This window comes from Mustela lutreola, chromosome 6 (assembly GCF_030435805.1).
Source record: "Mustela lutreola isolate mMusLut2 chromosome 6, mMusLut2.pri, whole genome shotgun sequence".
Classification (NCBI taxonomy): domain Eukaryota; kingdom Metazoa; phylum Chordata; class Mammalia; order Carnivora; family Mustelidae; genus Mustela; species Mustela lutreola.
Genome location: NC_081295.1, coordinates 149,156,577 through 149,444,934, shown reverse-complemented (window position 1 = coordinate 149,444,934; position 288,358 = coordinate 149,156,577). Strand labels below are relative to the sequence as shown.

Sequence of the window (288,358 nt, the reverse complement as noted above, 5' to 3'; positions counted from 1 at the left end):
ACTAGACCATTCTCCATTTTCAGGATTTTCTTCAGTACAAATATTAATAACACTTCTACTAAGAAGCAAAAATGTTAAGGAACAGAAAAGTCAGACCATATGGAAAACAATTTTCACTCTTAAAAAGCTTAATCATCAATGGGACAACTGCAAAAGATGGACACAGTATAATGGATTCAGATGATGACAGATTTGAATTTTTCCTCATTTTATCTTGGCTTTCAGGGAACAAAGCTGAATCTATAATAAGGCTTTTAAAATCTGAGTCACCCTAAATTTGGTTTAACAAAGTTATACCTGATGTTAAGGGATCCTGAGTTGCAATGCTGGAAGGTTGTAGAAAGACAAAGAAGATACAGGTAATCAAAGGTACATAATAGGCAAGCCTTGTTTCTCTTGTTCAGTTTCACCAAAGTCTCTACATGTTCTAATCTCTTTTTTTAAATTTATTTATTTTCAGCATAACAGTGTCATTATTTTTTCACCACACCCAGTGCTCCATGCAATCCGTGCCCTCTATAATACCCACCACCTGGTACCCCGACCCCCCACCACCCCCCGCCACTTCAAACCCCTCAGATTGTTCTAATCTTTTTTTAAAACAGGTGACTAACTTGTTACACTGTACCTGGGGAGAGAAAGAGAAAGAACCCTGGGATCTACAACTGCTCTCAGGAAAATTCAAGTGTGCCCCTCTACTTTCCCTAAATGCTCACATTTTGTTTACTTTTTCAACTTTACAACACAACTTTACAACACAAAATTTATTGCATTCTGGCATAAAGTAATCTGAGTCACACAATGATAACTAAGACACTATACTTGAACTTAAAGGAATTTACAATGAGATAAAGAAGAGATTCTAAAAATAATTATAATTGAAGGTGATAAACATAGGAAGATCAAGGTGAGAATGTAGGTTGAGAAAGTACAATCCAGGGCCCCAAAATCAAGTTTCGTTATTTATTTCACTATTTGTTTTACTATATGGGCTACAATTATTGAATTCTTTGGCAACTGATTCACATCTTTTTCACCCTAAATTCTGCAAACATCTTGCATGACTTTATTATCTTCATGGCCAGCCCAACTTTATGATTTCAGAAACTTCCTCTTCCATGCCACTTTAGCTAACCTCTCCCATATCTGACATCACTCAGAACTATTCCATCTCTGACACAGCTCATTAATGCAAGCCACCCTCTAACCACAGACTGTCATTCCAGCCTACACACTCGGTTACTCCCAACACACACATTCCTCAGTTTTGTTCAAACCTCTGGGGCACTTATTATATTTTCCCTTTTTTTCCACACCTCCCAGGCTTCACTTCCCTCCTTTTTCATCTAAGATTCTGTGGTTTATAATCTCAACCACCCTCACTCATCTTCTCCCCAGTTTTACAGAGATGTAATTGACATAGAACATCGTGTGAGTTTAACGTGCGCAACATGATGACTTGATACACATATACTGAAAAATGGGTACAAGAGAATTAACACTTCCATCACCCACATAATTACCATTTTTCTGCGCAGAGTAAGAACATTTAAGATCTACTCTCAGTACTGTTAGCTATAGTTACCTTGTTGTATATTAGATCCCCAGAACTTACTTTATAGATGAAAGTCTGTACCCTTTGACCAACATCTCCCCATTTCCCTCACCCCCAACCCATAGTAACTACCACTCTACTCTGTAAGTTTCCATGAGATCAGCTTTTTTAGATTACACATAAAAGTGAGATCATATAGTATTTGTCTTTCTTGCTAATCTTCAGGAACTTCCTTGTCCTATTTTTAATTGCAACTGCACTAAAAAAAAATCCCAACTGTAGAAGAATTCAAGCATCCCACACTCAGGGATGCCTCCCAAGTTGCTAAGTATTCCCAGAGGAGTTCAACCAGGCTGAAAGGAACCATCAAAAATTCACATCAATGAATTCATTTCGCCCCTAAAATCTGTCCCTCACCCAAACTGTCCCATTTTCCACTCAGTTGCAAAGTGTCTCAATTTCCCCAATCAATCTTTCCTCCATCATGTTGTAGATGACCTCTTGGAAAATATAGAAAGTATCAGATAAGAACTCCCTCTACTGCCCAAAAAAGCCATATTCATACTCATCTTTCAAGTTAATTCTTCCATCCATATTCCAGATTTTATCCTCTTTAATCAAGAACTTTTTATTACTAAGTACAACCTCTCTTGTGTGGTTAATCTTTCTATTACCCCCTTTCTATTAGATTCTACCATGTTCAAGAGACTCCAAATTTTCAGTCTCCTAGGTACTTCTCACCTATTCAAACTAATCACGATCATTCTCTCCCTCCTTTCATGGAAAAGTTCTCCAAGGATTATCAAAAATCAAAATTCCTGTATCTTCATATCCCAAAATTCTTTATGCCCTCCAATCTGGCTTCTTTCACATGTACCATTCAATTCTATCCAAACAATTGTATAGGTGTTCAGTTCAATGATTTCCATGGTATCAGTTCTAATGGACTCTTAATTTTTCTTTTATTTGACATCTTGAAACATGCAACATTGTTATTCCCATCCTCTGATTAAAACACCTTCTTTGCTTCCTTGACCTAACACTCTTCTAACTTGATTTCTCAGTCAATATACTTCAGTCTCCTTTCCTGGGTACTCCTCTTCTACACACTCTACAAATAATGGTCTTCCTCGATCAAATTTCCTTGGACTTTTTCTGATTGTGTAAGAGCTTACAGAAATAATTCTAAAAAGTCATTAAATACCACCAATGACAATAAAAACAAGTAACAACAAACTCTCAAGAGGGGAAGGAATCTAATTTCTAGAAGTACCACATTATACTATTTTAAGTGTCTGACTTTCAACAAAAAAATATCTGAAAGCCAAAGACATGAAAAGAATGGTCTGTGTACAGGGAAAAAGTAGTCAGTAGAAACTGTCTCTGGGAAAACCCAACAGTGGACTTCTTATACAAAGACTAAAACAGCTATTTTAAGTATGTCCAAATAAATAAATGAAACAATTCCTAAATAATTCATGTAAAATAGGAGAACAATATCTTATAAAATAAATACCAATAAAAGAATGAAAATGTTCAAGAAGAACCAAATAGAAATTCAGAAGTTGAAAAGCACAATAACTGAAATGAAAATTTCACTAGAGGGACCCAACAGTATATTTGAGCATGAAGAAGGAAGAATAAGCAAATGTAAAGATAGGTCAATTGAGATCATCCAGCCTAAAGAACACAAAGAGATACTATGGAAACTCAAAGACCCGTGGGACACCAATTAAGCATACCAATACACATAATGGGAGTCACAAAAAGAGACGAGGTAGAAAGAATATTTGAAGATAAAGTGGCAGAAAACTTCCAAGATTTGAATTTTTAAAACAATCTACATTTTTTAAGATTTATTTTTGAGTAATCTCTACACTCAATGTAGGGTTTGAACTCATAACCCCAAGATCAAAGGTCACACATTCTACTGACTGACCCACCTGGGCACCCCTCTACATTTCTTTAAAAGCTTTAAAACTCTAAGTAAGATAAACTCAAAGAGAACCACATCTAGACACATCATAATCAAACTGGAAGAAGTCAAAAACTTCTTGAAGTAGCAAGAGAGATGTAATTCATCATGTGTGAAGAGTCCTCAGTAAGATTCAGTGAGTTCTGATAAGAAAACATAGATAGAAGGCACCAGGATGGCTTATTCAAAATTCAGAAAGAAAGACTACCAATCTGCCAAGAGGATACAAACCTATTATCCAAGGTATCCTTCAAAACTAAAGGAGAAAAGAGGCTATTTGTAGATAAACAAAAACTGAAATAATTTGTCACTAGCAGACATATCCTACAAGAAATACTGAAGTGAGTCCTTTAGGTTGAAATGAAAGGATACTGAATAGCAGCCCAAGTCCACATGAAGAAATGAAGATATAAAGAAATAAAGGTAACTCCATATATAAATATAATAGATAGCATGAATGTATTTTTTTGCTTGTAACTTTTTCTAACTTAAAAGAAAACTACATATAGCAATAATTAAAAACTTATATTGGTGGGTATGGAATGTATAAGGATATAATTTGTGTGACAAGATTAGTACCAAAAGGAAGGAAAAAATGGAATAACACAGAAACAAAGATTTTGGATAGTCTTGGAATTATCTCTATTAATCTAAACTACATTGTTATGAATTAAGATGTCAATTATACCCTCTAATGCAACCATTAAAAAAAACTCAAAAATATATTTAAAAATAACAAAGTGGCAGACATAAATCCTACTTCATCAGTATTACATTAAATGTAAGTGGACTAAACACTGTAATCAAGGTAGAGATGGACAAAATGGATAAGAACAAAATATTAACTACATGTTGTCTACAAATCATACTTTTTTTATTCAAAGACACAAATAGAATCATACATTTTTTATTCAAAGACATGAAGCAAAAAGATGGGAAATGTTAACTGTGAAAACCATAGCCAAAAGAGAGTTGGAGTGGCTGTACTAGTATCAAACAAAAGAGACTTTAAGACAAAAATTGTAACTAGTGACAAGGAAGGACATTTTATAATGATAAATGGATAAATCAAGATGATAAAACAATTATAACAGGACCCCAAATCTATTAAATAAAACCTGAAAACTAAGGGGAGAACAGACAATTCAATAATAATGGTTGGAGACTTCAATACTTCATTTTTAATAATGGATAAAACAATTAGAAGATCAACAAGTATTGAACAACCCCATAAACCAACAATACCTAAAATATATCTATAGAACATGCCACCCATCGAGAGAGGTATACACATTCTTCCCAAGTACATGTGGAACAGTCACCAGAATGGACTATATATTAGCCCATGAAACAAATCTCTAAAGTTTAAAGGACTGAACTCATATGAAGTATGTTCTCTGGCCCAGTGAAATGGAATTAGAAATCAATAATAGAAGTAAAGTTTGGAAAATTCACAAATATGTATTCATCATGTTAGTAGAATAAAGGGTAAAAAGTCACAATATCCTTGACCTTGACATTGTGAGACTGAGCTCCATGTTGAGCATAGAGATTACTTAATAAAAAACCACAAAATCATCTCAATATATGCAGGAAAAGCATTGGACTCCAAAACCCTTCTATGACAAAAACATTCAACAAACTAGGAATAGAAGAGTAACTCCCCTCAACCTATCAAAATGGAAAGCCCACAGTTAGCATCATATTTATGATAAAACTAAAAGTTTGAAAGATCAGGAACAAAACAAAGATGTCTACTCTTGCTACTTCTGTTCAACATTGTACTAGAGCTTCTAGCCATGCTAATTAGGTGAAAAAAACAAAGGCACACAAATTGAAAAGGAAAAGGGAAAATTATACCTATTTGCAGACGACATACTCTTATACACAGAAAATAAGGTACCACCTACAAACACACACACAAAAACAACTGGAACTAGTAAACAAGTTTAGCAAGGTGACAGGATACAAGATCAATATACAAAATCAATTGTATATCTACATGTTAGCCATGAAAATTTAAAGAAGAAAATAAGAAAAACAATCTATAACAGCAAAAACAAACAAAAAAACAGACAATACTTAAGAAAAGATTTAACAAATGGAGTGCAAGATTTATACACTGAAAACTATAAAACATCACTCAAGTAAATTAAGAAGGATCTATAAAATGGTATCCTGAGTTCATGAATTAACTTAAGGACTTAATATTTTACGATGGTAGGTAACACTCCCCAACTCAAATCTACAGGTTCAATACAATACTTATCAAAGTCCCAGCTGTTTTTGTACAAGTTGACAAGCATATCCTAAAATTCATATGGAAATAGATGAGACCCAAAATATCCAAAAGAATCTTGAAAAAAAAAAAACCACAAAGCTAGAACCCTCAAGAGTACTGATTTGAAAACATACACAAAGTTATCTTAATCAAGACTACATGGTACTGGGGCACCTGGGTGGCTCAGTGGGTTAAAGCCTCTGCCTTCAGCTCAGGTCATGATCCCAGGGTCCTGGGATCAAGCCCCACATCAGGCTCTCTGCTCTGTGTGGAGCCTGCTTCCTCCTCTCTCTCTGCCTGCCTCTCTGCCTACTTGTGATCTCTGTCTGTCAAATAAATAAAATCTTTTAAAAAAGAGAAGACTACATGGTACTGGCAAAAAGATAAAATATATAGATCAATGCAATACAATGGAGTGTCCAAAATAAACCCATGCACTTATGATCAGCTGGTTTTTTACAAGAATACCAAGATAATTCAATGGAGAAAGAAGAGTCTTACCCTCTACTATAGCTAGAACAACTGAATATCATTAAAAGAATGAATTTGCCTCATCCGTCATACCACAGACCAAAATAAACCCAAAATGCATCAAAAACCTAACTGTAAAGGCTGAAACAATAAGTTGTAAGAGGAAAACAGACATAAATCTTCATAACCTTGGGTCAATGGTTTCTTAGATATGGTACCCAATGCTTGGGCAAAAACAGAAAATGGGACTTAAAATTTAAAATTGTTGTGCTTCAAATGACACTATCAAAAAAGGAAATGCAATCCACTGCGTAGGAAAAAGTATGTGCAAATGATACATGCAATAAGGGACTAAGATCCAGAATGCAGAGAAACCCTTAAAACTCAATAAAAGGGAAACCCACTTTTATGATGGCTGAATTTTATATAAACATTTCTTTTAAAAAACTTTTGAAATGGCCAATAATCACATGCAAAGATGCTTAATATTAGTTATTAGGGAAATACAAGTCAATACTCAATGAGATATAACTTCACGGTCACTAGGATGGTTATAACTGAGACAACAGACAACATAACAAGTGTTAGGGAGGATGTGAAGGAGTTGGAGCCCTCATACACTGCTGCTGGGAATGTAAAATGTTGTAGCCACTTTGGAAAACAGTTCAACAGCATCTCAAAAATTTGAACACAGATTTACTCTATGACCCAGCAATTCCACTCCTGGGTATATATCCAAGGGACCTGAAAACACACAAAAATTTGTTCCTGGATGTTCACAGCAGCATTTTTCATAATAGCCCAAAAGTGGGAAGATTCTAAATGTCCCCCCAGCTGATGAATGGATAAACAAAATGTGATGTATGCATCCAAAATATTCTTCAGCCACGGAGGAAGTGAATCTCTGCTGTATGCTCTGCCATGGATGAACCTTGAAAACATGCTAAGTGCAAGGACACAGACACAAAAGGCCACACACTGTATTGTCCCGCTTATTTGAAGTTTCCAAATAGGTAAACTGACAGAGACACAGAGTGGATTAGTAGGTTCTAAAGGTTGTGAGGAAGGGATCAGGGACAATGACCGTTGGTGAGGAAGGTGTTTCTTCCTCATGTGACCAAAATGTTCTAAAATGAGATTGTGGGGATGGTCGCGCACTCTGAGTATACTAAAAACCACTGAAGTTTACATTCCAAGCAGGCTCATCTGTTGGTATGTGCAGTAGAGCTCTGCTAAAAAAGAAGACTTTCAGGGCGCCTGGGTGGCTCAGTGGGTTAAGTCTCTGCCTTCGGCTCAGGTCATGATCTCAGGGTCCTGAGATCGAGTCCTGCATAGGGCTTTCTGCTCAGCAGGGAGCCTGCTTCCCTCTCTCTCTCTCTCTGCCTGCCTCTCTGCCTGCTTGTGATCTCTGTCTGTCAAATAAATAAATAAAATCTTTAAAAAAAAAAAGAAGACGACTTTCTGTCACTCAGTGATGCCACATCTAGGTACATATTCTACGGAGAAACTCTCAAAAGAACACATGTACAAGAATATTGATTCCTGCATCATTTGAGAAAATAACAGAAACAGATTAAAGATCCATCAACCACAGAATCGATAAACTATGATCTTCCTACATAGAAGACGACTCCACAGCAGTGTATGTGCCCTGGGGGACGTGTACAAATGCACACTGATTGAGAAACTAGAAAAGCAAAGAATGCACCAGTTAAAAATACAAGATAGAAACCACAAAGGCAATATTACGATCTGCTTATAGAGACACACAGAAGTATATAATATTCACCAGAATTAAAACTTCAAACTCAGGGTCCTTGTTACCTCTGCAGATGGCAGGAGAGGGACAGGATCAGGTTAGTTACAGGGATTTCACCTGCTTCTGTAAGATTTTTAACTTGTAATGGAGAAGGAGGAATAGAACAGAGGATGGAAGGAGGGAGTGATGAAGATAAATCTGAAGTAGGACAAAATGTTATTATTTGAATGAGCTGAGTAGTGCTAACACAAGATTTATTATATTAGTGTCTACGTTTTTTCTGTAGGTGTGAAATGTTTTACAGTAAAATGAAAGACATGCTAATCTATACACACACACACACATAAGGATATGGATAAAGATAGAACCAAAACTTGACCAGATTTGTCTTTAACTCATCCGCATTTCAAAGTATAAGGAACAAAGGAATTGGGTCTGAAAGTGGCTTACTAATCCACTGATGTATCTTGCTAATTAATTTCCTATGAGAGCTCTATAGAGACCTTTTTAAGATCAGTTTTACTGTCTGAAAAATAAATTAATGACTATTCCCAAATTTATAAACTATAACAAAATGTAAATAATGCATATCTGAAATTATATATAATTATACTGCTGAGATAAAGCCACTGTTTATATTTGTCTTTTTTTTCAGGCTTTCCTCTATGCAGACATGTATCTCTTTATATAAAATTAAGGTCAGAGCACCTGGCTGGCTATCAGTAGAGCTCGTGACTCTTGATCTTGGGGTCATGGGTTCATGTCCCATATTGGGCACAGAATTTACTTAATTTTTTAAAAATAAAAATTTTTAAAGATAAAAATAAAATTAGGGTCATGTTCTCTCATGTACACAAATTAGATTGTCATTTGTCTGCTGAAAAGCTCCAATGCTTATCTAATACCCTCTCATACAACCTAAACTCTCTACTTAACCTTGGCCCTGAGACAACGTATCATCTAGGCTGGCATGCCTCTTCTCCCACTCTCCTGCCTATTCTACTTACATCTCATTAGCCGTCCCGTGGCATTAAGCTTACGTCCAACACAGGACCTTTGCACATGCTCTTCTTTCTTCCTGGGACACTCTCCTCTCATAGGATTTTTGAATTACTGTTCATCAAATACTCATTCACCTACCTCTTCTACTCTGGATGGGATGGGTTTCCCCTTCCCTTTGAGATTAGGCTTGATGGTGTGATTTGCTTAGGAATTTGCAACAGAATGTCAGCAAACATGACACAAATAATGGTTTGCTTGTAAGACAGGGTTTATCCTCTTGTCCCTCTGTCATCATCCCGAGGGGGGACACGCTCCAGCTGACCTGCTTGCCCAAGGAGGAGGAGACTCACATGATGACACAGATGTGAGCATAATTTTCAACTTGGTGCCAAGCGCAGACAAGCTCAGACTGAAACAGCTAAACCCTGTCTACCTACCTCAGAAAGAATAAGTTATGTGGAGAGAATTATTTTACCTTAGCCACTGAGTTTTGCAGTGATTTGTCACTGCATTATGGCAATTGTTCATGGATATATTCCACATCTCTGCATAGTTTAATCCTGCGCTCCATTCAGATCTTGACGCATGTGCTCCCTCCTTGAATCAAGTTCTACCCCCTTGACTCTATCTTATACTTATCCGCAATATTGATCATAATCATCCATGTATCTGTTAAATTATCATCTTCCATGAGAATGGAAGCTTATGAGAGCAGAGTCTTTATACTGTACACTGCAGGCTCTCAAACGCCTCGAACAGTGCCTTGCACAGTGTTGTAGCTCAATAAATAATTATTAAGTGAGGGAATATTGTGACCTCCTGCTTTTTTAACACTTTTCCCAATTATTCCCATTTCCAGATCACTAGACACTTAGTTTACTTATTTTTGCTATCATTATGAAAATACCCTGGTACACAATTCTTTCTCAATACCCCTGATTATTTTCTGAGGATGGCTAAATCAAAGGTCTTTAGCAAATTTGAGATTCTAAATGTATTTGAACAAATTTCTCTCACTAAAGTTTGCACGGATCTGTACAAATGTTCAAACTTTTGCTCAAGATTAATTTTATATTATTTTAATAAGGAAGTTGAAAATGGCTCGCCACTGTTCTTTTCTGTATTTTGTAATGAGGAGGTTAGACATTTTTATATGTATGACACATTGTTATGTTACATTGTCACAATCTTTAAGAAAATGGTATTCACCTCTTTTTTGCCAGTTTGAATAATTTTATTTCTTTTTGTTGTCTAATTGCTGTTGCCAGGACTTCTAGTACTACGCTGAACAACAGTGGTGAGAGCGGGCATCCTTGTCATGTTCCTGATCACAAAGGGAAGGCTGTCAGCTTTTCCCCATTGAGAATAATACTCACTGTGGGTTTTTCATAGACAGATTTTATGAAGTTGAGGAATGTTCCCTCTATCCCTATATTTTGAAGGGTTTTAATCAGGAAAGCATGCTGTATCTTGTCAAATGCTTTTTCTGCATCAATTGAGAGGACCATGTGGTTCTTCTATCTTCTCTTCTTGATTTGTTCTATCACATTGATTGATTTGCAAATGTTGAACCACCCTTGCATTCCAGGGATAAATCCCACCTGATCATGGTGGATAACCTTTTTAATGTACTGTTGGATCCTATTAGCTAGGATCTTGAAAAAAAAAAAATGGTACTCACGTCCTTTGCCCAGTTTTTCCATTAGTATGTTAAATTTTTTTCTACTGCTTAAGAAATCTTCATAATTTAAAGCTATTAAGCACTGTAGATTGTCTCAAACACTACAAATATTTTATTCCAGCTACTTATTTTCCTTTAAATTTTAAGCCACTTAAACATAAGTATAATACTGGCCTTCATAGTAGGGTAGGACTGAATTTGAATACCAGCTCAGCCTCTTCCTAACAGTATGATGTGGACCAAAGCTTTATCCTCACAAAACTTCAATTCCTCATCTGTAAAATGTGAAGACTAACACCTACTATGTAGACACACGGGAGGAGTAAGACAGATCTAGGGAGTCAAGGTTCTAGTTTTAAGCAAATGTTCCCTCTATCCCTATATTTTGAAGGGTTTTAATCAGGAAAGTAATTCAGGTGAAACAACATATTGGAAAGATACTGAGACAACTCACCAGGTTATGGAAAAGGTGCAAAAACCATGGGCAACCCCAAGGGTCCATAACAGGAGCCTTTCCATGGACTACTTAGACCTTGGTCTACACTCAATAAATTCTTAGTTGAGACATCCAGCCTAATCCAGATCAAATGTCCCCCCCCAACCCTCTATAATTAGGAAGTGGGATCCGATTATAGAAAAGGTGGAAAGTCTGAGTCACACAGCCCCTCCCAAATAATCAAGAAAAGGGAAGGGAAGGAAGAGAGAGAGAAATGGAAGGAAAGGAAGAAGGAAGGGGTTGGGCAGGAGGGAGGCAAGCTAATCCTGTCAGGTGCTAAGCTCTATATGTGCCCCTTGGTAAGTTCACAAAAATAGTAGCCATTCATATACTACACAACATTTTTCTCTGGATTTTATGCTTATGTAGAAAAGAAAGATTCCACTGAAGTCAGAATCTTGAATAAGTTTGTCATGGTAAGTTATCTTTTGCTCTTTTGAACTCATTCCCAGGAGAGCCAGCCTTGAATCAAGCTGAAAATCTTCAGTGTTCTAAGTGCTTAATGCTTAGTAGTAACCACCAAGAAACAGCAGGCCTCTTCTGTAGACTCTGCTTCCCTAGGATAGACTGTGTATGTTTAATATTCTTGAATAGTACAGAATCCTGAATGGAACAAGTCTATGAGGATAACTCTTCAGAAGATCCAGTATTTCAAGGCCAAGGTAGAAATGCCAGAATATGAAGCTTTCAAATTTATGTAATACAACCAAGACAGAAAATCCCCCAAAAGGTATTATCCTTGGACAGGACTTAGCCCTTCCAAGACGTAACTCCCCACCCCAAAAATAGGTTTAATGTTATCTACCTCTCACGATTACTCTGAAGCTTAAGACTTGATAAAAATAAGATTTAATTGGTAATGACTCATAATAGAAATCCACTTTCCCCATCTCTTTTCCCTGTGATTCAACTGAAAGCACAAAGACAACGTCTGTTGCCTGATTCTATGTACATATATAAGTATATAGCATATAATAAATGGAATATAACAAAATCCATCATGTAATCATTTAAAAGGAGGCTTACAAATCGTCCTGCCAGCATTCCAACATGTTATTCCTCAGAGCAAGCCTGCAAGTTCCATCTCACAGATAAAAAAAAAGTTTAAGCAAGAGCATGTCAAAATTCAAACTTGACTCTGACTCCAGAGCTCATGCATTTTGCACTAAGCTACATTACTCCTAGGAATAGAAGATGATCCATAAGGAGATTATTCTAGAACTAGACAACACTGTAGTCAATTGCTCAAGACTGATCTGTTCAGCCAGTGCTCTGAAAGGACATGAAGCACCAACAAGTTGTTTCTGTATCTAACCTCAGCACCGGGCTCAGTGCACAGGCGACATTCCATACGGATGGGTACAACAGGTCTTATCTGCAGAGCCATGGAGGGGAGACTCCAAATACCACTAAATACTTCTAGAAAAAGAGTTTGAGGAAACCATCAAATTTTAGCTTGATGAAATTCCTTCATTCTCCCCTCTCCATCCAAAAATAAAAAAGAGGAAGAAAATGAAGAAAGAAGGCCCACCAAGCCCTAGAAATCTGTTACCAAGCGTTTGCATGCTGGTATCCTTTGAGCTTTGATTTTCACTCTGATGGGTCACAGTACCTGTAGTCACCCTTTCAAAGAATCTGGTATTTCTTTTTTTTTTTTTTTTAAAGATTTTATTTATTTATTTGTCAGAGAGAGAGAGAGAGAGCAAGAGCGAGCACAGGCAGAGTGGCAGGCAGAGTCAGAGGGAGAAGCAGGCTCCCTGCGGAGCAAGGAGCCCGATGTGGGACTCGATCCCAGGACGCTGGGATCATGACCTGAGCCGAAGGCAGCTGCTTAACCAACTGAGCCACCCAGGCGTCCCAGAATCTGGTATTTCAAAGATGAAATGGTACATTCTAGGTTGCCAAGTTCTAAAATATCATTGACATCGAATTATTTGTAAGATATAAACATGTCAGAACATCAAAGAGATTGATCTTAAAGTATCTGTGATTTGCATAAAGTCATAGCCCCAGAGGTAGTTCCTACAGTTCTCTGAACTGGAACTAAAGAAGGATATGGTATACATGTCTATTTTATTTTAGCATTTGGAGATGAATTCTTTTCAACCACACTTAAGGAATAGAGTGTATCAGATTCTTAAAGGGAACACCAAGAGGGCTTCAAAATGCACATAGCAACTCCTCTCTCCAAAGCATGCCATCCAGCTAGATTCTGAATGAGAGAGTGTTCCAACAGGATTGGCATCTACCCCACCCATCCCTGGAGGAGTATGGTTATTAAATTATTTTTCAAAGACTCGTCTTCCCCCCCCAGTCTTCAGAGGCAGTACAGCTGGGAGCCATTAGCTGTAATCAGTGGGCAGCCAGCAGAAAGAGGAAGCAGTGGGGGAATGCTCTGTCTTTCTGGAGCAGCCATCTGGGCAGAATGAATTTGGTTTTAAACCCTAGGGGGTGGAGGAAGTTATTGGGATCTTGTTATATTTGGACCTGACTTCAGATCCTAAACAAAAGGTCTTTTTTCACCCGAGCTTTGCTTTCTGGAAACAGGAGTCAAGAGGAAAAGTAGTAAGCTAGTGGCCATCTCTCAGGACCTTATGGTCAATGCAGACAGAAAGTCAGAATGTGAAAGCCAGACACTAGCTGGTCGGGAGCACATTTCTGGCTTAGAGTTTTGAAAAAAAGGAGGAACACATCCTACCATGAGCAATCTCTGTGTCTTCCCTGCCCATGTTCTCAAAGAGAAACACACCTCTTCCACTCCACTCCCGACAAAAAGAAGAGTATGCTTGTCTTTTAAGTTCTCCATGCACATAACAAGATCACTTTTGACTTGTTTCAAAATAGAAGTACCATATCTTTCATTTTGCCCTCTTTCTCTTCTCTGAGGATGTTGACGTTATGTGTATTCAATAAAGAGCAAGAACGCACTTTGAGGCCAGAAACCTGGGTTGGATCCTGGTTCTGCAACTTACCAACTGTGTGGCCTCTCCAAGCTGGTTCAGCTCCAGACCTCATCCCCCTAATCTGTAAAATAAGGGTAAAAAACAGGTGTATCCTAAGGTTGCTAGAATTAGTGATGCTGTGTGCCAAACACCCAGCATACTCCCCGGAACACAGGAGCATCCAACAACTGAGGACTATTCCTGTTTTCATTATTTATAACCAAGGTATTAGTAAAGGTGGTAAAATTCACCAAAGGATTTCATAGGATTTTGAGAGAAAACCCACAGAGTGAGTGAAACATGCTTCACCCCTCCAAATCAGGGGGATCTAGGGACCCAAACACCACTTGTAGATGTATTTTGGCCTCTGAGGGTTTTCTTTTCTTTTTTTTTTAAGATTTATTTTTATTTATTCATCTTATAGAAAGAGAGCGTGCAAGCAGAGCTGGAGGCACAGAGGGAGAGAGAATCTCAAGCAGACCCTGCGCTCAGCACAGAGCCCGACATCGGGCTCGATCCCATGACCCTGAGATCACAACCTGAGCTAAAATTGAGTCAGACAGACACCCAACTAACTGTGCCACCCAGGTACTTCTAGAGTTTTCATTTTTTTAATTTATTGTGAGCTTCTGAAAATGCAGATTTCACATTAAAATATCTATTTCCAGCCTCCCTTGGAAAACTGAAAATTTAACCATTCCAGGCCAGCATTTCTTGAATGGCACAAAAGGCTAGGACTGACTGGGGACTGTGCCCCTCAAATAGATGTGCTCTTCAGTCTGCCACAGTCCCCTCCCTCCCAACTGTGCGATTCTGACCCTGCTGCCCTGACTCACCTTTTGAGGCATTTGAATCTGGGATACCTCTTCTAAGCTTCTGTCCCTAAGTGCAGAGGGTTGAAAGTAAGAGAAACATGAAGGTGCTTCGTGAAGAATGCTGTTAGTAGCTGTAGGTCATGAAGTGGAAAGAAAATCCTCTGGAGTTAGGGGATTAGTAGGACACAGGGCACCAGACCCAATAATTCCCCCAGAAGCTTGGAGACTTGTCATTTAATTTCCACAAGTCTCAAGTTCCTGACAGGTAAAAGGCAGCTAATATTTACTCTGACATTTCACAAGGTGGATACAAGGATCAACTAATGTAATTTATGAGAACAAACTGCAAAATGCTTTGTATAAATGAAAGGCTGATTATCAAAGAAAATGGATACAATATTCAGAAGAAGAAAATCATTTACTTGATCATCTCTAAAAGATCTTTCTGGGAAATCACACTACTAAAAGAGATCTTTAAAATACCTTAATCTAGGGGCACCTGGGTAGCTCAGTTAAGTATCTAACTCTTGGTTTTGACTCAGATCATGATCTCATGGTTGTGAGATCGAGCCCCATGTCAGGCTCCACGCTGAGCACGGTGTCTGGGATTCTCTCTCTCCTCTCCTCTGTACCCCAATACCACCCCCCACTTGCACACATATTCTCTCTTGCTCTAAAAAAAATAATAACTTAATCTAGCCCTCAATACTACAAATAAGCAATCTGAAACAAAAGAAGCAACTCTCAAGAAGCTTACAATTTTTTTTTTTTTTAAAGCTTACAATACAGTGAAAAAGAAATATTTGGAAAAGGTGTTCACTAAAGAGAGGTCTAGAACCAGATGAACCTCTACTAAGTCCAGGAGTAGAAATATTCACTGGGAGCAAATGTTTTTTAAATAACTTACACAGTTTCTGCCTTGGATTTTAAACTCTATGGGTAATGGGCATTTCCTCACTCTGGAGAAAAGGATGGAACAGGACATATGCTAAATAAACAGGCACAGAAGGTGTCTCTCCCCTTAAGTGCTGAGTTCCATGGATGGGACAAGACAATTTGCAGAAAGGAACTATGTGTCTTCTAAAGAGGGAAAACTCAATCCAAACTCTAAGATTCATAGGACATCCGTCAAGAAGGACAAGAATGACCCTACCCCAGGGTCCACTGGCAAGAAAGGCAACTCTCCAAAGGAACTCACCAAAAATATAAGGGGTTGAAGATCAAAGCAAGGATGTAAGAGTCTGGTAAGTATGAGGGGAGGCTGGAAACCCTTTCATGCCATTTTGGATCTTCCTAAGACAGGATTGGATACACAAGAGATTTATTCCATGAAATGGTCCTCAAGAGTACAGGGAGGAACAAGAGGAGGTAAGGGGAGAGTCCAGACTAGGATGTAGCACTCACACTAGCCAAGGGGGGTGGGGAAGCAAGCAAAGGCGAGACCTGAGAACTTGGGAGAAAATCTGGAACCATGTGTTGGGACTGGGTCGGAAGCTTTATCCAGAAGGAAGTGGGAAGTATCAAGGTTTTGCAGGAGGGGTGATGCCATCAAAACCATTCGGAAGAGCACTGTGACCAGAGCCCCAGGACTGGTGGTTCGAAGGCAGAGAAACAGACCTGCGGGTTATGGAATTAGTTTAGGCAAACTAACAAAAGGACGGAAATCATTATAATACCAAATATGGGAGAGTTGAGTAATAGGGAAATAGAGAATAAGCAAATTTCCATCACAGTGATGGTTTCCAGAAAGAGGGACTCTTTCCAGAGACAGGATGGAAATACAGATAAGAAACCAGTGTAAGCAGCTTTTATCTTAAGGATTCTATATTTGGACTAATCCTGCAGCAAATGAGGTTAAGAAATGTTTATGTTAGAAGATTTGCATGTAGAGCACTGTTTTCTCTTCTTGGTTTCAGGGCAGCCAGACAGAAGAAATTAAGTGTAATTAAATATAAAAAGTATCAATTAGCACTGATTTGCCCATCCTCTGAGAGAAATGGCCAGTTGGGACGGAGTGATCTAATCCTCAATCAAGCCTCACAAGAAGTCAGAAAGCAGACATCCATCTAATTCCAATGGGAAGACATCATAGGAAAGTCAAGGCTCCCCGATAAGCAAACAGGATTTCTACCACCCCCTCCAGGTCATTATGACGGATAACGTAATAACATTTGATGTCCCATTAAATTATGCTCACAAATCTGACAGCCAGAGGTGAAGTTGATGAAGTTCTAGAACCTAGGTGAGGTTCGGTGGGCTGAGGTCCGGAGCCGATGACCAAGAAAGAATTCTTGAGACATCTTTGGTGCAAAATGGTGGTTTATTAAAGCACGGGGACAGGACCCGTGGGCAGGAAGAGCTGCTGCACCGGGTTGTGGGAGATGGCAGGTTAAGTACCTTGCAGTTGGGGGAAGGGAGGGTTCAACAGAGCTTTCATATGCTAAAGAGGGCTTACAAGGTGCCGGATACTGGATACCGGCTTGATCAATGTCGTCTTTAGGCCAGCCATTAACATTAAGATAGTTGGGAGACTTTTTGGTGGGATGTCACAATCCTGCTATCAATCATCTTTGTTAGTGAGATTTAGGACATTTGTAAACCAAGGGAGACTCGGTCTAGCAGGATTGTGAACTCTGCAAGTTAACTATTTGCTTATTGTTCAAGGCAGTCAGGGCAGCCTGAGGGATGCTGGACATATGACTGAGGGGGGGCAGATGGAGAGGGGGTGCAAGGTGCCAGCTTTTGCTTTGTCTTCAGCCAGCCTTGTGCTCCCTCATCAAAGTCTTGAATGATACTTCATTCCCACCTATCACCAAATATTCAAGACCTCTCCATTTCCAAAAATAATAAGCCTGATAATCTGATAGAATGAAATATTTAGCATCAAGTCCCACTTTTGCTGGTTTTTACCAAGTAGATCCCAACAGCCACTTCCCCATTGTCAAGATGACTTTACATCTCAGTGATGAATGGTATGTTCCTCGCTTGTAACGCTCTGTTCCTTCTGCCATCACTTATACTAGTCCCCTGTCCTGCCCCCAACAGCTTTGTGACTCTGTGGGCCCATTCCTCAGCTCTCCTTGTCCAAGGTCAATCACATTTCTGCACCACCCGTCAGTAGTTTTACGGCCTTTTCTGGTCGACCTAGCTGTCCCCCACTCTCCCCTGTCCTTAGTATCCACCATCCCCCGCCAACAAATAAACATATGCCTGCATACACTCAGCCTTTGGGGGATATTCTGAATATAGGGCAAATGCTCTACCAGAGAGAGATGGAGTTTAAGGACATACAACAATTAATGCAGCTGTTTATGTAGTAACGCAGCATACCCAAACCTCACCCACTCAGCCCCAAATCCTGATTTTACTCAGGTGCCCAGATCCCTCCAGTCTGAATGACCCCCTCCATCCCCCGCCACTTCTTCTGGGCCAAGTCCTGCTTTGCTGGCTAAAACAAAGCTTCCAGGCCACACACAGGAGACCAAGGACATCATCAGGGTCTGTCCCTGCCTCCTGGGAGCCAGTTTGCTCCACGGCCCAACACCTCTGCTCCTCCATTCCCAGCGTCTAGGATAGGTCGACCCCCCCCCATCCCATTCCCCCTCAACACAAACTGGACACAGTGTTCCCACACTTCCTGAAGCATCTCTAACACAAGAGCGTGCGTGTAGAACTTTGCTAACCCCCTGAGTGTGATGGACAGCAGCCCAGAGTAGGAAAGATCTTCCTTTCAGTATCAGAGAGAGGTAGACATGGGTAGGCCATTCCTGCTGAAAGTAAATTTTTCAGGAGCCCTATTCCACCACAGGCCACACCCAGCTTCCACCCCTGTTCTTGGGAGCTCCTGCTCTTATGCTGTCATTCCCTCCCCATTCACACACCCTAACTGTTTTATTATGCAGAACAAGAAAGCACTGCCTTTGTCGCCTCTGACCCTCTTCAATGTGCCGGCAGTCTTGTTTGTTTTTCCTACCCAAAGGGCTTATCAGGGTTTTTCAAAAGCAATGGGAATAAATGGAATTATTCCCATGGGAATAATCCGTCATTTCCCTAAGATAAAACAGTATTTTATAAGAGATAAAAACAGTAACAACTTTTTCATCTTAGTAATTTTTCTGTTCTCTTCATAATGATGAAATATGTATAAAGTCTTCATTAGGGTACAGATCCCCAAAATTCACATTGCGATGTCCTGGGAATGCTCTCCCATAGGCCTGAGGGGTGCGGGACCCAGCAGTAGTCAAGGACCATGTTAGCTGTGGGCTGACTCCACTCTGAAAACCACCACCACCAGTGAGCTCTCCAAGACAGAAGAAATTTATTTCATTCCTTTGCCAAGCCACCTTTTAGGACTCCCCCCAGTGATACCCTAATTCAAACCCTCAGCCAGGCAGAACATCCTCCTTGTCCTCCTGCGGTGGCCATGCTCTCCCAGCAACCCACAGATACCATTCCTCCAATTCTGCCACAGCGGTTGGCCCTGAGCTTGTTGGCGGGACCAGGGTGACCTCCATGTGCCACAAGAAAGCTCTGGAAGCTCTACTTTCCAGAGGACTTTCAGGGCGACCCCTGCTGTTGGAACTCATCAGCTCTCTCATCTTCTAACTTGTCACCTACCTCTCTGTTTCCATCTCTCCTCCTACACCCATCTCGGTTTCCTGGGGCTGCCATAACACAGAACCACAAACACAGTGGCTCAAAACAACAGGAAATTATTCCCTCACAGTTCTGGAAGCCAGAGGTCTCAAAGCAAGAGGTCAGCAGGGTTGCACTCCCACCAAAGACTCCAGGGAAACTCATCCTGCCCCTGCCTCCTCCAGCTTCCGATCCCTCCAGGAGTTCCTTGGTTTGCAGTCTTGTCTGTCTCAAATCTCCATCTGCCTTTTCTCTAGTAAGAATGCTTATCATCGGATTTAGTGCCAGCCCAGATAACCCAAGGTGTTCTCCAGTCGGACGGCTTAACTTAATACTCCTGCAAACGCTATTTCCAAATAAAGTCACATTTGGATGCAGGAGTGGGAGAGGAACAGGGGAGCCCACTCACCCCACTACAAGCCCCACACTTCTAGGAGCCCTGGCTTAACCCTTGTCTGTGAAGGACACCCTTCCCACAGCTTGCCCAGAATCCCCGAGGTTCAGGAAGAAGATTCGCTGGGTTGGCCCGCTGCGCACTACAGGACCACAAGGAAACTTTGTTCCCTTCACCCTGGGGCAGGCACATGCTCTCTCCCCACCATGAACTGCTGAGAGAGATCTAAGTTCACAAGCTCCGACTCCACTGCCATGTATGGGAGGGAAGGTCTTCAGTCTCACTGAACTTTTCCATCTCTCTCACCAGGAAGAAAATCTTAACTTTCTCTTCTCTCACCTCCCCTGGAATTGGTACATTACACTGCATGGCAGCATTTCCCAAACCATGATCTACGGGACAGGGGACGTTGCCGGTTGTTCTAAAGGTAGAGGCTCAGAGAGGTGATGACACAGGCAAGCTTATTAGCGCTCTGACAAGCCTGCAGTAAATAGGCTAGAACACTTACATACTGTCGTTTTTAAAAAAAAAAAAGTGGTTAAACTCATTTAAACTAGTATTTCCCAAACTCTTGACCTTAAAGAATTTCTTTTTTGATATAGTATCTTAAGATTTCATGGAATACTAATGGCCTGTAGAACACAACTGGGAAATGTTTTCTGAAAATACTGGAAGTGTCATAAAATTAATACACAAGTTATTTTCTTCCTGTTCCCGACATTGGAATACATAGCTGTATTTTAAGTCCTCTCCATATTACATATCTAAAATTAAAGTCTTAATCTGGCCAGTTTTGATTTTTCTACTTAGAGCTGAGTACCCTGAATTAGCTCGCATCTGTCGAGGATGAAGGCTCCGAACCGACACAGAGTAACCCTCAAGATATTTCTGAAGGCAGTGACCCATCTTCATCCTGCCCCAGCCTCCTCCGGATCCCGGAAGCTTGTGCAAAACAAGACTTCGTCCTCGGAGTAAGAGCGAAGCCATGAGCTGTGATGCTCTCTTGTACACCCTTGCAATTTATGTGTGGGAAGACTAACCCCTAGTTATTCTTCCTTTTACAGACACAGGATAAGATTTCAGTGATTATTTAAATTTTTGATAGAAAAGAAACCATGACAAATTACATAATAGATAATTTCCCAAGCTTTCCATGAGCCATTTCAGATTACAAACTTTAAGTGCAGATACCACACATTGTTCAAAAAAAAAAAAAAAGGCACTTTCTATGCACTAATGAGCCTGGTCACAGGTTTCCCCTCCACTTCCCGAGAAGGCAGCCGAGGGTGTTGGATGAACACTGACCCAGGAGTCAGAGGACCCGGGTTTCAGTTCCACTTGCATGATCGCACACAATTCTTTCTGAACTTGGAGTTTCTTTCTGGAATTCCAGATACGCAAAAAGGAGGTACCCATACCGTCAATCCTTGTTAACTCAGAATTCTGTATTTGCAAACCCACCTATTGTTAGTATTTGTAACCCCCAAATCACTACCCACAGTGCCTCCGCAGTCCTTCACAACCCCAACGTGCGTGTTACCAGCTGCCAGTGAACAAGAAGGCACTCTGCCTCTGGTTGCAGCTCTCATACTCTGAACAAATGTCCTTTGCGTGGTCTACTTCTTGCCACATTTCTCACATTTTTTGTACTTTCTTAAGAATTTCACCTTTTTTTTTTTTTTAAATGATTTCACTGCTTACAGTGGCCCCTAAATGCAGCGCTGACCTTCTGTCTAGCATTCCTTGAAGGCTGGGATAGATCTTAAATATGTGCTAGAAAAGCTTTATCAGGCATGAGTTACAGTGCTGTTGGCCAAGAGCTCAATGTTAATGAGTCTACTATATATATTAATAAGCTGTCTTTAAACAAACACACATAAAATAAGGTTATGTATCAATCAGCTGATGCAAGTTTTGTGAGCAGATACTCACAGGGACTTAACCCTGTATTTGCCCTAGTGAAGATAGTTCTGCGTTCACGAATTAGACGTTCACGACTTTCTAGAACATAACTGCCATGAATAAAGAGGATCAACTTCATACCCCCAGCCTCATGAAGTAGCTAGGATTCTTAAATGAGAAAATTATATTTATTCAGCCATATTGAACAATTACAGTTGACCCTCAAACAAGGCAGGGTTTAGGGGCCCCAGCCCCTCCTCCCCCTAAAGATCCACATATAACTTTATTAGTAGCTTGCTGTTGGCCAGAAGCCTTACTGAGAATAGTCAATTAACACCTACTTTGTATGTCATGTATTATACGCTCTATTCTTGCAATAAAGCTAGGGAAAAGACAATGTTAAGAGAAAAGAAAAATACACATTTATTGAAAAAAATCCACATATAAAGTGGACCCCACACACCAGGCTCTGTGCAGACACTGTTAGACAAATTTCTGATATCCTCTAGACATGGTCCCTCATCCCATGAGGGCAGAGATAGGAGAGCATTTGGAAAATATTACAACTTTAAAAGTAACTTATTATGTTAACTTTTGTGTTAACATTGGTTTTCCTAATATCAAGTCTATTTAAAAAGTTCACCTACAAAATGTAGGCATTGCTCTAATAAAAAACAGAATCAGACCAATAAATATAGAGAATAAACAGATAGTTGCAGGACAGGGGGATGGGCAAAATTGTGAAAGGGGAGTGGGCAGCACAAACTTCCACTTATGGAAAGAAAAAGTCACAGCGATGAAAGGTAGGGCATAGGGAACATAGTCAAGGTACCGCAATAGCGTTGTGTGGGGATACTTGTAGTGAGAGTAGCATAAATAGAGTTGTCGGCCTGCTAGGTAATACACCTGAAACTAATGTAACATTGAGGGTCCGCTCTACTCCAAAGAGGTTTTTTTTGTTTGCTTTTTAATGTAGGCTATGTTCTTATGGAACCAGAAAGATTTGCGAAGTTATGTTTTTGCCAAATCCCCTAATTTAAGCCATAAAGATGAAGAAAGAAAACGTACAAAAAAATTTTTTTCAGGAGGAGCCTGGGTGGCTCAGTTGGTTAAGCGACTGCCTTCAACTCAGGTCATGATCCTGGAGTCCTGGGATCAAGTCCCACATTGGGCTCCCTGCTCTGGTGGGGGCGGGTGGGGAGGGGCGAGTCTCCTTTTTGTGCTGACCTCTCTCCTCTCCTGCTCTCTCTCACTCTCGCTCTCTCTCCCCCCAAAATAAATAAATAAAATCTTTTAAAAATTTTTCAGGAAAACTTCAGTATTAGGTTCGGGCTCATAAAATGTTCATATTCCAATTATTAAGTAGCACGAAACCTACAGGTCATTTTATAAAGAGAAGATCAAAATTCCCAATAGTCTTTAAAAAACTGAACTTGCATCAGGGACAAAACAGTTGAATGATAACTATGGGGTCACCAAAGGGCCACTTTGCCTTATGTGTCCCGGAGGCAAATCAAACGCATAAAAACAAGGCTGATCTGGGGAGGGAGTTAAAAGTAAAAGCACAAAAGTACAGAAGTAAAACTAAGACATTCACCTGGAATGAAGGCCCTTTTCCACACCACTCCAAACACAGCCACGGCCAAGACACAGGAACAGCCAAAACAAGTCAAAGGGCGTAGGGTAAATGCCAGTGAGAACCTATTTCAGCCACTGCCCCATCGTTGGGGGCCAGTTTTCTCAATGAGACCATGAGTCTTATTACGGAGAACGTGGTGAATGTTCCAGGTGTTGCCATCCCACACTGAATGGCTACGCAGCTTCTCCCAATCCATTTTCCCCAACTCCACCATCAGCCGATTGAAAGGACTTAGGTTTTGAAAACTCATGTGCCTCGCTCTCCTGGGTGGGTAGGCTGCTGTGTAACAAAGAACATGCCGGTTCATCTTCCCCTAGCACTAGGCGCAGCTGGATGGAAAGAAAAGGAAACCCATTTTAAAACACTTTAAAGCTACTCTCTATTCCAGACTATGAGACTGCTCTGTTTAGGATCTAAAATATGCTTACTTTAACCCATCTTTGTTGACACAGCCACAAACTTCAGCAAATACTGGAACCAGACTCAACTAGATTTCTTGTAAACTTTCGTATGTGAGCAAAATCCCCCTTTGATTTCGCCTAATGTTCATCTGCTGTAAATTTTTTTTTTTTACCAAGTTCTGAAAAGGAAATCTGGCATTCTCTATTCTGTATTTTATGGTAAATACACACACACACACACACACACACACACACAAGCCAACTGGACAAGACATCCATTAAGCTGTAGTAAGTTTGTCTCTTCATTCTCTCAAAAGCTCTTTCCTGATAGTCATTTGTCTTTGTCTTATAAACGGTCCTTCTGATCCATGGCACTTGGACTCCCAAAGGAATAAGGATGATTCAACTTGCACTGGGGTGGGGGCTGGGGGGTGGACAGAAGCCAAAGCTTCAGGTAGTAAGGTAGGGGTGTGGCTGGCTAAGTGAGGGGGTTGCCAAAATGGAATCATGCAGGGGACCTTCCTCATGCAACAACCAGCTCTGTAACCTCAGGCTGATCTCTGGTCACATCTAAGCTTCAGGATCTTTGTCCAGAAAATCTCTGAGTAATACCTTCTCTTCCTGAAAGCTTACAAGTAGACCCTTCTCATCTTAGAGCCAAGCTCCCTGACCATGTATCAGATCCTAAAATGGCTCTTCCTGATGTGAACATCCCTGACTGACCTTTCTTCTCCCTTCCACCCTCTCCCCCACTGGCTGGCAGCCCCATGTCCAGCTGGCTAGAGACTCCCTGACCCCCAAATGCTCCCCACTTATTCACCCCCATGTATCTGTTCCAGCTTCCCTGTCTTTCTAGATTAACCTCCCTCTACCTAGAATATTCAGACCTAGTTCTCAAGGTACCTACTCCATTCAGCCTTCCCTGACTTCCTCCAGAAACAAATTCCTTCTCCCTCCTGTCCACTCAGTTCCTATGGAATGCAACACATTCATGATGGTGTTGAAGTTATGTATACATAATGTCCTCTTATTAGACACTGGCAGAAACCTCAGTTTATCCCTATTTCTAGCTCCCTCCCCTCTCCACCCCAAGTCTCCCAGCTTCACAGCATTGGCACAAGGTGCTTTCTACCTGTGACAGCTGAGACAAGTCTCTTTTAGGACCTGCAATCCAAACTCTCTCTCGCAGTCACAACTACAAGTATTGGTAGAAAGGGAAAGGACCTCAAATACACGATGAAATGTCAACCTTGAAGTCAAATGGGGGGCGGGGGTCATAAAATTTAATGTGCTTCTTTCATAGGAGGATAGATTCCTACCAAGTAAGAAACAAAGATGCCAAGCGTAGGTTTTCCTTTCTTAGAAGCCCAACACCTCGCATCTCAAAAAGTCACATAGGACTTTAATCAAATTCCTTGCATGCATGTAATGAAATACCCAAGCAACAAGGGTTTCAGGAACGAGTGGGGTCAGAAGACCTGGGTCTGAAGCCTTGAGCACATAGCTCACTTTCTTTCTCTAGAGCTTCCTGCAAAAGTCATGGCCCGCAGTGCCCTCTCTGCTCTGGTCCCAGTTACCCGCCCCCACTGTTGGGCACCTGCCACATGCAGCAGCTCACCACTGCCTGGACATGTTGGGCATCTCCTCCACTCCATGCCTTTGTTCAGTGCTGATGCCCTCCTTCCTCTCCTCTGCCAGGTGGAGACCTCTGACACTCTGCTGGCTGGGGCCTTTGTCCCCACATCTATGTTCACATACGACCTTATTTAGTACTCAGCTATCATGTGTGATTAGTTGGGTTATCTATGTGGCTCCCACTGCCCTAAAGAATGATGGCTTACCCATCTTTCATCTCCAGAAATTAGCATGGTGCCTGACACCTAATCGTGTCTACTCATCTCTGTCCTCCCACTTCCATGGTATAGAAGTGTCACATTGAATGTCTAGGCAGTCCTAGACCCAGAATCTCACCTAGTGGGACCATGTAGGCAGCTCGCCTCATAGCACACGAGCCAAAAGGACGTTTGCCCATTTCAGACCAAACTGGTGAAGAAAGGTCTACGCCCCTCTTCACCTGCTGTTTCCTTTCACCAGCTGGAAGCAGATTTCAAGGCAGACAGGGTCACAGAATGGAAGGACCCAGAGTCCTTGAGTCATGACATGGAGGAAAGCTTCCCATCAACTAGGAATACCGTCACTAGATTGTTACATGAGCAAGAAATAGACTTCTATTTCATTAAACTGCTGAAATATAGGGCTTACATTACGGTTGATTTACCCTAACACTGATTCTCAAAAAATGCATTATTCTATTGAATTAGAGAATTCTGGGTCACAATGCTTTGTCCCTCTAAGGTCTAAATCCTAAAGGAGAAGGAAGGAAAGGGGGAGGCAGAGGAAGGAAGAAGACAGGAGAGGAGGGTGAGATGAAGGAAAGAGCACACGTATGCAATGAACCACTGTCGCCAAACCACCGCCTCAAACATAAGCAGTCGATGCGCTCGTCATCAATGGAGTACCTTAGAACCAAGTCACTCGTTAATTTTGCTCAAGTATCCACAGTGCCTAAGCATTCCCTGACGCATAGCGGACTTCCAATAAATACATGCATTAACTAGTAAATACAATTAGCATTAATAACAGGTCTTTGCTTCCGTATAAAATGACCCAAAGAAAGCACATCTTCCTCAGCCTACAGATCATGGTACTTAATCAGGTATGAAATAATTTCTCACCTCCAGAGGCTTAAAAAAACAACACGGAAGACGAGAATATGCAACTGGATGTCTCTGATGTGTCGTGTGCTCCTTAGAACTCATGTTCCCTTGGGGCTTTCTTCTGAAATAATAGCGTATTGCTTGTTATTAAAGAGTTGATACTTGGTGGCTGGCTCTGAAGTAGATAGAAAGGCGGCATCTTTCTCCCTCCCTTATCCTAATCTCCAAAACAAGTTACTTATTATAAGAATTTTTAGAAAAACCTTCAGAAGATATTTTTGGGGAGGGAGATCAGGAGGAAGGAGAGATTTCTAAACAGAAAAGAATCATCCAACCTTAATATCAAGTGAGAGAAGAGACCACATGTGGTGATGAGACCAATTTAATCTACATCCTCCGGTCCAATGGTCCAATTATTGCTGTGTGTGTGTGTGTGTGTATATATATATATATATATATATATATATATATATATATATAGCTAAATTTTGCCCAGTCCTGCTAATCAGACAGCAACTCACTGTGTCTGTTTATCTCTAAACCATTACCCAGTTGTACAGTAAATCTGCATTTCCAGAGATGGTCTAAAATAGAAACCCATGCTAGCTAAATTTGTTTTGGGACATATCAGGCAACAGCTAGAAATTTTTAAATGACCAACTTGTATTCCACCGAGGCACTGAATGAATTGATTAGGGAAAAGCTAAAAATTGAATAGTATTTTCTGGAGTAGGCTAAGGTTAGTGCTGCCAATGAAAATATGTAACTAGCAAGAGAACGGCTATCCATCAGAGCTGATTTTCAAATAGAAATGTGGAAAAAGATACGATTTCATTGAAAAGGGAAAGGTCTTATTTTCCCATCGAGATGCCCCTTTCCAACTCGGTCAATGATATAATTAAGTCCTCCGAAATACACGCAAACTCCCAGCACTAAAATTATGATCAGAGAGAACAGGTCTTCTCAGTAGCCAGAGGTTAGAGCTCAGTCACGACACCCTTTGATTGGAAGACGCACACAGATACTCGGAGAAGGGTTGACCCCCCATGGACCAATACCGGGTGATTGATGGGTTTCTAATATGGAGTGCGTGGTGCTGCCTTGAGAAGAGGGCTCTCTTGAGAGACAAGCCCGGCTATTGTCTGGCCGCACTCCTGTTAGCGAGTGCCCTGCGGTAACCTTCATGCTCTGAAATACTCATATTGGTTATTTCAAAGTTGGGTGCAGAATTGTGCTTTCCCGTGTCTGTCACTAATGACTTGCAGCTGTTGCTAATCTGTGCCTCTGATTTCCTTTGATTACTATGTGTATTGATGCCTGTGGTAAATAGGCATCTGCCAGGTGCCGGCACAATCAGGGGAAAAATATAAAAAGTTCCCTGTTTCAAATTCAATGTGACATTGTGCAAGTTGAGAGGCAGCCATTTAACTATTCAGAGGAACCCGCTTCCTGGGGCACCTCCGGCCTCCTGGCCAGGGACATTCCTCCCATTCCCTCTCTCCCCCATGATGCTGACTTTCTTTAGGATTGTTTTCAGCCAGGAGAAGCCTGTTTCCATCCCACATGACATCAGCAGAGCAAAATATCTCAGTTGGGTGGTTAGGACCCAAGTTACCCGAGAGTGAGTGGCTCACTCAGCCAACGTACGCTTTGAAGAACCTCACCTGCCCCAACAAGTTCCTAGAGATTTCTCTGCAATGGCTGTCCTGTGTCCCTGCCCCCCCCCCACCGAGGAACCCCTCTTACTCGCCATCTCCTTCAGGAAAATCAGGCGTTAGTCTTGAAGAAAACCAAGCAAGATGGAGGCTTTTCCAGGAGCGACGCAACAGTGGTCGTGATCCAAAACCACCACCTACAGGTCCAGAGTTAAGGAGCTTCTCTCAAACGCTTTTTCTTGAGGGGGTTTTGTTTGGTTGGGTTTTATTCTGGTTCTTCGGGAAGCTACAGACAGCAGAGCTCCTCTACTTCTTATCCTGCCACAGCATATAATATGGAAGAGGGGAAGGAGCCTGTGGTGTCCCCAAGTGGGGCTTTTCCCTCATGGCTGCCTCCACCCACCTTCTCTGGAGCAGTGAGAGATGGCCTCGGGACAGCAGATGCTGGCTCTTCCTGCACCTCAAGGAGAGGTACTCTGCTGTTCACTGTCCTCTCCGCCTCCACCTACATATCATGAAATCGTTAGCCATGCCTTGGCAAGTTCACTGTCATTTCATGTTCTTAACAAAAAAAAAAGGGGGGGGGTGCACCTGGGTGGCTCAGTGGGTTAAAGCCTCTGCCTTCAGTTCAGGTCATGAACCCGGGGTCCTGGGATCGAGCCCCGCATCGGGCTCTCTGTTCAGCAGGGAGCCTGCTTCCCTTCCTCTCTCTCTGCCTGCCTCTCTGCCTACTTGTGATCTGTCAAATAAATAAAATTTTTAAAAAACAAACAAACAAAAAAAACCCGTTGTTGATGCCCATCTGTTATTTATCATCGCTAGGAAACAGAGTGAGAGAGCTGGGTCTACACCGGAGTTAGTTGTTGGGTCACAAAGTGGAGCACCCCAAAGAAAGGACCAAAGACGGAAGGGTAACCAACCGAATCCTAAAACACTGGGATAAAAGCCCACAAGATCCCAATATACGCTGACATTAAACAGGTCATTCGAAACTTACAAAAACTTAATAAGAAAATGAGCATCTGATGGATTTTTTTTAATCCCTACTTGGGCAATTTTAAAACCCAGACTGTGGCTGGGAGACTGATTTAAAAGCAGACCTCACGGATGTTTTTTCCTGTTTGATAGAAGACCAAAGTGACCGCTCTGAACACTTAATCCCAAAATGGTTTCCAAAAAAAAAAAAAAAAGACAGAAAAGCAGTTCGACATATATGAAAGAGGACCTCTTACCAGGTCAGAAGAAATAATTATAAATGCTTCTTGGCCCAGTGATTAATCATCATGTGGATACTGTGGGATTCAGAAAGAAGCCTCTGCATCAAGCAAAGTACCAGATTAATAATAAGAGGATATAGAATAACATATTAACAAAATTGTGTGTGCCAACATTCTTGGAAAGAGATACCATTTCTTGGGTATTCCAACAAATACTTCCGAAGTATTTTTTACCACACTGCATTTTAGGACAATGGACAAAACACAACTCCCAGGTCCGAACTAGAAGCAAGTCAACATCTAAAAGTGCCTTGAGAGATTGAAAGAAAATACTAAGACGCAGAAAATGCTGCCAAGATGAGTGGCTGGAGTTGAAGACACCAGAGATGTGACTTCTGCCACTGCCCTTTGAATCAGATGCTCACACAGTGTGCAAAAGCAGGTCTCTCTCACAGACAGCTGGAGAACAGATGGAACCCGGTGACGTGTAGACTTGATAATCATCTAGAGAACCAGTAGGAAAAGGCTGGCGAGGGACACGTATTACTCTATTAATACCAACCTGCAAAGCCACCGTCCCACTGTCCCCACTCCCCAGAGGAAGGCAAGGTCAGGAGTAACACTCGCAGCCTCACAAACCAGGGCAGTGAAACCCTTGACATCCCGGTTCCGTGATGTGACCTTTTATTACCAGTAGCCTCACTGATCGGCTTTAAATTGCTGTCCACACATCTGAACTAAGTGAATTCCGGAGAGCCTGTAAGAGGAGATCCGTCGAGGATCTGGACCCCGCACAAGCAACGCGGCTGAGCGGAATCCTGTACCGGCAGCAGAGCCAACTGCGGCCAAACGAGTAGCCAGCTGGATCCTTTGTCTAGCAGGCTCCCTCCTCCATCCTTGGCAAAACTCATGCCCAGGGGCTTAGAGGAATCAGATCACCGAGGAAATCCAGGAAGTGTGAACTGGGGAGTTGTCCCCCTCAGTGTGCTTCTCACCACTGGGTAGAGGCGTGGGCATATCGAACACTTCGTGACCGCACTTCGTTGAACTTGGGTCACTGCAATGACAAGTGCCTTTCCTCCAAACATTCACACAGTTTTGTGCCTGGGTTCCCAGAGAGTGATACAAGCAGACTTATCACGGAGCTGCGAAGCAGATTAAAAATGTAATAAAATTAAAATCTATTTTGAAAAAAAAAAAAAAATGCTCGACATCGTATGCTCTCTGTTAAAGATTCCTAGAATACATTAGCACATTATGGACTCTGGGGAGTCCTGGAGTTCAGCAAAACTTAATACTGTTTAATATAGAATTTTCTAAATACATTTGATGGAAAATTCCTTTATACAGGCAACCCCTATAAAAAATACCACAGAAGTATTTCACAGCCATTCTATCTTAATATAGTCATCTTTCTGTATCAAAACAGAACATTTTATTGTCCATAAGTTGGCAAAAGTACAGAATACTTCTATGCTAGATTGTCATCTATATAATTTGGTCCATAAACTGGCTATAATATTTAATTAATAAACCTTGGCAATAATCAAGAGGAGACAAAAATTACTGTTCAGTTGAAATCCTATGGCATGAGGAGTTAATGCAGGGTCTTTTTTCCTTAATTGCGTATTATCTGTTTTGTGAAATATTTTATTTGCATTCATGCAAATGGGCAATGTTACTTTTGCTTTAGAAGAAATGTGATCTGAGGGGAATTCTTCCAGTGTTTTATAATAACATTCATTCCCTGTGCCCTCGTCCCCCAAAATCTCCATGTAAGCAGCTAGTCAAATTTTAAAGAAGACTTTCCAGGTAAAAAGCATGTACTAGAGATTAAGAGTCCTTGCTCCTTGTTTCAGAGGTTGTTAAATTCAGGCGATGAGACAAGAGAACCATGCAAGTAAAAAAAGGCATAAAGCTCCCAACACTAGAAGAATAAAAGAGGGCTAGTTCTCACTGAAAACTGGGACTAGATCAGACAAAGCTTCATGAAGTGGGCGTCGCTGAAGTAGAGCTCTGGAGAAGGAGTTGATCAATCAAGACTATGGAAAAACAGTGAAGAATGAAAGAGACCAGCGGCATTTAAGGTATCCTTAGGTATCCTTAGTACTCGGCAGAAAATTCCAAATGTGAAAACAGATCAAGTACAGGACGAAGGGCCAGTGAAGGTTTTTGAGAAGATGTCAGTGTTGTACCCAAGCAGCAGCACATAGGGTGCTGAAGACAACAGTCTAGAGCAGTGATCCTGAGGGCCACAGCCACAGCAAGAGCCATGTCAGAAATGCACGTTCTCGGGCCCATCCCCAGACCCACTGAATCAGAGACCCTGAGTGTGGCCCCCAGGAATCTGTGTTTTAACGGTCCTTCTGGGGAGTCTGATGCACGTTCCCGTTAGAGAACTGCTGGTCTGAAGACAAGAAAGCCATTTACAAGATAAATCCAGGAAGTGTCCAGTAAACTGGTAAAGAGTTAATCAAGGTATAATAATCATAAGGTAAAGAATAGATTGGGAGTGGGGGGCACTGACTTCAAGCGGCCAGAGAGATCTAGAGGGTGCAAGCTCATCATCTCTCTTCAAACGCGGACCTTAATTTCCCAGACAGATGACCACAGTTCCCTCTCCCTGCAGTGTGTGATATTCTAGCATCACAACCAAACAGCTTCTGCAGACTGACCGGCTCTAAGGAAGGAGGGATGGAGGGGTTTCGAAAGAAGTTAGGTTTTAAGCCTCAGAGACAAAGAGACCAGCAAAGCAGGAGGTGATGTAAACAGAACAGGACGGATCCCTGTGTCCAGTTTTTACTCACTGATGCCCTCCTAGTGACAAAAGGATTTATAGACGCTTATAAAAATGCACCCCATGCAGTATGTTTAAGTAACATCAGGTAGCGGTGCCTGGGGGGTGTCTCAGTCAGTGAAGCATCTGCCTTGAACTCAGGTCATGATCCATGATCCCAGGGTCCCTGGGTCATGGAGGGGACTCCCCTGGTTAGCAGGGGAGTCTGCTTCTCCCTCCTCACCTCTGCCCAGCTCATGCTCTCTCTTACTCTTACTTTCTCTCTTTCAAATCTTTAAAAATAAATACCATAAAGTAAAAAATGAGGCCAGATAAAAAATGATAAAAAAATAAGATGAAGCCATGAGGGACCAGAAGAAGGCCACCAACTTGGCTTTAAACCTCTTTGTACTCATGACCCCCAAAGAGTCAAGGATCCAGGAGAACAAAGCAGATCAGTTTTAGCGCATTTCTCCTATACCGAAACCAGGGAGAAATTTCCACCTTAGGCCTTCAAAGAAGAGACAACAATCATGTTCTCGACACTGCTGCTGGAAATACTCTGGTTTGAGAACAGCAGGCGGAACTGTATGTGCCCTTAGGAAAAGAAGGTGAATGTTCTCTGCAGAAAGAGGAGAAAGTGAGTCTGAAGTTCAAGAAGAAAATAGGAGATGAATGAACTGGGAATCTTCCCACATGTAGGAGTTGCCTGGTGGACAGATGACAGCAAAGTAAGAGAAATACAACCCAGAGGTCCTGTTGCCATTAGGGTTTGTGACTATAGCATAGAAAACACTGTCTGAACAGTGATGTGATACTGTCACCAGGATTATAGTTCAATGGGCTGCAAACATGAATAATTAAAAATCTTAAAGTATTTCCCTCGGGAAAAAACTAAGTCTACTACATTGTAAATTGAACACTTGTCTGATTATCATTCAAAAAGATTCAATATCAAATGTCACTGATTTTTATCAACTGCCAATTAGCCTTAGTGACATCAATCTATAAAATTTCATTCATTGCTAATTTTTGAAGAACATCCCAATTGCATTAGATGTGGCAAACATTTCTAAACTACAACCCAAAAAAATGTACTGGGAAATAATTGCTACAATAAATGTGATATGAAAGGTAAAAATTCTGTTCGTTAAGTTAGCTATTCTGTTTATGTCATGGAACAGAACGTTCTGATAAGGCCATTTCTAAAAGGTAATTATGTCCCAAAGATTGGCAGAAGACTGAGGACTGTTTGGGATGCAATTAGCAAAAAGAGATTCTGACTTTTATACCTGCATATATGTATCATATGCATTATCAGAAGGGTATGTGAAGTGTCTCACAGATCAAAGGAGATGCTGAGAAAAGATACCAGATCTACTAGGCAGAATGCTTGGGGGCTTGAAATAAGCCAACATTATACCAAAATATTAATGCAAACTTAGACAATGCAAATTAAGTCCAAATGAGAGGAAGTACAGTCTTGATGCCGTCTATACGGTTTCAAAAGAGCATTGTTTTGCATTCTGAGTTTTATAATTTAGAAAGGATGCAGCAAATTAAAACTATATACTCAGAGGACATAGCAGGAGAGCAAGGAAATGATCAGAATAACAATGAAGGAAAAGGGAACATTTCATATCAGGAGAAGAAGACTCGGAGAGTCCATGACAGTGCCTCAAGTGTACAACACCGTAGTGCACAGAAAACCTGAACGTGTTCTCTAAAGATAGAATCTAGTTCTTATTCTTCCAATTTTGCTGTGTGACCTTGAACAAGTTGCTTACCATCTCTGGGTCCTGGCCTTCATATCTGTAAAAGGTGGTTTTGTGTTGCAGCTAATGGCAGAGATTTTAATCAGAGAGACCCAGATTCAGATCCTACCTTCACTGCTTACTGGGTAAGTGATTTTGGTCTGAGTCTCTAAAACAAAGGCAAATAAAGATGCAATCTCCCTTAGAGTTTATTGTGAGGATTAAAGTAATATAAATATCAAGGGACAGTGATGACTACCTAGATCAAGTTAGAGTATTCAATTACCAATTACCAACCAATGGTAATTATAACTTCAGTAATAGAATTCTATGAAATATTTGGAGTGCCATACCAAAGAAAAGGGACAAAATTTTCTGTGGTGTTGTAGGACCACTGGCTAAAAGTAGGTAAGTATATTCTTCTTCAATTAAAGAAAGATTTCATTCTAGAGAGAGACAGAGAGCAGAGAAGGAACAGAGGGAAAGGGACAAGCGGACTCTACACTGAGCGCAAAGCCTGACCTGGGGCTCAATCCCAGAACCTGAGATCATGACCTGAACCGAATTCTAGAGTCGGACCAACCGCCTGAGCCACCTGGGGTCTGCCACAGAAGATTTTCTATTAACTAGAACTAAGAAAAGAAAAAGTTCATTTATGAAAGTAACATGCTTCCCAATGGGAAATATTCCAAAGACACAAGATAAGTAACATCAATTGGCTATGGAACAGCTTTTTATATTTTGGATAAGCATATAAGGTCCCCTAGTGACCCAAATGTTCATGAATTTCAGCAGAGTGCGGTACCAAGAGCGTTCACAGTTTGTAATATTAATGTACCACTGCCCTCTAGTGTGGAACCTAAGATAAAATCAAGAATACAAAAAAAGAGAAAGAAAATGGCACAAACACCATGAAAAATTTTTTAATTGGCAAAGGTTATCTTACTACTGATCGAATAAAACCTTGTTTTCAGAGGAGGAGCTAGGAATTAAAAAGCCGGCGATTAGCCCAGAGTCGGCTACAGAGCCGAGCTGGGAAAGCTGGCCCCCTGGCTCTCCGGTCAGAATTCTACCTGTCCCATCGCGTCCCCGGGGCCTTAGCTGGCCTGGATAGCAGCCCTCACCTGGGCCAGAGGTCCCTGCTTCCAGCCCTCTATCCGCCCAAGTTCCCCTCCGCACCGTCAGCCCAGTGCGTCCTCAATCACAAGTTCAAACACTTACAACTATTTTGCTGAAAAAACAATGGTTAATGAGGCCTTGTTGACAAGAACAGTCCGTTATCAGCAAGCTAATGACCACTCGGGCCACAGCAGGGATGCCAGGCTGCAATTAGGTCTGCAGTGATGTACACACAGAAAGGGACTCTAGTTATAATTAAACCTGATCCTTTAGTCCAATTGCTCATTAGGGAAGAAAACAAAACAAAACACAGTCCCCACAACAAGAAGGCCGAAAACTAGTCTTTTGGTCCAGGGATGGAATTCTAGGCCATGGATGGATTAAGCCAAGTATCTGCCTCCACGTGAGCACTTAGGCTTATATCCACATTCAGAATAATTTAAAATGAAGGGGGATGGTTTTTTCTGTCTTACGATCTTAAAAGTCATGGCACAGAGGATGGTGAACGATCTTATTTTGCTTATCAGCACTTTCCAATTGTTTTGACTCCCAGCTTGTGTAACTTGTGCGATTAAACATTAAAAACCAGGGCGCCTGGGTGGCTCAGTGGGTTTAAAGCCTTGGTCTTCAGCTCAGGTCATGATCCCAGGGTCCTGGGATCGAGCCCTGCATTGGGCTCTCTGCTCAGGGGGGAGCCTGCTTCTTCCTCTCTCTCTCTCTCTCTCTCTCTCCCTCTCTCTGCCTGCCTCTGCCTACTTGTGATCTCTGTCAAATAAATAAACAAACATTAAAAACCTAATTGGCAAACCTTTAAGTGATGAAAAAATTATCTAGGTAGGAAATACAAGAACACAGAAAAGCACAAATCTTTCATATTCCGGAGGGAGCTCTACTCTACTGAAAGGCAAGGAGATGTAGTCTAGTGTCAGCACGGATTCTGGAACCAAACAGACTTGAGTTCGCAATGACAGTTCTGCTAGCTAATGTCTTTGAGATCGTGGCCAAGTATCAAAAGGCTTTAAGAGGGTGATTTCATTTAGGATTAAATGAAAGATCTTATGCAAGGATCCTAGCAGATGCAAAAAATAAAGGGATCCAAAATTAGAAGCTTCTTCCTCCACCCCTTATCCATTTGTATTACCCATTCTTTCCCCCATAATGCCAAGAACATGTCTAAACCTAGAAAGAGACAGTTCTCACTAAGAAAGACCTACCTAGGGGCGCCTGGGTGGCTCAGTGGGTTAAAGCCTCTGCCTTTGGCTCAGGTCATGATCTCAGGGTCCTGGGATCGAGCCCCATGTCAGACTCTGCTCAGCAAAGAGTCTGCTTCCCCCTCTCTCTCTGCCTGCCTCTCTGCCTACTTGTGATCTCTGTCTGTCAAATAAGTAAAATCTTAAAAAAAGAAAAGAAAGACCTACCTATGCAAGGTGTTGGTTGCTGAGATTAGTGGGAAAGGTCGGGGCACGGACAAGAGGAAGTAGGTGTTGATAGAAATGCATGGCCTCACTGGGATTCGAACTCCGCACAACATCGAGAAGGTGAAGGAAAAGCAGAGGATGGAGTTCATGGGATTCTAGAAGCCTGCTTTCTTCCATTTCTTCTCACATGGTCCCCCACTTTTCTTACTGCCTCTTTCTTACTTGCCCAGGGAGGTAAAACATGCGGAGCTTCCTGCTTCTTTCCCCTTCACCCTTCGTCTGCAACTTCTCGCTCCTAAACCTGCCCCAGGGCTCCTGTCCCTTTGACACCTGTCGTCCCCTGTCACCAGTAGCCTCTAAAACTGAATTCCTTCAAACTTCCTTTTTGTTAGGTTTTCCCAAACATCCCTTCAAGTAAAAGATCATCTCTACTGATCTTTTACCCATCTGTCTAAAAGCCTTCTGAGGGCTTCTCTACTCTTCATATTCAGTCTTGCAAGCCCTTAAATTGCCATGTCTCCTCTCTAGCTAATAGAAAGGGGAACGACTGTGAATATGTAATTTTTTAAAGTGTTCCAATGCTCGAGGGGCTTATAATTTAGCTTGGAGGCAAGACTGCTACTTCGCTAGAAATAACGGGGATCAATAAAAGGCAGCATATAATTAAGTCCTAAATTGTGCTGCCAGACTTAGTTTCTACAGCTGAGGGGATGGGAGAAGGAATGCCCCAAGGTGAAATGATCAGGGCCAACTTGAGGGAAGCACCCGGCCAGAAAAATGCTTGTAAATTACTCAATAAATATTTGTGATTTGATTTTGATTTGAGATGAAATATTAACTAAACCTTGAAAATCATCATCATCGGATCACCAACCCTCCCTTCCATTTGACGATTACTCGCATCCCTGGATTTTTTTTTTTTTTAAGATTTTATTTATTTATTTGACAGAGAGAGATCACAAGTAGGCAGAGAGGCAGGCAGGGAGAGAGGAGGAAGCAGGCTCCCCGCTGAGCAGAGAGCCCGATGTGGGACTCGATCCCAGGACCCTGAGATCATGACCTGAGCCGAAGGCAGCAGCTTAACCCACTGAGCCACCCAGGCGCCCGCATCCCTGGATTTTAAAGGTGTTCATTTCTCATTTTAACAACTCTGGAACAAGGATATAGCTTTTCATTAATATCTCAGCATGTGTCATAAGTTAATATGCGGTGCTTTTGCTTAGTGGCCTATGAAGTAATTGTACAGCTTACAGCCGATGGCTTCTTGGGTTCCATAATACATACTGAGCATCTAGTGGGTCCCATGCTACTCTTCTAGACTGAGGGGAGGGGTGAACCACAATGTCAAGTTTCTCCCGTGAAGCTTGTGTGGTAGTCAAGGAGATGGACCATGAGTCAAAAAGCCACTGTGTGATGCACTGAAGCCAGGCACTGTGACAGAGCAGGAACTAGACTGAAGCCTACATCCCCATCTACTGAAAGAAAGAAATATTTAAAAACAGATTTTTAAAACTCAGATTCTAGACCACATGGGTGGCTCAGTCGGTTAAGCATCTGCCTTCAGCTCAGGTCATGATCCCAGGGTCCTAGGATTGAGCCCCACATCGGGCTCCCTGCTAAGTGGGGAGTCTGCTTCTCCCCCTCCCCCTGCTTGTGCACATGCGCTTGCTCGCTCTCAAATAAAAAAATCTTTATCTTTTAAAAAATAAAGTAAAATAAAAGTCAGATTTCACCTAAAGAGGAACACTAATCTGGGAGAAACTGAATAGGATATAAAGTGAATTGGATCTAGTAGAACACCGATTAGTGGAAAGACCTCAAGCTTGGGGACTGGCTTCAAAGCCTACACAGTTTTGTCTTTTTCAGCAATTTTGTCAATGGTTTAGGCAAATAAGAAATTACATTTGTATCTAATTTGCAGGTAATAAATCTTGGAAAAGCACGTACAGGAGATGGAGTTAAGGCACAAAACGGTGACAGAATAAGACAGTGGGCTAAGCCTAACTTAATTAAGAACCACCAGGACATGCTGTTTTCAGATCAAAATTTTCATTTGCAGAAGAACAGAAGAATCTGTGCTGAAACAGAAGCACAGAAACAAGATTTGGGGATTTGGGTTGCTGACGAGATCTACAGCAGATAAAATTCCTAAGGCTCAGTCGTCTTAAGTCTGCTATGCAGAATACGTCTTGCTCTCCTTGCAGAGGTATCCGTCTGGAGTGAACATCGCCTTCAGTGTGAGCTGACATCGTGCAGACAGAGGCTCAGAAACAACCAACTGACAGGGGTACCTGGGTGGCTCAGTGGTTTAGTTAAAGCTTCTACCTTCAGCTCAGGTCATGGTCCCAGGGGCCTGGGATCGAGTCCCGTATCCGGCTCTCTGCTCAGCAGGAATCCTGCTTCCCCCCACTCTCTGCCTACTTGGGATCTCCCTGTCAAATAAATAAATACAATCTTTTTAAAAAAAGGAATCAACTGATTTGCTACTAAGAATCTATGAATCTCAAAATTGTAACATTATGGAGTCTTTTTTAAGGAAGATCCCACAACTTCTGTCAGATTCTCAAAGTATTCAGAACCATGGTTTTTAAAGGAATGCTGGCCAACCTCTTATGGAACTGAAGAAGCAGCTGCATTGGTAAAGGACCTGGGGGAGCACACCACATGAGGGAAAGCTCAAGAAGGAACTATTTAGCAGAGAAAGAAAAGGACAGTCTTCAAGTATTTGAAGGATCTTATTGGAGAGAGCCTGGATCTAGTTTACACGACTCTGGAGGGTAGAACCTGAATGAGAAGTGAGTCACTAAGGCAATTTCCTCACATCGCAGAATCAGCATTATCTTAATGCCATTCGCTGCTTGTAAGACGGTTTCTTCTTGGAGGTGTTCAGAAACGTGCAAGGGTATGGTAAAATTCTACCCTTGATCAAGGGTCAGCAGATGTTTTCTATAAAGCACCAGAGAGTAAATAATTGCAGCTTCCTGAATCCTATGGTCTCTGATACAATTACCCGGCTCTAGCATTGTAGCACCAAATCAGCCTGGACAATACAGGTACAGAGGAGCGTAGCTGTGTGCCAATAAGACTTTACAAAAAACTCGTCACAGGCAGGACTGACACCGCACTGCAGTCTGCCAGTCCCGAGACTCCACAGCCACCCCTAAAGGCTCACAGAACTCCAAGCTCTTTGGCTCGGAGATCTGAACCTGGAGGCCCTATTTGCCCACAACCATATACAATAGCCACACAAACCCCAGATTTTTAGTAAGGTTACAAAAGCCCAAAACAGGCTGGTCCGAGTGCAGTGGTGTTTACAATTAATTGATCACAAAAGCCCAAAACAACTCAAAACAAAAGCCAAAAAAAGAAGGAACAATGTTTCCAGTATGTAGAGAGCAGAAATGAACCCATTTGCAAACTTTTGCTCAAAGACCTTGAATTTAAATCATCCCAGCATAATAGGGCCTTACGATAGTTTCATAGAATCCTGCACAAAAGACAGCAGGCTTTATTACAGCCACAGGTAGGAGAGGAGCAGGTGATTAGTGAGGTCTGTATCCTCAGCCCCGGCTTGTTACCCTGCGGTCAATTACACAGCTGGTTACAAGTGTGTGTGTTTGCACCTGTTCAAGCCTTCAAGTGCGCTGATCTCATGTTAATTAAACAACTCCTTAGAAGCAGGTTAAAAACGTATTACATGCTGCCATCCTGTGTCTTTCCCAGTCTTCCCTCAGTGGCCCTTTATCTGTAAGGGATCATCTAACAAGGGTAAGGAATTGTATTCGTTTGTAATTAGGAGGGACTCATTATCCCCCAATTAATGCTCATTATCCCCCAATTAATGCTGCCATCACTTAGTGAAAACAGTTGTTGGTACACAGTACAGACTAGGCACTAGTGAGGGTTGATGACTTAAGTTCCCTCACAAAAGTCAACAGCCACCTTCCACATGGTGCGCTGGTTGGGAAACGGTCATCAGTCGCCTAAAATGAAAGACCAGCATGATGGCCCTCCTCTTTGGTTAGGAGACAAAAGTCCATAGCAAACCAGTACATCTTCCAAATGTAGTATTTCCAAATGACTTGTCAAGGATCTCTGGCTTAGAATCTGTGAAAAAAAGAGGAAACAACCATGGCAGAGGAGTGTGGGAGCTGGTCTTAGGCAGGCAGAAAAATGGACACTGTACATGTATACAGTGTGTTACAGAACATCAGACACAAATACTCCACTCCAATAGTCCGGTTGATTTTTTAAATGCTATTTTTATCAGGAGCATGGAATAGTGGGTAAAGACAGAGGATGGAGTTTGGGGATTTGCTCCATTATAGACCTAGTGAATTGTTAATGTTCCTATTACAGCATCTCTTACAGCGAGTCCTAATTACCTGCTCATACGTACATCACTCATACCCACAGCACAGCTTTGGAGCAGACCGTCAATAAATCCACCTGCACGCAAGGCACTTTCCTAGATTAATAACTATATAATTGACCGTGATTAATCTTTAATGTCTGAGACCCTAGGAACCAGAAAGCAGGTTTGTAGCAGGTCTGTCATTCATTCTCTCCTTTTACCAGGGACAAACCCAGAAAGTAAGAAGTATGTCGTCATCGAGCACCTCCTAGATGCCAGCATTGCGTCAGGCAGAGCAGCTTACTCTGAGTGGTGATTACGTAATAACGTTCATGTAAAAGAAAAAAAAATCCCCAACTTATGAGGCACCTGGCTGGCTCAGTGGGTTAAACATATGACTCTTGGTTTAGGCTCAGGTCATGATCTCAGGGTCATGAGATCAAGCCCCGTGTCAGGCTCTGCACTCACCGAGGAGTCTGCTTGAGATTCTCGGCCCCTCCCCTGGCTCACACACATGCACGCTCTCTCAAAGTTTTTAAAAATATATAGTATAAAACAATTCCTAACTTACCTAGTTTCAAAGAGCAACTGAACTTCAAATGCCCTAATAATACCTTAAAGATAGAAAATTCTGTTCCCCCAAACTTTCAGTCATCCAGGCTTCAAATGGGGATTTTCTTCCCCTCCATCAGATGTCATTAATTTTATTTTTTTCACCCTGAATACCGCAGTAACAGGGATATGATTTTATTCTCTACCACTTTGGTAATTTTTGAAAACGTATAATGCCCAGTGTTGATAAGGGTGGGCGTAGACAGGGCCCCTGGTGGAGGAGATACACACTGGAAAACCATTTCAAAACATACTGAACCAGGTGCCTGGGTGGCTCAGTCATTAAGCATCTGCCTTCAACTCAGGTCATGATCCCAGGGTCTCGGGATCAAGCCCCACATTGGGCTCCCTGCTCAGCGGGGAGACTGCTTCTCCCTCTCCCACTCCCCATGCTGTGTTCCCATTCTCACTGTGTCTCTGTCAAATAAATAAAGTCTATTAAAAAAAAGTGTACCAAACCATGTTTCTACTTTTAGGAACGTCGCCTTCAAAAACACTCCTGTGCCATAGAAAGTGTGAGTGAAAAGGCATAAATAACACAAATTGCCTTCAATTCAAAGATTAAGTAATCCATGGTTGATCGACATGGAGAACAAGGCAACTCTTGAACACCATGATACACAATCTGATGTGCCCACAGAGAGAGAGCCAAGACACAAAGCTAAGTGAAAAGGCAGATTAGCAAAGAGCATCTTTACACTAATACAGATAAGGATAGTAATTACAGCAATAACAAAAAAATATATGTTTAAGGGGGAAAAAACTTAGAAAAATATCTAGAAGGATTAAGCATGATCATCTTTGGGAAATGACAGTATGAGAAGAATTCCACCTCTTATGTTATTAAATATTTGCAAATTCTTACACAGAACACAGACTACATGGTGGTAACAGCTATAATTTTTTCTGAACAAAATTAATGCAAAAATATATTCTGTTTTGCTTGTATTCAAAAAATGAAAGTTTTGTTAGATCTCCTATTTCTGAGTGGAAGACTGACTCTTCAAAAAATAAAAAAATAAATAAAATTACCATTTTGAATCTTGCCAGAAGTCCCCAATTACTGTTCTCAGCTTATCACTCCAGTAGAAATACCACCAAAGAATTACTAGGGTTTTCACACCTACACCTTATCCAAGAAGTGGCAGAATTCCAAGGAATATAGGGAGTGGCAGCTAACTTAATATTCTCAGATGTTTACCACCTTCCACTTAGGAATCTTCTTGGAAATAGGGCGAACACAATGAGCTTATTCTCTCTCAGGTGTCCATGAACTCCTCCAAGTCAGAGACAAGGGGACTCGAACCAGGTAGGTGAGGACAAGGGGCAAGTGGGTGGATTGGAGAAGCTCTTGGGAGCTCGACTCCTGTATCAGAAAGTAGGACTTCTCTCTTGGGGCGCCTGAGTGGCTCAGTGGGTTAAAGCCTCTGCTTTCAGCTCAGGTCATGATCCCGGGGTCCTGGGATCAAGCCCCACATTGGGCTCTCTGCTCAGCAGGGAGCCTACTTCTCTCTCTCTCTCTCTCTCTCTCTGCCTACTTGTGATCTCTGTCAAATAAATAAATAAAATCTTTAAAAAATTGAAAAAAGAATTGATGGTGCCCACCAACTCCATGCATCTATTTTCTAATGCCGGGAGACACTGACGGATACCTAAGTAACCCAAGACTAGTACAGCAAGACTCCTGGGTTGATCTTGAGGGTGAGCCATGTTTAGAACTTCTGTGGCTTTCCTGCAGCCAAGAAATTCTCAGCCCCATCCCCCAAGGAAAAGAGATAAAGAGAAGCCAGGAAGTCAAGGGAGGGGGTGGAGAAAGCTAGATGGCATTTTGTAAGACAAACTCCAGAAGGTTTTCCTTCCATTTTCATATGTAAGTCATCCTTGTTAACAGTTAAAATAAAAAATAGCATTAAAGTCCACTTGAGGCAAAGAGTCCTGAGGAAGCTGAAACGAAGGCCTGGTTGGTGTTCACTCAGCAGCCAGGTTCTATGAAGGCAACTAATCTGATTGACCAGTTCCAATACGTGCAGTGTAATCCTAGCAGTGCTTGCACATGGGCGCCTGGGTGGCTCAGTGGCTTAAGCCTCTGTCTTCAGCTCAGGTCCTGATCTCAAGGTCCTGGGATTGAGTCCCGCATCTGGCGCTCTGCTCAGCAGGGAGCCTGCTTCCCCTTCTCTCTGCCTGCTTGTGATCTCTGTCAAATAAATAAATAAAATCTTTAAAAAAAAAAAAAAACAGTGCTTGCACAGCGGGAGTCTTCTGAAGATTATTTTAATGGGCCAAGTAAATTACTTTTTTTTAACATCTCTGAAGCTTTGAAAGCTAAAGGTACGGTAGTATGGCCTCTGGCAATGGCCCGCACATTCTGAAAGCATGAGAACTTCATATGTCCAAAGACAGCAGATCCCCGACAAGTCATAGTTCTACTCGTGAGTGTCTGTTCATTGAAAAATAGTTGATACAGTTTGAAAGAATATGTGCCAATGCCAAACTCCAAAGAGGTCAAAAGAATTCATGCTAGAGCACCCAGTACCACTTTTAATAAAATATTTTTAAGGTGCCAAATGCACAGACGGTACTAATTATTGAATGCATTAAAAAAAAAAACCATATAAAATAGTTAACCTATGGTTTTTGTAGGGGCTGTCCCCGATCTACAGAATGGGCCACTCCCCTCGCAGTAGACACTGTCGGGGTGCAAATGGGGGGTCTCCTTTATCCATTTCTCTCGCTGCTGGAGCAAACCGGGAACTAGGACTCAAAACGAGTCTAAGCCTTGCCTGGACTCCACCCAATCCCAAGTGGGAACGGGGGAGCTTTCCATGCAGCAAGTGTCCTAATAGGCTTCAGATTCCACAAACCATCAACCCTACTGCCTGCTTAGCTGTTAGTCATGTGGGTCTGTGTTCAACCAGCAGCAGGGCTTACCTGTTCTTCAGCTATTACTGAAAAGAATAACCTTGAAGTCACTGATGCTTAATTGTATCAAAACCTCGCTAAAGAGACATAGTATTTATGAAGGACAATCGGGCAGTCTCTTTTCCTCTGTATTTATGTTCATTTGATATATGTACAACGTAAGGCCGTCAAATTCAGAAACAGAAACTTCTAGAAACCTAGAACACTGGTTTTTCCAGGTACTGGGGAGAGGGGAGAGCTCTTGGTTAAAGAATATGAAGTTTCAGTTTTGCAAAAAGAGTAACTTCTGGAGCATGGGGGACTATGGTTAATCAGACTATTCTATACTGGAAATTGGCTAAGAGTGAAGATTTTAATTACCTCAACACACACACACACACACACAAAGAAACCTAACTATATGAGGTGATGGATATGTTAATTAGCTTGGTTGTGATCATTTCAAAATGATTATCAAAACCTCAATTGTACACCTCCAATATATGTAATTCCTGTGTGTCTATTATAGGTCAATAAACTGGGTTTTTGGGTTTTGGAGGGCTTGGGTTTTTGGTTTTTTGGGTTTAGTATTTATACTCACATCGATCTATTTTGTCAGATTGGTGCTTCCCTAGTCTGGATGCCATGGTCTAGTCCCCCTAACAGAACTGTTCTCACTAAATTGCATTTCATGTTCATACCACCGGCTCGCATTACAGAATGTAATGAGGGACATTGACTTTGAGGATGCTGTTGAGGACACTGTTCTCTACCGTATACAGGGTTCTCTGTATGGGCCAAGGGAGCACTTTATCTCCATTCCAGAAAAAGTTACTTCTCCCAAGCAATTGCTTTTTTCTCCTTTAGAGATCTAAAAGGAATTCTAATGAGTGGTGGTACCTTTCTACTATGTTACAAAAACTCCACTGACCTTGTGAACCTGAGTCTCCTCCAGTAAGTTCAAAGCATTCTGAAATGGGTGATGACCCACATTTTGTGTACTGACCTCTCCCTCATTTTTACTGTAATTTTTCCAGTCTTCTGTCTCATTAGCTCCAATTTCCAGGGACACTGGGTGCCAGAAGTGGCAGAATGGGGGACTAGATCTGCATCTGAGGACAAGTCTATACGTAGAGCCCATCCTGAGCTCAGCTGACCATGAAGGCTCAGCTGACCCTGAAGAACCTCCTGGAAAGGAGGCACTCAGCTGTGAAAGCATAAACACCTCCTCTTCCACTCAGTGCCCCCCTTCCACCTCCAGAGAGACTGTAAGGAAGCTGGAGACCCCTACGGAGAGACTGCAGTATTCGGGTTAGGAAAGAAAACATACTCTCCATAAGGAGGAAAGGCTATCGTCACCCATTGACGAGCCAAGGGAAGCACTTGTGAGCTTGGAGAAACCTCTGAAGCATGCGCTCGCTGCACAGCTCAAGTGCCAGGAATGGAAGGTGTGTGAGAACAGCACTCACCCCTCTCTCCCAGGAGCTCCCTGAGACCAGGGTTCTAGGCAGCTGGCCTTGCAGGCTCAGCACGCCTGCTAATTGAAGAGAAAATGTGAAGAGAATGTGAAATTTAAAAATGAACAGGAAGGGGCACCTGGGTGTCTCAGTGGGTTAAGCCTCTGCCTTCGGCTCAGATCATGATCTTAGGGTCCTGGGATCGAGCCCCGCATTGGGCTCTCTGCTCAGTGGTGAGCCTGCTTCCCTCTCTCTGCCTGCTGCTCTGCTTACTTGTGACCTCTCTCTCCATGTGTCAAATAAATAAAATCTTAAAAAAAAATTAATAGCAAGGAGCAAGTCATCTACATGTGATTCCTAGCGGAACAGCTGACAAATGTGTGGAACTGGGCTAAGATGCCGTGTAGGGCCAACAGGAGAAGAGTTTCATGGGGCAGTTTTGGGAGCATAAAGAGGCCTCCTGTTGCAGACCAGTGCGTGGAGACTCCTGACCTGGCTATCTTCATGCTCTTACCGCCTCCTGACCAATTTCCATTTCTCAGCCACCAGCTCCCAACATGGCTCCCGGGCAGGACACGCTGTAGGAGCCGTGATGCTCCCCTATCAGGTTTTGGAAAGTACAATGCTGTAAACTTATGGATACCCTTTGACTCAGTCATTTCTGTCTAGAAATTTACTATGAGGAGCAATCAGATATATGCCTGAAGATTTTCACAATCCATTCCACCTCCAGTGCCTGTTGGGAATTCCCTTATTACCTGATCTTCCTCCTCCTCCTCCCTCAGGACAAAGCAGGTTTGTTTCCAGCCGTCTGCCTTCCACACAGGTGCCCAGCTGTCCCAGTAAGGCTGACAGACCCTCGAAGTCCTCTGGATTTTTGGAGGCAGCTTTTAATCCATCAGAATTTTCACAGCAGCTCCTCAAGATGCGTTTAACGTTCTCCTGCTAATATTAATATAAACTTCCAGTTGTTTTAAACTTTCAGTGTGTCAAGCACAGATCCAAGAAATTTATATTTAATCTCTGAGATGCACATTTTATAGATCGGACAACCCAGTTAGGAAGGCAAACTCAAGACAGCACAACTCTAGGATTCCATCTCACACCCTGACTTGTGCCAGCTATAACCTTGTTGGGCGGATGGGTTTTACACCTTCAGGCTAATCGGAATTGTCACGGTTCTCCAGTTTGCCAGAAAACCACGGCTGGGGAAAGAAGGAAAAGGAGGATGGAATGGAGGAGAAAGTCCACCCGAGAATGTTCATCACGGCACCTTTTAAATAAAAATAAAAAAAAATGCAAATAACATATTAAAATCAGTCCTCAAGATTATGATACACCCAATTTACCACATGAAATCATTAAAATCCTGTTTTAAGATGGGGTGCCTGGGTGGCTCAGGGGGTTAAGCCTCTGCCTCCGGCTCAGGTCATGATCTCAGGGTCCTGGGTTCAAGCCCCGCATCGGGCTCTCTGCTCAGCAGGGAGCCTGCTTCCTCCTCTCTCTCTCTCTGCCTGCCTCTCTGCCTCCTTGTGATCTCTCTCTCTGTCAAATAAAACCTTTAAAAAAATCATGTTTTAAGAGACTTAAAGTACTTAATAATATGAAAATGCTCCCCTGAGACACTTTGGAATAAAAGTCACTATCTGCAGGATAATATAAGATACACATATGGTAGGCAGATCTAGAAGACTAGAAGTATGGGACTCAACATTTTAAACCACTGTCTCTGGTGATGAAATTGGGGAGATTTTTCCCTTTGTGCCTTTCTGGATTTTCCATGTCTTTACAACAAACTTGTGATACATTCTATTCAGAAGGGGAAAAGTTCCTTTTTTAAAACCGTAAAATATGACATCATGAAAACCACACAATCACCTGAATCCGCTGAAACACCAGCAGCTACTAGCACCATTTGGCTAACAGCAGTGAACTCCCACTCCCCCATAATAAAACATGATAGGACACCACAGTAACAATGTAGTACACGCATAAAGACTGACAGTGTAACCAAATAATCTGGAAATGGAATCTAACAAGTTATCTACTTGATAAGCATTTAGCATGTGACAAAAGTAGCATTACTGATCATGCAGTAGGACGAAGGACTGTTTAGTAGATGTTGCAAAAATAGCCCATTTCTATTTTAAGAAGACAAATCACTATCTTATAACATACAATACCTAGTTTGGATGAACTAAATCGCTAAATGTAAACACTATACTCGGGAGACCTTAGAAGAAACACATGTGAATTCGTGATCCTGAATTTAATCACCTTTGTAAGCAAAATTTTAAAGGAAGAAAATAAACCAGGGAAAGGGCAATATTCCTACATTTCTGTATATTGCTTCCTTACATCAAAAACCACCACAAAAGCAAATTTCGAGGTAGAAGACAAAATAAGGAAATCTAGAACATAAACAAAGAATTAAAATTCTAAGTGTAAAGAGATCTTATATGTCAATAAAAAGAACCTTCCATTTTTTATATATATTTTTTTCTTTTCTAAATTAGAGAAAGGAGAGGAGCAAGCATTAAGTTCCATTCTGGCAGGGATGGGCTCTCATTCTCTGCTGATTCAGCAGAATGCGCCACACACCGTGAACCACCACTAAATATTGATCCCATAAGAGTGATAACTTACAAAAAGAGTAAACAGAAATGGCCCCAACAAGCCCGTATTTGGGGAGTCCAGAACTACTAGTAATCAAAGAAATGCACGATAGAGCTAACATTTTATTCTATTTGGCAAATATTTTTTTAGATAATGCCCACTGTGGTCAAGCATACAATAAAATGAACACTACTATTTACTGCTACTATGATTTTAAGTTAGTTCAAACTTTCCACACAGTGATTTGACCCTACAGAAATCTTCATGTTTTTCTGACCCTTCACCATTATGTTTATTTCTGGGTATTTATTTATTCTGAGAAATTAGCCTAAATACACACAAAAATATCAATCTCTCAAATCATTTTAATGTTGTAAATTGGAAACAACTGAATTGTTAAACACAGGGAGTTGGTTAAGTAAGTAAATGCATGTGATAGGTTATGAGAATAGTTATGATCTAGAATATTTAAATATCTGGAAAACCACATATTATAAGTTTAAAAAGGCAAATATACATGTATATATTGATTTCTACTTTCTTAAAAATATGTGGATATATTTACACGTTTACTTGGATAATGGAATAGGTTTTTGAAGTGTTTCCATAAGAACTCATACTTCTATAATAAATCAAAACTTTCAAGTCCTCTCTCCTTTGAGGTTTGGAAGTTCTTCACACTGAATAGCTGTTATTTGAATACAGTTATCCCAAAAACTAGAATATGCATTCTAAATTGAAACTTCCCCCATTTCTGCTATTAAACCACAATTCCAGTATGTGATAGAGTCATTGGTAAGATATCCGTAAGTATAAAAATAAGTTGTCATTCTTCATACCATATTCAACATTTAAAATGGGTTGTACACCTAAATATGAACTAAAACTCTTAAACCTAGAGAACAAAGTGGGGGGGAAAAAATCATGATCTTAGTTTGGCAGATATTTCTTAAATAGGGAAAGAATCAAGACCTTGAACTTCACCCAGAGACCTCTACAGACAGTGCCTGGCTTACAGCTGCTCGTCTTACAATTCAGCTGTACGATGGTGTGAGGGCCACATGGGTGTAGTAGAAGCCATACTTGGAATTTTGAATGTGGATGGGTTCCGTGGGCTAGCGATGTGCACCGTGGTCCTCCTCACACGGGGCAGCAGGCACCACAGCTTCCCGTCAACCACATGATCACGAAGGTATCAATACACAGACAACCATTCTGGACCCACAAAACCGCTCCATTTCACTCTTTCAGGGCAGTGTTCAGTAAGCTACATGCAATATTCTACACTTTATTATCAAAAAGGATTTGCATTAGATTTTGCCCAGCTGTAAGCTAACGTTAAGTGCTCTAAGCACTTCCAAGTCAAGGTAGGCTAAGCTAGGAGGTTTGGTAAGTTAGGTGTATTAACTCCATTTTCAACTTACAAGATTTTCAATTTATGATGAGTTTTTCAGGAGGCAACCCCATTTTAAGTCAAGGAGGATCTGTATTTTGAAGATTTAAGATGACTGAGGGGGAAAATATCTTCTCAAAATATGGATCTGGGGTGCCTGGGTGGCTCAGTCAGTCAAGCGACTGTCTTGGGCTCAGGTCATGATCCTGGTGTCCTGGGATCAAGTCCCGCATGGAGCTCCCTGCTCGGCAGGGAGTCTGCTTCTCCCTCTGACCCTCCTCCTTCTCATGCACGTGCCCTCTCTCTCTCATTCTCTCGCTCTCTCTCTCGCTGAAATAATTAAATAAAATCTTAAAAAAAAAAAAAAAAAGAAAAGAAACATGGATCTGCTGAAGTACGGATATCAAGAACATATAAAAAAAATCTTACGGGGCGCCTGGGTGGCTCAGGAGGTTAAAGCCTCTGCCTTCAGCTCAGGTCATGATCTCAGGGTCCTGGGATCGAGCTCCATATCCGGCTTTCTGCTCAGCGGGGAGCCAGCTTCCTCCCTCTCTGCCTGCCTCTCTACCTGTGATCTCTGTCAAATACATAAATAAATCTTTAGAAAAAAATCTTACAACCACCCCATAGTTTAAAAAAAAAAAAACAGGAAATATATTTGAACACACACTTCACCAAAGAAGGTATGTGAAGGGCAACTAAGCACATATAAAGATGTTCAACATTAATCATTCAGGCAATGAGTCACAAATAACACCACATTGAGATACCACAGTGAGATTCCACAGGAACTGCTACAATTTAAAGACTGTTTTTAAGAATGTGGAGCAAGTGGACATCTCCTACACCACTGGAGGCAATGCAGAATGCTTCAACCTCTCTGGAAAAAACTGCAAGCCTACACATCCCATAAGCCCCTGCCATTCCACTCCTACGTATTCGCCCAAGAGAAAAAGTGTGTCCACAGAGACGCAGGTGAATGTTCATAGCTTGTAATAGCCAAAACCCAGAAACCATCCAAACAGCCAAGACAAAGACTGACCGGAAATTGTGGTGTGTTCTTACAATTAAACACTACTCAGCAATAAAACAGAGTGAACTCTGGATTCATACAACATGGAGGAATCTGGAAATAATGGTTCTGAGTGAAAGAAACCAGGAAAAAAGATTCTAATTAGAAAGAGAAGACTCCTTATTCCTTAGCCATCCAAAAGAATGAAATCTTGCCATTTGCAATGACATGGATGAAACTAGAGGGTATGTGCTAAGTGAAATAAGTCAGCCAGAATGGCAATTATCATATGATCTCACTCATATGTGGAATTTAAGAAACAAAACAGATGAACACTGGGTAAGGAAAGGAAAAGTAAGATAAGATGAAATCAGAGAAGGAGATACACCATAAGAGACTTAACTCTAGGAAAGAAATGGAGGGCGGCTGGAGGGGGGTGGGGGATGGGCATTAAGGAAGGCACGTGATGTAATGAACAGTGGGTGTTGTATGCAACTTGTGAATCACAAACCTCTATCTCTGAAAATAATACTATGTTAATTTTAAATAAGAAAATGTAAGATTCCATACTTAACATTAAAGTCCTTTTGTCCAGATTGGGGAGCAACCTGACTGATTCATGTAGACCTGAACAGAGCCAGAGCACTTCCACATCTTCCATGAACTTGATGTGTTATTTAAGGTCTTAATTTTCCCTCTCACCGTTATCTATGGATGTCAGGATTCCAGAGGTTTTTTTTTTTTTTTTCCTATTTTTATTAGGTTCCAAGTTTTCTTTCATGATCACATCATCCTTTCAGAGTAAAAAAAAATTTTATTTAAAAACATTTAATGAAAAGACCAATTTAAAAGATCTGATAATGGTAGAAACACTAAGCATCAAATGTTGAACCACAGCTAACTGCCGACTGGAAATGTGTACGTGAAGACGGACAGATGTGGCTGTACAAGAGAGGTTTCACAAGGAACCACGTTAGTCTAGAGAAGAAATGAAGGCGACCTTAGAGAAGAATTTTGAGTAATGCCTTCAACTCCGCTTTGATGTTATCTACGGCAAATCCTTGTCTGCCCATCAGCAGGGAACGGAGGAGATTCTGCCACACCAGAAAAAGGCAAAGAAGCATCCAGCAGTTTGCCCAAAAAAAGCCCAGGGAGCAGCAGAGGTTAGTCAAGCAGCTGCAGTCTTTGTTACGTGTGCACTATTTTGATGGGCACTAAGGGACAGCAAGGGCAACCTGACCTTGACAGCCACCACAGGCAGGCTCCAAAAGCAAGTGGCAAGGCTTTGCTGTCCCACGTCTCTGGAATGCGCGAAAAATCTTTGCTAACCTCTTAGAATGAGATCACCCTTTGGAGACATTGCCTTTTTTTTTTTTTTTTTTTTTTTAATGCTTTCACTACCCAAGTGTTGCCGCAGACACCACACAAACTTAATGGCTCTGCTCAGTTCACCTTTGAAGAGAGTTCTGGTTCCAGAAGAGGATGCCACAGAACGGTCAAGGGCAAGAGAGACCCCACCTTACAGAAGGGGAGACCATGCTTCAGCATGCCCCCAACACAGAGATGCATGTGCTGAACCACGAAGCTCCCATCCCTATCCAGATGTAGGTAAAAAAAAAAAGACCCCACCTTCCCCACCTATATCTGGATAGGGATGGGAGCAACACCACCGGCCTCAAGGCAACTGAAGGGCCACTTGAAATTTTGGAGACATGAATGTTTTCTCTTTCAGAGGAGCACCCATGTTCAAAGTTAACCTCAGCTCTCAACAAATTTCACCAGCCTAAGTCTTGGCCAGGACTGGACTTCCTTCTTACAACTTCTCGAAACGCAGAGAGCCGGACCTACAGTCTAGGTCACCCTGATATACGCCACAAGTGCTGGTGAGGAATCGGAGCCCGAGGGCTCATCTGCTGAAGTGGGTCCTGTCCAGTCTGCTTACCTCAAGGAGACAGGCAGTGCTAATCCCCTTCGCCTTCCTCACAGATTTAAAGAGAAGCAGGAGGAGAGCAGAGTCAGATCCTTGCTTTGTAAGCAAAGTAACTCCAACCACTGTGTGGTACAGGACCCAGGAGATGGACACTCACCAATTAGCTGCTTATCTTCCTTTTGGAAGGGCTAAAGGAACACTGGCCAGGGAAACAAGAAATGTAGACTCCAGAATGGCTTAGAACCAAGGTGGCCCTACCAAAGATCAAATTGGAGACCTGGTAGAACAGAAGGTCTGAACAGATAAATCCTAAAGACCTCTGTTCACTACAAAGCTCAGAGACAGCAGTAGAGGACATCAAGCTAGGGAGATGGGGAGTGGCGGGGAGGGAGAAGTCAAGTCCCCTCCAGTTCTGACAGGAGATGAGCTAAGGCTGGTGGCAATGGTCTTCTACCCATCCAAGGAGAGCCCCTGCCAGGTCCAGGAAGGTCTGTCATGGTGGACTTCTGAATAACTGCTTACTAGGACTTCAGAAACCAACATCAGTATCAGCTGGCTGTGCTACCAGTTCCAAAAGCCTTTATTTACAAGCCCATTGGTGCTGTCTCACTTTCCTGTCCAGAGACCTTATAATAGATGGGCAGTCACATGACAATTGTGATATTACCAATCCACAAGTTGCCCTAATAGACATGCCCGAGGACGAAGATAAACAGCACAGCATAGCTAGTCCCTTCTATATCATCCCCATTTTACAGACGAAGAAACTGAATCAGTTACATAACTGGCCAACATCACCGCTAGGGCCAGAAATCGAACCCAAGTGACCTAGCTCCAGAGTTCACACCCAGTCACTGCACTGTATTGCAAAATGACCTATATAGGTTTCTAAGGAAAAATGCCTTATGCAGATTAAAGAGAGCTTTGTTCTGGTTAGAAAATTAACCCGCACTCAGATTGTTACCCGAAGCCACAGATTTGGAATTAACAAGAGACAGAGCCTTCATCGGGTCCGACCTCCACTGCGGACACTCAATTATTTCTATAAAAAGCCCGCAACAGGGGCACCTGGGTGGCTCAGTGGGTTAAGGCCTCTGCCTTCAGCTCAGGTCATGATCTCAGGGTCCTGAGATCGAGCCCCACATCAGGCTCTCTGCTCAGCAGGGAGCCTGCTTCCTTCTCGCTCTCTGCCTGCCTCTCTGTCTACTTGTGATCTCTGTCTGTCAAATAAATAAAATCTTTAAAAAAATTCCTTTAAAAAGCCCCCAACAGATCATGCATCTCCTAGTGTTGCCACAAATACCACAACCAATAAGAGGTCGTATTTACAAAGCATGTACTCTGTGCATGCCTCTCCCAGGACTTTATGGACTTTATTAGATAAAAAGCACGAATCCCCATCTTTCAGATAAAATAAATTTATACACACACACTCTCTCTCGCTTTCAGGCGTGCACGTGCGCGTGTAAGTGATTTGTCGAGAATCATAGACCTCGTAATTAGCAAACTCAAGACTGCCCAATGGAAAAGGGTCTAGGAGTCGAGATGGAGGTACCAACAGTTTCTAAGGAGGGGCCGCCTGCGCAGGAACAGGTGTCATCGGAGCCCCACGTGGCATGCCTGTGCCATGGGAATGCAGCCGATGTCTCCTATGCCATCAGTTTACTCTTTCTGCAAACTGTCTTTTTGCCCCCTCTCTTTAATCTGTTCGTTTTATCTCTTACTCATGTCAACAGATATGTAATGAGCATCCAGTGTGAGCCAGAGACTAACAAGCACTGAGGATACACCAGGGAGCCAAACAGAAGTCCTGCTTCTCATGGAATGTGTACATTGTCAGGACAGCAGCAAGAATGCATGTGTGCGTGCAAAATCTACAAGATATGTAAACATCCCTATTGTCTACAGGTATCTCCTATAAAATACAGCTGTACCTCACCATGCATCTATCCATGGGCAGATATTAGACACGGAGGAGAGATCGCTGACGTTACGGCAAGAAAATAGAAAGTAAGGCCAAGAAAGCAGGATTGAGAGTGTTGGGAGAGGGAGGAGTGGAATTTTACATCCATTGGTAGGAAAAGTCTTCGCTAATGGAGGGACTTACAAGCAGAGACTAAGTAGATATTTCACGTACATTGGGGTCCCTAGATGTGGGAAGGGAAGGGGTCAGTAAGTCTCATCTCAACAGCCCTAGAGAAAGGTCTGTAGCTCCTCCTTCATCCTGGAGTAGCTCCGACAATGATTCCATTGCACTAGACTCTGAAAGACTGCATGGGTTCCACGCTCAGCGGGGCGTCTGCCTGCGGGGTCTCCCTCTCCCTCTGCCCCTCCCAACTCGTGCTCACATGCACTCTATCAAATAAATCTTTTAAAAAATAACAATAAAAAGGAGAAGGAAGGTCATCTCTGCACTCACTTTCCGTCTTTGCTCTGATGGCTGACGGGCCTAGTAAGATTGCAGCAAAGCATAACCCTCGGCTCTGGCCACCGCAGCTGCTTCCCTCACTCTGGTTCACCCCTTTCCATCGCAGGGCCCCTCCCATTCATGTAGCACACCAGGATGTGTGCAGGGTACCGCGGCTCAAAGGCTCAAGGCTATAGCCTTGCACTCAAGGAATTTGCAACGTAGGGAGCAAAAGTGGGTCTCTAGGCTCTTGTAGCAGCTCCCAGACTCCCTGTCTCCACTACAGAATGATCCTTAGCACTGGGGCTGGAGCCATCAGACCTTGGCTTAGAGAACCCCTGGATGTCAAACGCTGGGTCATTACAGGAGAAAGAGAAGGGAGAGAAGGAGTTGGCCCAGTTGGCTGCTTTTGAGAAAGGACCACAGGTTCGTAAACCTACAGATCCACAATCCCTTAAGGGAAATCCTTGAGCCAGATAAGCTTCAGAACAGAGAATTTCTCAGAATTTTAGAAAGTAGAGAGGTTGCATGACGGAGAGCTCCAGTAGGATCTGGGGCCACACCCCATAATCAACTGTATTATCAAAGCAGAACACAAATACACAAAAACAGAAGGACTGTAAACAGCCTCATGCATTCCACACAGGTTTTGCCATTAAAAAAATGTTGGTGCCAAACTTACAGTGAAATTCGTGGTTTTCAGAGCTTTTATGACCTTAACACTTTCCGCTTCAACCCCAGTAGAGTCAGTAGGACTCTAGCCATTCACCTCCACTCCCCCGCAACCTGTGTTTATCTCCTAACCCTGAGGAAGATCAGCCTTCAAGGTCCTTTCAAACTTCTTTCAGCCATCTGATGATGGCAGCGTTTGGAGGGAGAGGTCCGGAACTGGTTTCCCTTCCTAGCTACTGTCTCAATTCCCAGCCTCTACCCACTTACCCGCTGCCCCCTCGCCCACACGCTGATCGGCCCCACTAAGCTTGAGTGTACATCCCAGTCATCTGGAAGGCTTACGAAGACAGATCTCTGAACTCTGCGCCCAGTGCTGAACTCTGCGCCCAGCGCTCCCATTTCAGTGGGTCTGGAGCAGGGCCCCAGGAATGCATTTTTAACAAGTTCCCACAGGCATCCCTTGGATGCTGCTGGTCCCAGACCCCACTTTAAGGACCCGCTGCCTCACTCGATGGAGGTTCCTCCTTCCACACTGCAGTGCAGGAATCAGTAAGCACTCAAACCCATTTTTCATTCTTACAAAGATTAGCTCCCAAATGACCTCGATGTGTATTTGATGGCTCACAGCTGCTTGCCTGTTTGACACATATAGAGACAAAAAGCCAGCTGGATACTTGTGAAAAGCTTGATTGCCATGGATTGTAATGGGATGTCACCCTGAGAAGCCCAGGCTAGTCGCGTCACTGGTGTAGAACTCAAAACAGCAATTCTACAGGGGCTTAAAGAGCAGGGTTCGATTTTGATTTTAAAGAAGTTTCCTGAATTGAAATTATTTTCCCAAACCACTGTAGCATGTTGCTATGGGGGGGAAAAATTGCAAATGATTTTCAAAAGTAATTAAATAAAATGCTATTTTCCTTTGAACATAAATAATTGTCAGCCAACATGGGCAACACTGCACACAGACTCCCTTCCTTCAGGAATCAGGAAGTTGTGCCAACTCATGAGTTGATTTTATTAAATTCTTCTACCTACAGGCCAGATGCTAACATCAAGATATTTAACTTTTTTTTCCCAACTCTATTACTCTATCTTCTAGATCTTAAGTCCAGAAGATTTTTTTTTTTTTACTCTGTTTCAATTCTCAGGGGAGAAATGGCCACACTCGATAAAGTAAAAGCTAAGATAGATCTACTCAAACACAATGCTACACATTTAGACACAAGAATCTGTCACCAACCTCTCCAATGTCTGGTGTTCCTCAATCTTTACAAAAGTCTTCATATTTCTGACTGTGCATTAATGCAAACATCTTAATGATAACCAAAAATATACGCTTGAGTTTGTTATCTCCTTTATGACTGAATATTCTAGTACTCTTTTCATTTGTTTCTTTACAAGTATTAGTTAACCTACATCATAGGTTTAATTTTGGAGGATTAATCTGGAAAACTATTCATGATTTGTAATTCTGTAAGTCAAGGGATGTGTATTTTTGCTGCAGTAAAGACCTACAAGCTGGGACATTGGGGTGGCTCAGTCGGTTGAATGTCTGACTTAATTTTGGCTTATTTTGCTCTCAAGGTTGTCAGATTCCACCCCACCTCAGGCTCCACGCTGGGTGTGAAGCCTGCTTAGGATTCTCTCCCCCTCCCTCTTCTTTCCCTTCCCCACTCCTAGCCTCACACACTCTAAAAAGAAAAAAAAGGAAAGAGATATCTACAAGCCAGTCCATTTCTTGCTCAAGGACTATAGGAATTTCTGTGGTCCCCCAAACATGACATGTCTGTAGTAAGAGTCCCTTAATGAACATAGCCTAGCTAACTCCTAGATCAAGCTGAACCATTTGGGTTTTTTCTTCTACAAAAAGATCTTTGCTTTTCAAAAGAACCAACCATAGTTTCCTTGAAATAGTCAGATGTGAAAGCATATTTTGGCTCACACAAATTTTCATGCACACAGCTGTTGCTAAAAGCAAATGAGAAAATGAAACAGAAATGAAGGGTAAGTATCATCAGTCTTATCTTAGGCCTGTAGATGCTGCCTTATTAGATTGATTCTCATTTCCTAATGGGAGGCTCAAAAGCATATGACTTTCCCTGTGGAGATTAGATCTACCCTTGGCTGACACGGCTACAGGCCCCACCGCAGCTCAACAGTAAGAAGCCAGGTAAAATCTAGGACAAGGGATGTTTGCTGATGCCTTACACGTAGTTACCAACAGCAAGACTTCAAATGTCTAAAGACCAAACAATTTGTTTCCAAGTAGGTCTTCCATAGCTCAGCCTTAGAGGCAAGAGTTGTATGTATCTCAGGGAAGTTCTGCCCCAATGGGAACTATTCTAAAATTAGGGTTCATGCATACCCTCTCCCTCAGTTAGGGTCCCTGACCCTAACCCTAATTGGAGGTATTAAGGACGGGGTCTACAGATGGGTTTTTAACATGCTGTTTCAGGCCTTAAAATGTTCTTACCTCACCATATGTCTATCTTTTAGAAACAAAATTCAGCCCTGTTTCTAGAGAAGGACCAGGATGGTACTTGTATCTTTCTTTTTTTTAAGATTTTATTTATTTACTTGACAGATAGAGATCACAAGTAGGCAGAGAGTCAGGCAGAGAGAGGAGGAAGCAGGCTCCCTGCTGAGCAAAGAACCCGACGTGGGGCTCGATCCCAGGACCCTGGGATCATCACTTGAGCCAAAGGCAGACGCTTTAACCCACTGAGCCACCCAGGCGCCCTGGTACTTGTATCTCAAAGACACACAGCAACCCCCCCGCCTGCTTCTGTGGGAATAAGAATCCGTCACTCCCTAAGACCATGCAGTCTTCCTCCTGCAGGTGTCACCGTGCCTGAAATCATGCCATCAGTTGTGGCCTGAATGCATATTTACTGGTGCCCCCTCTGTAGCAGGTACCTCCTAGGCCAAGGGTCCCTTTTTGGGGGGTCAATTATTGTTCTCTGTGTACCTGTTAATAGCAACTACTTTCTACCTCATGGATATAACAAGGCAGGCTGTGGATTTGCTCATCAGGTCTTTCTTCCCCATCCTAAAGAAATTGGTGAAGAAAATAATTCTCGCAAACCTCTAGAAAGAAATACGAGTCACAGACTCCAGTTTGAGAAAAACCACTCTATCACCTTAAAACTGGCTTGACTACAACCACTGACCTCCTAAGAGCGAGAGCCGAGCACCGGGCATGACTTCAACGAAACACTAGATGGCGCCAGAAACCCGCCGCAGAAGAGCGACCCCACACTGGCCTCGGCGGACATCTTTCCCGAGCATTTCGCATACTAGGCTTCAAACTCACCCTCGCGGGTCACTTTGCTGAGAGGAGCTGAAGAAACAACTATTCTGACAGAAGAAGCTCCTGCCATTCTGTCAACATTCTGACTTAAGGCACGGGGCCAGCAATGGGGCTTCAAGGAGACCAGGACTTTCAAGTCTCTCTGAGTTCTCATTTCCTGGGATACTCGCTAGAGCTGGAATTCCATCCAGCTCCCGGACAGAAACACGAGGGCACCAAACACCACCGTGGATCTGAAAGGCTTTTGTAAGCTGTGGTGGGTTATTTATGAATCGCCGTTAGCACACAAAATGAACAGAATGAGGAATAGATGGCTTAACCTGTTACCCCTTCCAGAAACATCGATATTTCCGTGAGAATGGAAGTGAAGGGACAGGGTTTCAACCAAAGGAACTAATCTCTAATGACTGAAAGTGAGGCACTGAAGAGATTTTAAGTTACCATCTCTTCCCATTGCAAAAGTCATCTTTCATAGCTTTTAAAAGAAGACGCAGCCAGCTTTTCTCCTTCTGCCCCGACCCCAACTTCTTCTGGTCTATGCCGCTGACTAGACACTGGTGCACCTGCTGTGCTTTCCTCCCCTCCATGCCCCTCGGCAACCTCACTTTCAAATCTACACAATCTTTCTTTCTGACCCTAAACTCGGTGTTGAGGTTCTCCTCTCTCTATACATACACACACACACACTCAGCAGAAATCAAGACAGCACAACATGACCACCAAAACTTAGCAAATAATACAATTCTTCATACCACTTTCCAACTAATAAAGAGAAGGAAAATAGATGTGTTATCTCAGCCCCTTGCTACTGTGAGGTCTCACTGATTCTCTGAAATACTTCAGGGAATGGTGCTGAACAGGACCCAGAGGAACCTTCCCGTACCCCAGATTCAACCTCAGACCTCAGGTACCACAAAAGTCATGAGATGGGGGTGGGGGGAGAAAGAGCTCTCAAAGAAAAGCTATCTGGGCAGTAAAACCAGGTTCTTGAATCCAGATTTAATCCTGAGGACGGCCCACATGAGAAGTACATTCTAGGCTGTTGAGAAAGGGAACATACTTCTTGCCTTTTTACTGGAACCCCCTCCTCGGACTTGACAGTACACCCACTCACAGCCTTTCCTCCCATTCAACCATTCCTGGGAATGCTTCCTCTTTGGCACCACAGGGCCGCATGCCCCTCCTGGGCCAGCCCAGTTCCGACGTGCGCACAGCGAAGCCTTTGTAAGAGCTGGCAGTCCTTCCCCGCTGGAGAGAGTCCAAGGCCTGGGAAGAGATTCCCTTCCCTAGAGCAGGAGGGAGGTGCCCAGAACACCTTCCATCCCAAACTTTTCAACGTGGGGAAGGAGATCAACAAGAATTAGGAAGAATTCAAGATGGCCATTGAGAAGGGCCACCACCCGTCCTCTGAGAGTACAACCCTGGCAATGGCCCCTCTAAAAAAATGGGCATCAGTATGAAATACTTTCATCTGAGAACTGGGAAAGTGGCCATGGCTCTCCAGGGCACCCTACCTCCTATGCTACCCTCCCCGTTAGATCCTATACCTGGAAAGGACTTCCACAGAAGACATCCAAGGGCAGAAACAGAAACAAGACATGAAACTCATTCCGTCACCCCAAGAACGAGTCAGGAAGCCCTGGCAGCACTATGGTAAAGCTGAGGTCACCACTGCCCTGGGATTTACACGCCCGTGGTCTAAGCACTGTCCTCGCACCCCCTTGTCCCCAGAGGACAGGGGGGTGCTGGAAATACACATGCATACGTGTGCATCTGTGTATATATGTCTTTAGGTTTCTCTGTAGCTATGTGTACAAACCTACACATACACAACCCTTCACAAGTGTGACTCAGTGGGACTACAAAGGGCAAAAATAAATAAATAAATACTGTGCACTTTTATAAAGCTTTCTTACCTCTATCAAAAACTGTTTCAACTAGGACTGTATGGCTTCATTCCAAAGTCACAAGGTAGACTGGGCAGATCATATTAGCCCTATTAGAGGAGGATATTAGACTTCCCATATATTGTACTGGTTTGAATCAAAACCAGATTTTTATCTCAAAAGAACTATTGGTCTATTATTCTCAATCCTACCTGCGTATTAGGAATCAACTGAGGACTTTCACTGCCTTACTGGAGAAGTCTCTGTGAACGGAACGATGGCCACCCCAAATGGAGGGGCAGCATGATGTGGTAGAAGGATCTGGAATCACACAGACCAGGTCTGACCATCTTAATGCCGTCACTCCAGTCACTAGCTGTAGGACATGGACAAGTTACTTCATCTCTCTGAATCTCACTCACCATCTTGCTCCCTGCGGAGGCCGCTCTGTTTCCTCCATCCATCCCCTCACGCCTGGCCACCGCCTTCCCACTTTCTTCCAATACCCAAAGCTACCACCGGCCCTGCTTCATGGGGATGATGGAGTCCCACCCTCAGAGTTGTCAGAATTCAACAAGACCGAGGCGCCTGGGTGGCTCAGTGGGTTAAAGCCTCTGCCTTCAGCTCGGGTCATGATCCCAGGGTCCTGGGATAGAGCCCCGCGTCGGGCTTTCTGCTCAGCGGGGAGCCTGCTTCCTCCTCTCTCTCTGCCTGCCTCTCTGCCTACTTGTGATCTGTCTGTCCAATAAATAATAAATAAAATCTTTAAAAAAAAAAATAATAATTCAACAAGACCATACATGCCTTCTTCTGCGCCAGACACTGCCTAGGATCCTTAACGAGCAAGACATGACCCTATCCTCAAGGAGTCCACTCCAGCAAATCACCGAACATTGTACTTGGTATAGAGTAGGTACTCAATATTTTGTTGGATGAACTCATTAGTGAATAGTTGATTTCTAATAAATATCATTATCTGGGCTTCAACTGGCCAACTGAGGCAAATAAACATTTGGGGGTGAACAGGGCAAAGTAATTTTTTAAAGCTCCATCTAGGACTTCACTGTGCAACTGTAGACTTGGGCATAAGAGTACACTGTGTCCTCCAATGTATACCTGAAGCCAGATCAGTTTGTACATTCTGTACATTTTGTGTGTGCACATGCCTATTTCTAGAATTTCAGGATCTCCTAGTTTACCAGCTATGTAAAGGTCATTCTTTGCACAAACATCCAAATACAATAACTCAAGCTACTAACACATGGTGAGAAACCCACTTCCCTCACTTCTGAGGCATCCAGGAAGCAGGTTTTCCTGGTTTACCTCACTAAGTCCCCACGACTGCCAGTTTCTCCGTCTCACCCACCATCTTGCTTCCTGCAGAGACTGGCCTTTTCCTCAGCCCATCCCCTCACTGTGGCCACTACCCTCCCGCTTTCTCGCTATACCCAAAGCAACGGTCTGCCCTACTTCGTGGATCAAACCTTTTAGTAAAGTTTAATAGAAGGAGACTACAGCTCCTACTAAAGAAAAGTTTGCCACTGAGTCCTAAGACATGACTATTCTTGAAGCTTCTGTCCTACACAGGGGATTCCCACTGCCCGGTTTGTCCACTTCCCTTAGTCATCAATAATTTTCTACGTTGCTGTATCCGACTCAACTTTTCCTCCATCCTTCCTTCTGTCATAAACCCAGGGACTCCTTACCAATGTCCCACCAGCTTCCACCCAAGAAAGCTCACAGTCCCTCAATTTTATTACACAAAGTAGTTTAGCACTTTGGTTTCCTCTTCTGTGGATCATTCCAGGAGGTTGCACTTCTTTTTTTTTTTTAAAGCAAAAATATTCCATCTGGTATTTTCCTAAACAAAAAGTTCATCACCCTTTAGCATCTGGTGGGAGCTTTGAAGTTACTGTTTTTCTTTGATCTGTCACAGACTGAGTTTGTAGATGGTGCTCCCTTCCCTCGTGAGTCAGTGTAGATGTATATGGACACACGTATAGATACAGATAGGATTGGGAGCAAGAAGTCATTGGCTGTCATGTGTAAGAATGGTTAAAGCCTGAGGGAACACAGGACATGACATGGAAGTTTGGGGGAGTACAGAGAAAAGGAACAACTCTAAAACATGTGGTGATAGCCTGGGGAAATCAGACAGTTCTGAGGAGCAGCCAGAAAAGGACCAAAGGTGGGTCAAAGTGGTCAAGCACAGAACCATGGGAGAATGCCTCAAAGCCTGTTCCACTTAAGACAACTGGAGATCTTGCCCCGAGCAATCAGAAAAACTTAACCAAGAGCCGTCCTTGGCCTCCCCAAGTGACACTGAGAGGGAGGGGGATCTACTCTCCTGAGTGGCTGTTTCGTGCCAGACGCTGAGCTGGGGACTTTCATCACAACAAAATGTTGAGGAAAGGGATGAAAGCATTCTGGACATCCCCTATATCCCCAAATTGCACAATCTTGCTAGTGAGTTTTTTATAGAAGGCGGAAAGCCTCTTACTCATGACCCTCAGAGTCTTAACAAGCAAGCCAGACACTTCTGGACTGAACATATCAATAGCTGTGGCAGAGTTTGGCCAAATCCACAACCAAATCACAATTCCAGGATCAGGGTATCTTGCCATGAGGAATGATCTTGAATTGGGGAGCTACAGAAGAATTCAAATCATTTAACTCACCCCTTTGTGACAAAGAAATCAGGGTCCAAGAGACAGAGATCTCTTCCTAGAAGCTCTCGGCTTCTTAGTGGCACGGCGGAGACTTTGTGTCCTGGCTTCCTGTTGAGGGACCTTTGGTAAACACACAACCTACCATAAAATGTACTATTAGTCTTTATTGTTACTACTACTAGAAGCCTTAAGATGTAAAACACAGTAACAAAACCATGATGGAGGGATGCCTGAGTGGCTCAGTAGGTTAAGCCTTCTGCCTTCGGCACAGGTCATGATCTCAGGGTCCTGGGATCGAGCCCCGCATCGGGCTCTCTGCTCAGCGGGGAACCTGCTTCCCTTCTCTCTCTGCCTACTTGTGATCTCTCTCTGTCAATAAATAAATCTTAAAAAAAAAAAAAAAAAACAACCATGATGGAGAAGAAAAACATTTGCTGACAACTGTCATTTCCTTTCTGACTATACTGCCCACTTCTCTTTCTCCCTAATACCACACCCATCCATCCACCCCAACCCCACCCAATATATATTGCAATGCCAGAAGACCGAGCATCTCTTCACACGATTGCCCATGAAAACAGCCTAGAAAAAGGCTGTGGTTCAGTCTGACCCCAGAATGAACCAACAGCCAAACTCATAGCCCTGAACAAAACATGGTCTTAGTTGTGTTAACTTAAGACACTTTCTCCCAGCACGATTTCAACTTTATCACCTCTAGATCTGCTACTTGCTCTTCTAAAGATGGGATATCAATGTCAACCTTGCCTATTAAAGCATGAGATTATAAAATTCTCAGGATTTATGGGGCGCCTGGGTGGCTCAGTGGGTTGAGCCTCTGCCTTTGGCTCAGGTCATAGTCCCGGAGTGCTGGGATTGAGCCCCCCCACATCGGGCTCTCTGCTCGGCGGGGAGCCTGCTTCCTCCTCTCTCTCTGCCTGCCTCTCTGCCTACTTGTGATCGCTCTGTCCAATAAATAAATAAATAAAAATCTAAAAAAAAAAAAAATTCCCAGGATTTAGGGTGCCTGGGTGGCTCATTGGGCTAAGCCTCTGCCTTCAGCTCAGGTCGTGATCTCAGGGTCCTGGAATCAAGTCCCACATCGGGCTCTCCTGCTCAGCAGAGAGCCTGCTTCCCCTGCCCCCATACCGCCTCTGCCTGCCTCTCTACTTGTGATCTCTGTCAAATAAATAAAATCTTAAAAAAAAAAAAAAAAAAAAAAAAAAAACCTCCCAGGATTTAGGCAGGATACTAGGCAATCCTCAAAGGAAATGTATCTCAACCATGAAAAAAAATAAGTAAAAATATAAAAGCTTTCCCAGCTAGGGCACAATGAGTAGCACAGTGATTTGAGTGGGAGTCTGGAGACCCAGATATAGTTCCAGCTTTTTTAGGGACATAACACACCATCCCTGTGGGCCTTGCTTTCTTCACCTGAAATCAAGAACTTTGGACTAATAAACCCTACACATCTTCCATTCACATTTCTATGGCTTCATATAATCATTAGGACATCTGTAACAACCTGAGCAGAGGCACCTAGGTTGGGTCATCCAGAAGACCAGATCTGCCTCCACAGACCCCACTGGCAAAGCACTAGAAGAAACTGAATGTTGCAAAGAAAAATGGACACTGAACGAATAGGAATTTGGAATTTGCCCAGGTGCCTGCTTTACTTGGAAGAAAAGCCTCAGAAGCTCAGTGGCCATGACCATGACGGAGGCAGTGTGACTCTTTTCCCACAGTTCAAGCACTGCCTCACCCAGCACAGCTGGGGCGTCTTCTGATACTGGCTCAGAGGGTAATCACCCTGCCTGACCTTCCCCCGCACACCATTTTCCTTGGAACATTCCTTATAAACACTTAACTACAGCCCAGCCCTGCTTATCTTAAATGAATGTACCAGGCATGGCTCCTCCTGGTCCAGAGCCAGAAAAATAAAAACACAAACAACTCATGGCTACTTAACTGAGGGCTTCCTGGGCAATGAAGAAGAGGCAGAGAAGTAGGCTCAGGAAGGAAGAGGTCATTGGAAATACTGAAGGGAGGACTCAAAGGAGGGACATAGTGCCAAGAACTCTGGACAGTCCTTAAGTCAGGATGAGGCAGTTATCTGGGAAGGAGTCGAAAAGTGGCCTCTCTACTACACGTATGGGAGTTGAATAATGGAAGCTGACGGATACATTATAGGACTAGCTAGCTGAGCTTCCATTTCTCAGGCACACGCATTCAAGAGGTCTTCGCAGTCCATACATGATTTGGGGCACAACACTCTGGCAGCCGTCCAATTTCACGTTCAGAGCCTCAACTTCAAATATGGCAAAAATGTTGAAATTAGTGTGACCTTGAAAGAAGCAAACACATCAAATGGGAGTGTTTAGGATGCATTCTGTCTATTGCAAAGCTCAAAGGTGGCAGCAGAGGGAGAAGCTCTATCGTGTTTTTCCCTTTCTCCATTCCACCACAGAATCTGAACATACCAAAGGCTATATACTGATGCTTGTACCCCATGAAGTTTGTATGTTGATGCCCTCTTTTTTTAAGATTTTATTTATTTATTTGACAGACAGAGATCACAAGTTTGCAGAGAGGCAGGCAGAGAGAGGAGGAGAAGCAGGCCCGATGCGGGGCTCGATCCCACAACTCTAGGATCATGACCGGAGCTGAAGGCAGAGGCTTTAACCCACTGAGCCACCCAGGTGCCCCAAAGCCCTAACTCTTATTGTGATATTACTTGGAAGGGGCGGCATTTGGGATGTAAGGTCTGGATGAGGGCATGAGGGTAGGGCTCCCACGATAACACAAATGCCCTTGCAAGAAGGCCGATCAGAGCACTCTCCACAAAGAGGTCATGGGAGAGGACAGTAGCCTACAAGCCAAGGGAAGGGACCTCACAATGAAACTTCCTTTGCCAGCAGCTTGATCTTAGACTTCCAGTCTCTAGAACTGCAAGAAATCCGTTTCTATTATTTAACCCAGCCAGCCTAGGATATTTTGCTATGGTTTCCTGAGCTAATACACCAAGACTCAGAAGTCACGGTCCTTCAATTAAGTGCCCTCCCCAAGGCCTCAGGTGAATGCCATGACTCATGGGAGGTCTTGAAACCCAAGTTCAATCAACACAAAGCAGGTTAAACAAATCCTGAGGGCCGCAGGTTACGGCATAGAATCTTCCAGACAAACAGACCCCTGCTGCCTCCTCACTGTGGTCTTTAATTTCTAACATGGAGGTTCTCTGATAGACCACGAGGCAGGTCTGAACTCCTGACTCGTCTGACCATTTCACTTTCCCCTCATGCTTAGCAGCACACCGTTCAGCATGGACAGAGGCGCTATGGACTTTTCACGAGTGTTCTGCTGTTTTAACCTCTCTTCTCCCTGAGGATTGATCATAAGTCTCCCAAGGGGAGAGAACACATCTCTTGGTTTCCAGCCTCCACAACGCCCGGCATAAGATTTACCATGTAACGGAAAATCAGTATGTACAGGATTTATTGATGAAATAAACGGCAACAATTTTTGTGATCAGGAGAAGAACAATTTGTCACTAGTGTCAAGAGAAGGCCTGCCTTCTCTTACACACAGGAGAAGGAGCTTTGTTCCTACTCCTCATCACACCTCAGAGCAACAATGTTAGCAGGTGTCTATCACGTGGCTGCGCACAAACAACCTTCAAACATTCCCAAAGGTCCCTCCCCCACCCCCAACAGATCTGACCAACACAATACTCAAATCCCCTCCACTCGGAAAGTCTCATCAAGCCCACCTCACCAAACCTGACTGCCCTCAAACATTACAGGTTTGAGACCACCAAGTCTAGCAAAGTTTCCATGGTTGAAGGAGAAGAGTGCTGTTTTAAAAACTATTTACTCACAGGTAGGAGCCCTGTGGGAGAACCTCTACATGACCTTAATAATTTTAGGTCAGTTTCATCACATTCAAGACTCCCCCTTGGCTGAGGACTAGCTGGAGTCCTTTGTCCCTAGGAAGGTTCGAGAAGCACACTCTATCCTGGGGTGTGACGCTGCATGTAAATTAGAGTGAAAGTCTCCTGGAGACAGATAAATTACCTATTTCTTTCATAAATAGAACCAGACAGCTTGGATGGGAAAAGTCATTATGAAAGGATAACATCATATCCTTAGGCAGAGGGGTGTATGCAAAAGAGGAAGGAGGTTGTCAAAATTCCTTTGTCCAAAGCAACAAACAAATTTGTTACACCCAATGAGTGCTTTCACTCTTCGGGCAACCCCCCAAATGGGAGAGTCAGGACCGCATTGTTTAAGAACTGAACAAACAGAACAGATTTACTTCAATAGAAGGACAGAGCACGTCACACTTAGGACCTGTCGGAATTGCTTCATGAAATTATGAAATTTTATGTATAAAATTGTATTGGGTCTTCCTGTTAAAAGAGTTCTTACTACGGCAGTGGACCAAAAAAATTTGCCAGTGTTGCCCCAGCAGTAGCAAGGTTGCTGGTGGAATTGTACTGCTTGCCCTTTCTCCTTTCCTGCTAGGAGCACAATGAAAGAACAGCATTGTTTGTTTTCTGATAGAACAGCTCTCGACCCAAGAGTAGCAGAGCAGGATGGCGTGAATCCTGGCATCTGGCCCATGAGTCATTGCTGCATCACTGCTGAGTAGACAGGCCTGGGGCTAGTTACTTAACCTCTGAGAGTCTGGGTCTGCTTCAGTCTCTGGAAGATACTACCTAGTTCATTCAGAAGTCCTGAGAACTGACTAAAATAGTGCCCACACAGTCCTCAACATATGGAACTCCCCATCCCACACCACCCCTCGTGGAGCGCTTGGAGGGTCACCTCTGCGATTTTCCACTCTTCTTAGGAGGCGCTCTGCCAACCCTGAAGGTACCTGACAATCCAACCAAGTCATCTGAAGATCGTCACTGAACCAAAAGGAGGTGGGCACATCCTTTTCTCGACTCTTTGGGAACACACTTTGAGGAGGAGATGAAACAAGACTTCACGAAGGGTTGGTTGTCTTGGTTTGCACAGAGTGGAGGCCTAAGAGACAGATGGATTGATGAATGGTTTTGGTGTCTTTGGAGTCTCTCCTAAGATCAGTGCCCGGTTTGAAGCAATAAAATAAGTCTACGCCCTCTGACTCTACACACCTGGTAATCAGGGGGTTTCTCCAGCACCCAGAAAGGACTCCCAATAAATGTTAACAAAGGAAAAAACGGACCAGGAGAAGCTCTCCTCTTTCCTGACTTAGCCATTAAATCAGAGACCGTTTAATCTGTTTCGGTGGAAACCCATCCTGCCCGCTTCCATAAGGATCAGCTGCTGTTTATCTGGTTTCAAACCCCACCAGGTGTGAAACTTTTTTTTTTTTTTTTTAAGATTTATTTATTCCAGAGAGAGTATGCACAGGGAAAAGAGGCAGAGCAGACTCTCTGTTGAGTGTGGAGCCTAACATGGGGCTTGATCTCACGACCCAGACATCATGACCTGAGCCGAAATCAAAATTCAGACATTCAACCAACTGCACGCCTAGGCATCCCAAGTGTTAAGATTTTCCTAAGTATGAAAAAGCTACTGTCCTGAATCCAGGACCCCAGGGGAAGCAAGTTAATTCTAGATCATCTCCTGCTGGGTTTCCCCCACCCACCCCACCCCAGCGGAGTTTGCAAAACACAAACCCTCAAAACCTTCCAGTTCCTCACGACCAACAATGGTGTCTGTTCTCACTGTAGCTTTCACTCTCTAGGTCCACTCTTTTTTTTTTTAATTTATTTTTTATTTATTTTCAGCATAACAGTATTCATTATTTTTGCACCTCTCTAGGTCCATTCTTCCCTGAAATTTTCCCCCATGTCTCTTGTCCAAATACTTGTGTCTTTGCATTGCCTTCTAGGTTGTTTATACCTTTCCAAGATCACGGACGATGTTCAGACGTTCACAATTACTTAGAAAGATGCCTGTTCTCCCCCCAGAAACAGTGGGCATCCTGAGAGCAGGGACCAACTCGCTGATCACCTCTCCACTGACCTTCAGCCACAACACAATGCCTGGCCCACCATGAACGTCCAATACAGGCTGTTGAAGTCCTTGATTAGACTTCTGCTTAACTTCAGGTGTTCGCGTGCTCCTAAAACCAAGAGCAAGGGACTCCTCGCTTTGCCACCATAACAGGAGAGGGCATTTCAATACACTGCAAAGAAACAGAAAAGCCAGGGAAGAAAGGAAGCCAAGAGAAGGCAGAAAGGCTTTCTTCTGCACCATTCTGCCCTGTCTACCTATTCGACTGGGATTAAGGTACTGGTTTTACCTGAAAAGCAGCTCACCCACACTGAAGCTTTCAAAGGCTTCCCAGATCTCTAATGAGACCGACACCCATGTTTTCATTTTGAATCCTTATTACCGTTGTCTCAAAATGTTTTCTAACTGAAGAACCGATCTTTATTCGGTCCTCTGTCTGGGGCACCTCCCACCCACCGCTCCTAACATTCAGGTCTTTGGAGCTGGACCCCTGGAGGAAGAGAGGGTGTCCGGCAAAGTGGGGACCACCCACAAGATCTCCATGCGGTCTCCCTGCCCCACCCCGCCCCCCCTCATCTGCTGGTCACTGGCATCCTGGCCCCGGCACTGCTACGGTCAACAGCTTAACACAGGACGTTGCCTTGGAAGAGATGCTGGGAGCCCTTTTGCAGTGACGGCAGAGCTGCCTCTGACCTACATTCCCAAGGCCAGAACAATGACAAGGGTCCTTTCAATCCCCCTTTTCCCCTGCACGTGTGGAGAATGCGCTTTAGGAGGCCCCGCTGAGTCGCAGATGACGGACCCAGGGCTCTGGATGGCCCCCTCATGTCCCTCCTCATGTTCCATTAGCAAGAGCAGCCAGAGGGGATTAGAGATCGAGCCCAGCTTCCCTCCATAAGGATCCCACCCCGTAGTAATTTGGAAAGGCTGAGCGGCCAGGAGCTCTGTGGCTCCGTCTGAATCCAATCTGGCCAGTGCTCTATACTTCTCAGAGACAGTAGGAACCAAGGCTAGAACCTGGTTACAGATGCTTGCAAAGACTCCCCTCCCCACCACCCCAGACTTGAACCAGGAGACGATCTGGGGATGGTGCCCTCCATTACAGTTCTCCTCATCCCAAAAGAGGGTACCCAATACAGCCCAGGCTCCCACAACAAACGCACAGGAATAGGTGGACATCAGGGTCTGTGGCCACACCATGCTCCCAGCTGCTGAAACAGTAGCCCACAAGTCGTTCTGGTTGCTTCACTTTCCCTGTATCCAACGAGTTAATTCTAAGAGGCCTTACTCTTATCTTCCCGTCACTGCTATGCTGCGTCCAGCTCACTGGATGAGGTTCATGGCTTTTCTCCCTGAACCTCCTTCCACGAAGCTGCTGGGTTAATCTTTCTAATGTTCAAGTCTGATTTCATTCCTTCGCTCAAAATTCTTCAGCAATCCCCAGTTCAACTCGGAGATAAAAACCGACTTTTTCAGATGACTTCAGGATTTGGTCCTTCCCTACCTGTCCACCCACCCCTGTTGCTCACGCTCTCCTGTGACTGCAGGGACTCTCATTGCCTGTAGGCTCAACCTAACTGCTAGACTCTCGCATGCCCCCAAAGGAGCTCCCTTCCCTAGAAGGCACCTACTCTCTGGTTTATGCCTAGTTTTCAAGACCTCCAAATATTGGACTGACTTGTCTAATTGCATTCTTTTTCCCATGCCCAAGCCAGGACACGTGTTAGTCCATTCTTCTCTATGTTGGGTTTCTTTAGCCAGCCAAGGTCAGCAGACGCTTCAGCATTCCCAAGCAAGAAAACCTTAAGGGGTGTTGTACGTGGTGGGAACGGATAGAGAAAGAATGAAGGGGAAGGCAGAACAAAGCCGCAAAGTGGAACTGGGTTCTTGGTAACTTTGAGTGACTGAGCCACGCCTGTCTGGAACCCACTCTATATCTAGACTTTCTGATTATATCAACCAAAAAATTCCGTGTATTGTATTGTTTAATGCTGTTTGAACCAGGTTTTCCATCTCTTGCAGCACAGAGTACCTTATCTGATACAGCAGAAATAATATTCTCTTTGGGGGTAAAAAATGAAATAAAATAAAAAAGCTTTCTTTAGAATAAGTGATAAAATAAAACCAAGGGGGTTCAGTAAATGGGGAACTAAATGGAGTCAAGATGTTTGAATTCTACCACAGGATTTCATTTATATGTGAAATCCAAAAAACAAAACCAATGAACAAACAAGAAAGCAGAATCAGACCCATAGATACAGAGAACAAATTGACAGTTGCCAGAAGGGAGGGTGGGGGGTAGGGAGATGGGCAAAATGGGTGAAGGGGAGTAGGAGGTACAGGCTTCTAGTTAGAGAAGGAGTAAGTCATGGGGATAAAAGATACAGTATAGAGAACACAGTCAGAGATACTGTAGTCATGCTGTATGGTGACAGAGTGTGGCTACACTTATAAACATAACAATGTATATACCTGTCAATCACTATGTTGTACACTGAAAACTAATGTAACACTATGTGTCAATTATACCTGACTTTAAAAAAAAAAACAAACAATAAAGCTAAGGTGTGGGGAGGAAAAGAAGCCTAAAAGAAGCTTGAATTTTAAGTGAAAATTTGCCTACAACTTTTCAGGTCTTAGTTTCTCAGGCTTCATTTTTCTACCTATAAATGGAGGCTATTCCTACCAACTCCTAATTTACCACACAGTTGATAGGAATCAAGTCTAGAAAGATATCTTCGTCTCTTCGAGCTGTTGTAACCAAATACCACAGACTGGGTGGCTTGTAAACAACAGAAACTTATTGCTCACCGTTCTGGAGGCCAGAAGTCAAGACTGGGATGCCAGCACAGTGTGTTTCTGGGGAGAGCCTTTTCCAGGTTGCAGAACACCGACTTCTTGCTCTGCTCTCATGGGACAGAAGCAAGTATGCTCTCTGTGGTCCCTTTTTTAAGGGCACTAATCCCTTTCACATGGGCTTTCACTTCATGACCTAATCGCCTCCCAAAAGCCCCACCTCCAAATACCATCATCCTGGGCATTAGGTTTCCAACCCACGATTTCAGGCCATGGTGAGTTTTGCTGCTCTTTCGAACACTGGCATTAGGTCATTTAAAAAACATCATTGAGCATTTCTCATGTGCTTGGCAGAGAGTATCATATATTTATATATGGACAAACCTGAGATATCCTCTAGGCTAGGGTTTTGCAAACTACAACTCACAGGCCAAATCTGGTCCCCCTCCTGTTTCTGTAAGTAATTTTTATTGGAACTCAGCTGTACTTTGTTTACAGATTGTCTATAGCTCTTTCACTCTGTCACAGCTGAACTGAGTAGTTGCCACAGAGACCATATGACCCACAAAGTCTAAAATATTTACTATCTGGAACTTTCCAGAAGAAGTTTGCCAACTTCTGCTCTAGGCTATTCATCACAGCTAAAAGTTCTCACTACTAGAAACCCTCCCTCCCTGAAGAGCCATAGTGAAGTATATATACCTCATCAACTTTTGTGTAATACGGTCCCAAATACCGGATCAAACGCCTCGAGAAAGAAGAAAATATTCCCCAGCATACATTCACTTGAATGAGTTTTGAGTTTCCAGAATTAACCAGAACCACAAATGGAATGCAGGCCCCACAAACCATCACTAGGCTCCTCCTTGAGAGATGGGCGAAACCCGTTCCAGCTGGTGTCAATGGAAAACCGAGCGTAGACAACGTGACTCATTTAACAAAGAAAGAAGAGAGGTTTGGTTTTTCTCTCCTCCATCCTTTTCTCAGGGTGCAGTTTGTTTCTGAGAATAGTGATCTCATTTTAAGAAACTACAGCCTAGGAATAGAAGGTAAAAAATAAAAACCAGCCTATTTCTAAGTATTAATGCAAAAGATGAAATCTAGAAATTAAGTCCCTGGTCTTTTTTTTTTTTTTCCTCTAACTGGTCTATGGTGACTCACAGGCTAGCTTCGAGCCTAACTATCCCAGTTTCCATTGCGTACTCGAGACTTTCCCAAAGCTCTTTTCAGGTGCGTGAGGGATTGGCGCTGAAATCACTCACATTATTGTACAGGGGAGTGGAAACAGCACACGCTGTTGAACCCAACAGATACCAAGGAGAATCTGGTTTGCCTCTTACAAGGTATACAACACAGAAGAATGTTTTTTTTCTTCCTATTCTCTGAACTGCGCGTTGCTCCACAGTATGCAGAATGCTAATTCCTATTTCTCCGAGTTGTTAGAGAATCAAATGAGGTCACACCTGGGAGCATCCCACACAGTTGCAGGCACAGCACTGTTTTCAATAAACGTTGCTTTCCTTCCTCTTCCCGTCATCCTTCTGCACAGGAGGAAATAAAAAGCATATCTCCTCTGAGTAAGAGAATCACAGCCTCCTATTGTTTTGAGTCTTAACTGTGTTAAAAGAGAAACAACAGTTAAAAGCTGCGAGATACAAAGAGATTTAATTGTGTTCTGGGACTTTCTCCTCCCCAACACTTCAACTCCCAGCCCCAAGATTAAAGATGAGAATGGGTTTCTATTTCCAAATGAACAGAATGCTGCAGGCATCAATCAGTAGGAACCACTAATGGAAACTTGGCCACTAGTACCTTCTCTGGGGCCGTCTGACACATTTGGATCTAATTGGCAGTCTGCTTTAGAGCAGCCAAAAAATATAGTGTCATACACATCACAGATCAAAGCGGACACAAACTTGCTAGCGGCCATGCGGCTTCGATTACCAAAATCAGCAAGCAGGTCTGTGGGTTTTGTTTAGGGACAGGTAAATGCTCACCACCTTATTTCAAGAAAACCTCTAAAAGGCCCTGTTTTGAGCTAGTTTGGACCCAAAACATGAAGGAACAAGAGAAAGCATTCAGGGTAGCTGGCAGCTTGGGTGGTCAGAAAAAGAGACCAACTTATTTTCATCCTGCCACAAAATATGTTGGAAATTAATTAATATTCTCTTCTGGGCTTGGACATAGTGAGTGACTTAGACTTTTCAATAGGAAATATGCCTCAGCCTGAAGCTCAGGAATGCCAATTATACCTAAAAACCCTCTTAAATCCATTATTTGTAGGAGAAAACAAAATTTCTCCTTCTACTAAAAACCAACAAAAAGAATGCCTCTTTCTAATTCTGACATAACATACGAATGCCTACTCCCCAGAATTTAAATGGTAAATGTTCCCATTGAACACTGTTTCTCTTTCTAGTGTCACAGTCCCCCACAAAGTCATAGAACCCTCCTTTCAGATAAATACATACACAATTTTGCATACAATTTTGTTATTGACAGACTTCCTGAGGACCTCCCAGGGGTTCCCCTGGGCTCTGTACTTCCTAGATTATACTTCCTAAATTAAAGATGCCTGTATCGAATGTATTACACAGAAGGATAAAACCATTTACTAAATGAAGGTTTACCCCTGAAGGTCTATCATTACTTCTAATTTATGCCAGTCATTGTGGATTGCCTGTTCCTACAAGGACCTCCAGGTCACCAGCCAAAGATTACTACCTTCTAATATCTTCCCATTCTCAGAAACCCACGGAATATCTGTTATACAGAACTGAGAGGGCTTCTGCCCAAATTCCTAGATAACCTTAGAGTAAAACAATAAAAAGAAGACAATGGAAAGCATTCAGATGTGGGAATTATTCATTCACTCCACAAATATTTACTATACAGCTATTATGTGAAAGACACTTTCAAGGCACTAGGGGTATCAAGTGAACAAGACAGCAATGATTCCTGCCTTCACAGAGCTGATACCTACGTTCAAAACTTGGCCCTACATTTACCGTATCAAATTATCTGGTGATAGTACAAGACTTGAAGTTCTCATAACAGAGGATTATAATTTATACCTTGTTAAGTGGTAGTAAATGTAGTTTTAACGATAATACCAATGCACCCGACACACAGCGGACTTTCAAGTACTGCCCACTATTATTATTGTCACAGTGATTAATAGTGGCAAGCATTAATTCTTCAGATTATGCATCATTACTGAAAGATCTTCCAATATCCCTACTCTTAGCAGATTCATACATATTAGCAAAGTATTGCACAAGCCCTGGAAGAAATGACAAGGAGGAGGTCTGGGCTCAAGTCTAACAGTTCTGGACCAACCTCAGTTGGGTTGTTTCCAGAATGTACTCTTGGTATTAGTCATTGATCACTGTTGAATTGTTCCTTGGTTAAGATGGTTCTTTCAGTATGTTTGCTGCTATCTTCCCTCGTCAAAGACACCAATGGCTTGGACCTTATGTTTGTTAAAGGAAGTTCCCTTTAATCAAGTTACTGTTGTTTATTTTCCACTTCAACCTCGCCATCACTGAAATATCCTATGTCACAAGGTAACTTTTAACACACAGGTGATGCCATGCTAGACCCCGTCACCTGTTCAACTTCCTTCAATCCAAGAAGTAGCAAGTTTGTACAGCCAAAAAATCTGCAATCCAACCACTAGGAAGTATACAGTACCCTGGTTACAGGAAGTAAGGCTGTCTGACATCTGTCTTCAACATCAGACACTGCACTTGGAATGCATTCCATTCTAGGTAATACTTCTAGGATATTAAAATCAATCCTTAAGGGCTATAAACTCATTCCAATTCCTACCCATGAGAAGTCCTGCGCCCCTCGAATGTTGAGAAGATTAAGGCTATAAATTTCACGAGAGGGGAAGAGCCAGAGAAAGACAATGACCAGCAGAGTTACCACGGAGGGTTCAGTGAGAAGATGGACTAGCTAACCAAGGAAAGACAAATCTAGGATCCTAGAAATAGAAAACAAAAACAAAAATCCCATCAGAGGCAGTAAACCATAGACCATCTTTAGAGCATAAGGGATGAACCTAGAAATATGAGGTGAGTTTTCAAAGATGATCCATTTCAGAAAAAGTCACATTTATCCTATTGTGTTAATTATCAATGTGTTTGCCTCTGAACTCTAAATCCACTCTTCACTGTCTGTTCCATAGACATGGATATGGGCCTTTCAAATATTTCTTCTTTGCTAGTTGGTATAATGCTAAGCTTTGTCAGTGGAGAAAGATGGGGGGGGTGGGGAACAGTGGATTAAAAGAGGTATTTTTCTCTTCGTGGTGTGCTAAGCTCCTTCTGCTAAGCTCCTACAGCTCCTGATTTCTCCAGCTTGGGCACCTGTGGCTCATGCCTTCTTCTTCTTCTTCTTCTTCTTTTTTTTTTTTTTTAATTTATTTTCAGAGTAACAGTATTCATTGTTTTTGCACCACACCCAGTGCTCTATGCAATCCGTGTCCTCTCCAATACCCACCACCTGGTTCCCCCAACCTCCCACCTCCCCCCCCCCGCTCCTTCAAAACCCTCAGATTGTTTTTCAGAGTCCATAGTCTCTCATGGTTCACCTCCCCTTCCAATTTCCCTCAACTCCCTTCTCCTCTCCATCTCCCCTTGTCCTCCATGCTATTTGTTATGCTCCACAAATAAGTGAAACCATATGATAATTGATTCTCTCTGCTTGACTTATTTCATTCAGCATAATCTCTTCCAGTCCCGTCCATGTTGCTACAAAAGTTGGGTATTCATCCTTTCTGATGGAGGCATAATACTCCACAGTGTATATGGCCACATCTTCCTTATCCATTCATCCGCTGAAGAGCATCTTGGTTCTTTCCACAGTTTGGCGACTGTAGCCATTGCTGCTATAAACATTGGGATACAGATGGCCCTTCTTTTCACTACATTTGTATCTTTGGGGTAAATACCCAGTGGTGCAATTTCAGAGTCATAGGGAAGCTCTATTTTTAATTTCTTGAGGAATCTCCACACTGTTCTCCAAAGTGGCTGCACCAAATTGCATTCCCACCAACAGTATAATAGGGTTCCCCTTTCTCCACATCCCCTCCAACACATGTTGTTTCCTGTCTTGCTAATTTTGGCCATTCTAAGTGGTGTAAGGTGGTATCTCAATGTGGTTTTAATTTGAATCTCCCTGATGGCTAGTGATGATGAACATTTTTTCATGTGTCTGATAGCCATTTGTATGTCTTCATTGGAGAAGTGTCTGTTCATATCTTCTGCCCATTTTTTGATATGATTATCTGTTTTGTGTGTGTTGAGTTTGAGAAGTTCTTTATAGATCCTGGATATCAACCTTTTGTCTGTACTGTCATTTGCAAATATCTTCTCCCATTCTGTGGGTTGCCTCTTTGTTGACTGTTTCCTTTGCTGTGCAGAAGCCTTTGATTTTGATGAAGTCTCAAAGTTCATTTTTGCTTTTTCTTCCTTTGCCTTTGGAGACTTATCTTGAAAGAAGTTGCTGTGGCTAATATCGAAGAGGTTACTGCCTATCCAGCTCTACAACGAACCGTTTCTATAACAAATGGCTTCTTCAGCACCTGCTTCCCACAGCCTATGGGGGCAGCCAGCAGCACTCAGTGGCTAGTTGCTTTCCCAGCACTCCCTCAACTGGCCTTGCAGTGAATTGCAGGGCACACCACGTCCCTGTGGATGGCTCCGGTGTCTCAGAGGGACATCTCCAGCAGGACCCACAAGCACAGCATCGCAGGGACTCCTGCAGTATCCCCTGAGCCAAGTAATGACATTCACTGCAGCAAAGTCTGTATCTTGGGCCTGATGGGAGAGGGAATGTTCCATCCCACTCCTAGATGTAATGATGCCCCTTTTATCTGATTTCTGAATTCTTCTAAGTTCTATTTACTTCTTCCAGGTCAGTTCCCCCATTACTCTAATCCTCTATTATAGATACTAAGTCCTTAAGTTAAACTTCCCTTATTCCAATTACTCTGTCACTCTCTCTTCCGGTTGGGTCTGAGTTATACATTTGGGTAACACCTGTGAATTCATTCAGGTGCACAAAAGCCATTGTTTTAAGGAAGTAAGGTGCTATTTCTTCAGGTAGAGTATCATAGAACTAGATATCAGAAATTACAAGAATCTTCACAATCAAGATAGAAACTTAGAGGCACAATTATGCTAAGCCATTTCTGGGCCTATTTAAGGAAATTTAGTCACTACCTTATTTGTACCATCACTCCACCTGGAATACAATGTAGGCAGGACCCTGTGCTAAATGACTTGATTATATGTCTATCCATTTATAGCATGTTCAGGGTCTGGCTCATATATTACTTGTTGTATCCCATGCACCTAGCAAAGCGCTTAGCACACGAGAGAAGCTTACTAAGCAATCTGTCCAAGGTAAAACAACTACTTAATTTCAGAACCAATGTATTCTCTTCTCCTTTCCAAAGCCTTGTTAACATTTATCCTTTAAATTCTCAAGCAATTAACACTATATAATTAAAATAGCTCTGGGATGGGTGATATGTTAAGTGTTCTCTATTATTAATACTGGACTCTTCCTCCAGATTGCTTGGGTTCACTCTTTCCTGTAAATATTATTACTGAACCTTCCCCGGTTATTTCCTAGAAACCATATTTCATCTCAATCAGATGTTGTTTTTATCTTCCTGTGAAAATTCTGAAGATATAATAGTAAATGAAACTCTGGATGAGGGAAGAAGGGGTTAGAAAAACTGTACCCGGGCGCCTGGGTGGCTCAGTGGGTTAAGCCACTGCCTTCAGCTCAGGTCATGATCTCAGGGTCCTGGGACCAAGTCCCACATCGGGCTCTCTGCTCAGCGGGGAGCCTGCTTCCCTCTCTCTCTCTGCCTGCTCCTCTACCTACTTGTGATCTCTGTCTGTCAAATAAATAAATAAAATCTTAAAAAAAAAAAAAAGAAAAACTGTACCCATTACTATATACATATTAAATGAAAGAAATTCTAAAGATTTAAAAGGCATAGCACTTAACAAAAAGAAAATGAAAACTGAAATATTAGTAGCAAAGTTAAAGCCTTAACGGGGACAAAAGAAGCCGTTTTATTTTTCTATTAGGTAGAATGTAAAGGTAGGTGTAACAGTCATAAATGTTTTTGCACTAAACACAGTGTATGTGGGAGCTTAATATATAAAATAGAATTTCATTTCAGAATGGGAGGCCTGCAGGAATTGAAGTATCTCTTCCATTTTTGTGAGAACCACGTTATTTTTTTTTAAATTTTCTTTATTTATTTGACAGACAGAGATCACAAGTAGGCAGAGAGGCAGGCAGAGAGAGAGAGAGAGAGGGAAGCAGGCTCCCTGTTGAGCAGAGAGCCCGATGAGGGACTCGATCCCAGGACCCTGAGATCATGACCTGAGCCAAAGGCAGAGGCTTAACCCACCGAGCCACCCAGGCGCCCCAAACCCACTTTAATTAAAGCAATCATTTTTAAAAGTATAAGCCTTCCAAAATAAACAGTAATGAGGGGAGGCCATCAGGGCAGAAAAGAGTTCAGGACATTTCTAGAGAACGGAACACAGATGGAAAAGCACTGACCAATGGATGAACCAGAGCAAAAAGTAACCACCTAATGTATAAACCAAGAGGGAAAGTGCTTCTACAATGAAGGGACTTAACTTGCTTGACAGAACCCAAAGGGGATCTTGACTGAGATACAGCATATACAACAGAGATGGGGATACCGCATATACAACAGAGATGAGAAATGGATCTGGACATAGGGAAATTGGTTAAAGACCTGTATAAGGAAGAGCCAACCACAGCTGTCTGCCTTCCCCTCTTTTAAAATAAAATTTTTTTGAATATATATATTTTTTTTCATTAGATAGAGGGAGAGAGCCAAGGAGAGCACAAGTAGGGGGAGTGAGAGAGGAAGAGACTCTTTCAAGCAGACTCCCTCCTGAGTGCAGAAGCCAGTGCATCTGGGGCTTGATCCCACAACTCTGAGACCACGACCTGAGCTGAAACCCAGGGTTGGATGCTTACCTGACTGAGTCACCCAAGCCCAAGGGCCCCTGCCTTCCCCTCTTTTGCCAGAAACTGAAGAAAGTGTTTACCCCAAGGTCAAAATAAATAGGTTAGAGAGGTGATAAAAATAGATAGATGATCAATAGACAGATAGAAAGATAGATAGATTGGTTCTTCTCTAAAGAAAGTCAGTATGTCTGCCAGGGAAGAAAGAGCAATCAGTGCGGATGTTGGTAATCAGAGAAATACAACCCAATTCAGAATTCAGAAAGCTACAGGGTAGTGGTTAATTTCCTGACCACTCAGCTCAAAGAGAAGCCCCTCAGCCAAGAGAACTCGGTCACATACACCCAGCTCCTGATCATTCACCCGACTCATCCTGAGTATGAAAAGACAACTAAGGAACAACAAACTTTTGAGAGAAGCTCTCAGCATTCAAGAGACTGTGGCAAACTTTGAAACAGTTTTGGGCTTTTTTGTTTGTTTGTTTGTTTGTTTAGAGAAAGAGCACAAATGGGAGGGGGCAGAGGGAGAGGGAGAGAGAGAGTCCTAAGCAGGGTCCATACCCAGCATGGAGCCCAATGCAGGGCTCGATCTCATGATCCCAACATCATTATCTGAGCCCAAACCAAGAGTGGGACACTTAACCGGCTGAGCCACCCAGGCACTCCTGTGGCGATCTGTTTTAAAATTAAGGTTCTAATTACCATCCTTAGAATAGATGCTGCATCTACAACAGGATGCTATGGAAAAGGGATGTCTAGAAATAAAAAGAAGCTCTTGGAGATTCAAAACAGTTGTCAAAACATGCACTCAAGCAGAATGGTTGACAGGCAATAAAGTGTCCCATAAAGAAGAACACAGAGAGACATGCAGGATGAACACAAGAGGATTCGATATTTAATAGGAGTGTTAGAGAGAGACAATGGAGGCAAAGAAGGAAGGAAATTTCCTTTCCTTTTTGGAAAATTCCCAGAGCTTAAGATGACCCGTCTTAATGTCTAGAAGACTTAGGAACTAATAATAAGAACAAAGAAAAAGTTCCCCTATCTACAAACATGACTATGAAAGTTAAGGAGGGAAGAAAACAAATCTCCGGCAAACTAACTAGATATCGGAAGGTATGGAATTGACATCTGTAGAAATCTGAGTGGGAAAAATTTACAATCTAAAATTTGGTACTCAGCCAAACTCTCAACTCAATGTGAGGGAAGACTAAAAAAAAAAAACTGAAGGCAAGCAAGGACTCAGAAGTTTGCCTTCCACACATATTTTAGTTAAAGATGTACTCCAGCAAAACAAGAAGATAAGCCAAGAAAATGAAGACCTGGGATTCAGAAAACAGTAGATCAGAACCAGGAGCAGGAAGCAATGTCTCAATATGACAGCCATGGAACTGGCCTAGAGGTACAAGCTGAGGCAGAAAGACTTGGATGTAAGACCTGAAACCAAAAAACTCCAAGAAAAAAACGTAAGTGGTAAGCTCCTACACATTAATTCTGGCAATGATTTTTGGGGGGATTTGACCCTAAAAGCAGAAAAGGTGACAAATGCAGAAAAAGTGGGCTGGGCTATGTTAAACTAGAAACTTCTGCACAGCAAAGCAAACCACCGATAAAATGAAAAGGCAACCTATAAAATGGAAGCAATATTTGCAAAACCTTTATTTTGATAAGAGGTTAATATCTAAAATATATAAAGAATTCATACACTTCAATAGCAGAACAAAAACAATACCTATAATCTAATTTATAAATGGGCAAAGGACCTGAATAGACACTTTTTCCCAAGAAGACACACAAATGATGAACAGGTACATGAGAAGGGACTCAACATCATTAATCATCACGGAAATATAAAGCGAAACCACAATGAGTTATCACTTCACACCTGTTAGAATGGCCATAATCAAAAAGACAAAAGATAACACATATGAGTAATAATATGGAGGAAAACAAGGGAATTGTGACCTGAGCCCAAATCAAGAGTTTGGTAGATGATAGACAGATAGATAAATAGATAGATAGATGATAGATAGATTGATTCTGTTGGTAGGAATGTAACCTTGTACAGCCACTATGGAAAACAGTAGAGATTTTTTTTTTTTAATTTAAAACAGAATTAATGAGCCAGTGCTCCCATTCCTGGGTTTACATCCAAAGGAAGAGAAAACAGGATATCGAAGAGATAATCTGTACTCCCATGTTCGCTGTAGCGTTTTTCACAATAGGCAAAATATGGAAAGAACCTATATGTGCACCTACAGATGAACAAAGGAGATGTAATATGGACACGTACATTTATGTACATGTATTTATACACACACAGAGCAATAGTGTTCAGTCACGAGAATGAAGGAAGTCCCGCCATTTGTGACAACATGGGTGGATCTTGAAAGTATTCTGCGAAGTCAAATAAGTCAAAGAAAGAAAGACAAATACTGCATGGTATGACTTACATGTGGAATTTTTTTTTTTTTAAGTCAAACTCATAGACTAGAAAAGTAGTAGGGGCTGGGCAGTGGGGGAAATAGGGAGAGCTTGGTAAAAGGACACAAGGATTCAACTGCAGATGCCTGAGTTCTAAGCACCTCATGTGACACAAGGAGACTATAGTTGGTCACACGGTATTGCATCATTGAAATGTGCTAGGGTCGAATCTTTTTTTTTTTTTTTAATTTTATTTATTTATTGACAGAGAGAGCGATGACAAGTAGGCAGAGAGGCAGGCAGGGAGAGAGAGAGGGAAGCAGGCTCCCCACTGAGCAGAGAGCCTGATGCAGGACTCGATCCCAGGACCCTGAGATCATGACCAGAGCCGAAGGCAGCGGCTTAACCCACTGAGCCACCCAGGCGCCCCGCTAGGGTCAAATCTAAAGGCTCGCTCTCTCTCTATCTCTCTCTCACACACACACACACACACAAAGATAACTAAGTGAAGTGAGGGATGTGTTAACTGACTGAGAGGAAATGCTTTCACGATGTACACATTACATCAGCATGAGGGATACTTCACAAATCTTAGAATTGTTCGTCGATTATCCTTCCAAAAAGCTGAAATTAAGTAAGTCAAAAACTTTATACACATCAGAGAAAAATACGCGTTTATGGGATATCTTCTGATTATTTCCGACAAAGCAACCCTCAGTATATTCTCCAAAATGGAGCCAGTACAGATTATAGGACCCCAATGCAAAAGAAGTCTTAGAAATCTGTCATTTTTTAAAAAGATTTTACTTGACACAGAGAGAGAAAGAGCACAAGTTGGCAGAGCGGCAGGCAGAGGGAGAGGGAGAAGCAGGTTCTACACTGAGCAGGGAGCCCAATACGGGGCTTGATCCCAGGATCCTGGGATCATGACCTGAGCCGCAGGCCGCTGCTTAACCGACTGAGCCACCCAGGAGCCCCGAAATCTGTCATATTTTTAAGGAAAAACAAAATGCACCTGGAAACCAAGACCTATTTTACCAAACCACTATTCAATAGAAATCAAAATGGTGATTATTTTGCAGAAAAGACCAACAATGACAACACTATTAAAATTTGTTGGATGTCGTCAAATTTATGTGGAAAGGAAAATTCATAGGTTCTGTTTAAAGATTTAGAAATTTAAAGATAGAGGGAGCATAAGTATGAGGGGCAGAGAGAGAATCTCAAACAGATTCTGCACTGAACACAGAGCCGGTCACCGGGTTTGACCCTCAGATCAGGACCTGCGTCAAAACTAAGAGTCTGCTTAACCAACTACACCACCCAGGTGCCCCAGAAAATCCATAGTTTTAAATGGTTTTATAACTCAACAAGAAAGAATGCAAATAAGTGAAAAAGCCAACCTAAGATATAAAAAGGGGGGAAAAAATTAAAAGCTAAGAAGCCAGGAGGGAAAATTACAAAGATTAAAAAATAAATTAATGAATTAGAAAGCAAAATAAAATTAATTAATCCAAGAATTCATTGTTTGAAAAACTAAGAAAACAGACAAGCATCTAGCTAGTGAGAAACAACAGAGAAAGAACCAGATAAAAGCATCATTCTGAGAATCAGAGATAATTATTCTTTTCAGATTTTATTTATTTATCTGACAGAGAGAGAGAGCACAAGCAGGGGGAGCAGCAGGCAGAGGAAGAAGCAGACTCCCCGCTGAGCAAGGAGCCCAATGTGGGACTCAGTCCCAGGACTCTGAGATCATGACCCCAAGCAAAGGCAGACACTTAACGGACTGAGCCACCCAGGTGCCCCAGAGATTGTTTTTAATTAAAAGACTTCTCTATCTGACTCAATTCTTCACCCTCTCAATACAACAAAACTAACAGCAAAACTGACAGAGGAACATTTGTGAGTGCCCGTATCTACAGATGAACTTGGGACAACAGTCCAAGCATTTCTCCAAGTTATGCTTTTCCTCCTGCTCATCGACAGATGAGCACGGAAATAGGGAGGTGCTGAGCCCTCCTACTGTTTGTTACATGAAAGGAAATGTTGGTCTCTGATCATTTATGCAACTATTCCTTTTTTTTTTTTCCTCCTAAAATAATGGGTATTGATTAACAGAGGCCAAGCTGGCCAGAATTCAGTGTTCCTCGGTTCTGTTCCCTGGTCTCTGTTCAGCTATAATTAAGCAGACCTCCCACAGCTACTGTGCCAGACTTTCAAAGAGCAAATGGTTTCCACAGGCAAAGGGCAAAAGAATTGTCTAATGAGGTTGGGCTAATCATCAGTTCTAAAATAGAACCACTGAGTTAAGTGGGTGATTGTTATAAGCTTTAGTTCTTCACACGTAAAACAGAAGTATAGAACGTCAGATTACATCCGTATCTCTTCTTAGCAGACAGAGTGGCAGTTCAGTAAGGGGAAAGACACACCTTACTGCTCTTTCAAAGGGAATTCCTTTCCAACTAAATGAAAACAAAGTGGTCAACCTTCGTCCTCGGAGCGCTTTCAGGACTCAGCTCCATTTCCGGTCTTTGTTAAGCTGGCTGTGTACTGCAGTGCTCCCTAGCTTTCCCCAAAAAAGGAGAAGGTGGCTGGGTTGAAAGGATTTCTTAAACACTAATGAATTCATTTCTACTGGAAACCCTCCTGTAGTTTAGTTCATAACAAGAGAAGTTATAAAACCAAGGAGAAATCCATCTCCCACACAACTGTTCTACATTTGATCTAGCTGCCCTGTTATCATGCCTCGGGAATAATTTTATTTATTCCCTGCTTTGTTCCAAAGAGGATTTAAGGGTAAAACCCATGAGTAAGCTTCATGTTAACAAAACCTCTTCTAAGCTGGTTCTGCGTAAAGACTGAGAGCAAGTCTGTGGGGCTTCCGGATTTGATTCAAAAATATGTTCAAGCAAGAAAAGAGCAGTATTGTTATACTGTTGAATGCTGCTGAAAGTATTCTGTTGAATACTTTTTTAAAAGCGCTTATTCTGTAAATGATATGATCATCAAAATACTATTAAATGTGTACCTTTGCAAAAATCACCTCTCAAGCGTATAGCCCTTAAACAGGTCCCACTGTAAAAAGACCCACCAACTCCTGAGCCGGGCAGCCAAGTCTCTTTTCTCATCTGCAACTAGCTCTCCTTGGCCCTACAGGTGCTCTGTTTCAACTTAATTAGACTACTTATCACCCCGACCCCCAGCCACCCTCCTGTCACCTTAGCCCCTCTCTGGAATGCCCCTGTCCTCTTCTTTGCGATCATGATCCTAACAATCTTTTGAACCTTAACCCAGTATCAGCTCTATGAACCCTTAGCCAGAAATGTCTGTGTTCCTCCACATGCTCATAGTACAGATCTCTACCACTCACCTGGTGTTCATCAGGGATGACCCAATATGGTTATTCATCTTCCTACAGCCCGATGTGCTTTTTCTCCTAAACCAGAGTAAGCCACTGGAGGCAAGCAAGGGCCACACACTTGTCTGTACAAAGGCGGCTCTGAATATGTGCTTCATAATTAGGGGGCTAGTCTGAGAGCCTTGCCTTCTTCAGTGAGCTCAGCCATAGTCCATGATTCTCAAATAGGCTTAGGCACCCCCCAGGGGTACGCCGTGGGTCCTGGAGAAAACAATACAAAAAGAAAGCATCTTCAAGAAGTTCATTTTAGGAGCGCCTGGGTGGCTCAGTGGGTTAAAGCCTCTGCCTTCGGTTCGGGTCATGATCCCAGGGTCCTGGGATCAAACCCCACATCAGGCTCTCTGCTCAGCAGGGAGCCTCCTTTCTCCTCTCTCTCTGCCTGCCTCTCTGCCTACTTGTGATCTCTGTCTTTCAAATAAATAAAGAAAATCTTTAAAAAAAAAAAAAAAAAGAAGTTCATTTTAGGGTGCCTGGGTGGCTCAGTCGTTAAGCAGATGACCTTTGGCTCAGGTCACCATCTCAGGACTCTGGGATCGAGCCCCATGTCGGGCTCTATGCTCAGTGGGAAGCCTGCTTCTCCCTCTCCCACTCCCCCTGCTTGTGTTCTCTCTCTCTCTCTTCCTGACAAATAAATACATAAATAAAAATCTTAAAAAAAAAAAAAAAAGAAGAAGTTCATTTTACTTAGGTAATTTACAGTTATCTTTAAAGTGAAATCCAAATGACATGGAGTAGATTGTAAATTTTGGACGAATTTTAAAGACAATAAAATCAGGAAACAAAACAGGAAAGGTCAAGTAAGTTTTTAGTCCTCAGTGGTTCACTTTGGGCACTATTTCCAGGTCATCTCCTCTTTCTGTCAGCGGTGAATTCGTGTTCCTACACCAGCTGAGGATGTTTATGTGGAAACATTTGAGAAATACCCTGTAGATTATGAATGTGTAATAGGGAAAGAATACAATCATTTCCCCTTTTCTTTTTTCCCATCATTTCCATTTTAAGATGCAATCAATACACATTTTTGTTTTCATTAAAATGGGTAATAGAAATTAAATCTGCAGATGTTTCTCAAGTCTTTGTTTTACTCCCTTGGTTATGTCACGAGCTAGACCCCCAAGCTGGCCCTCACTGCCCGCCTGCTAGTACTCACCCACCTCTGTCTCCCATTTTTCCTCGAGCACTTCTTTCTACCTGTCTCTGACCTCGGGCAGGTGGGAAGAGACACCGCCGCTCCGGCGACAGCGCCGCCCTGCGGGGACCCCCAGCCTGCAGAGACCACGCGCACAGTCTGGCCGGAGTCCCCTGCGGTGCACCTGCGCAGATGGACCAGAGAGTGACCTCTAGCATGACTGATGACCTTGACGTCATCATAGCACTGAACTCCCTGCCAGAGGAGGAGCCTCAGCCTCATTTACATAACGTACAGGGTACGCAGAGGCGCATGCGCGACCTTATGGGGCCCCTGCACCTGTCGACGAGGTTTCTGTGTCTCATAGTCACACTAACCCTCAATGACAGGAACTCATCCACCCCTGCTCAGGCAGTCATGGCTTTGGAAATTATTCCCGGTGACAGTTTCCATTGTGGGACCACTCCACCTGCTGTGTCTGGGACTCCCGTGGGTTGCATTACAAATCTGGTGTCCGGATGAGAGAGGACTGTTGGTCCTTCTGAGGTTGTGGCCCCTAGTCCCGGGTTTCCAATGGATGGAGCGGGGGGCGGCAGCAGCTCACCCGGCAGAACCAGTTCAAGCCATAGATTCCAGAGGCAGCTCCTCGGAGGGGACTCTCTTCTTGGTGCTTGCGACCGCGGGCCTGGCGTTCTGGCCTCATCTGAAATCCAGGGGCCGCTCTACTTTTACTCAAGAGGATTTCTTTTGGGGTGGGTTACGCCAGATCCGTGGCATGACTTTTAGAGGTAGAGCTAGAGTTGTCTCACAAAGTCTGGGCAAGCTGGTGTAACAGAACACTCCGGGCAAACAAGACCTCTCTGGGAAACGCTCTGGGGGATTAGACATACAACGGCGCAGAGTCTAGACATCCCTGGGGGTCAGAAGATCCCACGACACGGCCATTCAGAGGTTTGCATGCTCCAGCCGGGAGGATGATCTACTAGAGCCTGTCTAGGGCCTGGGAAATAAAAAGAAACCTCCCTTCCACCTGGTTGCTTGGCCTGTTCTTGTTGTTCTGTTTGCTGTTCCCTATTCAAATTTCCACCCTGGCTGCGTGGCCCCTGTGCACCTCCTCCGTCCCTTACAACCCTGGACAAAGGAGGCTGCAGTCCTCAGATTCCCCAGAAACACGCACCGGGAACAGGTAAGAGCTTGATTTCATTGACTGAAAGATAAGTACGTAGAAACATCTGGTATTCTGAAAGTCAGAAAGGTAAAAACCAACCCAAAGGTTTTTCAGGTTCATGTGATCTGGGATAATCTTTGGTAAATTAAAACAGACATGTCTTTTGGAGTTAGCAACATCAAATATAATAGATAATCAACTTTCATTCTATCTGAATTTGTTAATTAAATTCATATAGTATCTGTTGTGATTTGTCAGCAAAAATGACTTAAAAGGATGGTTCAGGGGTGCCTGGGTGGCTCAGTTGGTTGAGCAGCTGCCTTCAGCTCAGGTCATGATCCCAGTGTCCTGGGATCGAGACCCGCATCGGGCTCCTGACTAGGCAGGGAGCCTGCTTCTTCCTCTGCCTCTGCCTGCCACTCTGCCTGCCTGTGCTCGCTCTCACTCCAAATCAAAAAAAATAATAATAATAATAAAAATTTTAAAAAGGATGGTTCGTTTTGTCTGTCTCCTGAAATTGCCATGGAAATAGGTAAGAAAAAGTAGGTTGAACAGATAAAACTTTTATATACTTTTCAAAACCTTTCGTCACCTCAAACATTGAAGTTTTGCTGAATTAAGTAATATACTGGGTTGGACTCATTGGTTGAATTCTAGTTGAATTCTAGGTTTTGGGGTTTTTCTTCAGATAAGATAGAATACTAAAGCACTGATTACAGAACGAAGGTTTGTCTGCTTTTGGCTTTATGTTGCAGAGAAATTCCTCAGTTTACTTGGGTCTGTTAATAAAGATGCCTTATGCCTAATGAAAGTCATACTATGAAAAAATGTTTCTAGAAATTGTGAAATATATTCATAAATTTGTCAATCTAAAGAATTCTGGTGTAACAGTTTACCCTTGGTTACTACTTAATTTTCACTGAAGACTGGGGTTTCTAAAAGTCAAAATTCTAATAAAGATAATTGAGTCTGCTGGAAATTATGAGGAAAACAACTCTGTATGCAAGAAAAGTAAGATGTGTTTCAATAAGATACAAGAAACAGGAATATATTGAAGGGGGAAAAAAGAAGAAAGTAATTTTGCCCCCAAATTACGACTGATAGTTTAGAGAGAAGGCTGAGGACAAAATCTGAATGAGAAAGTTGTAGAAGGTTTATGAAGGGGAATCTTTGAAAGAATTATATGTGTGATCAGGATAAAGTAAGGCTGGGAAGATGGGGTAACTGGGCGATGGGCATTAAGAAGGGCATGTGATGGGGCGCCGGGTGGCTCAGTGAGTTAAAGCCTCTGCCTTCGGCTCAGGTCATGATCTCAGGGTTTTGGGATGGAGCCCCGCATCCAGCTCTCTGCTCAGCAGGGAACCTGATTCCCCCCACCCCCCACCCCCCCGCCGGCACCGCCTGCCTCTCTGCCTACCTGTGATTTCTGTCTGTCAAATAAATAATTTTTTTTTAATCTTAAAAAAAAAAGAAGAAGAAGAAGAAGGGCATGTAATGCAATGAGCACTGGGTGTTCTATAAGACTGATGAATCACCGACCCTACCTCTGAAACTAAAAATACACTATATGTTAATTAATTGAATTTAAATTTAAAATATAAAAATTTAATAACAATTTTTTTTAAATCCCAGCTAAGCAGTTTTTTGGGTTTTTTTATTGTTGTTTTCGTTCTGTTTTGTTTCTTTAGTAATCTCTACATCCATTGGGGGGCTTGAACCTAAGATCAAGAGGCACATATTCAACCGACTGAGCCCGCCAGGGATCTTCCAGCAAAGCAGTTTTGTTTTGTTTTGTTTTTTCAGCAAAGCAGGTTTTAAAAACTCACAGGGTCAACTGCCATTCTTGCCAAGCTTATGTAAATAATTAGGCTAAGTCTGCTAAAACCGGACTTGTTTTACAAACGAATTAATCTTATTTGGGTTTTGATGCCAGTGAGGGGGATTTTGGAGAAAAATTATAATACCACATCTTTGTGGATGTTAGATTCCAGTTCTGATTGTTTAATGTTAGTTGTTTGCCTATAAACCTGGGCTGGATCCTGAGTTTTTCTAGTTTATTAGAGCTGAATCCCTGGCTCTGACCACCACACTAAGCTTTCCAATTTTCTTTCATTCTCTTGACTTGGAATCGCTAAACCTGCCCCTTTTCCTGAAGCTGGACAATGCAAAGCCTTCTTTATGAAGGCCCCAGCCTTAGTATTACCTGATTTTGACAAGCTGTTTGATTTGTGTGTACATGAAAGATAAGGAGTAGCTGTAGGGCTGGTAACCCAAAGGCTGGGGCCTTTAAAAAGAATGGTAGCTTATTTTTCTCAACAGTTGGACACAGTGGCCAGGCCTCGGCCTCCTTGCCTGAGTGCTATAGCAGCCTCATTCCTCTTGGTAAAGGAAACAGAAAAACCATCAGCCAACCAATGACTGTTTGGACCCCACACCAGGTTTCAAGTTTTTTTGGAATCAAACCAGAATGTTACAGCAGCAGGCCATGCTCATAGAGACACCCCCACCTCCCAGATAGAGCTGCCACCCTACTCCCCAGTCATAAAGTACTTGATCAAATTTACTCTAGCTGCAGAGATCTCCACAGTGAATTTCTGTCCAATGCAGAGGAAGTCCGGTTTGTAGATGGCAGCGGTTTTATGGAAAATTGACTAAGAAAGGCAGAATATGGGGCTCCTGGGTGGCTCAGTGGGTTAAGCCTCTGCCTTTGACTCGGGTCATGATCTCAGGGTCCTGGGATCGAGCCACACATCGGGCTCTCTGCTCAGCAGGGAGCCTGCTCCCCCCACCCCTCCGCCATCTCTCTGCCTACTTGTGATCTCTATCAAATAAATAAATAAAATCTTTAAAAAAGAAGAAGAAAAAGAAGAAGGGCAGAATATGCAGTAGTATCTCTAAATGCTCTCACGGAGATGAAAAGATGGCCCCGGGCACCTCAGCCCAAAAGGCAGAAATATTAGGCAGAATATTAGAATGGAGTAAAGACTGGGTGTTGACTATGTAGCCTGAGACTAAATATGCCTTTTCTGGAATTCCTGCCCATGGAGCCACATGAGGGAAAAGGGCTGCCAAGACTGGGGAGTTTCACATGTGCCACTAACCTCCTCTCTGCCACTATGTAAATTCTCTCCATCCTACTTCCAGGATGAGATCAGGCTGTAAAATAAGGTTATTAACGGCCTCCAGTAGTCACAGGACGGATGGTAAACAAGAATGAGAGAATCTGGGCAGGTTGCTTGGGGATTCCTTAAGAATACGCACAACTCACCCATTAGGGTAAGCTTCAAACCTACTGTTAATAAAGATTATGGGCATGCCAGCAATGAAGGAAATTATTGAGAGGATAAGAAACCAATGTGTCTCCTGTAGACAAATGTATAAACCAGACCCCCAATACCCTGTCTAGTTAGAGCAACCCAGAGCTGGGGGACTATGCTGGGGAACACTGGTAAACAGACTTCCCTGTAATGCCAAAGGCCCCTGGAGGGTTCAGATACCTTTTGGTGTTCACAGATAGATTTATTACTGGGTGGATAAAGGCCTTTTCCTGTAGGACAGAAGGAGCTAATAAAGTAACAAAGGCCTTAAACACAAGTTGAGATTAAACTCTGCCTGGAGGCCTCAGTCTTCGTAGAAGACAGACTGTGCTAACAGAACTCTGAAAAAGACCCTGGCAAAATTGTGCCAGGAGACCCAGGAGAATTGGTTGAAGTGACTACCAACAGCTCACCCTAGAATGAGAGCCGCCCCAAAGAGCAAACTAAAAGCTCAGCCCATTCCGAATGACTTACATGAGGCTCTTTCCAAAAGGTTCTGACTCCTTCCAACCTCCAGAGGTTTCTCTAGACCTTAAGCATATAACTAATCTCCAACAGGTGATAGATACACTCAACAATATGGAAGATTTTTTGCCTCCTGAAATTAAGCCTCACTTGTATGAACCTGGGGACTGGGTGGACATCAAAACTTAGAAAACTGAGCCCAACCCAGATCAACTATACCCTTTATGGACAGGCTCTGCCTAGGGCTATTAACTCCACACTCTTCCTTAAAATAGACTCGCATCTTGGATGCACCGTACTAGAGTCAAAAAGCATCTGCACCAGAGGCCCCAGAAGGAAGAAACGCCACCAGCACCAGATGACAACAGATACTCCTGCGAGCCACTCACTAACATGAAACTTCTATTCTGGAGACGGAATCATTCTCTCTGTGACTGTCCAGTATACAGCAAAACAGACAGTACTCAACCCCCTCTACCTTGGTCTGATTTTGATATGAACACTTTGTTGACGTTAGTCCTGGTCACTAGTATCCTAGAGATGCAAAAAGCCATAAACACACTAGAGCGTGCTTGGGAAGTAAATTCCCCAGTAAATCTCAGTAGGGTCATGGCAGAGGGACACAAACTGAAGACGGCTCTTACTACTGATTGAACCTCGCATACATAACTGTTGGGTATGATTTGGGTCCACGAGCATAGAGATCATCAAATTACAAACGGGAGCAACACAAGCAGCGTGGGGGGAACCTGGTGACCCACAGACACACCTACCAGGGGATATAATATGCTCGTCTATCACGTCCTATGACTCCGTCCATGTCCAGCAGGAAGTAGCTACAGAAAACAGACCTTCTCCTCGTGCCCCTCAAGAATGAGCAGGAAAAAACTAAAGGAGGGATTTGTCACGAGCTAGACCCCCAAGCTGGCCTTCACTGCCCGCCTGCTAGTACTCACCCACCTCTGTCTCCCATTTTCCCTCGAGCTCTTCTTTCTACCTCGTCTCTGACCTCGGGCAGGTGGGAAGAGACACCGCCGCTCCGGCGACAGCGCCGCCCTGCGGGGACCCCCAGCCTGCAGAGACCACGCGCACAGTCTGGCCGGAGTCCCCTGCGGTGCACCTGCGCAGATGGACCAGAGAGTGACCTCTAGCATGACTGATGACCTTGACGTCATCATAGCACTGAACTCCCTGCCAGAGGAGGAGCCTCAGCCTCATTTACATAACGTACAGGGTACGCAGAGGCGCATGCGCGACCTTATGCGGCCCCTGCACCTGTCGACGAGGTTTCTGTGTCTCATAGTCACACTAACCCTCAATGACAGGAACTCATCCACCCCTGCTCAGGGAGTCGTGGCTTTGGAAATTATTCCAGATGAGAGTATCCTTTGTGGGACCACTCCACCTGCTGTGTCTGGGACTCACCGAGGGAACTCGCGTGGGTTCAGTCACAGTTATATTTGTGACATCTGATATACTAGAAATACTAGAAATAAGACCACTCTTAAAAATGTTACTCTCCAAGGGCGCCTGGGTGGCTCAGTGGGTTAAAGCCTCTGCCTTCGGTTCAGGTCATGATCCGAGGGTCCTTGGATTGATCCCTGTGTCGGGCTCTCTGCTCAGCAGGGAGCCTGCTTCCTCCTCTCTCTCTGCCTGCCTCTCTGCCTACTTGTGATCTGTCAAGTAAATAATTAGAATCTTAAAAAAAAAAAAAAAATGTTACTCTCCAATGTCAAAAGCCCTAAGTGGAAACATTTTGTCACAAATGAGAGAAGCTTATATTGTGGGTTTCAGGCAATCCATGGAAAAATAAACACATTTTAGTTCAAAAATCAAAATGTTTTTTAAAGCCCTTAAAAATATTTACGTAACCGTCAATTCTTAATTCAGTTTGAAATCCGGAAGTAGTTTTGTGTTCTGCGTTTGAAAGTAAAATTTATTATTTCAGCCTGAATAAAAATGTCATGGTGTCTAAGTTGATGTGCCAGCCATCCACCTGGGTATTTACTACTCATTCACACACACACATACACACACACACACACACACACACACACACTTTCACATAGTATCCCATCCATCAATACAGAGTTACCCCTTAAATTTAACTCACTTCATAGAACATGCGATGTGTACCAGAAACATTGAGGAAAAACTAATCAACAGCAAGCAACCGAATGTTAAAAGAATCCTAAGACTGATACATGCAGAATATATATAATCCACTGTGTGCTTCAAATAAGGATAATGAGGTTCTGATGTCTCTAATATAAATGCTAGAAGAGACACGTTCCTGGAAATTCCCCCAAGCAATTTTTGCTGTAACTCTTTTCAACCATCAAGAACTATAAACAAATCATGATGTTCAACCCTTGTTCTTTAAGTTTTCTTATTTTAAATAAACTGGTAATATTTTTCACATGCTTCTGGAATTATCCATTATTTGGTGCCCAGCAGCTGCTTCTGGCAATTACCAGTTCCTCATCTAGTAAGAAGTTCTAGGATCTAGAAAACAGTCACTTCCAATGGTCTAGATGAGGAAGCTGGAGCCAAGATAACTTGTGTATTGTCCAAAGCCACAAGGGACTAGTAGCATTCTCACACCTCCATCTACTCATCCATCCTACTCAGAAGAGCAGTCTTTCTAGCTCAAAACACCTAAAGTACCTGGTCCGGGTCTGTATTCCTGCACTGGGCAGGAGAGGGGAGAAGGGAATGACCTTGATTTCCAGTACAGGGCCCTCAACAACTCCCAGCAATGGGTTAACTCAAATCCCTTGCTTTCGTGGTCTGACTTGAGGAGAAGCACCGTCCCGTACTTTAAATCAGCTTTCACAAGGCCTTGTCCCTTCTGAAACTGACACAAGATTCAAGCCAATCCTGAAATTTCTGAAGCTTTGTTGAAAAACGTGAGATCTGTCTCCTGGAAAGACCAAATGGACCTTCCAGCCAGAAGAAGGGAAGCTGCTCTCACCTTGCTGTGCCAGATTCAAATGAAACCGGGGACCACAATTTCCTTGTAGGAAAGCTAGGTTTTGCTCTTAACGCTTCCCTGAGTTTGTGAATTCTTCAGCTGATAGCATCATGTCTGTGACGTGTTTGGCTTCACAGAGCAGGGAAACAAAACAGCAAAAGGCGAAATGACCCACTGAGAATGACCGCCGTACGCCGTAAACATGTTGGCCTATGTCCCTTTCAGGGAAATCAGAGATGGAGAAGAAGAGAAAGTCAAAGAGATCTGCAGTGACTGTGAAGAACTCTGTGAAAATAAAATGCCAACAGAACACAGCCTTGAAAATTCCCCCGAGCAGACAAAACCAGTTTAGTCATACAAACAAAGCTTAACTTAGCTGATTTTGCAAGGCGAACTTGACCTGGGTCATTTCTTGCTTATGCCTCTGAAAATCACAAGCAAAACTGCTCCCCGACATTGATAGGAGGTCACCAGTGACCAATGCCCTATCATTCAAGAAAATTCTAATACTATAATCAATCACCGCTTCCTCACTACATAAGCAGCTTTATGATAATATGCTGCTGAGCCTCATATTCCATCTTTCAGTGTGAGTGTTCCTGGTTTATAAACTGTCTTTTTGGTGTGTGCACAGTAACCTCTTACTCATTACCACTTTGGCGATTCACTGGTTTCACTTCTGCTCTTTCTGAACCTTCGCCACTTCATGGCATGAGAAATGCCATCTGAAAAAGACCCCCAATGTGTCTGAGGCCAGTGAGCAAAATGGGTCTGGTACCCAGAGAGCCCAGCAGCCCAGATACTTTCTCATCAACACTGAAATTGGATCGAAACTCCTGTCTTTGCATTCTGAGCCTCCAACTTCTCTGGGCATGCTTGCTTTCTGATTTTGTTTGTTGAAGCTTCTTGGGAAGTCACTCTATTCTGTTCAGAAGTGGGGGAGGGGCACCTGGGTGGCTCAGTGGGTTAAGCCTTTGCGTTTGGCTCAGGTCATGATCTCAGGGTCCCACATCGGGCTCTCTGCTCAGCAGGGAGCCTGCTTCCCCTCACTCTCTCTGCCTGCCTCTCTGTCTACTTGTGATCTCTATCTGCCAAATAAATAAATAAAATCTTTATTAAAAAAAAAAAAAAGAAGTGGGGGAAACATGTGAGGCCCTGTGTTTTGTAATAGCTTTGGAAAACAGAGCTCCTCATAGTTAGAACATTGTAGTGTTATCTGTATTCAGAGATGAGTTCCGCCTGGTCTATGGACCAGGCTTTTGTGCCTTTTTGGAAAATGAGTGAATTTTTGGAATTGTAGTGGCTATTTAGGGGAATCTTTAACTTTTAAGGATGTCCACTGTAAAGGACATCCTTAAAAGAAAGGATTCCAAACCTTTCAGAGACAATGAAATCCATTCTTTGATGGGTGTAGAGAAGTTACTAAAAAGACAAAATCACTCCAAAACTAGCTGTGAAAGTCACAGCATGAAAATAAAATAAAACCTTGCAGCATGCAAGGAAAAATACTTAGTTAAAAGAAAAAAACTTAAGTCACCTGAGCAGGTAAACTTAACTCAGTCCATCTGCCAGAATACAATTTGGATACAACTGTTCTTTTCAGTTTTACACCTGGGTCATGGCTAAAACCTTTAAAACAAAAACTGTAAGATCTTTGTTTGTATCTGTCTGTATGTTTATGCATGTGTCATAGATATAGAGATACGATGTTTTTCTACCTCCAGATGGCATTGCCAAAACTTATTTGTACAGAGCTCTATTAAATTGGATTAAAGAAACCAGCCCAAATGTTTTTCAATTTCACATGATCTGGGATAATCTTGAATAAATAAAAGCTAAAGTTTGTTGGCTTCATAAAGCAGGCATGCCTTGAAAAGTTGTCAGTAACGAAACTATCTTAAGATAATGGTTAGCTGTTCAATGTCTAATCCAAACACAATTGTAAAAATAAGTAAATAAATGTAAGTAAGAAAAATTTCTAAGATAAACTAAATAATAGGTATTTATTGAATATGTAAGTCATTTAAAAATAAGGTAAACATTAAATGATAAACATAAGTATATTTACTTTGGTCTTTTAATTTTTTACAAAGAGGCAAAAGACACTTCGTTTTATAAGTAAATGTGTTTTATGCCACAATGAAAGAAAATTTTGTTAAAGATCATTTATTTGAGGGGCGCCTGGGTGGCTCAGTGGGTTAAGCCACTGCCTTCAGCTCAGGTCATGATCTCAGGATCCTGGGATCGAGTCCCACATCGGGCTCTCTGCTCGTCAGGGAGCCTGCTTCTCTCTCTCTCTCTCTCTCTCTCTCTCTCTCTGCCAGCCTCTCTACCTACCTGTGCTCTCTGTCAAATAAATAAATAAAATCTTTTAAAAAAAAAAGATCATTTATTTGAGAGAGCGTGCATGTGTATGTGCTCACGCATGCACACCAGCAGGGGGAGGGGCAGAGACAGACAGAAATCCTCAAGCAGACTCCCGGCTGAGTGCAGAGGACACGGAGGGCTCTATCCCAGGACCGCAAGATCATGACCAGAGCCCATATCAAGAGGAGGACTCTTAACCAACTGAGCCATCCAGAAGTCCAGGAAATGTCATTATGAGGGTGTCTGGGTGGTTCAGTTGGTTAGGTGTCTGCCTTCAGTTCAGGTCATAACCCCGAGGTCCTGGGATCAAGCCCTGCATCAGGCTCCCTGCTCAGCAGAGAGCCTATTTTCTACTCTCCCTCTGCTGTTCCCCCTGTTTGTACTCTCTCTCTCTGTAAAATAAATAAAATCTTTTTTTAAAAATGAGGAAGAATACAATTCTAGAAATTATGAAGTGTATTTACAAATTGCTAATCTACTATGGGATACTAATATAGGACCACTCACAATTGCTTGCTTCTAAGGTTTCTCTGGAAAGCGAAGATTATTAAAAGTTAAAATTTATAATCCATATGTAAAAATGAAACTGCTATAAATAACAAAAATGAAAGAAAACAACAGTATATGAAAAGTAGGTGAGGAAAATAGGTTTTTAAAATTTTTTTTATTTTTTATTTTTAATAAGGAAAGGGCTGAAGGATGTGAGGTTGATTGGTTGGTTAGTTTTTGGGAAAGGAAAAAAAAAATAAGCAATTTTGCCCTAATTAGAATGATTGTTCCAGGATCAGAAAAGTAAAAGAGGACAAAAGCTGAATGGCTGGGGCACCTGGGTGGCTCAGTGGGTTAAGCCGCTGCCTTCGACTCAGGTCATGATCTCAGGGTCCTGGGATCGAGCCCCCCATCGGGCTCTCTGCTCAGCGGGGAGCCTGCTTCTCTCTCTCTCTCTCTGCCTGCCTCTCTGCCTACTTGTGATCTCTCTCTGTCAAATAAATAAATAAAATCTTAAAAAAAAAAGCTGAATGGCTATAGAAAGTTGTAGAAAGGTTTGTGGGAAAGGAATCTTGAGAAAGGAATTTTATGTGTGGGCAAGTCTCACTAAGATCAGAATAGATTTATTTAAGTTAAAAAGAAAAGAAAGGTAGTTTTAATGTCAAAAGTACACTGCTGTAAAATTTGAATTTGGTTTTCTCACTGTTAAAGGGACAAGGTTTTATTAGATTATCGGTCTGCTCTTAATAAGATTGTAAGCAAAGTTTTTCCTTTACCTTTAATGTGATCTGCCTAGAAAACTGAGATTCTGTGTTTTGTCTCTGTCAGGTCTTTGATTATTTAAGAAAACTGAATCTTCTCTATTAGAAGAGTTAAGAAAATATTTTTTACAACTATGTAACTTTTTGTACATGTTACATTTGAAAGAAAATAAATAAGAAGTGATGCTAAACTTTCTATAGGGGATATTTGTATGAAATTCCTAAAAACTGACATGTCCTGGTATAAAATCAGTCATAATTTCTAAATGTATGTCATAGAAATGACCACATTCCCTTCTCAATTGCATTAAAATGAGCTGTCCTCAGATCTTTAACCAGGGCCATTTTTAAGTCTTTTGTCATTTATAGACAGTTACTGTTTTACTCTTGATTCTTCTCTGAGAACATTTACAACGAACTATAAACAAAAGTACTCCATATTCAAGGAGATTCATAGAAATGACCTTGACAAGAACTCTAAAATGCAGTTTCTGAGAACTCGAACATCATAGCACCAAACTGGGTAAGAATTTCTAAAACTCTGATGGAAAACCAATGGACTCATAAAGCTGCTAAGCCAACGAGAAGCAAAGCAGGTATCATTACAGCATGAACTGATGGGGACTTTTTGTGATTCCATTTAAAATGCTGCTGGCTCTTTAATGTTTTGTTTCTGAGATTTAAAGAACCCCTTTTTCTCCTCTTTTAAGCTCTCTATAACTTACAGCAATTTGGTAAAGTGTCTCTTTGCAACAAGGGTTGAAACGCTTACCTTCTTGATCCCTCCAGAATTCAGAAACTCTTCAAAACAAGAGAGTTTTGAATGCCCAGTCTGCAATTCCTCATGAAAATCTCCAGCAAAGCAGTTTAAAAGAGCCTATGTGGTCAGTCACATTCTTCCTTTATGTAAATAATCAGGACAAGTTTACTGAAACTAGACTTACTCTGCAGACAGATAAGACTTACTGTGGTTATCTTTGAGGAAAAGGAAGATGATTTTTTAGGAAAAAATTATCTGATATTTATGGATGTCAGATTCGGAGTTGCTCATTGTCTTTGAGGTTTTGTGTTCTCCCTATAACTGGGCTGAACCCTGAATTTTCTGGTTCCCCTCAGTATTTGGCTAGAGCCCTCCAAAAGCCAACATTTCTAATTTTCTCCCACTCTCTTGACTTGGAATTTCTATGGAACTAAAATTGCTCTTTCCCAGAAACCATGGAAGCTAAAGCTGGGCTATTTGATAAGGCCTTCAGAGAAGTCACCACAACAGCTCATGGGTGGGGGCAATCTTCGCGCCTTTTGCAATGTGGCCACTCAGAAACATCATTAGAAACATTCACGTCATAAACCTGAAAACCTGACAGATCGCCACTGCCTGCCCGGGCTCCCGTCTGATGATTCTCGCGACCCAACATCCAGAACTCTTCTCAATGGGCTGCTCTCCGAACTCAGAAACCAGTTTTATAGTCTGCTTGAACTGTCAATCTTTGTTCACCTTTTATTTCTATAGAAGTATCTCTCATTTAATTATCTGATTTGCTCACATCACAGAGAAGCTCATTTAGGCAGAAGCCCTCCTACAAGCACCACCTTTTGAAACAAAAGGTCTCGTGTTCGCCCTGTCCTAGGTAATGACGAGGACATGTGATTGCTAATCCGTCGTGCCGTGCCTACGTATGTTAAGCTCAAGAATTATAACCCATTTCAGTTATTTAATTGGCTACATCTTGGCCCCTGAGAACTTTGCAGCCCTTAACTACTGCTCTTTTTCTAGTCCTCATATCAAACTTCTCCGGTGTGTTACATATTTTCTAGGGCTTTACACTCATCGGCAGCTCCTCACATGCCAAATGGTATCCATCAGGATCAAACAACTGGATGAAACCAACAATAACCACAGAAGTGATGAAGATGTTGATTATATCTTGGCCTGATGATGCAACTGGATGGAAACTTCAACTGTGCGATTCCCTAGCCTGACTGTATCAGTAGCGGTGACACGGAATAACACCATAGTGGTTGAGAATTCTCAGCCTATGGAGAGAATGACCAAAAGGGGGGAATTGTTAAAATAAGAAAGAGACCAGTCTTGAAAATTCCCTGAATTACAATGGGGCGCCTTGGTGGCTCGGTGGCTAACCATCTGCCTTTGGCTCAGGATGATCCTAGGGTCCTGGGATTGAGCCCCATGTTGGACTCCCTGCTCAGCAGGGAGCTTCCTTCTCCTTCTGCCTGCCACTCACCCTGCTTGTGTTCTCTCTGTCAAATAAAGAAATAAGATCTTAAAAAAAAAAAAAAAGGAAAGGAAAGGAAAGGAAATGCCCTGAATTGCAATTTAAAACCAATTTAGTCATACAAACAAAGCTTAATTTAGCTTATTCTGCAAGACTAACTTGACCTGGGTCATTTCTTACTTATACCTCTGAAAATTATATTCAAAACGTGAACTGCCTCCCAAGGTTGGTATGAAGCAACTACTGACCAATTCATGATCATTTAAGGACATGCCACTATTATAACCAATCCCTCTTTTAAACAGACACTGCTCTCTCATTATATAAGCTGCTTTATAACAATAGAACTCCAAACTGCGTTCCAGGTTTTGGTTCACTGAGTGCTCCTGGCTCATAGTCTTTTTGGTGTGTGTTCCATCAATTTTTACTAACTACTCCTTGGGAAATTCGTTGGTTTTGCTTCTGCTATTTCTGAACTTTTGACACCTCAATGTCGCTTGAAGATACACAGGATCACAAGGAAGGCATGAGAAAGAACTGAATTTTACCAATAATAAGTGCGCTTGGAAAAGAACTCTGAGCCCCAAATGACAACAGCTGGCCAAGACCTTGATCTTCAGCCCAGCAAGGTGGAGAGCAGAGAGGTCGGCCACCTCATGCCGAATTTCTGATGTACAGAAACTGAGGTTAATAAATGTGTTGCTTCAAGACACTTAAAAAAGTTAAAATAATGCTAAGAGGTCCTAGGCTGGCTCATGAAAGATGCTTCTAGCTCTGTCACTAACCCATCCTATGATTGTGCCATGTCACCTAGGCCCTGAATCTCACCTCCCACCTGTCAGTTGGGGAGGGCCGTATTAATAGGTACTTGCTAGAGTAGTAGGAAGAGCAAAAGAAAATGTGTTTGAAAGTACTTTGCATACCATATGGCATTGTGAAATTGTGAGTTTCTACAGTAAACCAGCTAGCTCTCCACCAAAATCATTGTGTTGATATTTGAATTTTGCATTTTTCTTTCCACCTCGCTTCCATTTTAATTGAGCATACGATTAGATAAATATTTATCTTTGAAATATCTCCTTGTGAAAAAGCAACCTAAAGGAAAATTTTTTTAAAAAAAATTTTATTTATTTATTTGACAGAGAGAGATCACAAGTAGGCAGAGAGGCAGGCAGAGAGAGAGAGGAGGAAGCAGGCTCCCCGCTGAGCAGAGAGCCCGATGCGGGACTCGATCCCAGGACCCTGAGATCATGACCTGAGCCGAAGGCAGTGACCTAACCCACTGAGCCACCCAGGCGCCCCCTAAAGGAAATTTTTAAGTCTAGAAAGACGATGTATTTTCTGAGGAGGTCATTCCTGTCTCAACATACATCTGCAAGCTTGAAATGTATTAACCTCCCTCTTCTCCTTTGGGAACAGTGTCTGGCTGGAAACTGGTCACCCATACTCATGGCCGTAGCACACACAAGGCCATGGAATGGCTCCCCTTCTCACACATCCTAAAAAACAATGTCCCTCTGACGCTTGTGACCTCATCGGACCCTCTATGCCTGAGCCAGGACAGAGGAAATGACACTTTAAATGGTTGGCCTCGGGGACCACAGCACCAATCAAGAGTAAAGTCATCTTACTGCGAGCTGGGTGTCTGTCCCCTGATCCCACACCCGTCTAGACTGGCAGGGGGCAGGGAGAAGAGAGGACACTGCCTGCTTGTTCTGTGCCCCGGGTGACATCAGATTTGCCAACCCTCTCCCGACATTCCGTTCACGTGCCCTTGCGGTGCCAAAGTCCCAGGGCCAGGCTGGAATTCGGGACACATCATGCAGGCGGCGTGTGGGTTTCTGGACTTGTTTGCTTTTAGTTAAACAAATGGGCTTGGCTTCAGAAACGAGGTCCAGACTGATCAATAATCAGAAGTGTCACAACTTGAGAAAAATTTCACATTCATTTTATCTGAATGCGCTCAATGGCATTCATGTGAATCACCCCCACCATTCCTCAAAATTATCCCTCCTCGATCACACCAGATCATTAAGGCGAACGGCAGACCTCATTCTCATCTAAAGCCTGAATTCCAGCTTCAACATGCAAAATAAATTTTTTAAAAAATTTAAAAAGGGAGAACTGATAGAATTGCACAGGTAAAAATGAAAAACATAGAGGCAGAAAATGGAATTCGAAGTACAACTTCTTTATACACATCAGAAATCCATTCAATAACTCTATTATTTACAGTCTCCTTTCTTGTTTTTGAAACTGCCAGTGGAGTGATTTATTTAATGATCAGCCACAAATACACATTATAGCATAAGCTGGTGATGTTAAAAGGAAAGGATTTGGCTTTAACAATCACTTTGAGTGTTGACTGTCAACATCAGAGGAGCCTGTGACAATGTACTCTATATTATAGAGAAGAGGCAAAACATGTTGGCATCTGAACTAAGTACGGGGGCCCACCTGCAATTCTCATTCCAGTGTTAGCAGGATACACACCACCTAGTAATTTCTTGACTAGCTTGCCCTCCACTTGCCCTTCTCCTCTACCTAAACCAGGGAGGGACTGGGGTTGACCTCAGGGGTGGCCATCTGCCCCAGGCAAGCTGTCAGACACGCAAAAAGCACAGAATCTCAATGGTTATTTGAAATAATGATTGTCTTACATATACCTCCACCAAAGCCGGTAATTGAGAGGGGAATTCATTCCCTTGGTATTCACAGATACGGGAATGAAGACCAGATCCAGTGAAAGCGCTGGAAGTATTCTGAAGGAGTCTTACATTCTTTTTCTGGCTACCAGGGTAGTGTGACCCTTGGTAAGACATGAACATAAAACCACTGCTTTATCTAGGAAATGCATCTAAGATCTATTCCACTTATCTCATAGGATTGTTCTCAAAAGTTCTTTAGAAAGTTTATGTAAAAATACATAAATAAAACATAGTATAAATTGCTACTGAATTATTTGAAGAAACTCATTTCTTTCCCATAATGTAGAGTTGGATACTATCGTTAGGGTCTAAAAAATAAATTTATTATCTAACAGATGAAACTAATTGAATTACAGAAAAACCTAATTATAATTCTTCAGATTCACTAGGCTCATAATTTACATGGCAATGAGCTTGTGGGTTGGGCACTGATTAAAATCACTGCTGTTTAAAATGGTTCATTCAATCATTCTTTGGGGATGCTAACTCAAGTTTAGCAAAGACACTTTAAACATGAAAAAATGTTGACATTCTAGGAAAGGATTAAGCAAATTAAGAAACCATAATGGGGGCGCCTGGGTGGCTCAGTGGGTTAAGCCACTGCCTTCGGCTCAGTTCATGATCTCAGCGTCCTGGGATCAAGCCCCGCGTCGGGCTCTCTGCTCCACAGGGAGCCTGCTTCCCTTTCTCTCTCTCTCTGCCTGCCTCTCTGCCTACTTGTGATCTCTGTCTGTCAAATAAATAAATTAAAAAAAAAAAAAAAAGAAACCATAACGGAAAAATCTTTTAATACAATCTTACTGATTTCCTCAAAACTGAATGAACAGAAAATGGAATTTTAATTATAAGTCAATCCTAAGTCTTCGTCCCCAGTATCCTAATACAACCATATACAAATCAATAAAGAGCCGCCATCCCAGCAGATCAGAATGTGAGCTTTCAGCTTTGCACAAGTTCTAGTTGGAAACCAACTTCTGGCACTCAGCATTTGGTGAGCCCTGCCTTGAATACTAATCAAATGGAAATAACCTTAAGTTAACACTAATGTAAATCCACTAACATTCTTAACAAGGAAGTACATCCCTCCAGCAGACTTGTGGAAGATTGGAACCAACCATGGAGAGTATGTAGCCCAAACCTCAATTTCTAGAACTAATGGCTTTAATGCCTCGCAGCATTTTTTTTATCAGAATGATCAAAGACCTGAATTATTGGTTATTTCTCTGGATAATGATCAGTGCCTGTGCACAGAGCGTGTCGGATATCCCACATACAACAAAAATGTGTGCAACAAGGGAAGGCGTTATACTTCCTCTTATTTAAGAAACAAGGTGGTGAGAGTTATTTCCACACTGGTACCGCAGATTTGGGTGCTTTTTGCAAATTCTGAACCTGGGATTTAATAGTGCTTCGTGGGCTCCTGGAGGATAAACTTGAACGTGTCTAGAAAGGTGCAGCACAACATAAATTAAACACACTTGCTTTCCTGCTCTGCATTTATTGGGGCTACAGAGACTCAAACAGCTATTTTCTTCTCAAATAATTCAGAAAAATATAATACAACAGCAATTTCTTAAATACATAACAAAACTTTCTGGATCATGAATCGACATGAGATGTAACAGCCTACAGGTATCGACTGGACAGCTTTATAAAAGGTCACTCATCTACGGCGTTATGAAATTGTCTTCAGAGCTACACACATATATATATACATGGTTCTATATACATAAAGGCATCCATTCATGAACAGAAAGTCAAGCACTGTGTACAGAAGGGTAAAATAATACATAGAGTCTGAATAGTCTTTAAGAGACAATTTGGGGTTCCAAGCAATAGTGATTTACATTCAAATAAACATGTAGATTTTCAAATCTAGATAGGTAAAATTTTCATGATGCAGGCTACAGGAAAATTCACACTGTGAATTATTTGTTCTTCAAAGGCCTCTTTATTGAAATAGAGATTTCAACACCAGAGCAAACACCCATTACGTGAACAAACATAATGCCTACGACTCTAAAATTTGCTTCCATATGCCTTTCCCCCTCATCTCCCTACTAGTAACCAGAAAAAAATTCCCAGAAGGAGCAGCAGCTAGATGTTGTGCCTTTATATCTGTTAGTGTTTCTGGATGGGGGGGTTATTACCTCCAGATTAGAATTTGGTGAAGGAGTTTTGATTTCTATTTCAAAGAGACTATACTACTCCAGACAGAAATTTTTTTTTGCCACGACATCCAAACATGATCATGTAGGCCCGTATTTCTTCCTAGTATAGAAAGAGAATCACCAGGAGAATATAGGACTGACAGAGGAAGGAGGCAGGTTAAACTCTCTCACTGGCCAATTATCCCAAATGAGAGCATCTATCTGTTATCCACGTTGCCAGTTCTCTCCTTTATAAACAAAGTTTCCAGCTCGGCTTACACCTTGCCCTTTGAGGCACAGAGATCTATCTCGGTCTAACCCACAAGCCCATCCCTGTGGATTCTGACGGTCTTACACAGGCCAATTCCCGTAGCCACATAAGGAAGAAGTCACGATCTTCCAGGTACTTTTCGACATTTAAAAACTTAAATCTGGTTGTTAAAAAATCTGTCTCACAAACAACCCCCACTCCCTGTGCCCTATGAAAAAGTAGCTGATTTTGTTACAGCATCTCTGTGAGAAGACAGATTCCTTCAGTTTGGCCAAGGAAACAGTATGGATGTTTTCTCCTACCTTTTACTCCAAATTTGGGAGCACTGCCTCTGGTAACATAGGATGTTAGGTTATTCGAAATGAGCCCCTGTTTAAAGATTCTTTGTGGACTCGAGCTTAGAGAGTTCACTCGTGCTGGAGGACATTGCCACGACAGACATACTTGATACAAAAATGCAATTTCATTGAGTTCCTGTGATCCCCTGAGCAGTTATAAATGCCCTTTGCTATAATGAGGCAGTGTTAAGACAAAGCAAATTATTCAAATACATGTACACTTGTCTTTCTACTAATATGAAATACATTGATAGAAGAGGGTACTCTTGTTCTGAAGCGTTCAGAGTTTCAAAGGAAAATAAAGACACCTAATATTGAGACATTTCCAAAAAATGATTAAAAATGTTTTTGGTTGGTTGCCATTCAAAAGTTTTCCCAGAGTTCTCATCTATATTTTATACAAATGGTAAATAAAAATGTACACGACCGAGAGATGTACTGCACACAAATCAGGTATCGATATGTACGTGTGAACTCAAGTTCCTTAAATATGCCCACCCCCACTCAGGATACATTCCATTACGTAGGCAAAGCACTGTTCTTTAATAATAGGTCCAAGATAGCAGCAATTTAATAACCAATTACCCAGTTACCTTGGGGAAGTAGGATGGGTTCTGACAGTCCCTCGTGAAGGTGTCGCCGGCTTCAAGGAGAGCTCTCTACGAGCATCTTACAAATTCCCATGAAGCACCAGGCTCCGTTGCTAAGGGCAATTAGGTAATCCTGTCAATGGAGAAAAGCTTATTATCTTTTCAAAACCCGTGTATTCAAAAATCTGATAATGGGAAAAAGAAGTTGCCATAAGGCGATACCAACCCAAAGCATTTATGATACAGAAAGCATTTACATTTTATTTCTTGCATTTTTTTTTGTTATTTTTTCCCATTTCTTGTACACACAGGAAGAGTCTGGACTGCCCTACCAGAAGCTGGAAGAGCGATACGAAACTGCGAAGAAGAGAGCGGCTCTGAGCTGTGTCTGCAGAGATGTAAGTAACCAGATTATCGGTGTTTTTACAAAACTGAGATGGCGTGACTTTGAACTAGGCGTTGTTTTAAAAGAGTTAGGTTTATGAGTCTATACCATTGGGTGAGTTACGAACTTGCAACCAAAATTTACATATATAATATGCAAAAGAACAAACCCTTCAGGTTGACTTATAATAAATCACATTTGTCCCAGAAGGAAAGACAGGATGGCTTTGAGGAAACATTTATATTCTGTGTACCACTGGATAGACTCACGCATGCCCAACGGATGGAAATTCTAGGTAGGCAGCAGCTTAGCGGACTGATGTACACATGGACTTGGATACGTAATCCTGGTGTGTACTTTTAGGGCCAACTCTGTGTGGGATGCATGAACACAGAGCTCAGGAAAGGTCTCTGTTACCTATGATGAAGGGTACCCTTGACCCCTCAGCCACTTGACCCATGTTGCCTATAAACCAATCCTGGTTTATAGGATTGTCCTCCACAGCTACTGGCTGTAGGAGGACAGTTGATCACCTTTACCAAGGTGCACTGGCCAAGGGAGAGCTACTGGATCAGACCGCACTGTTTGAGTAGACGCAACCCCTTCGCTTGGAAGGGACAACTCCCTCTGCACAGCAGAAGCAGAAATTACACGGGAAGAAACCTATTGTGTTTCTGCCAAGTCACTGTGAGAATGCCGGGAACAGCAGCCCCGGGAGCCCGCAGAGGCAGAACCAACAGACCCACTCCTGCTGCTTGGCACTTACGACAACGTCCCCTTAAACAGTGTTATCCTTTCCCTCCTATGGGGAGCCGGGTTTCTCCCATATTTCTCATGGGGGTCAAATCAACATAGAACAGATTCTAGCTGATGAGTTACGATGTGTGTTGCCAAAACTGAGATGGCGTGACAACACACTGATGATACTGAGCGTTCACTTGGGCTCTTCGAATTTGGCTGAAAGTTGAACAGTCCAGTGGGATCCTGCGGAAGATAAAGTGACGGTGGGTTAGCTCCTTCTCAGCAGCCCCAAAGCTTCCCGACATGCTCCAGAGACGCCGGCTGAGACTGCAGAACCCAGGTCCTTCTCTTCAGACAAGCTTTTCTGATGCCTTTTCTGATGCCAAAGACAGGCAGGCCAAGTTCAAAGTCTGGACACAGAGGCACTTCCAAAGTTTGGCAAGGAGGGGGCAGGTTCACTAAGTGGGGCTTTATCTCCGTGCTTCTCATGATAACCCCAGACGTCCGTGGCACGTGCACAGAAGCGGAGACCTTTAGGTCGTGGAGGGGTCATGCTTTTTCTTCTTGCCCCGACAGGACTTGCAGACGCAGCAGATTATACACGGGGAAGCCAGGAGCAGCAAGGGTGAAGTCACCAGGGCGATGATGCCCAGTCCCACGAGGATCCCCACCACCTGGAAATTCGGAAGAAAAGCCTACTTCAGCACTTAAGTCTCCCTAGATGCGCAGCGAACCGTCCACTACAGACGGAATGCTTGTCTCCGCCCCTACCCCGCAAAAATTCCCATGTTGAAACCTTAATGTCCAATATAATGGTATTTGGAAATGAAGGCCTTTGGGAGGTAATTAGGACTGGAGGGTGGAGCCCTCACAGTGGGATTAGTGCCCTTACAAAGAGAGATTATCAGAGCGCTGGCTTCCCCCCACCTCCCACGCACGGCACCATGTGAGGACATGGTGACAAGAAGGCCATCTGCAGATCAGGAAGAGGGTCCTTGCCAGAACCCAACCATTCTGGTACCTTCAACTCAGGCTTCTTATCTCCAGAACTGGGATAAATACGTGTCTATTTTTCAAACCACCCAGTTTTATGGTAATTTATTCTGGCAGCCTGAACGAAGACACCACCTAAGGCATATGAAAGAGTCACAGTTATGGGACCTTTCAGCCAGTGCCCGGCATGACCTGAACCAGATATGAGCCAGGGACTAGATCCTAGGTGAGAGGAAGAAACCGGACGCTAACCTGAGCTCCGGCACGGGCTCTGTGTCACCCCGAGCTGTTGGCGCTCTCCCTACCCGAGTCTCCTCGACAGCCTCATAGGGATGCTAACATGATTCTGAGGCTATTAACACTGACGCCCTTAAAAGGAACGTAGTCTTTAATAAATATCAAACACGATTAAAAATAAACCAGGACGCCCTCTGAACTTCCCAGAGAAACCCACAATGGCATGTGCAGAGGGATCGAAGCTCCAGCAGGGGCCCACAGGATTTTAGAGAACTGCCTTTTATAAGAAATACGACTTACAGGGCTTTACGAAAGTCATTCTCTCCTTTTTTTAAAGAGGAGAGAGTATCTGCCTGGATTCTGCAGGTCACTGTTAATTCCTGGGCCGCTCTGGGGCCCTGCCCCTCGCCCTACCCTCAAGGGGATCGTGCTCCTGAACTAGCTGCAGGCAGCTGCGGACCCTGGCCCAGAGCCCCGCAGAGCCTCCCCGGCTGGGACAGGTAAGCAGAGAACAGGGTGGAGAGGAGGACGGGGTGGGCTTTTTAAGCCGTCCCTAGTCCCACACAGCTCCTGCTCCCTTAAAGGTCAGGGTACCTGCGTTCGGTTCCACATCACTGAGGCTCTCGAGTGGCCCAGCTTGTTCCTGCATGGCCCTTTGTCGTAATGTCTGAGGAAAATGTCATTCTGGAAAACAAAGAGAGAGGTTTCAGTAAACACGCTCTTCTGAACAGAGGGCTAAACACTAACCACATCAGATGGCCGTGGTGGAAAGCAAAGGCTCTTTCCGGGAATACAAATGGTGGCCTCTGGGAATTCCGAGGCCACGATCTCTAGACTATGTCTCAGTACTTTCACAAATCATGGAGTGAAAACAGATCCCAATCATCAAGACCCTTGACTGAGTCTGGAAAGGATTAGAGTCCTGACCAACCATCTTTGACTGAGTCTAGAAAGGATTAGAGTCCTGACCAACCATCTTTGAAAGGTGGCCCTAGAACAGGTGTGACGTGGAATGGAGATTTCGAGTGGAGAGTATCTGGGAAAAAATGCCAGCGGCTGAGATGGGAAACACAGGCAGGGGGTCCTAGGAAGGTTACTAACTCAATGGGGGAAGAAGGAGAAGAAATCACAGATGAGAGCAAAGCCCCCGGACAGAGGCAGGAGCCTGGTCGAGAGAAATGACAACAGAGAGATGAACTTTGTTGGGAAGATGATGGCCACACTTTGGACAGTTAAACTCAAGAGATACTCAAGCCGTATTGTTCAAAAGGCAGCTGATTACACAGATGAGAATTTGGGGGGAAAGATGGGAGTCAGCGTACGTGGGGTGGAGAAAAACCACAGAAGTAGATGAGATCACCCAGGGAGAGAGTGTAGACAGGCAGGCAAAGAGGACGTAAGGAGGGGGCACCTGGGCGCCTCCGTTGGTTAAGCATCTGACTTTTGAGTTCGGCTCAGGTCATGATCTTGGAGTTGTGAGATAGAGCCCCATGCCCAGTGCAGAGCCTGCTTAAGATCCTTTCTCTCCCTCTTCCTCTGCCCCTACCCCTTCTTGCTCTCTCACTCTAAAAAAAAAAAAAAAAGAAAGAAAGAAAGAAAAGAATGAGTCAGGAGCACCTGGAAAGGAAACAGAAGTAGCCAGAAATGTAGAAGGGAAATCAGAAGAGACGTCATCACTGAAGCAGAGGCGGTCAAGACGTCAAAGGCAGTGGAGACTCGAGGTTAGAGGAGGACTGGAACATCCATTAAATTTTACCCAAAAGACAGTACTCAAAGCCTTGGCAAAGCACAGTCAAGTCTGTGACAATGTGGCAGGCTAAGTGCATTTCAAAGGACTGGAGGTAAGTATCCAGGATGAGAGGCAATTATGCTGTTTTGAGTTTCTTCCAAGAGAGGAAGAGAGAAAGAGAATGGTAGTAAGAGAGTCATGCAGGCTTGCGAAAAATGGGACACGTTTTTAAATGGGACACAGCTGAGCACATGGGGATGTTAGTAGAAATTGAAATCACAGGGGAGAGAAGAGATGATGGAAAGGGACAAGTGTCTGAGGCCCCCAGAGCAGATCAAGAACACTTCGTCAACCGAACGCAAACTCAACACCTCAGCCAAACTCAGAGATCACTCCGTTGGGGCGTCTGTCTCAGGCTTGGCTCTTGGACAATCATCCTGCTCCCAGACCCAGGCTCTGACACTTTCCTATAAACAAAGATCAACACCACCATCTGACATAGAACACTTGTCGAGAGAAAAACATCATGACCAACAAGCCAGTGCCCCCGGCGAAAACCAAGAAAACTAGATCTCAGAAAACAATGACCAGAAAAAGATGCTTCAGTATTTGAAGTCTGTGTATCCAGGCTTTTAACATCTGTGCCATTTCAACTCGAGCACCGGAACAGTCCAAGTAACAGAACAGTGTGTTCCTTGCAACACCATACCCCAAACATATTTCAGCCAAAGGATGGGGGGATCTGGCACACATCTTTATTCCCTTACATTCTTGCTTCTTAAAAAGAACCTCATGGGCCCAGCCTCCTTGGGATATGAACCCAATTAATGTTCTGGTTAAACCTGAGGGCAAACAGAAAAGATGTCTTTCTTTTGTAAAAACACGAGGGGTGTACAGTCAGTGAAAACCTCGGCCAGAGTATCACACGTCAGGAATCATAATGGGTCTCAAATATCACACATACATTCAAGGGCTTAGGATCAATGGAATTAACCAAATAAATAAATAAATAAAAACACTGCTGAGATTCCACAGCCTGAAATGTCCGTTTTCTTTCCCCTAATTTATACCTCAGCTTGAAACGCCAAGATCGGGCTGATTAAAATTCTTCCACACAGATATCATCTGAAACAACTTGTCTAATTTTCACTTAAAAATCAGACCTGTGGCAGCCAGCATGCATCCCATAATAGCCACACACAGACTCACTAATATTAAAGGATCACCAGAGCCGCTTATCAGACTGAAGCCAACCAGGCAACTGAAACGAAAAATTGTGCGCAACGCCCGGATGGCTCAGGCGGTTGGGTGTCTGGCTCTTGATTCCGGCTCAGGCTGTGACCTCAAAGTCATGTGACCGAGCCCCGCATCTGGCTCTATGCTCAGTGTGGAGTCTGCTTGAGATTCTCTCTCTCCTTTTACCCTTCCCCCAACTTGCACTCGCTTGCTCTCATTCTCTCTCTAAAATAAATAAATAAATCTTGCAAAAAAAAAAAAAAAAGAGAGAGAGAGAGAAATTGGGAAAAGAATGTTCACCATGACGGAGAGCTCACTCTGGTATGGACATATTTCACTGGTCCACATTGCCAGAATAGGAACTATCTCTTCTTATTCGTGCTAGAAGAAACACCAGGGAGAGAGATCTGCTCAGCCATCCTTCACAACACTTTTTACCTCTGAGGTTACCATGAGCCTCGGCTTGGGACTGCCTGAGCCGCACCTGACCTGGGCCAGGTGTGCTTCACCAATGGTGAGGGGGAAAGAGTCACTGAGGCAGACCCCGTTATCCGGGAATGGAGCCCTAACAAAACCAGAGCAAGACCACAGTCATGCCAATGAATGGTTATTTAAGACATCCCCTTGATTTGAGTGGCTTTCTTCTGTAAATTCAAAAAGAGGAAGAGAACCAAATTATGGTAGGCAGAAAAAATGCTCCCCTACTGATGCCCGTGGCCTACTCTCCAGAATTTGAGAATTTGTTGGCTTTTGTGGAAAAAGGGACTTTACACAGGTGATTAAAGTAAGAGCTCGAGATGGCGGAGAACAGCCTGTATCATCCAGATGTGACCAGTCTAATCACTCTTTCATCCAGATGTGGCCAATCTCATCAGAGGGTCCTTAAGGGCAGAGCAGCTTTCCCAGCTGTGGTCAGAGGGAGCTGCGACAAAGGAAGAAGGGGTCAGGGAGACGTGATGTGGCTGGCTTCACAGCTGGAGAAAGGGGCCACAAGCCAATGAATGTGGGCAGCTTCTAGAAGCTACAAAACCCAGAAATGGATTCTCCCCTGGAATCCAGAAAAGAATGCAGCCCTGAGGACACCTTGATTTTAGTCCAGTGAGACACACATCAGATTTCCAGAGGATAGAACTAAAGCCAAAAAAATCTCTGCTGTTTTAAGCCACTACGTATGCGGTGATTTGTGACAGCAGCAAAATAAATGAATACACTGGCGGCTCTCTACGTGATAAGAGGAGACAGTGCCCCCAACACAGAAGCTGTCCCTAAAACGAAAGCTTGCCTTTAAAGCTAAGCTGACACAGTGAAGAAACTCAAAGGGACATCTGCTAGACATTTAAGTAGCAGCCTCAGAAAGACTCCTTAAGAAAAATAACCTTCTTTTGCAGGATAAACATAGACTCAAGATTTTAAAAGGAAAGCCTGGAGGATCCCGATGGGCACACAGATATGATGAAGAGAGGCCACAGGAGAAGATGCTTCCAGGTGGCACTTACGTCCAGGTTCTGGAGACAGTACCAGCAAAACGTGTGTTTGCAATTCTTGCACATCATCTGGGCACAGCCCTCGTTGCGTTCGATGTAAACCCGACAAACGGGGCACTGCTTGATGGGGGCTTCTGCGTCTGTCCCAAAGAGGGCCCTAGAAACAAAATGGATGAGAAATTATTGGGGGGTGGGGGAGTCAAAAATGCTGCTAGAACTACAAGGGTGTCCGCTGACCAGGGCTGGGGAAGAGTGGGCCGAGTGTCATTAATTCAACATGTCACTAAAGCCGTTCTAGATTCCACTTTATGGGCACCAATTGAATTCTTAGGGCTCCTGATGGGTGAGGTAGTGGCCTCTCCCTCATCTGAGCTTAATTCACTTCCATGGAAGAGGGTGGGGGTAAAAATAGGAGGGACACAGATTATTAGTCATTCAGATAACTCAAAACAAAAAAGAACCTTAATTTATGTATCTTTGGCTAGGAGTCATGCTATAATTGTACTTTCCACGCCTGACTTAGTTCCTTATTTGGCCATGTTAGTATTTCATTCCCTGAGCACACACTGTCTAAAGCAAAAGCACAAGCATTCTGCTACACAACAGAAAAACCAGTTCTGGATCTGACATGGCATAGACAAATCTTCCTGGCAATCTGTTCTGATAAAGAAATGGAACAGGTCACGGGATGCAAGAATCAATACCTGAAAATCAATGCCCAGCCTCATTAAAGAGACTTGTTCCCGACAGATGCCTAGATCAGCGCAGGCTCACAGCCTTAAGAGGCATGGAAAATAAGTGGAACACATGGGGGGTGTGGTTAGGGGAGCCACAGCGCTGTGCTGCACATTAGCTAGCGTTCATCAGAACCAGCCCCCGGTTCAAGGAGACATCAAGTTCACAAAGCGTCCTTGGATCCAGGATCGGGTTTGGTACTCACCATAACCGTATTATAGCAGTGGGACAGTTACTATTTTAATTCTTTCCCCCACCATCTTTTTTTTCCCCCCAAATAAAGAAGCAGACTCACAGAGGCTGAGTGACTTCCATGAGGTCCCGCCGATACCAAGTGACCATGTCAGAACTCAACCTCTCAGGGTGCCCGGGTGGCTCAGCCAGTTGGGCATCTGCCTGCAGCTCGGTTCACGATCCCAGAGTCCGGGGATAAAGCCACACATTGGCTCTCTGCTTCTCCCTCTGACTCCCCCCACCCCCACAATGCTCTTTCTTAAATAAGTAAAACCTTAAAAAATAAAAATAAGAAAGAGAATCCAACCCCTCTCTGCTCTGGGATCTTCCCCTTGTCCCATGATGCCCGCAGACCTATCGGTCACATGCAGAGGATACTGGCTAAGAAGGCGTGTGCCTGCCCCGGGCACTAGGTCTAGTTTTCCTCTTGTTTGTTTGGTCCCAGATTCAAGCACAGTATCCTAGCCAGGTAGCACTCCCGTTCCTGAAGAACGGTTCCACACTCTCTGAGGGTGTGGGGTGAGCCAGCCAACTGGACTGGGCACACCGGTGCCTCTGTTCTCGCTGATGCAGAACAGCCGGAGCCTCCAGCAAAGCCAGGGATCGTGCACAAAGGTCTCTCACTCTGGGCCCTTCTGCTGCCGTAAAAACCCTTTGTACTGAAAGGTACAGATTTAACTGCTTCTCATTGTCACTGACTCTGAACTTTGGCACCGTCTTTGCAGGGCACCACGTATAGGGGATGTAGCTCTTTTCCTCTAAGACCTGGGTATTGAGCACTGAGCCCCTGAAGGCCTGCTGCTTCTATTGTGCTCTCTCCGATAGGGCTGGCACACTCCACAAGCTGCCACACGGTCAGGTCACAAAGTAATTTCCGCATCACTTTGCAAGCAGGAAGAAATCCACGGCAGGTGCTCATGGCTTCTAAGCAAACGGCTGTGGACAAGCCATGCCTTGCTATTGAAAACCAGTGGGCCGTGGGCCTTCCAACCTGAAGAAAAATCAAAATGCATTCAGACCCTCATTTCAGCGGTATCTGGGAGAGTCTCCAGGGGTAAATACCTAAAATCCCCTTAGAAAGACTGTGTCGGTTACTCTTTGTTAACAACTTCCCAGTTCGGAGACACTTCTCAGGGAAGTTCCACGGGGGAAAGAACCCATCTCTGAATTCCATCACAAGAGAACTCCTTCTCCAAGTGACCTATTTGGGGTGAATAATCACAAAGACCGTCTCTCCTTTCTTACCTGTGCTCTGTTGGCAGGACGATGGGCTGACTATCTCTACAGGAGACCTCTGCGTGCCAAGCATCCTTGCAACAGGAGCAGAACTTCAGGTGACAAGAAGGGCACTCCACCTGCACGGGCTGTCCTGGGTCACCGGAGGCAACAGGGCACACGGTCTGACAGTCTGCGACAGGACACCACGTTCGGTGGGGGTCCAGGTGAACTTCTAGAGCATAAACAAAGAAAATGTGACGGTCTATGTGTCTTTCGTACGGGCCTAGACTTCCCCCCGTTCCTTCTTCTCTTTTATAGGCTAATATTTATGGAAGGTTAGTACAACCGAGGGCAGTGATTTCTACTCTTGGTCTTCATAATGGACCCAGACCTACGAGGCCACTCAGCTCTGCCATGTTTCTGAAAGTAGGTACTAGTGGGAGAGGCCACCACTGCCCTTCCGAACAGATAGGAAGTGTTCTCATTAACCCAAATGAGCAAGTCTTCTGGAATACTTCTCATCTTTCAGCACTCAAAGTAGGCAAAAATCTTAAGTCCCTGCTACAACTATTTGGGGGTATTATCTTGGAGGAAAACTGGACCTGAAGGACCTACAGAAGCAAAAGGAAAAAGAAATTCATGGGATTTTGGGACTTTGGGACTGAGAAAGAAGAAGAAATAAAAAAATTCATGGGATTTGGGGACATTCTGGGACTGAGAAATAAGCAGTGAGGTTTCTTCCTACCTTTTTTAGAGGGAACTGAAAGAACAAGGAAGAAATCAAATAGTTGAAGGACCAAACAGTGCCTGGTGTGGCTTAGCCAAGAAGTCAGATTAGCTGTCCATTTGGATATTCTGTTCTCCTACCATATGCTAGTTAGAGATATTTGTAAAAGACTCAGAAGATCTGAAATCAAAAGGTTTCACAGACCATAAAATGATACTCAATTATAGACTATACCAACCACATCCAAGTGGCCTGTAGGAAGGAATATGGAGTTGGGGGTAAGCCGACTGTCATTCTATTCAAATGTTTACAAATCTTGTTTGGTTTTCCATTTTTCTATTCAATAACAGTCCTCACATTCTTGTCTTACAATGTGACCTTTAAGGGAACATATCATGTAAAAATGATGTTATTTGAGGAACAGAGTAGCCTTTTTTCTCTGAACCAATGTATTTTGCAAATTTTAAACTGATGGATTCCAGTTTTAAATCTCCTAAGGCTTATGATTCTTGGAAATTTCCACACAGGAGGCAAACAGACCCAAAGAGTGGTGCGAAAAGGAAATGAAGGCATTAAGGATGAGCTTAGTTTTAAAGGTAATAATTTTACAAATTCAGTATCAGGGGAAATAAGTCCAAAATGTTCCAGCAAACACTGTCTCCATTAATCTCTCGTCTAGAAAAGACAGCAATCAGATCCATGCTTATTACAGGTTTTCATTCAGAAAGAGAACCCTCACACTTACTTTCTTATCTAATAATTCTGGGGAATAGGGGTTGGAGAACGATGAGGCAAATAAAATCAGAAAACGGAAGCCTATGATTCACAGGTGCTCAGACCCCAAGAGAGATGGACCCTTGAAAGAAATCCCTGAAAGTTTGAGAAAGGCTAGTTAGAAAATCAAGGGGACAGTGACACACACCTCTGCTCTAAGGTCCTGACCTTTTATTTCCACACATATTTTTTTTCCAAACTCTTATAACGGCTTCACAAACACTAAGTCCAAAGAAATGAAGGCTGGTGTATAAATTAGAGCTAAGGACTCACACATCACCTACCTTCTTAACCACCCATTCCAAATCGCAGGCCTTTTAATTTTTTTCTACAATTTTATGTATTTATTTCACAGAAAGAGACACAGCAAGAAAGGGAAACACAAGCAGGGGGAGTGGGAGAGGGAGAAGCAGACTCCCCACTGAGCAGGGAGCCCCATGCAGCGCTGGATCCCAGGATCCTAGGATCCTAGGATCATGACCTGAGCCAAAGGCTGACGTTTAACAACTGAGCCACCCACGTGCCCCCAAATCCCAGGTCTTTTAAAGGACTGACAATACGGAAAGGGAAAACTCATAGTTAAATTTGCAACATCCCTGCCCATCGCCGTACAAAAGATACAAGGATACAACTTGTTCTCATAATTCTAATCCAAATTATTTGGTAGGCATTCTGAACTGCTTGTTTGTACCAACTTATTGTTCAGGTATCCGGGTTGCCACAATAAAAGCAGAAACCATAAATACAGGAGCAGTTACAAATTTTAATGAATCCCCATAAAGAAAAAAAAAAAAACACCTTAGGAAATAAGGCAGCTGATGCACACTCCAGTGCAAAAAAGCAACGGAAGAGTCTGGGCCGCAGAAGGCAGCGATGCTCTGGACTTTCCTCCGCTTCGATAGAACAGGAACGATCAGGCGAAGGAGGTGGTGGAAGGGGCAAAACGGAGACCCTGCAGCCTCCTCCTCACTTCGTTGGAAGTCTTGGTCCGTAGGGGTAGCTTATGGAGCTTAACCAATACCCGAAGTGGAGTTCACCAGGAGACAGATTTTAACTCTATCCAGAACTGTCAGGGACTCCTCTACCACCTTTACGGTATCTGGTCAACGTCTGTCCCAGCTTCCTTCTAACCTCCTGGCTGAGCCACACAGCGCAGCGGACTTGCGCTCTCAGCCTTCTGCGCAGCCAGGGCGTGGTCATGTGACATGGTTCTGGCCAATGGGAGGTGAGGGAAGACCGCAAGGGGCTTCTGGGACTAGCGCTCCTTCCGGATACGCCGGGCAAGAATCTCCCTTCCGTCCGCGAGCCTGTGAACACCGCCGTGGGAAGCCGTGATGTCTGGGCCGCCCCGACCGTGGGGGACTCTGACGGGAAAATTACAGGAGTTGGAGAAGTTGAGCCGCTCCGTCAACCACACCCGCCACTGCCTACCTCTGGATTTCCTGTACGCGAGAGAATTCCGGGCCTTCACTGGTTGAGGCCCTTGTTAGCCGGCATTCTGTTCCTTGCGGACGAAAGCATCTCAACCCATAAGCTTACCTCTCGCAACAGGGAGCGAACGCCCAGGTCAGACGAGGACTGCGCCTCCCGTGCGGCTGGTAAGTTTACAAAGGGGATTAAAGTACCCTGAGATCATCTCCGAGAAGACCTTTGAAGTCTTTATAAGTGAGGCCCGAGGAAATGTGTGTATGCAAATAGAAATAAAATAAACACTACACACATCATCCTGTCGAAAAACTTATCTACCATAATAAAATTTTATTTTTATTATTTATTAACCTTTTTAAAAAATTAACACCCTGTGCCAGACCCGTAAGGCTTTTGGGTAGATTACTAGACAAATAATAGACATCCACATAGCTGAACACTGTGTAGCTCTAAAATAAGGTGAACAGGAGCGCCTGGGTGGCTCAGTGGGTTAAAGCCTCTGCCTTCAGCTCAGGTCATGATCCCAGGGTTTTGGGATCGAGCACCACATCGGGCTCTCTGCTCTGCAGGGAGCCTGCTTCCCCCCCAACCCCCACCTCTCTGCCTACTTGTGATCTCTGTCAAATAAATAAATAAAATCTTTTTTAAAAATCTATAAAAAAAAATAAAATAAAATAAGGGGAACTGATGTGACAATATGGAAAGATCCCAAAGATATACTGCCAGTTCAAAAATGCAGATTGAGGAAGAGTATAAATGAACCATGTTTATAAGACCATGTATATATAGAAATATGTTTTAACATTTTCAGAAAATCTAAGAAGCATAAGAAGAGTTATCCTTGAATAAAGGGCAGGGGTTGTAATCAGAGGCAAAGATTTAGTTTAATACTAAACTTGAATTTGTTTTTTTTTTTTTAATATTTTATTTATTTGAGAGAGAAAGAGAGAGAGAGCATGAGTTGAGGGGGCAGAGGGAGAGGGGGAAGCAGGCTCCCCACTGAGCCAGGATCCAGATGCAGGGCTCAATCCCAGGACCCTGAGATCATGACCTGAGCCAAAAGCAGCTGCTTAACCAGCTGAGACATACACATGCCCCTAAACTTGAATTTTAAGAAGAAACAGGAAAAAATACTACTTTTATAATTTTTAAAGCTAGTTTTAAAAGGCGACTAACAATGGCATCTGGGTGGTCAGTCGGTTAGGCATCTGACTCTTGGTTTGGGCTCAGGTCATGATCTCAAAGTCAGGAGATCAAGCCCGGCTTTGGGCTCTGTGCTCAGTGGGGAGTTTGCTCAAGATTCTCTCTCTCCCTCACTGCCCCTCCTACCCTCCCCGTGCTTGCACACTCTCTCTAAAATAAATAAATAAGGTTGCCTGCATAGTTCAATCAGTTAAGCATCTGCCTTCAGCTCAGGTCATGATCTCAGGGTCCTGAGAATGAGTCCCACATCAGGCTTGCTGTTCAGCAAGGAGTCTGCTTCTCCCGCTCACTCTCCCTCTCTCAAATAAATAGATAAAATCTTTTTAAAAATTTTAAAAATTAAAGGCTACTATCAATCTGGTATTGAATGATAGACTAATACAATAATTCTGGATCTAAGCTCTTCCCTGGAAAACCATCTCCTTTTAGTATTCAAATTTCCCCTCTGTTTCACATTCTTCTCCATATATTCAATTCTCATTGTAGGCTTTTCCTTACCCTAAAAATAATATCATCTTTAACCAAGTTATAGCCTATCCATTCTTAAAGGACCTACTACATGGGGCACCTGGGTGGCTCAGTCATTGTATTCGGCTCAGGTCATGATCCCAGGGTCCTGGGATCGAGGCCCACATCGGGCTCCCTGCTTGTCAGGGAGCCTGCTTCTTCTTCTCCCACTCCCCCTGCTTGTGTGCCTGCTCTCACTTTCTTTCTCCCTGTCACATAAACAAATAAAGTCTTAAAAAAAAAAAAAGATTAAAGAAAAAAATAAAGGAACTACAACATACTTGTCTTAATTTTGCTGTCACAGAACCAGCATCTTGTTCATTGCTGTGCTCTAGTCTCTTCATGGAGATGGCCTTTCTCTCTTTAGGTTGTAGGCAAGGAATACTTATTTTATTTGTGTGCTCCAATACACTGACACAGTGATGGGATGCTTCCTGTTGATTTATAGCAGTCATTCTTGGTTTTTTGCAAAAGCTAGATATAGTCCTCTGCCAACAATTGCCTTAAAATACACACACCACTAATACCATCTTGAATTGCCTTGCACTGGAATTTATTTTCCATTCTCTTCTAGTGCTTTCATCAACAGATGTACATAGCACACTAAAACCATCCAATACCAGTCCTGGTGTTGAAAGTATGTTACGATCGTTATTAGACTCTAAAAATCTCCACCTACCTCAGTTAGGCTCTCTACATTTGGAAAGACACCAACTTGGCAAAACATGGAACTTTACATATAGCACTCTCAAAATTAAACCTCCTTTATGAAGTGTCACTTATAAGGGTGACAACAAAAAAAAATTTCTAACATTAAAGTGAACAATAATTACCCTTGCTAGAACCCTGCTTACTGTCTCCTTGTACCTAACATCCATTTCACCTTCCTGTTTCATGTCAGTCCTTGGATGAGTGATCCAGATTCACTGATTCTCATTCCTTTACTAAAGTAAACTTTTTCTTCCCAGTTCCATAATAAACTGTTCTCTGAAAGTTAAAATAGCCATCCCTCTACTCATCCCCAGCAAACGGTTCTCATTCTGTCTTCTATCTGATACTCTTGGGGCTCTCTTCCATAAGGCACCAGCCTCTCTATTCTCTTCCCACAACCAACCTTCTCCTTTCACATCAGTACTGCTTCCTTTGGTTCCATCGATGGATGGTGTCAAAAAACTCAGTCCTTGATTTCTCCCAAATGTCCTTCCTTACAGAACCCAAGCTGTGACTGAGTGTCAATCTTGCTTTAATTTAGACTATTCCAAACTTCTTCTTGAGGCCTGACTTCTTGTGCTGATATGCCTGAAAACTTAGTCAAATGTCTGTTATTCATTGTTCATTCAACAAATGATCAATTTCAGGGACTTTTTAGAGACCCTAGCCTTAGAGATGAAAATAGAGGTTTGCTTCTCAGAAATCTCAGTGTGAAAAGAACAAGAGTACTTGTGTAAATTAAATTAATGAAATATTTTCAAAAAGCAATGCAATAACTGACAGAACACCCCATGAGATAACATAAAATAAACTATTACTGTCTATGAGCAGCTCTTAGGGGTGGAGGGGAGGAATGTGTAATATACAGAAGGTATTTGTAAGACAGGAATATTTTAATGCTCTTCTTATCTGAGTATCCATAATGAAGTTTCCCCTTTCAATCAGCTCTAAACGCAGGAAGTAGAACTGGTCGCTCCTGCTCACAGTACAAACCAGATGGCAAATGCTGAGATGAAGTTCGAGAGAGCTAAGGCACCACGTAAACAGAGATAAAAAACAAAAAACAGTCCCCAGAATAACAACTCTGTAGGCAGCCAGAGTGTGGAAGGTATAAAAGGGAACGAATAGTCTCCTTCCAGATACTGTAATAAAGATGCTGTACTTAAGAAGACACCGAGCAAGGACATCAGCAGTCACCTTCTAAATCGGGGTCTTGCCAGGAGCCAACAGCCTACTCCATCTTGTCAACTCTGCATACGGTGACATCAAATGAATAGCCCACTTGAGAAATCAGCCACGATGAGAGTATTTACACTACAGAAATTGGCAAACACCATAAACCAGAGCCTCCCCGCTTCTCCCACAAATCTGTTTACTGACACGTCACTGAACACTGTCCAAACTGAGAGTAAACATTTAAATATATAAACCCAACTTCAACACTATCAAGTGGGGGTCACAGAGTGGGCAACCAAAGAACAGAACGTAGCACAAGAGGAGGAGAAATTGAAAGGGCAACAGTGACAGTTCCTTTAGCCACATTTGCTGGCCAGCCTTTTCTCCTTCCTGAACATTCCACATACAGACAAGTACTTCGACCTGAAGTAACCTTGCCTGTCTCCCATAGGTGTGTATCTTCTTCTAGAGTATTGGTATTTGGCTATATTCTCATTTTTTGATCATTAATTGCTTTTTGCACAACTGACTGGGATCTTTAACCCCAGTAAGAGCTACCCTAGAGGAGAAGCAAGCTCTTTCTTCCACTCAGAACCATAGCATGAGGGGTTCCTGGGTAGCTCAGCTAAGGATCTACCTTCGGCTCAGGTCATAACCTCAGGGTCCTGGGATCGAGCCCCACATTGGGCTCCCTGTGCCGTGGGAAGCTATGGGAGGCTCTCCTGCTCCCCCTACTTGTGTTCCTTCTCCCACTGTGTCTCTCTCTGTCAAATAAAATCTTTAAAAAAGAACCATAGCATGTCACAAGTAAATATTTCTGGATCTCCCTATCCAATTTCCAAGCACCCCTCACAGCGCATCAGATGGGATGCACTCAGTACACACCTGTCCACCCAGAAAATCAGAATTTTTTCCTGTATAAATACAGAGGGTCAGGGCCTGGGTGGCTCAGTCGTTAAGCATCTGCCTTCGGCTCAGGTCATGATCCCAGGGTCCTGGGATCGAGCCTCACATCAAGCTCCCTGCTCAGCAGGAAGCCTGCTTCTCCCTCTCCCACTCCCCCTGCTTGTGTTCCCTCTCTCGCTGTCTCTCTCTCACAGTCAAATAAATAAATAAATAAACAATATATAAATACAGAGGGCCACTAGAGAAAACAGAAGACAGATATCTGCTAATTTAAACCAATTACTTCTCTCAATTAGAGCCCCCTTTCAGCCACCTTTTATTTACTTAAGTTTTTATTTAAATTCCAGTTAATTCACATACATTGTAATATTAGCTGGGGGTGTCGAATTTAGTGATTCATCACTTACATACAACACGCAGTGCTCATCCTAACAAGTGCCCTCCCTACTCCCCATCCTCCATTTAACCTATCCCCATGTCCGCCTCCCCTCCAGTAACCCTCAGCTTGTTCCCTAGAGTTAAGAGTCTATTTCCTGGTTTGCCTCTCCCCCCCGCCCATGTTCATCTGTTTGGTTTCTTAAGTTCCACATATTAGTGAAATCACATGGTATTTGTCTTTTTCTGACTATTTTTGCTTAGCATAAGACTCTCTAGCTCCATCCACGTTGTTGTAAATGACAAGACTTGATTCTTTTTTATGGTTGAGTAATATTCCGTTGTACGTATACACCACATCTTCTTTATCCCTTCATCTGTCAATAGACATTTGGGCTCTTCCCATAACTTAGCTCTAGTTGATAATGTTGCTATAAACCTTGGAATACATGTGTCCCTTCGAGTCTATTTTTGTACCCTTTGGGTAAATACTTTATCCTTTGGGTAAATACTTTATAGTGTGATTACTGGATCATCAGCCACTCTTTTCGAGAATTTAAATGAAAAGAAAGCACTGCTAGTTAGAATTTGACACAATTCTTTGAGAAATGTCTATCAATACAGGAAGTGCCCACAGTAGCAATACAGTATCATGTGTTTCTGTAACATTTGCTTTTGGGCACAGATATTCCTTACACAAGTACCCAAGCTTGACTTACAGCTTTGAAATACTGTTCTGGTTATGCAAAAGATATTGCCAAAGGAGGTGTGCTATTGTCTTCTTGATAAACCATTAAGAGCAAAGGAAGTAACTATTCTGAGGCAAAAACACAAATTCAGCCAAATTCCTGACAGTCCCCTCAGCTTTCTGTTTCCATGTTAACCTGAGGAGCTGAGTAAGTCAACAAGGAGTTAACGGGAAGATTCAGACAAGTAGTGACTCAACTTCTCTAACTGGAGAATGAGATTAAGATTAAAGAGACTGATCCCTTGGCAGTCAAAGAGCAGACTCCCGAGCCTTCTATAGAAATTCACAAAGGACATTTCTGAATGTGAAGAAAAGGTATATTGGTGCCTCTGGGCCTGAACTACAAAGAATACTTACAGGATTTGTTTTTTTCCTCTGCCTGCTTTATTTTTGATTCGTGACAGAGACCTCTGGGCTCAAAAGCACACTTTCTGCTTTTTCAAGGAGGTAACTATCAGTTGGGTCAGAATTGCTGAAGATAAGCCTCTGGGAGTGCCACACTGGTGTGAGAACCAGATGACTCTGAGCAAACATTACTTCTGCTTCTGAGAGCTATTTATGGATGTCCATTTTTTAAAAACACATTTAAGTCGATAGATTGGAACCATGACTAGGCAGCCAATCTACACGTGGTTTTGACCTGAAAGATTTCCAACGTATATCCAAATGATGCAAAAGAAGAGATTTATACAGGTAATAAGGCAGTGAAATTTTATAAGGAGCTAAGCGAGCAAGGGGAAAGGTCGCAGTAACTGTCATCAAGGGGCCTGATCACAGATGAAGATGATAAGGCCTGAGACCGATGAGAAGCCATTGGTGGGGAGTGCCAATTTTTGGGGTAGTTTTATTAACACAAATATGACATACCCATAAGCTGTCTACTCATTTTCTTCACTATACAGCCTGGCATTGGGACCCTGATGGCCAGCTGGATTGTTTTTTTCCACAATGGCTTTGCAGTTCTTAGAGGAGACATTTTGACCAGTCCCTGCATGGTAGGATTTGTTGCACATCAAGCTCTTTGACGCTGGAGATGAGGAATTTCTGAAATCCACAGGACAGCATGTGCTTTGTTTTCTTGTTGCTCTCATAACCAACGCTGGGCATCAAGATCTGGCCCTTGGTTCTCCTGTGCACCCTATGGTCAATACCTCTGGGTTTCCATCCGCTGCATTTAATATGCCATGAAGAGCACAGTTTTGCTTTATATCTATCAAGTTATAGAGTCTACCCTGAATGGAAGCTGGAGGCCAGATTAGCAGAAAAGGAAAACACTCTGACGGGGCATCAGATATTAGTGGTTCTAAACTCACCAAAGAGGAACCAACTGATGGACGCCAGGTGAAAGCCAAATTGCTGTTCATGAACAAGGGCTTCCTCCCCTCAATCTTGACTCTACGTCAATGAGCTGAGCAGAGTCAAAGGGGGGGTGGCACGTAGTAATAAAAAGTGTATTAAAATTTTTGCATTAACCATGTACAGGTACAGGTTAAAAAAAAAAAGGTATAATTTTTATTACTATTATTGTGAATTCAATTCTAACTCCTAGCTCTTGGCTTTGGAAACAGTTATGAGGTAGATAAGCAAAATGCACAGTTATCCCGAAAGTTTAATGTTTAGTTTTTTCCCCCTTCAAGCTTCCTTTCCAAAGTTGGAGGAAGATGAACTCATGCATATTCAACTAATTTCTTCTGCATCAGCAGTGATAAAATCTTCATGGAGCTCTGAGATGGAGGTAAATTCAGGAATCTAGAAAAAGAGCAAGCAGGGCCCTGTGTACATCATTCCCAGTGGTGCCCCCAACACCTTGACATGAACATGATTCAGCAGGGATTAAATGTAATGGACTTACATTGGAGACAAATTCACAAACTTCAACCAGAATTTATTTATGAAAGATGGAACTGATGACTGAAATAAAGCTCCATGACTACTTGACGTAAGAGTACTTGTTCATATAAATTATGCAAGGCAGGAATTGCTATTCAAAGCTATTTCTACTTCTGTATTCTGACAATTATTGAGAAATAAACATTCTGAGAAAACTGCCAGGAGGGCCATATCAGACCCCCGTGATTGCTTTCAGTTTTCAAAAGCTGATCTCATGACCCTTGGTTTCCCCACCGGAAACTATCACCATTAGGGATGTACAGTTTTCTTTTATCCTGTTGTAAACCCTCTTAACTAACATGAGTGAGTTTTCTGCAATCATGAAACTGTGCCAGAAAAGATATTCCATGATTTCTTGTTGTGAGGAACACGATACATCCAAGCTAATTATCAGCTGAAATAAACCAAACTGTTTTAACTTTTATGACCCACTGCATTTTTAATTATGTCAAAGTTAATTTGCTTTCTGATAGCTCAAAGAACAAAGGTCTTCTGTAGATAGTTAAAATGCAATTAAACTACACTACACTGATCAGAATTAACATTTGCCATGGTAAATAAACTCAAATACATGTGGCCTTGAGCCAAGGGGTTGCTGTCAAGACTGCGGAGAAGCACAGAATTTCAAACCTGGAAACAGCTTCTGAATTTATCTAGTCTCACGCTGTTATGTTACAACCCATGGAAGTTAGGTGTTTGCTTTACTTGTGGTTAGTGAATATATGCCGAGACTGGGCTATTTTTCCTCCTAGAAAACCATTATCTGCGTAAAAACATAATCGCGTGATTAAGTAGATTTCCATTTCCACTATCAGCCCCAGAATCTTTTGTCTTTAAAGCAGCCACTTGCAAGTCATCATCTCCTTGGAGGTGGTCAGAGAAGGTGGATTTATGCTTCAAGTAAGAGTATGAAGGAACCAGATATGGCAGGTGATGTAAGAAATTAGCTTTCATTAGCACCTTTTTTTTTTTTTAATTGTGTTATGTCAGTCACCATACAGTACATCATTAGTATTTGATGTCACGTTCCATGATTCACTGTTTGCGTATGATGCCCAGTGCTCCAAGCAATCCGTGCCCTCCCTAATATCCATCGCTGGGCTCACTCCTGCCCCCACCTCCCTCCCTTCTAAAACCCTCTGTTTGTTTCCCGGAGTCCACAGTCTCTCATGGTTCGTCCCCCACTCCAATTTCTGCCCCTTCATTTTTCCCTTTTCCTAATATCCCCCATGCTGTTCCTTATGGTCCACAAATAAGTGAAACCATATGATATTTGACTGTCTTTGCTTGACTTATTTCACTCCACATAATCTCCTCCAGTCCTATCCAAGTTGATGCAAAAGTTGGGTGTTCATCCTTTCTGATGGCTGAGTAATATTCCGCTGTGTATATGGACCACATCTTCTTTATCCATTGTCTGTTGAAGGGCATCTTGGCTCTTTCCACATTTTGGCAATTGTGGACATTGCTGCTATGAACACTGGGGAAGCATATAATGCTTTAGAATTTAGGACAATAAGGGTAGAAACATGCTGAAAAAGATACCAATTAAGATGAAAAGGGAACAAAAGTGGTATTATTGTGTTATACGCTCAGTCAAGATATGATCTGGATTCTAGAAAGTGCCTTCTTCACTTAGTTTAGAAAACTGGGGTAAAGGTCAGATGGGGTGGTGGCCATGATGAATAACAAAACAACAACAATGACGATGACAGGGTGACAGACACACAGTGTTAACTCACTCTGTACAGCAGCCCTAGCAGAAGCCATCCATTATCATCCCCCTTTTAGAGATGAAAAAATGAAGTGCACACGGGGAGAGGCAAACCCTTCACACGATGGAGAACATCTGGGTCCCCTTTAGAAATGTCACCCTACTCAATGATAAATGTCCTTTCTTGCAGATACTTCAGGTTTTTTTAGCTGAAAATGCTAGAGACTGCGGTTTTAGATTTTGAGAACTAACCCACAAGAAAGACTTGATGGTAAAGGAGCGAAAGCAGGAAGCTGAGGAGAAAGTGTGAGCTCCCAGAAGCCCAGAAGAGCTTTGCAAGCGAATCCTAGGCTTAGTCACACATTTACCACAAAACACCAGAAAAGCAGGCTCAAGAGGTGAACCTGTGCGCACATGCACGTGCAAGCACAAGAATGGGCTTGCGGTTGGCAATGACCAACAGGAAGGTACCTTGTGAGAGACGGGAAGTGTTAAAAAAAATCAACCCCCCCCCCAAAAAAAGTCAAACCAAAGTGACACTAAGGTTATTAAAGTATCCCACAACCCTGTCTCACTAGGTGAGACAGTGTGTTTATCTCATACTATGGTGAGATAAAACCTCCAGGAATGGACACAAAAGAGTGGCAGGGAACATTTCACCAAGGACAGATAAAGGCACAAGAGGAAAAAAAGAGCCATATCAGAAATGTTGGGACTCACAACAAAAGGAGGCTGGGACAAATGCTCAGAACGGAAGGCTTTCAGAGCAAGGCGGGGTCACGGCTGAAGGCGGAGTCTAGAAGGGCACCTGGCACACAGCAGATACTCGGTCCCCCAAAAAGGAAATACTGAAGACATGAGAGAATGCAGGAGGATTAACAGGTAACAGGAAAATAAATTCTTATTTTACTTCACTTCTCTCCAAAGGAGAACACTAGGACCCTTGAACCATTTGTAGGAGTTTCCAGCCACTCCGTGAGAATACAAATATCCAAGAACGGACCCGTTAACCTACCAAGAAACGGAAACGATTTGCAATTATAATAAGTAAAACAGGGTCACAAAAAAAATAGGAAAAGTGCTTAAGGACTAGAGATGGAAAATCTTAACCCAGTTTTCAAAAAAACAAAACAAAAAAAACCCCTATTTTGAAAAAGGAGATTGTGGGCAAGCAGATTCAAGAGACAAGCAAAATTCTAACATTAATCATCAGGCATCATGTGCTTTGAGAACCAATAGAATAGTACAGCAGTGATCACTAACACATGCCAAACGTAGTATCCTCTTTTCTTTGTTAATATTGGAAGGCTGATACAGAAAAGGAAAGCCGTAAACACGGTAGTAGCCAACGGAAAGTCACAGATGGACTGAGAGTGAATTCATAGAATAACCAATCGATGCCAAACGCCATTTCTCCCCTTTATGTAAACAGTGATAGTTTAGGCTCATTCCTATTCAAAATATTTTTCCCCGTGAAGACTTAGATGAAAACAAAGCTATAAAAGGGTGAGCTAACCGTACATGCAACATAAAGCAGAAGACAAAACACAGATGACGAACTAAAAACTGAAAACTTGGTCGGCAGTAAGAACTGGCAAACTAATGAAAATTTTGGGACTTCAGATACAGGACTGCCAGTGATCTGACTGTCCATTTTTCCAGCGCCCAACAATCTCTACAACTGTATCTGAGAGCCCAGCCAGAGACTTTTACTTTCCAATTAGTCATTTAGTTCATTCACAACATGAGTATTTAAAGCATCCCAAGATCCCATTCTAAACAGTTCCACATAAAACACTCTCATGGCAGGGGTGCTTGCGTGGCTCAGTTGGTTAAGCATGTGCCTTAGGCTCAAGTCATGATGTTGGGGTCCTGGGATCCTTGGATAGAGCCCTGCATCAGGCTCCCTGCTCTGTGGGGACGCCGCTTCTGGCCCTCTCTCTTCCCTTCCCCCTAACCCCCCACCACCGTGCTCTCTCATTCTCTCTCTTAAATTTCATTATGTAAATTTATAAGTAATTTATAAGTAAATTTATAAGTAAATTTCATTATGTAACACTGTTAACTTAAATTTATTCTCACTCGGCATGCCTAGTGTCTAATAATAATTCTGTATCATGGATGATAATGAAGAAGTGCCTGAACTGGTACTGGAGAATTACAAATCGCCTTCCAGAATCACCTCACATCAATATGTCTCTGGACCTTGGTTTCCTTTCTTATAAAATGAGGGAGTTGAACCACATGGTTACCAGACTTAACATACTTCCAAATATAACGTACTCCCCATACTTTACAATAGTAAAAATGTCTAATCAGCAGTTCCTCCAACACTAAACAGAGAATCACCATTTGACACAGCAATTCCACTCCTGGGTATAAACCCAAAAGAACTGAAAGCAAGGACTTGGAAAGATACTTCACTTTCACTGCAGCATTATTCACAATAGACAAAGGGAGAAACCACCCAAGTATCCTTCAACAGATGAATGGTTAAACAAAATGTGGTATATACATACCATGGAATATTATCCTTTGGCCATAAAAAGAAATAGAAGTCCTGAGACATGCCACAACATGGCTGAACCTTCAAGACATTATACAAGTGAAATAAGCCAGACCCAAAAGGAAAATATTGTATGATTGCACTTACATGAAATATCTACACTAGGCAAATTTACAGAACAGTCAGCAGAGCAGAAGTTACCAGGGGCTGGGGAAAAAAGGGAAATGGGAAGTTGTTATTTAATTATAGTTTCTGCTTGGGGTGATAAAGAGATGGTAGCGATGTTTGCATAAAATCATGTATGTTCTTAAGGCCACTGACTTGTACACTTAAAATGGGTGAAATGGTATGTTTTATGTTTAAGATAGATGTTATCCTAAGGAAAAAAATATGGAGGGCACCTGGGTGGATCACTTGGTCGAGCGACTACCTTCAGCTCAGGTCATGATCCTGGAGTCCCAGGATTGGGTCCCGCATTGGGCTCCCTGCTCAGCTGGGGGTCTGCTTCTCCCTCTGATCTTCTACCTCTCATACTCGCTCTATCTCATTCTCCCTCTCTCTCAAATAAATAAATAAAATCTTTTTTAAAATATGGAATTATTCCTATAGATGAAGAAGCTTAGATACAGTCTATGTGATGCTAGGCAGGTCTCAACCTCTCCAATTGTCACTTTCTTCATCTAAAAAATAAGGATAATGAAATCCATGATCAATTCATGGGATCTGTAGTGGGACATCTGCCTAGAACCTGTGATAAAAAAATAAATTCTGTGTATGAGTCAAACTATTTGATCAACTTAAAATGCATCAAAGATAAGATATGCGAGACAACCCATGAAAGACTCACACATGAGAGAGAAATGTTCCTCTTTCCTTCATTTTACCTCTTAGACTTTACTAATCTAGATTTAAGAGTTAGCAATCAGAAAACTTGCATGTTCATGCTAGATGAGAGTTTATTTTATACACTCAATGAGACTATGTGTTCTAGGGCAATAATTTTCTCCTATTTCTCAGATATAGAAAAATAGACCATTTAGAGGCACCTGGGGGGCTCAGTTGGTTAAGTGTCTGACTCTTGATTTCAGCTCGGGTCATGATCTCAGGGTCCTGGGATGGAGCCCTGTATTGGGTTCTGCACTCAGCAGGGAGCCTGCTTCCCCTTTCCCTCCCCCTGGGCCCCTCTTCCCTGCTTGTGCAGGTACACTCTCTCTTTCTCTCTAAAATAAATAAATAAATCTTTAAAAAAAAAGAAAGAAAGAAAGAAAGAAAGACCATTTAGTTCAAGAATGTCCAGAGTGTGACAGGACAGAAGGGGCTACTTAAAAAACGATCTTGGTAAAAGAACAAAAATAAATAAATCTTACAGATGAAAAGGGAGTACAAATAGAAAGCTATATAAATTATCCCAAGGCCAAAGCCAGAAAGAAAATGAGTCTGGTAGATTGTAAATTGCATTAGAATGACACAATCGCTCTGATTAAAGGTGTGGTATCAAAGGAACAAACAGTGAGTATTACAAGCAGCAGTAAAAATGTTTGGGTCGATGGAGGTTTTGAAGTGATCTTCACGAGTGGGAAAGCCAGTGGTAAAAAGCATTTTAAGGAACATCCTCTTGTGTGAAACTATACAACTTTTGCAGAACTTGCCTCACATGAGCCAACTTAAAAATACACAACAGCCAACATAAGGAAGCTTCTATTTCCTGCTAGTCTGCATTTTTTTCTGCCTGAGGCTGAGAAAGCTGAAATATTACAGTACAATGCCAGCTTTTCCCCTTTCGGAGTGCCCCTGTGGCTTTGTTGACAGCCCACAGCCTCCTTAACCTTCTATGGAGGTTAGTGTGAAGATGACACATGGAAAGCCACAACTCAACATGGGGACAGAAAGAGGAGGGCATACATACCTCGTTCAAATTTTAACCGCTGGTAGAGCTGAAACTGATCCACGGGCACCAGGGAGGCGATCTGAAATCAGAGATATTAACAAGATGAGGTCTCTCTCCTCACTGGAGCCCAGAGTTCAGCCTTCACAGACCTCTCCTTCTTGTCTGGCTTACTTTATACCAGTGGTTCCAGAACTTTTTCTCTCCACAGTTCCGTGGTAAGAAAAGCAGCAATTTCTATGGCAGCCACTACTCGAAACACCCAAGACAGGACTCCTTCATCAAACTCCAAACCCTCAGCAGCTACTAAGACCAGACAACCAAACTTTTGGACTTCTCCAATTATTTATGTATCTATATGAAAGATATTCTTTATCACTCCACATTCATTTAAGAAATGTTTAAAAGATTATGGTTCTAGCTTTAGAACCCTTAAAAACTAAGGCCAGGTAGATAGTGCCTCAGGAATTATGAAAACCTCATTGTCTCCTCGGGAACAGACTCTTCTAAACAATATGAAAATCATTTCTTCGGACAAAAAAAAAAATCACTTTGCGGGGCCCTTGGTTGTCCCTCATCGTCATCTGTGTCCCGGGAGGAAAGAAATGCTAAAGATATTTCTTGTGATTGCACTCCTATTTCCATTGCAGATGGCGATATGAACCAAAGGTTTACAAGTAAATGACAGTGAGTCAGACCTAACCAAAGGATATTTCAGATTAATCCTTTCAAATTGCATTGCGAAGTCAGATGCAGGAAAAGCTAACTGCTCTTACACTGGCATTCTAAAAATACTACCTCCATTGACGCCAACTATATTGGTGTTGCTTAAAAGATTTATAACTGAGAAAACTCAAGGACTTGATATTAGGCTTCTAAACATTTAGCAAGTTGATACAGGACACAGTCGTAGCCTTGGCAATTCTGACTCGAAAACATTACATGTCCTTTGGGATGAAATATATCTAGACAGAAGTTCCTGCAACCAAAGAAAGGAAGTCTGGCTTAAGAAAACAAGAGTAAAAAAAAAAAAAAAATGAGGCCGTTAAAAATTACACTTAACATGTATAAGGCTGACAATTCACAGACCTGCACCCGTGGGGCAAATAATACATTATATGTTAATAAAAATAATTAAAAGTTTAAAATTTAAAAATTACACTTAACAAATACAGTACATTCTAACAGGTATTCAAAATCAAATCCTCCTCCTCACACACACAAAAAATTCAATTTGTTTACTTGGCAAATGAATTAAACAAAGTTAGCTAAAACCTATGAAGGACTACAAAACAGGCAAGTTCAGTCTTCTCCATTCCAAGTACAGTAAAACATAAATTTAATTTAATTATAACATTTTTCTCCAGCTGGGAGGAAAAGGTTGCATTTTCACCTGGCACTTTCAATAAAGCTCCTGAGCAATCACTGTAAAAAAAATTATGGTTAATTTTATATGCTATGTGTTATACCATACTTTTTTTAAAAGTGTGGGTAGACTTGTATTACACTGAAAGCCAGTTCTGTTTCATCTGTTATAATACCACCTGGACATCTTTCCTAAAAGACAAAGGTGTCTCAAAAAACATTCTGCGTTAGAGACAGAAGACATAGGTAACCGAAGGGATGGGAGGCATTAAAGAATCTGAATTCAATTCCTGACTTAGTCATTGCTTCCTTGTGGCAGAGAACAAATAATCTAATACTACTTCAACTTTGGGGCCAAGGTGACTTGGAGATGATGTCATCTGGGCCGAAGAGACCTCAGTGAGAGTCTGTATATCTGTTTTAGCCGCCCCCCCACCGAGAGGCCTTTGATTCTATGGGACAGTCTTATACTCTACTTGCCCCCAATTAAAACAGCTTCTGGACTGATGAAGAACTTCTTCAAACCCCTCAAAGTCAACTCCTAAAAATTCTGATTTTTTTTTTCAATGACATGCAGTATATGTAGCAGCTAAGTCAAATACCGTTGATGGAAGACAAAGCAAACAGGAGATAGAGGACTTGAGACACAGACAAAATGCTAATGAGAAAACTGAGACAAATTAATGCAGTAAAAAGTCAACAACAGGAGAGATGGATGTTTCTTTTTTTTTTTTTTTTTTTTTTTTTTTTTTTTAGATTTTATTTAGTTATTTGACAGAGAGATCACAAGTAGGCAGAGAGGCAGGCAGAGTGTAAGGGAAGCAGGCTCTCTGCTGAGCAGAGAGCCCGATGTGGGGCTCGATCCCAGGACCCTGAGATCATGACCTGAGCTGAAGGCAGAGGCTTAACCCACTGAGCCACCCAGGTGCCCCCATTTTTTTTTTAAAGATTTTATTTATTTATCTGACAGACAGAGATCACAAGTAAGCAGAGAGAGGAGGAAGCAGGCTCCCCGCCGAGCAGAGAGCTCGATGCAGGGCTTGATCCCAGGATCCTAAGATCATGACCTGAGCCGAAAGCAGATGTTTTCACCCACTGAGCCACCCAGGTGCCCCGAGATGGATGTTTAATTTTAAATTAGAAAGCTAAATTTCATAGAGGACACGTCTCTGCCAACAGGGAAGTCAGAGGGCTCTAATTTTTTTGGTCTTTTATTCTACTTTGAATCTCCTATTTATTATTTTTTTAATAGATCGAAGATTTTTATGGAATTAAGACTTAATAGGGTAAATCAATTTTTCCTATTGAAATTTGTGATTTAAAAAAAAGATAGGGGCACCTGGGTGGCTCAGTGGTTTAAGCCGCTGCCTTCAGTTCAGGTCATGATCTCAGAGTCCTGGGATCGAGTCCCGCATCGGGCTCTCTGCTCAGCAGAGAGCCTGCTTCCCTCTCTCTCTCTCTCTGCCTGCCTCTCCATCTACTTGTGATTTCTCTCTGTCAAATAAATAAATAAATCTTTAAAAAAAAAAAAAAAAAAGATAAAAACACCTTAGTTCCATCACCACCATTCTCTTCTCTTCCCAGACCTCACCACTTGGATTTGCACCTTTTCGGTGTTCTATTTGACAATGCACTAAAGGTACAACAGTGTCTGGAACCGTGGGAAGACAGACGAGGAAAGGGGGCAGAGAAGCTGCTCTCAAGGAACTTAAATTACCCAGAAGGCAATAAAGACACATAGGGTTTTTTCTTTTAAATCTACTCTTTGGGAAAAAAGAGAATCGACTCCTTGATCTTACCATTTGTTGGCTTTACGGATTAGACTAGTTCTCTGAAATGTTTCTATTATACCCATGGCTTCAGATCAGAGAAAACTGGACCTTGTAAAAAAAAAAAAAAAAAAAAAAAAAAAAAAAAAGACGATCCAAAGTATTAAATTCCCGGTTTCACTGCCATGTGGAGCTAAGTCTCGATTGCTCAAGGTCTCTTAAAATTATAAACCTGAAATAAACGCGTTAGGATGATTACTGAAGGGTCGATTAGATCACAGGTTAAAGGGCTACTGCTTTCAAAAGCAAAACAAAACAAAACCTGAAACAATCAGACTTGCAAACTGATTGCAAAACTGAAACGCCAATGAAAGAGATTATGAAGAGGTGTCTTATATCACTGTCCTCTCCCTGCCAACAAAAAAATTCCAAATCATTCAAAATCATATCAGAATGTTCCTTTTTAACTTTTTTATTTTGAAATAATCTTAGACTGATGAACTTGGGGAGAGTTCCAAAATCCCATTCTCCCCAACTTCTCCTAATGTTAACACCTTACATAACCATAGGTAAGAATTAAAGTAATGAAATTTACGTTGATATAAAACAAACTATCTTAAGCCTTATTCCATGTTCAGAAACTGTCCCACTTTTCTCTTTTATTTTTTTTTTCCAGTCTAAGATCTAATTCAGGATCCCTCCCTGCATTTAGTTGCCTTAGCCTTCTCCATTCTGTGGCAGTTACTCAGTTTGTCTTTGCCTTTCATGACCTTGACCTTTCATGACTTTGAAGAGTCCAGGCTAGTTATGTCCCTACAGTGTTCTCTGATTTGGGTTCATCTGATGCTTTCCCGTGATTAGGTTGAGCGTGTGCAGTTTTGGCAAGAATGTCACAGAAGTGATGTTGAGCCATTAAGGAAGTACAGGAGGGGGCGCCTGGGTGGCTCAGTGGGTTAAGCCGCTGCCTTCGGCTCAGGTCATGATCTCAGGGTCCTGGGATCGAGTCCCGCATCGGGCTCTCTGCTCAGCAGGGAGCCTGCTTCCTTCTCTCTCTCTCTCTCTCTCTGCCTACTTGTAATCTCTCTCTGTCAAATAAATAAATAAAATCTTTAAAAAAAAAAAAAAAAAAAAAAAAAAAAAAAAAAGGAAGTACAGGAGGACACCCATCTCATTACTGGTAATGTTGACTTTTTAACTTGGTTACGGTGGTGTCCACCAGATTTCTTCACCCTTTGTAATCATCAAGTATCTTGTTCTTGTAGGAATACATTTGAGATTCTGCAAATATCCTGTTTCTCATCATATCTTTGCCCCATTAATTGTTGTTATCTATTGATAATCCTTGCCTCTAAGAGCCATTACTGTGATATTTGCTTAATGATTTTCTATTTCCATCATTCATTCTGTATTTGTTAATTAGAATTCTACTGTAAGAAAGAACTGTCCCTAGGGTGCCTAGGTGGCTCAGTCAATTAAGCATCTGCTTTCAGCTCAGGGCATGAGCCCAGGGTCCTGGGATCGAGTCCCGCATGTGCCTTCCTTCTCAGCGGGGAGTCTACTTCTTCCTCCATCCTTCCCCTGCTTGTGATCTCTCTCTCTCTCTCAAATAAAATCTTAAAAAAAAAAAAAAAAAAAAAAAAAAAGGCTGTCCCTTCTCCCCCATCTACTTATTATTCATTTTTGTATTCAGGTCAGTATGGACTACTGATATTTACTGCATTCAGGAGGCTCTAATCCACTAATAACCAGATCCACATGCAAGCTGTAAAAACAAAAAATTTCCAAGTATCTTCTCAACTATCAAGAGACCACTTCCATCAGATCTAAAAAATTCTTATCTTGATTTAAAGTGATTTTTATTGCTATTTCTCCTTTGAAATTTAATCTGCCTGTTACACAAAAATTTCTCTCCTTCAATCCAAGTATGAAAGACCACTTTTTCTCATCTTCATTATTCTAGAAATTCTTTCCAAAAAGAAAGAAAATTTAATTCAAAGAGAAGGTAAACTCAGTATAATTTTAATAGAATAAGAGCAGTAATACAGAACAGTAAAAACAAAAAGCTACCAATCGCCCATAATCGCATTCTGGGTTGTATCAACCTGAGAATGCTTACTAAAGTACCTTACTGCAAGCCATTGGTTCTCCATTCCACTCTAACCATAGCACAGGACAACCAGGGCACTCAGAATATACATACACGTGGGGAGCTGTAACTGTTACACATGGTGGTTAATTAGATACATCTAACATTCACAACTGACAAGAAATAAAACGTGAGGTATACCTTTGTTTCCTATATTAACTGTGATCATAATATCCGAGCAGGCATCACCACTCACATTGACACTAGCCCTACAAAAGCTAAAGAAGTGGGGTGCCTGGGTGGCTCAGTGGGTTAAAGCCTCTGCCTTCGGCTCAGGTCATGATCCTAGGATCCTGGGATCGAGCCCCGCATCGGGCTCTCTGCTCAGCGGGGAGCCTGCTTCCCCCTCTCTCTCTGCCTGCCTCTCTGCCTACTTGTGATCTCTGTCAAATAAATAAATAAATAAATAAATAAATAAAACTAAAGAAGGAAGTGGGGGTGGGGGGAGACAGTAGAGCCTGCTTGCCAGAGAAGCATTTATGCTGAAATAGTGTGTTCCCATAATACTGACCTCATATACAAATTTTATCTTATGCATAAAATACAATATGTATAGAAAAGGTTACTTTTTTAAAGATTTTATTTATTTATTTGAGAGAGAGAAAGCAAGAGACAGAGCATGAACAGAGGCGGAGGGGCAGAGAGAGGAGGAAGCCGTTTCCCCGCTGAGCAGAGAGCCCACTGCAGGGCTCCACCCCAGGACCCTGAGATCATGACCTGAGCCGAAGGCAGAGGCTTAACCAACTGAGCCACCCAGGTGCCCCCATATCAAAGATTATAATATATATTATATTTTAGTTGGGAAAATGAAATGGTTAAAACCATGAAGTTAGGGATTAGCTTCATGCAAGTTCTCATCAAGGTCTAGACAGCCAGGAAAAAAGAGAAAAAGGAGAAAGAAAAGCCTAGTCTTCACTTGGGTTTGGCCCTTTAAACCATACTTCTGCTACTGCTGCTTTAAAACATTAAAGAGACAGACCAAACAAAGAATCCAAGAGATAGTATATTTGAAGATAGGAGTGACCACAAGAAACTCATTGGAGCATAGCAATTTGTGAGGTGCTATGACTTGCAAAAATACTGGCAAGAGAAACAGTCCTACCCGTACAGATAAATGCCTTATCACACCGATACAAAAACTACCCGGGTTTCCTGTCTCAACCCAGAAAATAAGAACTGTCCTTCCTAACATCCCCCGCTCATCACTTGAGTGTGCTGACCAAGCTCCCGTCTTCTCTCTGTACTAGATTTTGAAACCTGCTGGAAAAAAACAAGAGGGCTTCACTGTCCAAGAGCCAGAAGGCAGGGCCCTCCTGGGAAGTGAGAAAGATGGCGGGAGCTGGAACACCAGGGCGGGAACTGTTTTCACAGTTCCCTGAAGAAGGCTGCTTTCGCTGTGCCTTTCTCACCTGTTCTCCAGAACACCCTCCCACACCCTCTTCCGCCTTTCTCCCGTGGCTCCTCCACGGGTAAAAGGGATTTGCCCATGTGCCCGACCATGTGACACGTTCAAGCCACTGCTGCTTACTCTTCTTACACTTGCCTTTAGTTGAAGAAAAATCCTAGAAACATTTTCCCCCACTTGTATGCAGTTTTAAAGCAAAGCTGTAAATGCATTCCAAAGCAAAATTCAACTGGAACCCTAAAAGTATCTATTGACACTGGCAGAGCAGATTGTTTTCTCCTCCGCCACCTTGAGGTTCGACTCATAATCCCCCCAACACACATCACAGCCCAAGGTTATCACAGACATACTCGGTCCCTTCCCGTCCAGATCCTTCAGCCACAGCAACAGGAATCTGGCTGCCTGGCTGGGCATCCTAATCTTCCTTCTGTCCCGCCTCATGCTGTGATGATGGGGAGGAAGAGTGTGACAAGAGGACACAGCGAGTGAGGGCTGTGCAGAAGGATCACTTGCGGGGAGCACACGGCTCTCTAGAATTCTGAAAGACTTCCCAAATAAACAGGCAACAAGAGTAATATCTGTATTTCTTCTGCAAATGTACCTTCAAATTCCTTAGTGCTCCCCTTCCCCTGCCCCCAGTCCTCCACGGCACCCCACAGCCTAAACCTCCTCCCATAGAAATTCTAGAACCCCCATGCTTGGCACGAGCAGCTGCACACATCCCTGCTCTGGGGCAGGTGGGGACTCTAGCCCAAGAAGCAGGCGGTCAGGTCAATGCCCCAGGACTTGGAAGGAGACTTGGTTGTTGAGAAGCTCTTCCCTGCCCTCCACTGCCAACTGGCAGAGGGAAGAAGTTCAATTTCTCAGGCCATGTAATGGTAGGTATGCGCTCACCACTCTAATTTTATAGGACCCCGACAAATGGCTCAGGTTTCCCCAGCGGGGGATGGTGTGCTACTTCCCTAACACAGGAAGGAAAGGGCTCCAGTAGTCATCACCTTTTAATAGGGCTACGAACTCCCTGGGCCCTGCCGGAAGTGACGCTATCAGAACAAACAGTCTTATCCATAGCGGGTGAGATTCCCGCACCGGGGACCTGAGAAAAGCCCACCACCAGCTGACACTACCACGCGAGGCAGGGAGGCCCCGTTGTACTTTTCTAGTGTCCTCCCCCAGAAGCACGCCGTACTTGGATGGGGTATTAAATGCTTTGCTAATGAAGCATCCCTGATAAACAAAAATTATGGGGCAAAGCCAGTGTTGACCCCATCTGGACGCGGTAAGAAGGCAGGGGGACCCACCGTGAGCAGGGGCCGACGCACGGAACACGGGCAACCACGTGCGCTAGATCTACACCGGAAAGCATGGGGGGCAAAGACTTTAAATGCCTGGTGTCCTGTGAAGATGAATGAAGAAATGTTCTACTTACATGCGTTTTATAAGACAGTGGATGATGAAGAATCACATATTATAACATCAACAACAGCAGCGCCAGGGGAACATGAGTCTCAACCAGAACTATTTTTAACATGTGAAGTTTATTTATGTGTTACCTGTATAATTAAAATTTTTTTAAAAGCAGAAGTAGTCATAGAGACAGAATCCAGTCAAGCATAAGGCAGATAAGCCCCATTATGATATGCTCAATCGTATCTGCATTAAGAACTACCTATTCTTGGGGCACCTGGGTGGCTCCGTCAGTTAAGCAACCGACTCTTGGTCTCAGCTCAGGTCTTGATCTCAGGGTCAAGAGTTTGAGCCCTACAGTGGGTTTCATGAAAAAAAAAGAGGGGGGGGGGGACTGCCTATCATAATAATAACCATATACAAGGAAAGCTTGATGTAAAGGAAGCCAGAAAGGAAGACAGTATAGCCCAAGTTCATGTGTATGAGGTATTTGCTTTGAAAGGAATGGTCCCATATAAACTGGTAAAGCTATCAATCTCTCTAACATAATGTTCTATTTACGTCTCCATTCAAAATGAGAGACCACTAACTACCGCCAGCACAATGTTTCCCTCTGGGGACTGAGAAGAAGTGGCCCGTTGGTTAAGAACTCTGACGACTGTACATTCACGCCCATCTTTAGTCAGCCTCTCGGCAGACCAGTGAGAGCAGAACCGGCCCTTTAATGCCCTGGTCTTCCTACTCGCCTAATGGGAAACAGACTTTGAAGAATTAAAGACATACCAGAGTTTAGTTCAGAAGATGCTTTTGTTCTGTCTTTTTCTGTTTTTGTTTTTGTTTTTCAAATACCCTTTGGTAACTTCTAAGAGACATTACGGGTTTGTTGGGTTTCCATACTGAAAGATTGACTGTTTTTCGAGTCAAATTGGGTACATAGAACGAGTACCGGGTACGTGTGTTGAGAATGTGTATGATGGGGAAGGGGTAAGAAACCAGATGAGCGGAACAGCAGGCGAATATGAAAAGAAAATTCTATACTAAGAAAATCAGGAAAATTAAATTCTGTTCTGGAGAGCTGTGAGACAGGCTCTCCTCGCCCACTCATCTGAACACATTAGCTCTAACATGTGATCCCCGAATTGTCAATGGTTAGTGGTTACCTACGTTGAAAAGTCTACAACAGGGGCGCCTGGGTGGCTCAGTGGTTTGGGCCGCTGCCTTCGGCTCGGGTCATGGTCTCAGGGTCCTGGGATCGAGCCCCGCATCGGGCTCTCTGCTCTGCAGGAAGCCTGCTTCCCTCTCTCTCTCTCTCTCTCTCTGCCTGCCTCTCTGCCTACTTGTGATCTCTGTCAAATAAATAAATAAAATCTTTAAAAAAAAAAAAAGAAAAGAAAAGTCTACAACAACGCCATGCCATTGACCTTTCTGCAAGTGTCAGAGATGTCAGAGTCGGTGCTGTCCAATCGGGCAGCCGTGAGCCGTATATAGCTACAGGGCACTTAGAACATGATTAGGGCAACCACAGGAATGAATTTTTAGTTTTATTTCATCTTAATTAATTTTTTTAAGATTTTATTTACTTTTATTTATTTATTGGCAAAGAGAGAGACCCCAACAATGGAAGCAGCAGGCAGAGGGAGAGGGAGAAGCAGACTCCCCACTGAGCAGGGAGCCCGATGTGGGACTCAACCCCAAGACCCTGAGATGATGACCTGAGCCGAAGGCAGACACTCAACCGACTGAGCCACCCAGCGACCCGATCTTAATTAATTTAAACATAAATAGCCACATGTAGCAAGTGGCTACTGGACTGGACAGTGCAAGGTCTAGGATACAGGCCTGTAGTTAATTTCACTTGTCATCTGGTTAATGTCACTCTGCTGGACCAGAAACTCCATGAGGCTAGCACTGGGCCAATCTTATTTGCCTCTGTATCGTGGAACAGGACCTGGCAGACTGTGCACACTTGATAAACACCACTAACTGGTCAGATTTTCACAGAAGCAAATCAAAAAGGAAGCACCTTTCTTAGAAGGATGATGCATCAAAAGATGCTTGTGAACACCCAAGTCTTACTTCATTTTTTTTAAAGATTTTATTTATTTATTTGACAGAGAAATCACAAGTAGGCAGAGGTGGGCAGAGAAAAAGAGGGGGAAGCAGGCTCCCTGCTGAACAGAGAGGCCAGTGCGGGGCTCGATCCTAGGACCCTGAGATCATGACTTGAGCCAAAGGCAGAGGCTTTAACCCACTGAGCCACCCAGGCGCCTCCGAGTCTTACTTTAAAACCCACTGCCAAAGTGTCTAGCTAACCCAGTCTTTCCCCACTTTAATTTCCTTCTATACTTTTCTCACACAAAAGAAAGCAGTATTTCTCAACAAAGGATGACATAATCAGTATTTTTTTTATTAAAAAAATTCCATTATTTTATGATTTTCCTAAAACAATACACTTCTAAACCATTATATATTCCTTTTATCCTTCCCTAGAAAATACTTCAAACTCACTTGTAACCCCTAGCTGATATTCCATGAACTGAACAGGAGACACCCTGAGGCATATTGGTTAAAAATGGTCTATAAACATCATTCTGCATGCTCTGCTTATAAAACAGAGGATGTGCTTTACAAACAAAGCGTATCAACACACACATCCCCACCTACACATACATATATATACATATCCACGCACACATGCGTGCACACTACTGAGTCTCCAATTATCAGGTCCTTTATTACACAATCTACCTACCACCTTCTACTCTTTTTTTTTTTTATTTTTAAAGATTTTATTTATTTATTTGACAGAGATCACAAGTAGGCAGAGAGCCAGGCAGAGAGAGTGGGGGGAAACAGGCTCCCCGCTGAGCAGAGAGCCCGATGCGGGGCTCAATCCCAGGACCCTGGGATCATGACCTGAGCTGAAGGCAGAGGCTTAACCCACTGAGCCACCCAGGCACCCCACCACCTTCTACTCTTAAAGCCATGTAGTTATGGTGGTCAGAAAGAACTGGATTAGAATTGTAGCTCTTCTGGGCTTTAGATATGCACTCTTGGGCAAATTACTTAATCCCCCTGTGCCTCCCTTTCTAAGTCTGTTGAAGGGACTGGATGGTTCACCAGCTATGAAAGCATCTGGAAGACCACCTAGTGCACAGCAGGTGAGCTGTGATGCTGAACAAGTAACTTACTTCCTCTGTTTCATGGGACCTCTTTCCATTCTAACAATCCAGCCAAAGCAAAGAAGTAAAAGGAGCAATGCTTACAATCTTCCCAAAGATGGGTTAGCGTGGGTTATCTCCTGATTTAAAGTGAGAAGGCCTGGGTGGCTCAGTCAGCTAAGCATCTGCCTTGGCTCAGGTCATGATCCCAGGGTCCTGGGATCGAGTCTCGTGTCAGGCCCCCTGCTCAGTGGGGAGTCTCCCTCTCCCTCTGCCCCCGACTCATGCTTTCTATCTCAAATAAATAAATAAAATCTTTAAAAAAAAAAAAAATCAGATTCAAGGGCAAGGCTCCTGATCAGGGATTGAAGAAACAAAGGAAAATGGTATGTCACAATCTTAAGGAAATGGGAGAACTCATTCAAAAAAGACATTTCTGATATCTGATAAAGATCCAGCCAGAGGCCTGTGGAAATGATTCGACTCCGTCTCTCTCTGTACAACCACAATAGTTTATATTGTCTGTAACTGGTTAAAATCTGTCATCCGTTTATCTTTAAAGTAGTAGAGATCACAAGACCCCTTGTTCTTCCGCCTCCAAACTGCACATCTGGTAAACCTGATTCCTAGCGCCTTTGACTACTGGAGAATTTCTTCAACACGCAGATTTATCGATGGAACTGCGGTAAGCAACAGCTTCAACAGTCTGTATGAAGTATCCATAGGTATGCAGCCACAAAGGACTCCTTTAAAGAGGTAGCCTCTGCATTTCGATTCTAGACCCCCTGGCAGGGAAGTACGCAGTGAGGATCCCAGGGAGTAACATCAACAGGCAAGAGGGAAGGTCATGGGAGTCGAGCATACCTCCGCCTCCTGCAGGGTCCCGTGGTTCAGGCACACCGTGTCAGGGCAAGCAATGGGAGACCCACAGCCTTCTCGGATTGCCAGCTGCAGGTACTGTTTCAAGCACTAGAAGGTAAGAAGGAAAAAGACAATGACCCATTGCCTCACAGTAGCACGAAGGTCACACATCACCCTTGCCTCCCCTTCCTTCACTGGCAGTCCTGGGGCTCTTGTGCTCGGGGAAACCGAGGGAGACCAAAGTTACCACAAGTGTGAACACTAAGACCCATCGCTTGGGAAAGAAAGCAAGACAGGTGATTAATTACGCATGACCTCATCCTAAGAATATGAGTTTATGCGAGGCAACACATCAAATTCCCATGTGCTCACACTTTTCATCCAACACGGATATGGGAAAGAAGAAACCCTCGTTTGCCCTGGTGGCAAATGCCTTCTTTACTCTCTCTTTTTTTAACTTATGTGACTTCCCAGTTCCATTTTTACCTAGTGGTCCTCTCCCTCGAAGTTTGCTCAAAAGTAGAACTCTGACTCTCATGCTGATTTAGCCAAACAGAATCAAAATACAGCTGACACTTGAACAACATGGGTTTGAACTGTGTGGGTCCACTGACATGCACATTTTTTTTTAAATAAATACAGTGCTATAAGTATATTTTCTTTAATGATTTTCTTAACATTTTCTATAGCTTCCTTTATTGTAAGAATACAGTATGTAATACATATACAGAATATGTATTAATCAACTGTTTATGTTATCAGTAAGGCTTCTGGTCAACAGTAGGCTATGAGTAGTTAAGTTTTAGCTCAGTTGGTTAAGCGTCTGCCTTCCGCTCAGGTCATGACTCCAGAGTCCCAGGATGGAGCCCTGAGTTGGGTTCCCTGTCCAGCCAGGAGTCTGCTTCTCCCTTTCTGTCTGCTCCTCCCCCTGCTCATGCTCTCTCTTGTTCACTCACTCTCTCAAATAAATAAAATCTTTAAAAAAAGAAAGAAAGAAAGAAAGAAATCCCAGAAATGGACTCCTCAGTTTCTACTAATTCGTTCATAATTGGAGCTCTTTACTGTATGCGTGATGAAAACAAGTCAAGAACACATGTTTCAGGACACCCCAAAAATACATAAGCCGGTCAATGAACTAACAACCCTTATAAAGTTAAGATTCTTTACAATTGGGTTCAAACTCTTCAAATTTATGCATTTATGGATCAACCTGCTACATTAATAATACTGCTGTTGCACCAACCTTTTATAAAAGCTTAACTATTAAATAAATTCTATGGTCAGAATACAGATACCATAATCGTGAACCTATTTCTTTGTCCTTTTTTTTTTTTTTAAGATTTTATTTATTTGAGAGAAGAGACACAGAGACAGCAAACATGAGGGGGAGTAGTACAGAGGGAGAAGCAGACTCCCCACAGAGCAGGGAGCTGGATGCGGGGCTCGATCCTGGGACCCTGAGATCCTGACCTGAGCTGAAGGCAGATGCTTAATGACTGAGCCACCCAGGTGCTCCCATCTTTATTTTTCCCCGTCTGAAAATAAAACCAATATCACAATGGCATTATTTCAGGAAACTAATCCTGTATTTAGCTGAGCGAAATTACCGTTACAGTGGACTCCGGAAGCAATGACTATAGCAACGCATTGAAACCAGATTTGTATTTCTTCACATGCTTAACAATTCCCTTCTTCAAGGAGTCCATTTTCCCCCTATGCCATTCATCACCATTCATCATCAAAAAATGAGAAAGTAACCCAAATACCCAAAACAGAAGAACACATAAATAAATGATGCTCAATTCATACAACGGCTCGCTGAGGAATCATGAAAAATATTTTCAAATGATGTTTAAACACATGGGGAAAGTGCTCCTGGGTCCGTATGGAGAATAAAAGGTATCCGGGAACAGGGCTCCTCTCGCAGAACTCTTCCTACTGTCGACTGCACTCTGGGTGCTGTATTTTAGCTCTTATTTTCTCATTTGAGAGAAGGGTGAGCATTCCCTTGCTCCAGGAGTTTTGGCGCCAGACATGGTCTCCTGCGCTAAGAACGGGAAGCAGGAGAGAGCCACATCAGGAAATGTGGGGAAGAATTTCTGCACACACGCAACACTCGAGAGGACCGACAGAGCTGGCGCCCAGAAAGGAATGTCACACCCAGGGACAAATGAAAAAATGATGTGAAGGCTTGTCCACCCGGCTCTGTTCTGCGGACCTTTTGGCCCTCCATCCGCCACACAGATGCCAATGTGACCACTTCGGTCTCCCCAGCTGCCACTTGAAATTTAAGCAGAAAGACTCTAAAAATGTATGGTCTCCAGGTTCAAGGGGAAGGTATCCAGGAAAACAAAGTGAACTGAGCAACAAACATCTATCAGAATATCTGGACTCCGGCCATGGAGTCATGCTAGCAAGCGATGATGGGAAAGTGACTTAGACCGTGCCCCAGACCGGCTTCCCTTCACTGAAACACCCGAAATGATAGCATCTGTTGGGGCGCCTGGGGGGCTCAGTGGGTTAGGCCTCTGCCTTCGGCTCAGGTCATGATCTCAGGACCCTGGGGTCATGATCTCAGGACCCTGGGATCAAGCCCCACGTCGGACACTCTGCTGAGCGGGGAGCCTGCTTCCCCCCTCTCTCTTCCTCTGCCTCTCTGCCTCCTTGTGATCTCTGTCAAATAAATAAAATCTTTAAAAAAAAAAAAAAAAGATAATATCCGTTATGGTTACCTCAAAGGATTCAAAACACACGCGCACACAAAACACAAACCTGATCTTCTGTATACAGGAACCCTTTGAAAAAGTCACAGACTGCAGAATTATTTCTACTCAGCTTCGCGTGATCTTAGACTCTATCAAGAACTTCATGGGGAAATGTTAATCCTCTGACCTCCTGAGATTATCCTTTCTCTACTCCCTTCTGAGAACCAGTGAAGCTGCTGTGCCCAGAAGCATCATACACAGGACAGATACTTGCAACAGAAGAGCACACACGCCTCCATTCAAGCTTCCCTTTAGAATGATTTGCATCTCTAGAAAAAGCTTAGGGTCAAATAGAAACCAAAAAGAAAGACTGTGTGAGTCTTTACAGAAGACTCAGAAAAAAAAAAAAAAATTATTTCAACTTTTTGCAAACTTGTAAAGTTGAAATCTAAGCTTTCCCAAGAGTTTATCATAGATGTTCAGACTTTATTTATTTGTCAGAGAGAGAGAGAGAGAGAGAACAGGAGCAGGGGTAGCGGCAGGCAGGAGAAGCAGGCTTCCCACTAAGCAAGGAGCCTGATGGGGGACTCAATCCCAGGACCCTGGAATCAGGACCTGAGGCAGAGTCAGCCACTTAACCACTGAGCCACACAGGGGCCTCTGCTCTCTTTGATTTTTGTTGTTGTTGTTGTTGTTTTTAAAGATTTTATTTATTTATTTGACAGAGAGATCACAAGTAGGCAGAGAGACAGGCGGGGGCGGGGAGGGGGAAGCAGGCTCCCCGCTGAGCAGAGAGCCGGATGAGCTGCTCCATCCCAGGACCCTGAGATCACGACCTGAGCTGAAGGCAGAGGCTTTAACTCACTGAGCCACCCAGGCACTTCTCACCCTGCATTTTCTATCTCTGTGAATAGGACATTTCCATCCATCCGGCTGCACAACCCAGAAATGTATGGATCATCTAGGACACCACTTTCTCATACCCTGTCTCCAATAAATACTTTCTGGGTAGTCTTCCCCTGGCCGTCTAACCAAGCCCTCGATACTGAGCAGAGCCTTTGAATCCACCTCCCCCCACATACCAGCTTCCCCACATCCCCAATCTTCCCCATCTCAGTAAATGGAACCAATTACCCAGTTACTCGGCCAAAACAAAAACAAAGACATCCTTGATTCCTCTTTTCCTCAAACTCTACAACCAAAACATGTCCCCACACTCAACGTTTCTCATCACTCCCACTGCAAACTCAAGTCCCCGTCACCCTTTCCGGAGACCTCGGCAATAGCTTTCTCGATGGTCTCTCCTCTATCCAGTAGCCAAGGCACTCTTTGTACATCTTTCTAAAATACAAATCCCATTTTATTCTCCTGCCCCAAACCCTCCAATGAATGCGCGTCTCATTCAGATGGCCTCGCCAACTCCTTATCACGGCTCGCACGGCCCTACTCCTGGCTGCTGCTCTGAGCTCCTTTCTACCACATTCCCCCTCTACTCCGGGGCTATGAACCTGCTCGCTACCTCCTCTATGTATCATGCTTGCTCCCGAATAAGGCCTTCTTTCTTGGTTGGTGCCCTCCCTCCCACCCCCGCCGAATGTCCTTCCTCCCAGAAGGCTCGATTTCACGTCATTGAGGGCCCTCTTCAGAGTCACGTCTGCAGACAGGCCTTCACCGGCTAAAAAGCACAACGGTCCCTCCCCTATCAGGCCTCCTTACCCTGCTTTGTATTTCTTCATAGCACTTTCTATTATCTAATGTTAGTTACTTGTGTATTATCTTGTTGCCCACTAGAAATTCAGCTATTAGTACAGAGACATGGTCTTAGTCTGATGGATTCCAGAAAAACATGTAGAAGGTACTGCAAAACACATTACTGGGTGACTGACTTGATAAATGCAAAAGTCCTATCCATCCCATGTCCTAAGTACTGGTTAGGTCCATTCGCTTCTATCTGCCTCCTCTGCCCACCCTTAGACCCCTTTCCATTACCTCTTACCTGGGCTTCTGCCTTGGTCCCTTCACTAATCTTGCTGTATCTGTTTTTGCCTCTTTCTAGTTAATTCTCCACACTGCTGGCAGAAGGAACTTTAATAAAATCTAAATCTGATCCCTTCTGCCATCCGCTTAAAACCCTTCCAAGACCATAAACACTCGTTACATCTCCTTTATACACTTATTACAACTAGGACTTAAAAATTAGGTGGATAGAGGGGTGCCTGGGTTGTTCAGCTGATTAAGCATCTGACTCTTAATTTCAGCTCAGGTCATGATCTCAGGGTCTCGGGGATCAAGCGAGCCTCATGTTGGGCTCCATGGTGGATGTGGAGCCTGTTTAAGGTTCTCTCTCTTTGGGGCGCCTGGGTGGCTCAGTCGTTAAGCCATCTGCCTCGACTCAGGTTGTGATCCCAGGATCCTGGGATCGAGCCCCACATAAGGGTCCCCGCTCAGTGGGGAGTCTGCTTCTCCCTCTCTGACTCCCCCTGCTTATGTTCCCTTTCTCTCTGTCTCTCTTTCTGTCAAATAAGTAAATAAAATCCTTAAAAAACAATTAAAAAAAAAGATTCTCTCTCTCCCTCTGCCCCTCCCCAGATCTTAAGGGTGCACGTGCACTCTCACTTTCTTGCTATAAAATCAGGTGTATATAATTATGTAACCCCCACCAAAGTCTCACTCTCTACACTCAATCCATCTGTTGACATTACCAGAAATTTCAACCTTTAGATTTCTTTGATTAAAACCTTGTCTCTAGAATAATCTGTCACCATTCGCCAATAATTAGGACAGGAGGACAGTCAGAGGAGGAAATAGCTTCCTGGCAGAGAGCAGAGTCTTGAAGAAAAGAACAGGAGACAGGTATGTTTCTATGGACAAGAAACACTGGAAACTACGGGACACTAATGGGAAAGGCTGCCATGATACTATGATTTGTAATAAGAAATACAAATACATTCTTCTTATTTCCAGCACAGAGCATCTAAAACCCTTGGAATTTCCTAAGTGATGGTAAAGATAAAAAGTAACCTTTGCTATGCTAAGGAGGAGACTTTGGGAATGCTCCTAGGTCGGGGGGGGGGGGTATGTTGGCTGCCAGAAGTACCAACTCTGGGCATGGAGAGCTGGAACTTTTAGTCCTACCCACTGACCTCCAGGGAGCAGAGAGAGCCTGGAGGTTACATCGGGGCCACTAGTGACTGACTCACTCATGCCTATGGAATGAAACCTCCATAAAAGCCCAAAAGTCTGAGTTCAGAGTGCTTACTGGTTGGTGAACACATGGAGATTTGGTAAGAGTGTTATACTTTGGAGGACTTGGAAGACCCATGCTCTTTCCCCACACCTTGTCCTATGCATGTCTTCCCTCTGGCACAGCATTTTATAATAAACCAACAATCTAGTAAGTAAAGTGCTTCTCTGAGTTCTCAGAGCTGCTCTAGCGCGGTAACCGAAGCCAAGGAGGAGGTCATGGGAACGTATGATTTACAGCCCGCTGATCAAAAGTGCAGTTAACAACCTGGGCTTGTGACTGGCATGCAAAGTTGGAAGACTTCTTTGATCCAGACTTGTTTGGGTAAATCTCTATTCCAATCCTTTGCCCATTTTTAATTGAGTTATTTGTGTTTTTATTATTGAGTTATAGGACTTTTTTGTACATTCTGCAGGTGTCCTGTAACAGACATTATTTGCAAATATTTTATCCCATTCTTTGAGTTTTTTCACTTTCCTGAGGAGGTCCATTGTAAAGGTTTTTAATTTTGATGAGGTCTGTTTTCTTCTGTTCATGCTTTGCCGAATCCAAGATCATGAAATTTTTTTCTATTTCCCATATTTTCTTCAAAGAGACAGGCAGAAGCCTTTTGAGTTAATGTTCGTCCATGGTATGAGGAAACAGTCCAACTTCATTCTTTTGAAAATGGTATCCAGTGGTCCCAGCACTATTTATCGAAAAATTATTCTTTCTCCCTTTGAACTGCCTTGGCACCCTTGATGGAAATCAACTGACAATGAACATGAGAATTTATTTCTGGAACTGTCAATTCTATTCCCTCGAGCTAACTGTCTATCCTTTTGACAGTGTGACATAGTTTTATTATAGCATTATAGGAAGTTTGAGGACCAGAAGTCAGTTCTCCAACTTTATTCTTCTTTTATAAGATAGTTTGGGCTATCTGATTTCCCTCAATTTCCCATATGAATTTTAGGATAAGCTTGTCAATTTGCGCCAAGAAGATATTTGGGATGTTGACAGGATTTATATCTGTAGATCCATTTTACAGCCATCTTACAGTACAGGTATACCTTGTGCTTTGTACTTACAGAGAGTACATTTTTACAAACAGAAGGCTTGTGGCAACCTGACATCCAGCCAGTCTATTGGCACCAAGCATTTGCTCACTTCATGTCTCTGTGTCATACCTTGGTAATTCTCGCCATATTTCAAATCTTTTCATTATATATTATATGTGCTACAGTGATCTGTCGATAATTGTGACTCATGGAAAGCTCAGAGGATGGTTAGCATCCTTTACCAATAAAAAATTTTGGGGGCGCCTGGGTGGCTCAGTGGGTTAAGCCACTGCCTTCAGTTCAGGTCATGATCTCAGGGTCCTGGGATCGAGTCCCACATCGGGCTCTCTGCTCAGCGGGGAGCCTGCTTCCTCCTCTCTCTCTCTGCCTGCCTCTCTGTCTGCTTGTGGTCTCTCTCTGTCAAATAAATAAATAAAATCTTTAAAAAAAATTTTTTTTAACAGTGTGCATATTTTTTGGGACATTATGCTACTGCACACCTAAAAGACTATAGTATAAGAATACAGTGTAAACAGGGGTGCCTGGGTGGCTCAGTGTGTTAAAGCCTCTGCCTTCAGCTCAGCTTACAGTCCCAGGGTCCTGGGATCAAGCCCCACATCAGGCTCCCTGCTCAGTGGGGAGCCTGCTTCCTGCCACCACACCCCCACCTGCCTCTCTGCCTACTTGTGATCTCTGTCCATCAAATAAATAAATAAAATCTTTAAAAAGAAAAAAAAAGGGTATAGTGTAAACGTAACTTTTATAGGCACTGGGAAATGAGAGAACTCATTCGGCTTTATTTTGGCATTTGCTTTATTGAGTTAAGTCTGGAACCGAATTCCCAATATCTCCTCAGTGTGCCTATATTGATCCATGAATATCGAGTGTCTTTCTATTTAGTCTTCTTGAATTTCTTTCAACAATGTTCTGTAGTTTTCAGAGTATAAGTTTTGTGCTTCTTTTGTTAAATTCATTCCTGAATATATTATTCCTTTTGAAATTATTGCTAATAATCGTTGTTTTAATGTACCATTATTGTATTTTCCTTTGCTGATGTATAGAAGTACAATTAACTTCTGTATACTGATGTTGCAGTCCTGTTAAGCAGCATCAGTGTTTTTAAACTCTGTGATTCCAGAGGTGCCCGGGTGGCTCAGTGGGTCAAAGCCTCTGCCTTGGGCTTAGGTCATGATCCCAGGATCCTAGGATCAAGCCCCACATTGGGCTCTCTGTTTGGCAGGGAGCCTGCTTCCTCCTCTCTCTCTCTCTGCCTGCCTCTCTGCCTACTTGTGATCTCTGTCTGCCAGATAAATAAATAAAATCTTTTAAAAAATAAAAAATAAATTAAATTAAAAAAAAAAAAAAAGACTCTGTGATTCCAGTCTGCAACCAAGTTCAAGAACTTCTAGTTCAATACAATCCATGCCCTCAAGTCTCATCAAGGAAGATCCATCCACCATCACTGCCCTAAGTTATTCTGTAATACTCAGAAGTATGATCTCCACAGGAAGGAAGGACTCCTTTCTAACCAACATCTCCATAGAGAATGCATGCATTTAGCTAGTTGCAGAAGAAACAGTAAAGGAAGCCTAAGAAGGAAGTTTTATACGTAAAAGTGAAAGCTCTGATTGAGATCTTTTAAATACTTAACCCCAAAGAGTGCTGCTACTGTTTTTAGAAGAGGGAACTAAGATCCGCCTTGTAAGTTTGAGAACATTCTATACGGGAGATTAAATCTGGCCCCCAATCGAAAGTACCTCCAGTTCCCACCAAGCAAGAGCGATCAAATGCTTCTACCTTTGTCTCAGGTGATCATGAAACACCTACATGAAGAGACTCAGTGACGTATGTAATAGCTCTGAAGAGAAACCCACTGGAAATGCTGCAGAGGGATCCAGTCCTCACCGCAAAGGGAATGAGTCGGGCTGGACTGGGAGCACCTTTCAATCAGAGCAGGGAGCAGGCAGCAGCCTTGAGCTTGGGAAGGATCTGCTTTCAACATCCGTAATTCAAGAACCCTCCCACTGACCTTTCAGAGGCTCTCCCTTTTATCCCAGCAGGGCTGCCTCTCTTCACAGAGGGGGCCCCAGTTCTCAGGCTAGTTCCAAAGAGAACCTTGTGTGCCACGTGCTTACAACACAGTATACCCAGAAAAGCAACCAATGGTTCCAAGAGAAAGAAAATAAGGCTTGCCAAGTTGACATCCTTCCATTTCCTCCAAAAAAACATTGGATCTCAGAACTGCCAGCCCTCAGCTGGCCCCAAGGCCCTCACCAACAGGCCCAGGACAGGCAGTGAGAATAAGCACAGCCCAGATTAAGCATCAGGAGATTCTGCTGAACTCATTTATCGCTTTCTTCAACCACATTCTGTGCACCTAAAGAGTCCCTATTTGAACTCTTAGGCAACCTTTCTGACTCTCCGGGAATGCACAGAAGGAAACAAACCCAAAAGTAACAAAGCCCTTCAGCCACGATGTAGGGCTATGCAAGGTAGCTGCATAAAATGTAACTGATCAACCCATCCAAGTAAACACAGTAAGGAGTGCAGTCCATTCATTCTAAGAGAGAAGGCGCAGGGAGTATCCACACATTTTAACCATACAAAGGACAGACACATGAGGAGGCAAGCACACTAAACGTTTAATGTTGGAATCCAGGAGGGGGGAGGTATATAGATACTCATTGCTAAAGTTCTCTCACCTTTGTTGTATGTTTGAACAGTTCCCTCACAAACCGTTGTACAAATTCTTAAACTAAAAAGAAAAAAATTTACACCATTCACCAGATCTCAGATTTTATTGTTCCTTAAAGCAAGAATCATCTATGTTAAATGAAAAAAAAAGAATCAACTATGTAGTATTTTATATAATACCCCAATATCTGTATTGTATTTAAGCCAGAATTTGAATAAATTCAAGTGAAATAAAATCTTCTTAATGAAAATTAATGACAACTGCATTAGTGATTATCTAAATTTTTGATAATTTTCAAGAATATTTACATTGTATAAATGAGACAAGCTAACTCATCATCAATTACATTTTTTTTTTACAGGATATAACCTACGAAGCCAGCATGCAAAACAGGTCACATCAATGACCCAGAAGTTAAACAATAGTGATGCTGTTAGTTTCTTCAAGAGGATACTTTTTCTCTACATAGACTACTAGTTAGGAAGTATAGCACAGACATAAGCCTTCAGCCTGGAGCACCTGGGTGGCTCAGTTGGTTAAGGGTCTGCCTTCAGCTCAGGTCACTATCTCAGGGTCATGGCATTAATGCTCCCTGCTCAGCAAGGAGTCTGCTTCTCCCTCTGCCCCTCCCCCTGCTCAGGCTCTCTCCCTCTCTCTCTCACTCACTCTCTCTCTCAAATAAATAAATAAAATCTTTAAAAAAAAAAAAAAAAAAGACATAAGCCTTAAGCAAACTTCCTCCTTGGCTACATTTACAAAAGAGAATTTATTAGATTTTAAAAATGTGAATCTGAAAAAGCTGGACTAACAGTGACTTGGTTGAATGTGAGCCATCTTCTAATATTCAAAATTGATTTAAATGATTTTATTCAACAAGTCCACAGCAAAATCAGAATATCTTTCTACTTATAACAGAGATGGTAACAAATTTGCCACTATCCCTCATCTCATAATTTTCCCCCAAGACTTTGTTCTGCAAAAACGGGAATGCTGTCAACATTCCTAAAAAGCCAATTTCTAGAAATCAGGGAGTTTATATCAGTGGTGCTTAGTTTCACTTTAATTGCCCTCATCTGAGTCAGTCTTCTTTTTCTTTCTCTTAATAGACCCACAGGCTTGCATATCCAAGACTGCTCTTGGTCCTGTTAAAATCCAACCTAGTTACTGTCCTTGAATGGCCACTTTACAAATTTTTCTTTAAGTTTTATTTATTTATTTGAGAGAGAGAGAGTGAGGGTTAGGGGAGGGGTACGGAAGAGGGTCTTCAAGCAGACTCCTCACTGAGTGCAGAGCCTGACGCGGAGTTCGATCTCCGGACCCTACGATCATGACCTGAGCTGAAACCAAAAGCCACCCAGGTGCTCCCAAATATTCTGAGTTAGTGCCATATTCTAGCAAATTAGACTATTAAGGCAAAGATCGTAAGTCAAAGCCATAAGACCAGTTGTTTCAGAAATGTGTCAGTGCTCACAAAAGAGACAGAGGGGGCCTGTGTATTTGAAAGCACGTGATAGGGAGCAATTTATAAGTGCTTCAGCTAAAGACTGCTCTGCAAGGACCCTAGACCAGGGCAGCCCCCCATACCCTGCCCCTGGGATGGGCTGAAACTCACATCAGTGGGGTCCACCCGCAGCATTTCTGATCTAGTAGTGAGGCTCTAGACCTTGTCACATGTTCACAGCGGCTGTTGGGAGGACGACACTTACAGAGCCACTGGTCTGCAACAAAATTCCCTACACGAGAGGCCAGGGAAAGGCGGTCGACGAGAACAAGAATATCTGCCAAACTCCAATGGTCGGTGTGAAGCGTGTCTTAATGTTCTCTCATTTTCTCTTCACAGTCACTCAGAGACGGGTGCTGTCATCCTCATTCTACACTCAAGCATGAGAAAATACTGGGATCTTTACAATTTGAAAACACTACTTTTTTTCCTTCAGACGGTTCTCAATGCCATAAACTTCAAAGGTCTTCCAAGCCTAGACACCATTCCATATGAAGACAATGTGTATATACATACTACCTAGGAAAAGCAGATATGATAGCTACAAGTGTTTGTTTGTTTGTTTTTCCCCATTGCAGTAAGTAAAGGTCTCTGCGCTTTGGAATACCCAACCATTCTTCACCCTCAGCACTCAGGAATCACTTGGAAACAAGTCTTCTTGTGAACACCAGTAACTTCCACAAATGTGATGTGCTTTGGGCATGGAACAACATCAGTCTATGAACCTGGAGGTCAGGCCCTGAACACTGACCTTAGTTTCAACATCTGAATCTACACTAAGTGTGCTGGGAACTTCCAAGTGTGCAAACCAGACACCTTGAACCTCTCAGCCCTTGGTGTCCTCAAATAATGTGCCTGAACTCACACGTGGAAAGTTCACAGCACGCCGCTCAATCCCTTCGGTCTGGGGCTCCGGTCACAAGGGTGTTCAAATTCTATACACTCTGGTCTCTGCAAAACTTTTTGGATTTTTTGGGGGGCACCTGGGTGGCTCAGTCGGTTAAGACTCTGCCTTTGGCTCAGGTCATGATCGAAGGTCCTGGGATGGAGCCTCACATTGTGCTCTCTGCCCAGCGGGGGGTTTGCTTCGCCCTCTCCAGCTCCCCCTGCTTGTGTTCCCTCTCTTGCTGTGTCTCTCTCTGTCAACTAAATAAACAAAAATCTTTAAAAAAAAAAAAAAAAAAAAAAAAACTTTTTGGATTTTTTTTGATCCATTGCTCTTTACATTTTCTTTGTTCTAACTAAGCTTTTATATACATGAAAACCAGCTATCAGTCTTGCATTACATAGGCTCTTGCCAAACTTTAGAAACTAGAGGTAGAATCATAAAAATCTAATTATGGGGCTCATTCATTGTTCACACTAACAAATAAAACTAAGGGAGCACATACTACGTCCTGGGCAGTATATTACATATTTCCACAAACATTGCTCTCAACATCCAAACAACCCTATGATTCAGGAATTAAGACAATGGATCTTCAGCAAGTAACTTAATTCTGTACTGGTTGCTTTTTCTTTTTTTTGAGAGCGAGAGCGTGCATGAGAGCTGGGGTGGGGAGAAGGGAGGGGCAGAGGGAGAAGGAGAGAGAGAATCTTATGCAGGCTCCATACTCAGCATGGAGCCCAACAACCCTGAGATCATGACCTGAGCAAAAACCAAGAGTCGGATGCTTAACCCACTGTGCCATCTGGGCGCCCCTGCACTGGTCTCTTAATGTGCAAACTGGAGACTAGGAGTGAAAAGAGGGGAGAAAATTGTACTCTTGCATTTTACATATGACATGGCAGGTACTGAAAGGCCTTGCTTGTCCTTTCTTGACTTTTGTTAGTAGACGAATAAACTGAGGGTCAAAGACATTGAATAAAAACCTTCCACCCTATATCCATGTGGCTAATAACTCCCAAAGGCTTAACTGAAAGAGTCAAACCCAAAGGACATCCCTGCTGGGGGTGGGAAAAGCTCCAAAACCACTGAGGGTTTTGGTTAACACAGAGCTTATGTATTTCTGTGGAAATGAGGCACTGACTGGGTCTAGCCTAATCCCAAGAGGTGCCACGCCTCTCTGAACTCTCTACCTAACCAACCCCTGATGCACTTAAACAGTCAGAAAACGGAGCTTAAGAGTTCGCTGAATTTTCTAGTTTGTAACCTCTTTGTCTTCAACGTGTCTACATTTATTTTTTAATTTATACCTTTTGGCATTTTACTTTTTTTTAACATATAATGTATTATTAGCCCCAGGGGTACAGGTCTGTGAATCGTCAGGTTTACATACTTCATAGTTCTCAACATAGCACATACCTTCCCTAATGTCCATAACCCAATGGGTCTACATTTTTATAAGTTTCTTTTCCTACACAGTAACTTCTTAATAGGGTACATAAACCTTTTTGTGTGATAATGCATCTCTCCCCAACATTAGGACCAACCATATTCACGCAGTATGTTTTCATTCATTCCTGTCTCCAAAATACAGTATGCTTGACCCATTTTTCTAACTTGACAGTGCTATGGATACAAGGGTATTAAAATCAGCTGAAATTGTGCTAACACTGAACACACTGTATTTTTTAAAGACAGACTCAGGAGAGGAGTTTGTCTTGCTACAATTTGCTTCCTCTTGGAAAGAGGAAATGTTGATTAAACAAAAAGATATGTTCTTTCCACATCTCAGATTAGAGAACATAAAAAATTTGAAAATGTCCAGAGAGTCAAAGAAGGGGGATTTTTCCTACACATTTGGTGGGGGCTGTTGGCACAACAGTTTGGGGGGCAGGGCAATTCGGCAACAAATCAATATAGAATGCACATACCTTCTTATTAGGCAATTCCACTGCTAGAATTTTTTCTTAAATAGATACAATTTCACATTTACACAAGAACACAAATTTTTCATTTATAATAGCAAACGCCTAAAAAGGAAGGTTTGTCTACATACTCCTATGCAGAAGCGTGTCCACAATACCCTAAGTAAAATTTGTAAAAGTCAAGTTAAAGAAAAATACCTATAAAGATCCCATTTGTCTATTAAATGATGTGTATGAATATATACGCAACCCTGTGTTCACATTTTGCAACAGAGGAGGAGTCTGGAAGGCGAACTGATCGTACAGTTGATACCTTAGAAGCTTTTCTGGTTTTGTTTTGTTTTAAAACCAGCATGAGGATACCTGACATGTTTTTAAACATGTCTGTTTAAAAACAGACATGAGGCTCTGTCGTTAAGTGACTGCCTTTGGCTCAGTTCATGACCCTGGGGTCCTGGGATCAAGTCCCACTTTGGGCTCCTTACTCAGCGGGGAGCCCGCTTCTCCCTCTGCCTGCCTCTCCCCCTGCCTGTGCTCTCTGACAAATAAATAAATACAATCTTTAAAAACAAATAAAGAAAAGAAAACCAGCATGACAGCCCCTGGGCGGCTCAGTTGGTTAAGGGTCTAACTCTTGATTTCTGCTCAGGTCACGATGGCAGGATCATCGTGAGGTCGAGCCCCACACCAGGCTCCACACCAGGCACGGAACCTGCTTAGGATCCTTTCTCTCCCTCTCCCTTCCCTTCTGCTCCTCCCTCGCTCTCTCTCCCAATCAATCAATCAATAAATAAATACCCAGCACATATGACTGAGTTATTATTAAGAATAAAAACTAGTCTTTAATTTTAAAAAGGAGAGAGCAAGGAAAAATAGGGTTAAAAAGAAAGAAAATAAGCACTGAAGTTTCACTCTATTTCTAGTTACATTCTTTTCCCCTGCCCCCCGTCCAGGTACATGAAATCAGGGACTCAAACTTTGGCATTGTGGCTGAAACCAAAGTCTGGGACGGAGAGCACTGCACTCCGGGTTAGCAGTGGAAGAGAAGAGAGCAATCGGCCCTGTGCCCTTGCCTCTGTTTCATCCCTTGGGGCCTTGGTTTGCCTACTGACTTCCCGTTTCTACAGAAAAACACAGAGGAACTAAAAAGCCTGCACAGCCCGCCAGAAATGACTGCAGACTTTGCCGAAGCATGAGCACGAGCACAGGCACTAACGGCAGTGGCTCTCAGGTTCCGGCACTGTCGCTGCCCCCGACCTCAGCATTTTAGGAAAGTGGCCATCAGATGAATGACTGGCTTGGGACAGAGCGCTGAGTGGGCCTCAAAACATGAGCACACAGACTCCAACATCTGTGAGGCAAGTAAACAAGGAACTACTGTGTGATCTACGTCATGATCTTGAAAGAAGGGATATGTTTGTTTTTTTAAAGATTTTATTTATTTACTTGACAGACAGGAATCACAAGTAGGCAGAGAGGCAGAGAGAGAGAGAGAAAGGGAAAGCAGGCTCCCTGCTGAGCAGAGAGCCTGATGTGGGGCTCGATCCCAGGACCCTGAGATCATGACCGGAGCCGAAGGCAGAGGCTTTAACCCACTGAGCCACCCAGGCGCCCCAAGAAGGGATATGTTTTAATGAGCCATCCGGGCCATCACTTTATGGATGGAATGAGTTCAAGAACTTCAAAAATGCCTGAGGCTGAATCAGGTGGACGAATGCTGGCGACCGTCCTTGGGCAAGTGGGATCATTAGTGATGCCTTTCTTCTAGGGCTTCTGCCCACAGTGAACTTCCAATCAAGGATGAAATGGTTGGAGGTCAGATTGCTGGAGTGGAAGGCAATACAGATACTTGATTGGTTTTGTTTTGTTTTGTTTTTTTAAGATTTATTTATTTGAGAAAAAGTATGCACAAGCAGCGGGGTGGGGACAGAGGGAGAGGGAGAAGCAGGCGCTCTGCTGAGCAGGGAGCCTAATGCTGGGCTCCATCCTAGGTCCCTGGGATCATGACCTGAGCCAAAGGCAGACGCTTAACCAACTGAGACACCTAGGTGCCCCAAAATACAGATATTTGTGCAAAATCTATATGATTTGATTTTAATGCTGAATGCTTTCAGAGCAGAACTGATCATTTTACACTAGGGTAAGTCAATGCCATGAGGGTAAGAACCATGTTTGAGTTTTTCACCAATAAATCCCCTCAACCTAGTATTCTGCTTGTCAAAGGGCTTGTTGACTTGCAATTGTCCTGATCAGGCAATGAGACTTCATTAGGAACTGAGCCAGGAAGAAAAGAGGAAGATGCCAGAAAGAAGGAAAGACATGAGAGTGTGAGATGCGTCATGTGAGAGGCAGCAGGAGGTGATCTGGACAGACACTGCGCAACAGGACTTCAGCGTCAGCCCTGAGGAATAGGATTCAAGCAGGTGCACGTGAGAGAATGACCAGAGTGGCATTTTGACAGCAACATTTTAAGAAATCGGACGTTAACATACAAATGCACAGGAAAGGGAAATTGGGACATGAAAACACTTTTCATACTCCAGACCTCAAAATGGCAGTCTGCCATAATAAATACCACATATGTGGATGAGGAGAGTGTCCTCCAAGCTCTCATCGGCCCCCCCGTATTTGCTCCCTTCCAGACCATTCTGCACTCTGTGCCAGAGCCTTCTCCCTACCCCATTCCCAAACAGAGCCTTTCGGTGGCTCCATAATGGTCTTCAACAAGTTACACAAGCCCCTCCCCAGGCTCCCTCTCCAACGTCATGCTCAAGCACCCCCATACCTCTCACAATCCGTTCCAGGGACGTCTCTCAGTTCAGTTCCTTGGTACGCCACCCTGCCTCGGCTCTGTGCCTTAACCTGTGCCTGTTCCTCCTCCCTGTGGCTCTCTTCCTGTCCACAGGCTCACCAGCACCTCCATCAAACAACCTCGTCCTCTCCTGGTCTCAGCCACCCAGGAAACCTTCCCTGACCTCCCCAGCGCTAGTTTGGGTGGCTTCCCTCCTGCTCCCACGGCACCCTGTACGTCCCTTATCAGAGGGTCTACCTCCCACCGGAGTGAACTGGTTATGCCTATCCACACAGCACCACGGCTGGTACGTGGCCATATCAAATGGAAGAACAGAGTCAGGATTAAGATAAAAACAGACTGGGATGCCTGGGTGGCTCCGTTGGTTAAGTGTCTGCCTTTGGCTCAGGTCATGATCTCCAGGTACTGGGATCGAGTTCCACACATCGGACTCCCTGCTCAGCGGGGAGTCTGCTTCTCCCTCTGCCCCTCACCCAGCTTATGTGTGTTCTCTCTCCCTCTCAAATAAATAAATAAAATCTTAAAAAAATAATAATTTTTTTTAAAAGATGAAAACAAACTTATAGGAAATTGGAATAAAGATACAACTACAAGAGAAAAAACAGGAAAGCTCTGGTGACTCACTGGCTGGAAGGGAAAGTTCTCTCACTCTACTCCGACCTTTGCCTGCTCTCTGGTCCCAGTCTGAATGTTTGGCCAGACTATCATATTCTGATAGGTGGTTTGAAAAATTAAATTTGGCAAGGTATGCTGTGGGGGAAAAAAAGAAAAAAAAAAGAGTCTCCACAACACACCAACACAGATTGCCAACGTACCATCTTTTTATAACCTTTGTGAAAAAGAAATTAAATCCTCTTCCATATTCCAGGACTGCCCCCCTTCCCTGATACCATATGCTTTCCGAAGAGAATATAGAAACGCCCGAAGTACTTGTTCAACCCATGATCAAAGTCAAGAATGTTGTGCAAATAAAGCTCATTCCAAAAGCTTGTGTCAACGAAAGGGGTGGAGAGGTGGAGGGTGAAGTCTGATTTATTAATATCCTCACAATGGACAGAGCACTGTGGGAAAATTTTTAATGAGTAATCTTGTCCTAACAGAAAGATAAGTGTCATTCAAACAATATAGAGCTAAGTGAGTAGAATAAAATAAATCTCAACCTGTTTTGTTCTGGACAAAAGACCAGCACTAATTGGTAGAGTTTACATGGAAACAGGTTTCAAATGGATATAGAGGAAAAGACAGCCTGGGTGGCTGGATCCGTGGAACATCCTACCCTTGATTTTGGCTCAGGTCGTGATGTCAGGGTCGCGGGATCAAGCCCCAAGGCCGGCTCCCTGCTCATGGGGAGTTTGGTGGAGACTGTCTCTTTCCCTCTCCCTCTGCCCCACCCTCGGCTCTCGTGCACACTTTCTCAAATGAATAAATACATCTAAAAAAGCAAAATTTAAAATTCTGTAATTGGACAGCCAGTGTCATGGTAGGTCCCATTCCTGGAGGTTGTCAGGCAAAATCTCAACGATCACAGTAAAATTAGTAGAGACCTATGTCCCTACTATGCTTGCGGCATTCCAGGCACTGGATTAAAAGCTTTATCCAGATTGTCTATCGCAATCTTCTCTATAACCTTAGATGATTTATTATCATCCCTACATTCTATAAAAGAAAATGAAGCTGGGGTATCTGGGTGGCTCAGTCATTAAGGGTCTGCCTTCAAATCAGGTCATGATCCCGGGGTTCTGGGATGGAGCCCCACATCAAGCTCCTTGCTCAGCGGGAAGCCTGCTTCCGCTCTCCTACTCCCCCTGTTGGTGTTCCTGCTCTTGCTGTCTAGCTCTCTGCGTCAAATAAAAAGATAAAATCTTTAAAAGAGATAGAAAGAAAGAAAGAAAGAAAGAAAGGAAGGAAGGAAGGAAGAAAATGAAGCCTTAGACTACCCAAACACATGAGCGGTTACCATTTACTGGTTATGCCACTACCACCTCTGGTCTAGATTGTTCTATTTATCTTCTAACTAGTCTCTCTGCCTTCATCCTTGTCCCTCTAGTTGTGTCTCTGTGCAGCAGCCAGGGTGACCGTGATGGTTAATTTTATGTGTCAACCTGACCAGACCACGGGATACTCAGCTATTTGGGTACAACATTATTTCTAGGTAGATCTACGAGGGTGTTTCCGGATGAGGCTGGGGTGTCGATGGTAGACAGAGGAAAGCAGGCTGCCTCCCCACACGGGTGAGCCTCACCCAATCAGCTGAGGGACTGAACGGAACTACCAGGCAGCGAGTGGAAGGGAGAATTCACTCTCTCTGCCTGACCCCACGAGCTATGACGCTGGTCTTCTCCTGCTCGCAGACTGGAACGTACACCAGTGGTTCTCCTGAGGCAAGTCTCTAACCTGTAGGCAGGAGATCAGGAGACTTCACTTCCATAACTGCATGAGTGAGTTCTTTTTAATAAATCTCTTAATATATACACATATGTGTCTGTATCTCTCGCTGGAGCTACATATATCTATCTTCAATGGATTTGTTTCTCTGAATAATCCTTATTAACACAGTGATCCCTGTAAAACATGGTTAAATCAGGTGCCAGGGTGGCTCAGTCAGTTAAGCCTCTGCCTTTGGCTCAGGTCATGATCTCAGGGTCCTGGGATCGAGCCCCGCATGGGGCTCCCTGCTCAGTGGGGAGCCTGCTTCTTCCTCTCCCTCTGCCCCTCCTCCTGTTTGCCATACCTGAACACCAAGCACAATCCCAGTTTTGGACAGACCTCTACACTGCTCCCCTCTGCCAAAAACCCTATTTTGCCAGCCTGTTTCCCCCGTCCTCCAGGTCTCTGCCCAAGTAATCCGTTATCAGCCAGGCTTCCCTGCCCACCCAACCCCGCCCCTACAGCACTCGCGGTCCCCCTCACCCTGCTCTGTTTTAACTCAGAGCCTCTATCATCCTCTGACTTCCATATTTGCTTGTCAGTATCTGAGCTCTGCATTACGGGGTGAAGCTATCTGAAAACCGGGCTTTGATCCCACCTATACACGGCACCCATCCCAACTATACAGGGCACAATCAGTATTTCTGTAGACGTGGACAAAGCCCGAGCAACCAGATCTGAGATGCAGTCTCACAGACACCGAACCAGACCGGCATCCAGAAGGAGGAGCCGCGGCAGTCACTCGGCCGCAAAGTGTGGTCTCCTTTCGCTGCTCTTTCCTCTTGCTCCATTTACCACTTGCCTTGCATAAGTGAGCAGCGGGCGATAAAGCGCGGATGAGATCCTGGTCCTCAAAGCCAACTCCTCCCTGAGTCATCCCTACTCCGTTCCTCATGCCGCCGCAGTCTGCTCCCACTTCTCAGATACTATCTGTCCCCAGCAGCTCCCTCGGTGGTGGGAAAATATAGTACCGCAATTTGCATTTCAAATCAGGGACTTGCCTGGTAAAAACAAAGTCATCACAGCTCCACCATGGGAACTCTTGAGTTTAAGCAGTGAGAATTCTGAAGTCATTTACGAACAGTGACAGATAAACCCTCTGAAGCCCTGACAATGAAGAATTCACTTGACCCCTACGACGAACCTCACCCACCAGTGTATTTTAGTACCAGAAACCAACAGAATAAGGGAGGGCTTTAAACTGGCCACAGTGACTTCTGTCCATTCCACAGGACTGGAATACAGGGCAATGCAAAGAACTGGGGAAACTTGAAAGCTTCAGGAAAGGCTGGCAGGTCACCACCAGAGGAGGGGACAAAAAAATTCTGTGACCTTGCTGGCCTGGGATGCCTCATGCTTTTTTGCAGTTCCAGAAAGGTCCCAATAAAAAAATACTTAAAATGATCCTAGACTATACACATCAAACCAACCAGTTATTCTATTACTATATGCTTGTGGGGCGGTATGCTTCTAATTAAATAGTAGCTTGAGACACTTTCATCTGATCTCTTACATGCACCAGAAATGTGCTGATTTAGTCACAGTTATGATTTTTCTAAGGTTTTATTTTTATCATTTTTTATTTTTATTATTTATTTTTATATATTTTTATTATATATTTATTTTATTATTTATTATTTTATTATCTTTTTATTTTTTATTATTTTTTAAAGATTTTATTTATTTATTTGACAGAGAGAGAGAACACAAGTAGGCAGAGAGGCAGGCAGAGAGAGGGAGGGGGAAGCAGGCTCCCCACTGAACAGAGAGCCTGATGCGGGGCTGGATCCCAGGACCCAGAGATCATGACCTGAGCTGAAGGCAGAGGCTTAACCCACTGAGCCACCCAGGTGCCCCCATTTTTATTTTAATTCTGGTATCAGTCCGCACAGTGTTGCATTAGTTTCAGGTGTACAGTGACTCACACCATGTATGACTCAGTGCTCACTGTGCGATGCTCCCTCCTTCATCTCCTTTATTTTACTCTTCCCTCACTCCCCTCTCCTCTGGTCACCATCTGTTCTCCAGAGTTTAAGATTTGGTGTTTATTTGTTTGGTTGGGGTGTTCGTTTATTTGTTTGTTTTAGGTTCGTCTCTTTTCTTCCTTGGTTCATGGGTTTTGTTTCTTAAATTCCACATATGAGTAAAATCACAGGGTATCTGTCTTTCTCCCACCGACTTATTTCACTTACCCTAATACTCTCTAGCTCCATCCATGTTGTTGCCAACGGCCAGACTTCAGTTTTTTACAGCTGAGTGTTCCATTGTATAGATACGTCCATACACCGCATTTCCTTTACCCGTTCATCTACCAGTGGACACCGGACTGCTTCCATAGTTTGGCTATTGTAAATAACACCTCAATAAACATAGGGTCCATATCCTTTTAACTTAGTGTTTTCCTATTCTTTGGGTAAGTACTCTCTTCTATTCACTTTTAGAGCTGTTGTTTTTCCTCTAAGTCCAACTTCTACCTCTTGAGCTGAAGCACCCACCCATCAGCCAATCTTAGGACAAATCCAACGGAGAAACCTCCTTCTCTATCCTCACGGCGAGCCCCTGGGTGTCTCAGAACAGGAGGAAGGCTGAAATCACCTATGTTACCATCTTTTTACAAAAGGCTAATGAGGAAGGCAGTCAAGTCTTCACAGGATTTCCTTTCTTTAAAACAGTTCCTGAAACACAGAACAGCTCAGCCTACTGAGGGAACTTCGGAAAGAAAGCTAGGGACTGCCCTGGGGGTCCCACCTGATGCCCCCCACCACAGTCTGAGACCGCCATGATCCTCCCCTACCTCCCTCTGCCCTCCAGGTCAGGACACCAAGGTTCAGAGAAGCCAAAGATCTGGCCTGAATTCAGTCATACTCATGGACAGTGGTGAAGCCTAACCTGAGCCAGGGTCTCCCTCCCTCAAAGTCTGCGCGGTTCACCACGGGAAAGGAAACATGGAAGTGGCAGTAGAAAGACAACATTCCTGCCGAAATCCTACTACAGATACCAGTTAGAATCCAGGAGAGAACCGCCACGGGTTCTCAGCTTCATCTGAAAGTTAATCAGTCCATGTGGGCACACATGTGAGCACAAGTAACACACACACACATACACACACACACACACACATGCACCAGCGCACGCACACACGGCAACTCTTTCCAAACTGTAAACCTCTCCCAGGCTGTATGTGGGCTTTTCTTAAAGGTCACTCGACAGGCCCCAAGGAAAAGAAGGGCTTGGTCTAAAAAGTTTTATATTTCCTCTCACTTTTTTAAACATTGGAAAATCCATTTGGCTCAGAGAAATGAATAGTAAAAGGAGTTCTAACTACTTGGAGCCAACAAAATGTAATGGAAAAAAGGCAAGAATATGGCTGGACGTTATTTTCTTTTTGCTCGGCACATCCTGTCTGTAATCTGAAAGGTAAATAGACCATGCCCAACATACCGACTCTTTTCAGGTGAAATTATCTAGGTTAGAAAAACAAGCAACTGTGTTTCCATTATTCTTTAATTCGTGGCGGACAGAAACAGCTTCCAAAATAAATCAGGGAGGCAAAAGTGGCTCACCAGGGAGCAAACCCACACCTTTTCCCTCCTTTTGATAACTGACTCTTGTGAGTCTTTTTTCTTCCTCTTGAATTATAACGGTGTGGTATTATCTGAAAGAGTACGGTGCAAATGCCAGAAAAGGAAATTCTGAATTTTCATAGGTTGGGTTATTTAAATCCACAGGAGAGAGGGAGCGAGAGAGGAGAGAGAGCTTCTGCAGATCATTAGTTAGCAGACTAACATCCCTGAGACATTTACGCTTCAAGTGCAAGAACAAGTAATTTTGCAACACCTCTCTCCAGAACCCCAAAATACCAACTTCTTTGGCTCCATAATGCACCTCATGATCTACGAGATCAGTCATGCTTGCGACAGCTGTGCCCACTTCCGTCCTGCATGGACTCCCTTGCTTGACACTACACTTTCTTCCATATATTAAAGCCAAGCAAACAGTCTAGCAGAAACCACCCTCCAAGACAGAACTCTCGAAGTTTCCTTTACCAAGAAACCAGCTATACTGATAGGCTATCTGAAGTAACACGCATTACAGTCTGCTCTCTGGACGTCATTACATCAAGAATTACCTACATGGCAATGACTTAAAGCAGCATTTGCCAGCGCACAAATTGTGGGCAAGTTAATAGGTGTTCCACTAAAAAGGTGGTGTGGTCAAATGGAAACGCCTCCTCAGGAGAAGTGAAACAGGATCCCCCCCCCTTTTTTTTTTAAGATTTTATTTATTTATTTGACAGGCAGAGATCACAAGTAGGCAGAGATGCAGGTAGAGAGGAGGAAGCAGGCTCCCCGCTGAGCAGAGAGCCTGATGTGCTGCTCGATCCCAGGACCCTGAGATCATGACCTGAGCTGAAGGCAGAGGCTTTAACCCACTGAGCCACCCAGGCGCCCCGCTTTTCTTTTAACCGAAAGATTTCACAGACCTTCTCGCGTGCCTTACGTCCCTTCCAAGAAGAGGAAGAGAGAACATACCAGTTTCCGAGCTAATCTGGGCTTGGAACACTCTATCCAAGGATCACCTCTGTTCCACAGAGCTGGAGCGCCACAGAGCACACAAGGGGTGGGGGCACCTCCTTAAAGGCCAGATATCCCTAAAGATAGGGACCCCATCCAATGGTTCGTCAGACACACCACATCTATCCGTGCTGCTTTCCCAGGGCACACTGATGTTGGAAACAGAAAGAATTTAAGCTCACGGCAACCTGGTCAGGGATCATTCTTAGGGAAAACAGGACAAGGGTAAAAGATATAAAAAGCTTTATTAAATCTATGAACGTATACGGGATCCAGCAAGAGGACCAATCTATTTGGTCAGCCTCCTAATGAGGAGGGGAAGGAGAACAGTCCCAGCAAAACGATTTTAAAGACACATCTTGCCCAAGATGTCCTTCCAAGCCGATAATCAGGAGATGTCATCCAGTCATATGTAAAGCTGGAAATTACTAGCAGATGCCTATTTTAAAATGTCACAAGGGGTCCCTGGGTGGCTCAGTCGGGTATTCATCTGCCTTTGGCTCAGGGCATGGGATGGAGCCCCCAAGTTGGGCTCCCTGCCCAGCAGGGAGTCGGCTTCTCCCTTCCCTCTGCCCCTCCCCCCTGCTCATGCTGTCTGTGTGTGTGTGTCACATAATAAATAAATACTAATATATAAAATCTTCAAATAAATATATAAAATCTTCAAAAAGCAAAGTCACAAATTTCTTTTCAGCCTTGAAAACACAAAACACACTTGGTATCTTTAATATCAATATTTAATATCTAGTATTTAAGTGCAAACTAAAATCTGGGGGATCAGACTCATCCTCTAAGAGCTTTTTAAAAGAAGAAATGAAAGGTCTAAACGATAAAAAGTTAGAGTAGTATTTCAGGTGAGCCTGATGTCAACTGCAAATTTATAGACACCAATGTAATCCAGTACATGCAGGTTACTAGTTTGGTAGATCATAGGGAATGGGGTACAGGAAGCCAGGGAAGGTTAATGTTTATAGGTGCAGAAAGTTCCAGACTTGGAGGGATATCAAAAACGCCAAGCCATTTGACTTTCTGGTTTGAGCACTCACTCCCCAGCAATGAGGAAGTAGGGTCACAGATGACAGAATAATCCAATTGTCCTAACTCCTACCGTCCAATTGCCAAAGGAGAACCGAGAAGCTGTCGTGTCATTTTTAACCGGGAACTGAGAGCTCTTGCAACCGTAACTGTGATGCGATCAGATACCTCGTCCCCACACGTGCAGGCACTCATGCCCAAACTGGAACCCTGAACTGCTGAGTCTCGTCGCAAAAACTCAATTCCAGATCCTGCCTCTTCAACGTCAGTCACCCTGAGACAAAAATTTCCATCCTGCCTTGACCCAAACGTTGCCTCTGACTCATTTGTTTCAAGGATTAGGCAAGGGTCCGAAACACAGGTGCGAAAGTCAGAGAAACAACCCCTCAGAACACAGCCGTCGGCAGCAAAGCGAGTCCAGAGGAAACTGAAGCCACCCCTGGAGGACAAGGTCACTTCCTTAAGCAACACAGGCCGAGGAGAAGAGGAAAAGCCAGCACAGATGTTCCTGAGGCCTCGTCCTGACAGCCTAATGGAAATGCAATACCCCCAACCCTGCACTCCAGCTCCCTCGGCCGGCCTAACGCCTTCCCGCAGGCCCATGACCCCATCCTGTAGAACTCGCTCGTTTATTATGTTTACAGTTTATTGTGCAACTGCCTTTAAGAGAATGTAAGCTCCTAAGAGCAAGGATCTCTGCTGGGCTTTGTTTCTTAAACTGGTAAGTCCCAGTGCCTAGAATAGTTCCTGTCCTTGCTGTCATCTTTGGATGGGAAACCTAAAGGAAGGATTTTAATCTCTTTCTTCCTTTTTACCCTAGAATCATTCCAAGGCTTCTCCCCACCCGAATTCTCAATCCGCCCCCCAATTTTTAATTGATATACACGAGCTTGAGAACACGTCGCATTGATCAACTGAACTAAGCGAAAGAGAGAGAGCAAAATTTATTTCACCTTAACTTATTATGTGCTTTTTTACCCCCAAGGATATGCTTAGTAAACATGCCCATTGATAAATGATTCTACTTCCTTAACAATTCCTTTCTTCTTACTTCCCTTGATACAAGCGCTGGTCACTGTAACTGAGCAATTCAATCTTCTTCTCAAGTCAGGACACTAAACCCACATTTGTCTGGTGATTATTATACCTTGGTATAATAAACATTAACAGTCTGCCGCTACAAGGCCCACCAAAGCAAAGATAAATCATAGATATTGTAACTCGGGCATCAGGCCTCTGCCAGTCCGAGACAGCAGCACGAGTCCTGGACGGGTCTTACCCATCCTCGGTTTAAAAGTGCAGTTGAGGGGCACCTGGGTGGCTCAGTGGGTCAAAGCCTCTGCCTTCGGCTCGGGTCATGGTCTCAGGGTCCTGGGATCAAGCCACGCATCGGGCTCTCTGCTGGGCGGGGAGCCTGCTTCCCCCTCTCTCTCTGCCTGCCTCTCTGCCTACTTGTGATCTCTGTCTGTCAAATAAATAAGTAAATAAAACCCTTAAAAAAAAAAAAAGTGCAGTTGATTCAAACACAAACAGGAGAGAGGCAGGTAACATCAGCAGAGGAGGGCGTCTGGGTGGCTCAGTCGGTGGAGCATTCGACTCTTGGTTTTGGTGCCAGTCATGATCTCATGGGTCACGGCATTGAGCCCTGTGTTGGGCTCTGTGCTGGGCATGGGGTCTGCTTGGAGTTTTCTCCCCCTGTCTTTCTCCCCACTCATGTGCTTGCTTGCACGCGCGGTCTCTCTCTCTTTAAAATAAATAAAAATAAATTTTTAAAAAATACATATAGAGAGAGATACGAATTGATGATTATGATTGATATATATATTAACCGAGGAAAGCTCATCAACACAGGCCCAGAGTAGCTATATCGTACCACTTTTTCATTTTCTCATGAAATTTCCCAGTTGGGGATGCAAACAAAAATGTGTTGAGCCAGGCGCCTGGGTGGCTCAGTGGGTTAAGCCGCTGCCTTCGGCTCAGGTCATGATCTCAGGGTCCTGGGATCGAGTCCCGCATCGGGCTCTCTGCTCAGCAGGGAGCCTGTTTACTCCTCTCTCTCTCTCTGCCTGCCTCTCTGCCTACTTGTGATCTCTCTCTGTCAAATAAATAAAATCTTTAAAAAAAAAAAAAATGTGTTGAGCCCAGACGTGGTCCACAATCATCAGTTTGCAAATTCTGCTTAAAGCCTCAGCTCAGAGATCACTGCCCCCAGGATGTCCCTCTGTCCCCCACATGCATGAGACATTCCTCTGGTAGGTCGAGCTTCCCTGGATTCCACTAAACATAAATGCTCCTTCCATGTGTCCCTCTTCCCTGCGGGAACCATCTCCTTCACCGCTATGTTCCCAACATCCCACTGCATCCCCGGCACACAGGAGGAGCCCAAGAGATGTTTAATAAATGAAAATTTGAATAAGACCACCTGCATTCACGCTTCTAGCAGCCACTGTGAATCCGTCATTCTGTCTCCCATCTTCACGCCTTAACCAACTAACCTTCAGGGATCCTTGCGATCAGGTCACAGACATTGATACCAAGTGTCAGAGTAAAAGAAACAAGCCCACCCCTGGAGATCTACAGGCTTCTCCTGTTCATGACACATAAGCACCATCCGACATATTGTGAAAATAGGGGGAGAAAAAAGAATCTCACTTTGTCATAACAAAGTAAAAGAATTAGATCTCATGGGCTTTGGAGGAGATGAGCAAGTCTACCAAAGAAAATTCAGGAATTTGCTACCTGCTTTCTCCATCGCTCAAAATAACTGGCGAACGCCTTTCAGACGGTAGTTAACTAAGACCTTTTAGGAATATTTCTGTTTTGTTCCTGGCCTCGTCCTTTAGGAATAGATTCTGCTTCTTTAACCAATAATTACATTTCACACATATATTATCCTCTGCCTCCAAACCAGGAAATCTCAGACCTACCATTCAGACAGTACTTGGAGACTGACCCAAAGGTGGAAGAGCTCTCCCACACAGGGGCCTGTTGTCGCAAACCCCGGCGTCCCAGAAAGCCATGGAAGCCGACCCTGTTCTTTCACGGTCCTCCCCTTCCGTATTTTCCCACGCCCGTGATGAAAGCATCAGGGAAGACTTACCGCTGTGCAGAAGAGGCAGCGGCATTCCCGGAGTGTGGTCATCTTGTCCAAGGACTGTTCGCAGAGGCACAGCTTGCAAGTGACAAGGGGGGCTGGAGCCAGCTCTCCTGCCGCCGGATTTTCGGTGGTCATGGTGAGGTACTGGGTCCTCCCACCGGAGCCCATCAGCCTCTCCTCCCCAGTCTCCAGGCTCCTCAATCCCTACAGGAAGGTCCAAGGCAGAAAATACTTTATTCATTCATACAGCGGTTGTTTAGGCAACACATCTGAGCTCCTCCACGGCAAACCTTCCCCTCCCACACCATCTAGGCGCACGGCAGAGGCAATTCTGAGAACCGTGGGCTCCAGGACTTGCCACCTTAACAAGGTGTTCCTGGCGTCCTGACATTTCCAGGGACCTCTCCATCCTGCCTCCTCTCATGTAAATTACAGGATGAGAAGACCACAAGGAACACACATCCCGTTTAGGAGTTGCATGGCTACAATCCTACAGATTAAGAAGACAGACACTTAAAAATGGGATGTCACTCAAAAAAGTTACACAAAGAATTACCATATGATCCAACAATTCTACTTCTCGGTATACGCCCTAGAGAACGGAAACCGGGATGCATAGAGATCCTTGCACACCAAGAACCCTAGCACCACTGTTCACAACAGTCAAAAGGTGGAAACCATGGAAATGCCCATCAAGACATGCGCAGATACACAAAGGGTGATAGAAACATTCAATGGAATGTTATTCAGCCTTAAAAGGGAATGAGACTCTGACACACGCTACAATATGGAAGGACCTTGAAGACATCGCGCTGAGTGAAATAAGCCAGACCTGAAAGGGCAGATACTGTGTGATGCCATCAATGTGAGGCACCCAGGAAGTCAAATTCACAGAGACCGAAAGCAGAAAGGTGCGACTTGGCGGGGAGGGGTGGGGGTGGACAGTTACCATTTCATGGGTACAGAGTTTCTGTCTGGAATGATGACAAAGTTCTACAAATGGATAGTGTGAAGGTTGCACAAGACTATGAGTGTGCTTCGTGCCACCGAATGAGACACTTAAAATGATTGAAATGGTAAATTTTATGTTATGTCTATTTTATACCAATACATCCCCCCCGACAGGGCATCAATGTTAATTGTGTTCTTTCACATTTGTCATTTCACTTCAACTTCTGCAACCATGAGGATTATTTTATAGGTGAACTGAGGTCCTGAGAAGTTAAATAATCTGCCACAGCTCTCAGAGCTTGGATAGAGCAGAGCAAAATTCAAACCTCCACCTTCTGAGACCGAGCCCAGTGCCTGGTCCATTACCCCAGAGCTGCCTCGCAAGTGGATATTTCATGGAGGGGTTGGAACGGGGAGAGAGAGAAGGAAGAAGGGGTAAGGAAAGGAGGGGAGGGACAGAGAGAGAGAAAGAGACAAAAAGCCCATGACTACAAGTACCATTAGGTCACTGAAACTACCCAGAGCAAAATCTATCTCCAAACATGGATGACTATGATGAAAAATAAAAAGTAGAACAGAAACCCTTCCATGATCTTTAAAAGAGGTAAAATAATTGTGAAAATACTCTATAGTTGGATCATATCAGGAAGCCCCATGTTCTAATTAAAGAGAAGCAAAGTCCAACAGTTCTTACTATTTCATTTTTTTTTTAAAGATTTATTTATTTATTTGACAGACAGAAATCACAATTAGGCAGAGAGGCAGGCAGAGAGAGAGGAGGAAGTAGGCTCCCTGCTGAGCAGAGAGCCCAATGCAGGACTCGATCCCAGGACCCTGAGATCATGACCTGAGTCGAAGGCAGAGGCGTTAACGCACTGAGCCACCCAGGCGTCCCAGTTCTTACTATTTTAAAAGACTATGGCCAATTCTAAGAAATTTGACCACAAAAATCATTGTAAACAGCCTCTCCCCCTACGAGAACCACACTCTTTTTGTCCCAATTTTTGAGCAAAAGAAATGATACGTTCAGGATTTGTTACAGAGCCCCACAGTGGCTTATGTCTCAACATATAGGTTCAAAAGTACAAAAATAAGGGAGAGAAAACAAAATTGGATGAGATGGAAGGGGGAAAAAAATCTATGAGATCTAACTGCACTATCTTAACGTCACACCAGAAAGAATCAATAGTTACTGACTCTAGTAACCTGAAATACTCAAGGTTTTTCACCTATGCCTTGAGTAGTAGTAGACTAGATTAAAAATAAATTTGAATAGAAAAATAATCAATGATCAGCATCCATAATATTTTGGAAAGGCTCAATAAGGTCTGAGACATGGTGTTCTTATTTGATTAACTATTAATGAGCTATCATCCAAGAGCAAATCAACATGCCTATCAAATACAGTATTTTGAAGTTAAGAAAAAAATCTCACTTTAAGGTCAATTAGGAGTAAAAATGAGTGATTCTGCCTCTCTCCTCTTCCTAGTTTATGCACAGACAACTACCACCTGTCTGTTTCTGCAAGACATCAAAATGGGGATATTATCAATCTCCCCCAACTGCGGTCTTCACATTTCTATTTTCCCCAACACAGCGCATACAGCATATTCTGACTATCTTTGCCCCCCAAAAAAAGAAATCCCAAGTCAAACATCAAGAAGAAACATAGCCAGTACACGTCTCATGACGAGCACTGAGTAATGCATAGAATTGTTGAATTACTATAGTGTACACCTGAAACTAATATAACACTGCATTTTAACTGCACTGGAATTAAAATGATAAAACTTAATACAATTTTAGAAGAAGACGGACAGGGGGAGGGGGAAGAAGAAGGAGGAAGAGAGAAGGAGGAGGAGGAGGAAGAAAGTAGCCAGTAATGCTTCCTGAGTCGGGAAGACGGGAATGACACAGGCCCAGCCACCCAACACCACAAATGTCAATTACACGAAGAGCCCATCCAGAGGAAGTGGTTATGAATAGATAAATCCTGTTGTTCTAACCTAGCAGGAGATCTAGGTATTCTTCAACAAAGTCAATTATTTCTTACAGTCTCAACCTATATTATTTTTTATTTTTTAAAATTTTTAATGTAATCTCTACTCCCAGTGTGAGGTTCGAACTCATGACCCCAAGACCAAGAGTTGCATGCTACCTACCAAGGCTATCTACCAAGCCAGCCAGGTGCCTCCATCTTATTTTTTTAGAAAGAGACATAGGACCCTTGAGAAATGAAGACATAATTGACTACTTCTTAGATTATCTCTCAGAAGTAGTCTTTTGAAGGCAGAACTGGAAATTGTGTTCACTGTGGACACCTAAAACATAATTTTATCTCTCGTCATAGACACATTAAGTGTTCGTTCCTTCCTTTGTGGTTACAAATCAAAGTTATAAAAATATAAAAATATCACCTCCCAAAGTTTCCTCCTGCCCCCTTTATGTGTCATTACTTGTGTGCATGTATTTACGGTAAGAGCACTTCACAGAAGATCTACCCTCCTAGCAAATGTTTTAGTATACAACATAGCATTGTTAAATAAAGGCATTACGCTGTTCCCCAGGCATATATTTATCTTCTAACTCATCAAATTGTCTACGTTAAGTATGTACATCTTCTTGTCTGCCAATCATACTTCAATAAAGTGATTTAATATATATGCAACTGTTTAAAGTATATTTTATATATGAAAATATTTTTGTGACAAAAGCCTTTTCCAAAGCAGAAACTTGTCTTGTTAAAACAACAACAACAAAAATTCCAAGCATTCCAAACAAGGCGGTGCTTGTAACTGAGACAGAGGAACGGGGTCACATATTTCACCTCTCTGAGATAAGAGCAATCCAAAATGATTCTTCAAAAAGAACTGATTTATTTTTCCGCACACCATAAACGCCAATTCCATTCAAACACATGAAGCCATGGAATTTTACAGAAACAGCATCTTAAGTAAACTGCCACCAGAGCAAGGAGAGGAGGTGGACTGGTGCTGGTGGAAGCAGTCCTGGGAGCACTGGGCCGGGTCCCCGGGACCGTTCCCTCCAGGCACCACCCCGGAAGCTGAAGGCGCGTTGCCAGGCACAGTTGGAAAACCAGCTTCTTGGTTTTTCACTCTGGGCAAAATCAATAATGAAAGTTTTAAAAGTGAATGACACACAGGGAGTGCTTTATAAAGAAAAAAGAGCATCAGACGAGAAATCCTTTCCTAGGGGTGCCTGGGTGGCTCCATTAGTTAAGCATCTGCCTTCGGCTCAGGTCATGATCCCAGGGTCTGTCAGGCTCCCAGCTCAGTGGGGAGTCTGCTTCTCCCTTTGCCTGCTGCTCCCCTGCTTGTGCCTCTCTTTCATGCTCTCCCTCTCTGACAAATAAATATTAAAAAAAAAAAAAAAAAGAAGAAGAAGAAGAAGAATTAGAAAGGAAATCCTTTCCCATTGATTCATCACACACAGAGCTGTTCAAGCAATCATCAGGAGAACCCTGACACTCCCTCCCTCGAGATGTTGGTGAATGGCTCCCAGGTGTCCTAGCAGCCTTCTGTTTGGCTTACTGGGATTCCCCAGTCTCTGACATGCAACCACCAACAGCAGAAACTCACAGCCCACCCAAACCATGAGCACATGGCATGAACCTCAGAGAGGGTGTCCAGAGGAAGGGGACCACACCTCTGCAGCTCCGGAACCTTTCAGAGGACTACACCTTCACAGGTACATGGACAACCCACACCCACTCCCCTCCAGGTTCCAAGAAATTCTTCCAGGCAGACAGCCCGTAATCCCTTCTCACTAGCTTGCCCAACTTGTTCTGCCTCATACCTCATGTTTTACCTAAAATAAGAAAGTGACTTGAGTGCTCCACAACCCCCCTCCTGTTTGTTTTGAAACAGTAACAATTATAATTGCTTTTATAATTATTACAAATGGGACCTAGCCTCTATTGGGTGTCAAGAACCCAATGAGAAAATAATTTTGGCAAAACACACATACTGGCGGGCGTAGGGTGCAGGGAGCTGACAGCTGCCTTTAGGTTTGAACTTTTTGACTGGGGTGTGGTAAGGGCAGACTTCACCCAAACTGTTAGAAGTATGACTTGCTGAAATACAAGCAGCCCCCGTTAACAGGGCAGATGGGTTGGGCAATGCGAGCAAAGAAAGCCCCTCTAAAACATCTGATTTCGCACCAAATTACCAAGAAAGGGGAACCAGCAGTTCCACCCAGCCCGATTGTCTCCGGTACTATAAAGTGTTCATTATGTGAATAGCTAGTACAATCTGATAGGAAAGAACAGAAAAGTCACTTTTCCCCTCATGTGTTTTCATTAGAATTGCCAAGGAAAGGAGTACTTCACAAACCATGCTGGGAGCATAGGATGTATAAGGAATTTTCATATTCCACTGACGGCCTGAAGAAGCAATCTGCTCCAAAAACGGAGAGGGTAGGAGAGCCAACATTCAACGTATTTTTAAGTAATGTAGTTTACGCCTGTTTCACTACCCAAAATCACAGCAATTATTCCACTGCACAAAAAGATTATGAAGTTGGAAGGGATAAGGTTTCACCAGGATACTTACCTAGTTGTTCAGGAATTTTTACACCATTCAGCAAAAACTGTAAAATTTAGATAAACAGATAAAGCACAATTAAAGAGACTAAGGGAAAAAAAATTAAAAAAATAAATAAAGAGACTAAGAAGAGGAGAAAGTGAACAAAATGAAATCAACTGGATATTACTGATATAACAGAATATTTATGTGAAAAGCCTGTTGATCTGTGCTGAGGTCTTAATTCTAAACTATGTTATAAAAGTCTTAAGATTTACTCAAGATCAAGAAATAAAAAAGAAGAGACACAAGAATATTCCCAAAATGTTTACTGCCCATGTAGGACACTGAGTCATTCCTGTGAGGTAGTTGGAATAAAAGATATGAATGCATGACTCAGGGAGAGCTAACAAAGGGAAAAGTTTTCAGGATGCGTAGGTGGTGGGGAAGGTAAGGCTGAAGTGTTGCCTTTATATAATAGAGATTTTCTCAGGAAGCCAGTGCTCTAACAGAACAGAAAGATACAGCCATCCCCAAGAGCCCATCTCAGCCTTGTTAGCTCTCCCAGCACCGACTGAGAATGACAGGTCAGGCAACCAGATTCTACTCAATAAAATCTGAAAATTAGCATTGTGTTGACCTTAACACTTCTGCCCAATACAATTATTTATTTCACTGGTAGTCCACATCCTTAACAGAAGCTATTAATGACTCAAATAATATTGACTGAGTCTAGCGAAGTGCTGGCCCTCATCAGCCAATAGTCATTTGCTGTTGTTCTACCCTAAACACAGTCTGGAATGGAAGGTAGACCAGTTGGCTGGTGGAGCAGCCAGAGCAATGGCTATTAGTGTTTCATGAGGCAGGGACCTAGGGTAGACCTCCACAGTGGCCAGTGCTGGGATTCTCCTCTCTGCTTTGACCCACTCTCTGGTCATTCAAGGACTAGAGGGGCCAGTACAAATCCAGTAATATCAGAAAAAGAGAAATATTTTATATCTATTTAATTTTTTTTAAGATTTTATTTATTTATTTATTTATTTATTTATTTGACAGAGAGAGAGATCACAAGTAGGCAGAGAGGCAGGCAGAGAGAGAGGAGGAAGCAGGCTCCCCGCTGAGCAGAGAGCCTGATGCGGGGCTTGATCCCAGGACTCTGGAATCATGACCTGAGCCGAAGGCAGAGGCTTATCCCACTGAGCCACCCAGGTGCCCCGTCTATTTAATTATTTTTTAAAAGAATAATGCTTGAGGCCAATGAGTAGATGCCTAGAATCACATTTAGGACGCTTTGTCATTATTCTCTAGTATGAAAAAAATCTAAGAAATACTTAATTCTTAGATGTGATGGAAGAAAATATTCACCAACGTGGGCCTTGTGAGGTCGCAGTGTTGTTGTACAAGGCTGCTTACCGCTGTGTCTCATGTAATACGACAAGGGACCCCAGCATTCTTCTCCCCCCTGCTTTTCAGCCTCATTCAGAGGAAACCAGAAAGTGAAACAATACTCTAGTCTGTAATGCCTTAGCTTTAACATCTTGATCTCAACAGTTACCAGGATGGAAATAAGACTATACATGTGTAGCCTGGAGACTGCTATCCTCTAAAAATGGAACTGACATGCAAATGTATCCCTATTAACTATCACACAGGTAAATAGGACAGATATTCCGTTAGGAGGAGCTTCTTAAGTATTAGCAAGTACTGTTACTAAACAGTCTCTTTGCTATTTGAAATTAGGTTCTGTAGAAAGTCTGGTACAGCTATGGATAAGATCTAATTTTCTTCCAGCTTTATTGAGATATAATCGACATATAACACTGTAAATTTAAGGGATACAATGTAACAATCACACATATGTGTGTGTATGTACATATCTGTCTATACATGTTTCAAAATGATTACCATGATGAGGTTAGTTAACACATTCATCGCCTCAGACACTTAAAATTTTTTTACGGTGAGAATAAAAAGATTGGATTATTTTTTCCCTACAAAATATATAGGAGATATATATGGAAAGATTTGTGGAGATAATCGCCAACAAAGTAGATGACCTTGTGAAAGGTTCATTCTCTAAGTCCTACAGAGGACAGGCATCTCAGATGGCAACTTTTAACATCTACAAAATGCTGATCCTTCTAAGAAGTACATTTCTTTTTTTTCTCACCTTCTTTCCGTGTTCTCATTGCCACTGTAGGGAAAGGCCCAAGGGGAGAAAATCCATTCCTGGCTTTTCTAACAATAAAAATTTATCAAAGAAGGTAGGAGGGAGTATGAGAATAAGAGCTCAATGATATTTTTGGCATTATAATTTCAGGCATCATGGTAGCTCTCTCCTTGAAACCACTGTGCCCTGCCCACCCCATTTTTAAATCAATGGTTCCCTTGCCTCCCACAATTATTCACAGAGCCCTGCTGAATAATTTTCTTCCCCCTGCCTGGCATAACAACAAAGCTCCCAGAAGCAGGAAGGAACGCCACTTAAAGGCAGGTCAGACAATGATGTAATTAACAGATCAAGGAGAAGTGTTATTTTAGAAAGCCCCATAGAGCAAGAGATGGGCTGATTTCTTGGGTCAACACATTACCAGGAAACTACAGCGGCTAAAGCACAAATAGCTAAATCCAATGTTTTCTCCAGATGAACAAAAACACGTGTATGTACTACCCTGGAAAGTTAAAAGTTTCACACAGAAATTTTAATGAGATACAAATTTAAAACGGTTTGGGCGAGGACCCCCTTCCTTTCCACACTAAGCAAGGAGCAGCATGTGTATTTTTGTGTGCCTTTGCCAAAGCAGTTTCTTAAAAAAAAAAAAAAAAAAAAAATCAATAATGTAGGAAACCAAGTCAATCTACAAAGAACTGAATTGCACACTTTGGATGGTAGGGATGTAAGGTGGTTATATCCAGACCCTGCTTACAAAGAGTAAACTAGCAGAAGAGGCTGTCAACTGATAGTTTCATACATAATGATATATAAGATAATTTGTGGGTTTATAGCTTCAGCCATAAGTCCAGCAAAGAGACAAAATGAGAGAGGTCTTGTTCTATCTTCCCGCAAAGACAAAGAACCAGTTGATTAAAGGCCTGGGACTCAAACTCATGACTGCAAAGGAACTAGAAACCAGTAAGACATGGATTCTGAAGTACATTCTTTAACAGACACTAAAAGCCACGAGATCCACAGGCTCTTCAGCTGCAAATAAAAGAGTCTATTTCACTGAAGTTGTTGTGTTTTTCAGTCCAAGGACGGAGGCCTCGTCATATGAGAAGTTTCTCATTCTGTGTTGCAAAACGTTGACCGCTTCTCCTCTCTTCAATGTATTATATTAATCTTCCGTGTTTTAATAACCACTGCAGTGTGATGCGTTGGGTTTTGAAGTACGCATCGACCAAGAAAAAGCGAATGCCAAAGTTAATAAAAACAGAACATTAGTATAAGACCTCCCACATGTACCTAAAGGTGAACAAGCAAATCAAAATATAAATAATTAAATAAATTAACTTTGGTGCTGTTATGCCCCTTCAAGTTACTTAACTTGATGGCATATATAGGAAACATTATCCAAAAAAAGAAAGAAAAATGTCAAAATGAAAAGCCTCTAACGTACTCAGGTTCACTCAGAACAACACAAATTAAAAGCTGCCACTCCAGAACAACATCACTTCCAATCTTACACCAATTCCTTTGCGACAGAGGCCCCCTCTTATCCATCTTTCTATCGTCAACATCTAGCCCACACCTGACAAATAGTGAGTACTCACTCAATCCCACAGTAGATAACTTCTTTACAAGTACATGGAGGAGAGAGAATATTAAAAGGCCCGGCTCTCATGTGCATTCACTTCCCGCAATTCAAAGTCTAAACATATTGATAATTTATAATAGCTAAGGAGCTTCTAAAAATTCGGGTGGGCATCCCTGGAAAACAAAATCTCAGGACTTGGGAGCAATGGCTGCAGATACTTACTCCCCAAAGCTCGAAGTGGAAAGCATGATTTGTGTGGCATCTTGGCCCCGCTCCCATATCCAAAATAATCAGTTGCACAAAGTAGGTTGAGTCCCAAAACCATTTGGACTTTGCTCCTCTCCCAATATCTGGGTTCAGCATGATTCCTGACCTCTACCTCAAACTGGTGATTTCAAACACAAGAACCTCACTTGACAAGAAAGTAATGCTGTAAGTTAAGGCCAGGGGAAACACGGAAGCCAGAATTAGCAGAAACACCAAGAGCAATGACTCCGATGTCCTAATAAATGTTTCTAAATACCTAAAATATTAAAACTGCTTCTCGAAAACAAAAATTTAAATATACTTCCTCATATTGTTGAAGAGAAAGATCATCTTCCGGAAGCTAAATGGTTACTGTAGAGATAAAATAAGCTTTTTTTCTTTTTAGACAGAGTTTTAACTTTTCTCTCTGCTGTCAAGTTTGCCTCAGAAAACCTGATTCACAATCTGGGAGACCCAAAAACTAATTATTTAAAAAAAAAAAAAAAAGTGTCTTAAACTGACCTAGTTTAGAAGCCCAGATGCCTTTAAATTGCCAATGAACTGAAGCCATTCATGAGAATGGAGCTTTTGAATGCTGAGAATGTTCTGTGAGGCTCAGTGCAAAGATACTTGGCAGAGATGACTGTAAATATTTGTAAAACTCTGGGTAAATGGACAGTGCTTGACCACACTCACAGCTCACTTCCAGCACAGTAGTGCAAGAGAAAGTTATCTAGGGTGATTGCTTTGGGGGTTTTGCGGGGGGGGGGGGGGGGGGGGCTATGTTTTCTTCTGTTTGTTTTAAATAAAAAGTCAAGGAGCGGATTCTGCTACTCTTTTTTTTTTTTTTTTAAGATTTTATTTATTTATTTGACAGAGAGAGATCACAAGTAGGCAGAGAAGCAGGCAGAGAAAGAGGAGGAAGCAGACTCCCAGCTGAGCAGAGAGCCCGATGGAGGGCTCGATCCCAGGACTCTGGGATCATGACCTGAGCAGAAGGCAGCGGCCTTAACCCACTGAGCCACCCAGGTGCCCCCTAACTTCTTTTTTATACTTACATTCTCTGTGCACAATTACCTTGTATCTGTTTACTCATCAAGACAGTCAGTCAGAGGCTACTTTAGAAGCAAAAGGGTTTTTCTCTTTCCGCGTGTGTGCCCACCACAAAGAAAAAAAGACCAGTCACAAGTGTGCAAGGGTAAAACAGGAGGGTGTGACAACGTGACCCTGGATTTAATACAATTATCTCAGTGTGGCTCGTGGGTCTGCTACAAAGATCTTTTTTACCTCCTCCTCAAGAGAGTTCCAGAAATACTTAAGGGGCCGCTACTTTTAACAGGACTACAGTTCTGTTCACAAGGGAAAGGGAGGATAGAGTCGGGAGAAGAAGGGACCCACAAAGCAGTGGGATGTGAAAGGGACCAGGGGGCTCATCTCAGTGAAAACTACAGCAGCCGGATACTTTAATTAGCCAGCAACTCAGGGAAGACTGGCTGGGTTCCCTTTGCCTCTTACGCACACCCTAAGCACTGAGTCATCCCAAAGTTCATTTCTTTTGCTTCTGAGCCAAGGACCCCCCCCCCAAACCACCACCCCAACACCACCACCACTCTGCCGCTTCAGAAAAAGTTAGATACATTGTTCTTTAATTCAGACCTTGCACTGTTCAAATAAACACCCAGAAATGCCATATTACAAGAGCACAGTCCTATGGGGACCGCCAGGTCATGTTTGGTAAGATGTGCGCAGCAGCAAGAAATAAAGTGTCACACAACACTGGAGGCAAGAAAGAGGACATTTTCCCAGACAGGAGAATTCGCTTCTGAGAAATACGAACGTGAGAAGTTTAGGTGAGAAGAGGAGGGGGACTCACAGCAGAACCCCCGACACTAATGCGGAAAGCAAAAAGGCGCCCTGGTAAAAGTCAGCTCAAGGGATGCCTGGGTGGCTCCGTTGGTTGGACGACTGCCTTCGGCTCAGGTCATGATCCTGGAGTCCCGGGATCGAGTCCCGCATCGGGCTCCCAGCTCCACGGGGAGTCTACTTCTCTCTCTGACCTTCTCCTCGTTCATGCTCTCTCTCACTGTCTCTCTCTCAAGTAAATAAATAAAATCTTAAAAAAAAAAAAAAAAGTCAGCTCAAGATCCCTTTTCTCTGCTGAAAGGGAATCGGTTTCATTTTAACTTCAACTTGCCAACAGCCGTGGAGGAAGAGAGTTTCACTCCGGGTTATCCGCAATTCCCTGACGAGATAACGTATGGCCAAGATCCCATCTCACTGCTATCTCCGTGCGCGTCCACACCGCGGGGTGCATGTCCCAGCGCGAGAAGGCAAGCGTCCGAGATGCCACCAACCTCTGGGGTCCCCTTCGGGAAGGCACGGGGCGGTCCGAGCGCCCCTCGAATTTGCCAATGCACACATTTTGTAGAGACTGTTTTGTTCGGAATTCGTTTCCCTCCAGCTCGAGCGAGGCGTGTTTTCTAGAAGCTAACAGGTGTTGAAGGCGTTCAGAACGAGCTCCACGCCGCGCGGCTTAAGCCCCGGAGGCAGAAAATACAGCTCCGACCCGGGCAATCCGAGTCTCTCGTGCTCCCCCTCCCGCTCCCCCGTCCCCCACTTTTATCCCAGTCCGGCACCCCGCCCGCCCGGCCCTGCGCGCCCCGCGTGGAAGGCTCGCGACCCCTACCTGGCAGGACAGCCCGCGGGTCCCGGCGCCGCCGGCTTCTCAGCAGCGGCCGCCGCGCGCCCCGGGGAGGCGGAGCCGTGTCATTCCGTCCCGGGTCGGGCGCGCTCTGCCGCCGGCCGCTCGGCGCTCCGCAGGACGGCGGCGGGGGCAGGGCAGGAGGGGAGGAGGGCGGGAGGGGGAGGAGGCCCGACACCCGCCCGCGGCCCGGCGAGCGGCCGCGTCGCCCCGAGCCCCGCGGAGCGTGGGGCGCAGCTCGCCAGCGGGCGCGCCGGGCGCCGCGCGTCTATGTGTACAGGAAGCTCGGGCGCGGCACTTCCTACTTCCCATCTGGGTCGCGCTCCAGCGGCAGGTGATGGGCTTTTAACCCCGTCGGAGCCCGGGCGGCCGCGCGCCCGCACGCCGGCCCCGGGGCGCTCGCCGCCCCGCTCCGGAACGCCTCCCTCTCGCCCCGCGGGGACGGCCTCCGGGGCGGGGTGTCCCGCGGCTGGCCTGGGTGTCCTTCCTCGCGCCCGGACCGGGACACGGCCCCCCCTCGGCCTTGCCGGCTTCGTGCTGGCGCGCACGTGTCCCGCGGGGACACCCTTCCTCCCTGCTGCGCGCCTGAGGACCCCGGCCTGCGCTCGGACCAACGCTTCCCGGGCGCGTCTCCTCTGAAACACCTCGAACCTGACTCGTCCCTTCGCGTCTCCTGACCAAACCAAAGCCGGGCGGTCCTCGGTCGCCTGCACACCCTGATGACACGACGGTGTTGCTCGAAGCGCTTCCTCAACCAGTGTATGTGGGAGCCCACTGTAACCTCGCAGGGCGCAGTCAGTTAAAGAAAAGGTCACACAGTAATCTAGAAGCTGTAGTAGGACACGCAGTCATATGCCTCCGCACTCCAAAAGCTAGGACACTGCATTTGTGTGATGGTTAAAAACTATAATAAAATTGACTCACTCCCCCCACCGGCTGCACACCCCCTTTCCAGGTCCCACTCACAGCCCCAAATCTGTTGATCCGCTGTGATTTAGAAAGGGCACTGCTCTGACATAGGAATCTTCCTATGCCAGGTCGCTCGACTTTTGCAAAAGCAGTCAAGGATGTGCGTCCTAAAAGGAAAGGGCTCAGTCGTCCTTTATGGAGGGGATCTGAGCAGGCCAGTGAACTAGGGGCAGTGGGCACCATTCCAGACAGCGCAACTCTGCTGCTTCTCGACCCTCCATGTTCAAGAAAACCTCCAGGTCAAAGCCAAGTGCTTGAAGAACACAGTGTGTATATGGTAGGACAGGCCTGGAACAGTGCCTTGGTTGGGGGCGGATGAGGGGGCAGAGGCAGGCAAGGAAAATAAGACAGAGAAGGCACAGTAGGGAGGGACCCAAAGTAATAGAATCAGAGGGCATTTGAGACTGAAAAGTTGTTCTAGCTAGTTCAGTCCCAATGCCTAATTTTAAAGACAAGGAACGTGGTGTCCGGGGAGATTTAAGTGGTTGTCTGGAACCAGATAGGGGCAGAACTGGAATGAGACCTGAATGGTGTTAGGTGAAAAGGTACATGTTAATAACCACCACCCCCCCAAGGAATCTAGCTTCAAATTTAGCAGTAGCTTAGATTCTAAGATAATCAACCTTGGGGCACCTGGGTGGCTCAGTCTGTTAAGCCTCTAGGGTCAAGCAGGGAGTCTCCTTCTCCCTCAGCACTTCACCCAGCTCCTGGTCTCTCACTCTCTCTCTCAAATAAACAAAATCTTTTAGAATATAAAATAAATAAATAAAAATAAGTAAGAGAATCAACCTTGAGGCATTTTCTTAATGTAACGGCCACTGTTGGCGGACAGGAATCAGGAAAGATAAAGAAAGCACATTTTAAGAGGTTAGCTAATTCATTACTGTCAATACAAAACTTTGGGCCCTTAGACCAAAGTTCAACGCAGGATCCACATTTTAAATGATCATGCAATTAAGTTATAATCTTCTGTCAACAGGATAAGGGAAGAAGCTGCTGCTGTGAAAACATATATTAGGCAATGATCATGCTGCCTGCTGTTGGAAACAGCAGGGAGAAAGGAAAAAATTGTATAACTAAATCACAACAGCATTGATTATTTTCACTACATGAATTAATAGAAATTGCATTTACATTTTAATAGGACTAAGTAAACACATAGAACACTATAATAGTATGTGGACAACTCTTTCAGATCTGGAATAAAATACCCCGGAATAAATTTAACCAAGGAAGCAAAAGCTCTGTACACTGGAAACATAAGATACTAACAAAAGAAACTTGAAGGCTCAAGGAATGGAAAGACGTTCTATGCTCACAGACTGGAAGAATGAACAATGTTAGAATGTCCATGCTACCCAGAGCAAACTACAGATTTGATGCAGAGAGAGAGCAAGAGCAGAGGGTTGCGTGGGGGCCAGAGCAAGAGGAAGCAGCGGAATCCCCACTGAGCAGGGAGCCCGATGCGGGGCTCAATCCCAGAACCCTGAGATCATGACCTGAGTCAAAGGCAGACGTTTAACCAACTGAGCCACCCAGGTGCCTCTTGAGCATTTACTGCTCTCCCAGAGAAGCTGTTAGATGCTAGAAAGACAAAGAAAATTGCATGTGGTTCCTGTCCCCAAAGAGCTTGTAGTCCAGGGAAGGAGTCAGACAAGAAAATCAATAATCAGGGTGCGATGGTGAGTGAAGTGATACCCATGACAGTCTAGGGGAGCACAGAGAAGAGCAATTTAGCTAAAGGAAAGGGGCTGGTGAAAAAGAAAGGCTTTCCGGAGAAAGTAACTTGAAGCTGAGTCGTCAGGCAGCCCCGTGGGAAGGGTGGACCCAGGTGAGTGAGTCAGAGGCAACCACCAATACACGCACTACGTGGTGTCTGTCTTAAGTCAGCCAGAGGAGATGCATTCAGAACCCAAGAATGAGAGCCTGAACCCATGTGGTGATAACTGGCCTAGAAAGGAAGGGGGCAAACGGAGAGAGATCTGAGAAACAAAAGGGAATGGAACCTGGTATCCTATCGGATGTGGGGGGTGAGGGAGAGAGAGGAGCCCAGGCTGCTGGTGCCACAAACTACGAGTGGGAATGGAAGAGGAGCAGTCATACAGAAAGCAGTGATTCAGTTTGAATCCTTTAGAATCTGAGGGGCCCCTGGAACATACTGGAAGACTTGTCTCAAAGGCCATCAACAGAGAGATCTGAAGTGGCGAGGCTTTCAGGAATTAGCATCATTTAAGTGGTGGTCATGGATGAGCTCACCAATAGCTGAGATCACCCAGGAAAGATAGCATGCTGTAGAGAGAAGCAAAGCTTTTGGACCTGTACAAACTTTCTTGTCAGGTCATTACTGTGTAACCTTAAACAAGTTTTAACAGACCCAAAGCTCCATTTTCTCATCTATGAAATAGGAATGATGATATTCATCTCATGGATTGTTGTGAGGGTAAACAAGTAGTTCGTAAAGTAGGTAGCACAGTGCCTGATGACACTACCCAAGTCTTTGGGGTGGGTCAGTGAATGTCATCTCCTGGAATTGTGCAGTACACGAACTGCTCAGCTGTACAGCACGGCCCTGCCCTGATACACAGTAAGAACTTGCTCACTGCTATTCATCTAAGGAAGGGAAATAGGAAGTGAAAAGACGGGAATCAGAAAAAAGAACCCAGGGGAACCTGGGTGGCCCAGTCAGTTAAGCATCTGACTCTTGATCTCAGCACAGGTCTTGATCTTGAGGCCGTGAGTTCAAGCCCTGCATTGAATTCCATGCTGGGTGTGGAGCCTACTTAAAGAACAAAAAGAAAGAAAGAAAAGAGAACCCAAAGGAACCCCAGTATTTAAAGGGCAGGTAAAAGAGGAGTCCTCAAATAAACCTAAGAAGGAACCGCTTCTTTTAGTCTGCAAAAATAAATGTAACAGTTGAGATCACAGACTGAGATGTAAAATCCAGCCAACTACAATCTGTAACAATATTTTTCCTGAGCAATAACAGATGTGATATTACAAACTGTCCACCTGAGACTGTAGTCATTTTGATATTCATAACAGAGAATCATTCCCTAATCTGAATTATAGACCATCCTACATGAACAGTAAGCAATCCACACTGAAACGGGAATTCTATTAACTTGTGATCTACCTAAAGTCATATAAAAGCAAAGCCAAAGTAAGTCCAAAGCATACTCAAAGTTTTCCCTACATAGGAGGCCAAAAGTAAATATAGAAATAGAGTTACTAGTTTTCTCAACATGTATGTGTAAAATGCAACATAATAATATATACGACATTATATGTAGTATATAACAGATACGTTATAAAATGCAGAGGTCCTACATAAGAAGAGAATCAAGAGGAATTTCTTCTTTTCAAAACTGTTCTCTTTAATATAAAGAAAAATCAAGGGGCTCCTGGGTGACTCAGTTAGTTAAGTGTCTGCCTTTGGCTCAGGTCATGACCCTGGAGTCCCAGAATGGAGTCCAGCTTCGGGTTCCCTGTGCAGAGTCTGCTTCTCCCTTTCCCTTCGCCCCTCCCCCTACTTGTGTTCTCTTGCTCACTCTCTCTCTCTCTCAACTAAATAAATAAAAAAAAAATTTTTTTTAAATCAAGATTCATTCTTAGGCAGTTGAAATTGCTCTTCTAATATGCCTCAGTAGGCAAATTAGTAACACATACCTTAGACATGACATTTTAATTACATCCTGCACTAAAACCTAAATTAAAGAAAAAAGGTTTGCTCAGTTTCAAACATCAGATGAAAGAACACAAGTATTGGGAAATCAGCTTCTGCAATAAAGTGCAATTCTGTCCACAGGAAAAGATGTGAGGCAAAGGTCGCAGTGTTCTGCCACTGCTAATTGCCATTTCTCCTTTCCAAACAGCTATAGCTTCATTTGCATTTTCCTGGTACATCTAATGAGGCCCGTGTTTACATCCAGGCAACTCTTACTGAGGGTATTAAGCACAGAACTAAGAGTTAGACACAATAAAAATAAGACTTAAGAACATTACCAAAATAGAGGCACCTGGGTGGCTCAGTGGGTTAAGCCTCTGCCTTCGGCTCAGGTCATGATCTCAGGGTCCTGGGATCGAGCCCCGCATCAGGCTCTCCGCTTGGCAGGGAGCCTGCTTCCTCTCTCTCTGCCTCTCTGCCTACTTGTGATCTCTCTCTGTCAAATAAATAAATAAAATCCTTGGGGGGGGGGGGAGAGCATTACCAAAATAATGTGAGAGAAACTATTCTGGAGATATGCTCGGAATGATAGGACAGTCATCCAATTACCTCTGACTTGTTAACAGAAGTTTTCAAAAGCTGGAGACATGTCATTTGGTTCAATTTCAACCATACAAGAGCATCTCCCAGAGCAAGTCAAAACCAGCTGAGCCCCAACAAGAAAAACTTGACCAGAATAATCTCAAGCTGCCACAGGAGAACCCATCGTGACGCATGATGGAGAGCTTAGCCAGAGAGCAACGCTCCAAAGGGTTCAGGTGTTCAAGACTATGACTCTCCCACATATAACACCACTAGCAAGCTGGGATTATGGGCCGAGCAGAAAATGGGACTCAGCATTCTTGTCCATCACCTAAGTGCAGAGAAAATGACTGCATTAGGCCTGCTTCAGATTCTCCACTAAAAGAGTCCCTGGATGGCTCAATCAGCTAAGTGTCTACCTTCAGCTCAGGTCATGAGTTCAGGGTCCTGGGATTGAGCCCCATGTCGGGCTCCCCACTCATCGGGGGCCTGCTTCTCCCTCCCCCCACACCTCCGACCCCCACTCATGTTCTCTCTCTCAAATAAATAAATAAAATCTTCTTCTGAAAAGAAAGGTTCTCCACTAGAAAGTCCAATGAAATAGTCTTCAGAATCTTTTTATTTGCAAAGATTGCATTAATCCTCCTACGAATATTAACTTCTCCTCTAAATTCCTGCATATCAGACAATCGATTAAAAAAAGTCCCCAAACAATGCTGCCATACATCATCATCCCAGACACTGTGCCAGTCGGTGACCCTCTTTCCTCTTCTTACAAAAGAGTGAATCATAACGTCCCCAGTGAAACCAGACGCCAGATAGAACTAACAAATACAATCTATCATCTGCAACAGATCAAAGAAACCAAATTAAGGCGTGGAAGCCACAGCTAGACGGAAGCTGGATTGGGAAATGCAGGTACCGCGAAAGGGAGGGATCCTCTTCTGTATAATGCAACAGAAAGGTCTCCCTTTCACTTGGGAAGCCTGTTTCCTTTCCACACCCTCACCTTTCCCCTCAAGTCCTCCAGACCTTCCTCAGCACATGCCCAGGTATGGAACTCGGGCAGAGTTTCTGCAAGGACTTTGCTACATATTAACAACTGTAGCAGAAGCCACCGACCCTGTGCAACAGTGGCCAACCCAAGGGAATCTGAGAGATCCTTCTTACAGATCAGTGTTCCTTAAGTGGATCTTTCTCATTCCCTTTGGCCTCTGGAGAGGCCTCTAGATTGGGAAATATAGGAATTATCAGTTGAAGCAAGAACTATGATTACGTGACATGTCTTTGCAAAGGGCCCTTTTCCAGATTGTACCTGACCCACTTAACTGCACTTATCTCGCAGAAATCACAGTGCCACTAGTTGCAAGTAATTAACAATCTTGTAAGGCCAGTAGTGAAGAAAATAATTTACTGCCCAGAGTCCTCTCTGTTCAGATGTGTCAGTCTTTCTCTCCCTCCTCTTCTCACTCAGATATCTCTTTATTCCTCAACTATGGCACCTAGGGAGCACTCAAATTATTTCTATCTTCTCGGTGGTCTGTGAGGAGTGTGTCATAGCTTGTTTTTCACTTCCCACATCAGCCTGTCACTCACCGTGTGCTCAAGTTAACAGCCTGTGGTGTCTTGTAAGCATTTTTCTCTGTTATCATTGAAACATGTGCACACACTCCCTGCTTATCTCAGATCTGTGAATTAACTATTCATATTCTTTGTCCATTTTGCTTTAGAATAATTTATATTTTTTCTGCCCATTTGTAAGAGCTCTTTTTAAATTATAGCTATTAACACTTTGCCTGAAATATGTTTTACAAATGCTTTTTCCAAAAAAAAAACAAAAACAAAAAACTGATGCCTTTCACTGTCTGACTTATTTCACTTAGCATTATGCTCTCTAGATAGCCATGTTGTTGGAAATGGGAAGATCATGTTCTTTTTCACGGCTGAGTAATATTCCATTGTATTTCTCCCACCTCTACTTTTCTCCATTCATCTACCGATGGACGCTCAGGTTGCTTCCATATCTTGGCTCTTGTAAATAATGCTGCAATAAACATAGGGGTGCAAATCTTTTTGATTAATGTTTTTATTTGCTTCAGATAAATTTCCAAATGTGGAATTCCTGGAAACTTAATCCGGGCAAGCTGTCTCCAGGACATCTCCCAGCCATGGTGCTCTATGTTCTATTTTTCATTGTTTGAAGAACCTCTGTACTATTTTCCATAACAGCTATACCAATTCACAGTCCCAACAACAGTGCACAAGGGTTCCCCTTTCTCCACATCTTCACCAACACTTGTACTTTCTTGTCTTTTTGACACTAGCTATTCTGCCTAGTGTGAAGTGATGATCTCATTATGGCTTTGATTTGCATTTCTGTGATGCTGAGTGATGTTGAGAATCTTTCCAAGTGTCTGTTGGTCATATATATGTCTTCTTTGGAAAAATGTCTATTCAGGTCCTCTGCCCATTTTTTTTATTGGACCTTGCTTTTTTTGGTGATGACTTAAAGAGTTCTTTATAAATTTTAGATATTAATCTAGGGTTTCCAGTCTTGATTGAGGGTTTCCCAAAGACCTGAATGATCTATTTCTGAATCTACTCTGTTCCAAGGGTCTATTTGTCGGTTGCTAGGCTAATACTATTTTGATTATAGTGGCTTTATAATATTCCTATATCTCATACTAATCTTCAATAGAATATTCATCAATATAAAATGTTATGATCATTTTATGCAATTTTTTAAAAACCCATGTATATTCTGTTTTTGAACTGTGGGAAATTTATATATTATGTATATTTTATGGTTTTTTTATTTAAGGGAATAATTCTGCCATTTCTTAGAACTTATGCTTAGAAAAAAGCTTCCAATTTCTACATTTATCTCACACCCAGCCATCTCCCCGAATAGTTTATTCATTCTACTAGAGTGGCTGTTCTGTTTCTAATTTAGTCTCATATTTGGGGGTGTATACACAGTCATCTCAGCAACAAGAAAAAAATTTTTTTTAATCTCTTCCAATGTCTTGTTGCATTTCCTATAAGATCAAAGATAATGATAAATAAAAATGCTGGTCATATATATTCTCATCTAGATCCTTATTTAACTGTTTTTAGTATTTCACCATACAAAGTAAACCTGTTGTTAGTTTTTCACAAATAGTCTTTATTATGTCTAAATAGTTTCCTTCTATTCCTCCTTAAGAGTTTTATTAAGAGTAGTACTGAACTCTACTAAATGTTTTCTCAGCAGCTACTAATATGATCATGTTACTTTTCTTTTGAATTTTTGATATAATGGATTTGGTGGCTGGATTTTCTCATATTGAACCAAATTTATATCCTGCAATAATCTGTTCTTGACCATATTGTATTGTCTTATACTAATATTAAAGGAATGCTGGTTTCATAAAGTGAATTGGGGAGGTACTTATCCTTCCCAGTGATCTGGAAACATTTAAATAACAGTGTAATTATCTGACTTTTTTTTTTTTTTTTAAGATTTTATGTGTTTGAGAGAGAATGCGCCTGCGCACATGCGAGAAAGAGAGAGGGAGAGAGGGCCAGCAGGGGAAGAGACAGAGGGAGAAGCAGACTCCCTGCTGGGCAGGGAGCCTGACCACAACCACATAGGGCTCTATCCCAGGACCCTGGGATCATGACCAGAGCAGACACTTAACTGAATGAGCCAGCCAGGCACCCCTAATTATCTGGCTCTTAAAGACAGAATGACCATAAAATTTCTCATTCAAACCAGGACACCCTGAGACTGAAAGAAGATGTTAATAAACAATTAAAATCAAGTCACTTTTAAAATATATAGTGGTTGACAAAAAAAAAAAAAAAAAAGTTGGGGGGGCTGCCTGGGTGGCTCAGTGGGTTAAGGCCTCTGCCTTCAGCCCGGGTTGTGATCCCAGGGTCCTGGCATCGAGCCCCACGTCCGGCTCTCTGCTCGGCCGGGAGCCTGCTTCCTCCTCTCTCTCTGTCTGCCTCTCTGCCTACTTGTGATCTCTACCTGTCAAATGAATAAATTAAAAAATCGAATAATAATAATAATAATAATAAATAAAATAAAATATATAGTGGTTGACAAAATAGTTGGTTTGTGGACAAATATATTGGTGGACTGACAGGTTCAATTCAGAAATTTTCAGAAGTAAACCTTTAAATAAATAAAACAACATGTTTGCATTCATTAAAACAATTTTTAAAGTTCTTTATATGGTTTATTTTAATATTAAAAATATGGCAAGTTAGGAGCAACTGCGTGGCTCAGTCGTTAAGCCTCTGCCTTTGGCTCGGGTCATGATCCCAGGGTCCTGGGATCGAGCCCCGCATTGGGCTCCCTGCTCAGTGGGAAGCCTGCTTCTCCTTCTCCCTCTCCCCTGGCTTGTGTTCCCTCTCTCGTTGTCTCTCTCTCTGTCAAATGAATAACTAAAATCTTAAAAAATAATAATAATAATAAATAAAAAAACAAAAACTAAAATATGGCAAGAGAAATTATTCTTGGTGCATATTCAAGTACTTAATCAGTTTGGCACTAATACTGAATCATTGCTATTTTTATGAAAGATGTTATATTTTCAATATAATTTTATTTTTTATTTTTTATAAAAATTCCTGGACTGTTCTTCAAAGGTATTTTTCATGTTAATACATTTGGAAATTATTGAACCCTTCAATAGACTCTTTTCTATAGACCATAATATTTTTAATTGAGATATACTTTCTCTTCACTGCCCAAATACCTGGTAAGCTCAAAGAAAATTCTACTGCATGGAGTGTATTCTTAATTTGTATTTTATACTGAGACCTGTAAATATTTAAGCCAAAGTATTCTAAAAGATACTGTATTTTTTTTGTTTTTAATATCTTTCTTGGAGAAATAGTTACACAAAATTTTTCATAAAATGAATTCTAGTTATGATTCCTTTTACTGTTTCATCAAAGTTAAATCCCTTGAAATCACAGACCTTCTCAAATTTAATCTATTTTGAATTCTTGAGGAAAACACAAGTGTATCCTACTAAAAATAGTAGTTCTATCAAAAGAATCTTCCCTCAATTCCAGATATTCTAAGTGCAACTATAAAATTTCAAAATTAAACCCTGTATACCATTTTTGCATTCTTTTCACTTACATTGCTCAGTTCCTACCTTACAAGGATAAATTCTAGCACCTTCCTGTTTGTGAGGTTTGTTTTCCATAACTGCAATTTACAAAACTTCAAAACCTGAATTTTTTTTTTTTGCTTGCTCCGTTCATTAATACTTCAATTAAAAATTTCTAATTGATCTCAAACAAAATACAAATTTAGAGGACTCTTTTGCAAAAGAAAAAAAAATCCATATTATCGATCAGCACTGATTTACAAAGCAGTTCTTCAAAGACTCAAAATATTTGTAAAATCTGATTGAGGATAACCAGCAAGGACAGAAAACACGTGCTGGATGCCAAAAAAAACTTTTCATACTCCACATCAGCTGCAACACAAAAATGTTGTAGTTCACCAACTCAGTGTATGTAGAAGAGTATTTGTGAAATTTGGCTGTTAATTCTACTTTCATTGTAGTTTGTTTGAAAGAAATAATGACTTCTCTATGCTGTTATATATGCACATTTCTGTTCCATGGATTTTTTTTTTAAAGACTTTATTTGAGAGAAAGGGGGAGAAAACACGAGCATGGAGGAGGGGCAAAGGGAAAAGTACTGCCTTCTGAGTGGGGAGCCCCATATGGGGCTCAATCCCAGGACCCAGAGATCATGACCTGAGCTGAAGGCAGACACTTAACCGACTGAGCCACCCAGGTGCCCCAGTAAGATCAGTCCTTTTTTTAAAAAAAAATATATATTTTATTTATTTATTTGACAGAGAGAGCAAGAGCGGGAACACAAGTAGGGGGAGTGGGAGAGGGAGCAGCAGGCTTCCCACTGAGCAGGGAGCCCAATGCAGGGCTCGATCCCAGGACCCTGGGATCATGACCTGAGCCGAAGGCAGACGCTTAACCGACTGAGCCACCCAGGCACCCCCAGTCCTTTTTTTTTTTTTTTTTTAAGATTTTGTTTCATGGATTTCTTATCCTAGTAATTCCATTGTGTATACTTGGACATTGTGCCCCACCAAAGTCCTTATTTGTGTTCTCACTGAAAAAGAAATCATTTTCAGCACCTGCCATGGGCTGGATCTGAATGTGGGGGTTGAATCCAGAGAGTGCCAGGCAGCTTCCCCGACGGGGACGAGACGTGTTCTAAAACTGAACGGCATGATGTTTGTACAATTGCACAAGTTTTCTGAAAGTCTTCCAACAGTGCACTTAAAATGGGTAAAACTTCTGGTACATAAATTTTACCTCAGTACAGCTGTTAAAAATATAAACTTCAGGGACACCTGGATAGCTCAGTCGGCTAAGAAACTCTTTATTTCAGCTCAGGTCATGATCTCGGGGTCATGGGATTGAGCCTCACGACGGGCTCCATGCTAGGCATGGAGTCTGCTTAAGATTCTCCCTCTCTCTCTGCCCCTCCACCCCTTTCTTAAAAATATATATATATATTTTTATGGTAAACTTTTAAAAAAAATTTATAATGGAATTCACAGTAATATTAAATATTTAAACTTCTGCAGAATGGTTTTTCTAAAAGCTTTTCTGAATTTTATGAAAATAATTACACCATTCAAGTAAAAAATGTAATTGATTTTCTTTTCGAAGCATCTGGTAACATTTATATGAAACTAGTATAATCTGTGTGTTAACTCATCTTCCGCTAATGGAGCCAACAGATCAATAGCGATGACTTCACTTTTTTTTTTTTAAGAGATTTTATGTATTTATTTGACACAGAGAGAGAGATCACAAGTAGGCAGAGAGGCAGGCAGAGAGAGAAAGGGAAGCAGGCTCCCCACCAAGCAGAGAGCCTGATGTGGGGCTCGATCCCAGAACCCTGAGATCATGACCTGAGCTGAAGGCAGACCCTTAACTGCCTGAGCCACCTGGGTGCCCCTCATTATCATCTTTCTTAAGAGACAGAAATTCAGAAATTCAGAATTCAGAAATTCAATTTTTCATGAAACTTTTCAACTCTTTAGCTCATTTTCTGCAAAAGGGAACTATTTCAAAGTAAATTTCATTTTTTTTTTAAAGATTTTACCTATTGAACAGAGAAAGAGAAATCACAAGTAGGCAGAGAGGCAGGCAGAGGGAGAGGGGGAAGCAGACTTCCCGCTGAGCAGAAAGCCTGATGCGGGGCTCGATCCCAGGACCCTGAGATCATGATCTGAGCCGAAGGCAGAGGCTTAACCCACTGAGCCATCCAGTTATCCCTCAAAGTAAATTTTACAGTTATTTGGTTATCAATTTACACTACACAAAAATGACAAAACCACTGCACCTAGAACACTCAGATTCCCACACTTTGCACTGAAGTTAGCCTGGCAGTTTCATGCTTTCTGTAGGCCACAGAGGCGGGTGAAGAGGGGATGGTACAACCATCTGGTATACCTTCAGGCAGGCCTAGGAGCACTGAGTACTTCTCCCACCAGCAGTCCTGGGACAGATTAGTGATCCTCAGCCACCAATGTAGGAACAAGTTTCATTTTATGAGCCAGTGAATTACATGCTGTCCTTTAAAAGAGGATGTAAACTAACTTGCACTTGGAGAGAACTTGGGGGTTGGGGGGATACAGGGTTATGTCTAAGCATGTGTTAAAAGTAAAAACATTCTTCACAACACAAACATCACACACACCATTAGAGACCACCGCACAACCTGGTATAATAAGGTAGAGGATTACTATCCCATCTTATTTCAGTTCCTGCCAAAATGATGAGTCCAGGGGCACCTGAGTGGCTCAGTAGGTTAAAGCCTCTGACTTCGGCTCAGGTCATGGTCCCAGGGTCCTGGGATCGAGCCCCACATCAGGCTCTCTGCTCAGCAGGGAGCCTGCTTCCCTTCCTCTCTCTCTGCCTGCCTCTCTGCCTACTTGTGGTCTCTGTCTGTCAAATAAATAAATAAAATAGTTTTTTAAAAAATCGTGAGTCCAGAACCAATGCCACAACAGGCAAAAACAGAGACTTCTGCTGATCTTTTTGAACCTTCTGGATGAGTTGATACTGGTCATTTATGTTTTTTCTTTCTTCCATATTTTCAAATGTGTTTCTATAGACTTCTGCACAGTTTTCATGTATATTTCTTTTTTTTTAATTTTTTTTAAGATTTTATTTATTTATCAGAGAGAGAGAGAGAGAGCGAGCACAGGCAGACAGAATGACAGGCAGAGGCAGAGGGAGAAGCAGGCTCCCTGCTGAGCAAGGAGCCCGATACGGGACTCGATCCCAGGACACTGGGATCATGACCTGAGCCGAAGGCAGCTGCTTAACCAACTGAGCCACCCAGGCGTCCCTCATGTATATTTCTTATCATTCTTTTGGACTCCCTTGCTTATATGGTTGTGTCTGTTTCCTCAATCCTAACTTAAAATTTTTTACTGTTCCCACTTTTTTGTCTTTAGTCTTTCTGCTTTTTTCTTCCTATTTCATTAATTCTAACTTTCAACCTTATCATAACCTTTTTTTTTCTTTTTTAAGGGAAGTAGATATTCTGCTAATCTTTTCTTCATGAATAAAAGATATATATTATATATGTAATATGTGTATATATATATTTACTGTTTTAAGTTTTTCTTGGCATAAAGTTTTGGGTATATACTATGCCCTAAAAATTGGAGTACAAAGTATAATTTTTACTGCTTTCCAAAGAATGTACCATTTTGGGAGTACGTGGGTGGCTCAGTTAAGCGGCTGCCTTCGGCTCAGGTCCTGGTCCTAGGGTCCTGGGATCGAGTCCCACATCTGGCTCCCGGCTCAGCAGGGAGCCTGCTTCTCCCTCCTACTCTGCCTGCTGCTCTCCCTGCTTGTGCTCTCCCTCTCTGTTAAATGAATAAATACAACCTTAAAAACTTTTAAATAATAATAATAATAATAAAGAAGGTACCATCTTTTCAATTTACTCTTTGATCAAAAGTTTATCTGGGAGAGTACTTTTTAGTTTCAAATGGTATTTTGGGAGGTCAAATTTTTATTATTGATTTCCAATTGAATTGAAACATGTAATTAGGAAGTGTGATCTTCAAAATCTCAACTTTTTATATTTGGGACGGTTTTGCTTTGTTTTTGTCCAACTAGCTTAATCATTCTATTACTTCTAGTAATTGTGGTTTGGAAAAATCTCACATCTCCAGACAAATAAATGGTCCCTGAAAGGTGTCTTGGCGATGTGACCTGGTGATCTGCCATGCTCACCTAAAGGCTCAGTCCCAGTAACAACAGTTATGTTCCAGTGTCCCACTGCAAAAGCATTTGGACTTGCAAATCCATAATCATTACACTTCTGAGTAGGAACAAGACAATTAATTATTTTTAACAGCCGGATGATTGTATCACCTTGGAATTTAATCAAAACAAACCAAAGAGCGTGCAATACTTCTGGATGGTACCCAGCAAACACGTAGTGCAAGTTTTCATTTTCCAACCTGGCATCTGAATTCCTCCTCGGCATTCACAGGTACCAGTAGATATCAGTTAACCTGCTGCCCACCTACAAATCCAGGAGAAAAACATATTCTTGCCTGTCGAGAATCAGTGTCTCAGCATGATTCACTGAACCCTGAGGTGCCAGGGGCTAGAAATATTTTTTAAATGTAAGCAACTATTAAACAGGTAGTCCCACCAAGGCTTTGAAAACTCTGTGTTCACATCAGATCAGCCCTGGTGATCTCAGACTTACACAATGAGCACATTTAATAGAGGAAGTCTTGTTTAAAATCACCAAGGAAATTCCAAACTCCTACCAAAGAATTAGCGGATATTTCAACAAATATACACTTGGAGACAAGGTGTCGTGGGTTTTGGTGTTTTTGTTTTGTTTTGTTTTGTTTTTTTAAGATTTTATTTATTTGAGAGAAGACAGTGAGAGAGAGCATGAGAGGCGAGAAGGTCAAAGGGAGAAGCAGACTCCCCATGGAGCTGGGAGCCCGATGTGGGACTCGATCCCGGGACTCCGGGACCGTGACCTGAGCCGAAGGCAGTTGCCCAACCAACTGAGCCACCCAGGCACCCGGTGTTTTTGTTTTTGTGATTTTTTTTTTTTAACAATTTCTCCGAAACGTTCATAAAGTGGAAGCTTCCTCAGGTCTGGCCAGTTGCAGGAAGAAACAGATTATACTGTTGAGCACCCACTGTGTGTCAGGCAGAGTACTTGGTACTGAGTCTTTTGTATATGTTACTTCAATTCTTCATAGAAGCAGTCATTATAGGAAAATATCTAAGTTCAATAACATTTATAAATGTTTAGTAGCTGATACATTAGAAAAAGCTCATTTAAATACAGATTGGGCTAGAGAGCTGTCTCATGATATAGGCCATTTGGGGTTACATTATGACTCCTATGTTTTCACCTCTAAGTCATGTAGAATCCCCTAAAACTTCCAAGATCTTAGATTGTGAGCCCAGCAAATTTTTGTTTTGAACATGGACCCATAGACCCACCTATTTATTGTGAAACAATTGCTATAAAAAATTAGTTAAATAATGACTCATCAAATCAAATGACCTATGAGATCCAATGCCACCTAAACTATTTTTTTAAAGATTTTATTTATTTATTTGACAGACGGAGATCACAAGTAGGCAGAGAGACAGGCAGAGAGAGAGAGGGAAGCAGGGTCCCTGCTGAGCAGAGAGCCCAATGCAGGGCTCGATCCCAGGACCCTGAGATCACGACCTGAGCCGAAGGCAGAGGCTTTAACACACTGAGCCACCCAGGCGCCCCCTAAATGATTTTTTTATGCGGCACAAAATTCAAAGTACCATATAACCTGCCTACCTTTCCAGATCCATCTTCTGCCCCCTTCTCCCTTTGCATGTACGTGACAACCATACAAAACGATTTCCCCTTCACAAATTCCCCTGGTTCTCCACCTGCCCATGCCATTCTGACCCTCCTTCTTCCCCTGATGAGCCACTCCTCCTGCCCCAAAACGACACTCACGGTGACACACCCTCTCCACTTGCCCTTCCCTCCTCCCCCATCAGGCTGGACGGATGGCCTCCTCCAGTTTTCCATCTTTAGTAGAATGCTCTTACCCAGAATGAAGGCACTCCTTCAGCAAACATGTATTAAGCTAAGACCAGGTTCATCAGGAGGTGCTGGCAGTGCAACAATGTATAGAACAGAACGCTTTGCATGGCGTGGGAAAAGTCAGCCATGTCTACCAGGCAGTGCGGTGCCCCGTGGTCCCAGGGAGCAGCTTTGCCAGCCTCGCCCTACAGAACAGGGAAGAGTCTGGGCCACAAAGTGTGGGACGCTGGGGAAAAGGAAGGGTGAGAGCAGAGAGAGATGCGTAGCAGATAAGCTTTGCTGATGGCAGAAAAAATTTCACCAGCCCAAGCATGCCATTAAAAAAAAAAAAAAAAAAAAAAAAAAAAAAAAAAAACTTTCAAACTACTCATTTATAAACTTTTTCAGGCTGTACTAAAAGCAGACAACCCTCATAGAAAGTCACCTCTAACTTTATCCCTCATTATTATTCATATCCAGTGCTTTCTTAATTCCAATGAGGCTCATTAGTAATATGTGAAAACTTCCACATTTTATCTGAAGACCAAAAGGAGCTTTTATGACTGCCCTGATAAGTGTTGGTTCCTGAAGATAAACAGTGCAGCTGCGGGAGACATTAACACAGCAAACCGAGGACAGAGCGGGGAAGGAAGGCTCCTTCCGCTCCCTGTGTAAAGGGGGAGAGAACCAATCAAGACAAATGACAGAAATTTTGAGGTAAGTCTCCTTGACCATCCTACTGGTCCAGTATGGGGTTCTTGTCAAGCACTTGTTTTCCTTTCTTTCTTTCTTTCTTTTTTTTTTTTTTAATATTATGTTGCTTCGGATTTTATTATTGTCTTTATTTTATTTTTTGAAGACTTTATTTACTTAGAGAGCATCAATGGGGTGAGAAGCAGAGGGAGAAGCAGACACCCCACAGAGCAGAGAGCCCAATGCAGGACTTCGTTGCAGGACTCTGGGATTATGACCTGAGCCAAAGGCAGACATTTAACTGACTGAGCCACACAAGAGTCCCCCTGTCTTCCATTCTTATGACCAAATGGGCCCGTCTAGGCTGAAGCACTCCTCCTCACGGATCCAAAATCGTATCCTCTTTGACCAATGGAGACAGAACTTTCCAGAGTCCCCCAGAGTCTGATGCTGTTACTTAAATTCTGAGAAGCAAAACAAGCAAACACAAAACTTCCCATCTTTGCAACCTTTCCTTGTTACACAGACTCCTGCAGGGGGGGCCTGGGACAACACGGAGGTGGTGGGCCCTACCTTTGGCTGCCCAAGCTGGACATGGGGAGGCAGGAATCAGAGCTCCAAAGAACAGGGTCAATTTGAGTGGCTGCCTGCCCAGTTCAGGCTAATTGTTTCCGTTCAACAGTTCAGCCAGCTCAAGATGTTCCTTTGATAATCATATCAACTTCTGCCTCTCATCCGAAAACATAACAATAAATGTTCCAAACAAGCAGGAGGCAGGCGCTGAGGTCTGTACCGTGCCGTGCCCTGAATAACATGGGGCTTTATTTTATGCCGCATTCAAAAATTCAAATGAGGCTCTAATGACCAAGGAGTGAAAACTATTACCCCTTTCCTGCAAGCACCAAGTAAAAGGGCTTGAGTACGGGACTCTTGGCTTGGAACCAACAAATCTCTAAGTGAATGAGACCATGCTCATTATAAACTAGTTTGTTACAGAGGAAGGATCTTTCCAACCTCTGAAAACAAATAGGAACCTGTTATTCTAGCAGTGTTACTACATCTGACACTCTCACATGCACGATCTCGTTGACGGCTCGCCACACGCTTTCGGCTGGTTTTGTCATTCCCTCTTGCAGATGAGGAACCTGGGCACTGAAGAATAAACAGACTTTCTCCCGCTTAAACAGCCGGTGACCGGCACAACAGGAACTAGAGCCCAAGACCCAGGCCGAGCGACACTCTGCTAGGGCACGCCTACCTCCCGGAGTAAACTTACAGGTGAAATTAATCTCCCCTTGTTCGCACATCAGGAACGTTTTTGGAAGGAGGCCAAAAATAGAAGGTTGATGTAAAACATTTTAATTCTATTTTTAAACATCTCCTTAGGGCAAAAGGCCAGGTGTTTTGCCAAAACAAATTAGACAATTTTCCTTATCTCAGCAGAAGCCCAACCCTAACCAAGAAGAATAGAAAACATACATTGGGGGCGCCTGGGTGGCTCAGTGGGTTAAGCCTCTGCCTTCGGCTCAGGTCATGATCTCAGGGTCCTGGGATCGAGCCCCACATGGGACTCTCTGCTCAGTGGGGAGCCTGCTTCCCCCTCTCTCTCTGCCTGCCTCTCTGCCTACTTGTGATCTCTGTCTGTCAAATAAATAAATAAAATCTTTAAAAAAAAAAAAAGAAAACATACATTGGGAAGAGAGTCCAACATGAATTCTCAGCACTGGCCTCCTGCAAGAAGAGGCAAGTTTCCTGGAAGAGGGAACAGTCCAAGTGGATGACTCAAGGACTATTTCGGTACGAGATCCTGTTTCAACCTTGCTGTCCATCTGTTTGCTGAGAATGTAAAGTCGTTCTGAATCCTCAAGTCAGAAAAGGGGATGAAATCATGTACTAAAAACATGTCTGCAGGATCTCCACGAAGGCACGTTGTGACTACACAACACAGCCATGCAGTTAGAGGCCAGAGCCCACCTTCCCGTTAACTGTCGGGCCTCCTGTGCCGCCACAATGCATCAGCCCAGGGAGGTAAGTTCAGGGATTCAGCTGAACAAATGGGGAATGCTGTGAAACTCATTATTAATCTAGTGCAGGCGAATTGAGGGGAACAAAGCAACTCAACTCTTGCAGGCAAGAAAAAATAGTTAATAAATATTTTATACACAGGCATCAAATAGCCAATAATAATACCTATTATCAAACATTGAAGCCACGCATTTTTTTCCTTCCCTAGCCGTCCTCCCCAGATGCTCTCCTTTCCCAGGGGAGTTACTAAGTACAGCGAACTCACTACTCTCCAATCTATCTTACCACCCTTCCTTTGGTGGCATCTAGTACACCTGCACCTTTCCACACCTGGAGCCCACACCTGTCGTTCACCTGCGGGACTCCATGGTTTCTCTCTCCCTCCTGCAGAATGAGAGAAATTGAAGGTTCCAGAAAATATCGATCTTTAGAGAAGTTCAGGGGAGTTAGCATTCAGAAAGGAAATGAATTCAGAGCTTTCACTTTTTTTAACATTTAAAAAAAATTTTTTTTTTTAAGATTCTATTTATTTACTTGAGAGAGAGAGCATGAGAGGGGAGAGGGTCAGAGGGAGAAGCAGACTCCCCGCTGAGCAAGAAGCCCAATGTGAGACTCGATCTGAGGACCCCAGGAACATGACCCGAGCCGAAGGCAGTCGCCTAACCAACTGAGCCACCCAGGGGCCCAGGGCTTTAATTTTTTTCTTACTTTTTAAAAAAATTTATTTATTTGACAGAGAGAGAAATCACAAGTAGGCAGAAGTAGGCAGAGAGGCAGGCAGAGAGAGAGGGGAAGCAGGTTTCCTGCTGAGCAGAGAGCCCAATGTGGGGCTCGATCCCAGGACCCTGGGATCATGACCTGAGCCGAAGACAGAGGCTTAACTCACTGAGCCACCCAGGTGCCCCAAGGGCTTTAATTTTTTTAAGATTTTATTTATTTATTTGAGAGAGAGAGATTGAAAGAAAGAGTAGAGGCAGGGGCAGAGGCAGAATTAGACTCCGCACTGAGCAGGGAGCCCGATGCAGGACTTGATCCCAGGACCCTGGGACCAGGAGCCAAGCTGAAGGCAGGTGCTTAACCCACTGAGCCACCCAGGCATCCAAATGCCGGGCTTTAGACACTAAAGAATCAAGAATCCAATTTTAAGAGCAAGTAAAGTACAAGGTAATAATTAGCATTTCAGCTATATCATTTTCGGTTTACCTAAATTACCTAAACTTAGCCAAGTCTAATATTATTTCCATAGTCAATAATGAGTTCTGAGTTCTAAACAACAGACCTGCACACAAATTTCTGGAACACCTAATATTCATAAGTTTGGGCCACGCACCAAAAAATGTAACAATACATTTTTCTCCTTGAGTTTCTTTCTCTTTGCCACTGCAGGAGAATATAGAAAATATACATGTTTATGACTGGGCGATGATCCTTGACCTCTTTCCTTAGGTGCTCCTTCAGTTGAGAAAGGATCGGTGACCCTTTGTTCCAAAGCCCCCTAAGTGAATGTGTCCTTCCCACTGTGCCTGATGAAAGTAAGCAGCTCCACTTCTGGTTACGTAGTGACTGTAAGGGAAAGGGCTCTCCACGTTATCATAAAGAATAGTAAGGACGTCGGGGCACCTGGGTGACTCAGTGAGTTAAGCCTCTGCCTTCGACTCAGGTCATGATCCCAGAGTCCTGGGATCAAGCCCCACATGGGGCTCTCTGCTCAGTGGGGAGCCTGCTTCCTCCTTTCCCTCTCTCTGACTGCCTCTCCACCTCCTTGTAATCTGTTAAATAAAAAATTAAATCTTTAAAAAAATTAAAAAAAAATAGTAAGAACAACAGGTTGGGAGAGGGTTTTATTTGCTTTATATTGGCAAAGAGAGTCTGTGGGTTTCTGCTACTGTAGCCTAGGACAGAAGTAGAGCTGCAAGAAGACAGGTCGTTTCTTCCGAGTAGATACTATAAGTGTACTTGTGTGTGTGTGTGTGTGTGTGTGTGTGTGTAAAGGCAAATAAGCTATAAGGAATAAGATCGGACGGACAGTGATGATATGATGTTCTTCCAAAGGGGGAAATCATTGACATAAGAACATATTGGCCAAGTCTGTCATAGACTTGTTTTCTCTTCAAAGAACTATAGTCATGGGTCAAACCTGGGGTCAGGGGTAGAGGGACTCTTAGACTTCTCCGTGTAATAATTAGAGCACCCAGAATGGGCTGTAGTCAAACCAGATGAGTGAGAAAAGACAAGAGTCAGACATTCCTACCGGTAAAGTACGTTGCTCTCAAATTCCATGGTAGCCATGTTTGGACCATGTAATTCTGCCTCCTTGGCTAAAGCTGATTGGACCCAGAACATGTATCTGTCTGCAGCAGAGCTAATCAGACGTTCTCTACCAGGAGTTTGTAATTTGGATTTAGGGACAGCTAGTCTCTGTGCTTGGTTGAAGCCATGCAGCAGTCATAATATTCTACATCTACACGAGCTACAGAAAAACCTAGAGAAAGAATAATAAAGCAGATGTGTGAGCAGAGGTAAGACAAGAATCAGAGGAAGAGAGTAGTGGGTTTCCAGTTCTCAGTTCCAGTGCCCTCCAGAAGCCATCTGCATTCCTGTCTTCGAGTTCCTCAAGACACTCCTTGCCCTTCTATCAAATTCTCCTTGTTTGATGCTAGTTCAGATTTAATTCAGTTATTTAAAATCAGAAACACCTTGATTAAATCACATTACCCTAGGGAAGTCAGCATCATATTATGAAAAGAATATAGCCTTTTGAATATGTCAATGCTGGGTTCAAATTGGCTCTATTGAATTCAAGCTGTCTCATCTAGAGTACGTTTCCCAACCTCTTGGGGCCTGGATCTCTTCGCCTATAAAATGCAAATAATGACTGCCATGTGTAGTTGTGAAAACCAGAAAAACATATATAGAGCCCCTGGCACATAGTAAATACAAATCAAATGGTAACTGTTGGTGAAAACTCATGGTGGTAGGGATGGCATCATTTCAGGTACCTCAGTAGGAAGATTATGTATAAAACTTGTGAATACAGGTTTTCTCTTGTGTATCCCACCTTGAATTCAATGTGCTTAAATACGAACTTGGGTTTATCTACCCAGTTGCTCTTATCAGAAACACGGAAGTCAGCATAGAGTTCTTGAACTCCCAGATCTCAGCATCCTACCTATCCCAGAGTCCTGTCAATTCTACTGCCTTCTTTCTTTAAAAAAAAAAAAAAAAAAAAAAAAAAAAAAATATATATATATATATATATATATATATATATAGGATAGAAGTAGATATATATATATATATATATATATATATATATATTTATTTATTTGAGAGAGAGAGAGAGAGAGAACAAGTGAAAGGGCGGGGCGGGGGGAGAGAATCCCAAGGCACCAGATCTTTATTTTTAAATATCACCTTGACTACAGTCTACGTTGAACAGTAGAAAATTTAATACAGGTGCCTCTAGGTAAGAATCCACTTCAGTAATCCAGGTGAGAAATGACACCAACGGTTCCAATGCAGCTGGAGAAAAGTAAAAAGCTTCATCATTATTAAGAAAGAGAAGGCAGGGGTGCCTGGGTGGCTCAGTGGGTTAAGCCTCTGCCTTCAGACCAGGTTGTGATCTCAGGGTCCTGGGATCAAGGCCCACATCGGGCTCTCTGCTCAGCAGGGAGCCGGCTTCCCCCTCTCTCTCTCTGCCTGCCACTCTGCCTACTTGTGATCTCTCGCTCTGTGTCAAACAAATAAATTTTTAAAAAATTAAAAAATTTTAAAAAAAGAAAAGAAAAGAAATAGAAGGTTAAAAAAGAGAGAGAGAGAACATTTGTTCAAAAAAGAGAGCATACTGAGGAGTGGTAGAATAAGGAGTGTAGGAGAGACTCAAGTACAGTCCACTAAGAAGATGGGAAGGGTCTGGGCTTGTGCCCAAGGGTAGAATTTGCCCAAAGTAAGAAGGGACACCTCTTCCTTAAACACTCATTGCTGAGTGAGACTTCACAGTGGGGCATACACATCTGTATTCCCTTGGTTCCATGTTGTCCTTAGGAGAGGGATTACAAACCTTGGAATATTGGCAAATACTACTCTTCCCATGAAGACAGGACCTACTGAGAACGAATCTTATTTGGAGCTCTCAGTGCATTTGTGGGCTTCAGTATACATTCTCAGACAAGCCCCTGAAAACCTACCCCAGTCAGACCAAAGAGAGAGTGATCAGCTTGTCCCAAGTGTGCATAGGACTTTCCCTGTTTCAGCCCCCAAATCCCTGTGTCCTAGGAAACCACACAATCCCAGCAAACTGGAACAAGTGATCAGACTAGATCGGGCTCCAATACAGCCCCCATGCATGTTAGTGGTATGTTCCTTCTCCGTAGTAAGTCAATTACCCTCTCCAATAACAAATTATCAAACTTACCTATTCATATTTTTAATCCAAACTAAATCTTAAGAGTTTTCTGTTTGTAGGGTAAAGTAAAACTCCGTTTTATTCCCTTCATAGACCCTGTAAGAGGTAAGGCTAATGACATAATTCATTTGCTCTATTTCCAAGCTCAGTCCCTAAGAACCTACAATGTCCTGGAATACAGATCCAGCGATGGATCTGCTGAAATTTTTTGCCCTTTTAAGAAAACTAAATGATAATTCAATGCAAAGTTTAAAAAAAAAAAAAAAGATGCACCACAGAAAGAAAATATTTTATTCAGTCCTTAATAATTCAAGATTTTGCTTGTTTTGTTAACTGGACAAGGCTCTGATGGCATAAATTACATTAGATACTTAAATACTCAAATATAGAATGATTCAGCATTTTCATTATAGTAGACAATATAATCTAGAAGGAACCACAAATTAGGCTACCAATATATCTAATGATGGCTGGGGGACAGAGAGGAGCCAGAGCATTTTAAATAAAAGAATTAATTAGTGCAATTCAACTTAAAAATAATTAGCTAAAGTACGATGCTTTATAAATATAAACTGCTAAATTCATACATTTAAAACAAATTGCTAAGTGACAATTTCACCGCAAAATAACAGTCTCCATAAGAGAGATTATATACAAAGCTTAGCGCTTTTCAGAACTGATGTACTGATATTTCGAAGTAATATATTTGTTTCTCTAGCAACAAATATAGTGACATAACATTGTAAGTTTAAGGGGCATCATGGTTGATTTGATACATTATATATTGCTAAGTGATTACTATGTAGCTTTAACTAACAGCCCCACCACCTTCCATAAGTTTTTCTGTGTGTGTGGTGAGAATTGTACATTAGCTCTTCCATACTTATGGATAATACGCACATGCACACATGCACACGTGCACACATGCACACACACACCCATCTCTATTCATTTATCCATCCATGGGCACTGACACTGTTTCCCCATCGTGGCTATCGTCAATGGTGCTGCCGTGAACATGGCAGTGCCAAGATCTCTCTGATAACATGGTTTTCATTCCTTTCAATATGTACCAGAAGTGTGATTGCTGAGTCATAGGGTAGTTCTGTTTTTAATTTTTTGAGGAACCTCCATAGTGTTTTCCACAGGGGCTGCACGAAATTACATTCCTACCCTTTTCTCCACATCCTCAGCAACTCTTGCTATTTCTTGTCTTTTCAATGATAAGAGCCTTCCTAACAGGTGTGAAGTGAGCTCTCATTGTGGTTCTGCTTTGCATGTCCCTGATGATGAGTGATGTTGAGCCTCCTTCCATGCACCTGTTGGCCATCTGTAGGTCTTCTTTAGAGAAATGTCTGTTCAGTTCTTCTGCCCATTTCTTCATCAGATTGTTTTTAGGTTTTTTGTTCTGGTTTTTGGTTTTTGCTCAGTTGTATGAGCTCTTATCCCTAGACACAAAGTTTGCAAATATTTTGTCCCATCAGTTGTCTTTTCATCTTGTTGGAGGTTTTTTTGGCCATGCAGAAGCTTTCCAGTTGGACGTAGTTCCACTTACTAATTTTTGTTTTTATTGCTCATGTTTTTGGTGTCCTATCCAAAAAATCATTGCCATAACCAACAATGAGTTTTTCCCCCTATGTTTTCTTCTAGGAGTTTAATGGTTTTAGGCCATATGTTTAAATCCTTAATCCATTTCAAGTGTGTAAGACAGGGGTCCAAGTGCATTCCTTCGCATGTGAATATCCAGTTTTCCCAATTTCATTTATTGAAAAGCTGATTATTTTCCAATTGAATATTATTGACTCCCTTGTCAAATATTAGTTGACTATACATGTGAGGATTTATTTCTGGACTCTCTATTCTGTTCCGTTGGTCTGTGTGTCTGGTTTTATGCCCGAACCATACTTTTTCAATTACTACAGTTTAGTATAGTTGTAAATCAGGAAGCATAATGCCATCACCTTATCACCTTTGTTACACTTTCTGGGGATTGCTTTGGCTATTTGGGTCTTTTGCGATTTCATACAAGTTTTAGGCTTTTTTTTTTTTTTTTTTTTTATGTTTCCACTAGAATTTTGATAGGGATTTGAACTCTTTGAACTCAATCTATAGATGGCTTTGAAGGGTATGGACATTTTAACATTGTTAATTCTTCAGGTCCCTGAACACAGGATATCTTTCCATTTAGTTGTGTCTTCTTTAATTTCTTCCACAAAGTTTTACAGTTTTCAGTGTAAAGATCTTTCACCTCCTGGTTAAATTTATTCCTGGGGCACCTGGGTGGCTCAATGGGTTAAGCACCTGCCTTTGGCTCAAGTCGTATCCCAGGGTCCTGGGATCAAGGTGATAATTTTATTTCTTCCTATTCAAGAATGCCCCCCCCCCCGATTGGTCTGGCTAAGACTTCCAGGGCTATGCCGAATAGTAATGGTGAGAACAAATGTCCTGTTTTGTCCCTGAGCTTAGAGGAAAAGCTCTCAGCTTTTCACTGTTGAGTATGATGTTAGCTGTAGAACATTTATATATGCCCTTTATTATGTTGTAGTACATTCCCTCTTAACCTATTTGTTGGGAGTTTTTATCATAAAAGGATTTTGCATTTTATCAGTTTCTGTGTATACTGGGATTACAATATGATTTTTTTTCTTTCATCCTATTACTGTGATATATCACATTGATTTGTGTATATTGAACCATCCTTGCATCACAGGGATAAATCCTGCTTGATCATGTGCTTGTAATGTGCTGCTGAATTCAGTTTGCTAACACTTTGTTGAGAATTTTCCCATCTATATTCATCAGGGATCCTGGCTTATAGCTGTGTGGAGTTTTTGTTTTTGTTTTTTGCTTTTTCTTGTAATGTCCTTACCTGGTTTTGGTATCAGGGTAAGGCTGGCCTCCTAAAATGAGTTTGGGGGTAGGAGTTGCCTGGCTGGCTCAGTTGGTAGAGCATGTGACTCTTGATCTCAGGGTCATGAGTTCACACCCCATGTTGGGTGTAGAAATTACTTAAAAATAAAATCTTTTTAAAAAATAAGTTTAGAGGGGCACCTGGGTGGCTCAGTGGGTTAAGCCTCTGCCTTCGGTCCAGGTCATGATCTCAGGGTCCTGGGATTGAGCCCTGTCGGGCTCTCTGCTTAGCAGGGAGCCTGCTTCCCTTCCTCTCTCTCTATCTGCCTCTCTGCCTACTTGTGATCTCTGTCTGTCAAATAAATAAATAAAATCTTTTAAAAAAATAAGTTTAGAAATGTTCACTCCTCTTCAGTTTTTAGAAGAGTTTGAAAAGGGTTCGGTGTTAATTCTTCTTTTAATTGGTAGAAGTCCCCAGTGAAGCCATCTCATCTTGGGCTTTTCTTTGTTGGGAGGTTTTTGATTATATATTCAATGCCCTTATTGGTTTGTTCAGATTTTCTATTTCTTCATAATTCGGTTTAGTAAAATGTATGTTTCTAAGAATTTATCCATCTCTCCTAGTTTTTCTAATTTGTTTGCATGTAACTATTCATAATAATCTCTTATAATCCTTTGCATGTCTGTGTTATATTCTATGATGTCTCTCTCCTCTTTCATTTCTGAGTTTACTTGAGTCTTCTTTTTTCTCTTAGTATAGTTAAATGTTGCCATTTTTATTTATCCTTTCAAGAAACCAGCTTTCAATTTCATCAATGTTTTTCATTGTTTTCCATTTATTTCTGCTTTGATCTTTGACATTTTCCCCCTTTTGCTCACATTAAGCTTACTCTGTTCCTTTTACTCCCTAGTTCCTTGAGGTATAAAATGGGTTATTTATTTGTGATCTTCCTTTTTTCTCCATGTAGGCACTGTTTGCTATCAACTTCACTCTAGAACTGCTTTTGCTCCCTCCCATAGGTTTTGGTATGTTATGTTTCCATTTACCCTCATTTTACAATTTTTTAAATTTTTCTTTTGATTTTGTCTTACATATTAGTGTTCAGGAATATGTTGTTTAATTGCCACATATTTGTGAATGTTCCAGCTTTCCTTCTGTTACTGATTCCTAGTTTCATACCATTGTGTTTGGAAAAGATACTTGATATGATTTCAATCTTCTTAAATTTGCTAGAACTTACTCTGTGATCCATCATATGATCAATCCTAGACAATGTTCCGTGTGCACTTGGGAAGAATATGTATTCCATCTGTTGGACCATCTGTTCTATATATGTTTGTTAGGTGCACTTGGTCTAAAGGATGGTTCAGTCCAATGTTCCCTTGTTGATTTTCTGTCTCATGGATCTGTCTATACATTAAGTGGAGTACTGAGTCCTCTACTGCTATTGTATTGTTGTCTATTTCCTCCTTCAGAACTGTTAGGATTTGCTAAATATACTTAGGTGCTCTGATTGTGGATGCATATATATATTTATAACTGTTACATCTCCCTGATGAATGACCTCTTTATCATTATATAATGTGCCCAAACTTGAATGTTTTTGCCCCAACAATGTGCTGAAACTTCTCTGAACCCTTGGACTTCCACAAAGGCTCTCCCATCTGTGGGTGATCGTCTAAGACAGTACTTCCCAGGAGCTCCCGGATCATGACTGAGAGAGTCTGGGGCTGGTTCATGGACCAGAGCACCAAGGTCTATCTGCCTATTACGTCATGTACAGGATGTCAAACCTCCTCATATTCCCTGGGCCTTTGCTGGTAAAACCCACAGTTCCCACAAAGTCACTTTCGCCTCTCGGTATATTTCTAACCTACTATTTATTTCTAATGTAATAATACACCCATTGTCATTTAATGCTCATTATTTCCAGAACACTAAGATGCTCAGATGGAAACTGCTATCAAAAGAATAAAACACATTATGTTAACTTTCTTCCATCGTTCACAGTCCTATTGATTACACGCACCACTCGGTTACTTACTTCTTCTCACTCTCAAATTCCTGTTGAAAAGTGATAGTAGGAATGTCCGGGTGGCTCAGTCGGTTAAGCACCTGTCTTCAGCTCAGGTCATGATCCTGGTGTCCTGGGATCGAGCCCCACATCGGGCTCCCTGCTCAGCAGGGAGCCTGCTTCTCTCTCTCTGCTTTTGCCTGCCTCTCTGCCTACTTCTGCTCTCTCTCTCTCTGACAAATAAATAAATAAATAAATAAAATCTTAAAAAAAAAGAAAAGAAAACTGGTAGCAAATAACCCCAAAGAAACTGGGAGGAGGGGGAGTTTTGACACCACAGTCACACCTGAAACTTTGCTCACCACAAGACAAAAACTGACCTTGCTGTTGACAAGCACAGCCAGGAATATTAGACATCGGTCCACAAGTCACAATGTTTCTACTATGCCTTCTACAATAAAACGAGGGGTTAGCAGGCTTACAACCTTGAAAAAAGGACCAAAACTAAAATAACACTCTAGGGAAGGGAGACATCATGGTCAAATAGGTAGAGTTGGTATGCGGAGAAATTGCGTTGGGATTTCATCCCCATCAATGCTCCTCAGGGAACTAAGCATCGATAGTATTGATGGAAAATAAAAATCTAAAGCTGTCCTTGTTCTCCCTCAACCCAGCTCCGGTACTGCTCAGCTTTAAAGGAACGAATTTGCCTCCCTGCACTCTGTGGCTAAGCTCTTTGCAGTCCCCAGCGGAAGTATGCTTGAATCTGGTAAAGAGAAAGGAAGTGTGACGAGCTCAAGTTTCGCTCTTTCCTGAGAAATAAAGGCACGTGATGTTTCCGTCTTGGATACTGTCATCGTTATGAGGCTTTCCGGGTTCTCGGAGTATGTTGATATCTACATTCTAGTCCCCCAGATAGTTCACAATAGCTAAAATAGGAACTGTTTCAAATGAGCTCTTTTAGATTACCCTTGGTACTGCTCCTTTCCCTAACAGAGCTACGAAAACAGAACAAGTGCCCCAGTGATACCAGAATCACAATTCTTAAAACACAGTAGTTAGTTAGAGAGACAGAGCATAAGTTGACAGTGGTTCTCTACCCAGGTCACATGTTAGAATCATCTAAGTGTACTTTCTAAGAACAACTCTTGTCTGTCTTTTTTTGCTAAAGCAATAAAATCCAGGTCCCCGGGGTCAGGGACTAGTATATTTAAATAGATTCCCTAAACAATTTTAATGGAGGGGCACCTGGGTGGCTCAGTGGGTTAAAGCCTCTGCCTTCGGCTCAGGTCATGATCCCAGGGTCCTGGGATCGAGCCCCAAGTCGGGCTCTCTGTTCGGCAGGGAGCCTGCTTCCCTCTCTCTCTCTCTGCCTATTTGTGATCTCTGTCTGTCAAATAAATAAATAAAATCTTTAAAAAAAAAACAATTTTAATGGATACCCAAGTTTCATTAAGAATTAGGTTTGACTGCATATAAAGGAAAAAATAACAATATCTTAAGACAAAAGTGCTTTTTTTCCTCTTTCATATTAAAAATGACTTTTTTTTTAAGTCGTCCCATACTAGTGCACCTATTACAGCTCCTGGAGTCATCGAGGGCCTGAGCGCATTCTCTCTCCCTGCTCTACAATCCTGTGTCAGGGTTCTGCTTTTAAGACCACTTCCTGGGGGTGTCTAGGTGGCTCAGACAATTAAGTGTCTGCCTTCAGCTCAGGTCATGATCTCAGAGTCCTGGGATCAAGCCCCTGATTGGGCTCCCTGCTCAGCAACAAGCCCGCTATTCCCAGTCCCTCTGCCCCTCACCCCTGCTCTCTCCCCTCAAGCCCTCTCTCTCTCTCAAATAAATAAATAAAATCTTTTTAAAAAAAGAAAGGGAAGGGGGGGGGCACCTGGGTCGCTCAGTTATTAAGCATCAGTCATTAAGCCTTCAGCTCTGGTCATGATCCCAGGGTCCTGGGATCAAGCCCCGCATCAGGGTCCCTGCTTGGCAGGAAGTCTGCTTCTCCCTCTCCCACTTCCCCCGCTTGTATTTCTTCCCTCTCTTGCTGTGTCTCTCTGTCAAATAAATAAATAAAATCTTAAAACACACACACACACACTTCCTGGTCCAAGATGCCAGCAGCAACTCCATCATATTCAAGACTAGAAGGAGGAGGGAAAGAGAAAGAACAAAAGAACATTGTGCCCCTCCTTTTGGACAGCCCTTCTGGAAGTTTCTAAATGCTGATCTTCTATTGGCTGAAACATGATCACGTGGCCATTGGCTGCAATGGGGGCAGGCAAGTGTAGCTTGTCACAGGGCTAAGGTTCTGTTGCTAAAAAAGTTGAAAATGGAATTTGGGAAGGTACCTTGTCATCTCTGCCCAGATGAATAAATCAGCCGCGTAGCTTGGGCTCCCTCCTTTCCGTCTTGCTCTCTTTTGCTTGAATCAACCTCATTGTCCTATGGTGTCCCAAATCATTATTGGCCTCAGAAAACAAGAGTGAGAGGAAACACAAAGTTCTGAAACTCGACACCGTCATTGTCTGCCACAGTTAGTTAAATAAACTCTGGCACCCCCCCTAGCCAGACGCCCCAGCAGGATCTGTTGTCGGACATGTCACAATGGGCTCCGTTTGCTTCACAGGCTGGGTTTCAGATCAAGGGACGTGCATTCAGTGCACAATACCCACACCCCTTCTGGGTAAGGTACGCATCGGGCCGGGTCTTTTTTAACATATCCCTCGGCTAAAAATAGAGACTGAAATTCTTCCACAATCCATTGAATAGCAGGTATACAAAGAGGTAGTCACTCTTGAAATATAAATCACCCAATTTTCTTACATATATTTGATCCCGAGGCCATTCTTAGAGACTTTGTGTGCAGTGGAGCAACTAAAGCAAGAAGCCTTTCGAGAATGGGAAGAACCATGTTGCACAGAAAGTAGGTCGCCGTAAATTTCCTATTTCAGTGTCACACTACCTACTGTATACAGCTGGCCCTGCAACTCCTCTCCCTATCCTATACCTGTCCAGGCACCAGTGGTCTCATGCTGTCCATGGTTTTGGGCCCTAACCATAGCATTCTCATTGCAAAGAGACTGATTCCAAATCCCCACCCCCAACTGCCAATGTTTCAAACCATCCTGGAGGACACCCACTGCTGTCTCACAGCGCTGATGGTAGTGTTAGGAAGACATGCTACAGAGCATGACCCGTGCTTGCCTCTTCTAGTCAATGTCTGGGGGAAATGTACATCTATCTGAGACTCCATTAAGAGTGTTATAAGCTGATTCCCCCAAAATTCATATGTTAACATCTTCACCCCCAATACCCAGAATGTGACCCAGATCTTGGAAAAGGTAATTAAGTTGAAATGAAGCCATAAGGAAAGGCCCTAATAGAATACAACTAGTGTCCTTATAAGAAGAGGAGATTAAGGGGCACCTGGGTGGTTCAGTTGGTTACGCATGTGCCTTCGGCTCATGTCATGAACTCAGCATCCTGAGATCGAGCCCCACATCAGGCCCCATGCTCAGCAGGAAGTCTGCTTGTCCCTCTCCCTCTCGTTCTGCTCCTCTCCCTGCCCATGCTCTCTCTCTCTAAAATAAAGAAACAAAATCTTAAAAGGAGAAGGAGGAGGAGAGTAGATTAAGACGCAGGTCTGTACAGAGGGAAGACCATGTGAAGACACGGGGAGAAGACAGCCATCCAAGAACCAAAGAGGGAAACGTCCAAAGGAAATCAACCCTGCTGACATCTTGATTTCAGACCTCCAGCCTCCAGAACTGAGAAACAAATTGGTGTTAAAACCGCCCACTCCGGGGGACTTGGCAGAGGCAGCTCTAGCACACGAATACAAGGATAATTATTTCAGATGGCACCAATTTTCCTCATTGGCGTTCAGCCCCACTGAAATCAGACCAGTTCAGCAGTTCTCTTCTTTGCCTGCAGGCAGGCCTAGACCCAGTCGATGGCAGAGTCTTAAGTTTCTCATGGACATTTAAAAAAAAAAAAGAATAGAAACAGGGCGCCTGGCTGGCTCAGTCAGTAGAGCGTGCAACTCTTAATGTTGGGGCTGTAAGTTCGAGCCCCATTTTGGGCAGTAAGATTTACCTGAAAAATGTCTATAATTTGAACACAAAAGAAAGCAGTACTAGATTCTAACCTAAGCATAAAATGGTCATTCATGAGTTCATACTGGTAAAATAGATGGTTGAATACATAAAGGATGGCAAAGAGTCCAATCTCATACACAGAACCATCCCAGACCATTGAGGTAGTCCTCTCCCCTCAAGGAAACACCACAGAACTCCTCACTCCTTAAGCCTGAACAACACAAGGTAACTTCCTTCAAAAGAGCGCTTTGGGGGAAGGGAAGAAGTGGAGAAATGTCGCAAACACTACCTCAGCCAGGTAATCAAGCCCACACCAGCCGTGACAAGCCATGTTGACCATGTGTACTGCTGACAGGAGGTAATGAGAGTGACCTTTCTCTGGTCATCCTCCTAAAAACCCATAGCACCAGAATAGTTATGAGAAAAACACCTGACAAATCCCAAATCCCAGCTGAGGAACAATTTAAAAACACCTGACAGTGTCGTCCTCCCAACTGTCAAGGTCGTTAAAAACCAGGAAAGCCTGAGACGCTTCACCCAGAGGAACCTGAGGAGAGAGGAGGACTGAGGTAAAAAGCAAAATCTGAATCAAGTATGAATTTTAGTTAATTTTTAAAAATAGTAGTGAGAATCTGATCCATAATCTATAATCCATAATCTAATACAGAAAAATGTGCCCTGTAGAATTTCCACAGGTCAGATTCCTTTCGTCCTCACTGCAAGGACTCCCAGAAACTGCTGGAGTCCTGGCCAGCGACAAAGCAGACAAGGCAAGTTTGTTCGTGCAGTTGGAAAGGAAGAGGGGTTAAATCGTAGTGCAGAAAGGAAATAAGCCCCATACGGTTATCTGAGGCAACTTGTGGTGGGGGTCAATGCTGAAATTAAAAGGGAGCAAACGATTAAAAAGCCGGTCATCGGACGAGGGCCAACTGGTCACCCAGTCAGTGCCATTTCCTTGGTGAATTCTCTGCCCTGAGTCTGCCCTCAGCCCCTAACCGGTTCAGTAACTACTTCAACAGTATCTTGAACTTAATCAGACTCAAGGACGCTGACTCATCCTAACTAAACCCCAGGGACTACAATATAAGAAAACAAAATGCCACCTTGTCAGGCAAACCCAACATGCTGGGCTTTGATGGGGAGGGGCCTGGGAGTCTGCATTTCTGACAAGCTCCCAGGTCAGGCCAATGCTCTTGGTCCAAGGACCACATTCTGAAGAGGGAAAGTGTAAAGAAGATACGGAGGAAAGCAAAGAATCCGATTTTATTGGTGAGCTGAATATCGATGAGATCACAGGAGGGGTTAACTCCTTAATGCCATCAGGCTTTGGTTGCCTGAGGCCTCCATTCTCAGGACAAAGACAAACCCACTAGTAGTACCTCGCCATTGCCTTATCCTGGAGCATTTCCCAGGACGGGTCTGTGTGGACACCACTTATCTGCGCTCCAAAGACTATTATCTACCTTTCCACACTTAATCTCCTCCTCCTACCTCTGGTGGGAAAAACAGACTCTTGATAGATCTAAGTAAAGTGCCCGCAGTAACGTTATGAGCTGGTTTTGCTGACCGAGGAGTCCTTTCCTCCAAAGGAATCTGCTCCATCCTGGCACCGAACCCTGCGTGTACAACTTTCCTAGTTAGTCTCTAAAGAAATGGTTATTTCTCTTAGCCTACATGGGGGGAGGGGGCTGCATTTACGCTGAGGCAGCAATAGAAAAGATTCTCATTGCTACGCCATTGATGGAGTCTCAGGGGAGTGCCATGCAGGGGTGAGGCCCCAGGGCCGCAGTGGGGAGCAAATTCAAACAAGATTCCCGCCCCCCTGCCAGGTGGTCATCTGAGGAAAACAGGGCACCTGGTCCTCACAACAGCTCCATCCTGCACACTCCCACTCTCCCTTTAGCTTCAGCTCTCAAGAACCTTGAGAACACAGGTGCCCCCCTGCCAAACTACAAACTGCCCAACTGGTCAACCACATCGGAAAACGCCTTTCCCCTGGTTTCCATGTCTGGCCTGTCACGTTTGTACGGCCACACAGAAACTCAACAATAATGCCCATCAGTGTCCCCCAGGTCAAATCAAAGCATACGGAAACAGAGACAGCTCTCTGGAAACCCTAAGCCAATCAACGGCAAGCGGGTAATACGTTTACAGGAGGTACATGAAGAACCACACTTCGAACAGTTTGGAGCAGCAGAAAGGAAGGAATGATTTCGTTTCATTCGTTCGGCCACTTTCATACACGCCTACTTCGGGAAAACACCGCTTCCGGGGGCGGGACTGGTTCTCCAAGTCCAGCCTGCGGAGGAATCAGCTGGAAGTTCTGTTGAGAATGCAAATTCTGGGGGCACCGGTGCAGGGGAGTGGTGTGGGGAGCTCTGCTGGTTAAGTAAGCCTCTGCTTTCAGCTCAGGTCATGATCTCAGGATCCCGGGATTGAGCCCTTGCTCAGCCAGGAGTCCCCTTCTGCCCCCACTCCATGCTCTCTGTCTCTCAAATAAATAAATACAATCTCAAAAAAAAAAAAAAAAAGAAAAGAAAATTACAGGGGGTCCCTCCCCCTACCCCCCTCTCCACTACCTGCAGAGTTGGATTCAGCAGACTGGGGCGAGCCTTTTTAATCTGCATTTTTAACCCACACCCTAAACGATCCTGAGAAATACTGACTTAAGTCTGGTTCTCTATTTTAGTGGATTTCAACCCTGGCTCACATTCCATTTCTGTGAAAGGATTAAAAAAAAAACAAAAAAGTCCTCATGCCTATACACCAAGACCCCAAAACAATCAAATCAGAAGGTCCAGTATCAGAGACGCCACCACCGGTGCTTTCTCAAGCGTTCTGGGGGATTCGTGGTTAGCGTTTCCAGGTGATACTGTTTGCTGGGTTGTTAGACACCAGATTGCAAGCCCCTCCCTGAAGTTTCTGATTCAGCAGGTCTGTCTGGGGCAAGGCTCTCCAGCCCGCTTGTCTAACAAGTGCCCCGGGTGATTTTTATCATGGGGTTTGGGAAACAGCTGAGTCAGAGACTTCCATCTCCAGCACGTCTGTGCCAATGGACCTCTCGACCAAAGTTTTAGAGACCCCATCCCATGCATCTCGTGGGCTGGGTTGTCCCAAAGAGACAGAGACAAAAGCCTGCTGCTCAAGACCACAGTGGATCGTTAGCCTCACTTCTACTACTAATATGACTAATACAATAAATATAACGTTGATAACTAATATAATTACATAACTAATATATACTACAGAATAGAATAACTCATATATTATTAGAATTTGGAAGTACCAATTTCTCCCACTAACTTCACACTATGTACCAGGCATGTGGTCTTAACAGCACCAGCAGATTAACTAATGTGATCTTCACGACAATGATAGGAATAAGAACTCTCCTTAGTGCTAATAATCCATCAGTGAGGAAACTGAGGCACAGAGGTTAAAGAAGTGGCCTAAGTTCCCAAAGTCACCTCAAGGGTGAACCTGGACCCAGACAGTGAGGGACCAAGGTCCGCTCTCTCACCCATAATGCTGTGAGGGTGCTCAGCAAACAAGAGTTTGAAGAGCCTCCTTGCACATCACTTGTTGCCAGAACAAGAACACAGAAAGGATCCAATCAAGGAAGCTCATGTTTACCGAATCCCTACCTTGTGTTCCAAGCACTGGGCTAGGGGCTTTGTGTATATTATTGCATCTAGCTCAAGAGTCAAATCAAAGCCCTATTGTCATGGACACACTACACTAACCTCAATCAGTAATGGGAAGAGTTAACAGTTGTAGAGTATTTTGCAAAAAAAAAAAAAAAAAAACCAACCGCAAAGCCGCCAAAGAACCCTTCCAAGTGGATCGGGCGGCTGGGTCCTGCAGAGAGAGCCAGCTGTGCGGTGCACGCTGGGCGAGAGGCGGCTGAGCAGGGAGTGACCAGGGCTGGCCGCCGAAGGGTCCACAAAGGAGGCGGAAGCGTGGGCAGTGGCTCGGAGAAAGGACAGGGCTTCCTGCAGTCTTGGGAAGGGACGGGACAGTCAGCCAGACGTTCGGCTTCTCAGGGCAGATCCGAACAAGCCAGGACAAACGGCGAGGTCCACCCACTTTGAGAACCGACACGACAGACGCTGCCTTTAAAGATAGGCCAACGTCTCCAGCTGCTGCAGGGAAACACAGGGCAATTCCTTCTGTCCCGCCTGACACTTCTCCCTGAGGAGCAGCACAGGATGGACAAAAAGGGGTAGAATCCAGCGCTTCTAACTCTGACAACTTTAAGGTCAGGGACATCACGTGACGCCAGTCCCAGAGGCACATCTGGCCAGGTGATGTGGGGAACAAAGGAAGAAGAAAAAATGTCAAGTTTCCTTACTACTTAGAGCCCATAGACAAGTCCTTGAAACAGACAGAGTGACGATCTTCTAGGGACTCTATAGCCTCAATGAGGGCAAAAGGACAAAAGGCAACCTTAGCCCAACACCCAGGATGTTCTCAGTCTACTTTAACATAAAAATTCTTTCGGAAACTTCCTTTATTTCTACCCCGTGAGATACATGTTGGCAATCGTCTCCCAAGCAGATGACCCACTGATAATACATCTGAAGGGTCTCATGAGTGAGGTTTGATTCGACGGTAATAAATGACCTTTTCCCAACAATAGCTAGCCCCCTCAAGGTCCTGGAAACCTGCCTTCCAAAATTCCTTAGAGACTTACTCTCTCCTTAACGCCCTCCCGACTTGAAAGTATATAATGGGCCACTCCCCATGACCCCAGTGCAGCTCTTTCTGCCCACGGGTCCTGTTCCCATCCTTTAATAAATTCACCTTTTTGCACCAAAGACGTCTCAAGAATTCTTTCTTGGCCATCGGTCTTGAACCCTAACATCCTTCCTCCATCAGAAGAAGAGCAACCAGGAAATGTGCCTGGTTTCCAAGGCTCCAGACATCCAGGGCGACTGCCAGGTCACAGGAGACACTGAGGTCTTGACAGTATTGGAACTTCATGTTAAACAGCTGAACAGAAAGGGTCTAAAAGCAAGCAGAGACTCAGACGCAGACAAGTCCCAGAGAGACTGAGAATGGGACGTCTAGGAAGTTTCTAGAACACAAGGTCTTCAGTCTTTTCAGGTGGGCTGCCCACAGGTCTGAGCCCAAAGACATTAACTGGATCTGAGAGGTAGAAAAAAACTCTGCAGGTAAACGAATCCCACTCTTTTTTTTTTTTTAAGATTTTATTTATTTAGGGGCGCCTGGGTGGCTCAGTGGGTTAAAGCCTCTGCCTTCAGCTCAGGTCATGATCCCAGGGTCCTGGGATCGAGCCCCGCATCGGGCTCTCTGCTCAGCAGGGAGCCTGCTTCCCCCTCTCTCTCTGCCTGCCTCTCTGCCTTGTGATCTCCGTCTGTCAAATAAATAAATAAAATCTTTAAAAAAAAAAAAAGATTTTATTTATTTATTTGTCAGAGACAGAGGGAGAGAGAGCGAGCGAGCACAGGCAGACAAAGAGGCAGGCAGAGACAGAAGGAGAAGCAGGCTCCCCGCCGAGCAAGGAGCCCAATGCGGGACTCGATCCCAGGACTCTGGGATCACGACCTGAGCCAAAGGCAGCTGCTCAACCAACTGAGCCCCCCAGGCATCCCACAAATCCCATTCTTAACCGAAGTAGGGATGGGAAGGCATGACAAATGTCTTCCTATTCAACCCCAAGAACAAGTGAGTTAGGTGTGAGGAACGTCGTAGACCCCAGGAGTGAGGACACTAGATAAAGCAACAAAGTGTAATAAAGCCTACAAGAAGGTCCAATGAACAAAAGGAAGCAAGCAAAGCAATGATTTTCATTAAAGGCGATAAATAATAAGAGTAAACGAATATTTAGGGGCGTCTGGGTGGCTCGGTGGGTTAAAGCCTCTGACTTCAACTCAGGTCATGACATCAGGGTCCTTGGATGGAGCCCCGCATCAGGCTCTCTGCTCAGCAGAAGGCCTGCTTCCCCCCTCTCTCTCTGCCTCCCTCTCTGCCTACTTGTGATCTCTCTCCCTGGCAAATAAATAAATAAAATCTTAAAAAAAAAAAAAAATGAGTGTTTAAGATTGTCCTACACCTCCTTCCTTCCTCCCTGAGCTCCTACCATGATTTATCAGCAAGTCTGCAAAACAACCATGACCAACAGGAAAAGAAAAAAAGAAGAGCCTGATTGAAGCTGACTGAGTTTATTATTTTTCAAACCTTCCATTATGTGTTTTATTTCTGTGGGCATGTAGGGCTAAACACATACATCAGGCAAATTAATGGTCCAAGTTATGTGTGTGTGGGGGTGTTTGTTTGTGTTTTACCTCCTGAGTCCAAGCAGTAAGAGCTGGAAGCATTTATAATTCATCATTGTTTCAAGGCAGACTACACTCACATTTCCCATCCTTAATACGTTGCATCTAAAAACATACACCGACCTTTGTACACTGTAAGGCCAAAATCTCCTGGATGTGTTCCGGCAAACAAGGCGATACCTGCTTGCAACCCATTGCACGGTCAAAGCTAGCCACACCAAGTGTTTGTTACATCCTCAGACAAACCAGACGAAAAACAAGCTGTTTCTAAGAATTATCTGTGCGTGCCCATGAGCAACAAACCTAGTGAATTCTTTCCCTGGCACATGCCCCCCACCCAGCCCCTGTCAAAAAAAAATGTTTTGAAAACACCTATTAGCTTAAGGAAATGACCAGTTGGACAAATCTCTCTGAGAGCAATTTGCATTGGGTATTTTCTATGTCTCTGTCTCACTTAACTATGACAATTGTGGGGACGGGGGGGACTTTTTCTAGGTCCCCCCCCCCATATCTCATATTCTTCATGGAACAGAACAAAGTCTCAGAGGCTCAGTAAACACTGGCAAAAAGAATGGAACTTGCCTAAGGTAAAAATAAAATGTACATGCATTTGTGAACCATCCTCGCCTAAAACCACAAATAAGATAGGACTGTGAGGGGCGCCTGGGTGGCTCGGTGGGTTAAAGCCTCTGTCTTCAGCTCAGCTCATGATCCCAGGGTCCTGGGATCGAGCCCCGCATCGGTCTCTCTGCTCAGCAGGGAGCCTGTTTCCCCCTCTCTCTCTGCCTGCCTCTCTGCCTACTTGTGATCTCTGTCAAATAAATAAATAAAATCTTAAAAAAAAAAAAAAAAGGACTGTAATTAGGCCTCAAGCACACACTCACCGTCTCTCTACATTCACAGTCATCTGGCACTTACACCTTATTTAGTTGAAAGGAAGACACATAGAGAGCTGTGTGACTTAATGACACTCGTCTAGGAAAACTTGGGGCAGAATGTGCTGTTAGAATTCCCATGGAGAATCACAGAGCCGAAATGTATGGTCTCCGAGGAAATGGAGACCTGCATTACAGGGTTACCTTAAACCTCCTGTGGAGGGACGCCTGGGTGGCTCAGTGGGTTAGGCCTCTGCCTTCGGCTCAGGTCATGATCCCAGGACCCTGGGATCGAGCCCCGCATCGAGCTCTCTGCTCAGTGGGAAACCTGCTTCCCTTCCTCTCTCTCTGCCTGTGACTCTGCCTACTTGTGATCTCTGTTCCTCTGTCAAATAAATAAATAAAATCTTTAAAAAAAAAAAAAAAAACTCCTGTGGAAACTAAAGATGCTCATAATGGCCAACACTTATTGTGCATTTATTATTTGCTACAACTGCACTAAATGACATGGACATAGTATTGTCTATATTTACGTTATCTAAAATGTCATTTCATGGAATCCTCCCAACAACCCTAAGATTATTAATTTCATTCTACAGATGGGGCCTTTTATTTTATTTTATTCTTAAATATTTTATTTATTCATTTTCCAGAGAGGCAGAGAGAGAGAGAGTATAAGCAGAGGAAGCGGCAGGCAGAGAGAGAATCAGACTCCCCACTGAGCAGGGAGCCTGATGCTGGGCTTGATCCCAGGACATGACCTGAGCTGAAGGTAGATGCTTAACCGACTGAGCCACCCAGGCACCCACATTTTGAAATTCTTAAGTACGCATGGAAGTTATTTTATAGGACCAGCTTTAGCAAAGGGTGAAAAATGACCCACATAGAACTTTAAGAAAGAAAATCCAAAGTGTCTCACAGTAAGTAAAAACCTACAGATTAATTCTTTGAAAGTTCCTCTTCCAAAACCCTTTTTAACTGGAAAAGGGAGAGCATCCCTCAAGCTTGCTGATTGGAAGCAAACTAGTAGAAAGGCAAGCCCACGGAAGCTGAATTCAGACTGTGAGTCTCTGTGCCAACATGTTCAGCTTGTTACGTCGCCACCCTACACCCAAGTTTCTTAACCTATAAACAGTTGATAATCAGGGAACCTGGGTGGCCCAGTTGGTTAAGCAACTGCCTTCGGCTCAGGTCATGACCCCGGAGTCCCAGGATTGAGTCCCACATCAGGCTCCCCGCTCTGTGGGGAGTCTGCTTCTCCCTCTGACCTTCTCCCCTCTCCTGCTCTCTCTCTTTAATAAATAAATAAATAAAATCTTTTTTTTTTTTAAGTTGATAATTATAACAGTGCCTAATTTACAAACCTGTTGTGAGACTTAACATTGGTTTCCGTGAGGATTACTTTAGGTATGAGTGAAGCCCTCGGTAAACTGTTAAAAGGTAAAGTGTGTGTTAATTAAATGTAAACTCTCAGGGTGACATAAATAAATGTCCGTCTCCACGTTGCCAGCAGACCAGTAAAAATGAAGTGGAATTTAAAGAATAGAACAGAAAGTCAAATTTGATAGAAAGTATAAACTTAAAACGTCACTTAAACAATTAATGCCAAGTTCCTGAGCTTTGCATTTTTAAGCTTTCCAAAGCAAATTGGTAACAAAACCTTAAGATAATAGTGCAGCATGGCTGCCAATGGGCAAAGGTTAAGAATTTCCAGAGAGGGGTACCTGGGTGGCTCAGTGGGTTAAAGCCTCTGCCTTCGGCTCAGGTCGTGATCCTAGGATCCTGGGATCGAGCCCCGCATAGGGCTCTCTGCTCAGCAGGGAGCCTGCTTCCTCCTCTCTCTCTGCCTGCCTCTCTGCCTACTTGTGATCTCTCTCTGTCAAATAAATAAATAAAATCTTTAAAAAAAAAAAAAAAAACAGAAAAGAAAAAGCACATTCTACCAAAGCAAAGCACAACCACCCAAAAAAGCCACCCAGAAAAACTCATTGGGAATAAGCCATTTACTAAACTTCAATGAAGAGGCATCAATTGCTGGTTGATAAGAAAACAAAAAGGAATGAAAAATCAAATTTCTCTTGCTGCCCTTTTAAACCCATGTATAAAAGCCTGAATGATGGCTTCCCTTGGAATATTATAAATATATGATCTTGGGATGCCTGCCTGGCTCAGTCAGTAGAGCATGTGACTCACGACCTCGGGGTCATGAGTTTGAACCCCAGGTTGGTCTTAGAGATTACTTATGGAAATAAAAAAAAATTAAACATTTTTACAAAGAGAAGTACAGAATCTTCCAGAAGCCAGTTAACCTTCCTTTAAAGGATATGGAGTGACTGACGGAGGTTCAAGCATTATTCAATCCTTTCTGTTTTGTCTTACAAAACAGAGCCTGTGAGGCAAAGTTCTGAGCACCCACACAGCTCCCTCACTTTATAGAGAAAAAAACTGACACAAGCAAGTTAAATGGTTTTCTCAACTCCCGTATTTGTTCTTTAAAAATGGACACCGGAAGACAAACCGTAAGAGATTCTTAAACTCACCAAACAAACTGAGTGTTGCTGGGGGGGAGGCGGGTAGGGAGAGAGTGATTGGCTTATGGACATTGGGGAGGGTCTGTGCTATGGTGAGTGCTGTGAAGTATGTAAGCCTGACAGTTCACAGATCTATACCCCTGGGGCTAATAATATATTATATGTTAATTTAAAAAAATTTAAAAATTAAAAAAAAATGGACACCAGAGTCTGTTTAATTTAATGTGAAAATTACTTTTTTTTTTTTTTAAAGGGGGAGCATTGGTGGGGGGGAGCAGAGGTGAGAGAGAGAATCTCAAGCAGACTCCTCACTGAGTGAGGAACCTAGTGCCGGGCTCAGTTTCACGACCCTGAGATCACAACCTGAGTTGAAACCAAGAGTCAGACGCTCAACCAACTGAGCCAACCAGGCTCCCCTGGAAATTACTTTCTTGAGGAATTTAGCCCAAAGGAATTAAATACAGGGGATTAAAGGGTTAAATAAATAACCTGGCTCACCTTCTTAGGATTTTTCAACCAGAAGCTTTTAAAGTTCCTTGCTATTTCAGTCCGGGTCTTTCATATGAGGGAAAGTAATGGCTTTTCTCTCCCTTGCAAGTTGAGGCTCATATTTTAACCCATATTCAAGTTGCATTTCTGCATCTCCCTTGGGGTAGTCACCAGACCTTGTATATGTAAATGTCCAATGCTCATCCAAAACAATATTTTCTTATGTTTATTGTGACCCTACATAAAACCATCCCCATCGTTAAATGACAAACTCTGACCCTCTTTTGGAGAGACATTCCTGCCTCCAAACTGAATGCATTATCCCTTTAACCTTGAAATTATTCAGGGATCAGCATCATATATACTGGAAGAGAAGCCAATAAATCCGAAGGGAGATGGCTTAAGAGCAATAAAACAACCTATGGGAAGCAAATAATAAAACAAACACCCAGAGTAATAATCCCCAAGTGCCTGCATGCCCTTTTCCTCAATAAGACTTTTCCAACTTCCTGCAGGGAAACCCAGTGCTTTGGATCAGCTCTCTAGGCAGAAACTCTCCGATGGGATGAGGCTTCAGAGAAGCTTCAAATGGCCCAAAAGATCATAATAACGCCTGCCAATGAAAAGAGCCTACTACGGGGGCACCTGGGTGGCTCAGTTGGTTAAGTGACTGCCTTTGGCTCAGGTCATGATCCTGAAGTCATGGGATCGAGCTCCCTGCTCGGCGGGGAGTCTGCTTCTCCCTCTGACCTCTCTCCTCTCATGCTTGCTCTCTCAAATAAATAAATAAAATCTTTTAAAAAAAAAAAAGAAGAAGAGCCTACTATGTGTTGAGCAATTCACCATCCACTGACATACCTGTTCAAACAACAACCCTGTCAACTGGGATTATCATCCCCATTTTTGAGATGAGAACAAAGTGTCAAAAAGGTCAGTCATTCACCCCAAATCACCTAGCCAAGAGATGAAGGAGCCAGGATTTATATGGAAGCCTGACCTTTCTAATGCTAAAAGCCAGAATTCCTTCTCCAGAAATACCCAGTAAATGCCCCCCACCCTCTCCACTCACCTGAAATTCACAACTTTGTTTGCTCTGCTTAAACATCTCCAGAAATGGTTCTGTTTTATCTGAAACCGTGACACACTCTTTGGCTACTGCATTTGCTGCGATGAGCGTATCTGATTACGAATGACTGTCATCCAACAGAAAGTAGGTTCTGTGGGAAGATGCCATAGGACAGGGAGGTGTCGCCCGTGCCAGGGACAAATGAAAGGACAGAGGCATCTAGCCAGCCTTCAGCAGTATGAAGCACACTGTCATCCCATCATAGGTATCTTTTGCATATTGGAATTAACTGAACGAATTACAGAGAGGCTTGGCCCAAACTCTTCTATTAAAAGAGCTCTTCTGTAAATACATTTGGGAAACTCATAAGTAAATACATCCCATGGATATGAAGAGACCCAAAGAATTTGCTGCTGCTCCTTAAGAACAGCTAAGAGACATTCAGAAATTCCTAGTTAGTGTCAACCTTCAGTCCGAAGAGCTCATTCATTTAACCAGTATGTCCAAGCACGTATGCTGTGCCTGGGCCCGATGTGGGTCCATCGACCACGTCCCCAGACTCCATCAGGGAAACCAGAAGTGTCTTCCTCTTTGGCCTCCTGGGCTGCTTTGATTGTAGCTGGGGAAGATGACGGCTGTGACTTCAGGGTTAGAGGAAGCGGAGTCTAAGCCTGGAGAGGACATGTGAGGCTGGAACGTAGTTGCTTCAGAGCTAAAAGGAGCTTTGCCTCTATCAGAAAAGCATCTCCTGTTCTTTGCTCAGAACACAGAGTACAGAGTATCCCTTGAAAGCGTTCCTGGGTGGCTGGGTCAGTTGAGCATCTGCCTTCAGCTCAGGTCAGGATCCCGGGATCCTGGGATTGAGCCCCACATCAGGCTTCCTGCTCAGTGGGGAGTCTGGTTCCCCACCCCTCCCCCTGCTCATGCTCTTTCTCTTTCAAATAAATAAATATAATCTTAAAAAAAAAAAAAAAGCAAAGCTGCTTCCTCTTGGCTTTGGAGAGAAAAAAGGGAAATGGGGTATATATAAGCATGGCAGGGGGAAAACTAGATAACTTGTATGTTTGAAAGAACAGATGTTAAATACCTGTTTTCCAAAGATCCTGATTACACACCAGCTTTTCAGGAACATGTCGTTATATAGAAGCAGGATGTGCTTATTTAACTAAGTGCAGAGCACAGAGGAAATTATTAGCGATGGTAGAGTTTATGTGGGAATTATCCCAGGAGGGATAACCTACCTAGAGGGTTCACGCCGGGCTAAGTCATCCAACACCACTTCTCTACATGACAAAACCATTCTCAGTGATAATCGCAAAATGCAACATAATAACCGTGATGACAAAAAAAAAAAAAAAACACAGGCAGAGACACTTTTATTTTACTTAACTCAGCGTTGTGCCAATAATAAAGAATAAAAAAGAAAATTCAAAACAGAGAGAAAAGTGATGGACCAATGCCCTTGAGTGACTTTAATGTATTTTTGGAATAAAGAGAGAAAACCTTATATCTATAGATCAGCCTATCTTTATATATGAATGATGAATATTAATTTTTCTATGAATAATATTACAGTAACCAAACAAGCTAGTTTCAATAAAAATAAAGCGTCTGAAAAAGTGACAGTTTAGGTTAACTACTAAAAATTATCATTTTGATATAACATGGCATTTTTCTGGATTTTATGGGCACCTGGGTGGCTCAGTCAGTTAAGTGTCTGCCTTTGGCTCAGGTCATGATCTCAGGGTCCTGGGATCGAGCCCCACTGCTCCTGGGACTGAGCTTCCCTGCTCAGCAGGGAGCTTGTTTTGTCCCCTCCCACTGCCTTTCCCTCTGTGAGCTCTCTCTCTCTGACAAATAAATAAAACAGGAATTTTTAAAGTAAAATAAATTTTAATTCCAAAGTCGGTATTCATACTCAATCAAATGTCACATGTAAACTAAAATTTACACTTACAGATAAAAACTGGACCTCTTGGGAGGGCTGTGTGGCTCAGTCACGTAAGCATCCAACTCCTGATCTCAGCTCAGGTCCTGATCTCAAGGTCATGAGTTCAAGCCCCACACTGGACTCCATGCTGGATGTGGAGCCTACTTAAAAAACAACAACAACAAAAAAAAACCCGGAACCCTTGCCATTTGCAGCATTTCGTTGCTTGAAATTTCAAGTAATCTCTGTACCCAACGTGGGGCTTGAACCCACAACACCTGATCAGGTGCCATAAATGTTCACTATTTTTTTTTAAGATTTATTTATTTATTTGACACAGAGAGAGATCACAAGTAGACAGAGAGGCAGGCAGAGAGGGGGGGAATGAGGCTTCCCGCTGAGCAGAGAGCCCAATGCGGGGCTCGATCCCAGGACCCTGAGATCATGACCTGAGCCGAAGGCAGAGGCTTTAAGCCACTGAGCCACCCAGGCGCCCCATAAATGTTCATTATTTAAAACAAACAACAGCAACAAAAAAACAGGGGGCACCTGGTAAGTGGCTTCTCCCTCTCCCGCTGCCCCTCCCCCTGCTTGTGTGCACGCGCTCTCTCTCTCTCTCTCTCAAATAAACCAATAAAATCTTTAAAAAAATAAAAGATTTTTTAAAAGGGAATGCAGGGGTACCTGGGTGTCTCAGTGGGTTAAAGCCTCTGCCTTCAGCTCAGGTCATAATCCCAGGGTCCTGGGATCGAGTCCCGCATCGGGCTCTCTGCTCAGCAGGGAGCCTGCTTCCTCCTCTCTCTCTGCCTGCCTCTCCGCTTACTCGTGATCTCTGTCTGTCAAATAAATAAATAAAATCTTAAAAAAAAAAAAAAAAGGGGAATGCAGTAGCTCAATGTTTAAGTAGGAGTTCTCCAAATTAACCGCCACATGGAAACAATGTATATGAAAGAGTAAGTAATACAAATGTGCCTATTCGCAGTTTACATAACTATTAGTAACATGGAATGGTAACCACAGTAACTGTTTAGAACTTGGGCCAAAAAAAGTTTTTTCAGGGAAGTGTATTTTATTGGTGACATTTGTTTAGATTTGTCATTGCATGGTGATATTAAAAGCAAACCAGAAAAAAAAAAAAAAAGCAGACCAGCTTTTAGTTGATTTTATTATTGTCTTATAATTACACATGAGTCACCGGGGTGGGTCAGTCCGTGAAGCAGCCAACTCTTGATTTCAGCTCAGGTCATAACCTCAGGGTCCTGGGATGGAGCCCTGCGCTGGGCTCCACACTCAGCTGGGAACCTGTTGAAGATCCTCTCCCTCTGCCCACCCCCCCGCTTAAGCTCGAGCTTGCTCACACTCTCTCCAAAATAAATAAATAAATCCTAAAAAAATATTAAGAACAGTTACCCAGACGATGTACCATTGTACATTGGACCCATGGCAGGCCGTGCCTCCTGTCCCGCCCTTAAAAAGTCATGGCCAGGGAGGAGTTCTAAGTCAATTCCTGAGTAAGGTAAGAAACATAGACTCATTCGCTAAATAGGGAGTAAAGAATTACAGCAAGTACAAAGACATATATTTAAATAATGCCTCCTGGGGTACCTGGGGGGCTCAGTCCGTTAAGTGAATTATTCTTGGTTGGGATTGAGGTCATGACCTCAGGGTCCTGAGATGAGCCCCATAGCCCCACATCAGGCTCTGTGCTCAGCGGGGAATCTGCTGGAGATTCTCTCCCTCTGCCCCTCCTGACCCTTGCGTGCACTCACACTCTCGCTCTCTCTCTCTCTCAATTAAATAAATAAATAAATAAATTTTAAAAAGAATAATAATGCCTCCCTCTCAAGAATACCAAAATACTGTTAAGAAATCTGCACTTTGGGGCGCCTGGGTGGCTCAGTGGGTTAAAGCCTCTGCCTTCTGCTCAGGTCATGATCCCAGGGTCCTGGGATCGAGCCCCACATTGGGCTCCTGCTCAGCAGGGAGCCTGCTTCCCCGCCCCCCCGCCTGCTTCTCTGCCTACTTGTGATCTCTGTCTTTCAAATAAATAAATAAAATCTTAAAAAAAAAAAAAAGAAGAAATCCGCACTTCGATGTTGCACATATATGCCGACCGTATAAAAAGGGCTCAAACATAGGTATCTTTCATATGTAAAGATACCACTGTCGGTTTTATTTTTGACTTGCCACTGTACGTGCAATGACTTATTCCCATTTTCTTGAAAAAGATACTGCAGACCCAAAAGTCAACCCGTGCCTCAGCAGAGGTTACAAATACAGACACACCAGTACTGGCGAGTTAAAAACAAGTTATCTGTCCATTCCAACGGCCTCACCAGGAGAACCACGACATCTGAGCCCAGTTCTTGACCTTGTACTCAAGTACGTTATTCCCGGAATGTCACACTGGCGATCTTCTCTTAATTTCAGCAGACTGAACCCCGGGACAGTTCCTATCCTAAAGAACAGCCACGCCACCGTAAAACCTCAAGAAACCTGACACCTGCTAGCCCCTGAATCTCACCACACTGTCCGTCCGCTGCACCCTGAGTGTCATCAGGTGTGATGGACAGTCTGATGCAAAGCCAAGACTGGGGTCCTGGAACCCAAAGTGAGGCTATAAAATGAGAGCCCTCGCGGACCTAGGGAGTAGTCTGCGAGCCCCAAATATGTGCACATGGCCCTGCTTTCTACACAGGGATTCGACGTGATTCAGTTCAATCCATTTCAATCTGAGTCATAGTTAATCGTTACCGCTGTGCCAGGTCCTGTGCTAGACAATAGGGGGACATGCTGGGGGCAAATATGATTAAAACAATCCCTCTCTCGAAATGCTCAGAGCCCAGAAAGAGAAGATGGTAGGAACCCTGAGATAGAGGTAACAACAGAAACAGTGGTCCTGGTCCAAAGGAAACGCAAAGGAAAGAGCCATGGCCATCTAGAGGATCAGGAAAGGGATAAAGAGCCGGGTTTAGAGGTCACCAGGCAGGAGGCAGGGAAATTGCCTTTGGTATATCCATACTAGTGAATGTCGTGTCAAATCACCTTATTCCTGAGTACCTTCCATACTGAAACCAATATCCATCTGATTCCTTTATTTTTTTTTTTTAAGATTTTATTTATTGGGGTGCCTGCATGGGTCAGTCAGTGAAGCACCTGCTTTCAGCTCAGGTCATGATCCCAGGGCCCTGGGGTCACTGGGCTCCTTGCCTGGAGAGAAGCCTGCTTCTCCTTCTCCCCCAGCCCTGCTCCTGCTCTCTTTCACACATAAATAAATAAAATTTTTAAAAAATATTTTATTTATTTGACAGAGAGAGAGAGGGAGCACGCAAGCAGGGGGAGCAGCAGGCAGAGGGAAAAGCTCCTCAGGGGCTTGATTCCAGGAAAGCAGAAGGCAGACGTGTAACCAACTGAGCCACCCAGCAGCCACCGTCGAAAAGCAACCCCCTGATTTCAACGAGACAGTGACAAAAGACATCTGTAATGTCTATTTCTCTTTTTGCATACACATGAATATTTATGAATAAAGGACCATTTAGTTAAGACTGAAATTGTGCTAGGCACCACAATAGCTCTTTAGTCTTCCAGTATGTCCTGAAAGCGTGTATCAGGTTTACAGACGAAAACCCCGCAGAGAGATCAAGGTTACCTGGCTAGTGGATGGCTGAGCCGGACTGGGATCGAGGCTTACCTAATGCCAAGGTTGAGGTTTTAATCACCAGCCCACATTCCCTCCCTACAAATCAGCTCCATACCTTAACCAATTCCTTGCCTCTTTATGTTCTCCACGTGCTCTGCTGTGGGACTACAGCAGATTGCCTCTCACGATGGCTTCAGCCAGAGCCCCCCCTTCCCTGTGTTCTAAGCAGCAAAAGGAAGAGAAACTCTCCAGCTAAAATGACTCAAGAAGGAACTTGAGATAATTGAATACTTTTATGTGCTTCACACACTGAAGGTTTTCCTGATGAATACAGTATAAAAACAGAGGAAAAAAAAAAAAGTAGTCCCAATGGACTGAATCCAAAGAAAATGTCTTCCCAAAGTTCAGATTACATCCAAATATTACCCAATTAAAAAAAAAAAAAATGGTGGCGCCTGGGTGGCTCAGTGGGTTAAAGCCTCTACCTTCGGCTCGGGTCATGATCCAAGGGTCCTGGGATCGAGTCCGGCTTCGGGCTCTCTGCTCAGCGGGGAGCCTGCCTCCCCCTCTCTCTCTGCCTGCCTCTCTGCCTACTTGTGATCTCTCAATCTGTGTCAAATAAATAAATAAAATCTTTAAAAAATAAAATTAAAATTCAATTTTAATTGTATGACCAAAAAAATGGGGAGGAGATGGGGGAGGGGAAGAGACCATAGAAATCAAAGAGCCAAGGAAATGCTCAGACGAAAGACAGAGGATCCCACCCTCTGAAGCTCTTCCTCTGAGTTAAGACTCACCCCTAAGGGTTCCAGCCCTGCTTCTGGCCACCCAGGAAAAAAGGAAATCGTATGTGGCAATCCACTTCATTCCTCCCAGCGTCAGAAACAGCCCCGAAACAACTAAGTCTGGGACCTGTGACTGTGGCACAACTTTCTTGCTTTTTAAGGAAATTATATCAAATTGTGGTTGGAGAAAAAAAAAATGGCTAAGCATTCTTTTAAAAGTTCATCAGAGTCTAAATTACGGGTTTGGACGCACAAGAATTTAATCTGATTTTAAACTGAATTTGTTGAAGCTGCTGCAAAAATGAACTGCGTAATTAGAGCCTCTCCCCAGTTAATAGAGCTGTACTGGAGGAAGACAGAGTTAAGAACAGAGACCCGAAGGAATTCTTCTGCTTTCTGCACCGAAGTCATTTTTCTCTTCAGTAACGGGAAAAAGAAACGTAAATACTCTCTCGCATCCTTAATGTGCAAACCTGCTGAGCAGAGAGCCTAATGCAGGGTTTGATCCCAGGACCCTGAGATCATGACCTGAGCTGAAGGCAGAGGCTTAACCCACTGAGCCACTCAGGCACCCCAATCTTTTTCTTTTCTATTTTAAAGATTTTATTTAGTTAGTTGACAGAGAGAGAGATCACAAGTAGGCAGAGAGAGAGGGGGAAGCAGGCTCCCTGATGAGCAGAGAGCCCGATGTGGGGCTTGATCCCAGGACCCTGGGATCATGACATGAGCCGAAGGCAGAGGCTTAACTTAAATCTTATTTAAGACTTAAATAAATCTTTAAAAAAAGGAATTATTCCTTTTGAAAGTCTTGACCTTTTCAAATAATTTTAAAGCAATTGATGTCTTCCTTATTAAACATTTTTAAAAGCCCTGCTTAATTGAATTATTCCCACTTAAATTTTAGGACTGAAAAGAATCTCGAAGTTTACTAAAAGGCGGGGTGGAGGATACAAAAATCACACTTACAGAAGACAAAAGATTCTTTTTATTATGTCATACCAGCCGAAATTGGACATACCTGAGCAAGTTTTAGAAACAAGGGAAGTCATGATCCCCGTGAGTTTGAATTTAAACTTAGAATGTCTCTTCAGTGCTCAAGCTAACCCCAAGATAACACAAATACCACTGTTTCAAATTATGAAGAGAACATTTATTTTTAAAAGTGATTGGCTTTGGGGCCCCTGGATGGCTCAGTGGGTTAAGCCTCTGCCTTCAGCTCAGGTCATGATCTCAGCGTCCTGGGATCAAGTCCCACATCAGGCTCTTTGCTCCGTGGGTAGCCTGCCTCTCTGCCTACTTGTGATCTCTGTCCGCCAAATAAATTAATTTTAAAAAAAAAAAACTTTAAAAAATGTGATTGGTTTTAGTCTGTTCTTCAAAATTGAAACACAAAAAGCAATGCCAATAATTGCAGTAGACGGCGAATAAACTTAAGGGAACAACTAACCTGTTAAACAAGAAACCAGGCTTCAGTGAGTGAATGGATGGACATGGTGATGCATATTTAATCACTCAAGAAAGACTCCTTTGGTACATGGAATATTAAAATGCTACTCGAAGAACACAGCTCCTGTAAAGCCTTAACAATAAATATTAACTTATTCCTCGTACAAATTACAAGTAAGACCAGGCTGTTCATAATACCAACAGCAACACTGCTATTCAGAAGTTAAGGGGGAGAGGGGCGCCTGGGTGGCTCAGTGGGTTAAGCCGCTGCCTTCCGCTCGGGTCATGATCTCAGAGTCCTAGGATCGAGTCCCGCATCGGGCTCTCTGCTCAGCGGGGAGCCTGCTTCCTCCTCTCTCTCTGCCTGCCTCTCCGTCTACTTGTGTCTACTTGTGATCTCTCTGTCAAATAAATAAATAAATATTTTTAAAAAAATAAATTAAGGGGGAGAGTGCCTGGGTGGCTCAGTCAGTTAGGCATCTGCCTTCTGCTCAGGGTCCTGGGGTCCGGCCCTCGGTCGGGCTCCCTACTCAGCTTCAAGTCTGCTGCTCCCTCTCCCTCTGCCACTCCCCCTACCCCTGCTTCTGGGCTCTCTCTCTCAAATAAAAAAATAAAATCTTAAAAAAAAAAAAATTAACAGGGAATATTGCTCCTACCAGGTTAAAAGAATGAAAAGCGCTTAAGAAGGGCATTTGCAAGGGCACATGAAACGTGGTCAGGAACTAGACGTGGGGACATGGAAAAATTGAAAGCAGTGAAGGTACTCACTTACCAGGAAATGATATAAAAATAATCAACGCGTTCAATAAAAACATCACGCCGAATTAGGTCAGTGACACAGACCTAGCAAAGTCCTGCTTGCCTCCCCACTCCACACATCCGCCCGTCCGTGCTGGCTGCCTTCTCGCCTACCCGTCCAACGTCAAAAAGCTAAGAAAGAACAGGGAGGCGAGAAGAGCCCCCCAACCCCCGGAGAGTATCCAAGTACGAAACCTCCAACGGGGAGCCTTTTCAAAGTCACGGCCATAGACATTTAGAACTGGCAGTGAGCGGGTGAGTACAGCTGAACAGAAGGTCAAGGTCCCCACAAAGAACTTCTGTTTCTGCCCTGCCCGTGCCCCAGAGCCAGCCTTGGAAACTTCTTCCCGTGCCTCCATCACCCGAGAACCTGCGCAGGAGGGAAGGAGGCTGCGAAATCCTGCTCTTCCCCCTTCCCTTCCAAGACTCCAGGTGGCCCAGTGACCTTGGCCGTGGTACGTGACAGCTACACAGTGGGTGAGGGCGGCGCCCCATCTGGTCCGGGTTAAGACTGGCAAAGGCAAGGCCAGCTCCTCCCGGTCCAGGTTCCTCTTCTCTCCCTCCTCCCGCCCCGGGGGGGCAGGGCTCAGACACCCAGGGGCATAAAGCTGCGGTCCACAGGCTGCAAAACTTCAGCCTCACTCTTCTCTCCGCGAATTCCGATCTGCTGAGAGCTCCTGTGGGTGAGGCTGCTTTGCATTCGCTCTCCCCACCTCGACTCTCCGCTCTTTCTCACGGTCAAGTTCAGTCAATCTACTCTTCTCTGGCTTCCAGGCAGTAAAGACACGGAATCTGGGGAGAGGTTGGGGTGTGGCTTGTTTGTGTCCCTCGCACCCCATCAATCACACACACCACCTGCTGGTCTTAGTAAATAGCAGGGAGGCACCGGGGAGGACTTGGAACTTCCAGATGGGCAGGGGGAACCGCACCTTTGCTTTGCTTTCTCCCACCACCCCCCAGAGGGGGGCAAACTCAGCGCCCCTCAGGCCATCTCCTCTCTAGTCTTCTACTGTCAACAAAGAAAGGCAGTTTGCACATAGCGTGCAACAGGGATGAAATCTTGGGCACATTGTGCTACATGAAAGAGGCCAATGACACAAGGACGAATGTCACATAGTTCCACTTGCCGGAGACACCTACAACCAGCAAATTCAGGAGACAGAAAGTAGAAGAGAAGTTTCTACCACGGGCTGGGGGCACTGAGGAGGGGATGGGGCGTTTCTTAACTCATTTTTTAAAAAGATGTTGTGCATTTATTTGAGAGATAGAGAGAGAGCACAAGCAGGGTGAGGGACAGAAGGAGAAGCAGACTCTTCACGGAGCAGGAAGTCTGACGTGGGGCTCGATCCCAGGACCCTGGGATCATGACCTCAGCCAACAGCAGAAGCCATCCAAGCGTCTCAGCATTTCCAAATTTCATCACGGTTTATTTCTGTGTCTGTTTTACCCACTAGTCCTTAGAGTGCCTTCGGGAAGAAACGTCCACATTCACTTCCTGCCTCACAGCACCTGGCACAAACCAGGTGCTCTAGACAGGGCTGAGAGCATCACTGCTCTGCCTTACACCCGCTCTCTGGTTCAGCTTCTCTGCTTTCCTCCACTACTCTGCTATTGCTCCCCAGGCTCAAAGCAGACATGATGAATCATGAAGAAATTGTCCAGCGAGGCAAGAATGATCCCATTGGGATCTCCTTAATCTTGGTTTCACCATCACAGATGGGAACTATGAAATGCAGAGAAACTTTTAAGACCTGAAACGAGTTATCTTCCCGGAGTTACTAATTGTAAATGACTGTATACTTGAAGCATGAGGCCATAGAGACACACCAACACACACACACACACACACGCACGCATGCAAAAGATTACTGACAATTGTACAAATTTAGAAACCTATTAAGGATTGCTTTTTTTTTTTATGTCTGTTAAGACAGGAGTTATACGACTCCACCCACACCAAATTATTTTCCTTCCAACTGAGATGAATCTTGCTAACATCTCATTTTTCCATGTAATGAGTACACCATTCAACAACATGTTTATTTTTAGAAGTACGACTCAGTCAAGAGGGTCAGGGTTCTACAGAATTTAAAAAAAAACAAAAAAACACAAAAAACTGTGTAACAATATTGAATCAAACTCCAGATCACTAAACAGTCTGACCCCAATTACATGAGGGGCGGGTGATGCTCATCTCTACCTGAGGGTTTTTTCCTGTGTTTTCATAGCATCAGAAATGGACAAATTAGGCTTCATTTAACATCTCAAGTAATTTTTGGCCTCTGACTTTTTATTTAGGCTGAAGCCCAGCAGAAAAGTCCAGGAAATAGAAACATTTGACCACCATTTTTGTCTCAAGGGAAATTTAAGTTCAGGCAGCGGCTCTGAAGGAGTATTTTCTAGCTGTTTCTAATGGAAAACAAGCCCTCGGTTAGGGGTCCCGAATGAGAGAGCCACCTACGTCCCACTTTCTCCGGAAATCAATTCCTCACCGTTTCGCACAGGTTCGGGATTTGAGTTGAAGGTCATTTCTAGCCATGATATCCATATGCAAACATGGATTTAAGACTCATCAAAGTACGTGTAGAATTCAGGATTAGAGAATTCCAGACTTGAAAAAGCCTTAAGAGTTGAGTTCAAGCCCCTCACTTTGCTAAGAAACAGACCCAGAATGATTAAAGGATTTGCCCAAAGTCACAGACATGGGGACAGGTTCCAGACCCCACGTCAGGTCAAATGTTTCCTATTCTCCCTGCTTCCCTGAAGCCCCTCACTCATCAACACTTATGATAAGAACAATGGGTGCCACAAGTGTCTCAGATAATAGCACTGGCTTAATCTATAAGGAAGGACAATGCTACATTTGTTTCAATTAGCTATACAGCAATTCCTTTCCTGCCCTGCCCCAAGAAAAAACAGAAATCTCAATTAGTGAGGGCAAATAGCCACCCTAACATTCAATTTAAGACATCCTGAAGATTTTTTTCTTTTTTTTTAAGAACATTCTGCGGGGGGTGGGGGTGGGGGTGGATAAACAAACCCAAAAACATTTCGAAGTAAAACAAAAACAGCATAATCACTACCTCCAGCATCCAGAGGAGGGAGAAAACATACCATAACGTTCGTAATGAGTTGGTTCGTGTTTTTGGAATATCAAAACTGCCAGCTGTGGACTTATCTCAATTTGACCATCATTCACTATTGAAATGTGTAAGGTCAATGTAGAGCCTCTGTGCCTCTTGGGGACATTAAAACAGGATTCTTAATTAGTCTAAAGCGCCCTCTAGTGTTCTTATGTGAAAACTTCCTTTAGGATCTGTGCCATCCTACTTCATGGTTAAGAGTCCCTTTGCCCAGGACAGTCCTGGTTTAGGGCCTATTGTCCCGCCAATATTTGCTGGATATTTTCACTTTAATGGAGAATTACTACTCTGTTGGTTTAATATCTGCTGGATATTTTCACTGCAATAGAGAATTACTACTAATAGTCGCATTAAAAGTTGGATTTGGCTAAGGAGCCCTCAACTTTGTATTTCCAAGCTTCCCCGTGGGCTTGTCCCGGACTGTGTGAGGCACATGAGCATTGCTGCAAACTGAATGTTTGTGTCTCCCAACGTCCTACGTTGACGCCTTAATCCCAAATGTGATGGTATTTGAGGTGGAGCTTTGGGGAGGGAATTAGGTTTAGATGAGCTCATAAGAATGGAGCCTTCACGATGGGATGACCCACTCCCTCTCCCCCTCTTCCCGCTTGCACACACTGAGAAAAGGCCATGGGAGGCTGTAACAAGAGGACAGCCATCTGCAAACCAGGAAGGGGGATCTCCCCAGCCAAACGATCTGCCAGCACCTTGATCTTGCTTTTCCTAGCCTTCACAACTGCGACGACTAAGTGTTTGTTGTTTCAGCCACCAGGTCTACAGCATGGGGTTGGAGCAGCCTGAGCTGCCTGAGACAAGCAGTGAACAGAGAGGTCACTCTAACATGTGGTTAAATCTGGGGGATGACCAGCAACGACCCAGCTCCATTTTCCCGATCTTTCCCAAACACAATGGAACTAAGACTTTCTTTTCAGAACTGAGGGCATTGGCTCACAAAAGACTGTAACGCACTCAAAGTGGAGCCTCCAGGGATGGCTAACAACCTCTCCAGCCTCTCGGCCACGGGGAGAGAACTCAGAACTGCCCAGTGCGCCTGGGCTCGGTCAGCTGGGAGGGCCACACCCACGGGGAGCTCCGCAGGAGGCATGAACCACAAGGCGGGGACAGTGTGACGGTGGGAAATCACGGGTCAAGGGCGTGTGACACACTTGCAGGGCACAGACTCCAATCTGGACACTCCGGCCATATGACCTGGTCATGTCTTAGAAGATGTATATCTACAACTAATTACATTATTGTATGGTGATGCTCTTTTTTTAAATTTTGCAATCAGCTTTTCAGCCTTAATAAACTCAAAAGGGAAGCTTCTATTTAGTAAGATATTAAGTGCTGAATTTCTGCTTCTCAAGTCAGTTAATGACGAATGGGAAATTGCACAAAATGTCATCATTCCCACCGCCCCCCCTCTCCCGTGACCCCGGACTGCCATTGGACAAAGTGCAATCAATAACTGGGGAGAAAACCTAAAAACATGAATCTGCTGAAGCAGCATTATAATGGACATCAGAAGTCTTGAGCTTATCGAGGGGCTCCTGGGTGGCTCAGTCAAATTAAAAGAAACTAACTCTTGATATTGGCTCAGGTCCTGACCTCAGGACCTGAGCCCCAGGTAAGGCTCTGCAGTCAGCATGGAGTCTGCTTGGGATTCTCTCTCCCTGCACCCCTCCACCAGACACTCTCTCTGTGTCTCTAAAATAAATAAATAAACCTTTAAACAGGAAAAAGTAAATTTTTAAAGTATTTTTGAAGTGATATAAATAATTTTAGTAGAGCATGGTGTCCACGGTAAAAATCAATATCTTACTAAATTAAAATATCTCATATTAAATTAAGATATGGAGCAGAACTGGGCACCTAGGGTAGTTCAGTTAAGCAGCCAACCCTTGGTTTCGGCTCAGGTCATGATCTCAGGGTCATGGGATCCAGCCCTGCGTTGGGCTCCTCAGTTGGTGTAGAGTCTGCTTGCTCCGTGCCCCCCACCCCTGATCACACACGCTTGATGGCTCTCTCTCTCTCTCAAATAAATAAATAAAATCTTTATTTTTTTTTTAAGATATGGAGCAGAATTATAACTGGAATTGGCTATGGTACAAATGTAAGTCATCCTTCCACCCAAAGAAATTGCAAATAGAAGCTATATTTTTCAAATTTTACAAATTTTGAATGTGCCGAGGAAACTACATAATTTTTGTGATGAAGCAGATGTCTCATTAAAAACAACCCAAAAAACCCACGACCACACGATCCAGCAATTCCACTTCTGGGAATACAGCCAAGGGAAATGAAAACACTACCTGGGAAAGGTGTGGGAACCCCCGTGTTCACGGTGGCGTTACCGACAACGGCCGCGACGGGGAAGCAGCCAGGCATGTCCACCAGGGGACGGATGAACAGAGAAGCTGTTGTGTTCGCACAACGCAAGAGTATCCAGCCATCAAAAAACAACAGTGAGGAAATCCTGCCGTTTGTGAAAACACGTACAGACCTTGAGGGCATTAGGTGATGAAATAAGGCAGAGAAAGACAAATCCTGTATGATCTCACGGATGTAAGTATGGTAGGAACGTGGAAGGGAGCGACGGAAGGACAGAGAACAGAGAAAGCGAGCAAACCTGCCGTCAAATAAATAAATAAAATCTTTAAAACAAAACAAAACAAAAGTTACTCCAGGGAGATGGGGAGGGGACGGATGAAGGAGGTGAGGGGATTGAGAAGACACTTGTCACGGTGAGTACAGAGTCATTTGCAGCATTGTGGAATCTACTACTAACACTATCGAATACTGCTAATATAATATAATATAATCTATACTAATATAACACTGTATGGTAACTGTATAGGAATTAGAGTTTGAAACTTAATTTTAAAAAGGTACTTCAGGGGCGCCTGGGTGGCTCAGTGGGTTAAGCCGCTGCCTTCGGCTCAGGTCATGATCTCAGGGTCCTGGGATCAAGTCCCGCATCAGGCTCTCTGCTCAGCGGGGAGCCTGCTTCCTCCCCTCTCTCTCTGCCTGCCTCCCTCCCTACTTGTGATCTCTCTCTGTCAAATAAATAAATAAAATCTTAAAAAAATAAAAAATAAAAAGGTACTTCAAGTGGAAGCAAAAAGAAAAATCAGTGTCAAACATCATATTTTATCTGATTAATACATTGTATTCACTCAGTTTTAACCTCCTAACTCAGTTCTTGTAGAGATATTGGGATTTTTTTTTAAGGTTTTATTGTTTTATTATGATTATTTTTTAAGATTTTTATTTATTTATTTGACAGAGAGAGACACAGCAAGAGAGGGAATACAAGCAGGGGGAGTAGGAGAGGGAGAAGCAGACTTCTCAGGGAGCAGGGAGCCCAACATGGGACTCGATCCCAGGACTCTGGGATCATGACCTGAGCTGAAGGCAGATGCTTAACACCTGAGCCACCCAGGCGCCCCCTAAAGGTTTTATTTTTAAGTCATCTCTACACCTAATGTGGGACTCAAACCCACAACCCGGAGATTAAGAGTCACATGCTCCTCTGACGGAGCCAGCCAGGCACCCGAAGAGATTATGTTTCTTAAATAAAAAATATTATGGTTTGCAGACAAGAGTCAATTAAAAGTGTCAACAATGTCAACATTTTTCTTAATTTCTTTTAAAGATTTTTATTTTATTTTATTTATTTGACAGAGAGAGAGATCACAAGTAGGCAGAGAGGCAGGTAGGGAAAGAGAGAGGGAAGCAGCCTCCCCCCGAGCAGGGAGCCTGATGTAGGGCTCAATCTCAGGACCCTGAGATCACGACCTGACCCAAAGGCAGAGGCTCAACCCCCTAAGCCACACAGGCGCCCTTTAATTTCTTTTAGAGAAAGAGAGAGAGTGTGCATGTGCAAGGGCGGGCGGTGGGGACAGAGACGGAGGGAGAGAAAGAATCTTAAGCAGGTTCCAAGCCCAGAGTGGAGTGGCCAGGCTCAATGTCACGACCCTGACATCATGACCTGAGCTGAAATCAAGAATCAGACACCCACCAATTTCAACTTCATTAACATAAAGTACTTCAAGAACTGTTGCAGATATTAGAAATAACTAAAAAATAATATATCCATATTAGAAAAAGATCATTCTTTAGAAAAACATCAGGAACCTGCCCCTTTGCGCCAGATAGGACTAAAAACTCAAGTATGTGAAAATGTAACCAAAATAATCATTCCACTTATTTTTTTTTTACTTTTTTAAAGATTTTATTTATTTATTTGACAGAGAGAGATCACAGGTAGGTAGAGAGGCTGGCAGAGAGAGAGAGAGAGGAGGAAGCAGGCTCCCCGCTGAGCAGAGAGCCCAATGTGGGACTCGATCCCAGGACCCTGAGATCATGACCTGAGCCGAAGGCAGGGGCTTAACCCACTGAGCCACCCAGGCGCCCTCATTCCACTTATTTTTCATGTTCAAATAAAACCAAGGGGGTTTTATTATTATTATTATTATTATTATTATTATTTTGCTTTAATACACACAAATTTTTTAGTTTTGGGAAGGAATTGCATTTCTTAAGTTTGTAAATAGACTTATCCATTAAAAATGATTTTTGCCCTGTACCCCCCATCACCATGTTCTGCTGCCTTTCTCCCCACATTACGGGACACACGACTGGCACACACAGAATGAGCTTCCAGCCACTGAGTGGATTTGGCTCCACCATGACCTTGGAACCCATCGCCCACGTGACCAAGGCTAGGCACAGCTGGCCGGGACTACAGCAGAAAACCCAGACATCAACTGTCCCAAAAAGCCTACGAGAGTCACTTGCCCCATGCCTTCAAGGTTCTGATGCCTTCTGCACGCGTGTCCTTGAGTTCTGTGAATGCTTGTGTTTGGCTTTCAGGGGTGCCCTCCACACGGAAGACCGAATTCTAAGGCGGAGAGCTCTTCCATTAATGTGAGTTAAATGTTATTTGACCTCAGACCTCACCGTCACTAAAATCACAAATTCCTTATAAATCCTTGGCTATCATCTAAAACAGGAGATGCTGTGAAAAGCAAGAACAAACGTTTACTTTTAAGTTTAGTCATTAAATTCCGCACGTGATCCCTATTCTACTCTGTCCCTAAGTGTCACGGCTGAGACTAGAAACTCAGACTACGATTGTGTTCTTTCTTTCTCCTGAGGCTTTTGCCATGTTTCAACTGCCCTAATCTTGTTTGAGATTAGCGTGCCCTTTACTGAGAAGAAGAAAAATGAAGACATTATTCCCGAGATAATTAACAAGGTGCTACCAGACAATGAAAATACATGAAGTACCAATTAAGTGGATGAAGCCAAAATTTTTTTTTTAATTGACCAAGGATAGTAGAGTGAGGTCTGATTTAGATCGGGGTCCCCAAAGCGGGGGTGAGGTGTGACTTGAGACAAAGGTTTGATTGCAAATAGTCGGTTAGGGGGGGAACAGAGTTGACTTTCCAGAGGTGCCTTTTCAGACACCTGCAGCAGGAAGTCCCCTGCGGTAAATGGTTAAGATCTGAAAGGAAGTGGGCCGCGCCCTTCCAAACACCCAAACAAATCGTCAAAATCTAATAGTGATGGGTTTTCAGTACTCACAGAGGAGGAAAATATCATAGTTCTAATTTTACACATCCTTTCCCAAGCAAACAGAACAATCCTAGAATATCAAATAATTTAATGTTATTAGATAAAAGGGATGGAAATATTTAATTTTAACTTCTTTTTAAAATTTTATTTATTTATTTATTTATTGAGAGAGAGAGCGCGCGCGCGCACATGCAGGGAGGGAGAGCAGAGACAGAAAGAGAATCCCAAGCAGACGCCCAACTGTGCGTGGAGCCCCACCCAGGGCTTGAAGCCAAAAGCCTGCTTAACCCACTGAGCCACTCACGCACCCCTAATTCTGATTTCTGTTAGGCTTTGGGTTGCAAAAGTTTTTTTTAAAAATCCAGGAAATCGGCCCTACCAGAATATAACAAGGATTTCTCAGCCTAGTCAGAGCCCAAAAGGGTGTCAAAGAATCATTTAATGACTGAGCCGGAGGTGAGTATAAACACCTAGAAACTCAATTCAGTTGTGCATTTCGCTGCATCAGAGAAGAGAAGGACTTGCCCACGGTCTCCTAATCATCGATCCAAATGGTTTTCTTATTTAAAGAGAAAAATTGGGGCACCTGGGTGGCTCCGTCGGTTAAGCATCTGCCTTTGGCTGGGGTCATGGTCCCAGGGTTCTGGGATGGAGTCCCGTATCAGACTCCTTGCTTGGCGGGGAGCCTGCTTCTCCCTCTGGCTCTGCCTGCCACTCCCCCTGCTTGTGCGCGCTCTCTCTCTCTCTCTTTGACAAATAAATAAGACTTTTTAAAAAAGAGAAAAATCAAGGTTTTCATGTGGTTTGCTTGTTGTTGGTAATTTATGGACTGTGCAACAGTGCTCTTCTCTCTTTCACACACACACATATTTCACAGGGAAGGAAATATGTTTCTCTGGAAAAACACTGATAGGAACAGACTCTAAAACATCCAAGTTCAGGCCATTGAGCGTTCTGAGACCCACCGCAGGCAATGCAGTTTTCTCCAGATACCAGATGCCGAGTCTACAGTGGGTTGAAGAATTTCTCACCTAATTTTCACCGCTGAATACCGCTCACCCATTTTACATCTATCATCCCCACCACAGCAAGAAAAATGACAAGCATTCCCAGGGCCACATCCTGGGTGGATCTCAAAGAGGATTGGAAATAGCCCACGCAGCTGTCAGCGTCTCCAAATACACAGTCCAAGGCATTCAAATGCCTGGTCTGCAGTGCGGGCGGTGAGAGACAAGAATACAGCTCCTCTTTTCCAACCAAAGATAAATGCCATATTATGCCTGGAAGAGCCAGAGTCAGCCGAGCTCCCAGGCAGAGAAGAAGATCACCAGTGTCAACGGAAGGAAAAGGTTCCTGGGAAGGATGCGCAGCTTTGACTAATTGAAGACCTTTTGAGGCCAAAACAATGTGGTTTTGTTACATTTGGGAAAGAAAAGCACTGCTCTCCCCTTCTTTTTAAAATTAAGAACTAGCTTTTGAGCAGGGAACCTGCTTCTCCCCCTCCTCGTTGCTCATGCTCTCTCTCTCTCTTTCAAACAAATAAATTCTTAAAAAAAAAAAAAAAAAGAAAAAGAAAAAAAACAGGGCGCCTGGGTGGCTCAGTGGGTTAAAGCCTCTGCCTTCAGCTCAGGTCATGATCTCAGGGTCCGGGGATCGAGCCCCGCATCGGGCTCTCTGCTCAGCAGGGAGCCTGCTTCCTCCTCTCTCTCTGCCTGCCTCTCTGCCTACTTGTGATTTCTGTCTGTTGAATAAATAAATAAAATCTTAAAAAAAGAAAAAAGAAGAAAATATGGCTCAGTCAGTCAGTGAAGCGTCTGCCTTCGACTCAGGTCATGATCCCAGGGTCCTCAGATCGAGCCCCATGTCGGGTTCCCTGCTCAGTGGGGAGTCTGCTTGTCCCTCTCCTCCGGCTTATCATGCTCTCTCTCACTATCTCTGCTGCTATCTCTGTCTCTTTGTCTCAAATGAATAAATAAAATCCTTTAAAAAATTAAATTAAGAACTAGCTGTTGGGGCGCCCGGGTGGCTCAGCCGTTAAGCGTCTGCGTTTGGCTCGGGTTGTGATCCCAGGGTCCTGGGTTCGAGCCCTGCATCCAGCTCCCTGCTCAGCGGGAAGCCTGCTTCTCCTTCTCCCATTCCCTTCGCTTGCGTTCCCTCTCTCGCTGTGTTTCTCTCTGTCAAATAAATAAAATCTTTAAAAAAAAAAAAAGGAGAAAAAGAAGAGCTAGCTTTTAAGTATATACAATAAAATGTCAGCTCTGGTCTCCCTGGCTGATGGAAATTCAGTGATTTTCATGTTCTTTACATACTTCAGTGTCACTTTGTTTTTTGACACAGCTGTATACTACTTTTATAATCAGAAAAAAAATTATGTAAGCTAGGGCGCCTGGATGGCTCATTTAAATGTCTGCCTTTGGCTCAGGTCATGATCTCAGGGTGCTGGGATCAAGTCCTGCATCAGGCTCTCTGATCAGTGGGGAGTCTGCTTCTCCCTCTGACTGCTGCTCGCCCTGCTTGTGCACTCTCTCTCTGTCTGTCAAATAAATAAATGAAATCTTTTCAAAAATTATTAAGCTATATATTGACTTTGAAAAAAGGAGGGAAAGACTAAATACGCAGAGAAAAGAAAACGGAGTAGAAGGAATGTGAACCCCTCCATTCATTCGACAAAGGACTCTTCAGTCAGAGACCAAGGAGGGTCGGGCTCTAGACTGTGGTTGTTGATAAGGAAGCGGAGAAGGGGCTTAGAGCAGGGGAGAGAGCACCGCCCGGTGAGCAGTCGGAGAAGGCTGGTCTGAAGAAAGATTTTTTTTTTTTAAGATTTATTTATTTAATCTTGTCAAATACAGACCGAGATCACAAGTAGGCAGAGAGGCAGGCAGAGGGGGAGGAGGAAGCAGGCTCCCCACGGAGCAGAGAGCCCGACCCGGGACTCGATCCCAAGACCCCGAGATCACGACCCAAGCCGAAGACAGAGGCTCAACCCACTGAGCCACTCAGGCACCCCGAAACATTTAAACTAAGGATCAAAGCTGACCCTGGGAAGAATAGTGGGGAGATAGCACGTGCGTGAAACCCCAGGGCAGACCTTGGTGACTCCAAGCTGACCAGGAGGGCTGACATTTAGAAAGAAAGAGGCAGAGTGGAATGGGGGGGCGGGGGCGCGGATTAGAGAGATAAGCAAGTGCCAATTCCTTTCCTTTCTTTGGGCACCTGAAAGGCCAAGATAAGGAATTTGTGTCTTAATCTCAATAGAGTGAAAGCCACGAAAGGATTTTAAGCAGCGGAGTGAAGGCTTCCGGTTTTCATTTTAAATTGGTCATTGTCCTTGCCCAATGGACTGGAGGGGAGACAAGAGGCAGCGGCTGCTGTATTCGGAGCAGCCAGACTGCCTTTTTCACCCCTGCATTTGTTCCCTGCCAAATTCTCTGCAGCCTTAGATCCTGCCCACCTGGCACCGCTGTCCCCCCAAACTGGAAGAATCCTACGCGCTCAGCTCCCAGGCGGCCCTGCGATCTTCAGCCCAAGCCCACAAACCCGTCCCAGTGAAGGTCCCTGTGTTCCAGGCTCCTCTGGGAAGATGAAGCCCGATTCCCCCATAATCACCATCTTTTCTTATTCCTCTACTGAACCTTCTAGTCCAAACGCATGCCACCTTCTGTGTTCTTGACCTCAGGGGTCACAGGGTTTTCTTTGCAAATAATTTTATTTCCCGGGATTGGGGAACAACCGAGGTTGAAAAGGACGTTAGAGATATTCTGATTCAACCGGCAGGTTTTTAGGACAAGAAGCACGCCTTGTATGGTTAAAAGACTTTTCCAAGGTCTCAGAGGTTAGGATTTCTGACTACTTATTTAGAGTTCCTTGCATGAGTTCAAAGCAAATTTTTTTTTTAAGAGTTTATTTACATAACAGAGAGCGAGAGATCACAAGCAAGCAGAGTTGGGGGAGGGAAGCAGGCTCCCCACTAATCAGAGAGCCTGATGCGGGGCTCGATCCCAGGACCCTGAGATCATGACCTGAGCCAAAGGCAGAGGCTTAACCCACTGAGCCACCCAGGCGCCCCAAAGCAATTTTTTTTTTAAATGAACACTTGGCACGTGCTTCGTGTTTGACGGAACAGATCCACACACACCATCCTGTAGAATCATTAGCAACAGAAAAAAACGGTACTCCAAGTACAGATGTAGCAACATCATAGAGAGAAACTGGAGCCTGAGAAGGATGAAGGGTTGAAAGAGAAACTCAGCCAGACTCAGACGCGGGTCTTCTGACTCTGAGCACAGCATAAAACTAAAAAAAAAAAAAAAAAAAAAAAGGCCCTATTGATGGGTGCAGTTAATTCAGGGACAAAATTAGAGTTTTCCTAGTTCTTCTCCTCATTATTGGTTCATTATAGGTTCACGTGTATTCGTTTTATGTTTCTTGTGAAGATCATGCTTTTTTTTCTTTTTTTACTGTGGTTAAGGAGGGACTTTGTCCAATGCTCTTAGCTTATTGCTCTGAGAGTGAGATGGCTTCTGAACAAAGACAACGAAGAAAAGAGATGCAAACTTTGCTGATCTGTGGTTGAGCCAAGGCTTGGGTGTGGGTACAGATCCAATGCTATAATAGCAAATACCATGGTCAAAAGATGCCCTCTAAAATTAGTCTTCTTGTTTTACGTGATGCTTAACAGCAAAATTCCATCGTCGTAAAAGAATGAGGATGATTCCATAAAGTTCATTATTAAAAGATTTGAACGGTAGACAAGTTGGATTAGTTGAACTATGGCATTTTTTTTTCCAGCATTATTTGGTTAGAATTTCAAATCCAATGTCAAAAAAATTCTAAGTGACAAAAAAATATGTCCTTGATGGCTTTGCAGGATGTGGAAGAGATTACTGGTTCAGAGTAAATATATTTTGGAATGCACTGCATCCTGATGCTACCATTCGTTCTATTCTGGTTCTGAAAGTGGAAAGGGGTCAGGGGCCCCACATAACTAACACTTAGCAGCGGCAGCTGACACAGGCTGGGCACCCAACCCTCCCCCAGGAGAAATGGCTCACTCTTGACCTCAGAACCCAACAGAGACAGGTTAGAGAACATTTATTCTTGCTCCCCTGCTCTTTCATTTTGTTGAGCTTAAACATTTTTTTATCCCCCAAATATCAAACCCATCAGGGTACCTGGGTGGCTTGCCCTCCACTCAGGTCATGATCCTGGGGTCCTGGGATCGAGCCCCACTTCGGCCTCCTTGCTTCTCCTCCCTCTGCTCCCTGCTGCTTGTCCTCCCCCCTCAAATAATTAAATACAAATCTTAAAAAAAAAAATCAAACTTATTATTGTCAACAACCCCATAGGGTATGTAGGTACAGTTACCTAAGTGTCCCGTAAAACCTGCCAAGTGTGAATGAAAAATCAATCCACACTTACCTCAAATGCTAAGTACCAAAAGAATAAGTACTCACTCCCTTTGTGCATAGTTGGTGAGTATTCACTGAAAGTCCAGAATAATGGAATTAGCAGAATTTTCCTTTTTCCCCATTGTAATGAGAAGTAGCTGAAACACATCACTGCATAAGTTGAAGGCAGACAGCACAATGGTCTGATTTCCATCTATGGTGAAGTGATTAAACAGTCAGTTCGGGCAACACCCATCATCTCTTTTCTTAATATCATCCATCTGAGATTGGAGAAAATAATTATGGTAACACCTCAAGCAATCAAAAATACTAGCTTCTAGGGGCACCTGGGTGGCTCAGTGGGTTAAAGCCTCTGCCTTCGGCTCAGGTCATGATCCCAGGGTCCTGGGATCGAGCCCCGCATCGGGCTCTCTGCTCAGAAGGGAGCCTGCTTCCCTTCCTCTCTCTGCCTGCCTCTCTGCCTACTTGGGATCTCTGTCAAATAAATAAATAAATATTAAGAAAAAAAAAAGAGTAAGAGCTTCTAGAAGGCTTGGAAAGAATATTTAAAATAGCAAATGTCCCACTGAAAATAATCAAGCAAAATGCGCATATCTCTCATACCATCAAATCTGAACACATTTCAGGACAGCCCTGCTTACCGCATTCCCTCCCGTTTACTCTTCTCTCCGGCTAAGCCACCCAAGTTGTGACATGTGGATTCTGGCGTAGCTCCGTTGAGTGTGGTGGCATAGAGGCATCAGTGAAATACCTCCCCCACATACCTTTCATACCTACGGAGAGACCCCAAGACTGCAGTTCACAAACATACAGAAAGCTTACAGTATGTGAGCCTGGCCTTGGGGCTTACGCATTCCTTGGAGTCAAGTGAAATCTGCCAAGCACTGGGTCACCTTTCTAACAGAACTTCCTTGTTAGTCACCAATGCTGAAGGTGAAGTTAAGACGACTAGTCAAAGAGGACAAGGTTATGCCTGCTAAATTCAGTGTTCTCCCGCATTTTAAAGCACTGAAGGGGTGCCTTTGTACATAGGACTTCAAGCCCAATAAGAACCCTTGGGACTGAGGCATGTTTGTATTTGTGTTATTTTTTATTTCTTTGGGTGAGCGCACTGAGCTAAGATATCGAATGCCCTGAGCTACCTATTTAAGATGCGGATGAGAGCAAAAAATGGAAATGTTTTAGGAATATAAAAATAGGTAACGCTAGTCAAAATGTCACACCGCTGTTTTCTTAAAAATTGAGTTTTACATAAAGATCATTTTATTTGCCACTGAATTTAAATCAGTGCCCGGAGCTCTGTGCCATGCAGGTGGCTTCTATTTTCAGGCAGTATCTGATTCTTAAAAGCATATTTTACAACCAAAAAGAATGACAGTCATCATGAGTAACTCTTCCCATCCTTCTATAGCTCCGAAATAAAAAAATTTAGTGCTACAATACTGAATATATTCCCTTGCAACACAAAAAAAAATAATAATAAATAGAGATGAACAAACCAGAACATTGTCTGCATGAAAGAAAACAACTGAGCTGGCTTGCAAAGATCCCTTGGACCCTTTACCAAGCCATCAGTACAGCAATGAAATGAACCTAACTGAGATGGGCACCCCCTAGAGGCCAGGGGCTGTGACTTGATGGTTCTGTGGCCCACCTACTTTTTTTTCTCTTTAAGATTTTTTTTTTATGGTTTTATTTATTTATTTGACAGACAGAGATCACAAGTAGGCAGAGAGAGAGGAAGGGAAGCAGGCTCTCTGCTGAGCAGAGCGCCCGATGAGGGGCTCGATCCCAGGACCCTGAGATCACGATCTGAGCCGAAGGCAGAGGCTTAACACACTAAGCCACCGGGGCGCCCCTCTCCTTAAGATTTAACACTTATGATATTTGACAGAAAGAGAGAGAGAGAGCACAAGCGGGGGAAGGGGGGGTGGTCTCCCTACTAAAAGTAAGGAGCCCGATATGGAGCATGATCCCAGGATGACCTGAGCCAAAGGCAGATGGTTAACCCAATGAGCCACTGAAGCACCTGAGTGTGGCCCACTTGCTTTGGCTTTTGGGAAAACAAAAGTCAAAAGTTAGAGCAAGAAACCAGTGACAGCTTCCACCATGAAGGAACACGGCAATTGATCCTGAAGACTTTGTCACACGAGCCTTCCATGCACACTGACGGCAAAGCAACCCGATGATTTGAGAGCAGAGGTCTAAGTGCACCCGCTGTTGCGCTGTGATCAAAACGAGAGGCTAACTAATGTTTACCTGCCAACATTTCCCCAAAGTCCTAGAATCCAGACAGAGCAAGGCAAATTTGATCAAGTTGACAAATCTCATGAAAAAGCGTTAAAGATCTTGGCATCCCATCTCTATGAGAAACTGGAGAAACTAAAAAGGCAAATCAGACATGACAGACATACAGTTGCATTACATCCCCAGGAAACTTTTTCTGCATGCCAAAGAAGAAGAAATTCTTAAATACAAGGAAAATAACTTAAATACCAAAAGAACCTGGAAAATCTATTTTTTTTTAAAAATCATGGATAGCACTTACAAATGCAGGGGGGCTCTGATAGCACAATGTACCATATCCTGAGACAGTTTAAGATGCAGATGATTTGGGGCGCCTGGGTGGCTCAGTGGGTTAAAGCCTCTGCCTTCGGCTCAGGTCATGATCCCAGGGTCCTGGGATTGAGCCCCACATCGGGCTCTCTGCTCAGCAGGGAGCCTGCTTCTTCCTCTCTCTCTGCCTGCCTCTCTGCCTACTTGTGATCTCTGTCAAATAAATAAATAAAATCTTTAAAAAAAAGATGCAGACGATTTAAGCATCATTTATTGCTCGAATCATTGTTATTCCAAGATATACTTAGACGTGGTTCTTACATTTTAAAATTTTGTGGAAGAGCCCTAACCCAAAATAGTCAGCAGCATGTTACTTTGATTTCCTGGAATTACAGACCCACAGAACTAGAATGATATTCGGGATGATTTATTTCAACACCTATTTTTATTTTTATTTTTTTTATTTTTTATTTTTTTTTTTTTTTAAATTTATTTATTTATTTATTTGACAGAGAGAAATCACAAGTAGATGGAGAGGCAGGCAGAGAGAGAGAGAGAGGAGGAAGCAGGCTCCCCGCTGAGCAGAGAGCCCGATGCGGGACTCGATCCCAGGACCCTGAGATCATGACCTGAGCCGAAGGCAGCGGCTTAACCCACTGAGCCACCCAGGCGCCCCTCAACACCTATTTTTAGATGGGTGTCCTATACCCAGACAGGATGAAGGTCATGCATTGACAATATGAAAACTAGGACCCAGATTCCCTGATTCTTAGTTGCATTTACTGAATCTTCATTGTGATTTAAAATGACAATAACTCGGGGCACCTGGGTGGCTCAGTGGGTTAAAGCCTCTGCCTTCCGCTCTGGTCATGATCTCAGGGTCCTGGGATCGAGCCCCGCATCGGGCTCTCTGCTCTGTGGGGAGCCTACTTCCCTCTCTCTCTTTCTGCCTACTTGTGATCTCTGTCAAATGAATAAATAAAATCTTTAAAAAAAATAAAATAAAATAAAATAAAATGCCAATAACTCAAAAAATGTTGAAATGGGCTGCAGCAGTCATCCCATGCACAGATTGCTCCCATGGGTGACTAAAAAAAACCAAAGTGGAGAATCAAGTTAATGATACAGAAACAACTGTCCACCAAAAACAAAAATTTTTTTAATTTTTAAAAAATCCTCAATAAGCAAAAAAATTCATTCAAAAACATATTATGTTTTTGCCCTAAATTGTTAAATGTGTTGCCTAAACTTTTCATTTTCCTTTAATGCTATAAGCCTAAATTAGAAATATTTTCTTCCTTAAAAGAAAACACCTTTTAGGGGGCCTGGGTAGCTCAGTGGGTTAAGCCTCTGCCTTCAGCTCAGGTCATGATTTCAGAGTCCTGGGATGGAGCCCCACATCAGCTTTCTGCTCGGCAGGGAGCCTGCCTCCCCCCTACCCCTGCCTGCCTCTCTGCCTACTTGTGATCTCTCTCTGTCAAATAAATAAATAAAATCTTAAAAAAAAAAAGAAAAGAAAACATCTTTTAGCAGGTTTGTACCCAGAGGTCCCAAATAAGTCCCAAATCTCAGTGGCTTAAAAATTTTTTAAAGATTTTATTTATTTATTTGACACATAGAGAGAGAGAGAGAGGCTGAGAACGCAAACATGAATAGGGGGAGAGGGAGAAGCAGGCTCCCCCGCTGAGCAGAGAGCCTGATGCGGGGCTCCATCCCAGGACTCTGGGATCATGACCTGAGATGAAGGCAGAGGCTCTACCAACTGAGCCACCCAGGCACCCCCAAAAGAGGTTTCTGAATAAGTCACAGAAATAAAAGCTACGGCATAGGGAACACAGTCAATGGTCTTGTAATCTTGTTGTATGGTGACAGACGGTGGTGCACCTGTGGTGAGTGCAGGACCAAGTAAAGACTTGCGAATCAGTATAGTATATGCTTCAAACCAATGTAACATTGTGTGTCAATTGTACTCAAATAAAAATAATTTTTTTGAAAGTTCTTCGGCTCATGCTTAATGTGCATTGCAGTTCAGCAGGGGGCGCTGAATGTCGTTATCATTCAGGGATACAGACCAACCAAGCACCTACCACAGAGGCATCTACCACAGAGCGACTGGGTGACTTAGTCCTTCAAACACCTGCTGCCTCCAGCTCAGGTCATGATCTCTGGGTCCTCGGATCAAGCCCTGTGTCAGGCTCCCTGCTCAGCGGGGAGCCTCCTTCTCCCTCTCCCTCTGCTCCCCCCACTTGTGTGCACACACACACACTCTCTCTCAAATAAATAAAAATCTTTTTTTTTTTTTTTAAGATTTTATTTATCCATTCGACACATAGAGAGAGATCACAAGTAGACAGAGAGGCAGGGAGAGAGAGAGGAGGAAGCAGGCTCCCCGCCGAGCCGAGAGCCCAATGTGGGGTTCGATCCCAGGACCCTGAGATCATGACCTGAGCTGAAGGCAGAGGCCCCAACCCATTGAGCCACCCAGGCGCCCCTCAAATAAATAAAAATATTTAAAAAGAAAAAAAAAAATAAAGACACATCCCCAGAGGGCCTTAGATCATGGATTAAATACTTCTTCTCAGAAGCAACACACGATTCTTGCAAATCACTGGTGAAACTCATCACATGACGGGGCTCTGGAAATGCAATATTGAAGGCAGAACTCCAGAAGTATTTAGAAAAGAGCGTTATTGCCACACCCCGTATTTCTGAAATGTGAAAAACTGGAAACTGAACTTCTGTGATTGAATGCACAAATATATGAAGTACCTAATTTTTTTTTTTAATCATAAGCAAAAAGACGCCAAAAAGAATGTCCCTAAGCATCAAGAACCTCCAGCAATAGCCTTTGTTCATCCACCAGATAACCAATGACCCCGGCAAGCCACGTCAGTTTCCTGCCTTGTAAAATCACCAGATGAGAAAAGAGGATTTCTAAGGTCTCATCTAGCCTGGGGTGACCTACAGTCCCAACTGAATGAGTTAATGAGTCTGTGTAGGCAGACTTCTCTCTGGTTGCATTAACAGGGTGAAAATCAAGATACATTCTCTTGAAGATGCAACATTCAAATATAGAGAAGTCTCGGCTGCCAAAAACCAGGCAAAAATGGTAATTATTTGGTTGCTTTTCTTTTCTCTCTCTCTCTTTTTTAATTTTATTTATTTATTTTTTTTTTTTTGCTTTGTTTTCCAAATGGTCACAAAAGTAGAAAATCTCACTTTGTTCAATGCAAGTAGGTTGCATTGGGTTTGCTCCAAAGAGCCCTACACAAACATCTAGGAATAGTTTCCCCAACCAAAGCAAAAGGTTTCTGTTCATTCTGACTATGCTTTACTGTGCTTAATGCACTATCTTTCTGTTATTTATTTCTCTCTGGTTATATTTGTGCCTTTTCTTACAGGGATGAGAGAATTCTAAATTCTATAAGGCAATAATGTAATATTATATTTTTCCTTATGGGGATCAGCCCATGACATTTTCCCTGAACCAAGGTCATTCTGTTCAGTCAGTTGAGGAGATAAAGACGCTCATATTTACCCTTGATCATTAAGAATATTAACAGAAAGAAGTTTTGACTTATGTAATATGGAAAGGGCAGTAGAAACTCCTTTTTGAGAAAGGAAAATGTGAAATCAAAAATAGGACTCCCTTTATTTTTTTAAGATTTTATTTATTTGACAGAGAGAGAGATCACAAGTAGGCAGAGAGGCAGGCAGAGAGAGGGGGGAAAGCAGGCTCCCCGCTGAGCAGACAGCCTGATGCGGGGCTCCATCCCGGGACCCTGAGATCACAACTAGAGCAGAAGGCAGAGGCTTAACCCACAGAGCCACCCAGGCGCCCCTAGGACTCCCTTTAAAAAGTGAATCTGTTTTAATAAAAGATAGATTATAAAGCAAGTCAACTGAGCCCCAAACACTTCATTTGAATCTTATGTTATTAAATATCTTGATCTGTGCTGTTAAGAAAGCTGGATTTAGGGGCACCTGGGTGGCTTAGCTGGTTAAGCATCTGCCTTTGGCTCAGGTCATGATCTTGGGGTCCTGGGATCAAGCCCCAAGTTGGGCTCCCTGCTCAGCAGAGAGTCTGCTTCTCCCTTGGTCCTTCTGCTCTACCTGGGCTCTCTCCCCCACCTAAAATAAAATCTTAAAAAAAAAGCAAGCAAGCAAGCTAGGGTCTAAAGAATGAAAACAGAGCCCCAGTGAGCTACTGATCAGCTCAGATGGATGATCCCAACTGAAGTTAAAACTAGCTACGCTCTTTTCCCTTCTACAAATGACGGATTCCTCTGTGGGGTTTCTTCCAACTATCTAATATAAGGAAAAAAACACTCTTGCTTTGCTCTTGTCTCCAGGAGCCCGCTTTACCTCCCTGAAAAAGTAAACGTTTATATTCACATAAACCTCAAGATTTGTGAAATCATGTTTCGAAGTCATTAAACATGACCAGGGTAGGACAAGATGCCAAGTCATAAACTGTATATGCTGGCAATCACACTTTGGAGATGAATGTAAAATAAACTTAGTGGATTTAAAGAAATTACTTTCCTGCCTGAAGCCACATTTTGGTCTCACAGGCACTGTGCACACCTCCTTGTGGACCTTCCAGCTCGGTGTCGCCCCCTGCCGCAGCTGTTTGCAACTAACTTGAATTATCATTAAAGAGCTTCTCACGGATTTCTGAACCCAAAGCCCAGGGCACTGCATTGTTCATTCATCTACATCACAGAAAAGCAGGGGTTTGTTTTGAAAATAAAAGTCTACCTAAAGCCCCAACTCATTAAATCAGAAACTAAATTGCAAGTTGGTGGTGATGAAAGAGGACAAACAGAAAGAACTCAAACAGAATCACCGAGGCTTAAGTTGTCTAATTGCCTACGTGAACCAAGACAATCTTTTTTGTTTTTTAGAAAGATTTTAATTATTAATTTGACAGACAGAGATCACAAGTAGGCAGGGGGGGGGGAGCAGGTTCCCCGCTGAGCAGAGAGCCCGATGCGGGGCTCGATCCCAGGACCCTGAGATCATGACCCAAGCCAAAGGCAGAGGCGTAACCCACTGAGCCACCCAGGCACCCCCCACAGAAGGATTCTGATAGATGCTGTTAGTCTGCAAATTCTAATTTCCCAAGGCCCTTCTAGCTCTAAACTCTACATTAATAAGCGGATCCAATGAGAAAGGGTTCTCCAGAGTCGAATCAATAAGGCTCTGCCAGCAATCATGATTTATTGATTACTGGTGGCGTCGCCATGAGAGAGAACCCACACCTGGGCTCCGTCTTGGGGAGCAGTTGTCGCAAAGGCCATCATACTGGATCTGCATCTCCCTGAGAGCCTGCATAGACGAGGGGAGTTCGGTTTGGCCCAAGTTCAGATTCTTGCTTTTTCATGAGTAGCTGCGTAACTAAACCTGCGCTGATTACTAAGCTTCAACCTTGGGACAAATGGCTGGCTCAGTCGGAGGAGCATACAATTCTTGATCTCGGGTCATGAGTTCAAGGCCCACATCGTGTGCACCGATTACTTAAATAAATAAATCTTTAAAAAGAATAATAAAAGGTGGGGCACCTGGGTGGTTCAGTTGTTTAAGCGTCTGCTTTAGACTCAGGTCACAATCTTGGGGTCCTGGGATGGAGCCCCGAGTCAGGCTTCCTGCTCAGTGGGGAGTCTGCTTCTCCCTCTCCCTCTGCCCCTCTCCCCACTCATTCTCTCTCTATCAAATAAACAAAATCTTAAAAATAATAATAAAGATTTTTAAATAAGCTTAAATCATTTTGAGCCTCAGTTTTGTGGTCTGTCAAATGGGTGCGAGAATCCCTCTCACCTGCACACAGTGCCTCACAGAGCCAGACACACAACAGGTGTGAGCTACACATAACTTCCAAGCATAACCTACCTCCTTCTACTTCTGTCTCATTTCTCTAAATATAAGCCTTTCCTATGTCTTCAAAGCCTTTCCTCCATTATAAAGCTAATAAAATATTTTGACTTAAAGAGAAAAAAACTATAAAGTCTTAATTATCCCCACCAAAGGATGGAAAGGTGTATTACAGAGAGATGAACTACTACACCCAAAAACCCACACGCGTCGGCTTATTTATTACTTTTTCCCAAACCCCACACCTCACCTCGACCATCTTTTCTAGGTCAAACCCTTCAGGTTTCTAATTGGAAGGCCTTGGGCAAGTCTACTTCATCTTAGGGATTTCCGTTGGGTCAAATAGAAAGGTTAATATTGTCAATATCTGCTTCCGGGGGTTGCTGTAAGGCCCCAGTGAGATCATGTGTATCGAAGTGATTCAACGTACATTCAACATTACGTACATATAAAGGGGGCAAGACACAGCAGCTCCTAACAGCTTTTGTCCAGGCTCTCAGATTTGACAAATGTGACTTGCTTTCCCTCATCTTCTCCATCCATCCTCATATTAGGAGGGAGATGGTAAAAACAATACCAACCAACATAAAGACAGTCTATTTATCCAATGAATAAGTTAATTTGTGACCTGAATGGCCTATACAAGTCCCAACTTCAAGAACAGATATCCTGTTGGGTTTTTATCCGGTGTGTGTTTCATTTTAGGAAATCGTGTACTGGGGCTTTTTTTATTTCCCACAGCTCCCTGAGGCTGCTCTCAGAAGTTTTGTGGCATCACAACTAAATATGCATATTTTAAGACTTTATATTTTCAATGTTGTCCAGCAATTTTAAAACAATAATAAACATAAATAGCAAAGGTACGATTTTCTAAAGGTGCAATTTTCTAAAATGAGCAAATTTTAGCACAGGGGGCTAACTAAGCATACCAGAATAGCTAGAAATAAGGTAGAGAATATTGCAGCCCAGAAATCCCTAATCAGTTTTAAGATTTGCCCATTTAGTCTTGGTTGATTGGGGGGACCCTCCTTAGATTACATCCCTTTTTTAATTAAAAGAAGTAATATGGGTTGTTTTTTTTTTTTAAAGATTTTATTTATTTGACAGACAGAGATCACAAGTAGGCAGAGAGGCAGGCAGAGAGAAGAAGGGAAGCAGGCTCCCGAATGAGCAGAGAACCTGATGCAGGGCTCGATCCCAGGACCCTGGGATCATGACCTGAGCCGAAGGCAGAGGCCCTAACTCGCTGAGCCACCCAGGCGCCCCAAAAAAAGTAATATGTTTTTACAACAATTTTGCAAAATCGTTTAAAACTGAGGGTCATTGAAACCCGGGTAGACAGTTACCCTGTCATTCACAGGGGTGCCGTCCCCAGCTTGTACTAAGGGCTCTAGGAGGCCTTTTCAGGAAGGTAACATTTCTGTTGTGTCCAAGCTGCCTTTTACCACACCCTAGCAATACAGATACCCTCCCACCCCCCATCCCCCGTCCCCTGCTCACTTAACTGTCTGTTGCCCAAAGCCAAGCTCTCCAGTCTAGCAACAGACCTAGGCCCCACAACTTCCTTCTTTCTGCCAGTGGTTTTACACATCCCAATCCTGGCATGTACCAAGTAACAAAGCCATACATATTAATTCAGTTGACTGCTAGTAGTTTTTATTTTTACTTGCATTTCAGAAAGTTTTGCTTATACGTATTTTTTTTTAAAGATTTTATTTATTTATTTATTTGACACACAGAGAGAGAAATCACAAGTATGCAGAGAGGGGGAAGCAGGCTCCCCGCTGAGTAGAGAGCCCGATGCGGGGCTTGATCCCAGGACCCTGAGATCATGACCTGAGCTGAAGGCAGAGGCTTAACCCACTGAGCCACCCAGGCGCCCCGTGCTTATACATATTTTGAGGAATTTTGATAAATGCATATTTGCAATCTCTGGCCTCTACTATATTAAGACCAAACTCAAAAATGAAAATGTTCGGGGTGCCTGGGTGGCTCAGTGGGTTAAAGCCTCTGCCTTCGGCTCAGGTCATGATCCCAGGGTCCTGGGATCGAGCCCCGCATCGGGCTCTCTGCTCAGCAGGGAGCCTGCTTCCTCCTCTCTCTCTGCCTGCCTCTCTGCCTACTTGTGATCTCTGTCTGTTAAGTAAATAAGTAAAATCTTTAAAAAAAAAAAAATGAAAATGTTCAACTGAATTATTTCATAGGTTTTTTTTTTTACTTTATATTCACTAAGTCATTGAGTTAAATCATAGCAATTAAACAGTTCAAACCTAATTAAAACTACAATTAGATAATTTGCTTGTGGTTATTCAATCAGCCAGGAATAATACCTAGGAATAAAGCATAAAATCTGGAACTAAATTTAACAATACGTATACAATACCTATTTCTTATTTGCACAATCTCAGTAGGACATTTGAGAGAAGGCTCAGGTGAATGGTGAGATGTAAGCCAAATTCGTACATGAAAGGACTCAACATTGTAAATACGTAAATTCTCTCCAAGTTAATCTACAGATCAATGTAATTCCAATGAAAAGTAAAATGGAATTTGGGGGAGGGGAAATCACAAAATGAGTGTAAGGACCCGTCAATAAGGCACGTCAATAAGGCACGACTTGGAACATCTACTCCATCCGCACCTTGGCCACACCATCCCACAGCCTTCTCTGCTCTCCCATATAAGCTTTCGATAAAATAAAACAAATGATTTTTAAATGCATAGCTGGGCAAAAAAGCCAGACAGGGAAATGTCCCAGAAACGAACAAGAAACTCAAACCCCACAAGGGTGATTAAGAATTGAAGATGAAGGAGGAATACGAGAACAGATACTCATCTCGGAGCTTCGAGCTTATCCACCGCATGGAACTGGAATGGAGACCCTCGCATAAAGTCAGGAGGGTGGAAGACTAGAAAAAAAAAAAAAAAAACAACCCTATCCTCTCGGGAGAAAAGCATTGCAAAAGCAGACCACTGGCCCCCGGATATAAATGGGAAAAGGGTCAGCAGCGAGAAATAGGGGACTTGAGCCTGCTCAAGGCACAGGAAGTTCAAACGAACTCTAAGGACACAGGACTGGAAACCAGATCCCAAACTGAGCGAGCATGCGGACCTCAACAGAAGAAATGAACCAGGCACAGGCAACTCATGAAGATGATAAGGCACGGGGCAACCCAGCAAACTGTCACGAGAGAGGAAAATCAGCAGATGAATCAAAAAGGCGACTTTACTCCACCAAAGGTACAGGGTAGAGCGCACTCTAAGAACTGCAATGTTTTTTGGTTTTTTTTTTTGTTTGTTTTTTTAAAGATTTTAAAGAGATCACAAGTAGGCAGAGAGGCAGGCAGAGAGAGAGGAGGAAGCAGGCTCCCCGCTGAGCAGAGAGCCCGATGCGGGACTCGATTCCAGGACCCTGAGATCATGACCTGAGCCGAAGGCAGTGGCTTAACCCACTGAGCCACCCAGGCGCGAGAACTGTAATGTTTTTAAAATGTTGGACAAGATAATGGCTGGTAAGTCAAGAACAAGGTATCAGGAGGTAAAAGAACAAGACTGAGAAAGAACCATGTCGAGATCTAGAATTTAAAATGTGGTTAATGGAAAAACAAAAGGAGGCCGTTTTTATAGGTTGTGTTTAAAAATTTTCTTCTCGTCCTCCATTGTGGAAGGGTCTGGTTCTCCATCTGTCATGGGCTTGGCCACTGACTTGATTTGGTCAATGGCGTGAAGGGACTCCACACCAGCTGTGAGCAGAAGCTTTTGGAAACAGGGCAAGCCCACCGGCCCTCCTGCACGCCACCGGAACCTCACACCTGCGGCGGGGCTGCTCCCCTGCTCCAGCCTGGGTCTCACGGAACTTGACCCACGGCCTGGAGCAAAGACAGTGCACCTGAACCAGCAGCCCCTCATGTGCAGGTTAAGCAAGAAAGAAATACCTGTTGCAAGCCGCTGAGGTTTGCAGGTTGTTGGTTCCACTGTATTATTAAAGCAAAAGCCCATCAGTGCAGCCGGCTGAAGAGAGAATCCGAGAAATTCAAGATAATGCTGAAGAAAGCCCAGGACACAGAGAAATTTAGTGCACAGTATAGAAGCTGAGAGACACGAGGCTAGCAGAATACCCAGCATATGCTTGTAATCACGCCAAGAGTACAGACTCGAGAAAATGGGGGGATAGATTAGTTTTCCCCAGCCATAAAACACCCAACTCAGCGCCTGCTTCAGAGTCTTAGTCACTTGGCCCGTCACAGCGTGGCAATGTGCTCCTCAAAGCCAACAGGCAACTCTCTCTCTAGTCTTTTCTTTTTTGTTCCAGTATCATTGACCATATTATTAGCATTGAGGATACAATGTAGCGATTCAGCCCTCCAGTCTCTCTCCAGTCTTGATAATGAGGGTAATGGAACAACATCAGGGGAGTAACATTTTATCCTCATGCTCAAGGGGACCAAGGTGGCATCGCCCTTGGGATCCTAAAAGCACAGCTGCATTCCCTCTAGACCCACAGAATGACTCATATCCTTGTGCCAAGTCACCACTTTCTTCCATCTATTTGGGTCAATCTGATATCCTACTTCTGGATCCCAAATTCCACTTCTATGGAATAAACTGCGCTTGTCCTCGGTCAGTGTAAATACTTTATGGGTGAATCATACGTATTTTTCAAGTTGTCTTTTCCACTTTTAGGAATACATTAATAGAAACATTATTTAGATCGTTCCCTCCTCACTCCTTTACCATTAAAGACTTTCATTGACTAACTTGGCAAATTCTGGGAATATGGAAGCTAATAGTTTAAAGCCCTTTTAAAATTCCCAAAAGCTGGGGCGCCTGGGTGGCTCAGTGGGTAAAGCCGCTGCCTTCGGCTCAGGTCATGATCTCAGGGTCCTGGGATCGAGTCCCGCATCGGGCTCTCTGCTCAGCAGGGAGCCTGCTTCCTTCTCTCTCTCTCTGCCTGCCTCTCAGTGTACTTGTGATTTCTCTCTGTCAAATAAATAAATAAAATCTTTAAAAAAAAAAAAAAAAAAAAAAAATTCCCAAAAGCTGAAAAGAGAAATCCATTAGCATTTTTGTTTATTCTAGAATGTATTGGCTTATGGGCATTATCTTTATTGTTTTACAGGAACACATGTTTTCTCTTCTTCTTTTTTTTTTTTTTAAATTGATCAATGGCAGAATACGGCAAACAATTAATCTTAGCCATTTATGGCTTCTGTGATTCTTTGGAAACAGAAGGGAGAAAATGTCTTTTGGGCTTATTTCACAAAGGCCGTATCTCAGATCATTTCCCCAGCTGTGAAACAGACTGCAAACCTTATTCTTAAATTACCTGATGTATATTTTAATTGCCTGATTAAAATTCTCCTAGCATCCTTTTCAGAAATGAAAATAGTTATCGTGACATTTCTGTTTAATTCCTGGAAGAACCCACATTCCTCTTCCATCCTCTTGTCAATTATGGACCATTGAAAAGCCCCAGATGGTTTCTGTGCGCAGTGAACAAGCAGGACTCGTGGGATAGCATCAGAAAATGACTTTATCTGTTTTCTCCATGGCCTCTTTTAGGATGTGAGGTTTGTTCTTCCCTAGTCCTCGGGTGAAATCCGGGACAATTGTCATGACGTTTTCAGCTCCTCTTAAATAATGAGGACACTCGAGTCACTCTAAATCCCCAAAATTGATCGTCATTCTGTAATTAACGTGTCCCATCATAAAAAGCACTCAGACTTCCAGCTCACCTAAAGTTAAGCATCTCCCTACAGCTGTGATCTACCGAACATCTATCTTTACGGAACACTTTGGGAAAGGTGGACAAGGAAAGAGTCCTCTCTCTTTGGCTAACAGAGGTTTATGCCACTTCCTGATACCAAAGTGGGGATGACTTGGGGGAGGCCCACAGGGAAGAGACAGCAGGAAAATTCTCCCTTGATTAATAATCTAACGCTGGTCATCCGTGAGCTTGGTAGGTTTTCAAAGGTTACTTTTTCCTCTTGAGCAAGGGTTGGGGATGGTGGTGAGGGGAATGGGGGTTGAGAGGTAGAGAACCTCAGCTCTACCCCCCATCGCCTACAGATCTCTTGGCGCACATGCTAACTGATGGCTCTTTCCTCAGTTTACCCTGCTGGGGTCCAGGTGGCCCTCTTGCACATGACCTGAGATGACCTCAGCTTCAGTGTCGGGTACCTTTGGTCCTTGGAGAACAATCCTGAAGTCTGTGCTCTCTTGAATTATGGCACAATGCACCAGCACCTCTGTTGATCTACAAGGAGAGGAGCTGGCCGGTCTCTTGTCCGTTAGATTTCTCAGGCACCAATCTCTCATCCACGACACCTCCCAATCATAGACACTCTAAATGGTCTGTGGAAAACCCTTTACTCTAGACTTGAGTTGAAGAGGCACGACCTCATAACCCTCTATCGAGGTGGCCGGGCGCGGGGACTCAAACCCACTCCCAACTCTCTAAAAATGATCTTCTAATCATTATTTTCTTAGCCTCTCTGGCCTGTTTTATCAGCTGGAAGTGGCCAATGAGCTAATCACAACCAGTGTGAAGCTGATTTTCCTGTTCTCCATCTTCCAACTCTGCGCTGTGGTCTTACATCTGACTTCGGAATATGGCCTCTACCGTCTTGAGTCACAGCTAAAACCGAAGACTCAAAAGGATCCATCTAGACACCCCGTGACATGGGGACTCCTATTTCTATCGTTTGATTCATTTTTACTTTTTTCCAGTAGAAAATACACGTAGTCTGTTAGCTTACCAACTCCTGCATGCAGGGCTTGAACTCCTCAGAGGCAAATAATTGCAGAAAGCAAGGTGTAGACTCCAACACACGAAGCAAGAGAAGACAAAGGCTGCTGTGGGGTGGGGGCAGAGTTCCCAACTCGTCCGGCTCCCTGCACGCTGGGCTGAGTCCATGGGTTTTGTCCTCCCAGCCCCAATCCTCCTGTATGACAGCGCCACGTAGCATTATCACCCTGGAAGTCACCCTAGGTTCCTCCCTCCCGCCCACCTGCCACCTCCAATCAGTCACCAAGTCCTATGAATGCTATTTATAAGTGCTCCCTCCCTATCTGGCCACTCTCTGCATCCTCTTGCCACTGATTTCATGCAGGTCCTCATCACTTCTTACCTATATTTGTTTGAAGATGGAGTGGGGCATAGTTCTATAATCGTGGGAGAGACTCAACAGAGAAGAGACAGAAAACAGTTGAGAGAGAAGACCATGGGCGAAGCCAGATCTCGACAGGAGAAGAGAGGTGGAACCTTGAACCCAGGGTGGGAAAAGTAAATCTTGGATGGAAAAAGAAAACACTTTACCGAGAGACTGACCTTCTCATAAAGCTAAATGTATTCCATTTTTTCATGTCAATATTTTCTTTCTTTCCAGAAATAAGTTGGTATCAGATGGTCATATTTTTAATGTCCTTCCTTGAAAAAAAAAATTTTTACTTGGCAAACTTTCATACCTTTTTTCTACTGAAATTTTGCTATTTCTTGAAATCGCAATCTGCAGTCTGGAGTATCCATCTAGCTACTGACCTCTCTCTCTCTCCTTTCCTGTCTTATCCCTTTCCCTTAAGGGAGAAACAGGTTTTCACTGGCTGTTTACACTTCCTATCTTCCTCCCCACACATGCTAATCAACCCACTGGTGTCCTCCTCCTACTGCCTCTCTGCACTCCAAGGGTCTGTGTCTGAGGTCAGTCTATCAGTCTAACCAACTGCCAAACCCAACGCGCATGACACTAACGGGAGTTCTATGCATCTGAAATATCTAAATTCCCTTTGATTCTCTGATTCCACTCTCTTCTGATCTTTGTCCTTCACTCTGACCACTCCTACTCATCCCTCTCTCTTTTTTTTTTTTAAGATTTCATTTATTTATTTTAGAGAGAGAGAGAGCAAGCATGAGCAGAAGGAGAGAGAGAGAGAATCTCAAGCAGACTCCAGATTGAGTGCAAAGCCCGAGATGGGGCCCGATCCCAGGACAGTGAGATCATGACCTGAGCCAAAACCAAAAGTCGTTCGCTTAACCCGCTGTGGAGAGCCATCCAGCAGATGCAAGGAGTCACGTAGACGGGAGTGCCTGAAGATTGAGGAACTGAGAATGATTAGTCTAGGAGGATGCGCTCGTGGCTGACGCACACAGCTCCAGGAGCCAAGAGATAAACGCATGATCACCGCTAGAGAACAATAGAGTCCTGTATGGTTACATAAGGGTCCACAAGGACACTGCGTGCACGGCGTTATGATTGGCCAAATAGGGGGGCGTACGCGCGTGCATATATACTGCTGTAAGTGCTTGGTGCGGCGCGGCCGCCATTAGCATTAGTACATTAGCATTAGTAATAAAAGAAGCTTGCCACTCACCTCGTCTGCGGGTCGTTCTTGCGGGCCGAGAGCGACAACCCACTGTGCCACCCAGGTGCCACCTGCTCATCTCCTTTGTTGGCTTTTCCTCCTCAAGGCTTCACTGTTGAAGGTCCTTCCTGCTCCAGGCTCTCCTGGGGCCATCTCACCCATGCCTTCTACTACAAACTATGTTCTAACAATTCCTATGTAATTATCGCCTGTAACCTGTACCTTTCTATGTGGTAAACATTACTTCTTCCAGGTGAAGAAATGAGGTTAGGGACATTAAAGTAATTTGCAAAGCTTCCACAACTAGTGGTAAGGAATGTATTCAACCCACAATCTTCAGAACCCAAAGGCCATGGTCGTTGAACTCAAAAACAACTGTTTTAAGGATAACGCAAGGTAATGTATAAAAGTGGTTGAAAACATGGGGTGCTTGGGTGGCTCAGTGGGTTAAGCCTCTGACTTCGGCTCAGGTCATGATCTCAGGGTCCTGGGATCGAGCCCCGCATCAGGCTCTCTGCTTGGCAGGGAGCCTGCTTCCTCCTCTCCCTCTGCCTGCCTCTCTGCCTACTTGTGATCTCTGTCTGTGACAAATAAATAAATAAAATCTTTTAAAAAATAAAAAAAAAGTGGTTGAAAACAAAGTTTTTGTTGTTGCTGTTGTTGTTTTCTGACTAATCTCTACACCCAACATGAGGCTTGAACTCACAACCCTGAGATCAAGAGCCGCTGGTCTGCTGACTGACCCAGCCAGGTGTTCCCAAAAGTTTCTATATTAATGAAGTTCAAGTATTATATATTTAAAAAAAAATTTTGTGAAGACCCAAGGCTCTTTTCTTTAATACCATCAGTCTCTTGCTCCTGCCTTTCTCTCTGAGATAATAAAGTAAATCATAGCACATTTCAACCTCCTTGCTTCACCAACCGGGGAATCCAGCAGGGCTCCACATCACATGTGGAGCACTTCTTCAAGGCAGAACAAACAGACAGAAAATAGTAGGTATATGAAAAGACTGTATTTCAAAAGGAGACTCTTCTAAGGAGTTACCATAAACAAGATGTACATAAAGTTGCTGGACAGTCCAAACATGGATGGATCTACTATGCGGTAGACTCAGTAAGAAGGAAAAGGGAGTCATAGCTATGAAGCCAAGGTAGGTAACCACAAAGTAGGAAGGATCTGACATTAGGAAAGACAACCAAATATATCAATGCCGACTCCCAAGTTACAATGGGAGGAGTAACACATGGGAAATAACTGAAAATCTCAACAGAGTAGAAGATAGGCTTGGGAAACTCTGCCAATGTTCAGAGAAAAGGAAAAAAGATTACATTTATTAAATGAACAATGACATATGGGAAATGAATGCATAAATGTATGCATGTTTCCAAAAAGAAAGATATCAATAAAGAAATCATCACAAGAATTGAACACTGAGATGAAAAATAGATTTTAAGTCTTCAAATCAACACTACTCAAAGAGTACCAGGGAAAAAATAAAACAGACTATTATCATGATACAGTCTGGCCAAAAAAAAAATTATTATTATTATTTTTTTTTTAGTGTTAGGGAAATGAACACAATGCTTTAAGCATCCAGACAGAAAAACAGATTACCAAGGAACCTGGATGGCTCAGTGGGTTAAAGTCTCTGCCTTCAGCTCAGGTCATGATCCCAGGGTCCTGGGATTGAGCCCCACATCGGGTTCTCTGCTCAGCAGGGAGCCTGCTTCCCCCTCTCTCTCTGCCTGCCTCTCTGCCTACTTGTGATCTCTGTCTGTCACACAAATAAATAAAATCTTTAAAAAAAAGAAAAACAGATTACCTACAAAAGAATAGCAATCAGAAATACCCCAGACTTTTCTTCTGCAACCCTCATTGCTAGAATTCAGTCAAGCCCTATCTAGAGAGCCTTGAGATAAGGACTATGACCCAAGCATTTTATATAAAGCAAGAAAAACAGAAAGTAATCTCATCTGTTCAAGGCTTTCCGAAAGCAATTTCTTAAAAACATTCTCAGCTACATATGGCCTAAAAATTTTACTTGAATATATACTTGAATCTGTTATGGCATGAATTTAAGGCTGGAGGAATGGTAACATTATTAACCAGGTATAAGCAGTAGAATGCCTTAAACAGAGTTAAGACTAAATAAATTTGGTCAATATGGGTATAAACCTTAAAGAAAGTGTTAAAAAGTAATTCTTCTTAAAAAATAAATTATTTTGGGGCACCTGGGTGGCTCAGTGGGTTAAAGCCTCTGCCTTCAGCTCAGGTCATGGTCCCAGGGTCCTGGGATCGAGGCCCGCATCGGGCTCTCTGCTCAGCAGGGAGCCTGCTGCCTCCTCTCTCTCTGCCTGCCTCTCGCCTACTTGTGATCTCTTTCTCTGTCAAATAAATAAATAAAATCTTTTTTAAAAATTTTTTTATAAAAGATTATTTTGGCATTTATGAAACAATAATAAATTTGATTTTAATAACCCTACATTATATCACTAGATTTTTTTTCAACAATAAAACTAGGACATGGAGGGGACAGAGAAAGAGAAATAGTAAATGTGTCCAATTTCTTGCCTTACAGAAAGAAAGCTGCTAAATATCATTTTTTCCTGGCACTGTTTAGGGAAAACGAGCTCATAATTATTTAAAAAAAAAAAAAAAGCAAAAACCTTAAAGGCAGCAATAGTTGGAAATGTCAAGAATTTTTTTTAAGCTCTATACCTTTTAGCTATCTCAAAAGAAGGAGCAAAGAAAGTATAGTCCAGACAGCGAAAGAAAAAATGTTGAATAGCATGGTCAATTTTTGTATTGTTAATTTAAAAAAATAAATAAACTTAAAAAATAAAAAATTTAAAAAAATAAATAAATAAATAAATAAACAACGCATAGAAAAAAAAATCTTAATTCTGTAACAACATGCATATATGCATATATGTTCATATGCATAAAGGTTATGAACTTAGAAAAGTTATGCCAAAGTGTGAGATGTAGCTATGTCTGGGTAGTGGGATCAGAGGCGATTTTGACAGTCCTCTCCATACTCCTATTTTCCAAAGCCAAAATGTAAAGTCCATTGCCTGATATGGTCCTTGGCCTTTTTCATAAGCCTACTTGAAAACTTAAATATATTTATATACACATTTATATACAATATTCCAAACACTCTTACCTCTTTCTGCTCACATGGTTTCCCAGAAAATAGTGGTCAAGGACTAAAGTATGCTCATGGAGAGTAGGATTTCAAAAAGAAAGAGGAGTCTGCACTAATTAAGTATGTTGGGGAAGAAGCAGTAAGCTACAAGAACTTTTTTGAAAAGTGGGGAGGGGTGGGGAAGGTGGGCTTGGAATGGGAGGTAGGGCTGGCTTCCCCTGAGGCTTCAGCAGCAGCATCGGGACCATGGGGGCGGTGAGTCTGGCTGGGGCTGAGGCCAGGGAGCTCAAGGAGGTAAGGCCACGACAAGGAGCAGATCTCTGTCACCAAGCTGGGCCGCCTGGTCAAGGACATGAAGATCAAATCCCTGGAGGACATCTGTCTCTTCTCCCTGCCCATCAAAGAATGTGAGATCATTGACTTCTTCCTGGGAGCATCCCTCAAGGATGAGGTTTTGAAGACCATGCCTGTGCCAAAAGCAGACCCATGTAGCCCAGTGGACCAGGTTCAAGGCATTTGTTACCATCGGAGGTTACAGTGGACACCTATGTCTGGGGGTCAAGTGCTCCAAGGAGGTAGCCACTGCCATCCGTGGGGACATCACCCTGGCCAAGCTCTCCATCGTCCCACTGTGGCAAGGCTACTGGGGAAAAGATCAGCAAGTCCCACACTGTCCTAGGCAAAGTGACTGGCTGTTGTGGCTGTGCTGGTTCATCCCATCTCTACCCCCAGAGGCACTGGCATTTGTCTCAGCCCCGTGCCCAAGAAGCTACTGATGATGGCCAAAACTGATGACAGACACTTTGCCAAGGTTACGTTTGATGCCATCTCCAAGACCTAAAGCTATCTCACCCTGACCTCTGGAAGGGGACAGTGTTCACCAAGTCTCCCTATCAGAAATTCACTGACCATCTTGTAAAGACCCACACCAGAGTTCACACTTCTGGGTGCAGAGGACTCAGACTCCAGCTGTGACCCCCCACATAGTTTTATACAAGAAAAATAAAGTGAACTATAGCTTGAAGAAATAAATATAAATAAATGATTGGCAGTGAGACATACCATTGGCAAGAATACTACCCTGGAGTCTATATGGTTTTTTAAGATTGGTGCCTACCTATCAGGAAAATTCTTTTATAAGTGACAAAAGATAAAGGTCTCAATGCTAGGACCTTGGGGATGGTAGATCTTTAAGACTAAAGATCTTGAAAGACAAACACATCAAGAAATCGGACTTCCAAAATTCAAGCCTTAATTAAATAGGGTTTTGAAGGCTATAAACTCCAATGATTGCTTCCATTATTTCAGATTGTAATCGCTAGGGGGCGTTCTGAAGGCTAACCATTCCTGAACGATACAGGAATGGAGTCAGTCCCCATCCCTACTGCGTGGTCCCCCACACTACCCTTCTCTCTATATACTCGTCCTTCTCAGGGCACTCCTTTTCTTCCACAGTCAGCGGAAGCAGTCCCCAGCCACTAGGAACTAGCATAAAGTATGTCACCACCTTTGTCAAGGACCTGTGTTGCCTTTAAGGTGACACTCTGAGATTCACAGGAAAGCTAGCTGAGATTGGCAACTGACTTTGCTGCCTTTCCTACCTTATTGAACTCATGTATAAATTCATTTTGAATGAGCAAATTCCCCAGTACTACAAGAACTGGAAAGAATATAAAATGTAATGTCTACGTTCAAAGTTTGGATTATGGTTTGCGAGTGCTTCAATATTCAACTGTAGAAAGAAATTATTAGAATCTGGATGGCTTCTAAAGTGCCTTCTGATTTTAATACTCTATGATTCTATTATTTCTACAGAGCTGAATCAAGGGAAATTAATATAGCCTGATTTAAGTAAGGCAGTTTGTGATCGAGGCTGTACGGAGGCTACTCTCTCTGTGGCTCAAGGTACTTCGCAGAATGCTGGGCTAAAAATGTAACTGCATTCTGCAACCAATGCAAACATGTTCTAATTGATGGGGTGGGGAAAAAAAAAACTCAGAGTGCCAGCAATTCCTCTGTGAGCTGGCGTGGCAGGGAGAGTGTGGGGATCAGTGAAGCATCAAGTTACAGACCAAATTGAAGGTCTGAAAAACAAAAAAGAGTGGCAAGAGCTAACCATCCGCTGTCTGAGCTGCCAGACTTGGACCTACCACCCTTAGTCACAAAGGACTGCTCTGCGCATGCTAAGCACACAGCTAAGGGCTCCAAACATCTTTTATTAAAAAGGCCTTCAGTTCCAAATAGATCTTTATGGAATTATTTCCTTGAAGTTTTTAGTTCTGTCATATTAAAATTTCCATGAAAATGTAATCAAAACCTAATGCTTACAGCGTTCTGCCACAGAGAAAAATATTGTGGGGTTTTGTTCCTATTAAAAACATGTGTTACGTATATATACATAATTATGTAAGTCCCAGACCCAGTGCACACACATCTACACAAAAACCTTGGGAAAATAATGATAATCGTTTGACCTAAGCCAAGAATACTCATAACATAATATTGTACCCTGTCCATAACACCCCTCATTAAGCCAGTGCTTTGAAAAGGTCAGCAAGCAGTGAATACTTCTGCATATTTTGTGGCATAGGCTGCAAACACTAGATCTATAGGGATGAATTAAGGTCACTTTTAAAATTCAAACACAGTATTTTCTCGACTTGGTTGGCTGAATCGTGTGCATCTGCACTCTTTTTCCTAGGGGGAAGTTAATTTTAGAAAGGAGGAAAAGTTTGCCAGGAAAACAATCATATTGGCTCAATACCTAGACAGTGACTCTTTTCTTAAAAGTTCAAAATGCTTTACAGACAGTCTCCTACTTGTCCTTAATATCCTTGAAAGCAGGTACCAAATACCCATTCCTGTTTTATAATGAGCATTTCATTTCATAAAAAGGTGGTATGATTTAATAGGTATACCAAAGGAACAGTATTTTTTTTCAAGGAGTCCTTTACCTCAATTTTCCAAAGACAGATAAAATAAAAACATTTCTTTTCCCTGGTAGTTACTCTGAGAGTTCGGTAGGTACCTAGAACAGTTCAGATACAGATATATACAAAAAGCAGCAGAAATGTATGCATGACAAAGTGCAAAATGGAGAAACATTCAGAATCTGTATAAATTCAAACACAATATAACGTACAGACACTCTCAACCAACTCAGGGTAGAAGAGCTTGGTTCAAGTAATTAGGAATGTGAACAGAATCTAAATTAATTTATATGTCTATTCTTCCTTCTGTTTTCCCAGAGATATAGTGCATTTGGATCTTTGGCTTTAAAGTAACCAATATGTAAAGACAACAGTGGTCATTGACAGAAAGTCCATGCAAGCGCAGAAAAGGAAGATTTTCTGATTTCCATGGGAATAGGCCTCAGTCCTTTCTAATCGCCAGAGTACTTCTGAAGGAATTCTTACATTGAAAAAACCTGATGTTTAAAAGCTAGCTCTTTAACAAGGGCTCTTAGAAGTATGGTATTTCTCTCCACCCTCTGTCTGAGTTCCAAACCAACGTTAACCCTCCCTTCCCAAAACTGCCAACTCAGAACCAACCACCCCACCAAAGTCATCAGCAAGAAAGAAACCAGCTTTCGCTCTGTTTTTATTCTCCAGGTGATGCTTCCCGCTGGTTGGGTATCCCCTCTCCCACTTCTGCGGACCTTTAAGATACTTTGAAGAGATTGGGGGGGGGGGTGCACATCGCAATCCCCGGGCGTGCTTTTTAAATGCACAGAAGCCTGCGTGTGCACCTCCCCCCCCACCACCACCCCCTACTCCCCGCAACACTCACTCCTTCTGAATTGGTATCTGAGCGCTTGAGTAGGACCTACTGCTTTAGGCTGTGATAAAGTTCTAGTCACAGCGCAGTCCCCAGAAAACCTACAAAACTCATCACAGTATTTAATTTTCGGGGCGGGGGGGGGGGACCAAAACCAAAACCAAAACCAAACCAAAGAACCTCAACCTTTTGTTCGCTGCTGATAGGAAAGACCAGACGGCACACCTACTTTGAACCAAGGGTCATCATCGCCACCCCCACCCCAACACCCCCGGCAAAGTTAGGCTAGAAACAGGAGGTGGGGGGGGGGGTAATGTTTTGGAAGAAGAGCAGTTGCGATACTCCGACCTGGAAATTACTGCAGAGTCTAGGGGAGAACCGTGCGCGGGTGCTTGCGCCACACACCTGGAGAAGGGGCGAGACCGCCCGCCTGCCCTCCCACCCTCTCCCTACGAGCCCGGGAGGCGGGTTCTGGGGCCTGCCGTGGGGAGGGGGGGCACAAGAGAAGGGGTAAGGGGAGAGGAGACGGGGGTCCAGCGCAGCTGGCGGAGGGTCGGAGTCCCCGCTGCCCGCCCTTCCACCACCCCCACCACCCCCACCCCGGCCGGGCGCTCGCCCCGCGCGCAGGACGCCGGAGCGGGCGCGAGCCAGAGAGGCCGAACCGGCACCTGGTGCGCCTGGCCCGGCAGCCCTCGGGGGAGAGCGCACGCCGCGCCCCTGCTTACCTTGCGCGCGAGGTCCGAGTCCGGAGCGGGGACGCAGGGAGGGGCCGCTGTCAGCTCCTCCGGGCGGCGCTTCAGGTATCAGAGGCGCGCGGGTCTCCTAGCTCCCCGCCGCCCCGCGCGCCCCGGGCCCCCCTCCTCCCGCCCTCGCCCCCGGCGCCCGCCCGCTCATCCCCCTGCGGCCGCCCTCCGCCGCGCTCCCCTTCTCCCCCTGCTGTTTACTCCGGAGAGCGGTGGCCCCTCTCCCGAGCCTTCCCTCCCCCAGCGCGTGCACGCACACACCTCACCCAGAAACGCGCTCTCTTTCGGAACCCGCGGCGACGGTGGTCCTTGAAATCCTGGGGCTGGGCGATCTCAGAGGAACCCTTTTAAAATCTTGGATCTACCCAATGAGGTTCAAGGGAGGCACCACTTCCAATCGTCCCTGCCTCCATCCCCGCTGGCCTTTCCCACAACAGCACTGAACGCTTGATATTCTTGGAGCGTGTGCTCTGAGGCTCTCCGGCCAGGCATTTTCATTTTTCCAAAAGAACTCCTTCCATTTTCCTGTTTTCAAAATGTAGACGTCCCCACTATTTAAACTTGGGTTGCCGCAACTTCAGATCGGCCTCGGGAAGGCTGTGTTCAGCTGTGCAAGACAAGGCAGGTCTCTTCTGCCAGCACTGCGGATACCTGCCACCTGTTAGGGCCCCAAGTCTAGGCGGGAGCAGTTCATTACACCTGGCTTTGGTTACTGAGCACGTCTGCAGCCTCCGTTTCTCAGGAGAGACACTTCTGAAGCCAAAGTTCTGGGAAGGAGCAGGCGGATGTATTCAAAGAGAGTTCTAAGGCCGACGAACTAGCACTGGGCAGAGCATACCCAATACCATGAGAGATAAGAACCATGGGAAGGCATCTGGGAAAACATCACTGTGTCATTAACATGCAGGGGCTGGGAGTGACATAATCCCTATTGGGAATGTGGAGGGTGCTTTGTTAAGTGGCATTCCATGGGTTCATTCATTCATTTGCCTATCAATATCTGTATTTATGGAGTAGGTTAGAGGAAGTGTAGCATTATTCATAGTCGGTCACGCCAGTGACAACTTAAATGATGCCAGGAATTACCTTAAGAAGCAACTAGTTTATTACAGAGGGAAAATGTAAATCGCTATTAAAGAGACTCCGGCCTTTGTATTTCTTCTGCCGATATTTATCAAATGTTCGCTAGCTGCAGATACTCCCGGGTGCTAGTGGTGGAACAGTGAACAAGAAAGGCAACATCCCTAACCTCAAGGAACTGAACAGAGGGCTATACAGGTGAACAGGCTATTATTGAAAGCAGATGTTCTGATGGCAGGTGGCACGCAAGGAGGGCACTGTACCTGAAGCCAGGAGGATGTGGCTTTTAAGGTGAGACCTGAAGAGTGAATATAACATGGCTAGAGACAGGGGAGTTTCCTAGTAAGGGGGGAGCACGGGCATGCCCTGGAATGTTTATAGCAGCAATGTCCACAGTAGCCAAACTATGGAAGGAAACTAGATGTCCATCAACAGAGGAATGGATAAAGAAGATGTGAGATAGATATATATATATATATATATATATATATATATATATATATATAAATATAATGCAGCCGTCAAAAAACAAAATCCTGCCATTTGTATCGACGTGGATGGAAATAGAGGGTATTTTGCTAAGCGAAATAAGTCAATCAGAGAAAGTCAATTATCATATGATCTCTCTGATATGAGGAATTTGAAAGGCAGGGTGGGGATTCGTGGGGAGAAGGGAGGGAAAGAATGAAACAAGATGGGTTGGGGAGGAAAACAAACCATAAGAGACCCTTAATCTCAGAAAACAAACTGAGGGTTGGGGGGAGTGGTGTGTCTGGGTGATGGACATTGGAAAGGGTATGTGTTATGGTGAGTGCTGTGAATTGTGTAAGACTGATGATTCACCGACCTGTACCGCTGAAACAAACAATACTTTGCATGTTAATTTAAAAAATAAATTAACTTAAAAAATAAATAAACTTTAAAAAAGAGAGAGAGAGAAAAGAAAGAGCATGGCAAATCAATGTATTTCAAGAAGCTCATTATGGCTGTTGGATTCTTTTTTTTGGAGGAGGGAGTGCCCGTGGTTGGAAGAAAGAATGGAGAGACGCTGCTAGAGAGGGTAAAAAGAGGCGAGATCATGTAGAGTCCGCAAACCATATTTTAAAATGCATTTGATTCCACAGACAAGAGGGAGGCACTGTAATGTCAGGTCACGATGAGATCAGCTTTTTGCTTGAGAAAGATCATGGGCTGCAAACAGAGAACACATGAGGGTCGGGGGAGGGATGGGAAGAGCTCTGAAAGGGACACATGCTCAGTGAGACCCTTTCCAGATCTTCATGCCTTTGAGGCATCTAAGGTCAGTCCTATGACAAGACCCCCCCGAGAGACAAACGTTTCCTGAAGAGACTCCTGGAGGGAGAGCCGAGTGGCGGTGGGAAGCAGTGACACGCGACGGAAGGAAATGGACATCAGAGATAAAAAATGTTGTTTGGGAAACATTTTATTATACAGTGACTCATACAGTTCAGGGATAGAAAGCACGTGGATTTGTAACTGACTAGTAGAATAAAGGAGAATTTGACACACAGGAATCACTTTGATATAGATTCTAAAGGTCCTACTGTGTGACAGCAGACAAGCATGTTCCCACCGCAGCTCCCTTCTCCTTTTGAATTATTTGATTCCTATTACCGCCCACGCCTACCATCTAATCATTTTGTGACCTTCCTCAATTTGAACCCATCTGTCTGAAATCAAAGTTCACGCTAGTTCTGCTGGGCCATGTTCTCTGGATTTGCAGAGGTCTAGACATTGATGGCTGGGAGCTCCGTTACTTCGCTGCAACCTGGTGAGCCGTAATCAGGTCTAAAGAAAGGCATGAGTGCCCAGGCTGGGCTGTTGGGAGGCACTGGGACTCATGCTGGCCCCTCCCCACCTTCTGAGAGCAAATAGGCATAGGTGAAAGGGGGGGAGGGGAAAGCAGGTTGACCTTAGGTCAGCAGAGCCAGAGCAAGATGGGCAAACATTTTTCCTTAATTGTTTTAAGGAAACACCCAATGTGGGGTCAGAACTCACAACTCTGAGGTCAAGAGTAGCAGGTTCTCCCCACTGAGCCAGCCAGGCACCCCAGGACAGTCAGACATTTTGCCCCTAGATCACGCTCTTCAGTAGTCTTTGTTGTTGTTTATTTTTCTAAGATTTTATTTTTATTTATTTGACAGAGAGACAGAGTGAAAGGAGGAACACAAGCAGAGGGAGTGAAAAAGGGAGAAGCAGGCTTCCCACCAAGCAGGGAACCTGATACAGGGCTAGATCCCAGGACCCTAGGATCATGACCCAAGCCCAAGGCACCTGCTTAACGACTGAGCCACCCAGGCGCCCTTGTTGTTGTTTATTTTAAGATAATTTAGTGTTGGGTGCCTGGGTGGCTCAGTGGGTTAAGCCTCTGCTTTCAGCTTGGGTCATGAGCTCAGGGTCCTAGGATCAAGCCCCACATAGGGCTCTCTGCTTGGTGGCAAGCCTACTTTCCCCTCTCTCTCTGCCTACTTGTGATTTCTGTCAAATAAATAAATAAAAATCTTAAAAAAAAAAAAAGATAATTTGCTGCCTTCTCTCTCTCTCCCCAGTTCTACTCTCGTCAATTTTCACATTTTTTCATTTGCTTCTTCTCTAAGTTTGTCTTCTCTTTCCTTCCTTCCCTCTTTCCTTGATTCATTCCACAAATATTTTTCTATCTAGTTTTGTTTTGTATCTCAATAGTGAGTGCTGGATATACAAAGACGACCAAGGATTAAGTCTGCTTTAGACTAGAGTTCTTTCTGAAGAGCTGCCTTACTCTTGACTCCTCAAACATACTTTCATCTTTGTCCTTTAGGCTCGTCCTTGAATTCGTAGTCAGTGTATGTATGAATTAGGATACTATGGTCGCCAGTAACAGAAATGCAGTAGCAGGTCTGTCACCTGGAAACCAAAGGCATGGATACAGACAGGCTCCCTCAACAATCTAGAATGGGGAATTAAATATAATCATGAATCTTTGTTCTTCCCTTATCCTAATTTACTTTCCTCTTCACTTTTTCTCTCTCTCTCTCTCAACTCCACATTGAGATTGAGGGGATTAACCAGCCTTCCCTGGGTCAGATGGCCACTCAGGGGGGACGAGGGGTCAGGGTCATGATGTAAACACATGCCTGCCAGAGTTCTTCATGTAACTATGCAGATGGCAGCTGGCACAGAATTGGGGATAAAAAGGAAAGTGTGTTTGAGGAGTCAAGAGTAAGGCAGCTCTTCAGAAAGAGCTCTAGTCTAAGGCAGACTTAATGAAGGTTTGCTGTAAGGGTAGACACATAAATAATTACAATATAATTTCATCAGTGCTGTAATAAAGATATGAACAAAGTACTAGGAGAACAAAGTGCAGGGGGAAAAGTCGTCTCAACTTCAGAAACACAAGGAATGTTTCATGGAGAAGGCAATGATTTGAGTCATGGCAGCTGAATTTATGTTTGCCAGACAAATGCACTAGCTAGTTTGTAGAATTTGCAAGATTATTCCTTGTTTGGTGACTAGTTTTTGCAGTGAGGTGAAGGCTTCAGGCAGAGACCAGAAAGGAGTCTATGACAGTAGTGAGGGAGAGAGCTAATATGGCCTGAGAGATAAGGAGGGGTGTGTAGGACATGTAGATATTTAGAATCCAGAAGACTTGACATGAGGAGTTAGGAAAAGGGAGAAGCCAAAGATGATTTCAAATAGTGAATTCTGAGCCACAAGGTGGACAACAACGCAATGAAATGAATCAATAGAAAGGAGGGAGCTTTGCTAGAGAAAGCTCTAGGGAGCTTTTGCTAGAGCTTTGCTGGAAAGCTTTGCTAGCTTTGCTAGCTTTGCTAGATATGTTGATTTGGGTATTGACTGAATATTGAGTGAAGAAATCCGATAGTTGGTGAGTATAGGGCACCTGGGTGGCTCAGTCCATTAAGCAACTTGCCTTTGGCTCAGGTCATGATCCCAGGGTCCTGGGATTGAGTCCCACATTGGGTTCCCTGCTCAGCAGGGAGTCTGCTTCTTCCTCTCCCACCCCCCCACTTGTGTTCCCTCTCTCACTGTATTTCTCTGTCGAATAAATAAATAAATAAATAAATAAATAAATAAAATCTTGAAAAAAATCATTGATGAGTATCAAAGAGAAAGTATGTTGCTAAATACATTGATTTGGACTTTTATCGATCTAGAGGTCATTGATACCACGGGTATGGATGAGAGTACCCAGAGAAATCATGTGTAAAGAAAGAACCAAGAGCCTACAGGGATCCCTGAAGGACACCAACAACAGATGCAAGACAGCCAGCAGAGGAGAGGAACCAAGAGAAAGCAATGTCATGTGAGGACACTGCCGTGCAAGAGGAAGGGTTTTTGAAAGAAGGGGATGGTGGGGCTCCTGGCTGGCTCAGTTAGTAGAACATGAGTCTCTTGATCTCAAGGTCACATGGTCGAGCCCCACATTGGGTGTAGAGATTGCTTAAAAATCAATAAACTTTAAAAAAAGAGAAGGGGATAGTAAGCAGTGTCAAATGCTGTAGAGAAACTAAGCAATAGTATAGGACTATTCAAAAGAAGCCTTCCAATTGCCTATTTGGGGATGATTGCTGGTCTTGATGAGAGAAGTTTTGCAGAGAACTAGGAAAAGAAAATGCATTGCATTCGATCAGGGCAACACTGAGGTTTTGAAACAGATAGATCTTTGTTGTGAGGGCTGCCTTGTGTATTATACAATATTTAGCAGCATCCTGGGCCTCTACACACTAGATGCCAGCAGCTTCTTCCCAAGTTGTGACGCCTGGAACTGTCTCCTGGCAATGTCAAATCCCCGGCAGGCAAAATTCCCAACCCCATCCCACATCAGAACTACTGCATTAAATTGAGAAGTGGCTGGGCAGTTTTCTTTTCCTAATTTACAAGGAGGTATTTATTTTAAATTTAATTTTGTAAATGGAAAATGCCTATGGGATAAATACTTTGCTCAAGCCTTCTCTGGCTCATTAAGAAATATCTTACTTCTAAAAGTCTAAATTCAAAATAAAATTTATAGGACGATTTCAGCATTGGGTGTAATTTTTTTTCCTTTCTTTAAAAAAAAAAAAAGATTTTATTTATTTATTTGACAGACAGAGAGATCACAAGTAGGCAGAGAGGTGGGGAGAGAGAGAGGAGGAAGCAGGCTCCCCGCTGAGCAGAGAGCCCGATTCGGGGCTCGATCCCAGGACCCTGAGACCATGACCTGCAGAGGCACCCAGGCGCCCCTGTATTTTTTTTCTGTTGTGACAGATAGGATATCAGTCATGGTCCAGGAGTAGAGACTGGAGAGATGAAAGGGTAGCAAAATTAAGGGGCACCAAAAAACTTGGAGGTGGTGGGTATGTTCCCAGTCTTCACTGTGGTCACGGTTCCATGCTGTGAACGTAGGTCAAAACTCATCAGAGGGGCGCCTGGGTGGCTCAGTGGGTTAAGTCTCTGCCTTCAGCTCGGGTCATGATCTCAGGGTCCTGGGATGCAGCCCCGCATTGGGCTCTCTGCTTGCTGGGGACCCTGCTTCCCTCTCTCTCTCTCTGCCTACTTGTGATCTCTCTCTGTCAAATAAATAAATCTTAAAAAAAAAAACAAAACTCATCAGATAGGATACTTTCCTTTTAAAATTATCATTATCATTTTTTTTAATGTAAACCTTACCCCTGACATGGGGCTCAAATACAGAGCCCCGAGATCAACAATCACCTGGTCTACCAACTGAGCCAGCCAGGTGCCCCCGGGATGCTTTCCTTACGTACATTTGATTACATGCCAGCTAAACCCCATTAAATTTTAAGGAAAGAAAGAGAGGGAGAAAAAAAGGAAAAAAAAAGATAGGTTGCCTGTGTAAATAGCAAGGAAGAGAAGGTGATGAAGCTGGACAAGTAAACTTAGCCTCAAAATGTCATGCAATTTGTTGCGGGTTTGAATTCAGTCCTATGTGGAATGGGAGCCAATCGAGAATGACAAACATGGGTATGATCGAGACATACCTACTACCTAAGAGAACACCCCATTTCCACAATCTTGGGACAGTGGTGATGATTCTAGCCAGCTTGTCGTGGAAAACACTTTACTGCCTCTGAGGTTCTGATCTGGCCCATAGAGGTGGTATTAAATATAATCTAAGCACTGATTATTTTTTTTTAGAAGTATTAATCTAAGACTTTTTTCCTTTTAAAAAAATATTTTTAAATTTTTCTTTTTTTTTTTTTTTTAAGATTTTATTTCTTTATTTGACAGACCGAGATCACAAGCAGGCAGAGAGGCAGGCAGAGAGAGAGGGGGGGGGGGGAGGAAGCAGGCTCCCTGCCGAGCAGGGAGCCAGATGAGGCAGATCCCAGGACCCTGGGATCATGACCTGAGCGGAAGGCAGAGGCTTTAACCCACTGAGCCACCCAGGCACCCCTAAAATTTCTTTTCATTGTACCAGAATTTATTGTTTATGTACCACATCCAGTGTTCCTTGCAATACGTAAGCACTGATTATTAACCCATAAGCACAAACGCCTGCTTCACCAGAGCTGATTTCCCTAGTTTACAGTGAACGACGAAAATAATACCAAAACTCCGTGCTTTTCTATTTCTTTGGTTCCATTCAGTGGAACAACTGATAGGGATATATTCATTCATCGTGTTACAGACACTACTTGATAAATATAGAGCAAAATTGGGTACCAGGGCCAAAATCTGTTAATCACTTATCCTTTGTCCTCCAACTTTTATAATCTCACCACCATTTCCCTCACCTTCTCCTACTGCTTACCTCAAATGGTCTTCCCTGGCCATTGTCAGAGCTGGACTATCTAGTTTATCACCCAGCTGTTGCCATCACGTATTTTCAAACCTAATCTCAAATTACTAAGCTGTGTACTTTGGCTAACTCTTTCTACCAAAATAGAGTATGATATCTTGTTTTTAGAAGGACCAAATGTGTGGCTATATTTATGTTTATGACCAGGTTTAAATAAGAATCTGGTCGTCCGTTTACACAAGCCATGTTAATTTACTGAGCTGATATTCCTGGAAGGTCTTTAAATAGCATTCAGACAACAGACTCATGCCCCTGAGAACCCAAAGGGTTCATTTCTTTTTTTTTTTTTTTTTTTTTTTTTTTTTTTAAAGATTTTATTTATTTATTCGACAGAGAGAGATCACAAGTAGGTAGAGAGGCAGACAGAGAGAGAGGAAGGGAAGCAGGCTCTCTGCAGAGCAGAGAGCCCAACGTGGGGCTCGATCCCAGGACCCTGGGATCATGACCTGAGCCGGAGGCAGAGGCTTTAACCCACTGAGCCACCCAGGTGCCCCCAAAGGGTTCATTTCAATTAAACAAATATTTCTGAAGTATTTACTGTGTCAGGCACCGTGCCAGGAACTGGGTGAGAATAATAAATAGCATGGGCCCATGAAGCTTACAGTCTAGGAAAGTCAGATATGCATGAGGAAGGGCTAGATATGTGTATGAGAAAGGTAGATATATGTGGGCAGTGTATGTAAAATTTTTCTCGATTGCTGGTTGCAATTATCAGCCCCTTAAATGCAGAGACAGCAATGCTCACCAATTCTTCCTTAGGTGTCGCCATCTTGCCCGGATTCTTTGCAGTTCAGTGGGGTCTGGTGACTTGTCTGGTCCTTGGCCAATGAGCAGAACCCCAGAAGAGCAGAAATGAGTTCTCCTCCTGAGCTTTTCCCCTACCACTGTGAACTCCAGGCACGGTGGGACCACAGGACCAAAAGTAGCCTAGAGCAAGGAGTAAGCCACAAGGAGGGAAGCCCTGGGAGCTGCCTCCACAGACAGTGAGCTTTATAGCATGAGGAATAAACCTTTGAGGTTAACCAAAATGCTGAACTGCTGTTGAGTGAACTTCTGCTGAAATAACCTGTCCTGTCCTCATATATCTTCTCGTCACATTGAACAAAAAGCATTCTGCCCTTCGTAATGAGTTTAACGCGTCTGGCATGCATTCCTTCAGCATCTGTTTATTAACCACTTACTAGGTGTTGGGCACTACTTCAGAGGCTGAGAATTCTGTGATGAATAATTCAGTCTGGGCAGCTACAAGGAGCTAACGTTTTAGCGGGGAAGACAAGATAGTTTTTAGGTATGAAATTCTCTTTGTTTAAAAAAAGATTTTATTTATTTATTTGACAGACAGAGATCACAAATAGGCAGAGAGGCAGGCAGACAGAAAGGAGGAAGCAGCCTCCCCACGGAGCAGAGAGCCCTGCAAGCCCGATGCGGGGCTCGATCCCAGGACCCCGGGATCATGACCCGAGCCGAAGGCAGAGGCATTAACCCACTGAGCCACCCAGGCGCCCCTCTATTTTTTTTTTTTAAGATTTTATTTATTTGTCAGAGAGAGAGAGAGAGAGAGCACAAGCAGGGGGAGCAGAAGGCAGAAGCAGAAGCAGACTCCAATGCGGGACTTGATCCCAGTGTCCTGGGATCATGACCTGAGCCAAAGGCAGACACTTAACCGACTGAGCCACCCAGGAATCCCAAGTAGTGAAATTCTGGATCTTGCCGCATTTTCACCAAGTCTCTCGTTGCCTTATTTTCCTCCCTGCTCAGCTCAGATTCCACCCTCCATCATTACATTCAGTGTCCTGTCCATTTCTTCACCTCATTTCCCTTCTTTCCTGTCTTCGTACTTGGCTGGTAAAATCCCAACCTGGTTAAACCCAAATCTTTGCCATCTTCAGAGCTACTCACAAGTAGAGGAATGCAGCTGGACAAAAGCCTTAATCCTAACTAGTCCTTCCTTTGATCTCATGGCCACCCATCTCACTGGGTCCACCTTGAAGTAAGCTGGTAACCATACTACCTTCCCTAATCCATGCTTCCCATTCTCCGACATGACTAGCCTCTCCTGAAAGCTCCAACAGTCTTCTTCCACACTCATGGTGATCTGGCTCCTGATTTCACTGAGAAACTTAAAAGAATGAGAACTTCTTTTTTTTATTTTTTTATTAACGTATAAAGTATTATTAGCCTCAGGGGTACAGGTCTGTGAATCGTCAGGCTTACACATTTCACAGCACTCACCATAGCACATACCCTCCCCAATGTCCATAACCCCACCACCCTCTCCCTACACCCTTCCCCCTGGCAAACCTCAGTTTGTTTTGTGAGGTTAAGAGTCTCTTATAGTTTGTCTCCCTCCTGATCCCATCTTGTTTCATTTATTCTTTTCCTACCCCCCAAGCCCCCCACATTGCCTCTCAACTTCCTCATATCAGGGAGATCATATGATAGTTGTCTTTCTCCAATTGACTTATTTCGCTCAGCATAATATCCTCTAGTTCCACGAATGTCGTTGCAAATGGCACGATTTCATTTCTTTTGATGGCTGCATAGTATTCCATTGTATATATATACCAATCTTCTTTATCCATTCATCTGTTGATGGACATCTAGGCTCTTTCCATTGTTTGGCTATCTTGGACATTGCTGCTATGAACAAGGAATAAGAACTTCTAAAACTCCACTACTTGTGCCAATCTCCACCCAGAGTCAATACCCATAAGCTCTACCTTCCCTCTTGTTACTGTGTAGAAACTGCCCACTGTCCCATCTAAGGACAACCCCTACTCTGTGTACCAGAACCTGTCTCCTCTTATCTGTGGTAGACACGGAGATGGGCCACCCAGATCTCCCTTCAAGGAAAGGCCTGCCACCAAGTTGCAGAGCCCCCCCCCCCCCACCCCCGCCCTGGGGTCTGCCGTAGCCATGGAGTCACTTTGCCTAAAGTCATGCCTTTCGTGGGGCAGCTTGCATGCAGTGACTGAGCAAAGCGGCGTTATAAAAGCCCAACGAGGAAGCACACTATGAAGAGCAGCGCACACTCCAGAGCTCCCCATGGGATGCGCTAAGGCTTTGTCAGGTCTGCCGCAGTTTGGCCTCTTCCTCTGCCCAACCTTGCATCTCCCCCTTCCTTTCACAGGTATTGGTCCCCCATAACTAACTGGCACCCTAACTTCGGCTTCCACATCCACTTACAGAGACCGGCCCCTCCCTCTCTTTCAGCACGAACTTTCCACTCTCTACTGATTCATTCCCATCATCACATAAACATCTGGTAATACCTTCCTTCTTCAACACCAAACTCCTTTTGAGCTACTTCCCATTTCTCTGCTCCGCTTAACGGCAGAATTCCTGGACAGTGTCTGAATCCATTCCTTGCCTACCTGTCTCACTAGAACCCCACTCCTGGCACCTTCTGCGTGCCACCTCCCCAGAAACAGCTGTTGTCAGTGCCACTGGTAACTCAGCCTTGTTACGTCTAATGGGCAATTCTCACTTCTCACCCTGCCTGGCCTTTTGGCAGCTTCTGACCCAAGTGATCGCTCTCTCCCTTTTAGACACTTCTTCATCATTTGCCTTCTGAGACACAAGTCACACAACCCAAGATTCTCCTCCCGCATCTCTGGCTACAGTAACTCCTTCTCATCTCCTTTGCTGGTTCTTCTTCCTCTCCTGAACCTCTAAACACCGGAGAGCTCCACTGTATAATCGGGACCTTCTCCTCATCTGTACCAATATTCACTGTTAATAATCTCTTCCAGACTCAGGGCTTTAAATACCATTTACACGTTGACAACTGCTAAATTTATGTCTTGACTAGGGCTTCTTCCCCTGAATGCCAGACTCTCACATTCAACTATCTATTCTGATTCTCCACTTAGATTAATAGGAATCTCAAACCTAGTCCGTCCAAAACAAAACCATTGATTCCCCTTTCCATTCCCCACCCCCAAAGAACAAAGAAGCCCTTCCCTCCCATCCCCGACTCTTAAGGTCTTTCTCATCCTTTAGTAACTAGCTACTTGGTTCTTCTGGTTATTAAACCAAAAACCAAAAGTCATTGCTGACTCCTCTCTGCCTCTAATACCCCACATTCAATACTTAAAAGAATTCTTTAGAATTTATCCAGTCTTCCTCCAGTGTTCTTATTTATTTATGGTCTCTTTCCGAATGTCATCGTATTAACAGTTACCAAATACGTAAAATAAGATCCCATCTCCCCTACTGGTTACTTCCTATCTCCTTTAACCTGTTTTATTTTTAATCACAATTCATCATTCAGCATTTTCACTTGTTTGTTCATTGTTTTGACCAGAATGCAAGCTTGAAGATTGCAGAGACATAGTTC

General features: G+C 43.3%; 1 protein-coding gene across 3 annotated transcripts; it reads right to left on the bottom strand.

The window, feature by feature from the left end:
• Positions 1 to 105,590: 105,590 nt before the first annotated feature.
• RNF144B (ring finger protein 144B) lies at positions 105,591 to 276,220 on the bottom strand. Of its 3 annotated transcripts, none has more exons than XM_059179433.1 (8): positions 276,099 to 276,220; positions 173,058 to 173,258; positions 145,117 to 145,221; positions 133,021 to 133,081; positions 116,477 to 116,681; positions 114,275 to 114,419; positions 110,408 to 110,497; positions 105,591 to 109,257 (listed from the first exon to the last, which is right to left on the bottom strand). In XM_059179433.1, the coding sequence occupies exons 2-8, from the start codon at positions 173,220 to 173,222 to the stop codon at positions 109,117 to 109,119; spliced, it is 912 nt and encodes a 303-aa protein (XP_059035416.1). In that variant the 5' UTR covers positions 173,223 to 173,258; positions 276,099 to 276,220; the 3' UTR covers positions 105,591 to 109,116. The 3 variants fall into 3 exon arrangements, with proteins under 3 accessions (XP_059035416.1, XP_059035415.1, XP_059035417.1); XM_059179432.1 differs by lacking the exon at positions 276,099 to 276,220 and adding an exon at positions 185,234 to 185,386; XM_059179434.1 differs by lacking the exons at positions 145,117 to 145,221; positions 276,099 to 276,220.
• Positions 276,221 to 288,358: the final 12,138 nt, after the last annotated feature.

Coding starts and splice junctions, on each gene's coding strand:
- RNF144B (XM_059179433.1), bottom strand. CDS start 173,222: ATGGGCTCCGGTGGGAGGACCCAGTACCTCACCATGACCACCGAAAAT. Junction 133,082..145,116: donor GGACCCTGCAGGAGGCGGAG/GTATGCTCGACT, acceptor CTCTGATTTCAG/ATCGCCTCCCTGGTGCCCGT. Junction 114,420..116,476: donor GTCCTGCCAACAGAGCACAG/GTAAGAAAGGAG, acceptor TTTTGTTTCTAG/GGCCCTCTTTGGGACAGACG.